Source organism: Syngnathus typhle, linkage group LG15, assembly GCF_033458585.1.
Source record: "Syngnathus typhle isolate RoL2023-S1 ecotype Sweden linkage group LG15, RoL_Styp_1.0, whole genome shotgun sequence".
NCBI lineage: Eukaryota > Metazoa > Chordata > Actinopteri > Syngnathiformes > Syngnathidae > Syngnathus > Syngnathus typhle.
The window spans coordinates 4,982,331-5,231,683 of record NC_083752.1 but is presented as its reverse complement, the minus strand read 5'-3'; the positions used below and the strand labels follow the sequence as shown (position 1 = coordinate 5,231,683).

The window sequence follows — 249,353 nt, the reverse complement described above, 5'->3', positions numbered from 1 at the left end:
CCGACACGTCAAAGCTTTGTTTGAATGAAGAAAATATGATCCAGTCGGTGGTATTTGATCTTCAGCAGAGGGCACTCAAGGCACTTAACATTCCTCAGTCTTTTCACAACTGAATGCCTAACCTCGACTCCCATTTACTTGGTCTGAAAAAGGCTTTTAGTGTTTAAAAGACCATCTAAAACGTCTTCGGTTTAATCAACGAGAGCGCCTGACCGAATATCCTGTTATCATCGTTTGTGTGCGCGCCTGTGCGTTGGCCTGGTAAAATGAAATCAAAGGACCTTGGCGCAAAGGCGGTTCTCTGCCTTGTTTATCGTTATGAATCAGGCCAGCGTGTAATTGTAGTTTTGACGCAATTCTCGGGTTATATTTGCCCGCACTTGTGTTGCTTATCCTTGCACACTGAGTATTGTGACCTGAAGAAGACGGATATTTGCATACTGATCCTACTTGGTATTCAGTGACGGACAGATTTTGCTGCAAAGATGAACTACTTTTCCTTTCTTGTGGAATTTTCCATTTTATTAATTCACTCAATGGTGAATGATATTACAATTTTACATCTACAGAGGAACAGGGTTAGAGTCACCACAAGCTACTGTATTTCATTCTAATTGCATATCAGGTATGAGTTACAGTATAGGTGCAACCAGGCCCTTTAAAGTTGGAGATGACAGGAAGACCTTGGTTGAGATGTCCAGTTGAAACAGCTGTGCTTCTTGGCTGCAGCTGTGTATTTCTTTTTCCCCCTTACATCTGCTGCACTGAACTGAGTTAGTAAGGACTCCCTCATGCTCACCTTTACATATGCAGACACTCATTATTCTTAGATACACACACCTCACACCTAAGCCAAAGAAAGAAAAACAAAGTGACGACACAAGTGGATAAAATCGTGTTGCTCTGTTTTGTTTTGATTGGCTGACGCAAGGCACACAATATTTGCTACAAAAAAGTACCGTATTTTCGGCACTATAAGACGCACCTAAAAACCTCAAATTTTCTCAAAACCCAACAGCGCGCCTTATAATCAGGTGCGCCTTATATATGGACTAATATTGAGCATCTACAGCAGGCGTGTCCAAAGTCCGGCCCGCGGGCCAAATGTATATATCTTATAAATGGACAAAGTTTTAAAATGGGCCGTTCATTGAAGGTGCGCCTTATAATCCGGTGCGCCCTATATATGGACAACGTTTATAAAATGGGCCATTCATTGAAGGTGCGGCTTATAGTGCGGAAAATACGGTAATTATCTCTAAGACAAATTATATACTTATAGTCTTTGTGTAGCAAAACAAAATACACATAAAAAACTAAAAGACTTAACTGTAAACAAACCTTTCAATAGTGATGCCCAAATCGGTAGTGACCCTGTGAGATTTTCCTCACCGATTTTATTTATTATTATCATTTTTAATGAATGCGGTCCCACTGCAGTTGAACACACAGAGGCAGATAGAAATAATCACATTGATCGCCATAACCGTTTCTCCTTGATAGTAAAGCCCTGGTTTTGTTTTGACCAGGAGGAGTGGAATAGCATATCCATCAAACACACCAGTCGCTCTCTTAACACAAACAATTAGGATGACGGATGACTCGCATCGTGCAAAGCACCCCACGGGAGACATGAACATACAAGTTGAATAACAACACAAACAAAGAACAACATCAGAGAGCAAAGTGAAATATATTTCATCCTGGGAATTTACACGCTTTGATTCTCCCAAAGTCCCCTGCTTGGATGATTGTTCTTTATCATGCTTGACACGTTGTAGTATTTGAAAAGATTTGCAAGGCTGGTTTTGATGCATAATGGATGGAGGCTGACTTTGCGCTTGTGCGAATGAGGATGGAATAGTGCCAAGGCATATTGTTAGTGTCGGGTCCTGCTTATTGAGTCCGAGCGCCCTTGGGAATGTTGTCACGGCTCAGGATAAATTCAACCGAGTCACGATACGACTTACACTTCAAGCCTGTAAACGATACATTTGACTTGATTTATTGGATATGTGTAGGCAGGCGCCAGTCCTACGTAAATATACATCATCATCTATAATTGAGTTTATTTTACATTCGTCACATTTATTTTTTTTTATCTAGAAAGTGTCCTCCAAGCTTACCTGCTGGTTTTTTTTTCATTCATCTGTCATGCTCACTTTCATCTTTTATCACCAACATCGGTGTCTTGTCGAAAATACTTTTGAGCCTTGGCTCTCTTTTAAAATGTTCCGTGATAGCAAGAATTGATTTCCAATTTCCTCTACAATGACTGGATCATTTGGAGCCATCCAGGCAATTTGGCCGACATTACTGAGGCTGCGGGGGCGATATATCAGGATGACAGCTGTCTTCACCTGTGGCTCAGTGACAGAGTGACTCGCCCTCTTTTCTGTGTCAGAAATTGGCCTTGCTCAAATTGACATAGTTCAAATTCGACAGGGCAATCATTTGCATCAGCTGTATAAGGAAATATTTTCATTTTGGTTGTTTTGGGTCACTTTAGTAATTACCGTAACTTCTGAACTATAAGCCGCTACTTTTTTTTTTTTGCACAAGCTTATAGTTTTATATAGAGAGAATATTGTCGGTTAATAATAAAGCGTACACCTCACTAATGAGGACAAGCGGTATAGAAAATGGAAAATTAAAGTTCGCATTTATAAAACCAGATGAGACCTCTTTCCCTTTAGTTGATGTCATTCAATATTATGTGTGACGGTGCCTCCTATTAAGCTTGGTGTGAGGATGGAGCTTTATCTCTGTGCTGTGCCAAGGGATAAGAGGAAGGCCATTTATCAAGTGTAATGCATTGCTTGCAGCAGTTTAATCAAAGATCACTTTGTCTTTGTGACGGATGCCATGGCACAGGGGGGCGTTCACGATATTGAACAACTTTGTAACAAGAAAGACGGTAGAATCGAACGAAGCTTCAGTACGCAGAAACGTCTACGCAAGTTATAATTAGCTTTAATATATTTTGTTATAGTTTTATCCGCTGCTCATTAAGTCTGGCTAGCTTTACCCTGTTAGCTTACATTTATCAGTTTGAAATGTTTTAAGACGTATTGGATCCTGCTTCGTTGCTCCGTTGAGTAAAATCAATTGTTTAATGGTGTTGTGACACCTTGAACGGCATAGTAACTCAAATAGCAGGAAGGCAGACAAGGTGAAGAGAGAAGCTTTTGTGAAGTACAGCTCGCGTGCAGGGCTTGAGAAACGACAACGGATCCGGCATCCTAATTAGCATCCCCTGCCTTGTCTCTACTCATTAACAGATCTTTTTCTTCCTTGAAGGGAAAACGGTGTTACCTCTCCCTCCTGGCCTCTTTAATCTTTTGTGCTGAGGCGTCAGTGAGGTGCTGTGTAGGAAGATGTTCCAACAGCGTAAGACCTATAGTGAAAAAGGAAGACTATCAAAGAAAGCCATGTTAACCAGACAAGAAACAAGGCAGGTTACAGCAAGCTTCTTTCCAGGTAGAAGTTTTCAAAGCTCTAGAGGTGTCAAACTCATCTGAGTTTTGGAGCCATTAATGACTTAAATAGAAATGAATGGGTTATTATCACACACATAACAGAAAAGTTCAACAATTTTCTTATTTATTTTGAAATTGGGATTGTAAGAAAAATATTGCAACAGCTCCCTGTTGTTAAAATGATGATGATCATTGCATTCATTGGAGCCTGGTGATCCTGAAAGGGGGATCCTCCCATCTGTGGTCCCTTCTCAAGGTTTCTCATTTTTCCCCTGGTAGTTTTTTTTTTTTGAGTTTTTCCCCTTGCCCTTTTGGGAGTTTAAGATCAGGGGATGCTTTGAGAATAATTGTCCCAAAAAATTTTTGTGCATGTAAAGCCCTTTGAGACTGCTTGTGATTCACGGCTATGCAAATAAACTTGACTTGATGATGATGATGATAGAACTTATTCATCCCACAGCGGGGAAATTTACTTGGAAATACAATTGAGAGTTTTGGTATTTTAACACGAAACATTGAGTTGACAGTCATGATTTTGAGGGCCACATGAAATGACGTGGCCCCCGAGCCTTGGGTTTAACATCAGTGCTCTAGATGAGACACAGAAACTGGACTTGAAAAACCGAATGCAATCTACTGTGTTTACTGTCAACGTGTCATCAGGACTGGATTAATGTGCCTAGCTGTGAGCTAAATGATTTCCAGAGCAGAGCGCTGATTTGTGAGATGTGTGATGATGGCGCACGAGTGATTGATGAAAGCGAGCAGCAAAGCCTTTCCTGCCAGATTTCTTGGTCAGGTCAGTGCCAGCTAGCCCGACACAGTTGATACCCTTTGGACTTGCAGTTAGACCACTAAACCAGATGGATTGAGTTCCTGACAAGAAGCTTGTTATTGCACATAATTGTCTCACTAATTTTGTTACTGTTTGAGGTTTGCTTGGTGGAGGGAAGCTAGAGTGGGAGTAATCTCAAGACGTTAACAGTGAGCTGGAGGGCAAACAGTATGGCTGCACCTGTTCAGAGTCCGTCACTTGGGGGCAACTTGAAAGTGGAAGAGTGTCCACCCCCCCCCCCCCCCCCCCACACACACACACATAACTAAGCTGTGTATTAACCATGTGTGTTGAAGCGTGACAGCTGTGTGTGGGGCTTTTGGATCCGTCCACCGTGTTGCCTTCCTGCCAGAGGAAATTGAGAAAGCATTTTATTCCAGGGGAATAAGGATGTCAGCAAAAATCCATTAATTCCAGCAATTTGCCAGTCAAAGCTTTTCTTTCCTCCCCTCGACCATGGTGAACATAAACAAACACAATGATGTGCAAATGAGTCTAAATGAGATGTGACAGCTGTATGGGGCTTAATTTATTACTGGTGATTACCGAGGCCAGCTTTCCACTTGCAGACGGCAGAAACGACAAAGTGCAAATAAAAGAAATCGTCAGCTTTATAAAAGGCGGATATTATCAATAGTGATGGCTAAATCTGCTGGCCCGATGAGATTCATTTAAGCCGTAATAAGTTCGGCTATTTGGAAAGTAACAGTTTTTCACTTTTGGACACCTCTTGAGCAGGCGATCAAAATCTGATACAGTGCTTAAACAGACACTATGAATTTTTAATGAGCATATTTTGGCTCAATAGCAGACAAGAGGTTGTTAACGAAATGGCCTCTGGAAAATGTGAATGATCTCGTGTGGATTTTAACGAACTTACGCCCACGTTTTGTTTGTAGTCCAACATTTACTAAAGTGAAGCAGAATCTAATGAAGATAGGATCATCACTACCGTAGTTTCCGCACTATAAGGCCCATTTTAAAACTTTGTCCATATATAAGGCGCACCTTCAATGAATGGCCCATTTTAAAACTTTGTCCATATATAAGAGATATACATTTGGCCCGTGGGCCGGACTTTGGACACGCCTGCTGTAGTGGCTCAATATTAGTCCATATATAAGGCGCACCTGATTATAAGGCGCACTGTCGGCTTTTGAGAAAATTGGAGGTTTTTAGGTGCACCTTATAGTGCGGAAAATATGGTAATTTATGTACTTGGCGGCATGATTGTGCGTAGACAGGAAACTGCAAGATTTATATTCGTATAATGGATGGATAGAGACTCTTCCGGTACTTGTCACTTGTTGTCTGCAAGCGTGGTGATTGACAGGTAATCTCTCCAGACTGACATGCGATATCAGATGGACGGATGAAAGCAGTACAGAAAATGGAAAGATGTTAGACTGACAACAACTGAGTCGGACTTAGATGCCATTGCACCATCACCGTTTGATGGAAACTCCCAGCAATATACTCCAGCGAGAACTTTCAGCTATATTTTCTCTACTGTCCACCATCTCCATCGAGACATTCTAAATGAGTCATTCGACTCACGCCGACAGATCCTGACGAGTCGACCCATTTGTGGCGGTCTTTGTCCTCTGGAGATGAATGCACCTCTCTTTTGTCCAACGTGACACACTTGGGTGTTAAATGGTTGTAAATTTGTAAATGAGGAAGTCAGGGAAAGACAAAAGAGTATATAAGGCATCGATTTCACGCTGCGCTGACAGCTTGCCGTTAATCATCTCTGCTAGTGTGGAGGAGAGAATATCATGAAGCATTATCTTGAGGGGCCTACGTTGTCACCCACCAAGCCAAATTCACTGACATCCTCCTGTTCAATAAACTACGCAGGCAGGCAAGGCGGGTGTCACGCTGCAAACTGCTCAGACACGTTTAAGCAGCTTGTAATTAAAGCTAACCGTGATGGCGTACCAGGAAAGGCTCTGGTTCACGAGGGCTTTCATTTATTAAAAAAAGAAAATCACCATCGTCTCTTATCCCTGCACATTTGTTTGACTAGATGTTTATTTTTCCAGATTACATTCATTTGCACCATATATATGAAAACTAAAACAATTAACACAATAGCTGGAGATCCTTAATTAGGCTTGTGAAAATGCTTTAATTGCCATAGTTTTGTAACAATGTTTATCTCAGTTTATGCAGATCTTTCGAACAAATTTCCACAAATCTTTTGGAATAATTACAACCCGCTGAAGACTAAATTTGGAGCAAATGCGTTTGCTGATGAATAAGACTGTGAAAAAACTCTGGTGTGATTGTGAAAAAGGAACATTTTCAGACACTGCGGACAGATGAGGCGGCTGGCATTTTTTATGTGGTGAATAAATAGCGATGGCCCGATTATTATATGTCACGTTGTTGCTGATGCAGTCGTATCGTACAAGGGAAATGTGCAGAGTTGTGGAAAGTGTAGAGGAGAGAATAAATATGAGTCACACAATGGAGTTAGAGACTACACTCAGGACGGAATGGCGGGTTTGCGTATGCATTATTTGCTTTTAGGGCATTGGTGAAGTAGTAGGGTTAAGATCAGAATTTTGTCCTTGTAGATTTGGACAAAGCTAATGACATGGTACCCGGAGCGGAACTGCGGGATTGCTTTAGAAGCCGAGAGTGTGAGACAGAAGGGTGTTAGAATAGTTGCCAGATGAGGTTCGACTTGAATCCCAATAGAATATGACGTTGGCAAACGACATTGTGATTTCCAGTGGAAGCAGCTAGAAAGATGTCGGCATTGAAAAAAAGTGGATTGAAGATTAGCCAAAGTCGGACCGAATTAATACGCATTATTGCCTTTTTGGGGGGTCTTTATAATGACAGTAATTTGTCTTTAACATAATGGTAAATGTGTAGAACGAGGGGTTCTCATTATGTCAGTCTAAATACTAATTGAGTGCTATCCCTCAGCCACCTATTAAGAGCACACACACACACTAGTGAGTTGATTTCAATATTATTTGCACGGTGAGCTCTGCAATCACTTGAGACAAACATTTTCCAAGTCATTAAGGGAGCTTATCTTTCAGTCCTTGCCACAGTGACTCAATCTAACATGATTTACTGAAAAATATGCAAGGAACAATCTCCCCCGTGTGATCCAGCGAGACTTATATTTTCTCAACGCTATCCTCCTCTCACTACCTTTTTTATACCTTAAGTGAGTCTGAAGAGACCGCTTTGATGGTGTCTCATTGTTCTCACTATTCCTCCCTGACTTTGAATCACAAGACGGACTATTTTGAGAACAAAAGCTGCTATCGTGCTAAAACAAGGAAATGTAGAGCTTCCTTTTATTCCCGACTCAGGATAATATCCGGGAAATATTTGTGAAAAAAAAAGTAGAAATACGCAACACTATTACTTTACCGTATTTTCCGGACTATAAGGCGCACCTAAAAACCTATAGTCCGGTGCGCCTTATATATGAACCAATTTCCGACATTTAAACTGGCCCGAAGCATTGTGTCATGAAATCAATCATAAGTTGCCTGCTGAAGACTATGAATCATGAATCAAAAAGACTATGCATCATTACTTTGTGATTATAAAGTAATTTGTTGCGTCTGAAATTGAAATAAAAAACATGAAATGGAGAATGATTTGATTTGGATTCAAAATCTGACATGATGCATTAATAGTGCGCCTTATATAAGGACAACATTTGGGCCATTCATTGAAGGTGCCCCTTATAGTCCGGTGCGCTTTATAGTCCGGAAAATATGGTAGTTCCTGAAAAGCATAAAAAATACAAAAGCCTTTTTTACCAACTCCAACCGGCCACCCCTCTTATATAAGACAAACAGCTAAATATGTTCCTCTAGTCCAGTCTTTGAGGGAGAGCTCTTCAGTCTGACTTGCCTGACATACTTTTGTCACCGGGATTGTCGTGCTTTTGCTGACTGACATAAAATGTACTGGCAGCAGGCTCCTCGCTGTAAACAAGGAGGGAATGTGTCAGGGGCTTGAGTCATGGGGATTTAAGCTTGACAACAGAAAGCCACATAAAGCCCTTTGCTATAAAAGAGTCCTGCTCGCAGTAGCAGGTGTCAAACACGGATGATGCATGTAATGGATTTTTGCTGATAGAAGGCTGCCAGAAGAGATAAAGAAAAGGATGAGCTGCGATATACAGCGACAGCTCTCACATGGGGGCAGTGTTGCGCCTCCCGTCATCTCCGGCCTGTTGATATTCTTCACATACATTTCATGCAGAGAGGCATGTAGTCTTTCCCCCTGGGTCATTTTTGCTTCTTAAAAAAAAAAAAAAATCTCAAGAGCCAAAGGTACTTAAAAGCACCAAGTGTGCATTGAATGTATCAACAGCAAGCAGTGAAACACTCAAGCTGCTGTCAATCAAATGCAATGTCTTGAAAAGGCCTATGAAAGATTCAATTGACTGTTAAATATGTATTTAAAATTCTATTTTCTGTCTAGTACGCAGATCATTTCTAATCAAGTGACTCATTTCAAGTCAAGTTTATTTATATGGCCCTAAATCACAAGCCGTCTCAAAGGGCTTCACATATACACAACAAATTGACAATTATTCTCAAAGCATCCCCTGATCTGAAGCTCCCAACTCACTCATTCACTGCCAATGACGCCTATAGACGTCAAATATGTCGTGAATGACTTAAACCCCCACCTGGACTGGGTAATTGAATTACACGTGCCCAATTAGCTTTTAATTTAAAGGTACTCATTGATTTGTTAGCAAATGCTGTCTAGCGGAGGCTGGAGCAACTCACTTTCTCCTATTTGTCGGCTTCTTACTCTCCGTCAACCCAGTCATCCGAGGACAAGCACATTGCAAGATGACCGCAGCACATCGCCTGTGCAGAAGGGTTGATGTTTGTTTCATTAAACATAACCCCGGTGCAATGTGGAAGAGGCATGGCGGGCGTACAGAAAGTGAGAGCAGCAGTTCATTTATTTTCTTGCCAGAGCTAGAGGGGAAGACGAGGTGAATTTACAGAAAGCTTCACCGACGTCGACAAGAAATACAAGTTAGAAGAAATACAAAACACTCAGCGGGAAATCTCATTTAAAGTCTTACGAAGCCATTCAAGAATATTCTCGATATCAAATGAAAAAACTCTAATCTCTTCTGGACTCTGAAATGGATTTTGTGGTGGGAGATTTTTTTGTAGGCAGACATTGTTACCTTTAATGGGGCACGTGTATATTGATAATCAGGCTCAGATAAATCCTTTTGCACCTTGGAAAAAAAAAAAAGACTATTAATCATCGGACCACCTTTTGGTCACTTATTGCGCCATCACTCCTATCAGATTAAAATTTTAGTATAAGGAATGAAAGCTAACAGACCTCTCAATCCCCCAGGAGTTGTCTGTCTGTTCCATAAAAGTGAACACAATGAAAACCTTCATCACCTCCAATGCCGAGCTAATTATTACATCAGGACTATCATCCTCCCGTCTCAAACTGCTGCTGGCTTGAAATCTTTCATGTTCTGTAGCATCAGACTTTAAATGATCATTTATTACTCTTAGACTTTTGAATGGTTCCAGATGACGTGTAGCGATGTGATTTAAATCTATTGATTAGTCAACACTATTAAGGTTTCTGCTTATTTAAAATCAATTCGAATTAATAGCAAGCGGTGGAAAGGAAAAAAACATTATTTAAATGAGGGGGCGGGCCTAAAACATAATATGAGAGATGAAAAAAAAAAACCGAAATCTCCTAATTTTCCATTTTATGAATGTCACAATGTCATCAACCGCATGTCAATATGCGTGAAATGAAATGTGACATTTCCTTTACGGCCGATAAGAAGTCAATCCAATTAACCAAATGGATAATGATGAAATGTGTAGTTCTTTAATTAGCTACACTCATCAGTAATCTGATTAAATTGGGAGATGAATGATACCTGCTGGTGGGTCTTTATCGCTAACCCTGTGCACAGTGAAATAACTGCAGAATCAACCTGTGCCTTATCTGTTGATATTATTAAACGCCCCAATTTAATCATCTTTTCTCATTTGTTGTTACAACCAATCTCTGGATTGATAGACATAAAGGAGAATAGCGTCGACATCATTACCAATTAGAGGCCCTCTTCTAAAAACTGTCTGCTTAATTACAAAGTTATTACATCTTTATATCAGATGTGATGTTGTAGTGTTTGCTTCATGGGATGTGATATACTTAATGAAGATTGTCTGTATTGTTAACTCACTGATTTTTGGATTATTTAAATTAATCTGCTCAGACGTTGGGTTGTACCGAAATGTTACGAGGCAGTCGTGAGAATTTAGGCACTCTCTGGAATTTTATACTGTCAAGAAGGACATGAATATTAATGTAACATCATTCATGACTTTATTTAATGAGTTGTGTATTTTAAAGCATTTTTTTACTTTTACGAGAGAGTGGAATATTTGAATATTACGCTCACATTTAATGTAGTTTGCAGCCCAACGTTAAATATAGATAGCGAGGTTTAGTGCTGTTCATTATCGTCCTCCTTATGTTTCTATAAGCATGACACCAGTGAAAGTCAGCTGCCTTGGGTTTATTTCATCTACTCAACCTCTGGTTGAGTGGAGTCATTTCCAACAATTATCACATTAAGTCAACAAGTTGAAGCTTCTGCCTGGTATTTAGTGATAACATGTTGCAGATGTTCATGCATTTCCTCCTGTCGTCATTATTTGAATTTTATTTTATTTTTTTTTAGAATATTGGAATTGCATGCCATTAATCCTAAATAAATAAATTTAATGTAAAGATAAAAATTGAACGTGAAGATAAATGTCTTTTTGGTTTCTAGGGATGCATGACTGTGTTTTGACCATGCTGCTGTTGGATGAATTCCACAACCTTGAGATAACACCAAGCAATGTTTAACCTTTAAGTGGCAGATAGGAGATAATTTCAGATAGTCAAGGACAGATGTGCTTGTGAAGCAATTTTACATAGTTTAACATTGATAACATCTTTGATAGGCCAGTGTGGAATGTGACTGAAATGTAACATTGGAAACGGACAGCAAGTCTCATTGAGAACGTCATTTTGGAGCAGGAGGGAAATCATTTGGACCCAAAAATATGAGACTAGTTGTGTGAATCAGTTTAGGTGATTTACAAAAGAAATGAGGAAGATGAACGAACAAACTCATCTAATTGATTATTTCCTACACCCTAAGAGAGGCTTCTATTTAAGTTAACCTTTAAACGTTTGTCTTACTCCTCAGAAAATCACAACCTTGAAATTACTGTAATTTAATTTGTACTTAAAATGGCATTTGAAACAGAGATAGAATTTTGTGTCAGGATGAATTGTTTTCAACCATGGGGCAAACACTGAACCAAATCTTTCAAATGACTTTTTAAAACCAGTAGGACTTTTCTTTTCATTTTGAATATTTTTTTTTTAGCCACTGTAACACACACTGTACTAGAAAATAAATGCTCTCACTTGAAATTATTAAGTTCTTGCAATCAAGTAATTCCTAGTTTTGGCAGACGGCACTGTGAACACAAAAAACAACGCAAAGAACCATTGATGTTTTAACTGAGGAGCCGCACAAAGGCATCTGATAGATTGCGGCTGGATTGGGGCTAATGCGATTTGAATGCCATTGCACGATAGCTAATGTAAAGTAGCTTGACATTTAAGGAGCAAAGGCTGTGCGTAATTGGAGCTTTGGCCTTTCAGAGGCTACTCTAGCCCCAATCTGTCAGGACAAAGCCAACAGAGCACCTCTATGTGAAAAATATTGAGCCTACTAAATGAACAAGTGCGTGGATAAATATTCCTCGACCTGTTGTTTAATGACTGCAGGAGCAATAGAATTGAATTTGCAGGGGAAAGCAATTCACATTGACGGCTCTATTTTAAGTAAAGTGTTGAGATTTAAGTATCTGTGGCTGGTGGAGGTCATCGTGGTTGAAAGCGTCCATAGAACTCATCATATGAATGTTAACCCTGCCAATGACCTTGAATTAAGGCTTATTTTATTTAATTTGCCAAAGCAAAAGTCAGGAAAAATGTAATTTGAAAGGGTGCCGTAAAAGGGCAATAAAGTGATAGTGGTTGCCATATTAATACATAAAATCGCTCATAAAACAATGGAGATTAATTGCAGATCTTTCGGAGATGAAAGGGCAAAAGAGAGAGGAATGACTATGTTAATGAATTTAGTAACGTGTCAAGCTAAAGCCTACTACAGAAACCGCAGTCAAATAACGGCAGATTTTATATCTGATATACCGTATTTTCCGGACTATAAGGTGCACCTAAAAACCTAAAATTTTCTCAAAAAGCCGACAGTGCGCCTTATATATGGACTAAATTTAAACTGGCCCGAAGCATTGTGTCATGAAATGAATCATAAGTGGCCCGCTGAAGACTATGAATCATGAATCAAAAAGACTGTGGATCATTATTTTGTGATTATAAAGTAATTTGTTGCATCTGAAGTTGAAATATAAAAGATAAAATGGAGAATGATTTGGATTAAAAATCTGAAATGATGCATTAATGGTGCGCCCGGTGTGCCTTATATAAAGACAACGTTTTAAAATGGGCCATTCATTGAAGGTGCGCCTTATAGTCCGGTGCGCCTTATAGTCCGGAAAATACGGTAACCATGTGAAATTTCAACTTTAATTTCCAATTTCAGAGCCTGTAAAACTCCACACCAAAATCTTTTACAGCAGTTAATTTATAATGACCACTTGCTGGTCAAACTTTTAAAGATTTCATGTGTTTGTTTGGTTTTTTTTGCCCTGTGGTGTTTTTCATTAGTCATAGTCTGCAGAAAAGCTTGCCTGAGATAACCGCATAAGTGTTTAAAGAGAAAATCCATCGACCGCATGTGTCTTGATAAAGCCTCGGTTCCGGTCAATGAACAGGAGCAGCTCAGCAGACTGAATGGCGCACTCTGCAAAAATCCACTTTTCTGCTGACCGTCTACACGGCGGCTTGATACAGTCATGGCCCTGTAATTTCCCTTCTTGCGCTAAGAGCGAGCCACCCAATTACACTTTACAGACTCTCGTTGCTTGGCTCGATTCTTTTCAATTTCCCTCGTCTGTCACTTCGAAGTGAGATCTTGCGCAGATGGCACCTTCGAGGCAGTCAAAATGATATATCACGTTCAACGAGTGTCATATGAAATTACCTGTGAGGAAACAACTCGGATTGTTTGCCAATAAAACGCTGACTGGGGCCACAGGCTGTCAGCGGAAATGTGTCCAAAGGGAAGCCTCGGTCAGAGGCTAGACGACCATAATGAGATGTTCTTCTTATGGACTGAGGTGATAACGGTGAAACCCTCACAATGTTACAATTGAATCAGATTCTGGCCAATAAATTATAACAACACAGGGTGAAGCACCTCCTGCCCAAATCAATCGTGGCTGAAGGTGTAATCACCCCAGGCTGCTGAACCCGACAAAATAAAAGCCCATTGTGGTCCATCCTCTCTGTCTCAGGAGGTATCAATGGAAAAAAAGCTTTTTGCAATTAATGAGAAAATGAATATTGAACATGGATGACAGATTTTATTTTCCATTGTTATGCATTTTATTTATTTTTTAAGCTTATGTATGATGCATCCAGTTTTGAATTGTGCATATAGGAAGCTTTTGCTGAAGCGAGATATGACTTAGCAATTCTCTCTGCTGTGCTCGTGTTGTCCCGTGGGGGATTCTGAAGTGTGATGGATTAACTTGCTTTATGAAAACACTTGGCACTCGCGAGTCCTCGGATAAAAGTGCAGTATGATGAAGATGTGCACTTTTCCCTGCCTTACATTTTTTCCTCTGCTTGTTCTGCTCCACTGGATACCCTGCTAAATGTGTAAATACAACAACAACAATTAGTTTTGTGTAATCGCAGCAGCGTGAAACAGATTGCCACAGGTAATGAAGGCGAGATGTGAAATGGAGTGTTAAAATGAAAAGCAACGTCGCTAAAATGAATCTAATGCTATTCATGATCCCATCACAATTGTTTATACAGTCAGCATACAGAATAATTACTGAGAAACTGTTCTTTGGTTTCTTCGATGGAAACTCAACATTTCGGCTAACCTACCGTATTTTCCGCACTATAAGGCCCACCTAAAAACCTCCAATTTTCTCAAAAGCCGACTGCGCCTTATAATCAGGTGCGCCTTATATATGGACCAATATCGAGCCACTACAGCGGGCGTGTACAAAGTCCGGCCCATGGGCCAAATGTATATATCTTATATATGGACAAAGTTTTAAAATGGGCCATTCATTGAAGGTGCGCCTTATAGTGCGGAAAATACAGTAGGTTAAGAACCGCTACCCTAGAACCTCATGGATGGATTCTCAGGATTGTCCAAATGCTTTGGATCTATTTGTTGATTAATTGGAAAAAATGCAGTAACTCTTGATCACATTAAAGGAAAAACCGTAAGACCCACAAAATGACCCCTAGCTGTCACTAGTATTGACAATCAGCTCGCCTTGTTTCGGTTCAGAACACATCATGTTCTACTTTGATCCAGCGAGAATTGCAGTTTTAATCCCAAGAGCACTTCGTGGAGATCATGTGGTGTTTAATATTCATAAGCAGCCAGGCGAATCAAGATCTTGAGTGTGCCTAGCAGTGACCCAATCTCAAACAAGTTTTATGTAAATGTATTCTAAGCCCTGGATACATTATTGAGATCAAGTTAGAGGACATATGCTAAACGACAGATGTTGTCATGCCTTAATAGGTATTACGCTTGGGGACTTTTCTGTCACATTAGCTTTGCTTACATGTAACAAGCTTTTCACAACCTTTAGTCTCCTGTCGAATTGATTCCAGCGATATTCCACTTCATTTTTCACTCTTTATATGCAAATTAAAGTATTTATTAAACTAACAACAACAACTGAGTGGCTCACTGAAGCTTTCTGTTGGGTCTCCTGCCAAATAACTTGAAAATTGAGAGCTAATGTCACATCTTGGCAGGCGTGCCGATATTAGAAGAAAACTATTTTAAGGTCTTATTTAAAGAAGGGGAAAAAAGTGAAGTAATTAATAAAAAATATATACATTTTATTTAGAAGCACCTTTCAGGTCACTCAAGGTCATTTTACAAAGAATTAAAAACAAGTTAAAAACAAATTCAAACAATAGCAATTGGTAATCAAATGTAAAAAGCACGTTAAAAAAATATGGATGCTATGGATGTTAATTTAGTAGCATTGGAAATATGATATATTTCATAAATTTGATCTCCCAGATATGTGCAGGGGCAACAGTTGGCCTCATCTGGAAGTAAATAATGTTATCTCAGGGAAGTGTACCTGTCACTAACCTGATTGTGCTCCTTTTATTCTCATCATGGCAGATTGATGTTAAGTAACAAAAGGTGCTGGTTCCTAGACAAAGCGCAAGGCCTCGGGAATAAGTTCCCTTCCGGGAGACATCGATTTGGTTTAAGTGCCCACACATATTGATGGACTGCTGGGTGGAAAGTCCAAAATACGTGGTTACAATCACAAGGCTTTCTCTTTTTCTCCCCACTGGCATTCTGTGATTCATTCAACTACAAAAGAGAAAAACTCACTCCAAGTTGTTATTGAGTGAGCGATTTGAACGGCTACAAAATTCTTGCTGCCACATTTACACACTCGCTGATGCCAAAATGGGAGCAAATGAGTTTCCCTACAGGTTTCTTTTTACAGTTTCATCTCTCTGTCGACATGTTGTGGATTAATTAAACAAGTGCATCACAACAAATGCTAACCATTAAATTAGCATTTCAGAAGCACAGTAACAGAAGCATCTTGTTTTATAATGACCCCCTTTTTCTTTGAGGTTTCTTTTTTCCATTTCTCGCCGATATCCAAAGGAAGGATTTCGTCAATTAAGACCCCCATTTAAGTTTCACTCTGTAGAAATCCTTTTGTGAAAAATGAATGATCAAGTCTAAGTGCTTAAGCCTTTTCCCTCAAGTCCGCTACTTTGTTCTTTCAGCTGTCTTCTTTTGAAAAGCAAATTATGTAAATTATTACCATCCTCTTTCCAACAAACATCCACCAAAAAAAAAAAAAAAAACTGTGTAGTTTGTTCTGCTTGAGCAAATAAGCAAGGGAGCATACTTGTTATTTTGCAAAGGTCATCAAATCAGCTACAAGCATAAAAACGTCTGCCATTCTGTTTGTGTCTCACTTGAGCGATGGAGACCAGGCTAGACGCCATCACTTCAGTTAACTACCAAAAACATCTGTCCCAGCACTCATCATTAACCCTGGCGGCCGCTGTGCTGACACTTGCTGAGAATTGATGTGCATGAAGAACCGTGCGAAAATAGCTGACAAAACTTTACATATCTGCAGGGAAGGCGAGCGATCCCATTACAGTCTGGTGAAACAGCAGCAAAATGATGCTTGACATTTGATGTTGTTTTTCAAAGTGCCTCTGTGAGAATAGTCCAAGGCGGAATGGATATTTTATTTTTTTCTCTCTGCTAGGAAAAAGATTTCTTCCTCCATTATATGCTGCAATCCCTTCTGTTAAACAAGGATGATGCCTTAATCCATTTCCCGGCAATATGCTGCAGAATTATTGAAGTGCGGTTTAATAAACCTTCAAGAATGTAAATGTACGTACATTCCCCCAGCCATCCGTGTCTAAAATGTTGGCAACGAAACTGAGTTGTTTTCGCATTCTCCACCATATTGAATATAACGTGTTGTTGATGTCAAGGAGAATGTGGCCAACTGCCGAACACGGACACACTCGTGTCGTACCTGCGCTTTGCCGTCTCTCGTGCGGTGACCGCGGGCAAGATAAATGTGATATAAAAAGCTTTTACAAGGTCTCAGGTGTTCTTTGGGAGCAGGTGTGTTAAAATTGGTTGTTTGCAGCACACTCCCACTCACACACTGGCCACTAGAAGTTCAATATGGCACCTCATAAAGATTCCAGCTACTTAAAGATAGATTCGGCTCTTACTAGGATCGCCTTGCAATAACTGAGTCTGTTGATGAGGTGGAATATTGGATTGTATGTATGTATATATTGTCTTTTTTGTGTTAGAAAGTCCTGACCTGTGTCCAATTTAAAAAAAAAAAGATTTTATTTTATATATTTATCTTATTTGTCTTATTTATCTTATCTGTCTTATTTATCTTATCTTATCTTATTTATTTATCTATGTATTTATTTATTTATTTATTTATTTATTTATTTATTTATTTATTTATTTATTTATTTATTTATTTATTTATTTATTTATTTATTTATTTATTTATTTATTTATCTTATTTGTCTAATTTATTTATTTATTTATTTATTTTAGTGTATGGCCATCGGTGTCATAAGAACAAATTGTCCACCCCCCTTAGCACCAATATTAACAGTGATATAAGTAATGCATGACCCTGGTCTGAACTTTCTCACCCAAAACCTTTACGCTCTACAAAATATGAAATAGTGCAAGTGAGATGGAATTAGAACTCATTTCCCACTGAACGACTATAGGGGGTGAAAGTGAAATCAATAACTAGAAAAGCTCCTGGAAAGTATTGCATTATAAATACAGCTATTTCCTGCAGCAAGAAAAATCTTCTCCTGAACCACAGTTGCATAACATTGCAAATAGACTGCAGACTACTTATTTACACAAACAGGGGGTCATTAAACCCTCAGCAGCTCTCCTGAGTCATTTTTGGCTCAGTAAAAGATTTATTTGGCTACATTATGTTTGCGCGGAAAGGTATCGCCATCAGTTCTATGAGACGCTTTTCTAGCCCATTAAACCTTTTTACATATTGAGATTGGTCCTCCGCATAAAAACACGCCTTTTATATCCGTTGCTTCCATTGACTCTTTTGTCTGCGAGTTACAGGTGGTATAAAGCTCTGGTCTTTTAATAAAATGGTGGGCTTCAGTATTAGCTAGTTTGCTGGCTAAAGAAGCATGATTTCATTTTTTCACGGCCCATTACAAATTCTACCAACCCCCTGGTTGCAAGTGTTAATGTATTATTCATTCATTCGTAGTTGTCACTCAAAGCCGATATTATAGGTTGCATTCATTTTATTACACGCTATCTTGATTTATGTGTAGCGTCGTCGTCACTTACAATGCAATGCCTCTTCTGCTTATTGTCACGTTCACATAATGTATAGTATGTTTATTTATTATTTATTCAATGTCTCTGACAGTGTGATCCACTTGCCTGATATTGTGGGATCAGTTTCCGCTTAGTGATGATGTGTGTGAATGGTTTTTGGTCTCGAGATGTTTAGGGTGTAATCTGCTTTTGGGTGGACAAACTGATGAATAACTAGTTTTGAAATCAGAGACTTGTAAAAACAGTTCAAATAGTTTAAAAAGATGTATGGCAATAACAAAAATGCTAGCAATATCTCTATTTCTAAAAGATAAATACAATTTGTCATTTTAGTAATGACACAAAGTCCATGCAAAATTTGCGGGCCATATAAGATGACGTGACGGGCCGTATCTGGCCCCCGAACCTTCAGTTTGGTATAGGATATGGATGGATGTCTATTATTAATTTGTGCAGTATATGGATGTTTGCTTCCTGTATTGCAGTTTATTTCATTCTGATTGAGTTTGCAGAGCCCAGCTGCATATTATCAACAGACTTTTCTGACACGACGGAACCTAATGTTACACGATGTGCCTGTCAACGGAACACCACAGGAAGCTCTGTGTTTGTAGGCCAGGGACATTAACAGTGACAATATCTCAGTGGGTGCTCCGGCAGTCACATGGAAGAGGTCTTTGTCTGAGGCCACCTAACATCCTCAGAGGGGATAATTAATGATGTTAATGAAATGTGAGCATGCTTAGGGCCTGGGAAGGCAAGTGATGAATCTGGTGCGTTCAGCTTGCCATCCATCACATGGCTCACCCCTGCTTGTAGAAACCTACAGGATGCCTGAACATTGTCTTTTCCTCAGATTATTAGTACTTATCGTTTCATCTCTTTGCCGACGGCGTTTATTAATTGTGTCAGAGCTCGTTTGTATTAAAAAGTCAATCCAAGAAATATTTGATTACTCTTCCGTTTACCTGATTAAAATGTGGCCAAATGCAAATAATAGGTTAGAGTCGTCTTGTTTGAATGCATGATTTGTTTCGTTTAACACAAATATATTTGCACAGAGAGAGCGAGAGAAAAAGGACTTTGGCAATTATAATTTTATCTGCAAATGTTCCTCACATGGTATACCGGGAAGCAATTCGGCCAGCAGAGATTTACACGACGGCTACTGAATTTCAACTCCTCTGCTATGTTCATTAAAATGCAACACACTGTTTATAAGTGTAAAAAAGGTTTTACCATCCAGAGCGCGGCCTTAACAAAGATGCTTGGAAAATATGCAAATATAGTATATGGCTTCCTTGTGTAGCAGTGCATGGACGAGTGTTTCCCCATGTAAGACTAGGTTTAAGCAGAGATAGTAAATTGTGCAAGGATTTAATTTTAAAGAGAATTTTTTGTCCAGGGAGTTAACACGATTATGGTGTGCCTTATATTCCAGTGCACTTTATAGTCTGGAAATTACGGTAAATCTTCTTCCAAATACTAATACTAATAATCATTTGCATACTTCTCCCGATATCAAGTTCTCAGACATACTTTTTTTTAACTTGGCTGCAATCTGTATTCACTTCTGGGCATCAGTTTTAGTAAGAGCCCATTTTTTCCTGCCTTGATGTCTCATCTGTGCTGCGGTAGTTTCTTGATGTCCCCCGTCTCTCCCAGTCTAGCTTCTGTTCTTTTGCCTCAGGCTACGCCTCTCTCTGGAGGCACAGGTGTGATGTGTAAGGGCTTGTGCGACCAAGAATGATGAAGGTTTGGCACTGAAGCAGAGCTAACATAAGCAACCTGTCAGACGTGGTACTTTTCTGCTCTCAAGCAGATGGTAGATCTGTTATCACAAGATTTTGTCATTATGTCTGACATTATCATTGTTAAACACTACAAGAGTAGATAAATGATATCGATAAAGCTGATCGTAGGTATATATATTCAAATATTCCAGTTTATCAGCCAATTTGCAGACTCAGACTACAAGCCCTCAGTGGCTGATTAATAAGAGCAAGGCTAAATCATTTACCACTGCTCCATTATTCAGTTTGATTATTGCAGGAAATAATGAGCAAAGAGCACCTAATAATTTTGCCAGACACTCATTTTGTCGTGTTAACATGGACCGAATTGTTCAGATACACGAATAATTCGTTTATTGTGTTTGCTGGATGGCTTAATTATACTTTGGTGAAATTAAGTTACCGTATTTTCCGGACTACAAGGCGCACTGGACTATAAGGCACACCTTCAACGAATGGCCCATTTTAAAACTTTGACCATATAAGGCGCACCATTAATGCAATCACAATATAATAACTTGAAATAGTGAAAACAATAACAATATATCAATACTTTTAATATCACACAACAGACAAAATAAACATGTAAAGCTTACTTTAATAAGTACAAAACAAAACAGTCGTATGGCGCACTGTCGGATTTTGAGAGAATTTGAGGTTTTTAGGTGCGCCTTATAGTCTGGAAAATACGGTAAATAGCAAATAGTTTTCCTGTTCCAGAAAGCCTGGTGCAAATACTGCAAAAATCACTTTTCACAACAGGAAACACTCAAAGTCCTCCTGAGATGCAGTATATCCCCAAAACACAAGCGCTTATGTAACAATATTTTGTTTTGATGCATTTAGTGTTTTCCCCCTGAGCTTCTTACTGCTCTTCTCATAAATGCAAAACAATTATGGCTCCTCGAGTAAATCCCCATTGGTTATACACCCGGTGAGAAAATATATTCCAAGTCTTTTTCCCTGAACGCATAAAATACAAGCATTTCTGAGACGGTGTCACCTCAGGCACGGCCGTCATCATCATAAACGTATCAGAGCAGCCACAGTAGAATGACAATAAAGTCTCACACTTGTAATGGGACACGGACAGAGTTCTTCGCTCAGCCTCGGGCTGTGTTGTCTTTGTAACCGAGATGGAACCCTGATATAACCGACTGGAGGATAATTTGATTGCCTTAATATGAAATTCATTTACACAGCAAAGGTGATGAAGAAGGGCATTTTCACACTTAAGTCAGGCCAAACGTTGACAGCCGGAATGTGCAAGGTTAATCCCATCGCCGCTCGCTGGGACAGCCAAGCGAGCGTTAATGTGACACGTAAATGACAGTGGTTTCCTGAAAAGCAGTGAGAATCAATTTTCAATATGCAGCCGCCTGATCTGACCCCCAGTGGCAGAAAGCGTCCCCCCCACCCCCACCCCCACCCGTCCCTGCTCTCAGCAGAGTGTTAAATCCAGTCCGAGCGCAAGGGCTTGAATAAATCTGCATTCAATTATCGGATTAGGCCCTGTTTAAACATGGCTTCCTGTCTTTACCAGCCATCCGCCGAGAGTTTGGCTGCGGAAGCCACAATATAGCACATTTTAATTTAGCATGACTGAATGAACCTGCAGAGCCTGTACAGGATAAGCAGTGTTGAAGATGAATGAATAATTGATGATTGAATGAGATGCGGTAGCTCATAAACATTCGATTTTACTTTCTGGTAAATGTGTACATTTGACAAGATATTTAAAAAAAAAAAGTGGATTTAACCTGGTGCTCGGTTGATGTCATGTTATATATGCATACTGTATTATTGATAGGCAAGTTGATTTTGTTACTGACATTTTCTTCAGAATTTATTACCCGTCATCGATTAGTCAAGAAGATAACCGATTAGTTGATTACCAAACATTGCAAGAATTTACATCTTCAATATAGAAAATAAAATACAGTCAAATTACATATTGTGTTGATTAAACATTTGTGTGTGCAAAATTAAGAGATGAATAAATCTTGAATTAATTAATTCATATAAATCTTGAATTAATAAATAAATAAATTAAGAGATTAATAAATCTCCTCGACCGATTAATCGATTACCAAACATTGCAAGAATTTACGTATTCGATATACAAAATAAAATAGTCAAATTATGTATTGTGTTGCATAAACACTTGTGTGTTTGTGTGTGTGAAATTAAGAAATTAATAACCTTAAATCATGATGAACATAATCTGAGCTCCCCACTTTACCAGCTAATTAATCAAGCCTCTCCCTGCATGGAAGCAGGAGTGTCACACTCGTTTAAATTATTTAATAAGACACATGGTAGTGTGTGGAGCAGAGCTCACGTTTTACCATCACACACATGCAACGGCTTGTCCACAGCCTCGAACGTATTCACACCCTTGCAGAGTCCAAGTGAAACACACTGTCAAGCTGCCATTTTGACAGCAAGCAGAATGACTCTTCATTGAGGTGTGTTGTTGGCGACATGATACAGTTACCGTTTCATGTCACAGCGATGTGCCAGCAAACGCAGTCAAGTATGAATGCTATGAATTCTTCCACAGTCACTGGACCATCTCACAACCTGCCCACTGAACTAATGCGAGCTTTCAAATGCCGGTTCATCTCAAAACCGTTTTATTATTACTTTGAAGGTCAACAGCTCACGTCACCGGTTTAAAATGGGAATGTCTTTGAGTGACATCGTGAAAAAAAAGCTCCTTTGGAAACAGCATTTCATTCTTCCGGTGGGCTTGTATTGGTCAGTCTAGCGCAAATCATGTTTCACTAAAATAACTGTTTACAGCTCTGACTCAGGCAAAGATGACTTTCCACTTTCGTGGAAAATAAAGTGTCTTAGTGCATTGTGTGTTTTGGACAATTCTAGTCATCCATTGGCAGAGTGACAGCAGATGTTGTGGAAATTGTTTGTTGTTACGAGGTTAGAGTCCACTGTTGTCTTTCCTGGGGATAGTAAAAGCAATCCAAAGCAATTACATTTTTATTTGTTTCATTTAGGCTTTTGCGAGGGGAGACAAAGTAGATGCTTCAACAGATGGGGGATTCCACCATCCATTATAGAAAACAATAGAGCTGGAGTAATGAATGAATGCTGGGAAATGTGGCGAGTTTATCATAGAACAGTGGGCCATTGAAAGAAAGCTTTTTGTGGGGCACTTACTCTTCTCCCCCGGGGTTTTTAGTTATGCATTCAAAATGGTTTAGCAGACTTTGATGGTAAACTGTGTTTATGAACGTAAATTTCGTACTACAAGCCGTGATTTTTCTCGCGAATTTTGAACCTGGAATCACGAGTTTTAGTTGGTGCGGCTTATAGTCCGGTGCGGTTTATAGTCCGAAAATTATGGTAGTCTTGTTGTTGTGGTTTACCGTATTTTCCGGACTATAAGACGCACCTAAAAACCTACAATTTTCTCAAAAGCTGCCTTATATTTGGACCAAATTCCTACATTTAAACTGGCCCGAAGCATTGTGTCATGAAATCAATCATAAGTGGCCTGCTGAAGACTGTGAATCATGAATCAAAATGTCTATGGATCATTATTTTGTGATTATAAAGTAATTTGTTGCGTCTGAAGTTGAAATAAAAAAGATAAAATGGAGAATAATTTGATTTGGATTAAAAATCTGACATGATGCATTAATGGTGCGCTTTATAGTCCGGTGCGCCTTATATAAGGACAAAGTTTTAAAATGGGCCATTCATTGAAGGTGGGCCTTATATTCCGGTGCGTTTTATAGTCCGGAAAATACAGTAATTTTCATTCGGCAGCTAACATTACTCAAGCACTTTGATGTGTGTCTCTTGATATATTCTCCCAATGTGCCAGCGTATTCTGTCTATGTTGTATTGGATCTGAGTGCCATCACAATGCATCTGGGCCAACCACCTGTCAGAGCATCTGATGGGAGAGTTTTGTAATCTGACAAGTAATCTGGCCAGCAGACACAGTGAAATACGACTCCCAGTAGCTCAGCCTTCCTCTCTCGTCTTCAATCTCCTCTAGTTTCGGGCCAAGCAAGACACACAGCCAAAAGCAACCCCCAGGTGCATCTAAACAGATAGTTCATAGTGTAATTATATTGTTGTCTATATGAGCGGTAAATCGCCCCCTATGGGCCAATTTATATTGGAGATAAAAATACTCCTTGGAAATCGGTAGGTGTATTATGATTACAGTGTTTGATATGTATTATTCACTTTGACCAGCTCTAATTGTACAGCTCTGGTGTCAAATGGGAGTTCATCATAATATTGTGTTCATTCCGCTATGCATGCTTTACCTCCACCTCAGTGTTTATTGAGATGAAATGAAAGCTTTGGGAGGATCTCAAATAAGATGCATTGGAGTGAAGTAAAGTAATCTATTTAAAAAATAATAAATGGCACAGAGGAGATAGTGTTTCGGAATTTTATGGTGCAAGCAGCTTTAGGGGATGCATAGTTTCATTCGCCAATTATGAATTATCGCACAAACAAACCTTGTGAAGTCTTTTATTAAACACTCCTTCGGACTTCGGACCAATACGAATATTGTGTTGCATAAAATGACAAGCTTTGGAATTATAGCAGTGGATTTTCAGAGCAGGTATGGTGAGTACACAAAACCATAAGAGCAATCACTTCCTGTGCCAGCATGATAATGCCAGGTCTCTTGTTTTGCGCAAGGACTATAAACAATTCCTGGAAAGCATAAACATCTCATTTCTTACATGTTGGATGTGTCGCCCAGAGCATGTCGGGGATGCTCTGGAACGGCACATAGCACAGCCTGTTGCACTTTCTGCCAATATTCAGCAACTTGGCACAATCAACACCCTGATCGACTCTATCCAAAGGAGACGTGATGCACCGCGTGAGAAATTGTGATCACAATACTTTCCTCCCCTACAAGTGGCATTTAATCATAAAGTATAATATTATTTTAGCAATTACTATGTGACTAAAAATCACCTAACATCATGATTGGGATTAGAACAAAAGGTTCTAGAAAATTTCTATGGTGCCTCTTCAGGCGTGTAAATCACCATGGACAGATCATTTTCATGGTTCATGCACATTGTTTTTTGATTGCCTGGCAGGATATATTAGACTATGTTGTGGAAATATTTATTATGTGCAGAACACTAATCAATTTTTATTGCGGGTTGGGGGGGGGCAGGTTTGCTTATTTAGTCACATTGAAATGGGCTAAAGTAATTGATGCGTGAAATGGTAAGGGTTGGCGTTATTTTATTATTTCTTAAAAATGAATTGATAAAATAGAAAACGCTAACTTTTTTTAATTCTAGGCCAATTTCTTTTAGGCCAATTCTGTGTTTTTATTTTTTTAGGCATTACTAATCAAATAGGCAGTCACATATTGGCTACATAAAAATAAGAATTTGGATTAAAGATTTCTTCAATTAGAGTTTGGATTAAAAAAAAAAGCTGACTAATGGCTCAAAGTATACAGCAGGCACACTATTGTTTTCTTTCTCCATTGGCAAGATGGCTGCTTCTGCTGATATTTTTTATTTTTTTTTTTATAGTGAAGCAGCGTCTCAACAATTCATCTTTAATCCATCGGAACATTTCTGAAGACATCATTAGTTGAGCACTTGAGGGATTAGCATAGACTATTTCAACAATGGTTAGTTGTAACAAGTGTTTTAACAAAATCGGCTCTGTCGCGAAAAGAAAGCAAAATATTCTCCCCTCGTTAAAGACATTGTTAGATTGGGTATTTGGATTAACATAAATGGCGAGAATATTCAGGCAAATGAGGCAGGTATATTAGAATAAAAGGAAGCCAAAGTGGTTCCAGGTGGTGCACTGTGATTTTAACAAGGGGGGGGGGGGGGGAGAATAATTGGATGTATTATGAAATCATAAAAGATTCATTATGGCCGCCAAGCAGGAAATGGGATGAGAGGGGGGCTCTGTTTGTTCGCCGTGGCATGATGTGCAAATCAGACGCCAGAGACAGGAGGATGTCGAAATCAAATAGGAGGAAGCTAAGTGGTTTTGAGATGGTCTGTCCTGTAGGAAATCAGTTCATATTATAATGTTATTTTGTGATGATAAAAGCCACATTGCTTAGTTGGAATATTTATTTATTTTGATGTATTGGAGTATTTACAAGTGTGCAGTGGACAGTCAATATTTCTAAGTGCACTTTTGTATAAATAGTAGTGGATTTTTAATACGTATCTCCATTGACAGTACAACCGTAATGAGTCGTATTTAATAGACCTTTAAAACACATTGAACACAATTAAGATAATAAACCGTAAATAGCGAGTGAAGGAACTATGAAACCTAATTGGGTGTTCTAATTTAATAGATGTGATGTCATTATTAGATGGATACTAAGTATATATTCATTCAGCCTGAATCTTCTGAAAGAGGAACAAAAGAAATGTCCTTAGCTTTCATGTATGCAGATTGTCGTATCCCCTCAAGCTCCATATTGAGCCGCCATCTATTGACTGTTCTTGCTCTTGCTGACTTCAGCAAACTCGTCGACACTGGCCGTTGTCAATCCTTTGCAAATGTAGCCTGTACTTAAAACCCTAACCAAAAAAAGGACACTGTCATTACAAAATATTTATTCTGCAAACCTTTCATCTCTGAGCGGTGCAACCGCATAATGCAACACTCATCGTTATGTTCCAAATATTCAAAGTGACAGGCTGTGGGCTGAAACAAACAAATAAACAAACAGTTATGAATAAAACTAAAGATCCCTGAAGAGCTGAGGTTTGAGGTGGGGGATGTTTTTGTTTTGTTGCGATAGAACCTTTAGATCCTGCCTGGAAGACCAGTTAGAGTTCGAGCAGCCCCTCCCAAGCGGCGCGTTGATTTCTCAAGTTCCCTTGAGCTATGCAGCTTTGAAAGCACCTTTTGTAAATAAGAAGCAAGTCATTATGTGAGGACAAACACTGGGAATATTGTTTTGTTTTCCCCCTTATGCTAAATTGAATAAATGAACACAAAAGAGGGATCAATTCATTTAAATTGCATCCATCCTACCAGGGTACCGTATTTTCCGGACAAAAAGCCGCACTGTAAAACCTAAAATTTTCTCAAAAGCCGACAGTGCACCTTATAGTCCGGTGCGCCTTATATATGGACCAAATTCCTAAATCGAAACTGGCCCGAAGCATTGTGTCATGAAATCAATCATAAGTGGCCCGCTGAAGACTTTGAATCATGAATCAAAACGACTATGGATCATTATGTTGTGATTATAAAGTAATTTGTTGCGTCTGAAGTTGAAATAAAAAAAGTTAAAATGGAGAATGATTTGATTTGGATTAAAAATCTGACATGATGCATTAATGGTGCGCCTTATAGTCCGGTGCGCCTTATATAAGAACAAAGTTTTAAAATAGGCCATTCATTGAAGGTGCTTCTTATGGTCCGGTGCGCCTTATAGTCCGGAAAATACGGTGAATTAAACCGACTATAAGAAACATTCTAATTTTGCCGTCACTGTTATCACTGAGAAGAAAATCCAAATAGTATTTGTACATCACCCACACAAGACAGCTTGGCCACCACTCAGGCAGACTGGCGTGTAACATATGAAAGCAACATCTGGTGTTGGACATAACAGACATATTTAGTGCTTGTTGATGTTGTCATGTTGCACGCCTCAGAGCAGGCGGGTGGGAGCTCGACTCCCCCTCCGGTGCCATGTAAGTGCATCTGAGTCACCCAACATTTGCTGCTTCCTTGTCCCTTCATAAGCGTGAGTTATAGAAGAACACGTTAGTCCCAGCTCAATGGAAGCCCCTGCCAAATGTAAACAATAACTTTGACGCGGTGGCATGAGTATTAATAATGCATTGCAAAAATGAATGTGCAGCGGATTGCAGAAAAAGGTCAAGGAGAGTTTACACTGCGATATGTGACAGATGGAAGGCGAAAAAAATGAATAATTTAAAAGGGGAACTGCCGATATAGTGACAGAAGGGCTATTCAGATGAATCCAGTTTACCGGGCACATGTGCCAACATGTCTTCTAAATGCCAGGAGATCAACTCTATTTAATTTAACCTTCTGTCAACTTTGTTAAGTTCAACAGAGCTCAGTTTATTAGGTTCTCTACAGTCAACACTTTGCATAATAGATGCTTAGCCAACGACATGCCAACAAACCGTGACATCGGTCAAACGGCAATGGAAAGATTACAGGCAATTTGTTACTGCGCTGCTTATCAAACAAGCAATCACCCCTTGATGGCAATTGTGACACCCCATTCCCATAGTCTCTTTCAAGAAGCGCCGCTGTCTGTCATGCCATTAAAGCCGAAGCAGCTTATTGATCCTCTTTGCCAGTACAGAGCTTGTGCAAAAAAATGACTGACTGCTTCCCAGATGCTGCTTCAAAAGCTACATTAACGCAGCAGGTTCTAATGCTGGAGTTATATATTTTTCCTTATTATCCAGGCCGCATTGTAGTCATAGCTTCTTTTGGAGGGCCATCATGACTGTCAACCCAAATAAATGTATGAGCACCTCATATTATGTACAGTAAAAGCTACAAAACAAACTGACAAATAACTCATTTTCAAATCAGACGAGTAAAAACTGGTCAAATATTTAAAAAAAAATATATATATTAAAAGTGAAGACAATTTGCAATTCCTGTAATGACACGCAAATTTGATGCATAACTTGTCTTTGCGGGCCACATAAAATGATGTGGGGGGCCGTATCTGACCGCCGGGCCTTGAGTTTGACACCTGTGGGCGATCACTAACAGACTCATAATTGCAGTATTTATTAAAAAAAAAATTAGAACACAAATATAAAGCAATCAAACAAACACGAGTTCAGAACATTCATTGAAACAACGATCAAAAGTATGACGCATGAACATGCAAGTCTTAATCGGATTAATATTTTTAGTGTCCATGAAAACAGGGCATCGGATTATAATTCTAATCCGAACCGAATCAAAGAAATGTTGTCCATAATCGAAGCCATTGTTGATTCAATGGAAACTGTTGACCCTATGAGCAAATGATCATGATGTTTTTTGGGAGGACTATTTGTGATTGCGAGCTGGAGTCAGGAGTGGTTGGATTGTGCGAGTCATATGTCGAGCACAATTGAGGTGTGTACTGGCTGTCTCGCCTCCGCCATTGCACATTGTTATGATGGAAAAGGAGTTTGCCATTCATGCTGAGACTGTATTTCAAAACATTTAGAATATATCCGAAATAAGACTGCATACAAAAGAGCCCTGGTCAGATTTGTTTGCATGTCTCACATCAATCATACACTATAGTTAGAAAAATGTAACTAGTTCATTTGACCGTGTTGTCCTTCCTGTAGGCATGGTGCCTGTTATTGGAGTGGAAATTTATTTTGGGTTTTTACAAAAAATTGTACTTGCATGTCTGTGTCCTTGTCAGCTTAAGGCGGAAATTGTGCATTGTGTGTTGTACACATGTCAAGTCCTTTCATGTTTTATAAGGGTGACAACTGAGGGCTTGTTCACAGTGTGAGCTAAAGGCACAACAAGGGCACCTGACACTTGATAGCACACCTACTGTGCTTTCCATTTCTCTCAGCCTTAAGACGTGCGGGACGAGGTTGCGGGGTGGCTTTTGATCACATGACCTTGGCATGTTGTTATTTTTATGGTGAGCAAAATGACAGTTCAACTAAATAAATAGCAACTCCATGCAACTTTTCATCTCTTGTCCGAATTGTCAATCTACTTTCATCCGCTTATCTTAAAAAATGGTACAAAAATATGTTGATTGGCGGGTACAAGGACTAAAAATGCCAAATGGCTACACAAAAGCAAAAAATGAAACACAAAAATAAGTTTGAAAGTATATCGACTTGTTTTCTGTTGTAGATTTATATGCTGCATCATTAGTTTAATGGATAAAGTGAGAAAGGGGTAGGAATCTAAAACGTTATGCATTCTTTATTGATTTATTGATTTTTTTTCAGTTTGTTGTACAGACTTATATATGGCACTTTAAAGTCTTATTTGTTTTGTTTTTTTATCTCTTTTTTTGTTTTGGATGTGTTCGAAATAAAGATATCAATCAATCAATCAATCTTCTTCAAGGCGACAGAAATAGATCTGCACATTCAAATTTATGGTCAACTGTGTGAAATGACCCAATTCAACATGCAAAGTGAATTACAATAGGGCTTCCACTTCAGATTGTTTCCATGCTCATGTAAATAGAAACTTTGCAGCTTTGTGTAATTAAAGGTTAGATGGCTACCCCATTAAGACACTCAAAGGTCAACGCCCTGCATTGATCGCAAAAGCTGACAAAATACGAGCCAAATGTTTTTACCCTGAGGTCGGGGATAATTCAGCAACAATCAACACAAATTCAAAAGAGCATAAGAGAGAAGTTGTTTTTTTTCCAGCAGACGTGTTTCTTCATCTTTGGGTAAAATGAACCTATCATGATCGTGCTTGTTTAGACAGAACCTGTCAACACTAGTAAAACACCGTCTTGCTTGTAAATTTATACAGCGATCTGGCATCCCCGCAGCAACATTCTGCTCTCTCTTTTTATTTCCACAGAGCTGGTGACATAATCGTGTGTTGAGAAGAGCAAAACTGTTTAACAAATCAATTTCAGTGAGCTCAACTCAACACAAAAAAGAGCACACCATGCTGGTTGCGCTTCCCTAAGTGAACATGGTTGAAAGATTTTTTTTTCCCCCAATCTGAGAACGAATAAGCACTGAGCACGGCTTGGCTCATTTGATTGATTTCCCTTTATCGTGGCAAAAACACCTTTGATGGTCATATTCAGTAAATCCACGGAGGGCAGTGACGTCTGGAATGTGAATAGCCTAAACCGAAACCAGCTAGCAAGCAATCATCGCGTTGAAGCAAAGCATTTATCTGACTGCAATCTTATTTCTTTTGTATGCATTAGTCCGAAACAGCATTCATTGTTGCAGTTAGCGTGGAGTGCCAAGGGCAATGATTTCCATTAGTGTTTAAAAGCAAAACAATGTTTACGGCCAATACAAGCTCATTATAACTGAGCTGCAAGAGCGAAGCAGATGATTTGCAATAAAACCTTTTAGCTACTTTGTATTAAATTACAATTGGTACGGAGCTATGTTCATAGAGCAAAAACAAAAGAATCATCTATCAAGGCCTGTAATGCAGCAGCATCAAAAACAACGTGCACAGTTCTTTTTTTTTTTTATTCTTACTTTTTCTCTTCCACCCTTTGCTCTTTTTACTCTCCATCTTTTATTCTATCTATGCCTCAACTGTGTGATTGCCCGTAATTAGCATGGTAACTTTAGTGAATGGATTATGATGGACTTCCTCGAACTCGTGACCAAGATATGAGTCAGTGAGTGTTAAGAAAGAGAGACTTTGTGAAAACCGGTATCCATTCCTGGTGAGTGTATGCAGAATAGGCCACAGAGGATTTACAATTTGCTGCCAGTATTTCTAGGGGACTTGTCTTCTCACCAATTTAAGAAGGCACTGAAATTACTTCTCTTAGACACTAAACCCTTTCCATATGGTATGCTAAATGAACCTGGATCCATTCATTATTCTCTTTAGTTATAGTTTTGGTGTGTTTTTACCCTATTGTTGTATCATTGTTATTCATTTTTCTTTGTTTTTTTATTTCATCTGTATGACATGTATTAGGATGCATATTTCTCTATCCATTGAAATTTTACCTTAAATGTACTCATATTTCTGGAGCATGCCACTTTGCAAGCCCCTGGAGTTTTTTTTTTTTTTTTTTTAGACATTCTCCATCACATTTATTTAATCTATGTGCATTTTAAATGTTTTTGTATTTGAAAATAAACAAACAAACAAACTTTAGCAGACCATAAAAAAAAATAAAAAAAATCCCAGCAGGAATTCTCCCGGTGCTCCAGATTAGTCACTGCTGTTGTTGTAGCAATCCCTCACACCCCTCAATTTTAGGAGGCCCAAACGTACATCTCCTTACTCTTCTCATTCAACGATTTTTGTCATGAAATATAAACGATATTAGCAATCTGGCACTTTGGTGCAACCCGAGTAGGAATGATTGATACTCTACGACTCGAGCTGCAAATGTAAATTTGAGTCCAGCTCACCCGTGACCCTCAACCGGATCATGGTATAGATGGATGACTGCTCGCTGACAAATGGATAAAAAGCTGTTGTGTATGTCGAGTACTTGACTTTTCCACTGCTATACGCTTATTTAAGTGTCTTTCATTTCTTTTACCTTTTGGTAGCTTAAGAGGATTTATTCACTGTGAAGGATGCTTGTCCCCCCCCCTCGCTTCTCAGTCTCTTGGTTTCTCTCGCTATTCGAAGGCCTCACTGCACCATGGGCTTACCCACCGTACGGGGGCGGCGGAGGGGGGGCTAGCCCGGCGGCGGTGCTCAGGATCTTTGTGAAGCTTCACAAGCATCGACAGGGAGTTCTGAGTGATCTCCAGGAAGAAGATTTAAACTCTGAGCTCTTTAATGTGTCTCGGGAGAGACAGGCAAGGTGGGTACACAGGCCCCATCATCTTCCTCTGGAGATAGTGTAGATGGTGCCTGAAAAGTGAATAAGTTGGGCTCTGTGTTGATGCTCCAGGAGATAATCTGGGAAAGTGTGGGGAGAGATTCTTCTGCAAATAGTTCCCTTAGGTGGGAGCGATGTGAGCTGCAGCAAACTATTAATCTTTGCACATTTAAGCAAGGCGTGATTGCGCTTTGAGCTGTAGGCCCGCTAGGGGGTTTCTTTTCATCTTTCTAGCTTTGGGTGATTCATCATCTAACCTCTCACACCATACCTCCAGGTAAATGATGTAGCTGTAATATGGCCCCAAAATGTCCTACATGAGTACTAGAAGCTAATAAAATGTAACTACATCAGCGAGATTGAAAGGGAAGAGTGACGTATTATGAAAGTACCTGAATCAAAGTGCAAATATCTCGTTAAAGCAAAATGCAAATAGCCACAAAGCAGGAGATGGCGTCAATAATTCATGAATTGGGCCCATGGGCCATGATGAATCAATAGTAGTTCTTGTTTTTATTCTGTTTTCAGGGGGCTCCAGTGTGCTTAAAGAAAACAACATTTTGCACACACAAAGAAACAGAAAACAAGTCTTTATCTATTTCAGCAAAAATTGTCACTTGCATCATCATTTTAATTTCAATGGACTTAACCAGGAGGCGATTTCGAAATATTCCACTAATACTCTAATAAAATAAAATGAAATGAAATGAAATGAAATGAAATGAAATGAAATGAAAATAAATAAATAAATAAATAAATAAATAAATAAATAAATAAATAAATAAATAAATAAATAAATAAATAAATAAAAATGTACCTCAAAAGTTACAGATAAATTGGAGGTCAACACACGTGTGTTTAGACGAGGGCAGTTGATGGGCATCAGTGCCATCATCGTCTCTATCATCATCACCTCCAGCGTCCTCCTCAAAGTCAGCCGCGCTCTAATCTCGATCAGCTCGCCCGGCGGCCCACATAAGCGGGTGCTACCGTCAGCGCCATGTGCATCAGAAGACCTCGCAGATGTTTAGTATGCATGAGTTTGACTGATAGCCGTCTACCTTCAGCCTTTAAGCTTTGGCAGACATCTCCTCTGTGTGTCCCTAATGATTCACTCATGACCTGATCTGAAAATAAAATCCCAAAGGCTTGAATTAGCCATGAAACAACAACAGCACACATTACACTCGGGGTCACGTGAAGCTATTAACCGAACTGGATCTGAATTGGATAGCGCTCCTGACTGCTGCAGATTATACGTGTGACGCTTTGGCCTTTTAAACATGCATTCATTCTTTGTGAGGCTTTGAAGGACCTTTTGGTGTATATTTCTATATTCAAATACAACTACAAGGTTAAGATCCCAATATTCTATTTTTTTTTTTTCAAGAATTCAACATTTGACCTTGACTGTGTTCTCATGTGATCATGTCCATTGCCAAGTCATAAGTCAATACAGCATACTTCATTTTATTTAAGACACATGTAGGCACTTGATGCACAAAGAAAAAAAAAAAATCTCAAATCCAGTAATGTACATATACATCAATGCATATTTCAGAGTCTATGCAGCTTTGAAAAATGCCCGGGGACCTTTACTGCATTCAAGTGGAAAGATAATCATTTAGATGCATGAAGTGGGAGCATGGGAGAATTTCATCAGGGAGAGAAATTGTTGATAATCATTTTGGACTTTACACTTACAGGTCAAATTCGTTTGCATGCTGATATCAGCACGGGTTATTTTGCGTATTTTCATTACTTGCTAGACTCTCGTATAGCTAAATATCTTAATTGCAAATTTGTTGAATTCAAAACTGCAACCTCCAAAGTGGGCCAGACAATCAAATGAAAGAAAACAGCAGCAGCTGTCTTTCCATATCTTTATTTTATTTGACAAAACGGTGCAACAATGACATCATTCCTTGGCCTGAGTCATAAAATGAGCTGAGCATTTTCGTGAGCCGCGGCAGCATTACTCAATGTTTGCTTGGCAGCGAAAAACACACGGCGGTGCTTTATTTCCACGACAGCTCCCATGCAGTGGAGATGTTTTGGAACATTAGTGTTTTACGGCTGGAACGACTTGCTAAGCAACACTGAACTGCCTAATTAATGCTCTGCTGTAATGTTTGTTAAAAGGGGGAGTTAAATAAACATTTGGATTTAACATCCTCTTCCAAATATACAGTTGTTGTTTTTCTACAACTCCAAAGACAATTCTTCTGCTGCTGGGATTGTCTACTGTCTTCCAGTGACATAATCCCTTTCATTAGATGATCTAGTCATTAATTGGCTAATAGGACTATTGACATACCGCCGCCAGGTGGGTGAAGGTTTGACAGGCGACAGCAGGCCATTTCTTGAATGACGAGTTTTGGAACCCAATTGCCATGATGGGATCATTTGACTTTGACATGAGAGCTCACAGTTTTTTTCCTAGCTTCTTAAATCCGGTTCAGAAAATGGATGGAAGGAGCCAGTGTAAACCGTTAGGGCTGGAGTGAAAAATTCCGATCCCTTCTTTCTGGTTAGAACTCAAGTTACAGTGTTTTTCATGAGCTGCAGCTGTTTGACAGTCTTTTGAAGGAGTCCTGACAGAAGATCTGAAAAATTTTCAAGTGTAGAGGAGATAAAAATATGGATAATCTTCTCCTAGTCTGTTTAGAGCAATGCAATGCTCCCAATACGTTATGTTGTTTTTTTTTCCATCTGGATGGAAAGATGGATAGAAACAAGGTTGTTGGTGGTTTAGTCATTCAGTTGACTTTTGATGAAGCTGCGATGGGATTCGTTTCCACTCACTGTATTTTTAACAATCAATTTGATCGTCTTTTGTCATCTGGGGGATGGCTCTATTTATTCCCGGCGGCGGAATACATTTGAAAATTGATGACACCGGCAGACCATTTTTCACAGAACTGCTTTTTTTTTTTTATCACATTGGTAGACATTTATATATTTGAAGTGGTATCACTGTGTACAGTTGCCTGTGGATATAAAATTATTGTGTCAACCAGACATACCGTAGATTGTCTTTCCCTTTCTTGCGGAAATTAAATTGTCTCGTATTTTTACCTGTGGATGCTTCCCGAAAGATATGCTTGTAAGACATGTCTGACATTATGGCAGTTTACTCACACCCAAAGATGTCGCAATCTATTGAGCGTCATCAAAAGTGCTTAGTGAAGGAACAGAGACTTCCACCGGTTCCTTAAACCCATATAATAAAACGACTGATCTTTTGATGACTCTGGGAAGTACCCAGCCTTGTTGGTGCTCTTTTAATAGTAATGATGTCTCAGTAATCACAGAGTAATCTTCTGATCTTGATCCAACGCTGATCTTTTCCTTGTGTTATCTCTCCTTCCACCGCCAGCCTTTCTCCAAACTAATCTCCATAAGTCGTGTTTAACACACTTTAACCTGTCAACCTCAGACTCTCAGCTTGAAATGGATTGTTGAATCGCAGATTGTTTGACCTAGTGGCCTCATGACTGAGTGTGACATCGCTAGATAGCAGCTACGGTAGGTTATCATCCATACATCACAATACAATTGATTTTGCAACACACTGCGTCATTATTTCGTAAAGTACCGCCTATCTTATCCGATACTCAAGTGCGGTATAGTAATATGATTTCACTCCAAGCTATGTTCCTGACCTTACAAGTGAGATTGGTTCAATTAAAAGAACAGCAGGAGATCGATTTGTCTTGACTCCCACCGACGGGCTCATGATTGTCCGTGATTAATTGTATCCGTGCAGTATTTAAGCGTTGCTCCCGTTGATAGGCTGAGACTAAGCAAGTGATACACTTGCTGTCGGCTCTCACTATTTCACACAAATACCTTCAACGTTAAGTAGTATACATAAGTGTGAGATCCAAGGGAATGACTATGATTACTAGACAGGATCTCATGCGCTATCCGTACTGTTCACCCCCTTTCACTACGGCATATTAGGATAATAATAATAATTCAAATATCAGTGTGCCAACTAATAACAATAATGATAATTGTGACAGTTATATTTAAGTATCGTATCACCTCCACGTTATATTTTGAAGCTACATGTGGCTTAGCCACTTAACACGTCATATGAGTGACATCACTCGGGCAACTCTTTACCCACATATTAAGGCGTATCGACATCTAGACATGTAACAATTTATTCAAATATTGTCTGTACAAATTTAAGAAACCAGACTTGACACTAATGGATCTCATTAGCGTGCCCTAAAACGATTTTAGCTCTAAGCCTAATGTGAAACTCACTTGCCGTGTGAAGCCTAATTATAGTTTTAGCTCAGAGAGAAGTTTTAAATAGGGACACTGTTACATTATTAGCCCTGTTTGAGAGCAATCAAATGTATTTTAACCAGAAAAATGCATTTTATTATTTGATGATTTGTTGTTATTTATGCCGATTTTTACGATTAGTTTGACAAAGCTTACATGCACCTGAACTAAGCATACAGTGGTTGTGCTCACAGGGCTATAAAAAGCACTATCAGTCAGTCATCTGCTGTTTTTCTGAGACCAGCCAAGAGTTTGGAAAGGCAGTATTGAGGACAACATTGAAAATTCTGATTATAATCCTCCATAAAGAGAGGGAGAGCCGTAGGCTGAAAGGCAGACGTCTCTGGGGATAACGCACTGTCGATCAAGAATCAGCGCGATACAGAAGGAGATGGAACAACAAGTTTCAATAAACATCGTTAAAGGACAAATTCTGTACGTCGGATTTCGTCCAAGTTTCTTGGATGACATGGTTTTCTATTATCCATCAATGTATATAAAAGTAACTCATCTCAATTGTCTTTGCTTTCACATTGTGGGTTGACTTGAAGGACACAATTCTCTTTCTCAATTCATTTCACATTGGCTGATCTATGACCCCCGACAAAAAAATTTGCAAATCTTTCACGAGTTAGAGTTTCATTGCACTTTTCCAATCATTGAAGAAGGAACACATGGTCAAGAAAAAAAATACTCTGTATCGTGGAAATTGCCACTTAAGCTTCTATGGTAGTCATCATCGCCATTCCTTTCTGATGTCACGGATTAGGCTGGTTCAAGATTTTACGCATTATGTCTTTCACAAAAAAGCCGATTGAATCAATTTTGCCAAGTGTGTGACCAATCCAGGGTGTGACTGCAAAGATTTTTATCTCGCACACATAGCATTTGCAACAAACACATTCAGATTAGTTTGGATCAAATCTTGCACATTTCTCCACCTTGAGACACAAGTGTATTATTTGTGTCTTATTGATTAAACTTCTCAAGATGAGAGCTGATGTGAGGGACTTGAATCTCATAGCTGACAACTCCATCCAAGACGGCCAGTATGAAAATAAAACACACTACACAGTTGTTGATTTTTAATTCTGTACTCAATTGGAGTTGAAGTTGGAATATTATTTAACAGAGGATTCATTTTGACTTAATTTCTTTTTAAATGGTAAAAGGATGCTCGGAATGAACTTTTTTTTTAAAAACAATTATTTCTATGTAGTTTTCCTATGTGGCAAACATTGTTCCGCTTTAGAGCTTCCATTGTAACACAAACAAGAACAATGGAAGAAGCAGACGAGGATATTGTTCCGCATAGTTCCACTTAGTTTTGTTTACATGTCTTTCCTGTTCACGTTTAATAATGAGCAACTGTCTCACTCTGGCACTGAACACAATCCATCTTTAGAAGAGGAATACAGTATGGTGAGATCATCCTCCTGATCCACATAATCTGTACAAATCCTTTTGTACAATGACTCTCCTTTATGAAAATATAAAACAGGAATGGAACAAATTATTCCCCGAGAGAGGGGGGCTGTTATTCTACATTATTCAATTGTTGCTTATTTTTATTGCCACCGCTAACAGTTTGCATATTTACATTACAACGTGTGCTTATGGTTACTCCAATGAAGCAGCTTGTAAAAGTAGAGGCACCCTTGAGGTTTTCTTCGGGTTTCCTTCCATATTGGGGCTACTTGCTGTGGGTGGTCCAGAAATTAATGACTCATCTGTAATACGTCATTGTGCTAGAAGACAAATGAGAATTAAATAGAGTCCACCTCCCTCGCTGTGTCCTGTTATTCAACCAGGAACCATTCTTGCCATATTGTCTTTTACAATTCACTTCATTTGAAGGTTTTATGAGATGCTATTTTGTGTGCATTTGCTGCAGGGGAGCAAGCCTAGGGGGGTGCGAGCAAGCCCTTAATACAAATAAAAAGCATCGACTTTGACTTCTCTGCCTTGCGAGACTGAAGGGTGCGGGGATGCAGTAATTGGAAAACATCCCAACATTCTGTTCATGAAACCGACAAGCGGCAACCCTCTCGGTATACCTCCATTGCATTTTCTCACTACACGCTGCATGACTGACGTGTTTATTTAACTCGGATTTAAAGGCTACAAGAGCTTTGTTTGTTTGTTTTGGGGAATTGAACACTCCTGTATTTTGTTTAGCGCATAAACATTTTAGCTGTACTAAAATACCAATAGAATTCATGCATTTCTTTCTTTCAGGGGTCATATATTCATAGTGGGTAAAGTCATCGGTTCCTGAGTGGAAGTGGATAAAGCCGTGCAGGCGGAGGAAAGTTAGGGCGACGCTGTAATTAAAGCTAATAATGGCACTGCAAAGGGGAGCAGCAGATTTGTCTTCCTGGTCTAATGAGTAGAGGGCGGGTAAGCGGAAATAGCTGCCTAGCTGTTGTCTCTTTGCCGCCGTGCCATTTGTCACAAGGACACTCCTCTTGGAAAGATGAGACAAGGTCAAGTGAATGCCTGTCCCTCCTGAATTATTCTTGCAGGCATGGCGGCTTCCTCTCTTCCTTTTGCAGGACAACTGGGACAGAAGCAAGCACCACCCATGAAGGATCCGTTTGTTTCTCACCGATACTTCTTAGTTGAGGGTAAACATGGTAGAAAATGGATAGATACAGTTGCTTGACCTGATCGGTAGCTAATAATGACATATTTTTCAACTTCGTTGTATGTTGCCACCTTCCACCCCTGCAGATGTTGACTGTGCAGGAAAAAATATGTAGTGACAGTAAATTCATTTGAAGAAAAAAAAAAAATGGGTACATGTATTCCAAATTGGCAGAGTTTTCAAAAACAAAACATAATTTGTTTGTATCACATTTCATCAGAGATACTTGGAAGAGTACGCACTGATGTCGTAAAGCGTAATCATTAAAGAGTATTTGATTAGCAGCGGGTGTCGCTTGCCAGTTGAAAACGCTGCTAGTTAGCTTTGGGTGTCCCCGAGGTGACAGTTTTGCAAATGATAATTTGACACCTGAGCTTGTGGTGAGGCAGAAGCAGTTCCTCAAATGTTTCATTTTAATCAGCATCAGTGACATCATCGGATTTTTCTTTTTACACCACACTGCTGTGTACCTGTTGCCCTTTACAGTTTTTTGGAATTTTAAATCCTTAAATGATTATCTCCCAGTATAAAAAAAGAAATGGCTTCCCCATCTTATTGAGCAAACAGGATGATGCTCATTATAAAATAATGTCAACAATGACTGTGCTGCATCATTCCAAAAGTCACTAAAGCATAATTTCAACCTTTCCGAGCCAACTAATTGCTCTCACTTTGACACTTTCCATCTCTGCATGTTTTTCAGAGCTGTGTAAAATAGTGCTTGAAGCAGCAGTTTCACTGGGGATGCTGGTTTTAATGACGCATACGGCTGGGACAGTTTTCCTGAAGTGGAGAAAAATAACCAAATGAAGTCTCTCGACTTGTTAAAGTTCAAAACCTTACCAAGCATATTTTCATCAATTAACCCTACAATTGACCCTAGTGTGTTCGGGGCTTGGATGACACTTTATTAGTTTCAATTTTCTTTCAAGTGTTGCACTTAAGTGTCTTTTCATTTTTAATTGCTCAGGAATTCAAATGGAAACACCAACTATGATGCAATTCCCTCAAGGTGCAATAGATGTAATATCATCAATAATCCATGCAAAACTTTCCAAGACTGTCAGGAGCTCATCTCTCATTGAGCTCATTTTCATAGTGTTGCTTTAATGTTGCAATACAATTCCTCCTCCCCTAAAAATCACCCGTTCTACCTCTTTGAAAAAAAGAGCCGCGCACCAAGCAAGTGAGACAGCACTATTTGCGTCGAGGAGGAAGCGTGTAGCATGTAAAGCGGCACTGCGGCACCGCCGTATCCCTGCGCTCCGGTCCCCGAGTCTCCGGGATCCTGGAAGTCTAAGCTGGGGAAGAGCGGAGCGGAGGGTGCCTTTCCTTTGCAGGATCTATTTTGCCAGCTCCAAACCTACCCGTGCTATATTCTTTTTTTTATTTTTTTTAAATAATAATTGACTGACAGACTGCAACTTAGCCGGACGGTCCCTCCCCCATTCGCAAGGTTTTGCATTTCTTGGCTTTGCATGACGTGTCTTGGAGAGAGAGGAAAAAAAAAAAAAAAAAAGAGGCATGCTTTTGTTGCGTTTGTGCTTGTATGTGTTGTAGTGGAAAATGCAGCTCGGAGAGCCCAGGCAAGAGGCAGTGCCAGCCCGCTGCTGCTGTGGGGCTGCACTGGATTACAGATTTCTATTGACAGCACCAGGCAGACAAAAAGACACTCTGAGCAAAGACAAGGAGAACAAATCTTTGACTAGACTAGAGGAAGAAAAAAGAAACGGTGAAAGCTAGATCAGTTTTCTACGAGAGAGCGTTTTTTTTCTTCTCTTTCTTTTTTGTGGAGGTATTTGTGCAGTATATGTGTGTCATCTCATGAGTGGCTTAATGGGCATCAGGCTGAATGCACTGATGTTGAATTATTATTGTGATAAAGGTGCATCACATATATTTGGATATTTTGTGTTGTTTGCTGCAGTTAAATGTTCTCCTGCAGGAATGTTATGGACATCCACACAAAACCATATATTTTGTTTGCCCCCCCCCCCCCCCCCCCCACACCAAAAAAAAAAAAAACAGGTTTAAATCACTTTGCAGGGTTGCTATGCTCCATTCCATGTGCAAATGAGAATGAGCAAAAGGCCACCAGATTACATGACAACCTGTGTCCAAGGAGACAATTTAAAGTTGAACGTGGTGACAAATTGGTTCTGGTGTGTTTAGTGATGCATTAAAGGTGCAACGTACATCTGTGTGGTGCACCCTCTAAGGTGTGCTTGTTTTAAGTTATACTTTATTAACTGCATCACAGGTCCTATGATGTCATGTATTGACACACATCGAGTTAGGCCTACACTTAAGTTAATGTTTTGGATGTTTTTGAATTGCTGCCTATGACAGTGACAGAGCTCCAACATGAGTCATATCCTGGCCATTTTAAAAATATTTTTTTAATTTTTTTAATTGATTCGATATGTATTGTCTGGTTGGGAAAACCATAAAAAGTGGGAAGTTAAATATTGGTGGGAAATTCATATTTATCATGGTTGATGACCAGCTGAGTGGTCACCTAAAATCAATTACTCGATAATCATGTTGTTTCGAGCCATTGTCTAACTTAAAATTGTGCAAATCCACTGATTTCATCCTCACAATAGTAAATATTCTCTGAGTCCTTCATGAAAACCAACCGAGTAATTAAAATGATATATTTGCAAATATCCATTGATCAACATCTTCCCTATTTTACAGTAATCAGAAAACAAATATTTTGCGATAAACTTTATAGTGCAAAATACATTTTTAATTTGATTAACCAGTGAATCGATTGTGTAACATTAAATTGTTACAGCACTAGACTCACTACTGTAAAAAACAAACAAAAAAAAGATCATTAGCTTTACGTTCATGACATTAATTTTCAGTTTAATATACGCGAGTTGTTGGGGTTCCGGGCGGCAATATGGTTTCAATAAATCTAGTCTTGATAACTGTTGGATGTGTTAACTGAGCCCAGATTGAGTGTAGCCAGAAGAGGAGAATTGAGATCACAACCCTAATAGTTGATAGATTCCTCGCACTGTGTGGGCAGAACAGTCTTTAAATTGTCTGATTTATTACTTCATAATGGTTATATCGTGCCATATTTATATTAATCCTTACAAATGACTTTCCCATATCAGTAATGATTGCTCATCTCTAAAAAGTGCTGTAATGCAAGTTTATTTTTTTCCATTTATTGATTTGATTCAATCTGACTGGACACATTCCATACACCTGCACAAAGAAGATCTCATATTTTCTACAAGACTGCTATTCATGAATTTGATAGAATTAGATTTTAACTATAGCGAATGCTGTTTCTAATATTGTGACCCTCATGTAGCTAACCAATCCCAATTACAATCCCAATGGTAAACACAGTTAATATGGATATTGATAATTATCTGACAGTAGCTCTCATCGAGACAAACATAATCTTTAAAGACTTAATGATGTATGAGATTTTACAGCCGGGCAGACGAAGGAACCAGACGAGATGATAGCTACTCTCATCAAACATTAATCTCGCATTATGGAGAAGGGCACAAACCTTCAGTAGAGTCTGCCACACCTTTTGGAAAATGGCATCACAAACTCAAAAGTTCACGTCTGCTGAGCGATCATGTTGTAAATAACTTTCTCTCTCTTTATTTGACAGGTTTGCTGTGTTTGCGTAAGAAGAACAGGAGAGCGGAGGAAAGATGCCACATCACATGCCGGACTCGCCATGGCGGTTCCTGCTCCCTCAGCAGACTTTTGCTTTATCTTGAAAACAGACATCTTTGCCAGAACGCTGCTTAATCAATGATTTTACAACATCATTGTAGGATTTGATGGCTCGCCATCGGGAGGGATCGTTACCGTTCTTGGAATCGAGCTCCATTTAGTAACTCAATGCAGTTACGTGTAAAAGGCTTCATCTGCTGGATGTTACAAGGTTAACTTGGATCCAATGTATTGAGAACATTCACCGGGATATCCTCCTCAAGTGGATTTGGAGCACTTCTGCTATTTGATCCTTGAAGACTTTGCTTTCCATTAAGAGCAAGGTTTATCTGGATCTTTCCTCCATGAAGGACATGGATGGACCTCAAACTAGTGGCCTGCGCAAGAAGAAGTCGAGGTCGGAAAGGAATCGGGAAAGGAGAGCAAATGGGATAAGCAACAATCGTGTTAAAGGCTCTGTCTTTCACTTCTCATCTGACTCGGAACGGGAAGGCAAGAGGGAACCCTCCTCGTCTCGTCCGAGACCCCCGCGGAGAAAACGAAAGGAGTCTACCTCTGCCGAGGAGGACGTCATTGATGGTTTTTCTATCACGGGGTTTGTGACCTTGGAGGCTCTTGAGGTGAGTGCTGAGTTACACAATGATAATCTTATCAACTCTTGAATATATTTGGTGTCTATCTGGTGTGGCTCGGGGCTGGTCCTATCTACCTATGGTGAGGTTGTGGAGTTCAACAGTCCTGGCTATAAATGAAACTAGAGATGACGACTCTCAGTGCTTCTGAGAGGCGTGTGTTCAGTTCTGGACAACAAAGTGGCACTCCAGCTTTGCATTTATTCGCTCACCACTGAGAAAGACATTTGAACTGTGTTGCGGCGGTGATTTATATTTATCTGGCTTCTCCTTTGAACGACAAGGGCTGCCTTCCAATGACATACTTCTGAATTATGACTTAGATCATCAAAGACGGCATGACACCACCATGTTTGATCCAGAACATTTACATTTCCATCTGGGTGAATCCAAACAATTTATGGACTTGGTCCAGTTTCTATGGATGACACAGTCTGACTTGCATTTCCTTATCACTGCTGCGAGATACCAATCTCTTGTTTCATTGGTGTGAGCAAATCTCCGGGATCTGTGCATTAGCATTTGTCCTTATTGTATCATTTGGATTGTCAGATTAGGATATTTTCATAGCTCAAGAGGCTTTTTAAAATTCCCCTTTCAAGTCATAGACCTCTGTCCTTTCCACCACTTCCTTTTGTGTGACTTTGTTTCAAAAGGTCTCTCTGTCGATGTTTTTAGCCTTTTATTTCTTTCTTGTCAGAGTTTAATGACAGACAGGAGTGGATTTAGTGAGCGGTATTTTAGTTTGAAAGGTCTTGTATTATCACAAAATCTGATTTTCTTTTACTCTTTTACTGCTTCACTTTACCTCCCCAAGATCATTGTCGTCTGGTGTCGATTTCCAGTTGTTGAAAAAGCCACATTTCATTCTCAGTATTATAATAGAACAGAAAAGATCAAGCTGTGGATGTTGAAGGCTTTCAGTCAAATGATGTTTAATGAATTCACCTAATCAAGACTGATTTAAACAGATACATTTGATGTTTTTTTTTTCTCGGGCTTACTTTGTTTTTTTGGAATTGTATGTCACACTTTGGCCAAAGGAGTCCTAACATTTGAATTATTCCCATCCAGGAATACATTCCTAGAACGTGTTCTATCCTATTTATCAGTGTCTACACATTTTGGAAACTGTTAAAGGGTATGCTCAACAATATTTTTGAACATATCAAGGGAAACAAAGCACAAAAGTAATGTCCGTTGTGGCATCCTAGTACAATTTGTTCTCCATGAAAGTACACAGCAGGTAACTCATAGCCTTTTGTGAACCTCTTGTTAGTTTTCGGGGCACAATTTGGCTCTAACTGTGGGCGAACAGCATCAGTGGACAAGTCATTGAATGAGTCTCTGCTTTGGAAAGAAGATTTACCGCCATCACTCTTATGCAGTTGAAACAATTTATCCGAATCGCTATCATTGCTTCAAATTGCTCCGATACTTGTCTAACAGAGCACTTTCCCTGTCCTGTGAAGGAAGCGCTCATACTTTCTGATAGAAGAGGCTCTTGGTATTAAATTTGACATTTTTTTATTGTTATTTTAATAGTTGAATTAACATGGGTGACATTTTCTTTGGGTGGGTTTTCCAGGGTTGCTTAAGTGGTGTAGTTTTTGTACTCAGGTTATGTTGTAAATGTTCTTGAGCACATCACGGCATCAGTGGTTCCTGTTTGGATGAAGTTAAATTCTGATGAGGTCAGATACCATGCTGGAGGGACAGCAGGCCTGCTTTTCGGGTTGTAATATATTATCCCTAGAAATATTCAATTTAGTGTCACTTGGAACTGCCTCATCCAAGAAACTTGTTGATATTCAATTAGTAAGTGATGCAAGTTATTGTTTTGACTAAGTCTTTATTTATTGGACTCCAACTGAATATTGGAACTTGTCTTGTGTTTGCCTGCAAGGAAGTACATTGCTGCTGTTTGTTTTTCCCCTGATAGCTTACCATTATTTGCACACTATCTCATTCTGACATCAACATTACATTATTTCGAACCAGGAATCGCTCGCAGGATTTTACTGAAATCCACTTCCCTGTATTTTATTATTGACTTTTGTGCGCTGCAAATGCAAATTGCTTATTTTGCTATGCATCGCAATGTCTGTAAAGAAAATGCTTCTATAGTCTACAAAGAGCTCCGTGGAACTTGACCTCTGACCCTTAACAGTCTATAACAGCACTTAATGACTGTCATTATTATTGAATGGATCGCTAATGAAGCTAGCGCATCATTGCTTGGCTACCAGCCCTACAGTGGTTAAATACTATTTACAACAAGTAATGCCAAAGTGAAATGTCTATGGGTGCACTCGGGTGAGAAAATCCGTGCTGTGCTTGTGCATGCTTGACACCTAAAGTCTTGCTTGTTAATAACGGCGGGCTGGAAGAGTTTAGCTGGAGCATGGTACATTTGTTCAAGGATGAGTACACAGTTTAGTTATGTAATCAGTGCAACCTTTTGTCACGCGGGTTAGGAACGATGACTGTTGCAGGAATAACGAAATAATGTCAACACAAAGTTGGGAGAATTGTTGCGAATACCCAATTTTTAAAAATCTTAACAATGAAATGATAAAGATACATGCAGGAGTGAGTTTTTATTCCTTTCACATGAGTACACAGCTGCAGCTGGCCTGGAAGACCATTTTTGGCCTTAGAAGCAACACTTTAAACCTCTTGTAGCCAAATGATGCACACTTGTTTTCCATATTTATTCAAATTGAGGACAAAAAGCACATTACAAGTGAGAAGGAAGACCAACTAAAACTTTCGACAAGAGGTCAGCGTGATATAAACACTAACTCAGAGGTATTCGCCTAAAATAGTAATAAACAGAAAAACCAACCATACAAGTAGAAGATAAACTGAATACCGTATTTTCCGGACTATAAGGCGCACCTAAAAACCTAAAATTTTCTTAGGTGCGCCTTATATATAGAACTAATTCCTAAATTTAAACTGACCCGAAGCGTTGTGTCATGAAATCAATCATAAGTGGCCCGCTGAAGACTATGAATCATGAATCAAAAAGACTATGGATCATTATTTTGTGATTATAAAGTAATTTGTTGCGTCTGAAGTTGAAATAAAAAAGATAAAATGGAGAATGATTTGATTTGGATTAAAAATATGACATGATGCATTAATGGTGTGCCTTATAGTCCGATGCGCCTTATATAAGGACAACGTTTTAAAATGGGCCATTCATTGAAGGTGCGCCTTATGGTCCGGTGTGCCTTATAGTCCGTAAAATATGGTAATACTGATATATTTTCTTAAAAGTCAATTTGAACAAAATAACAAATGACTAAATGATTTTATGTCTTTAACAAATACCACACTCATTTCCTCCAATGTCTCTCCTTCAGTTTTCTTGCCAGCAGTCATTTTATGCGTTTTACAACTAGGCCAAAGGTGCACTCAACCTGGGAATATTCAAACAATCGCAACACCATGCTCGATTAAAGCTGAGTCATCGCAGGGCATGTGGTAAGTATCAACTGAAGCGCTGATAATAGGTGCATTTTCTTGTCGGCCCTTCAAATAACACATATTGGCTTTTTAATTGATAGCTATTGACATTTATAGTACAGCGGGAATCCTCCACCTCTGCTGCGAGAATCAACTGCTATAATTATTTCAATAAAGGCTTTCCCCCCTTCTCATACATCCTCATGAAGATGATGAATTGCAATTGAACAGTCTGCTATTTTGTTCACCGACGTTAGCCCGTAGTCTGATACTGTTGGCAACAATTCAAAACGTAGCATTTCAAAAACAATTGATTTTCTCTGCACAGCTCCAAGAAAGCTGCCTGAGGGAGAACTTGTGCAGGCACGGAAGCACATTGATTGATGTTTCTGTGTAAGAAGGGGGATAATGTGAAATCAAATGTATTCACAGCTTGTTTTTTTCTAATATGATGGGGGGGCGGGGACATATTTCAATTACTGTTTTTTTCCATGTATAATGCGCAAAATTTAACTAATTTATTGTCCTAAAATCTGGGGTGCGCATTATACTGCTCGTTTGCTGTCACAATGTACCCTACACAAATCCTTCGCTATTGAGTATGCTAGCGCATGCGCAGTGATACTGACCGGCAGAATAACATCCGGTTCTTCCCAAAGATGATATTTCTTCTGAAATAATTTTACGTTCACGGATTTAAGTAGGAGTCAAAATTTGGGTGCGTATTATACATGGGTGCAGGCTTTTTTCCAGCATCAACATGCCATTTTTAGGGTGCGTATTATACATGGGGGCGCATTATACATGGAAAAAAACGGTAAGCTACATAAAGATCAGGTCAGGTTTTCTGAATGCCACTTGTACATAGCCATATTCTCTGTGTTTCTTGACAGTTATACTATCTAATATTTATTTAGTAGCTTTGAAAACAAACTGAGACAGTGATGTATGATCTGCAATAATGCGTCATGAGCACTGCCAATTTTATTTTTATTCAAGCAAGAAGATTAAAAAGCCAAGAAGAAACAACCAATCAAGGAACAAAACCGAGATGTGCAAAAAATTGCCTTTTATTCCTTATGATAGAATAAAATTTGTTTATAAAAATGAGACCCACATGGAAAAAATAGACTGACAGCAGCAAGAAATTATCAAGATTTTTGTGATTATTTTTTTTTTCAACTTTCCTAATTTATTTATACATATTTAATTTTTAATTCAATTTGTCCAATTGACCAAATTGTACGGCTTTTGGGTCAACTTTAGGAATTTCTATTTTCTTTTCAAACATTTTAATGTATGCATGCATCTATTTCAAAATCTTTCAATTTATTTTATTACTGCTAATGAAACTCTCAGTTGGTCTTTCGGCAACCTTATTGATCGGCTACTGCTCAGATCCAACATCAGCTATCTTATGAAGTGTTGATGCACCAGTTTGACCACAGATGCTAAATGGTACAACTCCCTCTATTGCCATCGCTGGGCTGTGTTGCATGTTTTACAACACAGGTGTTATCTTTCCCTTCAGGTTTGTTATTTTGCCGCCTCTGTTGAAAACCTCTTCATCTGTTACAAACATGCGGTTGGGTGATTGGATTCTAACAGCAAAGAGCAGCAGGCCATAAACACGTTTTAGCTTTCATGGAGAAAAAGAGAATGTATATTCTGCACAGCTTCTCATTATTGTTATGTCGGATAGGATACTGCACGGGAGGATAATCACGGCTCATAAACGCTCTACGTACATCGCCCACTCATGTCAGTCACGGAGGGGGGCGGGGACTGACAGTTGTGTATTCACATGAACTCAGGCAAAACAAATAGGGATGTAGCAAGGGACTTGCATCAATGTTCCGAGTTGACGTAAAACAGAAGAATTGGGACCTTGGGATGTTGGAGCCGGATGGGAGCATTCAGGCTATTCAAATTATTTAACATTTAATATTTGAGCTATGGAAGTATTTGTAGCTTGGTAATGTTGGAGAGACTATATGAAGACAAGTCATATGGCAAGAATATGAAAATTCTTACAGCACAGGTGTCAAACTCAAGGCCTGGGGGCCAGATACGGCCCGCCACATCATTTTTTTATGGCCCGCAAAGACAAATTGTGCACCAATTTCTTCCGGTCTGATTTGAAAACGAGTTATCTGTCAGTTTGTTTTGTAGCTTTTACTGTATATAATATGAGGTGCTCATACATTTATTTGGGTTGACAGTCATAATGGCCCTCCAAAAGAAGCTATGACTACAATACGCCCTGTGAAAAAAATGAGTTTGACACCCCTGGACTAGAGAAAGATGAAACCAGAACTTCTAAAGTGCTCCACTGCACCATGCCATTTGTAAATCGTAGTCCTTACATTGGCACACATGAACGCCGCCTCATGTGGGAATGTGAATACATTTCCCCAGCCTACATGTGGCCATCAGACTAGCCATATTTTTTGCCTCCTCCTCTTTGTCTTTACTTGGGAAGCTCCTGGTGACAGAGAGAGATAAATGTTAGCGGGTGTTGATTGTAAAATGGTATCCCTGAAGTGGAGCCATGGCTGTAATCACTTGGTCTCTGTTGTGTGTAATGGCTCCCATGATGATGCACTCACGCAGATTTTTTTTTTTTCAAACGAGACTGCACAGTCCATACTAATTGCGTGAAAGCAGGAAATCTTTTTTTCTGTATTTGTCTTTTCAATAGTTTGGAGAAAATCCTCCGGCTCACTGTCAACCCAAATAAATGTATGAGCACCTCATATTATGTACAGTAAAAGCGACAAAAAAACCTGACAAATAACTCATTTTCAAATCAGACCAGTAAAAACTGGTCAAATATATAATAAAAAAACAACAACATATTATTAAAAGTGAAGACAATTTGCAATTCCTGTAATGACACGCAAATTTGATGCACAATTTGTCTTCGCGGGCCACATAAAATGATGTGGCGGGCCGTATCTGGCCCCCAGGCCTTCAGTTTGACATCTGTGGTTTAAAGTGAGTATGCTGATTTTTCCACTGGCTTCCACTCCTGTGTTTTCTACACAGGCTGAGCAAATTATTGGCACTAGAAAGTTGTATACCAAAGCCTCTTACCAAAATATAGTAATTAATAATCACTAATCTCTGATAGATTCATTCGTAGTACCGCCCCCCGTTTGGTGTGAAAGTAACTGCTGTCGACTCTCAGTCGGAGGGCTTCATTTGCTTTTAGATGTGTCATTTCAGTTCACTAGAGAGAGCTCTCCAATCAGCCGTGTGTACTCTGTCTTCAGTAAGCGTTAAAGTGGTTTTGGGCTATTCGCTTTGATTGATCACTGATGACAAATCATACCCTGTGGTCAACTTAAATGCTTGACTCGGACTAAGGTGTTATCATGAAACTATTTCTGTTGCATGAGCAAACATCTGGATTGGGAGATCATTTGTGTTTTTTTAAGGCAGTTATTTTTCAGTAAATAACAGGATGAGCAATCAAATTGATTGTGACATACATTTTGCATCCTAATTAGCATTGCTGTAATGTGTAATGTGCCTGGAGCAACATTGCAAACATTCACGCTTGACTAAGTGAGACAAGCTTAATTAGTAAACATGGGAAAAGCATCCGGTTAAATCATTGCGGTTTTGAGGTTTATGAGAATACTTGATGAGGGCAAAACATTTTATCTGTCTGGTGGACTCAGCGCATAATTCGGATGCAGTAAAAATCCTGGTCAGGCCGTCTGGTACCTTTTTTTGTCTTGCCTGACCCAGGTCAAGGGAGATGGAATATGTAGTTGTGTTTTCTCAGTACAACCCGTTCCTAGACTTTTCTGGCACATGTTAAAGCACATAAACGTCAAGTATTAAAATATTTATTTTTTTCTGTGAAATCTTATTTAAATTTACTATCCACATACAGAGGTAATGTCAACCAGATTTCACATTTGGCTGACTTCACATGATGGAAACTGACTAGCTTGTAATTATATGAGGAATATTTTTTAATAATTCAGAAGCACAAACGGATCTTTAATGTATTTATTTTTAATTGTAATTTACCTAACAATTCCACATTTTTTCCTGCACAATACTATGCTTGGCTGTTTTCCTCGTCTAAATAGTATAGCTGGAAATTGCGCCAATCTCAACACACTGAACGCCGTGATCAAAATGACAAACGCTAACAGACTTCAAAAAGGCTGGAAAACCAACTGGCAAATCTCAACTGTCCTTGCCATACTTTGTGTTCCTACATCTTATGATAGCCTGAATACCACAAAATAAAAAACATATGGGAATTTAAATGATACCAAGATGAACTGTAAAATTGTGACAGCTGAAAAAAAACATGCACATGATTAAAATGTGCTAAACAGATGTTCCGGGATTTTGCTCGGAAATAAACAAATTATACAGTATCTGTTAGTTAAACACATTTTAATGACGTACAATTGAAAGTCCAGGATAGGGAAGATAGAGTGTCATCTTCAAACATATATACCGTATTTTCCAGACTATAAGGTGCACCTAAAAACCTAGAATGTTCTCAAAAGCCGACAGTGCGCCTTATTAATGGACCAAATTCCTAAATTTCAACTGGCCTGAAGCATTGTGTCATGAAATCAATCACAAGTGGCCCGCTGAAGACTATGAATCTTGAATCAAAAAGACTATGGACCATTATTTTGTGATTATAAAGTAATTTGTTGCGTCTGAAGTTGAAATAAAAAAGATAAAATGGAGAATGATTTGATGTGGATTAAAAATCGGACATGATGCATTAATGGTGCGCCTTATAGTCTGGTGCGCCTTATATAAGGACAAAGTTTTAAAATGGGCCATTCATTGAAGGTGAGCCTTATAGTCCGGTGCGCCTTATAGTCCGGAAAATACGGTTGTGTATTTAGAAATGAAGCTTTACAGTTTAATATTGAGAAACAGGCTCACGTAAATGCAGCATGTTATTTGTTCAACCAGTTCAATGCATCTCTGGCGTGTACAAGTGAGAGCACACACTCATAAGATTGATTTAGTTATTCTAAAAGCGGGGCTTTGTCTGTGTTGTGCAGGCTGTGGATGGTAACAGCCTGTGGAGTAACCACTTGGCCTTATCACTCTATAAGCAGACCCCATGATAAGGTATTATGTTTTCACAATAGCCCGCTGTGTTTACTCTAGCTTTTTGCACTTTCCCTGGAGCGTGTGCCATAATAACCCAAGGCTGCCAATTACACAGAACAAATTTGTTAGCGCTGCTAAAGCCCCTTCGCACCGCATCCGCCAGCTTTAAAATACTGAGAGCGATCCAGTAGTGGAGCCAAAGTGATGGATTTGGACAAAAAAAAATAGGCTGAGTCATGCAGGCTTCCACTCTTAATTTTTGAGAACTGTCAGTTTGAGTGCAGTTATTCAACTGTTGTGTAGGATCATCCTTTGTTAACTTTTTGGTCCTCTCACTGAAGGTCTCTCAGGAATATTGATCGCTCAAAAGCTCTCCATCAAAGTTCTTGAGATAAATCTGGTGTTATAGTGCACGAGAAGTCGTTTGACTTGATGGATTTCAGTCCAATCTGTTTTCATGGTTTCTAGTCGGATAATAGACTTCTTATGTGTGTTTGTTTGTTTGTTTGTTTGTTTAAAAAATATTACAGAAACAAGAGCACATTGGGCTAAAAAATTAGGGCTTGAAAATATCTAACCCAGAACTGATTTGAAAAATCCTATCCCAAATACAAACCATGAAAGCATGGCTAATAAACACAATATAAAAATACACATAAAACCTTCAACCCATCTTCACACCTCAAACGATCCAAATCTGGAGTCTCGGGAAGGCACGCTTGAATCAACCTCATTATCTCACATTTTGTTATTCTATAATAAATACAACAAATAATCCAAGGGGAAGACTTTTCTCAACAAAATGATTCCACTGAAGTTTTTACATCTTTTTACACTCAAACCAAAAGTATGATAGTGGTTACAGCAAAACTACTGCTGTGGTAAAGCTATGTGGTCGTCAAGTCGAAGTGAGCCAGCTCCTCAAACCTCAGACTGTTTCAAGTATACAAAAAAAGTGTATCAACACAGCTAGTTGACTCAAATATTTTCTCCCATGCCCAAACTAAGGAAATCAATCATCTCATTATGCTTTGAAATGATTGCAGTGTAAAAATAGGGAAGTGAACTACTTTTACAGGTCTTGCACTTGGCATTTAATATGCCTACGATGATTTGCACGCTCAGTGTGATTTCTATGTGTGTTTTCTTCCCGTGCTGTATATCATTAACACATTTTTAGACATGTCCTCGGGAGCTCCACTCCCTCTCGCTGGAGCAGTCTGAAATCTATTTAACAAAGCTGTTGGCTGCCATTCAGCTACACACCACAACAAACACTTATAATGAATTGAAATGCAAGTGTTAGAATAAATTCATGCCAATACAAGGATACTCGTGTTAAAATTAAAACAACTTGACATATCTGCGTAAAGGTTATAATATTAAAGTAGTTGTGTATGAGCCAGCAATCCGGAACCATTAAAATAGCTCAACACGATTTATCTCGCAAATGGACATTTATTAAAACGGGTACATTAAGGAAATCAAATGAAATTAATTTACACTGAGAGAGTTCATATTTTTCGAGTAATTATCTTCTGTCACTTTTTGAAAAGCATTTGCAGTTTGATTGCAGCGAATACAAGATTTTCAATCAATTTTAACGAAGCACAGCTTAATCAGAAAGGAACGTTGTGACTGAAATGAAAGCATTAACAAGTGAATAGTGCATAATCAAAACAGATTAGTTTCCGAAAGAAAATCAAAAATCTTGTAAAGACCTCATTAAGTAGTCTCCAAATCACTGCTGGTATCTAGTTCTGGAAATAACAACAACAGTAATAATAATAATTATTCCACTTTCACAAGTGCCCGGAAGGCTTCTTGATGTAGGAATAACCGGCAAAGCAAGATTTTACATAATTAATGTTCTGTAATCCGTATTGAGGGCAAATACATGGAATACAATTTAAGATCCTGTACGAAACAGTGGAAATGAATTAAAGGTAAACAGAGTTTATATAGATATAATAAATTATAAGATTTACCATCACATGTCAAGAACAGCAGTTTGTTTACTTATTGTTCAAGTTACTGCATGAATAAAAATGTTATTTAATACACATGACAAATATTTTGGCACAGATTTTAATCAGGATCACTAAAATTGACATACATGATTTGCTTTCACGGGCCATATAGAATGATCTGGCCGGCCGGATCTGGCCCCTGAGCCTTGACTTTGACACCGAGCATCTGTAAAAGTTTTTTTTTTTTTGGGAGGTATCAGCAATTGGCCAGTCATAAAATCAGCGACTTGAGTCAACTCGAGTGTGGGGCTCACTTAGTTGCCCTCACGAGTTATTTTTTGTAGAAGACTGGACAAGAACAAATGGAGATCACAAGATAAGCAATGGTCGACTGTACTGTTTATGCTCTGCTCTGTATTTCTTTCACAAACTGCAGTGTTAGCATTAACTAACTTTCAGGGCTTGTGGAGCTATGCCAGCTGGCTTTGCCTCAACAACACAAAGCTTCGTGTCGGACACATGCAGTTTCGTACACCGACACAAATCAAGCAAGAAAGGAAGGGTGCGGTGAGATTTCCCAATAATGATCGCTGCCAAAGAGGGATGAATTATGTATACCCCAGCGTTGAAAAAGACATATCTGTTTTGACAGAATGTTCAGAAATAAAACTAAAATGTTGCGCTTAGGGCTACGGGCAGGTTCTGGTAAATCCAATAGAGCCAAGCAGAGCGACGTGCAGAGATTAATAGTTTAAAAACAACAGCAGGAGTTGAAAGCACAGAGAGGATTTATCAGTTTAGCTGCTGCTTTTTCTCCTATTGGATGTGATAAAGGGTGGCAGCCAACAAATCACCACCACATCAACTCATCTTTTTGGGCGTACCACAAAAACAAACAGCTTTACTGACAGGGAAGTTCTCTGGTGTATTACCCACCAGACTTAAATCAAATCCATGATAGGTCAAAGCATGACAGCTTTCTTAAAGTAGAATAAACGGAGGAGCTTTATTTTATATATTAAAAAAAAAACATTCCGAGAAGGGAGAGATGATGCCATAAATCAGTGACAGTCACGAGGTTTTAAAATTCAGTTAAGGTATAAATTGTTTTTACGAGCACAACTATGAGGAAGTAACTGTGGGGAAGATGTCATAAATGATGTTTACATCAAGTACAAATGCGTTTACATGCACAATGTCAAATCCTGCAAAGTTCACTTTGCTTCTTCATTATCTTGTCATTCATCTCAGGGGGGGGGGGTAAGAAAGCTGTTTTGCAAATGTGTTCCTGGCAGCTCGATCTGTAAAACACAATCAGACTGTGTGGACTCATCTCATTTCCAGAAACGACTATAACCAAGTCTTTTCTCATGGTGGCTGTTGCTCTACAATTCTCGTAACAGCCATAAAGGTTGCAAATAAACCAAATAAATGTGGGGGTGATATTACCCACTCCTTACAAAATACATCCGTTAGCAACAGTAATTGATATTGATGCTTGCTGCAGGAAGTGGCATTAAATCAAAGCTTGACGCTTGACTTGTTTCCATGTGGTGGGAGTTATGCGTGAATAAGAACCTGCCGCCTTTAATGATGTAATGTTGCAGCACGCTCCTGCTGGGTCGCTCCGACAGGATTGATTGATGAAGGGCTTCTGATGTAAAGCCTCGCTTCCCTTCAACCTGTTATTACTTATGTGTGCTTTCAATCTGCAGCTGATTAGAAATTAGGATGGCTCCTTGGGAGTGGAGGAATTTCACAGGTGGACAGGTTTTGATGAATTCATATAGTAGCTGCATATGTTTAGAAATATGATTGATATTCAGTGCACTCTACTAATGCTTCAATTGAGAGCATTTTGCATTCAGTGTGAAGCGCACACACACTCGCGTTGAGTCGCTTTTCACACGTTGGTTGAAACGGCACCGCGCTTGAATTAATTTGTGAGGCCACTTTATTGTAACTGACGCAGTTTTAGTTTGACATTTTATTTGCACATCTTGATTTTTATTTACAACTTGGAAGGTAGCAGTGGTGCTCAAGAATATTTTTTTTTTAGGTGAGCAAGTCATTTATGACTTAAATGTTCCATAAATTGAGGAATAATTGTTCATTTTTATTTAATTATTTTAATTCAACCAAACTCATTGATGACTTAAATGTTACCTAAATTGAGAGATATTATTATTATTTTTTTATTTAATTATTTTAATTCAACCAAACTCATTTGCATTTAAATGAGCTAAATTATCATCAGCACTTTAACAGATTAGCGTATCCCAATATATGAGATTGATTAATCTGGCAAATATCATGGCCTTAGGTGATGGAGCGTGTACAAAGACAAGTTTGTCATGGCCTACTAATCTGTATTTGAGTCCTTTGCATCATTATTCATGTGCAAGTTTATTGCGGCTTGTTGAGTTCCTCTGAAACAAAAGCGCTGTTCTCACACTAATAGGTTGAGGTTAATTAAATCACCTCTTTGTCAACCCTCAGGTGCTAATCTGCTTTTAGTGGAATGGCTCCTGTTAAATCGGGGAGGGGGGCGGCGAATTATACAAGCCTGTGATTACGATTTAGCAAGCAAATTCGACTCTTTCTCGACTGATGCTCACACATTAGGATATTAATGAAGGGCTTTTGTTTTTCCGAGTTTGGTCAACAGATTGTTGTTGCGGGGACAGCGTTTGAAGTAAAAGAAAGGAAAATGGGAAGGCCAAAAATGGTTCACTGTGTAACACAACATTATTTGGTTTGTGGAAAGAGGCGCTGAGGTGTCCTGAGGGAATTGAGAAGGGGGGGGGTGTTTGTTTTCCTCAGTGCCGATTCAGTGAGATGGGTCAACGAGCGAGAGAGTTAGGTGGCGAGACAGAAAGAACAGGCAACACTTTTGATAATCAGAGGAGCCATGAATGCTTTTCTGCACAGTTGCTGAAGATGGATTTGCAACAATGTGCTTGGTCCCCAATCCAACAAATACTTTTTATACCGTATTTTCTGCACTGTAAGGCGCACCTAAAAACCTCCTATTTTCTCAAAAGCCGCCTTATAATCAGGTGCGCCTTACATATGGACCGATATTGAGACACTACAGTAGGCGTGTCTAAAGTCCGGCCCGCGGGCCAAATGCATATATCTTATATATGGACAAAGTTTTAAAATGGGCCATTCATCGAAGGTGTGCCTTATAATCCGGTGCACCTTATATATGGACAAAGTTTTAAAATGGGCCATTCATTGAAGGTGCGCCTTATAATCCAGTGCGCCTTATAGTGCGGAAAATACAGTGCATTCTAGTTACTGACACAAAGTGAAAATATCATATTGTTTTTGGTTTTATAAGATATGTGTGGAATCTAAGATGAGCATTGCTTCACAGCTACAAATATTCAGTGCGCAGCACATTTGGTTGTGATTACGCCTGAATTAGTCCACATATGGTTTGGCTGTAATGATGTCTCGCACATTACCAGATGTTTATAACAGGCTTAATGTCAACTTGTGGGAGTCTCTCCAATTTTAGTATCCCCCCACACCCTCATAACCTCCATAGAGAATATTGCAATAATTAGTTCCATTCACGGAAAATGAGGTCAGAGGATTGTGCAGATCATTGTGTTCCTACTTTGTGTATGATGCCACCACTTGTCCTTGATCTATTCATCTATTTGAAGTCTCAAAATTAGATTAATGTCCTTTTTTTTTTTTTTTAGCCTGCTTATTGTTACTGAGACCTGGCCGATTCAATCGGCAGAACGATTACGATTAAAAAAGATAGACTAAGCCCTGGACTGGTCACCAGTCAATCATAGAGAGAATTTCACACTCTCATTCACATGATCACTGAGTGTGAACTGAATTCCCGCTGCTTGCACCAAAGGCAGGCGAATGAATAATCACAACCCTCCCTCGCTGAGTTAGAAAGTATCTTTTGCTTTCGATTAGTATTATTATTTTTTTTGCAACTCATGTTCATTTCTGATATCATATCTGACATCAATCTAGCATCATTATGGAATCATTAGGATCAATTTCACAATCAGCATACTTGAACTGACAAGTGTGGAGCCTTAATGCATCTGAAACTGCAAAATGATATTCAGTTATTAATGAAAGGCCTTTCAGATTTGATCATGCGATAAATTACTATGCGTGCAGCTTTTTCTGTGGCCCTTATTCTAAAAATGCTCTTTTCAAAACCAAAGCAAACATTCACTTCAGCCAGTATCTTAAGCCGACTTGGCTTTGCTTATCATTCAGCACACACGCAATCACAACTTGTTCTAGCACTGTCATCAATTATGGGCTGGCTTCTTTTTCCTCTCCCTCAATTTCCATCACTCTTCATCTCTAAATCCTCCCATCAGGTATTGTACAAACAAGGCACTAAGATTAAACTGCATATTTATTGGCGGTGCTGTCATCATTAAGAGCCCATAATCCCTGAGTACTGTAGCTGTTTCTTTTTATGATAAGCATTTGGTTTGCCTCGTTACATTGCTGCTGTGTTTTCTTGGCATACTGCATGAATATGCAGATGCATTTTTATGCGTGTGATCATCAGGTGATGATCCTTTGTGGTGAGCTTTAATTATGTCTAGAAGGAACAATGCTAACCATCTGTTAGCATATATTTATATATATTAATGTATATATTTATCATATATATAAATGATATATATATATATGCCGTATTTTCCAGACTATACGGCGCACCGGACTATAAGGCGCACCTTCAATGAATGGCCCATTTTAAAACTTTGTCCTTATATAAGGCGCACCGGACTATAAAGCGCACTATTAATGCATCGTGTCAGATTTTTAATCTAAATCAAGTCCTTCTCCATTTTGTCTTTTTTATTTCAACTTTAGACGCAACAAATTACTTTATAATCACAAAATAATGATCCATCGTCTTTTTGATTCATGATTCATAGTCTTCAGCGGGCCACTTATGATTGATTTCATGACACAATGCTTCAGGCCAGTTTAAATTTAGGAATTTGGTCCATTTATAAGGCGCACCGGGCTATAAGGCGCACTGTCGGCTTTTGAGAAAATTTTAGGTTTTTAGGTGCACCTTATAGTCTGGAAAATACGGTAATTCCATTGATACCATTGTGCTTTAATGGCAATTTTGGGTGACAGCTGTGAGCAGAAGTTGTCATCATGTTATAGCACCTTTTTTCCCTCTCTCTAAGATTACAAAGCATTTTATTCTGCAGCCATTGCAAAAGGTCATTGTGTTATGATGAAAACAGCGCAGCAGCATGAGTCTTCTGTTTCTGCATCACTCCAGGCTCTGTAACGCTTCTCAAGCCACAAATAGCTTCTTTGCCTTTAATGGCTGCAAACCACACATCCATCTCCTCCTACATGTCACCTTCAAATAGGCTCGGAGATGGCAGGGGAACGAAAGATACTCGTGCGAGGGAACATGGGTAGATTTTTCATTGAGCCTTTCACCTCTGGCAGTCACAACACAGCGTTTCATCTTGCTCTTCATTCATCTCGGATATGTTGAGCCACAAAGAGCAGAGACATATAAATAATGCACTTCACACCACTGGACCCCTTTAACAATAAATATGAGCACCGTGGTACATCTAGTTGATAATACACGAGTGCTGTTTACACCTGACCTTTATTTGTGTGTTATATCACAAAGGGCAAAATAGTTCTTTAGTGCCATTCAGACATTCTTTTTGATAGCATCATTACTATTTGTATATTTCAATTGCATCGTGTACGTTTGCGTCAAAGGGGGTTTCCCCTCTGGAGAATTGTAATGTCAACAGCACTTTAATGTATTCAGCGGTGTAGGAGGCTTTGCCACATGATGACTTGCAGAGTTCAAATCAATCAGGCTGCCAGTTGCTCCGCTGACAGCTTTATTGTGGGAAGAGAGCAGTGTTTCAGATTTGCTTAGATAACGATGATGGAAACAAGTCAGAGGAAATATGGCCTGTGACGGCAACGGGCGGGGAGGTGGAAGCAAAGGGACAATAACAAGAAGTGGAAATTTTTGTCTGCGTCTTTCGTGAAGAAATATTTGAGTGAGTGTTATTTTCCAAATATTGTTTCAATTATTGTTCTGAACTCCTGTTTTGATGAATGTGTTTGTTTGATTGCTTTATATTTGGGTTCAAATTTTTTTTTAATAAATACTGCAATTATGAGTCTGTTCCAACCTGATGGAATAATTTATTGAAAAATCAGTTCTCAGCTCTGATGACTTATTACAAATTAAAATCAAACACATTGCCCAAATAATTTCTAAATTGTGTATTGTTGTCAAAAGCTATGTCCTTGCCTAAGCCTTTGTGGCTTTCCTCAAAAGTAGCCAGCGAGCGCCGGCCCTCTGGCTGGCATTGGTTGTTCTATGGTGGCGGGGCTATGTTTGTGTTTACTCTAGCAGAGCTGCAGGCTGATAGGACCTGACAGTCTCCATTTGTAGGAGGGCCGTCTGTTTGTCTTCATCAGAGACTGAGCCCACATGATGACATTGGAAGTATTGCTTAATTAGAGACGTCGCATCGTGCAATCTTAAAACCCTTCACAAACACATCAGTCAAGACAAATCCGCAGAATTAGAAAATGAAGAGCCATTGTGTAAGTTAAATAACTTAAATATTCCCATGACTCACATCTAATACCGTTTTGTTATAAAATGTAATTTTTTTCTGTATTTGTTTCATGCATATTTTGATTTTGTTTTCCATTATGCAAACTTATAGTTAGAATTAAAACTTGCTGGAAATGGTAATACTTACAAATCACAATAATTATACGTGACACATCTACATTAGCAGTGGAAACAATAACTAACTCTTAAATTAAATTAAAAGTAATGATTAACTGTCTTTCCCAGCGCCACTGCTGTGGGCATTGAAGGCATAATAATTCCAACCAAAATTTGTCAACCAACGACATATTTTATAAAAACAAAAATTGACATGTTTAAGGATTTTAACATGGAGCAAAGTTTATACAAGCACAACACACAACATGTTAGCAAAGTGATTCTAACGTAACGCAAAAGTCCAGGCTGGTCCATCAATATTGAAGATGGCAAAAGTAGGTCATTTAGGGTCACCATGACAACCACAGAGCCACCACTTTTATTATAAGCCATTTTAATGTCAGTGTCATATAAGCGTGGAAAAATACTTCATATTGTGGTTATATAGCAGGTCATTAAACTCTTGTTGCCTTATTAACAGCGTGACAATGTTAACATTGTAACATTGACATTTACCATAGGCATGTATCCAGGCTCAGCATGAACACATGCTTGACAGCATAGCGAGTATCATCATCTTTCCGCAAAGGTCGCGACCTGGACATTTCATGGCGACTAATCAGAAAAAGAAGCCTGCTTAAAGACACGACCACCCCCTTCCCCGCATTGAATGTGAATCTTTTCCATTAAAATCTCTGCTATTGTGTTTGGCGGCTCCGCCGGGTGAACCCTCGCTACTCGGGTTCAAGTGATTTTACAAGCTTGACTCGATGTAAATTGCTCTGGGTTCCAAGACAAACACAGGTAATGAGCTCCATCCAGCAGAAAGCAGGAACGTGGTGGCTCTCTCGCCGTTCCTACACGCTCCCTTTTGTGAGAGCTTTCAATGGGGGCCAAAGTTAACGATGTGTTCACGGGATGAGAAATCATTCCGTCAATTCACCTCAAGCTGTCTTTCAGGGGAAATGATTGCGTAGGCAAGTCAAAAGCAGCCTTTCATTTCTTTGCAAACATTATTGACCATGCACATCCCTGATTGCTTTTGTTTGTAGCTCATTATTAAGCTTTCTTTTGACGATTCAAATTGTATTACAAATAGCACCAATATGCTGGAACACAAAGGGTGTTTGGTACAAGGTGTTCTTATTTACAGTTTAGCCAGCTGAATATCGGAGTTATTACGTTTAGCAGAAAAAGGCACAAAAAGACTATCAATAGTTTTTCAAAAGAACTGTTGAATGACTAAATAACACTGCATTGCTTACTTCTATGGACCAGCGGGACCTTTAAGAAGAGGATTCACCTCGAAAGACTGAATTAAATGATTCCTTGTTCAGGCTTCCCCGAGTCTCTGTAAAGCCATTAGAAAAGCATTTTTCATAATTGATTGAAGCTCTTCTTTATCAAATGAGGCAGTTAACAGTTGCCTTAATTAAGCACTTAACGTATTGTTACGCCACAGCACTGTGAATGTCGTGAATAGAATTACATGGGGTTCTTCATTTCTGTACTAATGATAGCTATATTATTTTTTTTGTAGGTTGAACAAAGATATTCGACATTAAACCGAGTTGACCGAGTCAGCAAATATGTCGTATGGATTAAATTGATCTTTGTGGACAGTTTTGTGAATATCTAGTATATTATTATTTTTTAGACCTTTATAAAAACCACTTTGTCACGGCTAGGGTTATTCTTAAAGGGCACAAAAGGAGTAGAGGTAAGTGAAGAGATCTGCGTAAAAGCACTTACTGTAACTATCATACAATGTCAATGTCTTTGGTCTCGCCGTGTGGCAATGAAGTGAAAGGAAAGTAAACAAAACCACAATCTCAGCCTCACCTTGTGTGTGGTGTGTTCAAGGATTATAAGACATTACGAATGTAAACAGAATCAAATCCGCCCATAGGCACCACTCGGAAAATCTGATGGTCAGAATGATGAAATAAGCCACAAAATTGTTCCCGTTATTCTTACGTATGTGAAGCTTCACAATTGCTCGTGCTATGATACTATTAACAAATGTGAAGTATGATTTCTCTTATGTCCTTGAAACACCTTGGAATGTGATTTGAGCCTTTTTTTCTCCCTTCTGTCCGTATCCTTGGCCTGCTCCCAGGCCTCTATGGGCGCATTTGGAGACATTTACTCAGATCTGTTTTTCTGTGTGAGAACAGCGGAGGTGTTTTTTTGTCAAACCATATCCATTGTTCCACACAAGCAGCTCGGGTACTGTGCTGCAGTACTATACACACACACACAGTGGCACAAAAAAAAAACTGCAAAGCTCAGCCTGTGTCCGAGACGACAGGACGTGCATGTGTTTTCGCCGAGCGGCGTGCATCCTGTTATGTCTGACACGCCGGGACAATGATTGGACGTCCTCCCTCCTCCATGAAGCACTAAGCGATTTGGCTTTCAAGTGTTATGTGTTCCAAGAACCTCTTTGGTCACATTTGTCTGCCTTCCAGTGTTCCCTGCCTTCACGGCGCTTTGGTTGGCTTTGATCGTCACATGACAGGCTCATAGCGGTCTGTCTGTATGCGGCTTGAAAGGCTCCATCATTCATCTGTCTACAACACCATGAATGAGAGCGCCTGGCTGCATACAAAGCAGCCAGCCAGTGGATATTTTAAGATGTTCGTGTTTATTTGCAAATCAATTTTGTGGTGGTGATTGTGTGCTCGGTGTCTAGACTCTGACAGGCGATGCTAAAAAAAAAAAAAAAAAGTCAGCCGTGTGACTTCTCAATTCAGGTCTTGTAAATATATTTTTTTGCGACTGAGATATGTAGACATTTATAAGATGATGCATCTCACAACTTAATAAATATTTTGCTGTTTTAGTGATGGATCAAGAAGGATCATCTGCAGTGGAGCTTAGCGGGCATCACTCAAAAGGATCAGTGTACCGTATTTTCCGCACTATAAAGTGCACTGGATTATAAGGCGCACCTTCAATGAATGGCCCATTTTAAAACTTTGTCCATATATAAGGTGCACCGGATTATTAGGCGCATAGAATAAATAACTCAACGTTGCTCAAACGTTAATGCAATCACAATATAGTAACACTCGAAATAGTGAAAACAATAACAATATATCAATAACTCAACATTGCTCAAACGTTAATATCACACAACACACAAAATAAACACGTAAAGCTTACTTTAATAAATTAGTCCTCCTCCACGAATCCGTATTGGTCCATTTGTAAGGCGCACTGTCGGCTTTTGAGGTTTTTAGGTGGACCTTATATTGTGGAAAATACGGTAGCTTTATGTCTCACCAAATAGCTAAGTGGTTCCATCTTTAACTCGTTCACTGCCAACCCAGTTAATATATTTGACGTCTATAACCATCAATGGCACTGAATGGGTTTATTATCATATAAATTGCAAAACAAAATATCAGATTTCCTCTTTCCTGTTATCACTGTTTCCTGGCAAGGTATCTGACGGGGCAAGTGTGACAGGTGACAGATTTTACGGCGTCAGTGTCACTCCTGCAAAGTTCTCCCTCCCCACTGATGTATGGGAGGAGTCAATGCCCTGACAAGCCATTAGTCACGGTCTTACATAAACGTACTGACACCATCAGCTACATGTAATTGCCTGGATAATTTAATAACCCTTAAGTGCGACATCGGCTTGTGTACGAGAACGACCTTTGTCAGACAGGTGAAAAAAAACAGAACATACCTTTCCAACTCTGGTCTACCTCAAAGCGCCGCATATTCAAGCAACCAACAACTCCTTGAGACTCAACTCTCTGCACTTCTTTAACGACATCTAACCAACAAGTTAGCGGTAATAAGAGTGCAAAGCTCATATTTCCTGCCAGTGCACTCTTTGTCGGTCGGGCCTTTAGTGCATCTCCAAGGAGTGTCTTGTAAGCTGTAAAAGCTGCAATTTCAGTGCCACTGCTCAGTTTGCCTTATATTGCTAGCAGACTCCCTTGAACATTAGTGCTTTGAGGTAAATCAAGCTGCCAGGAATAGTAGAGCCACAGGGAAGGTTATTGCCTGTGCATTTTGCTCTCCGTGTCGAGCTACTTGAACGTATCTTACCGTAATTCTCTGCGGTCCACTGAAGATAAAGACCGCACCAGTATGGGACTGGTGAATATAATCTTCAACTGTGTCTAGTGAGAGTATTTAATAACGCACTATTTTGTACAGTGTAAATCAAAATGAAAAATTACGGTGCGCAATTTTACGAGAGTAGATTTGTGCACGGATGAATTTGGAAGGAATGTTGGCTCCCCCTGCAAGATCAATGCAATGTGACCCAATGCAATGGAATTCTGTTTTGAAAGTGGACATACCATTATTACAATGAAACATATTCAATCAAGGATTGGAATACAAAGCAAATACCGTATTTTCCGCACTATAAAGCGCACCGGATTATAAGGCACACCGGATTATAAAGCGCACCTTCAATGAATGTCCCATTTTAAAACTTTGTCCATATAGAAGGCGCACCGGATTATAAGGCGCGCCTTCAATGAATGGCCCATTTTAAAACTTTGTCCATATATAAGATATATACATTTGGCCCACGGGCCGGACTTTGGACACGCCTGCTGTAGTGGCTCAATATTGGTCCATAAGGCGCACTGTCGGCTTTCGAGAAAAGTGGAGGTTTTTAGGTGCGCCTTATAGTGCGGAAAATACGGTCCTTTAAAAGCAAGAGAGTCTTGAGTAGTGCTCTAATACGACTTAGTACTGCACACATTTTTCCTCATATACGCTACAAGTCTCATTTTCAAAATCTGCTTTGATGCATAATGCCTCTTAGGTTTGTCGAGTGGAGTTTAGATGTACATTAATCATGGAATTTATTTATTCTGTATTGCTCCTCACAACGTGTCAACTGTCAAACTAAAGTAGAACACACATTGTGTTCTGGTAATTATATTTTTCTGTATTTTGGTGTTGAAGGATAAAAAGCTCTGGCGAGGTCTGGAGCACAATATTGCCATGTTTGTGTCACTGAGAGGATAAGCTTCTTATCTGTGCTTTTAGGCTCAGAGTGTTGTCACACTGTCCTCCAAATGAGCCAGAAAAATAACTGAGGAGACAAAAATCGGGTTCTTTATTTTTGTCCCGTCTTCTGATCTTTAAACTTGCGTACTGTCAGGTGACTTTGTCAACTCTGTTTCAGGCATCCATTGAAACTAATCCTGTTTAGCTATGATAATGTTCCAGAAGATTCTTATTGAGTCATTTTTTTTAAGAAACACAGAATATAATTTTTTGTTTTTGGGTCGCAATAGCTGCAACAATGATCCGGCGGCATTAGTTTATTTCTTACATAAGTCCTTCCAATGGTTCTTAATCCTCAAGTCCCAGAGTTTCACTTCATTAATCCTCAAACAAACACAGAACAGATCTGCAATGTAGAACTAGTTGAGGGGGTCTTTCTGGCACTTTCCAAGAGTGGTGGTCCTTTTTGCTGCCTATTGTGGAAGTAGCCAGCTTTCACTTGAATTCTAATTACCAGTGAAGGGCCAAGTCTGGGCTCTCTTGTTACACTGTTAGCCTTAATGTGTGCGGCCAATAAATTGTGCCAGGATTGGCTTTCCGGTGGGCAGCAGCCTCTGCACACAAAGGAAGGAAATTGAGTTCATGCAGTATACAGTTTTTATTTCTCTTAACTGGGTAGAGCTATGCTGTTATATTTATGCAATTAATTTTACTCATGGGAAGAATTTTATGCACTGTTGTTCCTTTCCTGATGGAGATTTAAATACAGCATGGAGAAATGGAATTAGCCCAAATAACCTCACTTATGCACTGCATAAGACACATTAAGAGATTTGAACAGTAGAATACATTATAAGGTCAATAAAGGGACCTAAATCTTTGTTTTCTAATCGCCTTTGTCACGTATTTCAGGACTCTTGGTTTTAATTTATGTTGAGGTGTTGTTGCTAAGGTGAGTCCCTGTCTCACATTTTTTTTATGTTTGTACATAGAACTAATACTTAAGACATAGGTGTCAAACTCAAGGTCCGGGGGGCCGGATACGGCCCGCTGTATCATTTTATGTGGCCCGCGAAGACAAAGTGTGCATCAAATTCGTGTGTCATTACTAGAATTGCAAAATGTCTTCACTTTTAATATCTTGTTTTTTAATATTTGACCAGTTTTTACTCGTCTGATTTAAAAATGAGTTATTTTTTGTAAGTTTGTTTTATAGCTTTTACTGTATATAATATGAGGTGCTCATACATTTATTTGGGTTGACAGTCATAATGGCCCTCCGAAAGAAGCTATGACTACAATGCGGCCCGCAAAAAAAATTAGTTTGACACCCCTGACTTTGTGTCGCAAAATATATTTGGAATCCAAATGACTTTCTTCTGGGAACCTCTGCTGCTCTGTCGTCACTGTCATCTTGAATTTTTACAACGGGGTGCCTTGATGACCTTTCTTAAGGTTGGGAAAGATGCAAATTACACAGGTGAGAAGGGAGTTTGCTCCAGCATGGTGAGTCTGCAGGGTCTCATCTCCGACCCGCATTGAGTGGTTCTAATATATATTTTATGACACCAGTCCTGAAACTTTTCTGACTCATCTCTTATATTTCTATCTCTCTGGTTCACTTTTTTTTTTTTTTTTTTAAATACTTCTCTATACACTGCAGTTTCGATGCAAAGATGCACTTTTGGCGCTTTTTATTTTTATTTTTTGTATAGTCAAGCAACAGTTTATTCACTGAGCAACAAGTTCTCAGACACAAAGCAAAGCACTCTAAAAGGATCGGCTCAATTTAATGATATTCTTCTTCTACGTGCCCAGTTGCTTAGCAACATGCACCATTTTTTTTTCCATCGCCTCACATCCCAAAAGAAACATTACATCATTGATATGAAGAGCTAAGAAATGATAGCAGGGTTTGCAAAATCATTGAGGTTAAATCCAAGTCCGACTAGAAGATGTGAACTTTCACAAAGATGTTTTTTACAGCCCTCCTGCTTGGATTTAAAGAATTCCAATGTAACAAATACCTCGTAGCATTTGGAGTGTGTTCATCATTTCCTACTTGGTGGTTCAAGCAAGAGATTGTTTCACTTGGAGTAGTTAAGCCAATTGTGGAAGGCATTTGAGCTAATCGAACATCCTGGATGGGAACCTCTTTTGTTCTAGTACCATTAACACTTGTTCTCTCATCAGCGAAAAGAGGAGGGGATTACAAAAATTGCTAAATTGGGATGCATGATGCATGGCTTCCAGTAAATGACTTAGAATACATTTTGCTAACACATCTCTTCTTAAATCCTATTTGAGATGGGCATAAAGTGTGTAAATGGAAATCCTTTCTGAGGCTGCAGATTCACCCTGAATCTGAGCTAATTTGAACGTCATTAGTTGGGAGCAAAATGGAGTATCTGACATCCACCAATTTTCCATACTACTTAGCGCTTATTCTGTTCAATGTCACAAAAAGGAGAGCAGCCCATGACTGCTGACAGGGCAAATGGATTTCCGTGCCGGTCAATCCCAATCTCAGGTTTCATAAATTGTGTCAATTCATTCATTTACCACTTCAACAAGCAGACCATAATAAGTAAAGCGATCCTACATAATCATTAATCTACCATACCATGTGACATTTGGTGACATTGTATGGACTTTTCAATTCAAGCCTCATTTCAATTACCTTTGGTCCAATAAGCTTTATTAATGGCTTCCATCACAATATCTTAATCCAATCTAAATCCATCCCACGCATACACCTTATGCTCGGATGCTTCCGGAGTCACACACTCAAATGTGTGACTCAGTCAAATGTGTTTTAGCTTTTGTATTAGGTCCAAAGTTATGAGGGTGCTTTACAGGACACATTTTTAGATTGTCACCTTTATCGGTTATTTTCCGAACTGAACTTCTGAACTCAGTATGGTTATGTGGAATGGCTTAATTTTGTCATAATCGTTTTTCTTTTTTCTTAGCCAACGTGGCTAGTTGGAGTTGGCGAGTGTTAAGGTCAAGATCTGGCTACCGTATTTTCCGGACTATAAGGCGCACCTTCAATGAATGGCCCATTTTAAAACTTTGTCCTTATATAAGGCGCACTGGACTATAAGGCGCACCATTAATGCATCATGTCAGATTTTTAATCCAAATCAAATCATTCATCCATTTTATCTTTTTTATTTCAACTTCAGATGCAACAAATTACTTTATAATCACAAAATAATGATCCATAGTCTTTTTGATTCTCGATTCATAGTCTTGAGCGGGCCACTTATGATTGATTTCATGACACAATGCTTCGGCCCAGTTTAAATTTAGGAATTTGGTCCATATATAAAGCGCACCGGACTATAAATTGGCTTTTGAGAAAATATTAGGTTTTTGGGTGCGCCTTATAGTCCGGAAAATACGCTAATTTAGTTTGACAAATCTAAATTATTGCTACTAACATGGAAGTATGTTGTCGTTGTGCTTGCATTGGTTCTCTGGTTCTAATCGTTAAATAATGAGTGACCATCCCTGGAATTTTTCAGTACTTGGTCACTTCAATATTGTCGGTGGTATCCTCACAACTAAACCACAGTTGAACGTCTCCAATCACACCTATAATTGGCTGCATGACTGTAAAGAGCAACGGCATATTAGTTCCAGCAGACACAGAGCGGATTCACATGTACTGAGAATGTGATAATCAGGTCAAGGGCTCCCTTAAGAAGAAGAGACAATTCACAGCTCCACTTAACAAGCAAGGTAGCTCAAGATTAATATGTGCTGTTGTCCAGGAGTACCCCACAAGGAGTACTTTCACTTATCCCTCTTTATTCTCTTTATTAGCCCCTATTAGATCACCAGTAATTGTTTACACTGTTGGTTGTTGTGGAGAGCATTTCAGTGTTATTATGATGATTAAATCAGTGCTGATGATTCGAAGTGTGTTGGTGCATGTAAGGTTGCTTGTGCATGTGGTAGCAAGTATCATGGGACTGTTGTTGCATCCTTCTACATCACTCCAGCCTTTTTTTTTTAATTAAGCTAGCGAAAAGGTGTGGTTTGAGTTAATCTCTTGCCATTTGTCGTACATGGAGTGATTATTCTGGATGGATGGATGGATGGATGGATGGATGGATGGATGGATGGATGGATGGATGGATGGATGGATGGAAAAAACCTTCGTTTTATCTTCTCATCCATTTTTTATTATCGTATATAGACACAAAATGAGTCATGGCGTGTGACGCACGTTACATTTACCTGCAAACATGCGCTTCAGAATATTACAAAATTGCTTTGGATACTGGCAGACAATCACAACATTGAAGATTGAAGAGAGAGCCATATTGAGTAATTATTTTCCTTCCAGCATCTCCACAAAGCGCTGAAATAAGGGATTTATCTTGCCATTGTTCAATGAGCCGGCAAAACATATTTTGCATAATTTATTTCCAGCAATCATTTTGGTTTGCTCACTTAGAGGCATGCAAAATGCTGGCTCAAGGAATTCGGTCAGCCCAATCATGTCTTACTGTGTGCACAATCCGCATCACATTGTGTCGGCTTTCCTGAATGAGTGTGAATGAAAAAGGCAAAAAAAATATTAAGTGGAACATTCGCCTCTTTCAATATGAGTGAAGCTTTGAGAAACAGTTTATGGAGTGTTTCTGAAGTGCATTCATAAAATTCCAACACTACACGGTATAATATTCCTCTCTCATTGAAGAGCAGATGCTCGTTGAATTATAAACCCAGTAGCTCTTTAGATTCTATTTCAACTGTACTAGACTAACGCTAAGGTGTGTTGACTAGTAGTGTTGCTAGTAGTTATGTGGCAAATTGACCGACACAAGAAGTCACACAGGACATTTTTTCCACATACTTAAAAACAAAATTTCAGTCCTTCCCCCATCCCTTATGAACAATACAAAGCAGGTGAAGATTAGATTCCAGTGGGCCAAGAATTGACCCTTGGGGCATCCCACATGTGATGATTTTAAAAAGTCCCAATACTGTCAAGATCTGTCACCGTTTGTTTCCTTGTTTTAAAGTCTTAGTTTCGGTTCACGTGTCTGTGTGCTCGCCCCTCCCCTCCTGTGTCTGCTCACAATCTATATAATGGCCGTCACCTTCCTCTATTTAAGTCCTGTCTGCGTGTCGGATTTTTCTCGTCTCACGTCTCGTCTCATGGCGTTTTCCATTTGCTGTCCAGCCACTATCAACAACAGTCCAACTTCTTTCTTTTTTTCTGTCCTGCAGAAAAACCTGACACTGAAGCCCCAAGAACGCAGAGTGAACCAGGCTGTGAACTTACCTAAGAAAAAGTCAACCAGAGGCCCCAATGGCCTGAGTCTGGAGCCCTTTAAGAACAAATATCATCATCACCAGCCATCGGACCAGGAGAACAATCCCCGTCTGGCGCACACACGAAACAGAAAGAAAAAACGCCTGAGCAAGAAACGCACGATGGTGAGTTTTAATACATCACTTTTAATTTATAAATAGATAATAGTTAAATTCTAATAATTTCATGGAACAAATATCGGAATTTTAAACTCCTGGCAGTTCTCCGCTGCTGTGTATACTGTATATAATTATACATAGATAACGCTATCATCTTTATTGGACCGTAAAAGCCTTGAGTGTCAAACTTTATGACATACATAATTAAAAAGCTCAGCTGAACCCCCGACACCAAAATTTTGTCTTTTCTGAAGTAGAACAAGATTCTCTTATCTTGTAGAAGCATTTTCTTTGGCTTCACCATGCACACATAAATGTTAAGACATTGTCCTCCCACAAGGTTACATTTGAAATGTCAAGTTTAACTTCTCCATTAAGAAACGCTATAGACTGAAAAGACTGAATTGCTTATCAAGCTGAGGTGCAAGAAATGCTGAGAGAAAATTTGCTGTTATTTTTAGCAATCGTGATTTATCTCAAACATAATTTCTAATGCTCTCGTTCTTAAATCCCATGGCCGCATTGTGGTTCGAGGCTGGATTGTTTGTCGCTGCCCACACTTGTGTAGTTGTTTCTGTTGTGAGTCTGGCGTGTTGTTCTTTTTGCTCACCGAACGTGAGGGCCTGCGGTTTGTGTGCTGCTTTGTGCAGTGGCTCGAGTATACACAGCGGCGTGCTGTGAAGGCCATCTGCTCTCTGGCACTGGGTGAATTAGGAGAAGACCTTCATCCCCTCGTCTTAGTCTAACCTTCTGCCTCTCTTTCTTGTATCTCTCCGCCATAATGGTCTTCAAAGGTTTTGTTTTTTCCCAATGATTGAAATCCGAATTGGAGAACCCCCCCCCCCCCCACACCCAATCTCACTTCTATTTAAAAAAATGCTGGAGAAGAGTATCATGCTTCCTAATCTCCACTGAATATGTTGGCCCTTTATCAGCATATCCGCTTACCCGTAAGATTTCAAGTAAAGCTATGTCATGATTGTCAGATAAGATGCTAAATCCATTCCTATGGGGCATCACTTGTGTGGATAATTGTTGCCGTCACAGCGAAGCTTGCTAGCAGGCTGGGTGAAATCAAATCCAGTTGTAATGTTACGCTTGGCTTTGTGTTGCTCGGGACACATCAACAACAACAATGGTTAGAAATGTGTGCCTGATAAGGTGTGTAATTGTGCAGATTGAAATTTTTTGCCGTATTATATGCTACAATGTACTACCGTATTTTCTACACTATAAGGCGCACCTAAAAACCTCCAATTTTCTCAAAAGCTGACAATGCGCCTTATAATCAGGTGCGCCTTATATATGGACCAATGTTGAGCCACTACAGCAGGCGTGTCCAAAGTCCGTCCCGCCGGCCAAATGTATATGGACAAAGTTTTAAAATGGGCCATTCATTGAAGGTGCGCCTTATAATCCGCCCTATAGTGCGGAAAATACGGTATTTGAATGACTCGAAGGTTTAGTTGACAAGTCTAAGGCAACGCGTCTTCAAAAAGTGAATCCTTTTTTTTTTACTACTATTTAACTTCTTGGAGAAACATTTTCTTTTGAAGTGTCATTTTTCTGTAAGGGAGCTAAGTTCAGGAGGATGTGTCGAAGCACTTTGCGTCGTTAAACGGAGCCATTTCAATGCTCTCAGGCGAAGGAACACGCACCCAAATCAAAGTCGGTCAGACGGAATCTACTTGAAGCAGTCGCTGTCCTCCAACCTTGCTGCTTACTCTCATTCCTGACAACCCTCAGAGTCAATTTGTGAAAAATTAAGTGTCTGCACTTTTAGCAAAGTGTCGGCCACTTAAATGCCTAGACCCCTTTCAGCTGTCAGTCAAATCCTGGGCAGCAGGCCAGAGGTCTTTGAGGAAGCGTTTTCCATTTGCTGTCCAGCCACTATCAACAACAGTCCAACTTCCATCTTTGATCCGCTTGTGTTTACACAAACGGCTACTGAGGAATCCTTCTGGATTCTCATTTATTTTTCTATTTTTGTTTTGCATCTCACCAAGGGAACTATCAAATATGTTTGTTTAACTTGGAGAGTCCTTGCCTTTGCTTTTAGAGATTTGAAGAGGAAGAAAAGCTTCCACTTGGTGAAGGAGCAGGATTTTTGTGAACAGTGTAAATTGCGAATTATCGTATTTTCCGCACTATAAGGCTCTTCGGATTATAAGGCGCACCTTCAATGAATGGCCCATTTTAAAACTTTGTCCATATATAAAGCGCACCGGATTATAAGGCGCACCTTCAATGAATGGCCCATTTTAAAACTTTGTCCATACATAAAATATATACATTTGGCCCGTGGGCCGGACTTTGGACACGCCTGCTGTAGTGGCTCCATATTAGTCCATATATAAGGCGCACCTGATTATAAGGTGCACTGTCGGCTTTTGAGAAAATCTGAGGTTTTTAGGTGCACCTTATAGTACGGACAATACGGTAGGATTAAAGATTCAGCAAAAAAAAAAATCTTGTATTCAGAAATTTGAATTAACCCACATACAAATCTGCTAATTTGGAATCTTGGGAGTATTGTGCTTCATTAAATTTAACACATTTATCCAGACAATTTTGCATCGCTAACAGTGTGCATATAAGTGGTCTACTTGAAAACGAAATGGCCCGGACACAGATGGCTTCAAGATATAGCATACTTTGGCATCTGCTTATCCTTAACTATCCGTTTATTATTTTATTATGTCCCACCAACTGTTCCTGCAGAGGAATGTAGTCTGATCCAGTGCCCTGGATTTCCCCCCTTGACTGATGACCATAGCAAGACCAATGACCAATAAAAAGGACAAAAGACCCAGAATCTATCTATACCGTCTGGCATTCCAGTTTCATGGGTGAGGACGAACAAGCTGTTACAATACATTGAATGGAGCCAGATATGAGAGCTTGACATCTGCTAGATAGCATCACAACACATTCTTTCCGTTTCGTTGCATTACGTTGCACTCACAATGCATCCACCCTGCGGCAAGATACGATTATCCAGTTTGCACTGCTCATTACACATTCACCACTGACTCAGTGAACTCAATGTTGCTCCTCTACTTCAATCCAGACAAATCTCGAGTGGGAAGGAGATAATAGTTATTGTTCCTGTATCTTAAACCCAATATCTACTGTGTCTCTCTCTGTAATCGAGTGAAGACTGATTTTATTCAGATATCTTAAGCCTTCCAGGAAAACAGTCTACATCCAGCCATCTGTTTTTATTTTTAATCAATTGTCCTCATTAGGGTTGCTGTCATTATCTCAAATTACTTAGCTAAAACCGGTTGCCAACAAATTGTGGGCTACATTGACAAACAAAACATTAATTAACCTAACTTGTATTTTTTTGGAATATGGGAGAACTTTGAGGTACCCGAGCAAGGACGGGGAGAACATGAAAGCGGATCTCAGTTGGGATTCGGACCTAGAACCTCTTGAGTATAAGCCACTCCTAAATAATGCATTCCAAAAAAGAAATAAATAATAGTGCTGCTGTTCAGGACAACATCTTGTATTGGTTGGACATGCTGTATGTTCAGCTAGATGGAGGAAATAGTGACAGCTTTGGCCCAGATGAGCAGATGGAGACGGTTTCTCCGAGGAACCCACAGGGAAGCTAGACTCGTCTCTTCTCCCTCATGACGGTGCCAGCTCTTGACCACCGCAGGCTGAGGAGGTGGCCTTCTCCGCCTGTTTTCCCCGTAGCCCCAAGGCGGAAACAGAGAAATAGCCATCTGTGATTTACCCAACTGGGATTTGCCTGCAACAACAGGCCCGAGGAAATCGAAGAAACAATAAATCCTCCTGAGAAACGTCATGCCATCCCTAGATAGATATCTGCTTGAACAGTGCTTTGACAAATGTATGTGTTTGGCTTTGTCAACACTATTTGTCATGTCTCGCTAATAATACACATGAAAGCCGAGGCTCCTCAAAAAGAAATCTTGCTAGAAATTTGATGCCATTATAAGACAGATATTGTCAGAATTATGATAATAATACATGATGATGTTACTAAATAATAATTATCAATTGTCAAAACATAATTTGAATATTATTTGATGCACAAGAAGGTAGCAAATTGCCACTCCTGATTAGTAAACAGGTCCTTCAGTTATGTGACTTGCCGGAATATTTTTGTGAGCTGGTGGCACCCTCTGCTGCTAGGTAAGGAGAATACTTGAAATGGTGGAGGACCCTCCTCGAGGATGTGCTGCTTCAACATAGCAGCCCTCCTTTTCACATTTGATGCTCAGTCAGACCATGTCTGGAAAAACTGTCCTCTTCCTAATTGGCTTCACTGGGCTGCATCGAGTTTTTTCCATTTCAAGACAAAGCAAGCGTGACTGAGCCGATGATCATTAGCTGAAGTGTGTTAACATTTAAAAGAATGCACATCAAAAGAAGCAGAATTAAATGGATAAAAAAAACATGTTCAGGACAAATCCACAAATTCATGAACGGAGAATGATACCAGGATTATCCCAACATGATTTATCTCTGTACTTGCTTTAATGATATACTGATAGATTCTACCTCAGTGTCTTATTATGCTCGCAGAGCCAATTTGCTGTGATGTTCCCTGATGCAGGAGACCTGGTGGGTGATAATGAAGCTAAAATAACTCTTGCTTATTATCCAGCGACACAATACAACCAAGTAGGGATGTCTCCAAACAAGTGCCTGCCTTACACGCTAGTCATTTATCATGTGGAAAAATATGCAGCCCTGTTAGAGGAAGTGTCTTTCCAATACATGTGTGTGCTCATCAAACTTTAATGAGCAAAACTTTTAGCCGGGGATTCTTTATAATGTCGCCGAACATTCGACATCAACGTGTAGCAGCCGTAATGTCGGCAGGTACTTGAATAACGAGTTGCAATTTTACGTGACAACACTAAAATCAAATCTACGCAAAAAGTCACTGGTCTGTAACGCGGATTCATGACAAGCCACTGTTTTAGTTTCTCACCACAGAAATATTTATATTATATTTTTATATACCGTAAATTCCGGACTATAAGCCGCACCGGACTATAAGCCGCACCAGCTAAAATTGGGGGATATTTTAGTTTTTTTCTTATATAAACCGCACCGGACTATGAACCGCACGTGCACACGCATTTTTTTTACAAAGAAAGACCGTTCACAGAAAGCCTTTTTAAAGTTTTAATAACATACTTTAACATGTCTTTCTAAACATTGCCTGTGACGAAGGGTTTAGAGCCCTTTGACGCAGGTCACCTAGCGTGCGTTCCTACTAAAGCTCATAATAGTCACAAGCAACACAGCCAGAATAAGCAGCAGTCATAGTAGTGTTTCAAAATATTATTTTTGTTGTTGTTTTTTTCTTCAAGATACCGCAGTGTATAAAAGTGATCAAGTCATCACAAAAATCACAAAAAAAAAATCCGTATATAAGCCGCACCTGACTATAAGCCGCAGGGTTCAAAATTTTGGAAAAAAGTTGCGGTTTATAGTCCAGAATTTACGGTAATTTTTCTTCAATTTTTTTTTCATTCATTTTATTTTTTATTTTTTTGCAAAGGTGAGGCTCCCATATATTAATAAGAGAGTTTTGATACACTACTCATTTGATCCTGATATTTGTTCCGTTGACCTGTTCAGAACGAGAGTGGAAACGGCTGCTTTGATGCCAGTATTCTAACGCTGCCGTATCTTTTCACTTGCCTCTAGCTGAACAATAATACACTCGACGGTTAAAAAAAAAAAATCTCACGAGTAACTTGGCAGCTCGGTGTGAAACGCATGTCAAGGATCATACTGAGTTCAGTTTTCTGTCTTTTTTAAGTTTGCTGCAACTTCTCTTTCCAAGCAAATTACATAAGAACAACGTGAGACTGAGGCCACATTTTCTTTTGTCAAGGCTCCACCTGTAGTTCTCATTTACAATCAATACCTTGCACAATAATCAGTTCCTGATTAAACTAAAAACAGCACTTGTAGAATCCAAAGCAAAATTTCCCATAAGAAATCATGTAAATTGAATTAATCCGTTCCAGGCATTAAACAAATCTGAACAAAAATACATTTTATAATGAATGGAATGACATAGCGCTGGATCAATTAACATTTTACATATGTTTTGGTCCAGAAGAAAGTTAGGGAATTGCACAATTAAACCAAAACACTTTATAATGGAGAAATTATTTATATACGTACATCAGTTTCTCACAAAAACTACAGACGCATTAGAAATGACAACACTCCTATCTGATTGGGCAATGCAGTCTTGGCTGACTCACTATTCTTTGTACGTGTGTTATGAATTAAAGAGAGGAACAAAGTCATTAACATGAAATTGGTGTTGTGATTAGGCCCACTTCCCCATATCTGCCCTGAGGTATTTTTCTTTTTAACTGTTCTGTGTACATGGAAATGTCCTGGTTCACATCAGTGAGTTCTTCCAGCAATCCTTTTTCTTACCCCCTACCTCTCCTTCCACTGCTTGTCCTGTCCGTAAGCAATTAGTCAATGTTTATATCTGTTTCCTGCTTTCATCCCGTCCATCTAGCCAATCCTGGGACAGCTGGGGTTCCTGACTATTTTCCCAGTACTGAAGAAGAGAGGAATGCATGCATTCAAAAACTGGCACAGTTTCATTCATCTGAAAGTCATTGAATTATGGAACTATTCCACCTCCTGCTACGTTCCGCAACCATTTTCACCTCTTCAACCAGACCTCTGTCGAAACGACCCGCTGAGTTAGTCCCAGTATGGCTTCCAAATTGAGTCGTTGTGTGTGTGTTTGTAAAAGTCTGCATGTGCATTCACCTGTTTGAAACCCCGAGGGATCTTTTCAAGGTCGGATGCATGTAAACACACTACATCATAGTTCCCCTTAGTAATTGCTAGTAACAAAAAAATCCTCCTTAATACGTTCCAGACTGTAAAAACACAAAGACATTAAAACACTACAAAATGTCCAACAAGTCAAAAGTAATAACAGATCAATAAATAGGAATGTGTCAAACGTAAGGCCCGGGGGCCAGATACGGCCCACCTCGTCATTTTATGTGGCCTGCAAAGTCAAATTGTGCATGGGCTTCATATGTCAATAGCAATGGTGTCAAACGTAAGGCCCGGGGGCCAGATACGGCCCACCACGTCATTTTATGTGACCCACAAAGACAAATTGTGCATGGGCTTCATATGTCAATATTAAAATTACAAATTGTCTTCACTTTAAAAAAAATAGAGATACTCTTAGTAATTTTTATTACCATTCATCTTTTTAATATATTAGAGCAGTTTTTACTACTATCCGAGACTTTGGCCTTAAATATTTGTTGCGAATATCCATCCTTAGCAAGGTCCCAAGCTTCGGTCGATTCAAACCGTATCATCTTTCATCTCCTTAATGTATAACGCGAAATAATAAAAGCTACCAGTGGCTTTATGTGAAACAGTCCGCTGCCATAATGTTAGCAGGAGGAGAGAGTTTCGGGGGCTAATGTTATTTCCTGCCTTTGGACTGGACGGGAACTATATTATCTGGCCATCAGCAAGAGGCAGCTTCATCACTAATATCTGTTTGTGTGTGGTGAGCAGGAAATAGCCTTTGTGCTAGCGGCTAATACAGCCTGCGGAGCGGAAGAGGCACAACATGCACTGTGTCGTGCCGTGTTAGCTTGCCGCTTCTCAAAATATGCAGTGCAGAGACAAGAAAGACGACATGATCAGTTCATTTCCTTCACTTGCCAAATATACTTAATAGGAACATTGGATGTGATGGTGCTCATACACTTAAAAACACAAAATGTGTTATTACTTTCAAATACCAATCCACCTTTTAATCGAATAAGATTTGAAAGAACATTTAATGGAATTTTCCATTGAAATCGTTGCCAAATGTGCAATCTGGAGCTGATCAGATGAAACTTTGCTCTTACATTTTCCGAGCCAACGTTCACATAGCAAATGGTATCCAATATATTTGTAATGGATGTGTGCTTATGGTAAAATATGTCGTAGAACAGAATTCAAATCTGTTCTGACGGATTGTGTGAAAGTAGTAGTTGTAAATTTAGGAGTTAAACTATTGTTTTGGCCTTGTTTAAAAAATAAGTTAAAACATTTTGTAAATATGTCCAATGTAAAACAAGAAATGTTTCAATTAGAGGCTGTGAGTTTTGGAAAGTAGTGAGAGGTAGAGGAATTTGTAAAAAACATTAAATGTCATTATCTTTGTCTACACTGCAATCAACTCAATTGTGTTGAGGTCATAAATCTAAAATTTATCTTCTTCATAAAGGGAATTGTGTGTTCATAAATACCAAAGCGCTAATGGAAATTAACAATGCGATTCATTGTACATTTATAGTTTTTTTTATGACATCATCATTAAATAATGGGTGCAATCTTAAATGTATTGCATGTGCATGAGGTTCCAGCGTATCTTGGAGGAATCCCAAAAGGCAGAAAACGAACGGAAACCAATAACCCAGATGAAAAAAAAACTCCTAGTTATCCCCGATCCAGAGCATTAAATCCTCCTTGTCCTCCATTCTGCCTGCTTAAACAATGAGCTTCTTGTTCTCTCACTCCTTTGCCCCTGAAGATATTTTTCTGTGATATGATCTACTTGTAAACTGTGTGCATTTCTTGGAATACAGATTTGAAACACAGCTCATGAAAATCCGAATAATCAACAAGCAGACCATTTCAAGTCTTGAGCACATTATTAATAATCCATTGATACTCCAAGCTTGTGTTTATTCTTTTGTTTATTGCTTTCCGCTGTCAAAGACCTTGGAAATATATTATACGGGATTACAATTGTGTGGTGCAGGGGCGTCGCTAGGCATAAAGCTCTATTAACCCCCCCCCTTACTTCACATCCATTGGTCTGTGGACTACTCGTTAGATATTCTACTTGGTGAAGGTTGTGAAATATAACCGTGAGCATTGTGTTGACACAACTGTCACCCCTAGCAAAAGAGGTTACTCCTGTCTGTTGAAATAATAACAAGGACAACATGTCGCATAAAGCTTAAATAATAAGGTCAAACTGGCGGAGTTTAACACTGCAGTAGAATATTAAAGACAGGGAAAAAAAATCCAAAAGTAGAGAGTCTTAAACGAGAGGGAGAAAACAGTGAGGGAGGTCGGAGCTCTAGCCTTGAGACTTTGTGCAGTCAGAAGGCAAACATTCACCTCTGCTGGCATCTGCCACCACCACTGAATACTATCTGTGGAGCTCTTCTGTCACTCATCCAAGCCTGCCGCACAAATCGCACACACTCCCACACACACACACACACACACGCACAAGAATAGGCAAGAGGAGAAACGGTTTCAGGCTTGAAGTCGGACACAGTCAAATAAAGAGAGCACAAGGAGCAGCCAGCAATACTGCACAGTCGACATTTGCATTTGGAAGAGATTTTCTCTCTGGATACTCAATCACTCGCTTACGCTGGAGAGAAGGATGATAAAGTCCAGTTGGTTTTATGTGAAGTTCAAATATAACGAGAAGGTAAGTCCATATGTTCTTTTTTTTTCCCCATATCTTTTAAGATCAGTGTCTTGGCCATTATGGATCCATCGACTATTAAGGGAGCATAAAAATGTTGAAAGATGTAATCCAGCACGTGGAGTCTTTTCTTTTTGTCGGTGCCTGTTTATTCTTCGCAGAGATTTATAGGCCTGTGGTAAAAAAAATATATTTCACCCATGGGAACAGTAACTCTCGGGGCCGTCAGTGCTTTCTTTTTTTTTTTTTTAATATATTACCTTCATAAGAATCCATCTTCAAACACTGCACATGTTTTTGTGTTATGAACACGATACGTGTTGACAATTCATCAACTTCTATAAATCTCAGATGGAATCGAGGGGCAATTTGTGTGTTGGTGACACATGACATCATGAGCGCCGTTGGCCGTTTCTACATATTTGATGCGGTGTTAATGATGATGGCTACGATTGTCACATATTAAGACTGCTAGCCAGTCATGATGCCATTCAGGCAGTTAATCAACCCAACCACCGCCACTAGCAACCATCTAGTCAGTCATCGAGCTGTCATTAATTCCAACTGCTGCTCATGCCTCTAATCTCTTTGTAACATGACTAACGGTTTTGGTCATGACCCCTTCTACTCATTCAATTAGGGCTTAGCATCAGTTATCTTCTTCAATAAAACAGGCGAGGGTGGATCTTTGTTCATGCCTGACCTCACAAAGTTGAAGAATTCGGGTCAGTGGAAAGCATTTGGCTGGCCTCATTTACTGTTTTACTAAGTGTAGGTTAATTGACCTAATGAGACGCTGAGATTGTCTGCTTTTATCTGGTAAGGGAAGCATTTCTGCAAGGACGATCAGCTGATGAGTTTTGCACTAGTTACCTTTGCCAAAGCGGAAATATCCCATTCGAAAGAAAGTAACAGCAGTTGGAAGATAAGTCAAAGCAACCATGACGACACTACAAGTGCTTGCTGGATGTAAAAGTAGAAGATCCAGCTCAGTGCCATGCGTGCATTCCTTCTAATCACTGCGTATTCCCATCTGGTTTAAGTTAACTCGGAAAACCTTTTCCATTTCACATTTGATCGGAAAAAGATCGGAATGGGACGTTTGACATGGAATTATCTATATGTATGGGTTTGAATACATCAGAGAAGGAACATTTATGCAACCATCTGCTTCTCCTGCTCCAAGCTGTCTGGCTTCAGGAGCAGCCAGTCTGTGTAATTGTGTGTGATTGACAAGCACGCTTTCAGCAGCATGCCAGTAGGAAGTGACCTTAAACAAGCACTGCCATTTCTGACTGAATGCTTGTCTTTCCTGTTGGTCCTCCCTCCCCTTTGCTGAAAGCAAAGGGTGAAAGGGGGCTCAAAGCTGGGTGGCTTCTGGGTCAAGAACTCTGGGTCATCGTGTCTGGGGAAAGAGTAATTGCTATCCCTGTGTGTGGGCTTATGTGTTGAAGTTTGGCCACATTCCTCGGACTACAACAACAACAGTTCTGCTCACTTTATCGTCCATGTTGATCTTCATGTCCCATTCTGCTCAAGGAAAGTCTTGACGAAACTTTTCCATAGGGAGACTGTCGGAGATACTTTGCCTGGAGGTATATAGCTCAAGTGTGAATGCGTTTGCCGCTTCAGAGTTTTTTCCATCATTGCCATCCGAGTAGCTTATGTTATCCTACTGGCAAAATGGCATACTATGTGTTGATCTGCATGAAAGCTTTGCCAATCCATCCACGCATGAAGGATTTAAATGAGAGTTTATTGGAGCCATTTTAGCCAAGGCAGTTTAAATGATTTATGCTTAAAAGCTGGAGCTGTAAGAGGCTTACAGGATTCTTGACCCTCGGGATGCTTGTCACAAAGTGGGATCCGTCATCCCCTCCACCCTCCCCTCTAGAAACGCTTACTTACTTTACAGACGCATCTAAATTCCAGCGGGGTGCTCCGCAGCTTGCCGAGAGGATTACAGATAAATCCCTGCAAACTCCAGATGTTTTCCCAGGCAGAGCGCAGTGAGGGAACATAGCCCCATCCCCTGTAAACATCTGTCTGACAAAACCTTGAAGACAGAGCAGACAACAGAAGCTTAGTAGAAGAAAAGTGGCTTGACTCTTAGATTTGTTCATGCCAAGCATCTCGTGTCCCAGCTTGAAAATGGATGAGTGTCATGTGGATCACCAAATATTTGGCAGGGCAATGATAAGGAAAAAAAAAACATTAATAATCGAAACCATCATCTTACACATAGAAGAGCAATGTGGATTTTCAAATGTTCTTAACCTCCAAAGGTCCAACTGTCCCATTACCACATCAATATGTGATACCTCTGCTCTTGGCTAATTGGCATCGCGTTTTATTTGACCTCTCTCACTGTAATTTACACAGCACACCAAAGTGGAACCCTGGGACCTCCCCTGCATGATGAGGCTTTGTTTAAAGGGGCTATGATGAGGATATTATTAGGCAGAAGAGGGCATTGATTGCTGTGTGGTTTTCAACTTGGAGAGAGGAGGTGCTGACCAGTGTCCGGATCACTGGATAATTGCAGACCAGAGAGACCGAGAGCCGTCTGGGTAGCCACTAGGGACAGGCCTGACAGATGGATGCAGCGAATGAATGCGTGCCTACCCGACTGGAAAGGCAACTTTCACCCAAACAGACACGGAGGAGAAAACTCTTGTTATTCAACCGAGATTTATATGGAAAATATGACACTTGTCAAATTTTCTAAATTGAAGCAAGCTTGAGAAAATCACTGGTAGTGTGCATATTACCGTATTTTCTGGACTATAAAACGCACCGGACTATAAGGCGCACCTTCAGTGAATGGCCCATTTCAAAACTTTGTCCTTGTATAAGGCGTACCGGACTATAAGGCGCACCATTAATGTATCATGTCAGATTTTTAATCCAAATCAAATCATTCTCCATTTTATCTTTTTTATTTCAACTTCAGATGCAACAAATTACTTTATAATCACAAAATAATGATCCATAGTCTTTTTGATCCATGGTTCATAGTCTTCACCGGGCCACTTATGATTGATTTCATGACACAATGCTTCGGGCCAGTTTAAATTTAGGAATTTGGTCCATATATAAGGCGCACCGGACTATAAGGCGCACTTTGAGAAAATTTTAGGTTTTTAGGTGCGCCTTTATGGTCCGGAAAATACAGTAGTTTGAATGTCTCTCTCAATATATGCCCTGTGACTGACTGACCATCGGTCCAAGGCCTGTAGAGTTTAAGCGTAATCTGAAATGGATGGATGAATGTGATTAAAACTTAATAGACCTACAGTCATGGGAACTAACTTTTCCCAATCACTGATTGCTTTGACTAGATTCCCCATTGCACTCCAGACAGAAGCTTTATGGCATATGTAAGTACACAAATGCAGCTTTGTCGATCCTCCAGGGTCAAACACAATCCATGTCAGAACTCTGGTTGACCTCCAATTAGTTAGGATAAGCAATTGCTGAAAGCGAAGAATCTAAGTCTGTTACATTTATCCATTGTCTGAACCGCTTATCCCCAAACACAGATGTTTACCATTTTGCCTCGTAAAGGTTCAAATCTGGATTTGTACATATTGAATTGAGCAGCGTGGCCACAAATGCATTTTATTGACTTAGGAGACTTTGCTGAAATGTACATCATTTTACTGACTTTGGATTTATTAGCTTCTAAACACAAAGCTGAGTGTTGCCCTGAGAATGATGTTCAGTAGAACTTTTCTCTATCTTATCAGAAGCTCCACGCAGACAATACATCTCCCTGTTGAGAATCATTCCCCTCGAGATCATTACCTTCTGTTCTAATACCCTCGGAATGCCGTCCGTCTGCTGTCGGCTCAGGTCATAGCCGTCTCTTCTCGAGAGATTTCTCTGTTCAAAAGAAGACCGCATTATTATGCCATCAAATATGAAATATTGAAGTTAATGATGTCAGTACATTGGTCAGCCTGACTTTTCTCTCTCTCACCTAAAACTTTACGAGTAATGGGGAGGAGGTTATGTGGCGGTTACGTCGGGAAGGGAAGGGCAGACCAGAGGCACACACATGCATATCAAAGACAACCTGCCATCTGTCAGTGCAGACAGCAAACAGCTGCTTGAGAAGATGCAAGAAGTTTGAACAAAGACTAACAAGATGGAAGATGACAGGAAACAGATTTTTACTCCTCATGCTGGAGAGTCTGACCATCAGATTTCTGCCAGTCTCCAGATGCTGCCTACCTTCTCTCGTCTCATCTTTTCTCCCCTCGTCTTCTTGCCATCCTGCCCTTCCAGGCTTCTCCTTTGACAGCCTCATCAGAAATAACGGCTTTGTTAACTTGCGATCTTTCTCTTCATTCGTTTGTATTCCTCGTTTGCATATCTGGTGGATTCAATGAGGAAAAAAATGTCACGAGCAGCAAATAATTTCTATTAGAAGCGAGCATGAAAAGCATTAATACACAGATTGCGTAATTATACTAATTATGATTACATTTCCTCTGCGTATGTTGTTAGACTATGGTTTTTTTGCGTGACCTAGATATTCCATTTAGTGAATTATTCCGCTTTAATAAATTGACCTTCCGCATCTTAAGTAGATACACATCTCTCCGCTTATTAGCGCAGATAAATGAAGCTCAGTGAGTAGTGTTAAGTACATTTTTAGGAAATTAGCACGCAGGGCCTTATGTTAATTAGCCTCGGGTTAGCTTTGCGTTCTCTACTTTACGCAGTCTGTTCCCCTTTGTGGCTTTTTTGCACCGCGTTGTTAATTTAAACAGAAAATTCCATCTGCTTTTCAATAGGCCAATGGTGCAGACTCCCTGCAATCATTAAGGCCATTTTCTGCCAGTTGCCCGTAAATGGAGGGAAAGCGTGAGAGCTTTTGTCACCGTTGGTTATCCGCTGCATGATGTGTGACATTGGCCGGTGTAATACTGTAATGGCCCTAATTATCTAATCACACTAATATGGGGCTGCTGCTCCTGGACATGACAAGGGCAAAGTGAGCTAATAAACAGTCATTACTGTCATTTGAAGTCGGCACACAGAGGTGGTGGAATTTAGCCCCCCTCTTCGTCCTCCCTCTTGGGTATTTTGTGCTTGACAGAGAAGGGAAGCTTGGTGGCGGCGGAGGTGAAAGGTCAGATAGTGCTTGCACAGAAGTGACGGAATGACAGGGGGGAGGTATTTAAAAAATAAAAAAGAGCTGTCTTCTCCTGGTTCTTCTGCCTTACGTTGGTTTGGATTGACAAGATGTCAAACGAGGCGGCTTGTACTCGGTGGAAGAAAGAGGCGACTAGGCAGAGGTTCACTTCTTCCTTTCATGCTGGTAGTGTGTGATTATTTTATTTTTATTTTTGCACTGAAATTATTGTCAGTTAAAGGGTGCACGGTGATCTCTCATTATTTCATACACTTGGATCATCTAATACTCAATTCTGAAAATTGTTTCAAGCCCGCGACCAACTAAAGTCACCACTCTGTTTTACGAGTAATTAAAGATGCTATATTTCAGTAAATAACGTTCACATGGTAAACAGTTTTTTTTTCATTCTCGATAGGATGGTTGAGGAACGTCAGATACAACTGCCTACAATTAAAATTTTGTTCCTTACTGGAGATTACATTTTTATTATCAATAATCCCTCTGTTGCTTGCCATCAGAGGCATCACAGCAGCCAGTGTTTATAGCAACCATAATGTTTGCTCATCCTTGTGAATTTAATAATGTTGTTTTTTTACAGTCACTGTAATAAAAAGTTTGCAAGGTGATTCAGTGACACTGCACCTTGGGCTGTTTTTTAATCATTTCTCCTCTCTCTTCCCAACTGCCCCTATTTCTTTTTTTTTTCCATATCTGTCTTTATGGCTCAGCCAAACTCGGACTAAGGGAGGATACAGCAGAGAAACTTGCATTTCAAGTCTCTATTTGCGCCTTGGAGATCAATGTTTGAGTCTGAGATTTTTTTTTTTTGCGTTGATGTTTTATGCACCATCTCCAGGCTATGAAGGCCTCATTTCCCGACTCCCCAGAGACCAGTTAACCTCACATTTCCTCCCCAGGGGCTCCGCTGAGGACCACAGCAGTTGTTTGTGTTTATATGTGTGTGAATCCTTGCTTCTTGTGTGGAGCAGACTTTCTATACGGTAGTCGGGCGCTCTCCTAACCTCCATTCATTATTCAGCCGTGCTCGGGCTGCGGCGCAACCCCAGAAGCAGCACAGAAATAAAACAAGGTTAAGAATTGGCAAGGAATGTGTCTCAGTGGATCAAGTGATGGGGGTGGGGGGATTCGGTTTTTGAAGATGGGGGGGGGGGCTTTATCCGTCCATCTTTTATTAATTGCCTTGGTGCTGAAACCGTAAGGTTCTCCGTGATTATTAATGCATGTGCGGGATAACGTATTTACATGTTCTCATGCATTATGCATCTGCGGGGAGGAGGAGGCTACGATGTTGGAGAGGACCCTCTGCCCGAAGGTCTTGTGTTTTCTTTTTTGTTTTTTTTTTGGTGTGAGGTGATTCGAATGTAGACACGGCACGCTTTCGACTCGCTACCCTCCCCCCCCCCCCCCACAGGGAATGCAAAGTCACATCAGACAACACTGCCGAGTATCTTTGAGCGTCTGGCTGAGATTGGCAGGTATTTTTATGAGTCTCTAATCATTTGTAATTGCTGAGGGGAGCTGCTTTGAATGTAAAGTTAAATACCCCCCACCCCCACACACACACACACTTTCTTTTTTTTAATCATAGACAGTATTGTAGCACTTTGCAGTTCCTTAAGCACTTAAGTGGTGGTATCCAGAAAATTTCTATTAGTGGTTTTCCATTACTAGAAGTTGTTAAGTTGTACTAAAATAAATGATCCGTATTACTACTAGTTCCACTGTGATGCTGATATTGTGCTAAAAACAGCAATCCATTTATTGGTCGAAAGGGATTGGTCCGATTCATGACTGTGATTGCAAGTGAATCAAAATACAAATTTGAAACTTTTATTATAATAAGAACATTGTGTTATGTGACTTTTAATGTTCTCCAGAATGACTTGTAATATTTATATTTGATGATACTTAGTTGTACAGAAATACAAGCATGCACATTAGATTCTACCTAACAGTATCCAAAACAAATTTTCTGACTCCCTCCGTCTGTCCAAATGTTTTGGGTCACCCAGACAATTTCGTTCTTTTCCATGAAAACTAACAAGGATTTTCGAGGCAAAATACAGATACGTAGTAAACCTTGACCCCTGGATGGCTTAAGTTGACATTTTGCAGTCATTTGGTCAGAAGTGTTGCTGATTGATCAAGTCAAAACTCGACTCCACATCACCTCTGTGATCGATGGGTTTGTGGCTGCAGTTGTGTTTTCAACGAGAAGTTAAATCGATATACCGTAGCTTAATTATGTTAATCTTTTCCCCTCTTTTAATCCTCGTGCTATTATGATACATCCCTACTCAGCAGATCCTCAAAATATTGACTGTCTTTGAACCCAACTCATGCTGTAAGTGAGAAATATGTGTCAGATATTTTGTGCTGATTGAAATGTTATATTTGTATTGAATTAACTGTTTTTGTTGTTGGTCATTATGCTGCCTGCTCCTTTGTAGCAGAACAAACACCCATATAATTACAATCGATTGAGTTATAACTTAATTAATCACACTGTTGAATCTGTGATACATGCTGATGATTCACACTGTTAGCGCTCTAAGCGCTAATTTGTGTGTGTGTGTGTGTCCGTGCATGCCTCTAAGTCATTAGTGGCCAGAGAAATGGAAACCATTTTCAGGAGTGATCAGCCATGCATAGAAATTATATTCAATTTAATTTCTAGTGAAGTGTCATCAGACAGGCATGTACAAACAGCAAAAATCGCATGTGTTTTTTTTCCAGTAGGGTATTAGAGTTAATTGCAGAGTCTCCGTCAAAGTACTTTAGGTCGCTAGATGGTCTGTGGGAACAATTGTCTCACTTGTCAAGTATTGCGTAAAATACATGCACCTTCTAATTCAAATCAAAAGCTTTCCCCTGTAATATTAGAAGTCAAAATATCAAATTGCCACAATCAAACATGCTTACCGTATTGCCCGGACTATAAGGCGCACCTACAAACCTAAAATTTTCTCAAACGTTGACAGTGGGCCTTACAGTCCAGTGCGCCATATATATGGACCAAATTCCTAAATTTTAACTGGCTTGAAGCATTGTGTCATGAAATCAATCATAAGTGGCCCGCTAAAGACCATGAATCATGAATCAAAAAGACTATGGATCATTATTTTGTGCTTATAAAGTAATTTGTTGCGTCTGAAGTTGAAATAAAAAAGATAAAATGGAGAATGCTTTGATTTGGATTAAAAATTTGACATGATGCATTAAAGGTGCGCCTTATAGTCTAGTGTGCCTTATAGTCCGGAACATACGGTAATAATAATACACACATCTTAACGTGTGATAGCATTTATTCTGCAGCCAATGGCATAATGCATTGTAAAAACGCTCAGAATTGGAAATATGCTACTTGAATGAAGCCTGATTGCATTCATAATCATGTTGTATTGACTAATTGTATGGCGCTTAAACCAAATAGCCAAGCTTAAAGACGCTACACATTATCATTCTCCCCGTACTTAGAGCACAGGTACTAAGCACTTTATCTGCAAAGTCCCTTGACACATAGCTAGAGAGTAAATAAAACATGGTGTAATGATGCATGTTAAAATAACATTTCCTTTGATAGCTGCTTGCCTCTGTTTATGGCGATGAAAAGAATGCAATCACAATGCATTGTCCTCTTCAAGTGTATGAAGTGTGTTGTGTATGCGTGCACATCTTTTTTCCGCTTCATTCCACATCGTCTGAGAAAACAAAGGCGTCTCCTTGCTCACCCGGAGCCTGATTGCAGTCATTAGGATGCGCAGGCGCTCCCGGTGTTACAGGCCCGCGGCGAGCGGCAAAACGCAGCTTGTTTGTTTTTAATAACAACTATGGAAAATGGTTGTAATTAGCAGCTAGACACAGACAAAGTGAGAGAAGAGACAGGTACAAGCTTCAGTCAGTGAACCCTTTGGCAGTCAGCTTCTCTTTCAAATGGGAATTTTGCGCTCTATCTAGAATGGGTATTTTATTTTTATAAATATATATATATATATATATATATATATATATATATATATATATATATATATATATATACGTATATTTATATATATATTTATTTATATATATATTTATTTATATTTAATATATATAGTATATTTAGTATATATAGTGATACTTTCTAGCTTTTTTTCTCTCCATCTGTCTCCTCTCAAACTTACTAGTTCTGTCCAACTGCATTTGCCATTAAACATCAATCATAAAAATATAAGTGACCTCCGAGCAAACATCAATTTTCCCTGTCGCACAGAAACATTTTTCTGGCATAAAATGGTACATAGTTTCTAAGATGATGGGAAACAAGTTGTTCCCACATCTGAAAGTGGTTGGGAATAGAAGAATGATTTTTTTTATTGTAGTGTTATGGGGTGAAATGACAATTCTTAATTGATAGATTAATAATTGATGACTAAAATCGAGTCCCCTTTGGATTCATCATCCTGATATGTTGTCATGTAGCACCACCAACAGGTCAATGAGAGGGTGACAAGCTGATGCATTGAAACTAGCTGTCTAGGGGGGGGGGGAAAGTCAGTGGTGTCTGAACTTAAACAAGCAGCGGCAACCAAACCTTCTGCTGTAGCAATGAAAATCACCTCGGAAATCTTGGGGTGGGGGGGAATACTCAAACACAGGGAAAAGTGTCATTGGCACTTCTTGTGGGACGGGGAAAGAAAGTGCAGCATACATGAGAGAAGCAAGATTCTGATTCAGTCTTTGTTCAGGCGCTGCTAAATTATTTACTCGTGTGTTTAAAAGATGTCCCACGGGGATTTGGGCCTTTGCTGTCTCTCTTCGGATCTTATAAAGATATACTTTGCTTTTATAAAGTATATGAACTGAAAAGGCAATTTTAAATGAAAAGTTTTCTAAGGGGAAAAAAAAGATAGACGGACTTGTTTAATGGGGCCTTTTTAAAAAAAAAAGTTCGACTGTAGCGCTACATGATCACTATACAGATGTTTATAAAGAGTCAAAACATAATGAACTTTATTGAGTCTGGGAATAAAAACACTTGGAGGTCATGAATCATTGTAGCACAATACTTCACAACCTTGGCTTTGTTTTATTTTGCACTCAGCACAGTTGTCAATATGTGGGAACTCGCCCGTGTGCTGACTCGTGCGCATTTCACGAGGCTTGTGTTTTGTCTATCTCAGGACTATTGTGAGTTCTTAAGACATGGAATACAAGAAAGTCTTATCTTGGAGACAAAATACAGTTTTGCTGTCAAGGTTGGAGCAGTCACTGCTTGTAATATATTTTTTTTTATGGCGTCAGACTTATATTAGCCAATATGTAGGAAAAGGTCTTTTAACTTAAGTTGTCCCCCAATTTAATATTTCATTAACTACTTTTTGGCCAGTGGCTGATAAGTAATGTCCGCTACATACCAGCGTGAGAAAAAACACTTTCTTCTTCTTCCACTTAAGATTCCTCAATGGCGGTTCGATAATTTGGTGCCGGATGACTGCGTAGCTCAAAGCCATTTCATGCAAAAGCTGCCACGGTGGAACTAAGTGACATGACTTCACTCAGTATTTCTTTGATTAAGTGTCAGTGCCGTCCGTCTCACTCTGCTTCTGCAAAAGCTTTATCTCGTACTAGAAATTTAGTTTTGGAAATTGCCTGTAGATTAAAGTGATGAACTTTATTTTTGCTCTGACAAGCATAGTATTTAAATAGTGGCTAATTCATTGAGAGTCCAAATCATTTATTTTGTCATCATTTTGACTCAGTGAAAGCAATTATTTGTGCAGTTTAACTGTCATTTTTCTTCTGAGTTTGTAGATGGAGTGTTATTTTATTTTTTTTTTTTTTGCAGTGCCTCAGCTAAGAATGACGATAAGCATAGAAGCAGTTCAGCTTCAGTCATGATTTCCTGAATAGCTCAGCGGGAGTGCGGGAAGTGAGGGTGCATGCAGCCGATCGGTGTTGCAGTGAAACAGCGGCCATGCTGTGAGAGAGATGGCTTTTCTCCGTGACTGTCCCACTGTGATCCATGGGCTTTACAAATGAAACAAGAGAAGAAGGAGGGGGGGGGGATCCAGATCCAGTCTTTCCATCTTTAAAGCCCCAGTTGCTTTCCTGGGCATGTCTGCTGCAGTGGAGAGGCAGAGTGGGGTTGGGGGAAAAAAATAAAATAAGCATCAATGGATAAACAACAAAGAGTTGCTGATAATGCCGTTAAAAGCACGCCGCCGCCGCCGCTTCCTGCTGTGTGAATTCATCAGACCCCACGCTGAGCCACGGGTGATTTCTAAATATATGCAGCTCATCTGATGTCGATGTGTAAACTGTGGATAGTGCAGACACGCTGTTTGCTTTGGTGCATCTAGGTGGGCTCTGCCTCTACCAGCTTTTGTTATTTTCCACTGAGTGCCCACTTAGGATGCCAGTGGTCGTGTCCTGGGCTGCTGCTCAAATGACCTTGCATTTCTTGCCAGAGAGCTTTGTTGAGGATTAAGGTGAGGAGTCCTGTTCGGCTGACTAGACCCTCCATATAGGAGACTTTCACCTTTAATACTGTCAAGAGGTGAACGGGCCTTTATTAGTTCCTTGCAACTTGGTCGTGTTATGAATTATAAATAAATAAGAGTCATGTGCACTGTTGTTTCCTTTTCAGTCGGTTTGCTGTTTTCACAGAGGAACGTTGGAGGCTCTTGCAGTAGGTGGAGCTCTTGTGTCGGATTTGAATGCCGCAGCTTGATTCACCTGCTTTGTGAAGGACAATTGGCTCCTTGGGTCCTCTGACCGACCCCCCCCCCCCCTCCTAGCCTACTGGCATTTAGTCAAAATGCAAAGATCACATCAAATTGCGGGACATTATTTTCAGATGATCACACATTTTCCAGAGGACACTTAAAAGCTGATCTAGTTTGCAGCTTTGTATGCTAGATGGTATTATGATGGTTGTGTCAGATAAACATAAATACTGTGACATTTTAGCATCTCATCACACTGTAATTTAAAAGAAACATGAAGTGAGATAGAAAAGCGCCTGACATTTACTCGCTTATTGGAACAGAACACATTTTGTCGTGAAGAAACTCGCTGCTTAATTGTAACCAGCAGAGCCATGCATTTTTTTTTAATTAAACTAATTACCATCCCTGAAGGGAAATTAAATAACCATAACTGTATGTTTATTTATTTATTTATTATATTTAGTCTTTAATGCCTTGCTCAAGTATTAGCATCTCACCATTTAGTCACTAACTTACAAAATATGTCCTTACGCCAAAGCTCTCCGTGGTGCTGAAAAACATTCGACACTTAACAGTACATGATAAGAACCCGTCCAATCTACATGGAACTTTGCAGAAAAGAAAATTGAGTCTGTGTGGTGTTTTATGTATAGGTAGACATGACTAATTCCTGTCTTTGTCCTCTGAACACCTTTGTAAACAAGAACAAGCTGTCCCACCCCATGTTGGAGCTGTCCTCCTCCCTCCCCCCCCCACCGCCTTTTTTTTTTTCTGCACCTTGCGCCATCTCCTCTCCGTAATCTACCGCAGGCCCTTCATCTCTCTGGCCTGTCAGCGTGCTTTTTCATTTGGCTTGTTGCTACAGGGGGCTTGGCGCTGGCAGATTACAACTCGGCAGCCAGTCATTTTCGATTTATCAGACCCCCTCCCCACCCCCACCCTCCCTGCGTAGCACATCGTGTTTTTTTCTTCTTCTCCTACCTCTCTCTCTCTCTCTAAGCCAGCATCGGTGCAAAGACATAACCATTCTTCATCAGCCCACCACCACTTCATCTGATAGCTCCCACATTCCATATCTTGGTTTCTCCATCCAAATCGAAAAAGCTGCTCAGAAATATTGTGGCATTTACGTTGCAGAGGCAGCAAAAGCCGTGTTATTAGTTGGAACCTTGTCACCGGTGATGACCTAGAGAGCATCGATCTTGGCATTCCGCAGATGACAAAGCTTGTTGGAGGCTAAGGTCAGCAAGCCTTGTCTTGGAGCCTGCTGAAAACTGAAACTATATTCCATTTCCTGGTGGCTTTTAACCAATCCCCAGATCCAGGCGATCAATTGATAACAGTAAATAAGTCATTTTACTGGCAAAATTGCCTTCTAAAGGTCGATTCGTAGCCTCGGATGCCTCTCCAAGAACTTGGAAAGCTTTTCGTCACCAAAAAATAGCTTGACATAGAACAAGATGTAGTGCGCTAAATAAAACATGTTGCAAAAAATAATAACTAAACCAAAAATGGGGTAAATCTGATTTATGCGGTAAAGGAACACCATTACTCTCCCAGACAAAAACACAAATAGAATATGGGCACGGCGAAGAGAAGTAATAGCTTTGTTCTGGCTCTTCTCTAATGGCTGTTGAAAGACGCTAACAGTCCTACAGAAGAGAAAAACAAGCGTATAAATAAAGAGCACTGAGCATAGTACATGTGATGTAGAACTTGGCTCAGCTATAACTGCTCCCTTGTGCGTTGGAATTTGTGACACACAAGGGGCAGCTCTTTATACGACTGAATGCTGTGAGGTCTTGCGTGGCCAGTAGCTTTCCTCAAAGCTGTATAATCTTAAATTACGGTACAAACTCACATTAGCTGAAGCATGTGATAATATATATATCTTCTTTGCAAAGTACTCTTTAAGTAGTTTAATCAGGAGGTGAATGCATGCAAATAAAATATTCTCAAAAAACATAATGCGGACATCCAAAATTTAGATTTTGGAGGTCAATCATATAAAATCAGATACCATATTTTCCGCCCTATCAGGCGCACCGGATTAGAAAGCGCACTGTCTGCTTTTGAGAAAATTGGAGGTTTTAGGTGCGCCTTGTATTGCGGAAAATACGGTACTTGTAGTAGAATTAAAGAATGTGCTTTTTAAACTGAATAGCCTCCCGAGATGATCGTTTCAACTGCAATTGTGGTTTGCCATTTTGTTGTCACCCATTACTGGTTTGTGAAGCAGATGTTTGCTACCGTGATCCTCACAACGCAGACAAACTCTGCTTATTTTATGATACTTTTATGACTTAATAATGGCAGATGGGAATGTAGGGATGGTGGCTAGATGAGGACATTTACTGCAGAGATTACTGATGATAGAGTTGGCCTTGGGCATGCACTCAGGTCACCCGAATCGGAAATGTATATCCTGCCATTATTTTTACAGCCTCCCCCTAATCCCCTGAATAGTCATGCAGATGGAGCCAAATGCAGCTAAGGTGAGATAATATCATTCATTTTGGTTAATACCGCCACTCGCCACACATCACCGACCGTCTGTCCTCAATATCCACCTGCTAACATGAATGACCTCGTGACCTTCACTTACCATCCTGGCTACTTTGTAATGAGAAAGTGCCAGTGTGAATACAAAGATTTCATCAGCAATCATGTTCAAATCTTAATTGCTCAATTACCACGGCAAACATTGTTTTCACTAAACCAATTTTTGTCTTTTTTTCTGCTCCTATAGTCATTCTGAACCAATTATAAGTGGCCCATTGCTTTTTTTCTAAACAAAATAGTCACCATGTCTAAAAGACAGCATTCTTTTCATTAATCAATTTTTATCTTTATTTTGTGCTCCTGTAGTCATTCTGAACCAATTACCGTATTTTCCGCACTATAAGGCGCACCTAAAAACCTCCAATTTTCTCAAAAGCCGACAGTGCGCCTTATAATCAGGTGCGCCTTATATATGGACTAATATTGAGCCACTACAGCAGACGTGTCTAAAGTCCGGCTTGCGCGCCAAATGTATATGTATGGACAAAGTTTTAAAATGGGCCATTCATTGAAGGTGCGCCTTGTAATCTGGTGCGTTTTATAGTGCGGAAAATACGGTATACATAACTGGCGCATTGCTTTTTTTAACAAAATAACCACCATGTCTAAAAGTCACCAGAGCACCTTTGACATGCCGCTACTATTCATGTAACATTCAAAATATGTATTGGGGTTTTGTAACGCCATTGTCTATCATATTCTTACTGCACATGAGCTGCACATAAGGCTTGATCCAGTGTTAAGTGTCTGCGCTAAATTTCATTGCATCCATCTACTGGAAGGCCTGCCAATATACTGGCAGTGAATTCCTGGAGGAAAATAAATGGCAATAAAAAAGAGAAATGATAGCCCCTGCAAGCCGTTAGGAGAGGTCTTTTTCTCTGTTGTCTTTTTTTTCTCCCCGCATCGCTTTTTATTGAAGCCGACCATACTCTAGGAGCTGTTTTTTATTTTTTAAGTTTCTTACTCTTTTTTTTTTTTGCAGCTAGTTGTGGCTACAGTTGGATTGGTCTCTAAAAGCCAATATTGAAGTAATAACTTTGTAGCACAGATTGAAGAGCTGGGGAGCCATGCAATTAATTGCGCACACATTTTTTGATGAGTAGTTACGTGATGATGAGCGTTCATCTGCTCTCATCCCCATCCTTCCCACTCCCATTTAAGGGAATTGAAGGTGTGTAAAGTGGGCAGGGGGGGGTTTATTTTATTGCCGTGCTTGGCCTCTATAACAAGATGTTCGGATATGATCTGAGAGTATATGTCTCCTGCTGCCCTCTTCTCAGCACTAACTTTTCCCCACTAGCGCCTTTCATTATTAAATCTGGGAATTGTCCCCATAACTCAATGCACCAGACTACAGCATTATATGACCATTTGTGAGAGAGGAGTGGGGTGCTTGTGACGCAGGCCAGAGGATGGATGTTAAAAGCATATTGATTTGTCTGTAATGTCGTCATAAATCAAGAATTTATGGCAATAGATAAATGCAGCCGCAAACTTCAGTAGCCTCCAGCTTGCGGTGGAGGAAATGGAGTCCTTAGTATGACTGATGAGATCAAGGCAGTGCTCTCAGCCATGCATCCCCCCCCCATCTTCTTGCCCCCCCCCCCCCCCAAAAAGCCTCCATTTGCCTCTCTGCTCGAGATGCTTTTACCCAGCGGCTACTGTGACTAGTCCTCTGTGGCTCGTATGGCTTCACATTCCAGCACAGAAGCTAGAAAAGCCACCTCTGTAGCCTTACTGATCATTCTCTTGCTTGGGAAATGATGTCTGACAAGATCTCCAGAGATTGCTTCCTCACAATGATGCCAGAAGATTGAAAATGAGAGGAAATGGCCAGTTGCGAATGACATCTTAAGCTCAAACTAACAACTCACTAGTAAGTCTGATATGTCATTTACCGTATTTTCCGGACTATAAGGCGCACCTAAAAACCTAAAATTTTCTCACAGGCCGGCAGTGCGCCTTATAGTCCGGTGCACCTTATATATGGACCACATTCCTAAATTCAAACTGGCCCGAAGCATTGCGTCATAAAATCAATCATAAGTGGCCCGCTGAAGACTATGAATCATGAATCAAAAAGACTATGGATCATTATTTTGTGATTTATAAAGTAGTTTGTTTCGTCTGAAGTTGAAATAAAAAAGATAAAATGGAGAATGATTTGATTTGGATTAAAAATCTGACATGATGCATTAATATATACTCTGGTGCGCCTTATATAAGGACAAAGTTTTAAAATGGGCCATTCATTGAAGGTGCGCCTTATAGTCCGGTGCGCCTTATCATCCGGAAAATACGGTAGTCACCATGATTACCTAAGAGTGTTATTAAGGATTCTTTTTACACTGGCTGTGACCCTTTTGCCCCCCGTGCAGAGCTAACAATAAACAAATCTGGGGCAATGGAAGCGTAGGGCTGATGCTTAGTGACAGGCTACGACGGAGCGTGGCACAAGGACTTATGGGTGACACGAAGGCCAGGCGGGACTGCTGTCTGTGGCTGTTAGAGCAAGCCGGGCCTCGGAGCAAAGCACCGGGTCAGCGTCCGGCCATGCTGGTGGGCTTTCCTCACAGCCGCTGTCAGAAAAGATGTTGTAGATCCTCTTGTCAGCTTTCTTACTGACCCTGACGAACCCTTAGGTCCCTTTTTCACTTTCCAGTCTAATCTGATAAAGCTCGCTGGGAGTTAAACGGGAGCAGCACGTTCCAACTGCTGTTGTCAAGTAAGTCAAGGTGATTTTACAGTATGTGATAAACCAACAGACATCGCGGGGGTTACCGTCTAGAACATAGGTGTCAAACTCCAGGCCCGGGGACCAGATACGGCCCACCACATCATTTTATGTGGCCCCTGAAAACAAACTGTGCATCGACTTCGTGTCAATACTAAAACTACAAATTGTCTTCACTTTTAAAGAAATATTTTTTTTTGTTACCATTCATCTTTTAAAAATATTTGAGCAGTTATAGTCTCCAGTTTCAAACCTAGTTATTCATCAGTTTGTTGTGCCGCCTATACTGTATATAATAAAAGGCATTGACAGTCATAACGGCCCTCCGAAGAAAACTATGACTACGATGCGGCCCGCGACAAAAACGAGTTTGACACCCCTGGTCTAGATCAACCCTGCTATAAGTAAAATCTTACCTTATTTAATTGCTCTATAGTCACATTTTATACCATATGATTTGGTGATTAAGGTCTTCAAACACTTAAAATATAAAAACACTTTTGAACATTTGTATTGACAGATATGGATAACATATTTTACAAGCAGTGTAACAGTGTACAATCCTTTTGTGTTTATAGTAAACAAATCATTTTTTTCCCAAAATTGTTCATTTGTAGATTTAAAAAGCGTGATTACAGCAGATAACAAGTTTTCAACAAAAACTACGTTGTGAGGAAATACGGTCATAGTGTTTCGTTCTTCTTCTTTCATATTCCCGCCTCAAAGTAAATACACTTACTGCCATCTAGTAGTCGAAGGTGGAATTACAATGCACTTAAGATCAAAAAAGAGCTATTAACTGTAGAAATCTTAATAGTTGGACCGCAAATACGGAGCAATGGAGGGGCTTTGTCTTGTGTGGATATTTTATAAAAAGGCTTAAGACCCATGATTAGCTTTGGTTAACGTGTTGTAATGTACGGCAATAGGGCCCCTCGAAGGCCACACATAAGCACCTGTGTGAAGTCCACTCGAATTCCTCAAGTTGTTCATTTTAACTGCAGAGTGGCGAGCCTTGCAAGCAGTTTAATAACCGTAGTATATAGACCTCTGAAGGCAGCATAAAAAGAGATATTCAAAGCGTAGTCGGTGGAAACCAACGGGTCTGACAATGCCCCAGGAAATAGACAATTTATTATCAGCGATGCTTCCCAGCGAGTGGATTATCTATAAAACTTTCATGGTTCTCCCTCAGTGGCAAGCAGCCATAAAACTTCCCAAATGAGGGACTTGTTAATTTACTTGTTAAAGCAAATTAAAAATTCATAAGCGCTTTTAGGTAAATGAGATCCTCTTTCATTGCCGCCCTCGTGGAATTCTCACTGCCAGATCCTACGAGTACAGGTTAGCTGTTGGGAGAGCCGCACAAGAACAATAAAAGATGTTAAACTGTTCTCGGTTTTATGACTGCCGAGCTCTGGAGCCGCCGCCGCCGAGGGTAACTAAGGGAAACCAAGATGTGAATCCCACCGAAAGCTTCTTCTGATGTGGATCGTGAGCTTGGTGGGTTGGTTGTGCGTGACTCGGTCTAAAATACTTTTGTGGTAAGATATTTTAGCAAAGCCTACTTTAGTGATTGGCTCAAATCCCTTGAGAATAAGCCTAAATGCTTTAGTCAAATCTCACAATGTAAATAATCCATTATATGCATTACTAAATGTAAGAAAAGGCATCATTCATATTTCTGGGTGCCTGTATTGAACTCAACTTGAATTTAAACACTGCAGCAGAGGCACAGTGCAGTAAAGAGCCATTGTGAGTTCATTTATAAATGTTGCCTTTTAAAATTAAGCAACATTGTCACTTTAGTTTCGAAAACTTTTATTTCCTATGATGTGCAAAATGTACCTCTCAATTAGTGAATAACCTAAAAAAAGCATTCAAATACATGTTTAATCTTAATACATATTCCTGTATAACATATATATTAGCAAATATAAGTCGATTATTATTATTTTTTTTTTAAATGGTTTAATCAGTGTGTGCTTGTTTGACCCCCATACAGTATTTCATTTTCACCACAAAGAAATTAGAAAACATTATGCAGACAAAGTCATTTCCTCAGCTTTATAGATAAGGCTCGCTTGCAATAAAGGGCAGTAGCAACAGTTCATTACTGCCGATAAAATTGTGGCTATGTTTAAAAGACCTACCTGCCTTGTGGGAATAATCACATCAGAGTTGTTAATAATAGACGTCCCCGCATAGGCTTCTTATTCTGATATATTGTCACATAGAAGGGCAATAAATTACAGGAATTTTAATTGCAGTGACCTCCAGAATTTCCTTTCCATTGTGTTCCAAGAATAAATAATAAATAAATGAATTCATCATCAGTACACTTGATAAAGAGAAGTGAACAAAAAAAACAAGTCAAATGTATTCTGGCAAGTCATTTAATGGCGCTCAGGGTTAAATTAAAGAGAACAAGATGAGGGATATTTGTTCAAATAGCTGTGTAATCAGGTCCGGAGCTTTTTAATATCCTTGAAAGATAAACCACACTTTATTAAGTCTTGTCTTACTTGGACAAGTTATTTTGGAATTGTACATAGATTTGATGGAGTACCGTATTTTCCGCACTATAAGGTGCACCAGATTATAAGGCGCACCTTCAATGAATGGCCCATTTTAAAACTTTGTCCATATATAAGATATATACATTTGGCCCGCGGGATGGACTTTGGACACGCCTGCTGTAGTGGCTCAATGTTGGTCCATAAATAAGACGGACCTGATTTTAAGGTGCAGTCAGCTTTTGAGAAAATTGGAGGTTTCTAGGTTCGCCTTATAGTGCGGTACTTTTAATACTCCAGCATCATTTATATTTGTATTGATACACTGCTTGAATGGGCTTTATTGACTGATTGCCAAAGAGTTTGAATTTAATGCTCATTAGCCGGCCAAACAAAATACGTTCTTACATCACAAGTTGAGGAATAAATATGGTAAGGCAAACAGATTATGCCAAAGGGTCCGTCACATAATCAGCTCAATGCCTCACTCGCTGATATTATTTTTTTTGTAACTGCCCATAAACTCCCCTTGGACAATTTGGCGTTTCTACAAAAAAAGAGTCGAATGTGCTCTGGTTTTGTTGGGAATTAAATGTGTTATGTAATTAGCGCTATCACAGCACAGGGCATTAGCGGCCTTGGGTCTTTGCTCTTAATGCTTTTGATTCTCTCCGACCATCCGCACACAGCCAAATAGTCACATAGGAGTCTCTTTATCATGCTCTGGCGAATCCACCCGTCATGCAATTCTCTCAAGGAATAGAATTCCTTTCACACTACTAATGGCGACAGAATATGGAGGGGATCATTTTAATTATCTGCTCAACTCAAGAGTTTTGTCACTATTCCCTTGCCTTGTGGCCTTTAATCGCAGCAAAAGAAATGGGTGGAAAATATACTGTTTATACGGCTTGGGAGCCCCACACCTCCTTTCAAATGGCAGGAAAAATGGGCTATCATCTTCGTGTCCAAGCCAGCATCTCTCTACTTTTCCTATTAAGTGTCTGAGCCGCCACTTTACTGCACTGTCCCATAAAGGCAGGTTTTTTTTTTTTTTTAATGTGCTTCAAAATGAAAGCTGCAGTGTTTGTCTGGTCTGCAAGGGACAGCGCAGACACTTTTGGTGGACTTCAATCACACACTTGGACAGGGAGTATACAACCACCTCATTCCACTCAGCTCTCTCGAGAGAGTCTTTTATTGTTCTCCATATTTTGAAGAGCCTCAGATGCTTGCGGATTGGCTCGCTCGTCCTCGTCATTCTACTCATTTTGTGGCATTTCCAACCGAGTGTCTGGAGAATAACACTTGCGGAGCTCCTGCTGTCTCAGCATGTGGTGTCTACTTGGAAAGCAAAGAGGCTCCATTTAAAGGTTCTGGAGCGGGTTTTGTCCCCGTTCTCTGTTTCATGAGCTGCGAGTAGCTTCACGCCGCAATATCAGATGGCTCGTCTTTCATTGGCAAGCGTTGTGACGGCCGTTGAAAGGACCGAGAAGTCCTTAGACGGCTCCTGCCAGTTCCCGCATATTTATGACCTGAGTTCTGCAGGAGGCCAACAGCTTGTGTACAGTATAGCTGGAGCGAGTTTATCTTCACGTTGTTAACCTGTGCTCTCATTTTGTGTTCAAGCAGTTGAAGCCAGGACAGAACAAACGCAAAGAGAGCGACAGTGAGAGCATAAGTGGAGAGTCCAAACCTTCCATGAGGAGCAGCTCCAGAGACCGGCTGACAGATGTGAGTACCAGTATGGCTTCAAATATGGTCTGTGTAATTATGGGATGCAGAAAGAGACCAGCCATTGTCTGATGTGATCAAAAGGTATGATGTAAATGTCATATTTTTGGTCTATCAGTCAAAAATGCATCATTAAGAAATCCTTTCACAATTCCTCTCCACAGATTGGTAAGTAAACCCAAATACAGGATGAATAAAACATTTGTTGCTAACCCTAACAAGCCACAGAGGGTCACTGTTTCAATACTTTTGATTAGCAGTGCACACATGATTTACATTTGAACCCAAGTCGACCTTTCTTTTGGAGACGCTCAGGACAATAGTGGAGTGGCCACACGTGATTTTTATTCGTGTGAAGAATCTACAGATATGTGGCCATAATTAAAGCTGTCAGAAGCGAGGCGAGCTAGTCTTTGAGAAAGACATGGCCCAACAACTGGAGCAAAACCGATTCTGCATGTAGCTTTGACGCTTGACTGGGCATGAAATGAAATAAGTCATTTGATGTTGAAATTGAAAAGATAGTTGCTAATTTATGTCAGCCTGCACTCGTGGTGCAAACTTGCGAACGACTATCATCGCTGTAATGCCGTGTACAATCGTGAAACCAGACGTGTCATCTTATGAGACTCTAACAAGACTGTATTAGCCCAAATGTCAGCGGACTGCAACTACGTATTTGAAAGTAATTCAAACGTATTACCAAAATAAACTGAAATTTTATTACCCCCCCCCCCCCACCAAAGATGTTTATTTTTTTTAACCAACAATGTTAATAAGATTGGACATCCTCCTAAATTGAATTGATCTATTGTAGGGGAATCAAGAAACACCTTGCTCATTCCATGATTTCTGAAAATCCTACAATGATCCTTGTCACATTACCGTATTTTCCGCACTATAAGGCGCACCGGATTATAAAGCGCACCTTCAATGAATGGCCCATTTTAAAACTTTGTCCATATATAAGGCGCACCAAATTCTAAAGTGCATAGAATAAATAACTCAACGTTGCTCAAACGTTAATGCAATCACAATATAGTAACACTCGAAATAGTGAAAACAATAACTAAAATATTATTAATAAATATTAATAAAAAATAATATATCAATAACTCAACGTTGTTCAAATGTTAATATCACACAACACACAAAATAAACACGTAAAGCTTACTTTAATAAATTAGTCTTCATCCACGAATCCATATTGGTCCATATATAAGGCGCACCGGATTATAAGGCGCGCTGTTGGCTTTTGAGAAAATTGGAGGTTTTTAGGTGCGCCTTATAGTGCGGAAAATACGGTACTAATTCCAGTGAATGAGAAATTATTTCAAAATAAAACCTTAATTTAATATAATATACTTAAAAACATTTAAGCTCATATTTGACCTGAATTGGAACGATAACAGTATATCATTTTGTTTGTTTTTGGCAATAACAAAAAATACCACAAGTATCTATTATTTTTGGAGAAAATTGAAGGCTTCCTCAAGCAGAAACACCACAATTCACACTCCGGCTTGTTCTCAAGAAACATCTGTCACCCTCTCTATAATCACTTCCACTTGGACTGCCATTTGAGGCTCTCGGGAGGCACAGCCCTTTTCTCCCCTCGCCCCACAACACCTTGCAGGACACTTAGCGTGCTGCCAGAAGAGCTGCCAAAAGCTGGCAAGCATGAAGACACCCCGACCGCCATCAGTCCCCCGTCAGGCTGTGTGGGTCTTCATTTCAGATTAGCCCAGGTTCCTGAAGTCCATTTGCTTTAGTCCCCCCTTGCCCTCATATTGCCTAATGCTCCAATGAAGCAGATGAACAGATTTTTCTGACCTGGCCCTGGCTGGCTGGACGATACAGGTCGAAGGGGGTCAGGTATGGCAGCCTCTTATTTCTCACTTGCCTTCCTTTTTCCACCCGATTCTGCCAGCTTATTAAGGCGTACAAATGGCATATCAGGTCTGCTGTGTTTGCCTCAACCCTCAAAAGCCCAGCTAAATTGGCAGGCTTAGCTGCATTTCCTCTGAAGTGCCGGGTTCCCTTTTGGGTTTGTTTGAAGCCGACATGGCCGCCATCCCCCCCAGCACACCCCACCCCTTTCGGTCTGGGTGGCAGGCATTGAGGCAAGCAGCGGTCCCAAGCAGAGGGAGTCGTTTGGATCAGGGAGGGAAGGGGATGAATCACTTCTGTTTAGTCTCTGTGGCAAGGGGTGAAATGCCACCATTACCCAGCTGCCTATCAAATAAATTGGCAATTACGGGCCTGGGATCCCAAGTAAACAGCGTGTTACTCCATTTTTTTTTTTTGGTGCGTGTGTTTTTTTATACCCAAGATTCTTGATAAGAGAAGAAGCTTTGGAGTGCTGGGTCAGAGTCCACAAAAGGCAGATGATCATAAAGGAGACTCTAGGTATAAATTGACAATTTTTTTTTTACATATTCTCAATTTGTGGTAAATTATTCAAGACACATGGCTATGTGTGCACCCATTCCAAGAATAAATCAGTCCTTTGGCAACCTACTGAAAGATATTTGTTGTTCCCTCCCTTAATTACACACAGTATATCATTGGTAGGTTAGGCCTCTTTGGCACAATTGACTTGAGCTCAGCTGTTGTATCCTTGTGACCTCTCTCGGTTTAGATTTTGTATTTATGGCACGCTGTGATACACATCTTGTTGAATCCAGTCAAGACTGGATGTCCATGGTAGGGGTGTACAAACACCAGTCTGACCCATTTTCTGAAAGATGAAAGAATCAAATGGTTCCAATTCAAAATATATCGATACAAATCCGAGAGATGTAACTTAGAAGGAACACGTACTGGCTGAGCTTTTCGTGGAAACCTTAAATGACGTGTAGTTTCATATTATTACCGTATTTTCCGCACTATAAGGTGCACCGGATTATAAGGCACACCTTCAATGAATGGTCCTTTTTAAAACTTTGTCCATATATAAGGTGCACCGGATTATAAAGCGAACCTTCAATGAATGGCCCATTTTAAAACTTTGTCCATATATAAGATATATACATTTGGGCCACGGGCCGGACTTTGGACACGTCTGCTGTAGTGGCTCAATATTGGTCGATATATAAGGTGCACCCGATTATAAGGCACACTTTTTTAGGTTTTTAGGTGCGCCTTATAGTGTGTAAAATATGGTAATTCAAATATTTCCCCGCCACGACCTAAAATGTCAATTTTGTTCATGCGTGTAGTTCATTGCAGATGTCTTCAATGACTCGTCTGCAAGCAAAAACAAACACACTGATGAAATTTTATTACTTTATCAACACACATCAGTCGCCGCACTTGAGTACATTGTTTAATTGTATAATGAATTTACCACCAGACGACACGCTTTTTCCCCACAAAATGTAAAATGCTCGTTGTTAAAATCCCTCCCAGTCTTCTCAGAGAGTTTGCTTTCACTGAGGTCTTGGAAGGCTGCTTTGTAATGAAACATCTGGAAGTGATGTTGTTTAAAGTCAAGCACATCATCTTCTGGTGCGTTTGAAGTGGTTTCAACCCTAAACACTGCCAAAGTCTCCTGCCACGGTTCATGAAACTGGACCTAGTTATTACTGACGTTCTGGTCAAAACATGACAGCCTCTGCGGAATTCAGTGTGCATGTGGTAAAACCATTCTAAATGCTGAAATTACAGCTTTTAGAAACCAATTACTGTCATAAAGTATATTTGTTGTAGTAAAGATCACTATTTTGATGAGATTTGCCTGTGCCTACAAAACATACCCTTTATTTATTTTTTTTTCATTTTGTTAAAACTTTGCTTATATGACCCTTTCCACATGCTTCTTGTCTGAGTTGATTTCGCAATCCCAGACCTGTTTAGGGAATATAAATGGAACTCCATCCCACCTCCTCAATACATTCTCCAATTATTGCCTGACACTCAGATGTAAATGAGGTCACAGTCACCCTGCGTGCCCAGATATGTTGGACAATTTGCTGCGACACAGAACTTGTAATTGCTTGCATCAATTATCACTTTCTCCGTCTGCCTCTAACTGATTTGAAATGTTTCCCATTAAAGACAAGATATGGAAGTAGGATCATTGTACCTATAATGAGCTCATTATCGTTGAATATCTTGTGAATAACGGTGTGTGTGGGTGACAGCATTAGTCTTTTCGACTTTTTGATAGATTTTTTTTTTAAGTGATAATTTTCCAAGCCAAGGCAGAATAAAAGCCATGAAACAATTACTCTTCTTTTTTTATTGTATTATCTCTTATCAAGATGTAAGTCTACTGGAAGAAATTACAGGCCACAAAATGATATGTTCATGATGCTATAAAATGGCCGAGATGGACTTTTTGTTTTCGAGTGGATTTGAGGCAGTTACCGTATTTTCCGCACTATAAGGCGCACCTGATTATAAGGCGCACCTTCAATGAATGGCCCATTTTAAAACTTTGTCCATACATATACATTTGGCCCGCAGGCCGGACTTTGAACACGCCTGCTGTAGTGGCTCAATATTGGTCCATATATATGGCACACCTGATTATAAGGTGCACTGTCGGCTTTTGAGAAAATTGGAGGTTTTTAGGTGCGCCTTATAGTGTGGAAAATATGGTACTGTCCATTTTCTATCCCTCATATGTTTAGTGTAGGAATTTTAATGCGCCTCTATCTTGTTCTGGATTTTTCCTGTTACAGCCCTACTGAAGTATTTGGAGATTTTGCAATATGTTGAATTTTCCAATGTAGCCATTTTAGTCTCCAGGTCATATTTGTTCTCCTCATAAGTGTCCAATGAGACTTATTTTTGAGCTAGATTGGTCCAAGCTAAACAGCCCTCAAATCAACCTGATGAATAGGCTGTCTCCCAGGAAATAGTCCGACATCACTAGCCTGCCATTAAAACAAGTTCACTTTTCTCTCTCCCCAAACTGGCTTTTATTTAGCTGTCCCTTTCTCCTTTTTCAGCGCCCGCAGTCAGCTTGTTATGAACAGATTGTGACACATTGTGTCATGGCAGTCGGGCAAAATTACGCTTGGTCTCAATTGCCCTGCCAAAATCTCAACAGCCAAATGTCTGTCAGGGGACTGTGAGAGGTCCCCTTGGATGGCTTGTCTCAAAAATGCTAGGGGCACGCCTGCCTTCATGCATTCACAAATGTTTTAGTCAGGCTTGCCTGGGTCTGTAGGAATATAATTAGAATTGTGTGCAATGACCTCTGAGAAGCCCTCAGGGTGACAATAGATGTTACTAGTTTATCTCCGCTAATTATTTACTACACCCAGAGGCCATGAAGATAAAATAGAATTTGACTTATTGGCTGAACATTGTGACCTTAACTAACTGTAGTTATTAAGTTACTGTTTATCCAGTAAACTGGGGGTTCTTTAACCGTTGAAAATGATACAGAGTGAGTTGAAGTGGTAAATACTGCTTTGGCTGAATGCAGTTCCTCTCTGTTGGGGATGGTAAATCTATTCTCATGGAAGATTAATGGACTGAAGAAGTGGTGTTGAATGTCATTGTTGAAGGTTGAAAGTATCGAGCGCCTGAATCCTATCCATATGTTTTCAGGAATGACATAAATAGGCTCAGCCAGAATCCATTTTGACTTATCAAGCTTAAAGCGGTGCCAGAGCCAAGCCATACTTGCCAAGCATTCAGGCTCCTTGGCTTCCAATAACAAATCCCTTTCCACATAGTCTAATTTCCACTGAAATTTGCCACAGCCACACACACACACTACCTCCCTGTTTTTGGGCTGCGCATCTTACGGCTTTTGGCTACCTATTCCATTTCCCGTAACCCAACCTTTTAACCCAAATTTCGGATTTCATACAGACCCCCCACCCCCCTCCCTCCCTAAGGGAGTCACTCCTCTCTTTGTTCCAGCTTTTTTAGCGTGGGGCCGTTTCAGTGGGGGTAAGTTGAATAAGTGGAGCCCAGAGGAGTCTCCACAGAGGTCTCACTCTGATTAGATGCATGCAGAGCCCAAGGAGAGAGCGCCAGTTGCCATAGCAATGAGAGGAATGTGGGAACTATAGCTGCATGAAGGAAAAGAAGGAAGGGGAAGTGGTGCTTTCTTTTGTGATGGGAGGTCTCTACTGACCGACATTTCTACTCTATAAATGCACACTGGCCAACAAGCTGAACACATGAAAACACACACAACCTAACATGTATATATTCATTTATTTATTCATTTTCTTTTTTTTTCCTTTTTTCCTCTTTATTTATTACAACAGAAGACTATCGTAGCACATGAAAACATATATATATATATATATATATATATATATATATATATATATATATATATATATATATATATATATATATATATATATATATATGTTATATATAATATAAATATATATTTATTATTTATATACATTTTCTTTTCTTTTTTTTAAATTTATTACACCAGAAGACTATCGTAGGCAGCCTCATAGTATCTAAATCACAATAGCCTGTCAGGCCCAACAATGGGAGCCAAGGAAACCATAATTTGAGACACTAGGAGTCCCGAACAACCTCCCTCTTAGATGATTACTGGCTATTCGGTGCTGCAGCTCTAACAAATCATCCTTACCCGCTTATCTGTCTTACTAGCTTATGTATTGTGCCTTGAATCCCTGCCCGACTTAAGCGAAAGCTTTTACCCATAATTTTCAGACAACAAGACTATCCGAAGATTGATGTAAACATCTCCAAGGAACACATGTTTGTGTTTGTGTATATGTGAATCCCTGGTGTGTGTATGTGCATTGTGTGTTGTGTGCACCGAGCAGGGAGCTTAGCTTCGGGGTAAAGGAGTTGCGTGGGAGGCTTGTGTTGTGCGTCTGTGTGTGGTATCAAGTCTTGTTGGGTTTGGTTGAGACACACAAGGGGCAGACACGGCTGCATGTGGATAACACACAAAGCTGGTTCATAAACACAATCCAACCTGTACTGTAGAATGAACAGAAACAGCAGTTAAATATTATGTTCAACCCATGTTTGGATTCATGCAGCTCCACGAGGGATTCTTAAAATAATATGTACGTAGGTTGCTGTCCGCCAATTCTATTCATGCAGACATCTTATAAAAAAAAAAAATAATAATAATAAATCCCACTTTTATAATCATACTTCATGTTCTATATCTTTGGTCAACTGTTCTTAAAGCGCTATCATTTTTATTTTATTTTTCAGTTCGGGGTGTAGTGTACCTTTTGCCCCTTGTCAGATGGTATAGGCCCCAGCGACCCCCGTGACCCTGTACAGGATAATCGCTGTTGAAAATGGATGTCTTGACTGACCAGACAGAAAACCGCAGTCGCCATTTACAGCACAGACAACAATATAGAGCATAACTTCCGCAGTGGCTACAAGCCACACATACACAGAGCCTAAAACAAGACACACACATGCACCAAATATTTTTACAAATTATATTAAAGTGAACAACTTCAAACGTGTATATTGATTAAAAAAAATAGATCTAGAATTGGTTAAAATAATAACTAATTGAAAGTTACAAAATGCCTGTATTGTATATCTCCAGGCTTGAAGATACAAACGTGTGGGATTGTGCAGTACACTCTTAAAAAAAAACGAAAAACAAAAAACTTGCCAAGCTACTTTCTCTAAACTCAGAATACCAAATTTAGCCTAAAGCTCACAAACACAAGTAAGGTACACGGCAAAACTTTGGATTTGGAATCGAGTCCATGCTGTAATATATTTAATACATTTAAAAATGGATTGCATTGTAACATTTGATAATACTTTGTGTAATTGCAGTCTTGCACATTCTCTTAATGTGTCACCAAATCACCTGTACAATATATAAAAAATTATACCGAATACAAATGGGTAGCGGGATTCAAAAAAGAAAGACAAGATACATCACCCCGGAATTACAGCTACAGAAGATTATTCGAGAGACATTATTTCCCTGAAGTCGTGGGCTTAACTCAAATTTGGAAGAGAAATGAAATTGCCAGCAGTGAAAAGGCAGACTTGGTAGGAGTTCATGAGTAGAGAAATAACATTTTCATTTGTCTGGGCCCCGGTGGGAGACAAGCAGCCTTTCAGTAAATAGAAGCAGCTATGAGAAATGATTTTTTTGGTCAGCAGGATATTGTTTTAACGCGCACTTATCCATCTGCAATCTAGATGTCAGGCCCCAGGAAAGCGCTGGATGGCCATTCTACTGCTGTCTTTATAACACACAAGTGTTTGCCTCATCTTGACTCCAATTGGCTGTTAGTGTCCCATTGGAGATTTTGTCCTCAACGCGCTTTCTGTTTTTAAGACGTCTTTGTTCGGAACAGCCGGCTGGAAATTTCTGAAATTTAGACTTTTTGTCAAAATATGAAAGCTAATATGGTTTCTGATGTGCACTGGTTTTATCCTTCAAATGTAGAGCATGGTACTAAAGAAGTATCGTATTTTCCAGACTATAAGGCGCACTGGACTATAAGGCGCACCTTCAATGAATGGCCCATTTTAAAACTTTGTCCTTATATAAGGTGCACCGGACTATAAGGCGCACCATCATGTCAGATTAAGAATCCAAATCAAATCATTCTCCATTTTATCTTTCTTATTTCAACTTCAGACGCAACAAATTACTTTATAATCACAAAATGATGATCCATAGTCTTTTTGATTCATGATTCATAGTCTTCAGCAGGCCACTTATGATTGATTTCATGACAGAATGGTTCGAATTTGGTCCATATATAAGGCGCACCGGACTACGTATAAGGCGCACTGTCGGCTTTTGAGAAAATTTGAGGTTTTTAGGTGCGCCTTATAGTCCGGAAAATATGGTAGTGAAGTAGAGGTTGATATAGTACGGCCTGGTAATTTATATCCCTCCCCATTTTTCTTTGTCCGGTGTGTCAATTTTACCTATGCAGTGACTTTTTTTTTTTTCCTCTCATATTTTATTACTTTGATGAATGGTCGCGGGCGATTGTCTTGGCTGAGCGTTGTCAGGCTTCAAATAGATTTTTTGGGGATTGTAAGGAGATTACTTCCCGTCTCATAAACCGCAGATGTCGACTCCCGCATGTCTCATCAATGCTTGGATGCACGGTAGCTCTTCACTCAAGTTCTTTATGTGCTGCATTAAAATCTATGATTAATCTGCACCAACAACACTTTGATCCAGAGCTGTCAGTATTGATGTACTCCCAGGTGATTACGTCTATGTCCCGTCATCCTGTATCAGTTAAGCATTTGTCACAAGGCCCATTTTGAATGTTGTTGTTAATCACGTTAGCATTGAATAAATGTATGAAATAAAAACCCAACAGCGTTTATTCCTGCAGTTTGCTGGAATTGGTCTACCCTATTCTGTACCTTAATAAGTGGCATAGAAATAAGTGGATCAATGATTATATTATGATCAATTGAAAGTAAGTGTGACAAATTGGTGATCAGTATAGGGTGTTTCTGCTGCTCTCTCAAAATATGCAAAGAAAGGCTCCAGGTTGCATGTATGGATTATTCATAGCACCCTGGTATACAATATTCAGTAAACTAATCAGACCATTGGATCTGGCCTGGTTAAAGGGAATCACATCAGCTGTGTTTGTATTTCAGTAAGAGGTCAGGGGGCAACATAGGGCCACGTCGTACAGGGGATTGGGTGAGATTAACCTTTGCCCTCCCCTTTAGCCCTGACTGAGACATGGTCAGAGAGAGTGGAATTAGCTAAACCGGGCAGATTCATCTGATTCCAAGCGGTCATCCAATTACTGCTTTATCTCCTGGCCAAATGAGATCAATGCGTACTGGGCATGGAGACCCACCAGGTTGGCCAAGGTGCAATAATCAGCAGTCTGAAGCACCGTATTCTTGGAAGAGCCAGAGCATGTGTTAGGAGCTCCCTTCGCTGCCATTAGCTGCTCGTGTCGGCTGGATCCTGACCTGCACTTTGCGTGAGGACGACACGGTGTTGTGCATTGAGGGATCTTAACTTTTTGTGCTGAAGCGCAGCACTTAGGAAAGTGAATAATGTGCATAATTAGAGTTTTACCTCTTATCCTTGGTGTATCTACCCTGCTGATTAAACTGGCTAAAAGGTACCACTGAGGGGAAAAATCGCATAATTTTTCTAATATGCATTGCATATGAAAACTGCTTTTAAGCATTCACAAGTGGTTAAAACAACCAAGTGCAGCTAATATCGTCTGTAATTCTTTTGTCAATTGGAGAGGGGGAAAAAATGGTGCCAGCATAATTACGAAAATAATTAACCTGCGTTCCATTAAAAAAAGGTATTTTCCTCTCTGAGTGCTTTATTCATTCACTGCTAACCATTTCAAAGTAGTTCCTCATGTTGCCAGACATTTACCGTATTTTCCGGACGATAAGGTGCACCTAAAAACCTAAAATTTTCTCAAAAGCCAACGGTGCGCCTTATAGTCCGGTGCGCCTTATATATGGACCAAATTCCTAAATTTAAACTGGCCCGAAGCATTGTCATGAAATCAATCATAAGTGGCCCGCTGAAGACTATGAATCATGAATCAAAAAGAGTATGGATCATTATTTTGTGATTATAAAGTAATTTGTTGCGTCTGAAGTTAAAATAAAAAAGATAAAATGGAGAATGATATGATTTGGATTAAAAATCTGACATGATGCATTAATGGTGCGCCTTATAGTCCGGTGCGCCTTATATAAGGACAAAGTTTTAAAATGGGCCATTCATTGAAGGTGCGCGTTATAGTCCGGTGCGCCTTATAGTCCGGAAAATATGGTACAATATTTACCGATCTTTTTGAGACCCACAGAATTCAGTATTTCACTTCACATCAGTCCTGGAACTTTTCTGACTCACCTCGGAAAGCCCTTCTTCAGATTTACACTATGTAAATCACACTTGTACCATAGCGGTGATTGTTTTGCAGCTCTGGGCCACCCCTTAGCCATCTGGCCAACTGTTCCGTGCCCGCAATATGGTCAGAGAGGGACCCATTCTTAGAAATGAATGCTCGACTATTTCTTTCTGTGTTTTTGTTCGAGGCACAGATAGCCATTGGAGAGCACTGAAAGACCGCCATCAGCTCTTGGGGTGTAATTCTACATCTCCTATAAACCTGTAGTCTCTGTATAATGTTCCCCCCGAGCCCCACAGCATACCTGTCCCAAGCGGATCCTCATCTCCACAGCCCGGTTAGATTAAAGTCCTGTTAAATCCATTGCAGCCGGCTGGGTGCACTGGGAGAGCTGGCACCGGTGCGGCCCTCTGACAATCAGTGGCCAGCTCGAAAGCACTAATGAGCACAGGGAGGGGTAGACAGGGTGTTGGCAGCATGCGTTCAGACAATACAATGGTGGCTAAGATTGTGGGGGTGTTATTAGGAAGGCAGCCACCGTTGGGCACAGCACAGCACTGACTAGATTAGCTTCCAAGGGAGGAGAGCTGCAGTCAGTTTGGGAAAATATCACAGCCCATTAGTTAGGAGCAATGAAATGGAGTCAACTTCAGGGACTCCATTAGGCATGCTGCGCTTAGACAGACAGCGTCCCTTGGTGTGATGTTTCTATTCTGGAAGGATTGGGCACGGAGATATAATTGGACGAGGGAAATCAAGCAAGTTTCAGTGGTCCTAGTGGGCCTCTTGGATAGAAAATGAGAACATGGGCCTTTGTGTTTTGTCTCCCTTTGCCATTTTGCTTCGCAGATATATATGAAAAAAAAATGAACCTGAAAAAGGTATCCTAAGGTTTTATAATTTATAGTCTATCCCTTTTCCTTTGTGAAAATAATCTGCTCTACATTAAGTTCTCAGAGGTGACAAACCTTTGTTGGTTCATAGAGTTATATGCCCATAACTGGAAAGTGTTGACATTTGTGCACCTCTGGGGAACGTCCCCGAGAATGTTATCAGCAGCTTAAAGACAGACCTCTATATGTACATCCCCGGTAGCCGCTCCGAGGCTCAGCCTCAAAGGGCACAACCCACCTCAACCTTCCACCCCTGACCTGTCTGTCACCCTGAAGAAAGAGCCCTTGACAGCTCCTTTGATGGAAGAAGAAGGGAATTGGTTGTAAAGAATAGCTCAAATGGAAGGTAAAAAGCAAAAGAGGCCAGCTATTTGAAGAGAGATGTAATCATTTTGCAGTGAATGTGCCCTTTTTTTTTTTTTATAGTATCACAGCTACCATACCCTCTTGGGCATATTGGCCTCATAGAGTGGCTCATGTCACTCTCTAACCCTCAACACACTTTCTCCCTGAGTCTGGATTTATTATCACGCATAATTTGTGAGTTTGAGCTAAAACAGGTTTGGGTTTTATATGTTGTTACTTCCTGTGTTGTGATTGGCTAGAGCTTGGCAGACCTCCAATCCTTTTTTATTTTTAACATATCCGTCTTGTGATGTTGACTCAATTGATTTACCATTTGTCAGAGTGACAGACATTGATAATACATTTTCTGACCAGCATAAGTCTTTTTTCAAATTCTTTTAGAACGACTTAAATATTCAACTTGGGTGTGGGTCAGTGGTATAATGCATCCAGCAGGAGGCCAGGTACACGCTATGAAGGTGTTCCTTCATTGTTGCTGTGACAGTTCCACTGAGTGGATTACAAGCAGTTTAGAATGTTGTATTGGATTGCGGCAGTGCCCAATTATCCTGTTTGATTGGATTGAGGGTGCAGCAAGTAACCTCCAATCCCAATTTCCAGCGCACCAGGTGGAGTCTATAGGATCTTGCTCCTGTGCCTTCCAACTAGATGTTAATCCACTTACCCCCGCCTCCAAAAAGAATCAGCTCGTATCGTCCAAAATCTAACTCCTTTAGCTTACTCTCCGCCTTCCAGACTCTGTTAATTGATGATTCGGTTAATCTTTGGATCTAAACTCTTCTTCATTTATGTAGAGGGATAAGGACAGAGCCCTTTCCACGACTAGCAAACATCCAAAAATTGACACGCTCCGCTTTAATAGCATTTCAGACAGTGATGTTTGTTATTGGATGAGTGAGTGCGTGTGTGGAAATTCAAAATACCCGCACAAGCATGGTCGGGTGAATAAATATCAGCCGTAGGTACACCTGATGTGAAGAAAATGTGTAATTTAAGTTTTGACACAGGAAGTCGATGCACAATTTATCTTTGGGGGCCACATAAAATGATGTGGCGGGCCGCATCTGGCCCCCGGAGCCTTGAGTTTGACACCTATTCTCTAATTAATCTTTGTATACATGAGAGCGTAGTTGTCGGTCTATTATATGCCGAAAAATGCAACCTCGCTAACACCAAGGTTGAATTTTCTCCGGAATTGCTTCGAAAAGAGCCTTTGTACTGCTAAGGTCAAAAGGCACATAACGTTGTTGTATTAAGGTTGTCCTCTGAATGGGTGCAGAACATTTCATTTAACCTATGAAGTAGTTCTTGCCGATAGAATGCAAGTCAAATAGTTTGCAATTTCTAGAGTAGTGCACCATATTGTAAGACAAAGCAAACACGTCCAATTAAACTCAGCCTCTCGCCTCCAGCTCCTGTCTAAAGATGCTTCTCTTATTGGTGTCTGTCAGTACCTGCTGTCACATTTATTCTTTTTTCTTCAGGAAACTTGCAAGTGGATAACGAGTCCCACACTGTGCTCATCTGATTCCATCAGGAAAAAAAATGAGAAAAGCACCACAGTGTCTTGGGAATAGTTGTGCCTGGAAATGGTAATTTGCCAGCACGGGCAAATCCTAGGAGAGCAAGGAAGATGAAGAGTAGACAGATTCCATCTACTTTATTTATTAAATTTGATAACCGGTACAGGTCTCCAGAGAGCCCCAAAACATTCTGCTGCATGTCATATTTTGGAAATAGGAGAATATGGTGAAGATCCCTCAAAGTTATCCTTCTCATCACTTGTCAAGTGTAATTGTAGGCATCTCTCCCATGAGCTTCATTTTTCTAATAATGTGTTTGTCTTAAAATAGACTGAACCGCTGACCCTCTCATATGGTTTTTGTAATGTTTTCATCTCCTTAAGCGAGGTACACATGGATATTTTTGAAAGTCAGCGACCCCAGACGTGATGGAATTTGTCGACTGTTCTTATAGTTGAGGTGCAAAGTACAGTACATCTATAAAGAGGTCCAAACACAAATATCATACATCAAGACTGTGTCAACAAGACTAAAATAATCTTTAATGCATTATCTGAATCTAATTCAAATAGTGTTTCAACTTTGAATCACTTCCATGTATTTTCCGCACTATAAGGCTCATCGGATTATTAGGCGCACCTTCAATGAATGGCCCATTTTAAAACTTTGTCCATATGTAAGGTGCAGCATCAATGAATGGCCCATTTTAAAACTTTGTCCATATATAAGATATATACATTTGGCCCGCAGGACGGATTTTGGACAGACCTGCTGTAGTGGCTCAATATTGGTCCATATATAAGGCGCACCTGATTATAAGGCGCACTGTTGGCTCTTGAGAAAATTTGAATTTTTTAGGTGCGCCTTAGAGTGTGGAAAATACGATAATTGATTGGCTGACGAGCTCTTTTTGGTCTCAGGCAGGCAAAGAGGGTACTGACCAATTTTATTCCCTCAGGCTATTATTTTTATACATCTGTATTGTTCTCACTTTCCTCCCTTTGTCCAGGAACCTCCCACCCCCCGTGCCCTCTTAGACTTAGCAGAGCTCTTGTGGGACACTTCACACAACTTTGAAAAGTGGTGGGGGGGGCGAGAACTGTAGCCACAAAGCCACACATGAGATGTATCACCTTGTGATCCGCACATGTCACTGTTCTGGTATATCAATTGTTCTGTTGGCTCATGTACAGAGCTCCTGGCAAGGTGAAAGTCTTAAGGGACAAGTTTTAGATGTTGTGAGGGGGGGTTCTTGCTGTAATGGGATTTGGTGTATTTCTGCTTAATTTTAGAGTTTTGGTTGAATAATAGATGGTCATAAAGCCAGCGCTTGGATGTGTCTGACAAAAACATTACCCAGTTACTTTGCGTTGGAGTGTTTGAAATCAGTTTATATTTTGCATACACATTTTCACCTGGAGAGTGAACTCTTGCAAAATGTTGACTTTATTTCTGCAATGTCATAATTGGCAGCATAGTAAGTGATTGACACAAGGTCCACACTCACTAATAGCTGTGCCATTTAATCCGTCCTGCTGAATCCTCTAAGCCTCTTAATTCTTTAAAATATGGAAGCCCGTATAGTTTTGTAATTACAAAAACATAATTTAGTCCACAGAGCATGACAATTCAATTTGTTGATTGCATCCACCCCCTTTTTGCCTCTTCTCTTTTTCGCAAGGAAAAGGGAAAGGAAAAATAATGGCGCCAAATGTATTAATTCAACATGATGAATCATGTATTCAAGTCAGTGGAGTGAATAATTAAAATTAGCTGATAAAACTTTCAGCAGAATTACTTTGCCCAAATTGCTGAACAGATGTGTCACTTTAATGAAAATCCACAGCCAAGCTCCTTTCCCTCTTTCCACTCTGTCGGATGAAAATATTATTCCCACGGCACAGTCTTAATTCGCTAGTAAATACACTTGGAGCCATTACATGAAGGAAGGCTGGCTGGGTGGGTGGGAGGCAGAGCAGCTTGCCACACTTACTAACTTGATTCGTCCCTCTGCAAGCAGTAATCGCTATCTGCAGTACGTATTTTCTCTCCATTGTTGCAGCCAATCCCACGGAGGATTTATTCAAATGCAATAATATTTAAACACAAACGACAACCGTTGGAATTCCCGCCAATCTAAAACAGCATCAGCTCTCATCTGCTGTGAATGATTGGAGTTTTGGTGAGGGAATTTAATTTGCGACGTTCAAAGATAGGAATCTGAGCATATGCGTACTCTGCGGCTTTCACTGTCGTTTTCATTAGCAACTCACTGTTTTTTTTTTTTTTTAATAAGAGCGTAAGATACAACGCTACTCATCTTTAAAGGAAGATAATGATTTTGTTGAATGCGTCAAAACCATTTCGCTGCCCAAATAATTAGAGCATTGTCTGTTTAATTTAAAAGTTAACGTCTACCATCGCGCAGCATTTCAAAGGCCAGTTTATCTCAAGTACCATATTTTCCGGACTTTAAGGCGCACCTAAAAACCTAAAATTTTCTCAAAGTGGGCCTTATAGTCTGGTGCGCCTTATATATAGACCAAATTCCTAAATTTAAACTGGCCCGAAGCATTGTGTCATGAAATCAATCATAAGTGGCCCGCTGAAGACTATGAATCATGAATCAAAAACACTATGGATCATTATTTTGTGATTTTAAAGTAATTTGTTGCATATGAAGTTGAAATAAAAAAGATGAAATGGAGGATGATTTGATTTGGATTAAAAATCTGACATGATGCATTAATGGTGCGCCTTAGTCCGGTGCGCCTTATATAAGAACAAAATTTTAAATTGGGCCATTCATTGAAGGTGCGCCTTATAGTCCCGTGCACCTTATAGTCCGGAAAATACGGTAGTTTGTCTGAATTTTAAAGAATACCTTCGGTCCAATGCAAAGTCTCGGAGTCCCTACATTTATTCCAAAAGGCAGATGATAGAAATTACTGCTCATTTCGATAAGACCCCTAAAAAGGTTTTTAGAGCATATCACACAGTTTAGCGTACAATCTAAATCTAGCTTACTCTGCAAGTATTCTATCGGGGCTTGCTGCACTACTGATCTCTCTGCCTGGTACTGTATCATCCTTTTTTCTGGTTGCAAGTGTTTGTACTGAACCCTAATTCTTTACACTGCTTAGCAGAGTGCCCAAGAGACTTCTGATAATGAGCTCGGAGGTTAAAAACGTGGAGTGCCGCTCCCACAAGGCTGTGTTCCGTTATGGATGGGGGGAAAGAACCAGAGATCCTCCGGAGACCCAGTTAGGGCCAAACTATTGGTGTAAAGCATATTATTCTCCGATTTGAAAGGAAATTGTTGCCACTTTGATTTGTGGCCATAATTGGAACTCAACCGAGGAGGATTTAAGATGAAAACGGCGTTTTTGTCGCAGCAAAATTTCTTTCAGCAGTTCAATAAGACATAAAGTAGTAAATTCTGCATGGTTTTAACGATTTGGTTGAATTCCATCTACTTTTTTTTCACATAATAGCCTTATGTGAACCTCCATATTGTCATTCTATTCATGTTTCCTTTTCTAACCTCCGTGATGTCTTGTGATTGATTACTGAATGAAGAAAATAGAAGGTGCTTTTCCGTAATCTACTGAAACCCCATTGTGGCTCATTGTAATGAGGCTAATTATCTATTGTGGATGTCCAACGCAGACAGGATTCTTTAGTTGCCTTGATTAATTACAACTCATGGAGTGCTGCTCTTACATCTTATTAGAGTTACGGGAAAATAAACTGCAACTGACTGGTGAAGTGCTAAAGGACTTGCACATATAATATATCAATAGCTATTTTTTTCTTACATTGATTTTAAAATCGGGGCAACACCTTGAAAGATATTTTCAGGTCTGGCACAGTCACATTGCCGGACCCCGCTGTTGGTTGGTAAAAAGCCAGAGTCGTACCGTGAGATGACCCAACAGGTCCCAAGTGTGTCATTTGGCAACGACTATCTGACTGACCTTGAAAACACTGACGCCAAACTACTTGGCTCTACCTCCAGCCAGATGATTGGCACGGTAGCTATAATAAAGTGGCAGTGAAGCTTGCCCTCCAGATGAGCAGTACAAAAACCAAGCAGATGCCCTTTGGCGGTGGACTGAACATGCCGCTTGTCAACTTGAACTTTTCACAGTGACCAACAATGGGGACTAGACTGATGTAATACTGATCAGTTTTAATTCCAATATGTTTTATATGTGGAGCCAGAATCGAACCCACAACCTCTACACTGTGAGGCGGACCTGATAACCACTCAACATTTCATGTGCGTCTTGATTTAAAATACCGTATTTTCCGGACTATAAGGCCTATCAGACTATAAGGCGCACCTTCAATGAATGGCCCATTTTAAAACTTTGTCCATATATAAGGCGCACCGCACTGTAAGGCGCACCATTAATGCAATCACAATATAATAACTTGAAATGGTGAAAACAATAACAATATATCAATGTTAATATCACACAATACTTTTAGCCCGCGGGCCGGAATTTGTTCCATATATAAGGCGCACTGTCGGCTTTTGAGAAAATGTGAGGTTTTTAGGTGCGCCTTATAGTCCGGAAAATACGGTATGTAAAGTCTTAACTCGATCATCTGTAGCCATTTTGGCTAAGATGTATCTGACATCTATTATTAGAAGAGGAAGGTATCATTAGAGTACACGTAATGGACTGTCAATCTGTTTTCCAATTCCCTGTTGAGAAGTTCTTGACTAAATTATACATTTAATATCAGTCTAGCTGAAAGTAGTGGAAAATCTGTCAAGATCTTTTAGCAATAGGTTGTCTCCATAGCCATTTGGCTCCAACATAGTGTGGAAAATCCTAATGAAAAAAGGCAAGTGTGGGTAAAAAAAAAAAAAAAAACAGCTCTTGACCTGAATTTTGTCGGTTTGGTGACAATGAGAAAGATAAGTGGTTGTGACAGTTGTGAATGATGCCCCACGATGGGCCTATGTGGCTAAATTGACACCATTGTCAAACACACTTTGCACTAACCCCCTGTGAACCATTTAATGTGACAAAGGGGAACCCTAATTCTTCATTAACTCGCAGGAAAATGACCATTGGCTATGTCATTTTCTCTTTGCCCGCTGCTTTAAAGAGTCTAATAACCAAGCTTTTACACTTGACTTGTCTCCCCCATTGTCCCCTCGTCTCCTTCACACCGACTATGAAAGCTAGTCATGCTTATAGTCAGACTTATTGCCATGGTTATCTTAATGACTTTGAAATGTATTGGCCTTGTTAATAAGATACAAATTTCTCTAATTAGGCTTTATGCTCCCAGAAGAATTTCCCATTATAAAGACAAAAGATGAGTATGACACGTAAGATGCTTTCAGGCAAGGTATGGGGGTGGTTGAAGTGTTCCGAGGAAAATAAATCGTAGCCCATCTGCTGGAGGATTTGCACTATATCACAACCCGGCAGACATTTTAATAGAACACTAGCACGGTTTCATTTACACATCATAGCTATGATCGGATGTGCATGAGAGTGAGGCAAGCAAGCAGGACTGGCGGGTTGGTAATGGGACAGGAGCATTGCTGAGGTGTGTAATAGAATCAGGAGTTACTGTCACACAGAACTAATGTACATATCTCAGGCTGCCATGTTGAAGTCCCACCGAGGCCATTTGGGTACGTTTTCAGTTGCCAGTGATGAATATTGGCCTTTTAGGAAAAAAAAATGGAATCAATGGTAATTTTCTCAGTCTATTTTTCTGACACCGGTTTATTGCTCATTTGATTTGATTCCTGTTGCTAACCAAAACAACAGCACCTAATATTTCCTGGACTGAGTACCACTTGGATATTTTAAATGGCTTTCCTGTTATTTTTTATTATGATCCATCCATCCATCCATTTTCCGAACCGCTTAGTCCCCACGGGGGTCGCCGGAGTGCTGGAGCCTATCCCAGCCGTCATCGGGCAGTAGGCGGGGGACACCCTGAACCGGTTGTCAGCCAATCGCAGGGCACACAGAGACAAACAACCATTCGCATGCGCACTCACACCTAGGGACAATTTGGAGTCTTCAATCAGCCTACCAAGCATGTTTTGGGGATGTGGGAGGAAACCGGAGTGCCCGGAGAAAACCCACCGGGGAGAACATGCAAACTCCACACAGGTAGGGCCGGAGGTGGAATCGAACCCGCTCACTCCTAACTGTGAGGCGGACGTGCTACCCAGTATGCCACGAGCCGCCTTTTTTTATTATTATGTATTTTATTATTTTTATTTAGAAATAATGTGTTTTTATTACTTTGGTTATTTTATTTTTTATTATTATAGATTCTGCATTTAATTGTTTTTATTTAGAAATAATGTGTTTTTATTACTTTATGACGGCATTTTTGAGAAAATTAGCATTTTTATTTTTTGGTTTCCATTTTCATGTGAATATATATATATACATGCACCTACAATGTAATATGGGATGTGTGTGTGACTGCTCATAGTAAATAGAGATTAGCTCTAAACGTCTTTGATTTATTTCTGCTGTGGACCCAGCAGCCAGACTGAGCCTCCCGCAAATTTATAGCCAAACGTCACTTTTACATGATGGGTTTGTAACAAATATCTGCTGCATATTGTCAAATTAATCTTCCATTTAAAATTAATGGAGTTAGACTCCCTAGGTTCAATGTAATTTGGTGTTCACAGGCTGCAAGAACCGCAGTGTGAATACAGAATGAGTTGAGGCCAAACGACCTAATCTTCCATCACCTTGAACCTGAGAGGAGAGGACGCCTCATCCGGCACTGGCTAATGAGATTGTGCTCACCTCCTGGGAGGGAGGGAGAGAGAGTTAGTGGGAGAGAGTAAGATGGAGGGGAAGAGAATGGATTAGTAGACGCATTATGACAGAAAATTGTCAGATGAAGGTGTTGGTTTTTAAAAAGAAAAAAAAAAACGTGGAACTGTACTGTCCCGTCACAATTTCCCAGTATTTTTCGCCAATACATATAAAAGAGAGGGCGACTTGAGATGAAATGAATCCTATATTATTATATTTCACAGTGATCTGCTGGCCATGACAAAGACAGAGAACATATTTCACAGCAACTCAGCAGGGTGTCTCTCTAGAATTTATAAATTGAGAAAAAGATTCCCTTGTGCAAGCCTGGTCGTATTATTGTCAAAGAAAAGAGAATAGTTTTCTATTACCATTCCCAGTGCCCATCACTTGAGTCCATATATTTGTTCATGACAGAGCACTAGCGACAAATAGATCTCTGTTGGGTGATGTTTTATGGACATACAGTAGATTTTGGCCTTTCCCAGTACTCCGTCTTGAAATATTATGCAACCATGACATCCATCTGCAGCTTGTAGAGATGCAGTGGTATTAAAGATTAATGTTTATTTAAGCTTTACGTATATCAGGTCTCCGAGTCATCAGCCTGTTTTACTCGTGGGAATATTCGACGTCATTTGTGATGGCATTTTGCGCTCGAAAATGTACACACTTCAAACTCATGTTATTGCACTCGGTTAGTTGACCACTAGATGGCAGAAGGTTTGCACACTGTCCCTTTAATACCATCGTTTCGTGAGATTTTGATATCGTTGCTTGGGTTTTAAAAGTGACAACGTCGCTTTATTCCACTTTGATAACCAATAAAAAACACCATGGAATCTCGAAACCTGAAAAAAAAATCTGTCACTACTGTCTGGTTGTAGACAATAAAATAATTCCTATTTATAATTCGCCGTAGTTTGGGGCTAACTAAATTTCCAAATCTGTTGATCTCCAATGAAACTTCCTGCTCATTGTTAGTCTAGTTTACAGAAAGCAATTATTTCTAATATATGCACAGTCTCCTCCACATTGACACACTTCAGTTAGTTCAGATTAAATCCATTTCTGGGCCAGTGCCCTCACTGTTTACCTGCTTCTGCTCCATTTTTTTAATCACTTGGGTAATGATGCACTTATATTAGTATTAATCCCCATTCAGTCCTAAATGCATTTTCATGACTTCATTGATTAACTCTTTTCTTTAATGTCCCTCCCCGTTCCCTGCTACCCTGGGGCAATTTGTCTGTTCAATCCAATGGCTTGTTTCTCATTTTTCTTGCCCACTATGTACTAATTCACACAGCTACACACTCATTTATTTGTTCATTCATTCATTAACTACATTGATCTCATGCTGCTGGTCTCCTCTCTCGAACATTTAATCAATGCACCGTTCTGTTTTATACTTAAGTGCCATATTGAACGCATAAAGATGCTTTTCCTTATCCCCCCAATACAGATACTCACCGGTTATCATTCATTGTGAATGCTTCTATTGTTGTGCATTTTATTTTAGTGTCATAGCTGTTAATAAAATCCAATTTGAGCAATGAAGTGATTGGCTGGCTATCTCCTCTGGGGTTTACTGACCTTATTTTCCGCACTATAAGGCGCACCGGATTATAAGGCGCACCTTCAATGAATGGCCCATTTTAAAACTTTGTCCATATATTGGATGTATATACATTTGGCCCGCGGGCCGGACTTTGGACACGCCTGCTGTAGTGACTCAATATTGGTCCATATATAAGGTCCACCTGATTATAAGGTGCACTGTCGGCTTTTAAGAAAATTTGAGGTTTTTATGCATGCCTTGTAGTGCGGAAAATACGGTAATTATAACTAAACTCCCCAGGGTTCAGCTTGTGAATATTTTTTTATTTTTTTATGTGGTAAAGTAGATACCAGAAAAATGTGGTTTTACTGTAAATGGTCTGCTATTCAAAGCTTGGATAAAAAAAAATATAGTTGGCCCACCCTCAGTAGCAAGAACAGAAATCAATTCTACAATTGCCAATGCGTCTTTGTGCAGATATTTTGTCTTTCCTTGCAAAATTACTTTGAATCACACTGGCAGGTTTTCAAGCACAAACAGCTTTCTAAGGTCATTCCACAGTATTCAAATCTGTACTTTGACAAGGCCACTCCAAAACATTCATAACTTGATTTGGTGTGCTTTAGATTGTTGCTGCAGAACATTTGAGGTCACATACTGGTGGTAGATTTTCAGTGATTTTCCTCATTTTATCCCCCTTGTTGCTGACTCATGCTCCTGTCCAAAAGAAAATACTGCAGGCTCCCTCAGCGAATAGCTCGTGGGTGACACATAGTCCTTACTTTACACTCCATTTGGTCCAAGGCAGCTCACACCCTCCTCCCCATCTTCTGTCCTCCAGCTCCCATCACATCCTGTCCCTCCTGTTTTCTCTCCAGGCGCTGACCTTTCAGATGATGCCTTTTCCCGGCCTCCCTGGCCAGTGGCTCCCCCGGGAGCTATAATGGACTCGGTGTTAATTGCCTGTTGAAGGACAGAGGCAGTTCTGCACAGGCTGATTGCAGACTCCCTTGAGAATACAGCTGTCTATGTGATTGTTGCACTAATGCAGCACAGCTTAAAACAAACAAACAAAAAAAACAGCCCTGGTATGCCCATGTCGTAGACAAACGTGAACACAAATAAAACACTTGGCTAGTCGAAACTATAAATTAAATTCGCTGCTTCTGTCTTTTGCTGAAATTTGACGGAGATGGACTCAAGCATGTTTCACTGAATGCTCACGAGCACATTAGATGAACTTTACAAGAATTGCACATTGTGTATTTAGAAAAACTGAACACGTAATGGGAAACTGCACAGATGGGCTGAAAGTGTGCCCATAAAATATCAGCAAGGAGCAACTGGGTTAAAATGCACCCATCTTCACCCCAGTACCTCAAATTCTTGTGCCCATGGCAGGACCTTGATGTCCAAAGTTTGAAGTTAAAAGTGGGTCCTGTTGTCCTGGCGGCCACAGAGTGATTCCTATGAGATAAGGGGGCCTTTCATCCCCTGTTTATCTTGGAGCTGCTCAGTCACGGTGAGGATGATTCGCATAAACAGTGAAGCCTTCTAGGCAGAGCAGGCCACGAGACGATTTATTTTGACATCTTGCCGATTTGCGACTTGCTGTCAATGTGGAACTTTTCACATGTACTCTGAACTGAAAATTCACCGTGACAGACAAAATGTTTAACCTCAAGCGGGTCGCTAATGATTAAGGATGGGCGAGTGCAGATACCAGGTATTGGTGCCGATACGGTATCGGTTCTTTTTTATGATCAGGAATCAGAAATTAGAATAGAATTTAATTTGTCAGTCGTTGTTTCAAGGGAAAATTTAATGTATTAAAAGTACCCTCCAATTCCATTTCACCCTTCAAGGATCAACATTTTCTTGTTTTCATTTTCTGGAGAAACACATGAGAATCTCCAAAAATAAATATTGAGTCACTTGAAGGTGCTTGCCGCTTTTGCGACATGTTTTGCCTAAGTAGACATCATAAATCATTTGCATGACTCACATGAGTAATTTTTTTTAATTTAGCCGGGGATTCAATTAGCTGGTGTCTGATGGGAGGCAGGGGGTGGTGGTGGTGGGGGGGTCTGTTACATGCAGCAGCATAATCACATTAAAAAGCCATGAAGGGGCCCTTGTTAAGACCAAGAAATCACCTTGAGTTGGGGAAATAATCATTTGAGATGGGTAAACTCCAGCCAAATGTTTGTAGCCTGCTGTGCCCCCCCCCCCCCCCCAACATAAATAGCTTATTTTAGTTGATGGTGAAAAACATCAATTTGTTGTTTCGTCAAGGAGATGGAACCTCTTCTAGTTCTTGATGACAATTTATTTAATCATAATTAAAATGCAGTAGACTGGAGTTCATCGTGAGTTATTTCCTGCTGAATAACAGGAATTAATCTGAAACGTGTACCGTATTTTCCGCACTATAAGGCACACCTAAAAATCTCCAATTTTCTCAAAAGCCGACAGTGCGCCTTATAATCAGGTGCGCCTTATATATGTACCAATATTGAGCCATTACAGCAGGGGTGTCCAAAGTCCGGCCGGCGGGCCAAGTGTATATATCTTATATATGGACAAAGTTTTAAAATGGGCCATTCATTGAAGGTGCGCCTTATAATCCGGTGCGCCTTGTATATGGCCAAAGTTTTAAAATGGGCCATTCATTGAAGGTGCGCTTTATAATCCGGTGCACCTTATAATGCCGAAAATACGGTATATAAATGTGAAATGTAAGAAAGTTAAGTATCACTAGGTCATTGGACAAGGCAACCAAGGATAATGCATGTTTTTCATTTGGCCCCCCTGAAAGGCTCCATTTTATTCAATTTGTCTAAAAGCCACTGACTTATATGACAGTTTAAAATCTTTATAAATTGAAGTGGCTTCAATTCCAAGTGAGTGGCTTTTTTTTTTTGTCCTGCCCTCTAATCTGTCCATCATTTTTACACATGAATCCAAATAAAAGGAGTTGAACGCTGCAGAGTGGGCACCCTGCTGCGATCTCCTCACAGAAGCTTGAAATTTACAGGACTTCTAATTAGAAAATCACATGCTGGCCCTTTATATCTATCGATTTATAAGTTACTTCTTTGGAAAAAAAATGTTATCAACTGCCTCTTTGCTTCTGATTTAAACGCAGTCTGACATTTTTCCCACCTTCACCAAATGATTACAATTGATCCACTTACCTAAAAAAAGTTAAGGTCCCAAAAACGACATAATAAAGCCATTAAGTCTTATAACGGCCTTTCCAAAGGCAAACTTTATTGCAGTCCTAACGTAAGGGCATGGAACCTGCAATTACAATTTCTAATGGGCTATTGACTCGAATCATTTAAATGTTGCCACGCAGCTTTATAGCAGCGAGGAGGGGATGCGTCTCGATTCAGGGTACTTGAACCGAAAAGTCTTCGAGTCAACTACAGACGCATTGACCTCATGTATGTCGGGACTTAGTGGAACATGTGTTTTCTCTCTACACCCTCATGTGGTTCTTATTTCAATTGCTTAAGTGGGCCCACCTCCGTAACCCACGGTCATTTCGAAAAAGCCTCATGTATCCCTTTATTTGTGGCCAATTTAACTCCATGTCAGCTTCATTTCCCCCCCCCCCCTTTGTTAATCTTTGATGTGTATGCCAAAACTTTAATTTCCCAATGATTCTGCAAATCCAACCACAAGAGCTAGTTGAAAATCTTCTGTGATTGATCCTAAGGTTTAAATCTGATTTAATTGCCTCTAATGCCACATTAACTCTAGTCCAAATATTTGACTTGTCATTCTAATTCAGTCAGCTCCTCCAAGAATAGCACGCTCATCTGTTTTTCATTGTCTCTACTTCATCTCTTCTCTTCTCTTCCACTCACTTTTTCCATCTCGCAGGCCCGTCTTTGTTTTTCTCGTTCGTTTTGTCACACACGTTGTAGCTGCATGTGATTATGACCTTTTTTTCAACGCTACATCAGGATACAATTTGTCAGAGCCTAACAGCCCATTCTGTTCCGAGGGGTTAACATTCTGTTTGCGTTACAGAGCATTCAAACTCTAATTAAAACAACATTACATTCCCCATCTGCCAATCTGCCATAATCTACTTTAATTACTGTAATTAAACTATATTTATGTGCGCAAAATACTTGTAATTTAGCAAATTGCACTGTACACACTCAACATTTAATCAGCAACACTGGTGAAATGGAGTGATCAGTGTTTTTGGTTTGATTTCAGCGCTAAGCTAGTTCTGAAAGTCTCGATGGACGGAGGGTTAAGAAAATAATCTCTGGGAGATTTTTTGTGTGTTTCAATAGCACTAAAATGTCTAGCCTCTATGTAGCGACATGATGTCTCTCATTCAAACTACCGTATTTTCCGTACTATAAAGTGCACCGGATTATAAAGCGCACCTTCAATGAATGGCCCATTTTAAAACTTTGTCCATATATAAGATATATACATTTGCCCCGCGGGCCGGACTTTGGACACCCCTGCTGTAGTGGCTTAATATTGGTCCATATATAAGGCGCACCTGATTATAAGGCGCACTGTCGGCTTTTGAGAAAATTGCAGTTAAGCCGTATATGAGCAGCATAGCGTAGTTCCCTTAGCATTAGCGCCAAAAACAGCAAACATGAGTCGTATGTAAGTTCATAAAACAGTTTTGTCGAATTCCTCCAAAACGGTCTTGTAAAACGATGTGCCCTCCTAATTTTTTTGAACGACGCAATTGCATCTGCTCTGTTTAATATTGCAAAGCCTTCATAGCACTTGGTTAGCGAAGATGTTGAAAGAAGTAGCTTGCAGCAAATTATGTTATAAGATGGACACAGCACCAAATCCTCATTAGCTGACATGTAGTTCCTCTTAATTAGTTTCCATTCAATGTAATTAGCATGGATGAGACTAATCATTTGATGCGAAAGCAATCTAACGCTTGGGATAAGACGTCCTTGGCCTCACTTTCGTGTCAGGTTCGCAGACATTTTTCTTCAGGTGCTCTATCTTATTCCAAGCTTTCGGTGAATAACGAGCAACATTAATCATCTTTTTAAAGGGACGCCATTTTGTACTTTATCTTTCCGTGTACGTACATATTATGAATGCTGGCCTTTTCTTCCCTGTTAAAAGCAAAGTCAAAACGATGTCATACCTTGCATTGATTGCCTTTAAATGTCAGGTTTGTTTTTTAGACTGACCCTTGACCGTATGTCAATGAGATTTAAGTTCACAAAATTGTTTTTATATGTGACATCGAGTGGTAAAAGCCCTACAAGCGCTCTGAAGTGCTTTTCTTGATGGGGTTTTATTTTAGCAAAGTTTTTTTTGCAAACTCTTTCCCAATCAGAGTCAGAAGATGCCCAACCACTTCATGGTGTGAGGTTATGCAGGATATGAGCCTTTTATTTGATTTTCTGCCTGGTGGATTTGACTTAAAATAAAATACCACAAATGATCTGCTCGTATTTTTTGAAACTCACTCACTGACCGCGAAATGTCCTCATTGCTAATCTTTTGGCTGAAGACAAAAGAACGTGAGCTTTGGCCGACGGTTTAAAGTTTGATTTTCCCAGAGCGCCGGAGGCACGCGTTCCCTCATTCGCCCCCTCAGTGCGGTTGATTTGTGTCTGATTTAAAACAGAACTCTGTTTATCCCCTCCACTCACTGTTATTATGACCGTGATTATTCAAGACTGGAAGTTTCGGAATAGGCCCAGAGTAAATTAGATGTGTATAGAGTAAACTATCATATTTCTGGCAATTCAACATATTTCTGTCAGTCTCTCATTTCTTCTGTTTCTTGTTATTTCTTGTCTTATACGCTTTTGCTCTCCCTCAGGCAAGTTCTTTTTTTTTCTGGACTATTTGGAATGAACTCTTGCCATATGCCTGTCGAGGTGCCAAAAAAAAAATCGGAGCAGCTATTTTCTTGCGCCAAGTATTTGGCCATCTGCTTAAGTCTTTAACTGCCTGTACCATGGGGCTTTGTCAAACTTGAACTATGAAGTGAAATAGTTTTCTCTGGCCCCCACATCAAGCAAAGCAGTTGCACTGGTACTTCCAAACCATCTACCGTATTTTCCGCGCTATAAGGCGCACTGGATTATAAGGCGCACCTTCAATAAATGGCCCATTTTAAAACTTTGTCCATATATAAAGCGCACCGGATTATAAGGCGCACCTTCAATGATGGCCCGTTTTAAAATTTTGCCCATATATAAGATATATACATTTGGCCCGCGGACCGGACTTTAGACACCCCTGCTGTAGTGGCTCAATATTGGTCCATATATAAGGCGCACCTGATTATAAGCCGCACTTTTGAGAAAATTGGAGGTTTTTAGGTGCGCCTTATAGTGCGGAAAATACTGTACTGTAATGCCCCAATTTTTTTAATGCACAAAGTGAAGTGTGTCTATGAATTTAAACCTAAATTTAAAAGAGAAAATGAAAAATGTGTGTTCATCAACCATAGCCAAAGAGATAGCATTTTTATGGGGGTGGGGTTCATTATGCGCCACATAGGACACCATTATTAGCCCCATTACACACAGTGACAGCAGCACATTCATTCTCCTATACCTGCTTTTTAAAGCCACCCATTAATAATGAGGACTGCAGTGGGCTTTGTCTAAGAAGAAGGTCATTATAGAGCAGGCTTCTATTTGTCAAAATTACTTCATAATCACAGGTCACAAGAAGGCTTTTTGCTTTGCTTAATTATCCACTGGGTTAACCATCCATCAATTTTCTATACTGCTTGTCCTTAAGGTCGCAGGGGAGTCGATCCCAGCTGACTTTGGACAAGAGGTGGGAAAGACCATGGTCAGGTCACCAGCCAATTGCAGGGCAAATATAGAAAAATAGACATTTACCTTCTTGAAATAACCAAATAGCTTAGCCTAACGCTAACAACTGGCACAAAAAGCCACCTATAAGTAAATAAATGAGTATTGGGCATTATGATTTTATAAACACAAATGGTGAAGCAAAACATGTAGACAGCTCTATCAAGGTCAGTTTAGTATGTATTAGAAGTTGCATGAATTCAGATTATGTTGTGAAAGTCTGCGTCAATTTGTCGCTGATGACCTGATTTTTTTTTCTTTTTAAAAAAAATAATTGCTGGAGGTGGGGAGTGTTGAGACCAAAGCCGTAACAGTTTCTTTGCCTTTGTATGGTAGAGAAAATATTTCCACTAGCTAGTATTCAGTGTACAGTGCAGTACAATTACACAGCTTTTATCAGAATGACCTCTTTGGCAAACTTCACGAATTGAAGGAGACATCTGAGCCCCTTCATACTTCCTTCCTGCCCTTGTTTTATCCAACAGACTTGCTTGAATGGATAATAGAGTCCTTTTTGTCCAAAGAGGGATAATGGAGGGTGGAGTGGTTCCTTTGGCAGACTACCATCACTTCCATGCTCTAGAGAAAACCAATACAGGTCCTATCAACTGATATATGACACTAATACACTGGCTGACTCGGGCCCTAAACAGAATAGAGGAATTGTTTTGACTTTTGACTGGTCGGTGGATCTATGACTCCCAGGTACCGCACTGTCTGGCCCTCGAGACTGCTCTAATTGCTTTACATCTGTACAAAGGTTTCTTGTAATCGGGCCTTCTCCCTCCATTTGTCTTCCTTTCAGTCTCCTTGTGAAGGCCTTAATTGGTCTTAGTGGGGCTCTTTTTTCCATTTAGCTCCCGGGCCTGAGCCAGAGGAAGACTTAACCTCAGGGGGCAGTTGGTTTTGCTGGCTTCGAGGGCTTGCTTGATTTCAGAAGAGAGGAATTCAATACTTCCTCTACCTTAAACACTTTAATTAATGTTCTCCTGACAAGCCTTTGCACGTAGCTTCTCATGAGGGCGGTTGTGCTCATGGGAGCTGCATAAGAATCAAGACTTGTTCTGCTTTGTGAGAAAATCTCCCGCGTAGTCTCTGGTGGCCAATCGACATTTTGAGAGAATGTGAGAAGCGGAGTTTTTTTCAAGATAAGGTTTGTGCTGTTAAATTCTATATCTTTTTTACTTTTCTGTGTCAATTTTCTGAAATGCTCAGTATTTCCACCTTCATTACATTGAAGGTATGTTGAGCCTATTTATAAAGAAGTTTGAAGTTAGCCTAATGTCAGAAATGCAGCTATCAATTGTGAGCTCGCTGTTTGGTTTTGCCCTACTCTGCTCCCTGGCATTTCCTGCTGACTGACTGATATGGCGCCGTGCTGCCAAGGCTTAAATAGCAGCTGTAAGCGTCCAGCTGCTCTCTGCCACACTCCACTTGTCCCCAGATGGCTCTGAGACGTTCCAGCAGCCCTCCGGAGAAGCGCTCATGAGGAAAGTGTTATGGAGTGGCTCTCCGAAACACCAGGGAGCATCCCTCACCGCACCAAAGCCACCCTCCTGCTTCTCCAACCGTCATGCCAAGAGCCCAAATTAGGGCAGGACTGTTCCAGCAGTTTCTTTTGCCAATTTACCAATGGGATGCACAGATGGCGCTGTCCACAGCATAAAGCAGGGCCCGAGAGAAGTGGGACGGAGGGATCTAGGAGAGAGCCCGTGCCATGGCTGGCCTAGAATGCCACTGATATCCCTCAGGAGAGGTTCTCGTTGGTTCCCAGCAGATGACCAGCCAAAGTCTGCTGCGGTTCAGAGGTGTTGTAGCAAAATGTTTGCTTTTGGCCAAATAAGTGGGTCGATTCCGATGCAGGAACAGGACTGGTGCACAGGATGCAAATAGAAAAGACAAGGAAAGGCGCATTCTATAACAATAAAACCCGTGGCGTTTATTTGAAGTGGACTTTTAAAATCATTTGTCACATTGTTGACTCAAGGTCCTGTATGGACCAGGGGTCTCATTTTGGGTGCCCCTAGCCTCTGTTCTCTTATCTGTCATTTCCTGTGGCCAGCAAAATAGGAAGTACGTCCAAGAAGTGGAGCTCGACCAAAGAGGGAGGGGGGGGGGGGTACTCCTTGCTCCGCTGACCTCAATGTTATTCTTTTCATGACAGGAAACATGCATAACCGTGAGCCCACTAATGCGAACCACATTCCAACACATCTTGATCAAAGCCAGACTGCCTGGACAACAAAGTGCCCATAATGCCACATTTTGACCATATAATTGGAAAGTAATTATATCTGACAAAACACTCCATCGAGATTTTTTTTTCCCCCCTCTGTTTCTTTTCCTCCTCCCCAGTGTCTTTGTTCTGTAAGAAAGCCCAGTTAAGAAGGCTTGTAATAAACCATGTGGGATATTGTGTGCTGAGTTGGCTTGAAAGCTCTCGAGTGGAGCTAAGGGTAGGTCAGTTTTTATTGGCGCACAATTGCTTATTCAGAGACTTTATAACAACACTCAAGGGTAGCAGTAACCAGTGGCCCAGAAAAACACTGGTGCCTCTTATGACAACTGACTCTTATTCCCCAACAAGACACCACTTTCACTCAAAACTCTCTTCACCAGCCTGGATTTGATTATTTACTCTGATAACAATCCAAAGTAGAGTCGAGAGACTTTTGTTGTCTTCCCATATCCTCGCTAAAGATTTATTTATATCTTCTATGTATATTTACAATATGCTTTGTACAAAGTTATGCTTGTGCAAAGAGTGGTTTAGTTTGGCATTCAAAGTCGGGAAATAAAAAGGCTGACTGCAAAGGGGAAGAAAGTGTTGTTCCATGAGGCTTTGCTCCAAATGAAACATTAGAGTTCTGTCAGATGGGAATGATTGGAACAAGTGGTGACAAGGAAAGGAATGGTCAGCCAAATGGTTTGCCGCTCGATTTAAACGTTTGGCGCTGATTTAGCGTCATTTCAATGGTAATTGCACATCCATTTTTTTATTCTCATGTACTATTAAGGGCGATTGTAGTGGCTGCAGTTTTCCTCGAATCACTTTTAGGGTAAGAATTGGGCTAGCCTGGTACTTAATCACAGAACTACGCATTGGGTGGCCACTGAGCTCACACCAAGCTCGGACAACTGATTTTTTTTCCCACTGTGCTGCATGCATTGTTGGAGTCACACCGTACCATTTTTAATGCTAATTATTACGTACCAATTTTTTATCATCCTCGGCCAGGTTGTCACCCACTGAGCCTACAGTACTTGATATCCTGCTTATTTCCAATACGTTGTTGTGAAGGAGGGAGGAAGCTGGATGAACGTAGAGCTGGGGAAATGTATAAATAGCCCAAACAAACACACAAACAAAAAGCCTCGTGTTTATTAACACCCATGGGATAAGACAGGAGGTGAGTGCAGGAAATCATTAGCACTAGAGTCAAACTACGCTCGTTTGATCTTACTGATGGAGGAGCAAATATAATTTGGTGCGCTGCGAGTAATTTGTTTTAGCACTTAGCATGGGTTCCTTTTAATTTCGTTCTGCCTCGCATTCATCTTTCAGAATAAATATTTGTATTTTGTACAAAGCGCTTCTTTGTAAGCCTCGCAGCTCAAAGAGCAGCTCTCAACAACAACTAATGTTTATTCATATTTGCTTGTTTGCATCTGTTGTAGACAGTGACAGGAGCGTGTAGTGTATGCTTCTATTTGAATAGTTTCTGTATAATGAGGCGACTCAGATGTAGCCCGTGACAGCTCGCAAAGGGAGGGAGAATAACGAAGTGTTTTTTTTCTCCCACAGCGGCTCTAATTATCCGGAAGACGGTGCTGAAGCTGCTGCATCTGTTTTCTCTTTTTTTGTCTCACCTTATGTCCTCAATTTGGAGGAAGTTTTTGACGATGCAGCTGTTTCCAAAATTTCCAGTTCACGTAAATTAGCCATTGCCAACAAATGGTATTAAGAGCAACCGTATTTTCCGCACAATAAGGCGCACCTAAAAACCTCCAATTTTCTCAAAAGCCTTATAATCAGGTGCGCCTTATATATGGACCAATATTGAGCCACTACAGCAGGCGTGTCCAAAGTCCGGCCCGCAGACCAAATGTATATATCTTATATATGGACAAAGTTTTAAAATGGGCCATTCATTGAAAGTGCGCCTTATAATCCGGTGCGCCTTATATATGGACAAAGTTTTAAAATGGGCCATTCATTGAAGGTGCGCCTTATAATCCAGTGCGCTTTATAGTGCGGAAAATATGGTAGTTTAAAAGGCCATATGTAATGTAAATAACCGGTCACAAAATTTCTTTTTATCATCCCTAATGGAATGTAGGGTGTTGCCGTAAATGTTGTTGGCATCCAACTGTGGAACCTTCTCTCGTTTTTTTATTTCACGTTTATCACCTTGCAATTCTCACGGACAGACGACACCACACACAACAATACACTTTCGAGGGCAAGAAAATGTTTTCCTCTCGTTTTTAAAAACACAACATCTACAATTTAAATTGCTTTTCTTCTCACTACTGCAAATTGTTTGAGCAGACCTGGGCTTCAAAACAGGAATGACCCTGAGAGACACGAGTCTCTGATGTATGTGTCATAATAATATCCCATTTATCATTTAGGAATCACAGACATTAAATTACGTCCATTTTCAGGGGCTGGAATGTATTAAGTGACTTCACTGCAAACATTCTAGTAATTTATTATACTTACATTACAGATTGTTTTATTTTGAATAACCCCCCTCATTTGCAAATTCTTCCACGTGGGTTCTGGCATGGTCCTTAGATTGATCAGATTGTACAAGTATACGCAATGAATTGGCGTCATGATTTCAGATACATGTCATCATCTTGTTGTAAGATTATAGATGTTTGCAAATGCATTAGCATGTCTAGCTGCCAGCACGGCCTGACAAACAGCATGTGTTCTAATGGGAGGGCACCGAGGCCCTCTCCATACCTCAGCTGTGTGTCTGGCAGAGCCTGCAGGGGTTGTTAGCATTGACAGCGCCAGTCTTTCTGCATGAGACTTGGAGGCAGATTGTTGGCAAAGCTAGGTTGTTACTCTCTGATGGGTGTCAGCTGGCTGCCAGCCTTTTCCTCCTCCGCCACCTTGCATCCATTCCCATCATGGTGTATGTAAAAAAAAAAAAAAGAAACTTTATGGAGCCTCATAATGATACGTGGCAAATGTGCAGCACAGGGGTGATTGTTAACTGCGGCAGCTGCTCAGATAGCCTGGATGATGGAAAATCAGTGGGACCTCATTTTGCTTTGCTAGTATGAATATTAATGGCTCGTTTCCAGGCCATGGCTAATGATGAGGAAAATTCCCTAATAAAAACTTGATGTGATGGGCAACGACCCGAGGGGTCACTGGAGATATTCAAAGTTAATAGTGTGCCATCAGGTGTGAGGAGTTAAGTGATTAGAGGCACGGAACCTAATCCTGATGCACCCCCATTCCCCTTGCCTCCCTCCCTCGGCCAAGAATCAGTATGAGGGAAGGGCAGGAAGTGGGAGAAGAGAGAGGCTGCTATTCATTGACAGTAGCTGTGCACCTTATCCTTAACTAAGTCATGAAGTAATTCTAAAGCAGGGGTGTCAAACTTATTTTTGTCACGGGCCGCATCATAGTCATAGTTTGCCTCAAAGGGCCATTAAAATTGTCAACCCAAATAAATCGTATTGTATATATAGTATAGGCTACACAACAAACGGATGAATTTCTAGTTTTCAAAACAAAGAATAATAAAACTGTTCAAATATTTAAAAATGAAATATTGAAATCAAATCAAATATTTTTGATGCACGATTTCTTCGCGGGCCACCTAAAATGATTTGGCGGGCCGTACCTGGCCCCCGGGCCTTGACTTTGACACAGGTGTGCTAAAGGTTACAATATAAGCTTTAATATACTTTACAAGATGTTAGATTGTTTCAGAATTTGTTCCAACATTGTTTAAATATACCGTTTTTTTCCATGTATAATGCGCAAAATTTAACTCATTTATTGTCCTAAAATCTGGGGTGCGCATTATACATGGGTACAAAAAAAAAAATTATTATTATTATTTGTTTTTTAAATCCGGATATCATACAGAGGCCGCCATTACAGATGCGCTTTCTTCTCTGCTGTTCACTTCAAACACGCTCCATACGAACACAATGCTCTCGTATCAGACGCTTGCTAGATCACCTGCTCGTTTGCTGTCACAATGTACCCTACACAAATCCGAAACATTTCTTCGCTATTGAGTATGCTAGCGCATGCGCAGTGATAATGACCGGCAGAATAACATCCGGTTGTTCCCAAAGATGATCTTTTTTCTGAAATAATTTTACGTTCACGGACTTAAGTAGGAGTCAAAATTTGGGTGCGTATTATACATGGGTACAGGCTTTTTTCCAGCATCACCATGACATTTTTAGGGTGCGTATTATACATGGGGGCGCATTATACATGGAAAAAAACGGTAATAGTAATTATTATTATTACTATTATTATTATATTTCAAAAAACATATTTTATTTTTTCCAATTAAATTTTCCCGAGTTTAACCCATATTACTAGTTTAGTGTAGTGCCAATTTTCTATATCGCAAAAATCTGACATTTTGGACATTTTTTACATCCAACGTATATTGTTATAGCTGTACGGACTTAATACAATCCAGATTTAAAACATGGTCTCTGAGTGAGTTGAAAGCAGAATATAATATATTAAGAATGCACTCCGGGGTAGTGAAACCATAGGTCACAGGCTATAAAGTTCAGATTATTTTATGGTAGGCTTCATTTTTCTGCCCTTCTTCCACGTCATCCCTCCCTTAGCTCAAATTCACCCTGTGACTGGAATTCAGACTTTGCAGTCAAAGAGAAAATTTTGTGGCTCAGCCTTTACATCTGAAAGGAAATTGCATTCAGATGTTAGCTTGCTGCTTTTGGCCGGTTCTTCACATCTGGATCAGACCAAAAGTCTGGTCCTCCCTGACGGAACGTTTTTGGCTGCCTTTGCCTTATATGACTACATAGAAGCGCAAGCTGTTTTCTTTTGCTTTTGATTTCTTTCCAGCTCTTTTGTGTCCAATACTTTTATACGACAGCTTGACATTAAGCAGATGTTGTGGAAATTGCATGTTCAATGTCATCGCTGCGGAGCCAAACTCATTTTAAAGAGCTGACCCAGTCAAGCATGTCATGTTGTATTTCACTCAACGAGCTGAACTTTTACACGTATTTACAAAAAATGTCTTTCATAGAAATTGTTAAATCAAAATTTCATCTGCTGGCCAAAAAAAAGTTCAGGCATCAAATAGGATGAGGTCAGTTTAATATTTTTGTTATTTCATCTCCCATTATTTTATTTTTTATTAATGCCCTATGCTGACTTCAAAATTATTAAATTGTACCAGTCTTGTTATTTTTAAGTAACATGGCAGGAATTTTCTATTTACCATCAATGAATAGATCTATTTTTAGAAATCTCCATACATAGGACACACCGGGTTACTTCAAATTAAGAGAAACAAATGAGTACAGCGAATAAGTCAAACTTTAGTCAACTTCAATATCCATCAACATAAGACGCCATGTCGATTGGTGAGAAGATGAAATGATTTGAAGTACGCCTGAAAATATACGATAAAAATGGGACGAGAACTCAACAAACTCTAAGCTTCAGCTAACCTGTGACTTTAAACAGTCTTTGTTTGGGCCTTTCATCTAAATTTGTATGTTCTCCCGCTGCTCTGTGGCTCCACTACAAAATGTAAAGGACGACAATTGAAATATTTATCTGTGCCCAGAATTTGTGAATTGGCATGTCAAAAAAAAAAAATCCATTCGTCAACTTGGTCCCCGTGAATAATGTAGTATTGCCCCAATGGCCAGCAGTAGGACAAGGCATGCTGCCATATCACGCCGTTATGGCAGAGAGGCGCTCTGGGCTCCGAGATGGCAATCAAGGCTTGATTTGCCAACACATTTCCAATGATTAAAATGTAATTAGCACAAGCGAGCACCTCCTCCCCAGCTAATTTCCACACACGCTGTGACAGGCAGGCGGTCGACGGCAACCAGGCCCCAGCAGCAGATGGAACAGAATGCACCAGGAGGGAGGGGCGGGGGCGGGAAGGGTACCATTTTGCCCTGCGACTGTTTGTATCCGAAAACCATCAGGATGCTCAGCTATATCTGGAAGGAGCTGTTAGCGAGGAGCCCTCGACAACACCTCATTAAATTGGCACCGTCAGAGCTGACCGTGGCAATGGCTGCCATCGCTCATGCTGTTCCTCCAGCTTCCAGGCATGCAAGCATTCCTCCCCCTCTTTTTTTTTAACCCCTTCAGCCATGCTAAAGGACAGCCTGGCTCAGCCTGATAAACAGACCCCGTCCTGTGAGCAAAGGGATGCTTTCATGAAACCACTATCAACCATAATTAATTATTTGGTCATGGATAGAGAGCAGCTTTACCTGAGGCTTCACGGGGTACGACCATGTGCAACCACTTCACATCCAGTTCCATTTTAGGAAAATGTGTAACTCTGCAGGCCGATTAGAAACCAAAATTCGGTTCCATTACTTTCAACATATTTGTCTTGAAAACATCATATGTTAGTCATTTCAGACCAAAGGATTTCTCCGAGGTTTTGTTGGCAAAGGTAATGTCGTAACTTGCATACCTCTTTTATATGTGTGATGTGGTTAGGTCTGCAGTTCAGATTTTTTTTTTTTGCAGCGGTGACTTGCTCCTGCGGTTGATAGTTTAGCTGTAACATTTCGGATTCGGTGCATGCCTTCTAATGTTCCCCTCTGCTTTTCAAGAAGTATTACTCACATATGGGGAGGATTTAAAACACGAACAATTCACTCTGACTCAAAGCAATGTAAACAAAGGCTTGATGCTCAGACAGAAGGGAAAGAAATTTATAGGAACGTGCGGCCAAAAGCAAGAGCCCAATGAGAGTGCTCCGTCCGGATACTGGCCAACATCAACAACTCTTAGAGTTAATGTTTGACAATCTTGAGTTACTTAAACTCAACACGAGGTTCTTGTTATAGACTATAATACTGCCCTCTGTAAATGGTAGAGAGCACTTTCTTTTGTCAGCTGGCCCCCTTTCTGGACTTATGGTTTGCTTATTGTACGTGACGGTTGCTTTGAGTGAAAACCTACCTGCGTCGATTTCAATGGCACCACTGTTGTGATTTTAAATGAAAATGATTATTTTGTAAGAAATGTAAAACTGCTGGAATAGAACGGACTTCGTTTTGATGTGTAGCGTTTAAATAAGGTGCTGGCGATTTATTCATGAGTTGGCATTAAGCGTGATTGGAGCGGGAACTAATTTTTGCGAGTCAACCTTTTAAATAATAACATGCACACAGTGGTGGAATTAGATATTCCTCTCATTGTTGATGATTTTTAAATCATTGCCAGATATGTTTACACCACATTGATCTGTTTCTTTGTCCATTTCTGATTTTAGTGAAGATCAAAAAGACATTTGTTTCCCCTGTTTGAAGATATTTACTTATTTATGCTATGATGACTCAGTGAGTGACAGCTCAGGCTTGTTTGTATACGTGGGATATTTTTTTTATCATTATACAGTCATTTGTTAGCATTTTTCCTTTTGTGTGAAATCTCCTCCCATGAAAGGATGATTTTATTGTTTGTGCTTGCATGTCAAGCCTGATTTTCAGCTTATTATTATAAAGGTATTTTCATTTTATCAACTTTCTATTCTATTCCCCCATTTGTTGCTCTGGGAAATTTACATACCTCTATTCCCATGGAAAAGAACATAATGATAGCAATTTATTTTATTTTCTCTTCCCGCACTAGCAGCTCGAGCGCTTCGTTTAGCGCTACCTGCGAATGCGACAGGCGGCGAGATGAGAAGTGAAAGAGTGCGGTTGATTAAATCATCATCAAGTCGCAGCACAGAAAGTCAATTCTGCTTGCCGTCTAGAATGATATCCTTTTATCTTAAAGTAATGAGCTATGGCACTTTTGCATCGGATAATACGATGAGTTCCATTAGGATGTTCCATTTGCTTCGCGAGCGAGGGCAAGTCATTCCAGCCGGCTTCTCTCTTGGCAATCAAAGCAATCGGCTACGAGAGCACGAAAGGGGAAAAGAGATAAAGAAGAACTGGGGAGAAAAAAAAAAGTTGTGCCCGTGATAGATAAAACGCAAATAATGTTGCTTATTTGAACCTGTCGCACGCCCGTGTTCCCGATTGCGTGCCGTGTACCGTCGGAGGAGTCGCTAATGAGTACTCAGTGTGCTGTCACGTTCTGACAGGCCTGAATAGATTGAAGTTGTCGAGGCAGCTGATATTGGGATTTTGTCTGCGGCTCCATTAGTCGCTTGTGAGTGGGAGGCACGACTGACAATTTATAACAGATGTTACTCTTGATCCGAAAAGCAAATTGGATGTATGGAAATGCAAACGCATTTGTTTAGCTATTTGCGCTTGTTTGTACTAGTTCGCCACGCTTGCAAGGGTACAGAATATTATGCGGGCTAAGACAATGATGTCATTTGGTCATTCTTACTGTTGTGTTCAGTGTCGTACGGTTTTCTTAGTCACTGTAATACTTTAAAATCCAAACTAGACCTGGGACTGTATGGTATATTTACCGTATTTTCCGGACTATAAGGCGCACCGGACTATAAGGCGCACCTTCAATGAATGGCCCATTTTAAAACTTTGTCATTATATAAGGCGCACCGGACTATAAGGCGCACCATTAATGGATCATGTCAGATTTTTAATCCAAATCAAATCATTCTCTATTTTATCTTTTTTATTTCAACTTCATACGCAACAAATTACTTTATAATCACAAAATAATGATCTATAGTCTTTTTGATTCATTATTCATAGTCTTCAGCGGGCCACTTATGATTGATTTCATGACACAATGCTTCGGGTCAGTTTAAATTTAGGAATTTGGTCCATATATAAGGCGCACCGGACTATAAGGCGCACTGGCGGCTTTTGAGAAAAGTTTAGGTTTTTAGGTGCGCCTTATAGTCCGGAAAATACTGTAGCCTGAATTGTTTTTATTGTTGACCAAGAGAGAAGAAGATGTGGACAAACATGACTGTCCTTGACCTTTGGCACCACCTGACCTCACAAATGTTCCTTTGTATGAATGAACCCGAATTCTCCCAAACAAATCTTCCCAATAAAGTGGAAGAGTGTGTGCGTCCAAAATGTTATCCTAACTCAGTTCCTACAGGCCAATTGTCCTTTCTAATTCGAACCTTGACTCCCCGTTCTCATTTATTCATCCTGTCGAGAAGGTTGTTGGCGTTCACAGTACTGGGGATGGATGTCGGAATGTTCTAGAGAGAGAGAAATAAAGAGCAAGGGAGCGTCTGAGGAGTGTTTGCCCAGTGCGTTTATTGCCACTGCATAATTTATGAGTTGCTGGAGCTGACCATCATGGCAGCATGCCGCCGGCTGCCCCAGGGGCCATGTGGGACAGGCCTGTAAATTGGATGCTATGCTCCTGCTGAGCTCGCATGGCCCCCTTTTAGCATCCAGTCTGAGAAACATACCCGAGCAGCCACATGGCTTCTACCTTAGGCTCCAGATCAGCAAAAAAAAATAAAAAATAGATTGAAGCGAGAAAGATGGAGAGCCAAGACAGAAGTGCCTTCTGTCGCTCACTCCCAGGGCTGTCAATCTTTTCATCCTCGCAAATATATGATGCCAATCCCTGCCTATATTCCCCCCCAGTGCCTTCTTCATTACTGACTTCAGTGCTTCTCTGCACCTCAGCCATATGCACAACTTTGGGGCTGCCAGTCACCCAGCGTGACACTAATTAGTTGATAAAGAATTAAGTGGACCTTGAAATTGAAATTGGAAGAGGGTGGGGAAAAAAAATCAAATCTAGCCACCTTTTTCCTGTCTCCATTGACAAGGTTGTCTTGGTTCTCTCCTTTTTCATCCCAAGCCTCAAGGAACAACACATTCCATGGAATAATAATTGATGTTGTTCTTCTTCATGAGCTTCCAACTCCACAATTAGCTTTTTTGCTAACTTGGGCACATTTGCGCAGAATAATACCAAGATTGAGTCCATTTCTGACATTCACTGTCCTTGGAAAGATTAAATATGCCATAAATTGGAAGTGTGTGACAGTTTCAGATGCATGGAACCTCATCAAGTATCTTTTTTTTCTTTCAGTGTGATACGGAGACTGACCAGGATAGCAAGGTAAGCCTGACAGTTTTTATCCCATTGTGGGTGTGTCTAAATCACTTTTCAAAAAGATTCACTGTTCAGCCTGACAGTTAAATGCAATTATAATGAAACACCCTATGAAGACATACTACCACACTTTAATTAGTTATGGATTTGTTATAAATGTTCTTAATGACCTTCAAAATATAAATTAGACTGCATGTTAGCATATTTGTTTTATCTAGGAATTGATAAGAAAAGCATTTGCATGACATTATTTGAGGTCAAATGAATGTGAACAATTCAAGTATTACCAAAAATATTCAATAATTCAAAGGTTCAGACATTAATATATATATATATGAAAAATAATGCAGCAAATTGAGTCATTACTCAGTGTTGTCCGTTCAAATTGGTCCTGTCTTTGTCGTTTTTTTGTTTTTTTTGGTTTCTGGAAGCAAGAGAGAACATGTTGCCCTGTAATCCCTCAACCGACTGGTTTAATTCACTCAGTCCGCCTCTGACACACAGCGTCGACTACACCTTGCTGTCATTGATTAATTGTGTGTTAAAGTAACAAGAGGAGTGAATTAGTAAATAGGGGACCCCTGTGACATGTCTTCTGCCTTGTTGTTAAGGAGTCATTTGAGCTCCCACATGACTCTTTCACCTCATCACCTCTGTCACTATCTACTCCTGCCAGGCCCTTTTCACTTCTCACCCACTACCCATTTTCTGGATGACCCGGTCTACTTCCCAACCCCCGTAGTGGAGAAGGATGCTAAAAAGAAATCCTTTTAATGGGTCAAATGTATTCCAATGACGACAAACGTATTTAGTTTCCCTTCAAAAGCGGGAAATGGAAAAAGTGTTCCCTGGAGAAATCACGTTCTGCCTGTGTAGCAGGTCTCCGCCATGTCGACTGCCAGGCTCTGATAAGACACTATTTGGATCTCAGAATATGCATGTATGTGTGTGCGGAATCTTGTTTGTGTGTGCGTGCTTGGAAACTATAAGAGCCTTTGTGCCCGCTCCAAAACAATAGCATGCAGAATCTGGAATAGTTTCATATCATATCTAGAAAATGAGCAACTGAGCAAGAGAGAAGCATTCCCCATCAGACTTACAAAAATGAATCTTTTATGTTAAACACTTACTCAAGCGTCATCATTCAGCTACACAGTCTGGGCCTTGATTTTATAATATCGTCAGGAGGCAGTCGCTCTAGACTCATTACTGCTTAAATGATTTTGCTTATAAGTGGCATCTTGAAATGACTACTTTAATATTTTAGGATGAATAGGCGCCGGCGCTCTAATGCCTTTCAAATGAACCATTCATAGATTTGCAGCCTTTACAGGTATTAATCACATTGGAGCTTTTAGAAATTATATTATATTATATTAGTATATTATATTATATGTTATGATATGATATGATATTCCATCTTCTTCCCGTTATGGAATATAATATAATATTTAATATATTATATTGTATTTATTATTTTCATTATATTATATATAAGTGTTTATCTGATCTGACAGCCTCCACAAACTCTGTGTGCTATTATTTTAAACATATTTGCATTGTTATTCACGGCCAAGCCAGACCTTACCGTAAATGTAGCGTAATGCGTGTAGTCATATGGGGCAAGGGATCTAAGTGGGTGCTTTGGAGCAGCCGGAAGAACCTGTTTGTCCTTGACATAAAATACAATTTGCTATTTATCTCCCTTTATTGTTTTGCTGTGTTTGCCCTCTGGCAATTCTCACACAAGAGTTGTGTTTCTCAACGACTTGGCAGCACTGTACATAAAACCAGTTTACAATCCTACCCACCCACCCCCAACCCAAACCCGCCCTCGCTGCGCCGCAGTGGGAAAGAAGAGTAATAAAAAGGAAAGAGCAACTTGTCAGCGTTAAAAGATTATGTGTTTTGCCCCCCTCCAAAGGAGGAGAGTGGTGTTTACAGGCTTGAGTGGGTGCTCACTAGGTTGAGGCTGAGGCTGATTGCACTAGAGTACCCTGTCAGCTAGTGATTTGTCATGTACTTTATCATCCTTGTCACTCTGCGGAGCGTTGTCATAGGTAACGTCCCCGCCCGGCCCCCTCCTCCTCCTCCTCCTCCCCCTTATGCTTTGTACTCAGTCAGTGCAGGAAATTTGTATTTACTTTGGGGGAGTGTAATTTGTTCCTCATGGATAATATGACCCTTAGCGGAGCCGGATCACGGGTTAGTTGAAGTGATATTTTCCGGTAATGGTAGTCGTACATCATGGCTGTCAGGGCGGGTTAGGAGGCGAGCACATTATAGCTCCATTTTAGCACTGCAGGCATCTGGGATTATTTTCCATAACCAAGTATGACATGACCGCTCTGCGGAGTGCATTAAATTTTTACTAGCTTTTTTCCCTCCCCCTGCAACTTCTGTGGCTTTACCCCCGGTCTGGGTCTCAGGGCTGCCACAGTGATGGATACCCCCACCGAGTCCCAGTAGCCCTGTCCAAGGTTAGCGGGTGTCACGGACCTACACGGCTCCCCTCCATCCAATAAGTGGCAAATCTCTGCTCCCTGTGAGGCACGTTCACACAGGAACATGGCTCACCGCCGTCGCATATAAACACAGCCACAGGAAATGAGTCACTGCGTTGGATGTGGGAGAAGAAAAAGAGCTGCGTCTCATCACGCCCAATTGCCAACCTCGTGGATGCTTTGTAGGCCAATCGGAAGTCAATCTTATGCTGTCATATTGCCTTAATTGCATACTGAGAGTCTTTTGGGGTTTTACCATAACGACTCAGTTTATACCAGCTTCAGTGGATGTAAGTACTCCACACACAAGTTTGATTAAATACCCATTTTTTGTGGTATAATAAAATTGGACCAAGATGAATCATTGAAAATAAACTTTGATGAGGGTTAAGGGGTTGGGGCTAGGGTTAAGGTTAGGGTGACCTAACCAATGACCGACTGAAAACTCTTGCTGGGTTCAGAATTGATTAGTCATATTCAAACGCTGTGCTTCTGATTAACCCCAAATAAGGTTCAGTTGTTGAAGTAGTATTTTCCTGATTTAGTCGTTGTTCTCTGTATCTTCTCAAGAACATCACATGACCAAACCCAGAAAACAGGCAAGTTGTGACGGTTGTTACCTGAGGCTTTATAGGCACTGCCGTGTCAGTTTCAGTTGACAGCAAGTGGCAAAACGGCTGAATAAAAGAATTTGCCTAATTCATATTCTACCAATGCACTATTAATCCGAATGTAAGTATTTTCTGGACTATAAGGCGCATCTAAATATCTAACATTTTCTCAAAAGCCAACAGTGCACCCTATAGTCCGGTGCGCCTTATATATGGACCAAATTCCTAAATTTAAACTGGCCCAAAGCATTGTGTCATGAAATCAATCATAAGTAGCCCGCTGAAGACTATGAATCAGGAATCAAAAAGACTATGGATCATTATTTTGTGATTATAAAGTAATTTGTTGTGTCTGAAATTGAAATAAAAAAGATGGAGAATGATTTGATTTGGATTAAAATCTGACATGATGCATTAATGGTGCGCCTTATAGTCCAGTACGCCTTATATACGTAAGGACAAAGTTTTAAAATGGGCCATTCATTGAAGGTGCGCCTTATAGTCCGGTGCGCCCTATAGTCCGGAAAATACGGTAATAGGGGCACATATTATTGACTTCCCCTTAAATGACATTTCACGACTTCTGAAATACCCATGGTCTCTTTAGGAATGAATCAATTGGAGTTCAATTTGACGAGAAAGCGCATAACAGCAGTCGTACAGAAAAAAAAATCCCAAAGTAGTGATAGGATTTCCACTCCCTCTTACACCTACCATATATCTTCCATTTCTTGGCAGCAAGGTCAGCAGTTTAAAGTCCATCTCTGGCCCTTGACAAATGGCAAACCACCCCCCTCTGCTAATCAGTCCAGTCTCCGAGGTGTACGAGCAGGCGGAGCTCATTAGGGAACCCTAGATGAGAAATTAATGTGGAAATTGTAGAGCTGGCGGAGAGCCGCGTTGATGGGGGGGCCGTGCCGGGGGGGTGCATCCATCTGATGGATGACCTGACCAGCAGGCAGCAACACTCTCCAGACAGTCCGGCACATGTGCTAATGTACCCACGCACCTGTCCACGCTTCCCCCAAGCCAAGAAAACACCAGAGTGTGACTTCTACACCCAGCAGCACAGTAATATGGCCATCGGGCAAGCAGGATATCAAAACCGAAAAGGTCAATAATGAGACGCTTCTGCCCTCAATGTAAGATCGATCATTAAATAGAAAAAGACGCCTAAAAAAGCCAGGATGCTATGCAAGTATTTTTTTTAACGTATTGGATTAATAATTGAACACAAGTCATCCTGTTTTTGCAAATATAGTTTCAGATGATGTATAACCACTAAAAGTAAAAGACGACTAAAGCGTAAATGAGACTTGACAGAGTGGATTTTATGCATTGGCCTTTTTAACATAGTCACATTTACGTCCTGCTTTACGAAATTCTCAGACGGGGAGTGCTAAATTGAGTTTATTCAGTCAATAGCTTGTACACACTGTTGGCAACAGGTGGAAACGTGATGGAGACCAGGTTTATTTGGAAAAACTATTTTGCACTTTAGGTAAATATACTTTTCAGCATGAAAGATTTGGAAGAGCCCTGCAAGTATAAAATGAAGTTGGCAGAGTTAGTGGAACACAAATAAACATATTACTAAATTAGACAATTCTAGCACTCCAATAATTTGAGGGAAGTCTGAAACCGAAGTTTTGTTTGATTTACCCGAGTGCCCTTTCTGCGGTTAAAAATTAGGACACCACCAAAAAATTCAACTGATGCAAGGAAATGCTGAGTTAAAAGTTTTGTTTGAGGTGGCCGGCTCCAAATAGAACTTTAAAAGTTCAAAATTGCATTTAGAGTTTAAATAAAGACTTTCAATTCTCAAATTTCAAATCCCAAAAGCTTTGATGGCCTTTTGTCAAATGACTATTTGACCTCAACTCAAATTTCTACGACTTCCTCCATTTTTCCTTTTTTTTTTGTCAGTGCTATTTTGTCATTTGAAAGACTAATGTGCTATGATGGCTCCAATCGAAAACATGCTTAAAATAAAAAACAAGAGTCTTTAAAAGTGCTTGCAGGAATAAAACTTGTCATAGTCTGCCAGCCTGAAATTAAAACTGACTTCAATGATTTAACATTTTCTTTAAAGTGCCAATAAAACTATCACATCAACATGCCTAGATTTTCAAAAAGTCTTTGTCAATGAATTATCTAGCTTGTCATAGTGCCATTTCTTTTCATGTGCTGAAACAAAACATGATCCAGACCTAATAAATTCCATTGTATCCTTTAAAAAAAACGAGTTTACTTCTGGGTTGTTGTCACTCATAAGGGACTTAAAACGCCACACATTGCGCATGTGGTAACAGTTTGAAGTTGCAGGCAAGTCAGCACTATTGTTTCAATATGCTCCAAATCTTGTCATCTTAATCTAGTTTTGGGAACCACAACTCGGCAGATGCTACCTCCCTCCAAGCCTTTTGCCGAAGCCAAAAATATGCTTTGTGTGGGCAGGGCTGATCAAAATCAATATTATACCACCAAATCTCAAGCTGTGGTTGCTAGATTGCAAAAATATCCAATAAAATATGTTAAAAGTACTGCTTGAGACATCTGAAGCCATGATTATATTTTTTTTTCTTTTGAAAAGCCGCTTGTAGACACTGGAGAGTACCGTAAATTTTGCTTATATATACCACAGATCTTTTAAATAAAATGTCCTCATTTTTATTCCCAGGATTACCCAAAGAAATCATTTTAGAATATCATAAAAATCTTGAAAAATCCATAGATAAGGCGCACTGGACTATAGGCCGCAGAGTTCCAAACCTCGTGCAAAAGGTAGAGGCTTATAGTCCGGAAATTATGGTAATTAAAATTGCCAGCACGTTTTATACAGTCATCACATGTTAAATTATATTATGGTTGTGTTTTTAAATTGTTCCGCATCAGCTTTCATTATAGTCACCTTTGGCATTAAATACCTCAAGATGATCATTTTAAGCCTGTATTAGGTCCTCATCGTTCTCATCAGTCATCCACAACCAGCAATAAAAGCGAGTAATTACACATTTGAGGAAAGCAAGCGCATGAAATTCAATGTGAAAAAAATGAAATGTAGCACTGACTTGTGTTTCAAAAGCAATAATCCAATTCTCAATGCAAGGTGAGAACACAGGGAATGGAAAAATAATTCAATCACAAGTATGCTTTATTTGAGTGAGATGCTCACTCTGGTGAAAAGAAATGCAATCTCCATCTTTCCTGACCTGGAAAAGAAAAACGTCTTGGGCAAAGTATCTCCATCTATCAAATGCTTTTCAAGTGACTGCCCACGTGTAGCGAAGCTTTAGCGTGGACTTCAGTTATTGTATTTGAAAAGTGAGGAGTGAAAGGAAGGTCCTGCACACCATCGATCCTGCAACATATTTTGTCCAAAACATTACTGTGGTACCACTGGAGTCACTAACCAACCTGAAGCCAACCTTGTTGTGAGTGAGCTCATGAAGCCATCTCGGAGTTTGTGGCAGGGAGCAGAACCTCATCTCTATTTATAAGGCAGCGTTCCCAGTTACTGCTGTTCAATAATGTATGCCGTTAGTCGTCGGGTTCAAACCGGTGTCTCTGGGAACGGGTCACCTATTGGACGGAAGAAAAAAAAAAACTGCTGTTTTTATTCAGCGCCTATATGTTTTCATTCATGGGCTCAGTTGCATCTGTCTGGCCTCTGAGTTTTCAGACAAGGTTAAAGCTTTTCACTGTGTCCGGCGGATGTCAGTCAAGGCCCGGCTCACCTACACATCAGCTCCTCCCGGCCAACTGGGCCATTGACTCTCACAGACCTCTGCCCTTTTATTGCTGCTTTTGTCAAGACAATGATTTCTGCAGGCAGCTTGCTGGCCAGTTGTCTTCCCACTCTCCTAAGCAATCTCACTTCACCCACACAAAATGACTTTATCTTTATCGAAAATCTTTTTTCCATCTGCTGTGTTGGGTGACAGATACACGCAATATGATTTTTAGCTCTTGGCTCTTCATCTTACCAAAACCAAAGACAGGCTACTTCCTGGATTGGTCAGCGGTAACCTCCATGTGGTGCTCTCATACATTTATGCATTTGCCCTGGAAGCCCTGAAGTCAAATATCATTATCTCGCTCAAAAAGTCAAATGTTATTGGCAATGTTGTCATCCAAGATTTAAACAGTTTTTATTTTTATAAGCTTTTTACAGCCAAAATGCAATATTCTTTTTAAGTATGACTGTCTGTAAAAGACCTCCCAACGTGAATTAATTTACTATCTTCATGGGTGCTCAGACATCCTCTGCTCATCATTTTTTGGGCATCCGCAGAACTCTGTATGCACCACAAAACCCCAAAACTACAATAATGATCACTTTGTTAAAGTGAGTTAGTAAATTACTGCATCCTAACATTTTAATAGCTATTCATCCAAACGGCAAAAACCAAACCATTAAGTGGTAGCAATTGGCAATCGATAGTTCTCGTTATTGCTGTAAGATTTAATTTTACTTCCACCGCAATAATACGCTGAAAGGCAAATAAATGGTGGACAAAAATATGGCAACCACATCCTTGTCCCTAAATGCAGAGCAGGTCTGTCAGAAGGACAATGATATCCCAGCATGCATGGCGGCAACCACAAACAACCCTAATGACATCAGGGGCTCCGAGGAGGGTCTGTACTGTAGACCAGCCCCATCAAACATCATTCCCCTTGCAAGTGCCACCGGCGCACTGCTTGTTAGAGGCAGTGTAATTAGGTGGCTGAGCTTGTTGCAAGTAGCCCAGGTCACAGAGGCATGTCCAACCTCTGCCCTGATTGCTCCCGGGGGAATTATTGACAAAACACAGCGAGCATTGCGTGTTGGGCTCTAATTATGTGTACAAGACGTAGACGGCCCCGGGGAAATTAAATAAAATTCCCTAGCTTGATGGGTCCTTTACACTCAAGGGATCCATTCGGTTTCTTATTAAGACCAGCCATTGTCTGCCTTTACGAGCCAGGCACCAGCAAAGTGTCCCTTTTCATAATACATCAATGACTCATGATGAGAATATTTTAAGGTGATTGTGAGCTATAGTACAAAAAATCCAATAAAACACTTCCCTTTTTATATTGGAAAAAATATTTGCTAATACTGTAAGTATAGGGCACCCTACTGGATAGCTTTTAAAGGTATCCCGTATTTTCCGCACTATAAGGCGCACCTAAAAACCTCCAATTTTCTCAAAAGCCGACAGTGCGCCTTATAATCAGGTGCGCCTTATATATATGGACCAATATGGAGCCACTACAGCAGGCGTGCCCAAAGTCCGGCCCGCTATATATGGACACAGTTTTAAAATGGGCCATTCATTGAAGGTGCGCCTTATAACCCGGTGCGCCTTATAGTGTGGAAAATACGGTAATCAGTCTGCTGTCACTGCAGTTCCGTACGGACGCATCCAGCCTCTGCCCTAATTCCCCTAGGCCCAGATGCCGGACAGGAATTGATAGTATGCTTGTACAAATGAAGTGATAAGAGGGCTCACCCAGATTACATGAGGCCTAAGTGGAAGTGAGAAAGCTTATGGAGATGGATGAATTCATAAGGCTGCCTGGCACATTCTTAAGAATCAATGTAATAAGGGATAAATCAAACATCCTCCTTTCTTTCCCAGAATGGTTTTGAATTAAAGCCAAGGCTGATGGTAGACCTCCCGAGAGAGGAGTGTGGAGCTGTCCCCCTTTGTACAGTGTATTAAAAAAAAAAAGAAGGCTGAATAAGCATTATTTGTTTTAGCCATCTTGGTTCTGTAGTTCAGATCAACAACTTTAGAGATCTTTGTAGACTGGAACCTCAAAAATTCAACACCTACCGGTAGAATGTTCAGTGAGGAGACAATAATTGGCAGAAGATGCAGATGTGCTGGCTGCAAAGTCAGAAAGAGGAATGTAATGCGTTTTGAATGGCAACTAGAGGTGAGTCACTCTGGCGCTAGTGGCCATGATTTTTTTTTTTGCTTGGCAAAGCAACACAGCCGAGGGAAGGAGACGACGGCAGAATGTCAGCTTGCAAATGAATGTGCAAGATGGCATTTGCTGACCGCCGTCAAGTGTCACAATCAACTTTTGTGATTTCGCAACTGCAGTTTGCAGCCTAAGCCGTAATGTTGGTAACCATTAAGCAATTTTCAATAAAATGTTATCCCCTTGAACTTTTCATCCATTTACATTTCTCAGCATCAGGATGGATATTTTAATGAGAATGTGACCTTTGTGGTCATTTCATCTTGGAACCTAACAAATAGAGAGCTTGAGATACAAAGCTTGTAAATAAATACCTGTCCTTAGGATTAAAATAACACTTTACTACAACAACGATGTGCATAAGCTACCAAAGTGTAGGCAGACATTTGAAAATAACAAACGCAAAGAAGTGCCCTTTGGGTTATGAGATAGCTCATTACCTATGAGCAACCTTCCATCTGCACTCATGGCTACTCTGGGAGTCATTATGATTATGATGGAAATCTCACAAGCCATTACTGGGAGACAGCACAGGGCTCACTGCAGACACACTAATGGACTCATTTGTAATTGGGCGAAAGAGAAATGACTCTGTGAGCTCCTAGCCGAGGCGCTATGACAAATAAAACCGAGTTGGTTTACTTGATTACATACGAATAATGTCCACCCTAACTTGGATTAGTCACTGGCTCAATTTGCGATGACCTTTATGGATGATTTTGACCCATTTTCATAAACTAAAAATTCTGAGCTAGTGGTAAAATTAAGTGTGTCATCCAAGTAATGGTGCATACATTAGAAGCCCGAGAGAGTGTCTGGATATATGATTTGGTTTCAGTATCCTTAATGGAACTCGCGCAATATCATTATCAATCTCCTCTCACTGTTTATCAAAGCACTGCACAACTTGTATTTTACTGACCGTGTCTGCCAGTCAATGACCAAAGCCTTGAGCACCAATGTGATAGTAAAAAAAAGTAAAGAATAGAATAAAGAAGAAATGGATAAACGTGCTTAGGAGTCCCTATGACACACATAAACAAGAATGTGTGTGTCCCTGTGTGTGTGTCTGTTGGGGTCTAATAAGATTTCTCTGACCTTGGTGATTTATAGATTCATTTGTGTGCTTGTTTAGGGACCTGATCTGCATTATTCATGTAAACAGGAGGCAGCACCGAGGACATTAGCTGGTTAACCCCCGCGCAGGTTAGGCCACATTATTTGAATGCCTATTACCAAGAGCAGGCCTCTCGGTCTCACGCTAACAATTAGGAAAGGAGACGATTTGGACGGAAATTGGCAAAGGCAGCTCATCTATTGTAAACAACAGTCATTCAACTCTGGACCTAGAACAGGTGGGGCCAGAACATTATTATTCAATTAGCTGTGTTAGCAGTAAACAATGCACAGCCCTTTTTCATGCTCACAAGAGAAAGATAATTGGTAACCAAATACCCGGTGACATTCTGCTGCTTTAGTTGCATTATTTATTTGTCACACACCAGCTGGCATGCATGTGACGCGACACATGCCATGTTTTACATGAGCGTGATTATGATTCATCCGTGTGCAGATATAAGGTTCCAGAAGCTTTGGCATGAAGCCTTTTTTTTTTTTAGATTTTTTTTCCGATGCTGCTGTAGGGGAAGCAAGTCTCCAGATTATCATTATTAATTTAATTTTAAGATTTTAGATTTGTTTTTTTTATTGTTTCCAAATAAGACAGTTAAATACTATATTGAAGTGCAATTAAACATTTTTTTTTAATGTGGATGACGTGACGTTTGGGATTTTTTTTCCGATGCTGCTGTAGGGGAAGCAAGTCTCCAGATTATCATTATTATTTTAATTTTAAGATTTTAGTTGTTGTTTTCTTTTATTGTTTCCATGATAAGAGAGTTAAATATATTGAAGTGCAATGAAACTTGCAACCAGGCACTTATTGTTATTATTTCAACTTGTCCTGTACGGGGGTCACCATGGTTACATGATTTGTTTGCTGCAGTTGCAGTTTTTACACCAAATTTGCACCAAATAATCAAAAGGATCAATTTTCTGCCTTCCTATTTGAATATTCATGTCCTGCCCAAATTTTCTATGCCTTAGGTGTGTTTTTATTGAATTCCCTTGGAAATGCATACTGAACACTCTCGTACTTGACCGTGGTTTATCACAGTCACTTTAAAAACAATAGCATCTGCGTTAATTACCCTACAATGAATCACCATAGCATGACACAACACATCCCAGCTTAAGGAGGGATAAAATGCAATAGCTTTAGCGCCATCTTCCCTGTGGAGGATGATCCATCTCATTCTGTGCATTTTCCTGCCTTCTCTCTGGGGAGAATGCCATCATGCATAAAGAAAGACAAGGAGAAAGGCAGCAGCAGCATATGTCTGCCTCTGACAGGCCGGGCTTATCGTCTCTTCAGCTCTTTGCTACAAGCGTGATTACCGCTGACAGCTCAGACTGCTGATAAAAGCGGCAAGATTAAAGAAAACAGAAGAGGCGCGCAGACACCGCACCAGTGTTTCTTCTCATCAAGGCTTCCATCTGCCCTCCACTTCTCACCACCTCCACCAACACTCCAGCAGCTCCTTCTATTCCTCATCCACCCAGAACCCCGTGCCGGGGTGTCAGAGCTGTCGAGAGTGGGAAGTGACATCACAAGAATTTGCAAGCAGTCTCGAGGCTCATCATGTCACTGGCAGCCTGTCTTGTGTCAGGCATCCCCCAGGAAAGCTGTGATCCAGTCTTCGTATCCACACGTTCCGACTTCTCGCTGGGGACGGGGAGGGAGGCGAAATTAACAGAATGTTTTTCCATCTTGTTAAATGACAGCATCGTTTGTTCGAAAAGCTGTCTGAGCAAAGAGGTGCGCGTGCGTGAGGGTTTCGCAAAAAAAAAATTGGCAGGAAAACAGTGTGGTGAATTATTGAGTATGGATGAGGTGACAGAGCTAGCGCATTTTTTATCGCGTGGCTTTCCAAAAAGCATCTAAGGTGTGAATTGAGGAGTGCTCAATTACGAAACTGTGAAAATCATAGAGCACACTTTGCTTGGCTTGACCAGAATATTTGGGTTTTTATAGATGTATTGAATCTGTGAACATCCAAGTTGAGGAAATTTGTACAAAGCTGTGCCCAATTTCTTCCGAGGCTGCCAGAATTGAGGCACTTATTCTGGAGTCATGGAAAATCTGCCGCATCTCCTGGGTAAATCTCCCATCTCCGGGATCTGGCTCGCCGTCAGCTCATTTGGACGGAGATAGCGGCTGCCTCAGCGAAGAATGCGTTTGATTCCCTTTTCATTTATTTGAACTGATCTGCTGTGATTAAGAGCTCCATGTCTCATTATTCTCTTTTAGAGAGGAGCGGGGCATTGGCTTTTGCCAAAATATTTGAATGATTAGGGCCCAAGCACGGGCCATGCCAAAGCGTCGGGCAGCATTCACTCTGCTTATTAGATTCACTTAAATGCTGTTGTAAATCATGGGAGCCAGCGCATGCTGCCAGAACCGACTCGGTTTGAACACGAGAAGCTTCTGCTGCCAAAGCCGTTGCAGGCTGGCGAGTGAGACTTTTACTGCTGTTTGTTTTAGCTCGGCCAATCAAATGGTTGTTTGACAAGGTCGAGTTCATTTCCTGGCTGAAAATGCCAAATATTCATCTGTGAGGTATCGACTGGTAACTATCGCCGTCACAAAACTGCAATTTCTCCAGAGTCCAGAATCAATCGTCTTGGAAACATTTCTTAATATGCCAAAGCTATTATTTTAATTTATACAGCTCTATCTTGAAGTGTTCATTGTGAATGTGGTCTGCGTGATTGGGGCCCTCAAACTCAATAAGCACCATCAGCACCATTAAACCTTGGTGTTATTCTATTGTTCTGTCAATTCTAAGATTGCAGAGTGTGAGTGAGCAAGGAAGAAAAATAGGCCTCTTGCTGAGCACTCGAGAAAAAAATTTGGGGGGTGGGGGGGGAATGTGAGCGTTTTCTTTCAAAATAAATCATGGTCGCTCAATCAGTCCTTCAATTTGGCACATTGTCAAAAGGCAAATGCAACAAATCAGACCATATTGTTCCTCGGGGGGTGTAATAACCATGAACGCTACTGCTCTACTCATACCCTCTCGTTGACTTCTTATCCATACTAACATCTGTTATGAGAACGTTCAAACCGCTTGTTTGTTATTTCCTGATATAAGTAGGATATGATTTGTCCAATGAGATATGGGTTAGAACCCCCACCCTGAAAAAAAAATCTTTCCCATTTGACAAATGGTTGCTGGTCTGCCAACAGCACGTACCGTATTTTCCGCACTATAAGGCACACCTAAAAACCTCCAATTTTCTCAAAAGCCGACAGTGCACCTTATAATCAGGTGCGCCTTATAAATGGACCAATATTGAGCCACTACAGCAGGCGTGTCCAAAGTCCGGCCCGCGGACCAAATGTATATATCATATATATGGACAAAGGTTTAAAATGGGCCATTCATTGAAGATGCGCCTTATAATCCGGTGCGCCTTATATATGGACAAAGTTTTAAAATGGGCCGTTCATTGAAGGTGCACCTTATAATCCGGTGCGCCTTATAGTGCGAAAAATACGGTACTTGTGTGAACTGGTCTATGGCAGACAAAATGGTCAAGGTCTAGCTTGCTTTTCAATAAAACCAGAACCTTCTGAAAAGTGAACTTACCATTCCACCATAGCAGTATTAAACATTGATGGTGTGCATTATCGAAGTTCTTAAAAATGCCCAACATTACAAACGGAACTGGACCAAACTGTCCTACTTGGTGGATACATGTCTATTGACTCAAAGGAATGGGAGAAGGTCTAAAAAAAAAAAGTCCCGACAATGATCCATAGCATGATCCGTATTGCCCCTACAGGAAAAAACGGGCACTAGGCACAGTTCTCTGGAAATCAATTCCCGGGAAGCATTTGAGTACTGGTTGTAAATCACAGCGGACGGATAGAAGGTACTGGGGATGAAAGAAGAATGTGATTGTGGGTGTGCCTTCATCGGGGAACAGATTAAGGAAAGTCTTCCCATCATAAACCCTGAAGGTAATGTTTCCCAAGCACTTGCACCCTCAGCAAAAGCAAAGCAGTGACCGGGTAAAAAAAAAAAAACTGTTCCAGCCTCATGCTCCATTGCTTGATATCTCCTTTGTTAAATGAGTTGAGGTTTAGGACAGTGTTCTCAAATTGATTTATATCCTTCAAAAGAGCTCTCATCAATCCTGATGTGACTCTAATCAAGTTGTTGGCTATTAGGGATGTGTGTGGTTGATAAAGTCATTGATCAAGTGAAGCTCAGCGATGATGACATATTGTTTACCTTTTGAGAGAAATAACCGATAGCTATAATGAAGTGCATTTCACTAATATTTCATTAAAAAATCATCATTGTTATTCTTTAGTTTTCATTATTTAAATATTATTCAAATAATGGCTCCGTTTGAATTTAATTTGAGCTGCATTTGCAAAGCGTCAATCGAATTAATAACATTAATATTGTTTATTTTTTGCTTAATATTTGTCAACAAGCCAAGGTGGACCGTAATTTACAATGTCATGTTTTTCAAGTTAGCTTTGTTGAAGGCAAACTAGATCATCCTATATTAAGTGGGTGTGCTTAACGTTGCATGACGTATTCGGGCCGAATTCCATTCTGAATTTTGTCTTTTGCACAAGCAAATACTTGCAGCACAACATCCAGCGCGGTCTCCAGAGAGCTGTAAATGAGCTTAATGAATTAACAAACAAACAAACAGCTTTAAGGGTGAGCTTCAGAGAGCAGCAAATCTGTAAAGCATATAATATCTCATTTGTAGGTTAATATTTGCCAAGGCTTTTTTTTTCTGGGCTATCATGTGCTCCGACAAATAAATCTAAGGTAAGGTCAAAATAGAATTTATTTCCACCTGCTTGCTTGTATCTCTGTCATGCATTGCTATCACTAGTTGCCCTTATTCTTGCTGAACTAAAAACAGAAATAACAACTGTGACAGAATGACAGTATACAACAAATCCCAAAGCAAACAGTCACTTAGTTTGTTTATGGTATGTATATTTCTTGCAGTAATGAGTGTTGCCGTTGTTTTGCGCTGATGCACTGTGGGTAACGGCATAATGAGATTTCCCGGTGACAAGTCGTCTTCCCTGGACTTGGCTCTGGTCTGTCTCTGCATATATGTGTGTGTGTCAGCCAGGCAGCATTTCAGTATTTTTTTTTCCTCCTCCTGTGCTGTCTGCTTTTGATTTCTTTTCCCAGAGGTGTTTAAAAAAAGCAACTGGATTGTTAGTGACAATCATCCGCTCTGGTCCTTTTGAGGAAAAAAGTTTGATTTAATCGTGCAGCTGTCATTTAATACGCTAGAGCGGCAGGCGCTCCTACGAGGCCCGGTCCTGATCAAGCACCTCAGAGATGTCCCCGAGATCGCTCTGGTTTCTCTTTCCCCCCGTTATGTCTAAATCCTCAATACAAATTGCGGTGTTTCAGCTCTCCCAATGGGGCCTATTACTGCCTGTGGGGTATTAAAGATCATTAATAGTGCTGTCGGAAAAAGAGAGGGAGAACCTGAGGGGGCCGGGGGGGGGGTTAGCGGTAGTGAGTTGCTTAGCTTCTCATAAATGGGAAATTAATACATCTGCTTCATTAATGCCGCCTCGTGTTTGATGTTTGTTCGCTGGCAACTTTAATGATCTAGGTTTGAGCCGACGGGGCGCTAGACTAAATTTGATTCCTCCAATTAAGTAGTCAGTCTTCTTTTCTTTTGGGAAATGGGTTTGACAAGGAAAAAAAAAAACTGCTGCCTAATTATGCACTCCAAACCATTTTAGTTACGTGGCTTTCGCTTTTCTATTACTCTCTTCTTTTGTCGGTGACGCATTGCAGTCAGCTTTGGCCTACATAGTCAATTTCCCATGACTAAACACCCGCAAATATTTTAAGCGGTACTTCATAATCTTGTCGATATATGCAAATCAGCGCAAGGTGAGGAAGTGCAAATGATGAACTGACTCATGATAAGAGCTGTTTCTAATATTTTATAGACCTCAATTAGCAACATGAAAGGAGCAGTTCCCCAAATGAGCCTCGTCTCAGAAGACTAAGTAGAGCAACTATAACGTATTTTCTGCACTATAAGGTGCACCGGATTATAAGGTGCACCTTCAATGAATGGTCCATTTTAAAACTTTGTCTGTCCATACGTAAGGCGCACCTGATTATAAGGCGCACCTTCAATGAATGGCCCATTTTAAAACTTTGTCCATATATAATATATATACATTTGGACACGCCTGCTGTAGTGGCTCAATATTAGTCCATATATAAGACGCACCTGATTATAAGCCGCACTTTTGAGAAAATTGGAGGTTTTTAAGTGCGCCTTACAGTGCGGAAAATACGGTAGTTGAATTGTGATTTTTGTTATTTTTGCTGGAAACAATATCTTGACTTTGATGTTTTTTGCTACAGCGGATGCTTACAAAGTATGAGTTGGTTGGGCGCCATGTACTTCGGCCATACATTGGATGTGATCATATTATTGCTATTGTTGTGTTTTGTAGAAATAGTCGTAATAACTCCCTGGGTAATTAATGCATGCTGTTTAAAAGCAAAAGCTACAAGACAAACTGTCTTGCTGACGCATAACTAACATCTATTACCAATGTAAATGAGCCGGCAACTTTCCTATTTAAATGGGAGCAAAGAGGGAAAGTTTGCTCGCAGGCATGCTCAGGGAAGACTTAAGGAGCAGCCGAAAATGAGAGCAAGCCATCACGCATTTCGACTTTAAACCACTTTCTGAAGAGCATCTAGCCTCGGGCACTGAAACTTGCCAAAAAACACACTCGTTTGGTGCTTTGAAATCACAAGGTAAGATCACCTTGGGAGGAAAAGATCAACAGACAAGAAAGCAGACGGATGCCACGTTTACTGCGTAGCAGGCTGAGGGCGATTTCTTTTGATCCGCAGGAGAGCGTCTTGCTTGGCGCCAACACCAATGCAGCACGTTGCCTCCCACCAGCATCGCACAGCACCATCTGCTAAGACCTGTTGGCTTGTTTGTTTTCCAGAGCAAACAGCAAATCACTCCTTTCCTCTTCCTGCTTTTTACCATATGCCGCTGTCTGTGTATCAGAGCGAAGCATGTATATTAATGAAGTTAATCAAAGGCACGCACGCAACCGCATCTACCAAGGGAATTTTCAAATGACACACCTGCTCATTCATTCATCAAGTCGGAAAGCTCATATTGTCACCATGGCTACCTTTCACTAGGTGAAAGAGTCATAAACGGCAACTACCGTATTTTCCGGACTATAAGGCGCACCGGACTATAAGGTGCATCTTCAATGAACGGCCAATTTTAAAACTTTGTCCTTATATAAGGGGCACCGGACTATAAGGCGCACCATTAATGCATCATGTCAGATTATAGATAGATAAATGACTTAGCAGGTTTGCAAATGCATTGGAAACATAACATTTGCCATTGTTCCTGGTTGATGTCCTCATTTAATGCCATGTGGATAAATTCGTTCAGAGATCCACCAATGATTTGTATGGTCAGGCGACTGCCGATGATCTCTTTGTACCATATCATCTTTACATTTCAGCCAAAATAAAGGAATAGACGTCACTCCTGCAATACGTTTGTGTCAGTTTACCCAGAGTGTGGCCAACTTTATGTACACTCAAGTTTGTTATCATGCATTTTTTTCCAATAAGGTCAAACGTTGACATGTTTTTCCAGGCCAGTGTCGAAGCCAGAGGCCTGTCATGCATTATTCCCGCAATTTTAGAACGAGCAAGCAAAAGACTATCATGATGCAATCCCACACCTGGAAATGTAGACCTGTAGAGAAGAACAGTGTCAGTCTCAAGGGCTCCTCCTCCAGTCAGTTGATAGATTGGCAGCTTTCCAAGATGAAATTGTACCTCCCATCACGCCTCCAGAAAAATAACAAAATGTTCTCCTCCAACCACCCTGGTTTGCTCTGGGCACAAGTGTAGCTGAAGGCAATGCCTGGATCAAGCTTAGAGAAGTGAGCTGTCGTCCCCCACTCAAACAAGGATATCTACTCTATGTGGGTTGTGAAATCCAGTCTGGGAGCCGCTAATCTTTTGTTAACTCGCTTCTACTTTCTCAGTACAAGATACTTGTTGACAACTCCCTCGGATATACTCCAAAACATGTCAGATGATTCTTTTCCTTGCTCAAAGTCACAGAATATATTCGCCGTTTGACAAGTGCAGCAACATGACAGTGATCAGTCACTCAAGATTACATTGTCAGTGGGTTAAAGTAGGTGTTTATTAATCTGTCCTGTCTTGTCTGATCAATCATGTCGTTGGCCTTGAAGGGATTTTCTAAACTCGTTTCATGAGCGGTGGCTCTTGGAATATTGACAGGAAACAAAATAGGACTTAATAACAAAAACTGAAATCTTATTACAAAACATGATACAGTCTGTAATTCACAATATTCCTCTTTGTCTGGCACATTAGCTTCACAAAAAGCCTTTGGGCTGTCGGTGGGCGATAGATCATATCACGTTACCTTTAACCCTAGCACCATCACCCCAATGTTGACCTTTGACTCCATGTCCAGCTTTAACAGCCTGCTTGTCTGCTGCCTCGGCACATTGCCACATTCATCTTCGATGGTGAAACATACGGCCAAAGGTCAACATCAGCTTGTCTGGTAAACATGTCCAGTGAGATCACTAATAAGATTGTAACATTTAACTGGCATTAATAACTCCATCCTGAATAAATTTGTGAAAAGCAAGTCCGCACATAAGTGGTGCGCAGGTGCGCTTGCACACTGAGAATCTTTTAGCAAAAACGATTTAATGTTTCACTGTATGTAAATTATATCTATATAAAGCTGCACATGATAACATTTGAGCATCGTTGTTATAATGTAATGGGGAAAATATTTTGAGTTATTTAATTTGTATTGTGTGGTAATGTCGTTTGCTCGCACATTTGAGTCGAGTTATAATAAAGATTTTCAAGATTAAAACCAATTTCCCTCAAATTAATGTATTCTGGTATTTTACAGTAATTCATATTAAATGGCTAACTTTGCTAATGCATTGCTACCATTGATGCTGTTGTGAATGCTTTTGGTTTAAAGCCTGCTTTCTTGTTTTATAAGCATACCGTTTCAGGAAATTAACTCCAGGCTCCGTTTAAAAGGGTGGTAAAGGTTTATTAAACAAACCAGATGGTGTCAGTCTAACAATAGCACGATGTTTTAGCTAGCATCACCCGAAGGCCACCGTGTCTCTTCTCCACATCTTCCCTGTGTCACACAGACTCAAACTCAGCCCCCGATGTCCTAGCTTTGACAGGCTGAGCGGAACAATAACCACGCGCCAGCTGATGCATGATCCATGGATTTGACCCGCTGACCCCAAGACACATTGTTACGGGCTGTTTACATTGTGCAAATTGACTAATGTTTTCATGAGGCTCTTTAACTGGCTTCAACTAGGATTCAGGATGTGCCACTGACTTCCTCCTCTGTAAATAGCTCATCCTCACCAAAGACAAGAAGATCAGTGTAGACAAAGAGGAAGTATAGGCACATTTGTATTCTGCAGATGCTTTCAGAGATTAGTGGGGCATCAGAGAGCAAATATGAGTCTGACAGCTCTCATAATGAAAGAATCAAGACGCATTATGAAATAAGTGGAAGTGACCAATGAAGGGAGACACAGCGCTAGCTGCTTTGAATTCCAATTACATTAACACAAGCGAGCAAGGTGCCTTTTAACGTCTCTTGAGATGTTATGGGACTCTGATATCCAGGGCCGAGACTCAAATAAAGGTCACTGTGACAGAGGAAAATAGACTTGGCCTCTCCGTTACATCATCACGAGACGTGAGGGCCACTCCTCAAAATCTACTTTCTATTTTCTTGCCCAGCCCTAAGAGATCTGCAGAATGTGAAATGGCAGGGGTGAAAAGGGGTGTGTGTGGACCGCATCGAGGGGAGTGGATTATCTCATGAAGGGAAATCAATTAGAGCGTTACGGTAGACTGTGAACATTTATCCATTTAGCTTGACCACTATTGGATTTTCATGATGGGCTTTGACTGTTCAGACCGAGAGATCAGAGTTAATGGCGATTGTTCTGCACTCCTTTATCTGCCTTATTCAATGAGAGACACTTCATCAAACCAGAGAGAGCCCCGCGGACTATTGATAGATGGGCTTTGTGTGCGGTTGAAGAAAAAAAAGACAAGGTATGGGGGTTGAAATGGGAGGGACTGCGGCCTAGGAGAGGGGTGTCACAGATGTCCAGGCCTTTGAAAGAAAATTAAACAAGTACCTCATTAGCCAACGCTCCAGTGCTCCCTGGAGGGGGCCAATGAGCCAGGCTTTTTAATGAGCTGGGAACTTAGGCGGTGCCAAAGTTTACCCCAGCCTTGCCTTTCTCTTTTACGCCACCGGGAAGAGCCATTCCCTCCCCTTTTGCCCCTCCACCCCCCACCACCTCATCTTGGACCTACTCCATTGAGGGCAGCTCATGCAGAGCAGAGAGAGGCACCACACTGATTCCCTGCCTTTCAGCTCCGGAGAGGGGGATAATGCTGTTTTTGTACCACATATCCAGAGGAATTATGCGCGCTAATTTGATTAGGGGAAGATTTGATTAACTGGAAAATGAGGGCTTTGCTTAGACTTTCACACGCTTAATTTATCCCTTGCAAAGCAGACGCAACATTGTGTCATGAAACTCAGAAGGCATATGAGAAGCCCATTCAGCAGCTAGATGGCCCTTTCAGACTCAACAATATCTAGGACTGCCATGGTTCAAATTGGGATAATCAGTTTAAAGCTCTTTGCCTGGCCACAGAATACAAATTGCATTTGGCATTAACAGTTAAAAGGTTCGGAGAATAATGAGATTAATGTAGCGGGGAATTGAGGTAGCCAGGACGAAAAATGCTCAACGAATAGCATTGTTGCAAAAAGGTGAAGCTTGACCGTTCTTTGGCGGTGGATGTCAATCAAAGCTGGTGTAGTGTTAAAATAGATTGTTCGAAATCACAGTGCTATTTTAATTTGTAAGCGTGGCATTACTGTTTATATTCCCGTGCAAAGTGCAGAGGCTTTTATTCGCCGATGCGTTGAATTCATTTAATACTTTTCGTTTGCTTTTCTATGATCTCTTTGTGCATTGTGGAATGGCCACAGGGGCTGAAAGAGCTGAATGCTTTGCTTTTGCTCCTTTTAACATGGAGCCATGAAGGTCATATTACTGTGCGGTGATGATTACATTTTAATGAAAAGAGACTTCTTCTATGAGAGAGCCAGAGGCAAGCTTGATCTTTTTTTCTGATCTAAAATCCTACACTGAGTGACCTTCCCATCTGTCTGGCTAGAACTGAGCCTGGCGGTTCTCTATCTTAAATAAATAGCTCTTTTATTTTACACAGGGATTGCCCAGATTACCTTTTTAATAAGATCTTAGCTGTTCTCGAGTAGAATGTCCCGGGACCGCTGCGGAGTTAGTCTTCAGCCCATAACCATCCACTAAAGGTCTACGTTCCTCCCAGAGCCCATTTGAGCCGCTTGGTTTTGTCATCTGTTATATTGCCAGTTATGAAGCGTCGACTTGAGCCAAGAACTGACATGAGAGAAGGATGGTAAAGTGATGGAAGTATGGAGAACGAAATTGGGAACCCAGACAGATGAGCCGTCTCCTCCTGTTGGAAGTCACTCCATTTTCACCATCTGTTCACCCCCGCTTTAATTAAATCTACAGAGATGATTTTTTTTTTTTTCCTTTCTCGTGCCACCCATGTCAGATTCATTTTTTTTCTGACGTTCTACTCTCGCATGCTGTATTTGAGTGCAGGTGGGATGATGCCAATGTCCACTCATCTCCCACCTTGCTGCCAGCTGCTAACGAGAGTGAGCCAGGGTGGCGAAAGGCAGTTGCCAGGCATTATGAGGCGTTAATGAGGAGCATTCGAGAAAAGCCCTGGCCAAGGCCGCTTGCCATCAGTCACTTTGGTCTTTATCTTCTGCATACAGACACACTTTGCCTATTTTCTGATTTACAAACATTCTACATTCAAATGATGAATGAACTAAGTTTGGCCTCGATATTTCCGGTGCTATATTCTTTTGTCAGTATTTGACTGCAAGACAAATTTGTATACCTTGCTGGCCTTTGCATCAAAATCATTTGTCTGGCCAATTGTTTGGCTCACCGTCGCTGGTTCCTCCGCACTTTGCCAGCAATGAGACATCTCCTGAACCAATGCTGTGAGCACATTCTCTTTCCGAGATTGGCAGATATTTGCTCTTGTGGTTCAGTGTAATTTTAAGCCTTAACATTTACTTCTTGGTACGGGTTTCATCTAGCTTCAGCTGCCCACAATAAAAGGCCACTCAAAAGTGCAATTTATTGCAAATCACAAAGTCTTGAGGGAGAGTGAAATTGACATGCTAACCCATGCTGTTCACATTTCTACCATAAACCAAAGGTGTTGCAGAGAATTTGTCAGCACAACCAACTGTAAAATCTACTCGGGACTGCACAGATATTTTATCATTATTATTTTATTTATTTATTAAAACTGATTTTTTTTCCCCCTCAGTGTCCTATTCAAACTGAATAATTGACAACAAGTGCGGTGTAAAGTCCAAAGCGGCCACAAAGCTCCCTTACGTCCGAAGGAGCTCAGTTGTAAAGCCCCCGTGCTGCGTCTGGGCAGCCTCGATGCCTTTCAAACATTGCCGCTCATTGATTTGAGTCTTTTGTCGATTGTTCTAGTCTAGTCATCGGGAAAAGCCCCGCTTGTGCTGTCAGCGCTGTATGCAGCTGGGAATGTATGTGTGTGTGCTATCCCCTCAACAAATGAGTTCCAGCTAGATTTAGTGGAAGGTTTTACTCTGAGGCAAGGTTGAGCCCAAGCCATAGCCAGAACAGGTTGAATTTCAAAGGGGCTTATCAGGGGAATTAGGCAAGCCTTTGGAGTTTGAGCATTGCCTAATTCCTGGTGACCTTTCCCTGGCTCGGGTTTGACTTTTTGTGGTGATCAGCAAGTGCTGTAACAAGCTTTTCCGTCTGTGTGGCTGGGGATTACTGTGGAGCAGCCTTGCCCTCCTCCCCTGCACTCACAAGAAGCCATCTGTGGTGGAGAGAGAGTGCATGAGAGACAGACACAGAAGCGTGCAAGAGCCAACGCAAGTAGGCAATAGCCTGAAGGGCTATTGTCATGCTTGTCCGTGTGTTGGCGAGGCTTTTGCATTTGTCAGAGTTCGCTTTTGTGATAAACTGGTATGTTTTGTTCGGCCATTTTCAACCCCCAGGCACTGGCAACCTATTATTCATGGATATTTGAATTGTTTTTATTTTTACAAAGAAAGTTTTTCTTCCCCCGCCCACCCCTCCGGATATTCTTGTGATAATCATTTGACTTTCTCTTGGAATCAGAAACTGGGATTATTTTTTGCAGAAATGTTATAGTGGTAAGTTTTATTTTATGATGAGCATGGCGTAATGTTTACTTACTAATTTTCATACGGAATGCAAATGAGATGTTATGTCATGTGATTACACCCGTTGATCATCCACAGATAATCTTTGTTCAGAGACCCCTGCTGTTTTTAGGAATTGCGTTGATTGCATTTAATCAACACGCTTCTGTATTCATTATCGTAACAGGAAATGTCACATCAGGTGTAATTAAGCAGTCGAACGTTAAAGATTTTGAATTCCCCATGATGTTATATACTGGTGAGTTGCAAATAACAAATTCATTTCAAAACCGTTATTTATACGACATGCATGAAACTTGCTAGAGAATACAGAAAATTAAATATGTGCGTGTTATTATTATGCAACTGTGCATTCGACTCAAATAGCAACGCTAGTTAGCCAGACCGTGCCCTATTATGCAATAATTTTTATTACATAAGCGAATTTTTTAAGAAACATTCGTGACATGGGTAGGGAGAGAAGAGCATCATCATCATCATCATGCAAAAGTCATCTGGGTTGCCTCTCGCTCTCTCTCTTTCTCTCTCTCTCTTCTGTGCTGCATTATCATAAAAAGTAATTTAGGACTGATTGATGCAAATGGCCCTCTGTTCTTTTCTATCATTAACGGGCCCTTTGCTATGGCCACGGGCGGTGATTAAAGCTGTCGTTTTCAGTTTCTCATTAAAGGAAAGCGGCGGGCCATGGGAAGAATTCATAGAGGGATAGAGAGGGAGAATATAAAAAGGAGGAAAAAAGGGCCATTTTCATCTTGAAGCACTGCTGTTAAGAGGAGCTACCATTCTTTTAAAAAAATAAAAAATCCTAATTATTGTATTCCCTCAAGCCTTTCTGTCTGCCTAAGAAAATCTGTGGTCAGAACCCATTTAAATTGTATCTTTTTATGATTCCCCAAATGCTTTTTGGATTGCCAGTTAGGTTGCTTATGGAAAAATATGAGCAAACGACAAAAGTTCAAATCCAAGTCACTTTTCAAATTCTGTGTGAACTCAAAAGTTATCACGCACATAGTAGGTTAAAAAAAAATGTCAATGCAGCTTTTCAAATATGTTTTTTTTTTGCTGCCGGCTATATCGGCACAAAGCTTTTAAAGAAAGTAAAAGTGTTGACAGAACAAGCACAACAAGACATTATTGCCGAGACTCACACATACACTTGAACATGAAAGTGTGCATTTGGATACTACTTGCTGTCAGGAACCTTATCTACTTTAATGGGGCTTTCTTGGCTGCTAGGTAGTGAGACCCAAACCTCCAGCTGCGTTCTTCTCTGCGGGTGCCAACAATAACATTGAGTCCTGGGGTCCTGCGCTAATGGCCTGGGGAGTCCTTACTGTGATTGCGCCCAGCAGGCCATCCCAAATCACTCATAAACAACACTACTGCAAAAAAAATCATCCCAGCTCCCGCTACCCAGTGCGTTACCCCTTAATCCACAGGTGTCAAACTCAAGGCCCGGGGGCCAGATACGGCCCGCCACATCATTTTATGTGGCCTGCGAAGACAAAGTGTGCATCAAATTCGTGTCATTACTAGAATTGCAAATTGTCTTCACTTTTAACATCTTTTTTTTTTAGATATTTGACCAGTTTTTACTTGTCTGATTTGAAAACGAGTTATTTGTCAGTTTGTTTTGTCGCTTTTATTGTATATAATATGAGGTGCTTATACATTTCTTTGGGTTGACAGTCATAATGGCCCTCCGAAAGAAACTATGACTGCAATGCGGCCTGCGAAAAAAATTAGTTTGACACCCCTGTCCAATTCAAAGCATGCTAGTGGCTTGTAGCATATAACGTTTGATGGATTGGAGAAGTTAAACAGGAAAGTTTAAGTTTGATTTTAGTAGCAAAGTTCTTCTTGAGCCCACCCTATCAACGAAACACTAAAAAGGGAACTTAACTGAAAGTTGAGCACCTACCCTTACCTCCTGGCTGCCATATGAGAAGAATTATTCTGAATCCCCTCCATATGCTCCCAGTTTGCTCACATTATATCCAACAATTTCCTCAGACGGGGCTGTCCAAATGTTTTCCACCAACGGCCGCATACAGAAAAATCAAACGGCTTTTGATCAAAACACATGACTTGTGTATAGTGTACATTCAATGAGCCATATTCATCCGTGACATTACTCCAAATGTTTCTTCCTCATCCCTTTGTTGAACTATTAATACAATGTATTGTGTATTGGTTCAAACAACTATAATTGGTCTCAACTGAAGATACAAGACACAAGTCCGTTCTCCAGTTAATGGCGCAATTAATTCTGTTCTGTCTGTTCAGGAGACAAGACTTTAAGGAAAAATTGATTTTTTTTTTCTGCCCACTTGCTCTCTTAACTGGTTATAATGAGGGAGATAAATTGGTTTTCTTGGCTGTCTAATGGGCTCTCACAAGTTAGTTTATTTGACATTACTCTGAATGGCACTAGCAGCTTCCTGCTTCTTTGTGGATCTTCAGTCAAGATCGGTAAGACAAAATGGAATGACAGATCAATGAATTACCTCAACCCTACTGATTAACATGGATTATCTCACACTGCTGCCCCAGTCATATCGGGAGTAGTCTTTGACTCTCTAGATTATGCCTGCAAGGCTCACGTCTCTTGGGATGTGCAGCCTGGAGAGTTGGGTTCCAAAAGACAGCCTCCCAAAAGACCACTTGGGAATAAATTATCTTGGCTGCAACCCCTCTGGCATAATGTGATTGGACATGAGGGAGACGGACCCCACCCCTCATCCCATCCCAAAGGACAGAAATACCCAATGCTCAAACTTATCTTTGTTGAGCATTAAAATACAGGATTTGAACCTTCAGGGCATTCCCAATAATCTGTCCTTTGTGTTCATGCATCTCATCATCCGCCCAATAATCGTAGTTCATCAATTTTGCAGCTAAAGTAGATCATTGTTTGCAGACCTCCAAGTTTATTTGGTATTGGTGCCATATTTTTTTTCTATATTTTGTTTTCCATATTTTCTTTACTTGAATTGTTGGATGTGATCCAGCCAAAAACGAAAGGGATTCAAGGAGAGTGGCTTAGTGTAAGACGTTAATTCCCCAGCTAAAATACATGGGCCTCAGGTGGTGGTGCTTCTTAACCTCAGCCTGCTCAGTCTGATAAGAATGTTTCTTTGTTGTTGGTTAGGGACTAATGTTGGCTCGCTAAAGGCTATTAAAGCAAGCTCCTTGTTAATCATGTGATTTAATCACCCCATAGTCTATTTAGACCAGTGACACTTTGTGTTTGCACATATATTATAATTTAGTGGGACGTCTGAGGTTAAAAGCCGTCGAAGAAAGCTTGTAGAGTTACAATCAACTTGAATCCACCTACATACCGTATTTTCCGGACTATAAGGCGCACCTAAAACCCTAAAATTTTCTCAAAAGCTGACCAGACTGTCAGCTGCCTTATATATGGACCAAATTCCTAAATTTAAACTGTCCCGAAGCATTGTGTCATGAAATCAATCATAAGTGGCCCGCTGAAGACTATGAATCATGCATCAAAAAGACGATGGATCATTATTTTGTGATTATAAAGTAATTTGTTGCATTTGAAGTTGAAATAAAAAAGCTAACATGGAGAATGATTTGATTTGGATTAAAAATCTGACATGATGCATTAATGGTGCGCCTTATAGTCCCGGTGCGCCTTATATAAGGACAAAGTTTTAAAATGGGCCATTCATTGAAGGTGCGCCTTATAGTCTGGTGCGCCTTATAGTCCGGAAAATACGGTATATAAGTACAAGGTTCTGGAAAGCATCGGCCTGTTATCGAAGTTTTTTTTTTTTTTTGGTTCTTACTCAGAAATTTTATTGAAATGTAAAGTTTCACAGCTATTACAATAGTGACTCTTTAACTCAGTAATGGATTATTTCTGCTAATATTTTGGGGAATATTTTCCAGAATCCGAACATATCGGATGTCGGACGAGCTTCCTGGAATAGTTCGTTAGCTAACATTGGGATTTTCTTTTACAGTAAATGCTACTGAAATATACGTCATGAGATGAAACTGTCTGTGACCTCCATCCAGTCTCATGAAACTGTTTTCACAGGAATTTGTCATTGGCTGCTTCCAGCTGTTTTTATTCACATCAAGCTCACATCTGTCAGTGATTACTGCTTTGGCCCACGCTCAGACCATTGCCGACAGCCTCTTTTTGATTAGCAATTATCCTGGAAAAGGGCAAGGGAAAACAGACTCCACGGAGAACTTAGTTCCAAACTTTTTTTTTTTACTCACTACGGTTCTGTTAGGGCAGACAAAGGTTGCTCTGGTTCACTGTGGACCACAGCACACCACTTGGCTTTGATTCTCTTATGCCGTCCAGATGTTCGGATCTGGCTCAGCAAAGCCCCCATATGGTTCCATTTACTCTCTGGGGGAGGAAAATAAATGGTTTGTTTTTCTATTGTGGTCTTACTCATTACGTACTTATAAAACTGGCTTTTGAAGATTAAAAACGTGTGCCTGCTTTGAGCCAGATCTAAGCTGGCATGTTAGCATGGAATGTGTGGTTTTTCCTTTTAAGCTGACTGTATTTTCGAGAGTTCAGCTTTACGCTAACAAGAACACAGATTAGTATTGGGGTACGACATCATCTAGTCTTTCTGGTTTTAGTTGTAGCTATGTCTGGCTTCGTTTGTGTGTACCTAACCTTTGGACATGCTCGGGCCTGCAGCTTTTGAGCCTTGCCGCAGAGAATCGGATATTGGTTTTGAAGCCAGAGTAGGTCAGCAAGCTTTAGGTGCTCCGCTGATGCTTAACGTAGATATCATCTTTGAAACGTTCGCTCTCCTCCTTCAAACTTTGGAGATTGATGCTAGATTAGATTCGAACTACAGGAAGTACACAAGAGCCCTTAGCATTTTTTTTGTTGATCCCGCTGTAGATACGTTGGTATTTGACTGAAAATTGCCATGTTCTCTTTTAGTTGTTTTTCAAAGCGCCAACTTTAACATTTAAACAACTGCTCACCGGTGTTGTGGCTAAATGACCCGTGCCCTCACAGTTCCTCTCAGCACTTTGGGAAGTGTTAGCTCTGTTGTGTAGCAGGTGTTCCCATCCATCTCACTTTGACCTTTCGAGGGTTAGTCATCTGTCAGTGGGTGTCAGGTCTGTAAGTAACTCCAGGTCACTCTACTCACTGAGAGGTCACACTGCTGCGAAAGAAAGTGAGGGGCAAAATACGTGAAAGAGTAAAATTGACTTGAGGACCGCCCATCAGTCACAGATGATCTTCAGATTTCATGCTTCAGACTTTTTTTTTTTTTTTATGTCGTCGAACAATGAGAGCACATCTGTCCGTGATGGTTTTGTCACACTTGTCGTTTTATCTTGAAAGGCATTGCTGAGGAGCCGCACAAAAAAGGATGACAGCCAGTTTGGCTCTTCAGTTATTTTGTCAGTCTTTAGAATGTGGATATTTCCTGAAGGGCAATCCGGAGACAATGCTGCTTGGATAAACAGAATTCAAAGTAACTTTTGACAATGTTTTTTGCTAAGAATTATGAGAGCACGACCGCAAAAACAACAAGGTGCCAAGAATGTGTCAAACACCTGTATTTACTCATATTTTTAGACACCAGTTCTTCGATAGCTGCCAATCAGGTAAATTGACAAGCCCTTCTCTTTCAAATGAGAACAACTTGTCAAAAGCTCAGAGAGGCGGAAAGATGCAGCCTAGTTTCATTAAACGTTCTTTAATTGGCTTTGTGAGGAATAATCTCCACCATTGTCGGCCGGGCTCCGCGTTTGGCAGTCGGGCCGCATACCTCCGCTTACCATCTGTCAAAACGTCAGCCAAACGTCAGAAAGGAACTTGACTCGTGCCAGCAGGTTGTACAGCGCTGTGTACAAACACTCCAGATCACAGTCCAACAGAAAAGCCTGTCATAAACTTGTTTCGCTGAAATTGGAGCTTAGGTAAACACATCTGTCATTTGCAGCGTTCCTTGGAGGTTTTTTTTTTTTTCCCGTCTAATCTCCAAAGGATTTTTTGTTACTTGGAGACGTTACAAAAATAATAACAGCATGGAAGGCCACAAAAACAAGTAATGTCAAATTGAAACGTGGGGAAATAGAACTGCCATCTTCTGATTACTGATATAACCAAAAGTGACTTGAATATCCTGTAATTTAATATTGGAGACGTGGCAATTCAAAATCCAAAGTGCTCCATTATGTGGGATATGACGGAGAGATGTTAGAAACAAATTTGTATTAGCAGAAAGCTGGAGGAATTGTTTTCTATGACTTGGAGTGTGCATGATTGTGGTTTTGTGTTTTGGTCAAGGTTTTATAGCTCTGGGCTAACTCGCTAAGCTTCCAGACAGCGAATCGATCAAAGACGCAATGACATGTGATGGCGTTCTTTGTGTATTTTCTCTCAGGCCATGGTCTTCATGTCTCATTGTCTAATAGCCCCCTGAGAATTAACCACAGAGTACGGTATTTTCCGGACTATAAGGCGCACCGGACTATAAGGCGCACCTTCAATGAATGCCCCATTTTAAAACTTTGTCCTTATATAATGCACACCGGACTATAAGGCGCACCATTAATGCATCATGTCAGCGGGCCACTTATGATTGATTTCATGACACAATGCTTTGGGCCAGTTTGAATTTAGGAATTTGGTCCATATATAAGGCGCACCAGACTATAAGGCGCACTGTCGGCTTTTGAGAAAATGTTAGGTTTGTAGGTGTGCCTTATAGTCCGGAAAATACGGTAGACATTTTTGGTCAAGACAAGTTAGGCTCTTGGTTTTGAACCGATAGTTAATGAATCTTTTTTTTTTTCCTGCTCATATTGACCAGGGGAAAATAAATGTTTGACCCATATTATGTTCAACACTCAGATCTCAATTCACAATATATGTACGTAGCATTGTTATCTGTATAAACGTTTTTTTTTCCTCCTCGTCAGATTGTGCATTTGTACCTGTGGTTGTATTTAAATGTAAACTATTCATGTCCAGTGAGGATGAAACGGATGAAACGATCCAATGAATATGAAACTGTGTCCCTGCCAAAAAAAAATCTCCATCTGTTGCAGACATTAATAGCCATTTGATCCACCATCCATCTAGCATTTAGATTCACCAGGTCCCTTATGATTTATAATATCATCACCAGAAATAGACCTTTGGCTTCCATGTGGCTTTGAATCTCTGCAGGCATCCCGATTATTGGGAACAGCAAAATACATGTCATTCTACCGAAGAGGTTGATTACAGATGCGGATGCTTTTAATGAAAAGAAAAAAAAAACGACATCTGTGAGCATCTGCTCTGGTAATTGAAGACCTTGGAACACTACATTGACTTTCTGTTCACTCTTTGTGGGCCAATTAGGGCTAACACATTTCCACGGACTTATCAGTGTGACAACCTCCATTCTTCTTATTAACATATCCGAACTTCACGTCATCATATAAATCTTTGGAGATGCGCTTTCCTTTAACTTTCACACCGAGCCACAAATGGGTGTGTGTGTTTCTTTTTCTTGCAGTTAATTAACAGTTATTAGTTCTCGGGTAGAGCACCGGATAAGATGTCACAAATCATCAAGTCTCAAGGTGCTGTTCCAGCAATTAAGAGCTCTCTCACCTTCCCTCTTCACAGTCATTTGGTACGCATCCAGCTTCCTCTTTCAACCTGAAAGCACTAATCAAATTATATCTGCTCCGAGATTGTGTCATCATTATTCCAACCATTAAATGATTAGAGAATCAGCACAACACCTGAGTTGCCACCTTTTCCTGCTGTGACATCTAACTTGGAATCCTTTGTTTATCCCTAGAGGGGATGCTCTATTTCTGCCCAGAAGGATTTTTTTTTTTCCACACACACAGATAAAGTTGTGTGTACAGTCCTGCCATGAGCAGAAAGATGTGTGAAAAAGGATGGCACATCAGATTACCGTATTTTTCGGACTATAAGGCTCACCGGACGATAAGGCGCAATGAATGGCCCATTTTAAAACTTTGTCCTTATATAAGGCACACCGGACTGTAAGGCCCACCATTAATGCATCATGTCAGATTTTTAATCCATATCATTCTCCATTTTATCTTTCTTATTTCAACTTCAGACGCAACAAATTACTTTATAATCACAAAATAATGATCCATAGTCTTTTTGATTCATGATTCATAGTCTTCAGCGGGCTACTTGTGATTGATTTCATGACACAATGCTTCAGGCCAGTTGAAATTTAGAAATTTGGTCCATATATAAGGCGCACCGGACTATAAGGCACACGGTCAGCGTTTGAGAAAATTTTAGGTTTTTAGGTGCACCTTATAGTCCGGAAAATACGGTAGTAGTGTTTAGCTGCTGATTTGGAATGCAGGCTGTGACTTCTCAACTGCGATCAATTTGTCATCCCTCTAAATAGGAATAAAAAGATCTTGAGCTGAGCTTGTTGTTTCCAACAGCCGAGCCTAACCGTGTCTTTCTATTTGTTCTTGATGCAAGCTGTGGCCTCTTAGTGCTCTTGGCCCACAAGTGTAGTGTTGTGAAGTGGTACTCGATGATGACATAGGGGAACCCTTTTCGGATGAGCAGCAGTCGCTTAGTAACGTAGATGTAATAGAATTAACATAAGGTCCTTCAAGGTTTGCCGTAAATACCACGGTTACTGTATCATAGAGTGTCTGCGCTATGTTTTGGCTTTTAATTAAACCAATTTGAAGCAGAGCGTTACATTTAATTCGGCCCTTGAGATAGACTGAAATGCATTTAACTGCAAATTGTTTTAAAAGACAGTGTTGCTGACTTTTTATGAGGACAAGCAGCGTGTGGAGTTGTGCCACCCGTTTTGTTTTGATGCAGGCAACTCAAGGCAGAAAACTTTCAGTTTACAAACACAATGTTCACAGTTTAGAGTTACTTATTAATCAGTAATAGGTCATCAGATTCATTATATTTTGGCACATAGTGATTTATTATGATTAATGGGGTAATTTAAAAAAAAATGGAGGGCGGGTTTGTTTATTAAGCAAATTCCACAAGAACATCTAAATAAATGTTTGGGAACAAAAAGTTTTAGAAGATAAAAATGAATTACAACTGAACCAAAAACAAAAATATTAAGGCGATATAAATGCACACTTTCAATATTCAATGTAGTCATTTCTTCCTGTGCCACTAAACAAAACCAAGTGCAAGTTCCTGCCGGTACATATCCATCGTCAACATGGGCCACCTCCTGTTAGATGTCAACAAAATAATCTCAGGTTAACCATTAAATCGACACGGGCCATCGATCAGACGGAGAAGCAGAGGGTCACAACTAAGTGCTGGCAGGTCGTAGACGTGACTGGACTGGATCTGTTTTTGTCAATTTAGAACATAAGATGGAAGATCTGGTTCAGGATGTGTGTGTAGTAACTTTGTGGTCAGAAAAGTCACAATGATTGTTATCACTGCTGAGTGTGGAGATATTATCCGGGGCTGACCTGGATTTAAGGGTCATCCATACACAAACTGCAATAGCTATTAGCTGCATTAGCGCCAAAATATTAGGCACAATTTAATGTTGATTTTTTTTTATTTTCATGCATTTTGTTTGTTTTTAAATCATTTAGATGGTATAGGTTCCTGTGATTCTCTATTCATAGCTGAAGATGGATCCATCTTTCTAGATGTTCTTGCTCGCTCATCCTCTCTCTCTCTGATGAAGTTCTCATCAGACAGATCGACAGACGCTGAGGGAACGGTTTCATTTTCCCTTCATTACAGCAGACACTGGAGAATCATCAAGCTTCAAAGCCGCTTGATTGCATTATCAGGCATTTGCTGTAGCTCACGTATAATCTAAGCCATGTGACAGGGGAGCTAGAGCAGCTTTACGTCGTTGGCTTGCGGGATGGAGGAGGAGCCGTGTGTACATGGAAATAAAATCTGGAGTTCATTAACTTTTTTTTTTTTTACTGTAATTGATTGATGGTACGACATTTGTAAAATGGTTGGAATTACCCCTTTTATGATTTCAGAATATTATAGTCATCAAAATAAATTACCAGGTGGCTCATTTTGCAGGTTAATGCATTAATGTTTCCCCATTATGCAAACATGATTTAAAAAAAAAAAAAGTAGTCTTTTGAACTCTGCAGTGTAAGTACAACCATCTGTTTGGTCTTTGTGTGAGTGGGTGTTGTGAAGTGAAGCAACCTTTAATTTAACATTGAACAGATTCACTCCGCATTTCCTCTTTCCCCAAAAATCTCTTTCGAAATGAGCTTGAATGAAAATGAAATCAAGACAAATAGTCTTTTCAATCAGTCAGATCATAGAATTAGAATCAAGCTGATGCTAATATTTTCTCATGCATATTTTTTAATTAAGCCAGCCATACACAAAATTCTGTTCCTGACATTTTTTGTGTAACGTCAACTCGAAATCGTCTCAAATATGAAAAGCACAGCCCGGATAATTTTTTTTTAAAAAGGGCACAATTTTGTTATATTCTTGGCTTATTGATGTTCACAGAGTATTCTCAAATGACTTCATCTGCCATCTAGTTAATGTGTTTTCAGCATCGTAGCGGTAAGATCATGTGGCTTTCCTGTGGATGAATTAGTAATGCTTAAAGATTCCATTTGCTTGAGCTAAATGCTGCGCATGATTCTCAACCTGGTTAATATTAGGAGCCCGCTCAATTTTTCATGTCCTCGCAAAGTGTAGCCTTCAATTTAACATGCGCTTTTAATCCTGAGAGTGCAGAATTGCTTTTCAATGTCGAGGAACAAGGTGTTTTTTTTGGAGGAACTCTTGAAAAATGCATTAGCGAGATACGAGGCAAATCAGTTCCAATGTGTGTTATCTTAGCAGAAAGAAATAAAGCAACACCACGGAAAAAAATAAATAAAACCAATATGTTGTTTTGACACTTCAGTCACCTCGGGAGGACTCGCTTCCTGCAGGCAATGTCATTGTGTGTGAATATGTGGATACGGAAGTGTAATGGTGTGATTAATTGTCTTCCTATTTGCATACGTGTCGTGGATATTTTTGGTATGTATGCACTGAGCTAGCATATGGCTCGACATGCCAACTGGTATGTCACATATTGATGCCAGTGTGAATTCAAGAGTAGTGTCAGGTGTTATTTGGCCTGCAGCGCAAGTAGATGTCAGGTGTTTATAGGCCTCGGTTAGATCCCCAAGCCTTTGATGGAGTCAGAGCCCGGACTCCATCGAGCATGACTAAAAGGCACTTCTCTAATATCCTCGGTCAGAGTGTCAGTGAACTCTTTCTGAATGACCTCCTCAGGGCCAGCCAAGCACCCACCCACTGTTGTCACGTAACAATGCGGCCATCAGAGCAGACTAATCAGTCGGGAGCAGAGGGGGAAACACAGCCTGTGGTCTTTTCACTACCAGCGCCATTCCATATCTAGTGGTGTCAAAATTTGACTCCATTCTAAAACTATCATTTTCAAGTCAGTCAGCTATGAACATAAAAACCTAAACACATTATGAATTTTTACAAATATTTTATTTGTGCACGTCAAATATTATTATTATGAATGAATGAATGAATGAATGGATGGATGAATGAATGAATCTTTATTTTGAACATGATTTAAAGAATAAAAACAAGCAACAAACAATATGTATCACTGTTCAAAAAGGAGTAGGTGATAATAAATATTTATATTTATAGGTGATAATAATATTATGATTTTGATGATGATGATGAGTCCACCACTGTCCTTTATCATCATAGTGAATAAGCATCACCGCCTGTCACTGTTAGCATTACAAATCCTCTTACAGGCTGGATCTTATGTGTGTGGGTGTCCTACATCATCTTGTTGAAGCTTCGTGTTGGTGAAAGCAGTACAAAGTGAGCCAAGCTTATCAAAGGTAGTTCGCTTGTTGGCCCTGTAGTGCCCCACTTTTTACCAACAGGCACAAGTTGAACCGCTCTGCCGTTTATGAGGCTTGGTAAGATTGATAAAAGAGAATTAAAAAGTTCCCTCTTCAGTATAAGCAAGTCACAAACAGTCCTCAATATAGTTTGGATGAGTCTTTTCGGAAAACATCCAGTTGGTGTGTGATGCCACTTAACTTATTCACTGTTCAATGTTGACGTCTATAGATTCAACTTGAGTTCATGTCACCACTTGTCCAGCTATGATCTAGTGAAATGTAAACCTAACATATCCACATTTATATTGCATGAACGAGAGAGTGAGAACACGCAATCTGTACCCTTGGCGTCCACTCGACGAGGCTCTCGGTGAATGTGCTGCTGTCAGTCAGCCAACAATGTGCACATTTAGACCCAGAGTGTGATGGCGGTACAGAGTTTGCGGTGGAATGTGTCCTGCAGGCAGATGTCGTCTGCTCTCAAAGGCATCTCTATTGCATGCAGACAAGCAGGGCCTTATGTCTCAGTCACCAGGCTCACATCCACATTTTTATACCAGTTCCGTATTCCATGCCAGCATGCACCCATGTGGAAATCTACTGGTCCACTCTGAACTCCTCTTCACCACGAGAACCACTTCCAGTTGACAGACCGGGCTTTTGTATGACCAGAGTAGCTCAGGCGCTCTCATAGTTGCACTTATAAATGCTTGAAAGCTAAGTCTGGTTCATTTGACTAGCGGCTGAAGAGGACTTCCCTAGCTCTAGCGTGGTTAGAAGAGTTGGGCCTGTTATGCATGACCACACACACTTGTGTTGAACTGGGCTTTCCTTTTTTTCATGGTGGAAAACAATAAAACGACGAGTGGACTTCACAATCTGCATTGTCAGAGAACTTGCCCAGTGTAAACGCAGACCCATTGGGATCCTAAACCTTTTTTGATCCTATTTCGTTTATCTTGATGATACTGACTAGTCGACGAGTCGACATCACAATCTGCATTATCATCCAACTTGCCCAATGTAAACACACTAAATAGGATCCTAAACCTTTTTTGATCCTATTTAAGGAAGTAGCACGTTTTTGCGATATTACATTCCAATCTAAGCTTCACTGAAGCTAGGCTGTGTGAGCTGCAGTCAAAACATGACAACTTCCCGCAGGTTTGTCGTCAGATGGCCTTTTATCGATTGTGACGGATAAAGAGATCAGCGATGTTGTGAAGCATCAGGCGCGAGTGGTGATTACCATCCCCGCTGATAACGCTGCATGCTAATCATCGTAAACATCATGTTGAGCTTTGACACGCTTAGGCTTATCTGTAATTGTTGTAATTGTTACGAGCGTTTAATGAGATCGTCTTAGAGATACGCCGAGTGCCAACAGGGCTCGGGTACGGGGGATGTGTTTCTTTCAGATGTGCCTGGATGATGGCGACATTAGATAGACACTAACTCCTCGTGCTGTGCTGTTAATGAAAGACAGCCACAAGCCAGAGTGCAAATCAGATAAAAGGGGTCTGGAGTCGAAGCAGTCATGAAATATTTAAATATACGGGGCTTCAAAGCAGATGAGGCCTCTCACTCTTGTCAACAGACAGACCCCCTGCAGTCCAGTCATAGACCCACAACCAGCTTCACATGTAGGTCACAAATCATCGGCTCACTTTACCGTCACCAGGGGAAAATTCACCGATTACGTTTTTCCCGTCTCCAGATGTACGCTCGGAAAGCGGTTTTTCACCGTTGCCCAAATGCTCTCCTGTGATCTCGTGTTTCAGACAGGGAAAGATGAGCAGCACAAGTGCGGGGCGGGGGTTAGGCCACGAAAAGATATTCAAGTAAGAACTCGGTGCACTTTGACACGTTAAAAACGCTCTTGTCACATAATCCCCTATCTCATAAATGCTCACACACATTTGCTTCCACAGCCACGATCTTCACACACACGGAAAAATCCAGTGAAGTGTTTTCTGTTTACTGTTGTTTGTAGGCATCTGGTTAAAAGGGATTAACACTTCTGTATATGAGCTAGTAAGAAAATCAAACAGTCTGGAGTGGTTGACTGAAAATTTTCATCCACAAAGCTTTTTCATTCACTTAAAATTGCTTTAACTGCTTATATTCAGGGGCGGAGCTACATGGTGGCCAGGGTTGGCCCAATTGCTGGCTATTGGGGTGTATCGCTCCAAGCTTCTAATTACTATTTGTAGAAATCTGAAATCATGTTTCATGACTATCAATATAGTTTATTGCTTTTTTAAAAGGATGTTTTTTGTTTTGTTGTGCTTACCAAATAAAAGTTAGCTCTAAACCTTGACTGATTCGGCTTCTCGTACCTATTCTGCCAAATCTACTTTCCTTTCGAATCACCTCGTTGTTTAATGTCTGAGATGTGTGATCCCATTTATCCTAAGCATACTGCATCTGTCAGCCCTCACGGGGAGTTTACTGTTGGCAGAAGAATGATATGATTTTGCTCAAGCCCTGCATAATACAATTAGATACCCCTCAATGACCAGCGGGGGGGGTGATGTGATATAAGGAGGGTGTACATAAAGAGAAAAGAGAGAAGCTTGGGGGAGGGCTCATAGACCTCCCTGCTGGCTTTCCATGTCCACAGCCCATCATGTGTCCCCCCTCAAGGGACTATCATGAGGCCCCTCTCTGGAGTTGTTGAGTGTAGCGAGGCAAGTGTGAGTGGAGTTAGGGAGAGGGGGCGGGGGGGTGCCGTGGGAGGATAAGGGCTGTCTCTTCTGATGCCTGACAGAATGGTCTTGACAGCGATTCAGAGGCCTAATCCCTTCGCCTGTACCGCTCCAGCCGGGTGTTGCTCAGGGGGTCTGTAGGGGGTCAGACTAGTTTTAATAGAAGGTCTCAGTGGTGATTTCCTCAGTGCTTTCCTGCAGTCAGTCCTTTCTCAAAGACACAGCAGGTTTTCTCTTCCCCGCTACCTCCCTCTTTGCTTTCTTGTCGCTCCTGTCTCACTCTCGTCTGTCTCCTCCTGTGTTGTTTTCTTCACTGCTCTCTAGCCTTCTGGTTCCTGCTCCTTTATCGTGCTGCCTTCCCTTGTCCTCTCGCTCCCTTTGCGCCTCGGAGAGAAAAGAAACAAAAAGGGAAAATAATATCCCTGCCAGCACAGTTGCTCTTAGTTGGTATTAAAAGGAAGCCCCATGGGGTGAAGGTAAGGGGGGGTTCCCAGCACAACGGTTTTTGAAGGATGGTTAGATTTGTGCGAGGACCCCGCAGATAGAACGCCGCCCGGATTAGAGAAGGAAAAGTGCTTTGGGGGTTTTCATCAACTGTGCAATGTTTCTTTTTGAGTAAGATTACAATGCGAGGGGCAAACTGGGGTCATAGGGAAGGAAGGAATCAAAAAATGTTGGGGTTTTTGTTTTCATTGTTTAAGTCATTTCATAATTTGTTTTGTGAATGCACTTTGTTGTTCTGTTGGCAAAATGTCATGTTGCGTCGCAATCCCGCCTACGCAGCCTGAATTTTAGCTACTGGCCAGATTTACAGCTTTGTGCCGTACCACGGTAATCTAAACCGAAATGTATCGCTAAAACATATGTACATGCTGCCTTATAGTTTATAAAGATGGTGATGTGCCCTTTGAAATAATATTGCTTTCGATTTCCCCCCCGTCTGTCATTATAATAGCATGAAGTGAAAATCCTGCCGACTATGCAAGATGCTGCTGTGTGTTTTGAGGCGAGTTGAAAGCCGAGTCAATGACTGACTGGTCTGAAATTATCGACGACATCCCGGCCCATTGCCTACATTCCGCAGCGATGCCTGTAATTTAGGCAAAAGGGTCTCCCATTTTTGTTGCGACAAGGCGGCGTGCATGGGATGGAGGCAAAAGCCTTGGCGAAGGGGAAGGTTAAACCAATTTTCTTGTCCATGTTGTTTTTCCAAAGCGAGTCCCATGGCAGCGACATTACACTGATGGTCAGTGTTTCCGCTGACAGGCGAGCTCTTTCTGCAGCCACAATGTCAACTGGATCTGATTATTGCCTCCCAGATTCAGATAATGTCAGCCATTGATCAGGGTATTTATCTTAAACCCCCACAGCACTGGCTTGCTTTCAGAGACCACGAACAGATAAGCAGATAACACTGTCTCTAAAGGCTTTTAACAAGCGGAAGAAATAGTTTCCCCCCCCTACTTCCCTGGCTGACACGTAATGTGAGTCTCGGAGCTTTTTTTTTTTTCTCGATACACACAACGGTTAAAGAAATTGAGGTGATTGAGCTTAGACAATTTATGATTAATAATAAAAATAATAAAACAAGTCAGTCTGATAGTTCATAACAGACTTTAAAAAAGAGTTTTTACATTCCTGTGTCAGAATATTTTATTAAGAAAGTTGGATAAACAAGACGTCAGCTTTTCCTGCATTTTTCCCCCTCAACTGTTGGCATGCCTTGGTGTCCCAGTTTGTTTCTGAAGGCTGGATGTACTTGTCTCTTTGTGTACGCGTGTGTGTTTGCTTGCACAGCTGTGTGTCCTCCTCACATTAATAATAGCAGTGAGTGACAGATTAATTTATGTCTGGCTGTGTGTCTGAGGAATCGGGAAGAAAGGGGCTGTCAGTGCCGCTTGTCGGGAGGGGGTAGAGATTAGAGCTAGTTGTCGTTGACAACCTTGCGCAAGGCTTGGCGAGATATGCTTCTATAAAATCACTATAAAAAAGAATTTTGGAAAAAAAAATAGCAACAGTCAGCAATTATAGGAAATTATCGCGAGGATGGACATGAAGAATTGTGGGTTTGCATGTTATTACATATATAATTCATAGTCACGCTAATGTTCTCCGATAATTTTGCAATACTTTGTGTGTGCACATGGAGTTCTGCTGAATGCACAGATTAGCCGTTAGCTGATAGCATTAGCTGCTTTATGCGCTTAATCGAGTTTTTTCAGAGATTATTCAAACGCATTATCGCTAATAGCGTAGATTCTATCAATGTTGAACGATTGGTGGCTGTGTAGCAGTGGCAATGTCGCATGCCCAGACAAATGCAATAAGAACTTTAACATGTAAGATTGCGTGCAGTGCCATTTATTTCAAACGAGGTTGTATTTAATGTAATGGCATAAATCTTTCCCCTGAGATTGTAATCTAGGACAGTGTACTTGTAAAACTGAACCTCGGTTGTTTGCGAGGGAGAAGATAAACAAGCTTCCACAAATATGATAAACTGCGGGAGGCATGTGATCTCACAATAATCATTGAGACAAATTGAATCTAGCAAGACATTGCGTTTGATGTGCAAATGATTTTTCCAATGGAATGAAGTCGATAATGTGCTGATCTTTTTCAGGATTACATCGGAATTAAAAATAATCGGGAAATCTGAACGCTGATTGTTTGGCAGTGGTGTGGCTGTAATCACAGACTGGTGGTTGCACTCAAATCTTATAAGCGTTTCAAATAAAGAACAGCAGCTCATTCATAGCCGCTGGTGTTGCTGGCCGGACTTTTTTTTCTGGCTGTTGAAGTTATGTAAATACATATTTGCCAACCATCCATGTCATGTGCTTGAAGGCAAATCGTGATTCTCGGTCACCATCTTTTTCCATTCTAATCAATTTGGTTATATTTGTGCATGTTCAGCCAAATATTACTATGACCTACATCTCCAGAACGAGGTGTACACTACACAATCATCTGTTGATGCAATAATTTAATCAACACAAGAGGCAAGAGGTTCTCCGAGTTCCTTTATGAACAGCATCTCTCAACCAAATCTTAAACCAAGTCGCTTTTAACTAGCCAGCTGAAGCCAAACTTTACAGCCTCTGGATGGTACTTAACGTTCTTTGTTCTGTCATCATGAGAGCGCATAACCATACACTCAAGCCCGAGCAGCTGACTGCAATTTTCGAGAAATGTGTTGCCTCCACTGTTTCAGGATTTGGTTGGCTGGGCTGTGTTAAGCCTATTTCCCATGACTTCATGTTCATAAGGCCATTTCCAGCCAGCGTTTTGTGTTAGCAAGGGGATGGAATAGCATCTCACTTATGAGCTAAATTCAGTTTTATGCTGTGTTGTTGCCAGAGCTGAGTTAGCAGACTGCAGTGTGACTCTATTGTCCATTCATTGACCTCCTTGCCTGTGGGTTAATACTCATTAGACAAGCTTTTGGTGCAAGGGTTTGCACCATTAATAGGCTTACGTTGGAATGTCCAGCTTTTGTTTGGGATTTAAACAGGGAAAAGTGTCCTTACTGTTCACGTTAAGATTACCATATTTTCCGGACTACAAAGCGCACCTTCAATGAATGCCCCATTTTAAAACTTTGTCCGCACCATTAATGCATCATGTCAGATTTTTAATTCAAATCAAATCATTCTCCATTTTATCTTTTTTATTTCAACTTCAGACGCAACAAATTACTTTATAATCACAAAATAATGATCCATAGTCTTTTAGATTCATGATTCATAGTCTTCAGCGGGCCACTTATGATTGATTTCATGACACAATGCTTCGAGCCAGTTTAAATTTAGGAATTTTAGGTTTTTAGGTGCGCCTTATAGTCCGGAAAATACGGTACGTTAAGAATATTTGAACAGATGCTCGTGATCGCTTTCAACACTGCTTTCTGCAAGTGAGTCAAAACACCTGCATGTTTCCTCTAAACAGCTTGCCATGACCAATGGAGACTTAGAGAGGGGAGTCTTGGACCTGCATACCAAACTAAATCAAACTCCACTGCTTTTCTGGAAACATAGCTAAAGTGGGCCCCTTATGGCCTACTGCTGAGTTCTGCCACCTCTGGCATAGCTCTGTTCCAAAGTTGACCCTGAGCAAATATATTTTTTTCCCCTTTTAAATCCCTTTCGGGTTCTATAAAGTTATCACATAATTATAGACTCTGTAGTTGAGTTAAGTAGCAGCTTGTGAGGTTATAGTGTAAGCCTTGTCAGGGTGGGCACAGAGAGCTGCTCAAAGCTCACATTGAAGACTGAATGACCTTAAGTGCTTTTTATATTAACAGTTGACCTCCCTCATGGTTTGTGTAGTGGGAGTTGATCCAAGTGGAAGCTAGACATGACCTGTGGGGCTGTATAGAGGTGCACGCTGCTCATGAAGGAGCATTTTGTTTTTCTTCCCCCTCGTGGAAGCAGCAGCACCCTTCTGGGGAATTCATTAGTGTCTGACATCATCTCACCCAGTGAAAGAAAGCATCTTTCTCTCGTCCCTTCTTAGTTTTTGTCTCTCTCCACTTGCTCAGCTCTCTTCCTTGCAGTCAAGCCATGCACTAGTGTCATTTGTGCGCGCCATTTTACGCAAAAGGTAAAGACGTGATGCAATGAAGCAAGCTCCTCTAGATCAGGAAGTGGGTGGACCCGAGCGACCGTGAAAGCAACGCCAACAGCAACAACAGGAGCAGGAGCAGCAGCAGCAGCTCTCAGGCAGTTGCCGGATGAATGAGAGTTTGTGTGCTTGCATGCGTTGGATCGGGTTTGGAGAGATGTGTGCATTGACCACGAAATCCACGACGGACACCTTCTGCAAAGCTGAACACAGCGAGAAAATAAGCTTGTGAATCCGAGCTCACTCTTTGAGCGCCTCTTTTCCTTGCGCGCCGCGTTGGATTGCTTCTGTCGCACAAACCCTCTGGATCCTGTTCTTTACCTCTTTTGGATATTCCGGAGAATATAAGTGAGGGGGGAAAAACAACACATTAATCGCGACTAAAGGGATCTTGTTTCTCCCTCTCGTCGTGCGCTGTAGAAAGAAGCTCAAGGCACCGCGACACATGGTTCCCTTTGTCCAAAAGGCGCAGTCGCTGATCGGCTTTTTGGGGAATCGTTCTCCTCCTTCGTCAGCTTCTGCTTCATGGCTGTCCTCGATGCAATCGGAATAGACTTCGTCGCCGGTTGTGTGGATTATACAGTTTTTTAAAGAAAAAAACACCCAGAATGTGAAACGAGGGGTACATTTAGCAAAAGTACTTGTTTTCATTGTCACATTCAAGGTACGGTGGTCGCTAATTATTCCATGCTTCATTTGTGTGATGGTGCACTATTGTTTTAGTAATTTTGAATAAATATTGGCAGGTTTTATATTGTTTGCGAATAACTTATAGATGTATTTCATGGTAAGATAACAGATTCATTTTAATTATTTAATGTCTACACATTTTCTTCTGTTGAACTCAATGAAGACGCGCATACTAACCTGCGCATTCCTGAAAACAATTACTCGAAATGCTCCTGTCAACGTAATGAGCATGGCTTTATTTGTTTACTAATAAGTGAGTTTATATTTTTGACGAATTGGATACCTATGTCTATATTGTATGTGCGGCTTTAATCGGGTGTTGTCCTGGTTCTTCAGCGTCCTTGACCAAATCCAGCAGGCGCTTTAAATTAAAATAATGTTTTACACTGAAAAACTGCAGTTGACACATATATAAATCTTCGGCACGGTATTTACAATATGCTTTCATATATTATCTATCTTCAAATCCCAAAACTTGTATATTATATTTGGAGTGAAAAGATGCCGTCGGTGCTGCGCCTTGGCTGCGTTTGGCAGGCGAGTCGCGGAGCAACAGTGCCCCCAAGTGGTTAAAAACAAAGTGCTGTTTGAAACCATCATCGAATACTGGATTTTGTTGACGTTGTTTGTACCTGAATGATAATTTTGGTACGGCAAAGTTGGGACACCTTTTGTGCCTTAATGCAGTATTCATAAATATTTAGTTTTTTCTAATTAAAATGTATTAATTACAGCAATGGTGATGTTCCAATGAAGAAATCACTGTACACGTCATGTAACATGTACTCTGTGTGCCATTTTATTTTATAAGAATAGCAATTTGTAGAAATCTTAGATGATTAAATATGCTTTCTGTTGTTTTTCCTTAGGTTTCTGATGCCAGCTCAGAGAAATTCTTCAGCACAGCAGCACTTAAAGGTAGGTGCCTTTTAATTGATTTTAATATTGTGCTAAAGGGTGTGTGGGTGTAATTTTCTTTTTTCTAATTCTGCCAGCATAGCAACAACTGCATGGTTGTAATCATAATGCAATAGTACATAAAGTAGTTGCACACAAATATTCTGCCCCTTGTAGCTTTTTGCATATGCAGGATGTCATTTGTTGCAATGCGACTGAGCAAGCCCCTTGCAAGGTTATGGCAAGTGTGCTAAGCTGTGTGCCGGGTTAGTCGAGAAAGATGTTCTCAGGGAATAAAACAAGGGCGGGAAAGACTTCTATTTATGGCCTGGGTGTGCTAACACCACATGTGACCTCATTATCAAGTCACTAATTTGCTGTTAAAAGCAGACTCATTTTCTCTGGCTCAGGGCTAATGGAGGCCTCCTCCTGAATGGACATTCCTGTTTAATGTGGTGAGATAGGGGAGGGGCAGGGCTTGAGGGGACGCTTCAATACGAGGGTCGTGATCCCTTTAGGGCCGTGGAAGAAACCGGGACAGTCGCTGCTTATGCGTCCTCCTAGCAGCCCCTATTACCTTATTCTCCTCAGCACAAACACATTTCCCACATTCTGGCCTTTGATTCCCTCCAGGGCTTGATTTGTGGTATTCATTGGGGAGGGTAAAGGAGGGGGGGTATCTCAATGGCCTTGACAGGGAGGCTTCCTTTTGAACCTGCTTCTCTATAGACTGATTTGGTTCCCTTGAAAGGATTAAGGCTTCCTTTGTGCAGCTTAAATCAACAGAGGGCCACCCTCTTTCCCTTTCCATGAAAGGACCTGACCAGGGGAAACAGTAGAAAAAGTCTACGTATTTTCTGTTTGCCCACTCTCTTGGCCCTTATTTCCATTTAAACGTGGCCTTTTCATCAATACCAGCCCTCCCTCGCCATATGTTAACGCCTCTTGGAAGAGGCGAGTAAAAGAATCCAGGTGCAAAGAGAAGAGAGAGCCGACCGTTGGTATTTTTATGGTGTTGGAATTAAAAGGGTTTTTTTCTTGTTGGAGGGGATTACCATCAATCCAAAGGATCTACTAAATTATAGAATAAATAAATAACTAATTCTGATGCAAAAAATATTAGTTTGGGGTTCATTATTGAGATAACAAATGTTGGTGTTTGGGTGGCATGTCATTCATTTGAGGCTGCTGATGATGTTTAATACAAGATTTTGAACAAATCAAAATGTCCACAAACATTAAGATCTCACCCATACTTGAATGTGTCATTTTAATATAATAATGATAATAAAATCCCGGCAAACACCATCCTCAAGTGTCTTTATCCCTCATCAAAGCATCAGATTTTTCTTTCCATGCAGACTAAAAAAAAACAAAAAAACTTTGCGGCACCTCAGTTTCTCTCTCTCCTCCATCCTAATCACTCTCGCTTCATTTTACCCAGGAAGGGATTTCATTAACTAAGAGTCATTAAACGTAAGCTCTAATTAGCTCGGCTGTCAATGTCTCTGCAGGTGTCTTCTTGCATGTTCACCTGATACTTTAACTCTGCGAGGCATTTATCTTCGGTCAGGGAAAGAAAGAAAAAAAAAATCGTTTTCAAGGATGTTGGTATCCTCCTGGGACCACTATCTAGGGATTGACACGCTGTGTTGTACAGATAGCGGAGATGACATAAGAGCACAGACTGTGACCACAAAAACCCGCTGACAGATCCATGAAACAATTGAAGTGCTTTCCCAGAAACTGCAATAGTGAATTTGAACACCTGATCCATCAGGCTTTTTTTTTTTAAGAACTGTATGTCTTATACAAAGAACTGTTTTTAAAATATTAACGGAAGAAGCCAAAATTTTCCCCCACAACAATAAAACTCTGTTATCCTGCATATTAACCTGCAATTTTACAATTGGCATTTCATTTCTGCATAGCTTTCCATAAATTAACATAATTCTCATTTAGAGTTGTTGGAATTTCTCAGCCCTTACAACAAGTGTTTACAGTGTCGCTACAAGAATCATCATTTGCTGCAAAAACCACATAATTATTTCATCATCATGCAATTCCAGTTTAAAGTTACAAAGATGTCTTTTTTTTTTTTTTTTTGCCAGCGCTAGTCCCTTGAGGTCTTTCTTGCAAAATGAGTTCAGTGCAGCATACACATGATGTTGTGAGCCCCCCACATCTCCACCTACAACACAACACTGATTTCACAGCGCTTTACTGGAGTTAATGTGAAAATGAAGCGAGCGTCGCTACCAGCGTGAAGAGTGCCATCAGTGAAGTGTGTCGGGCTTGAGTGCTTCTGTCACTAGGGGCGAAAGTAATGTGCGATGTGGAAGGTGTAATTTGCGGCGCTGATGCCATTGTTTAAAAAAAAAAAAAAAAAAAGCAGGGGTAAGCTTATATGATGGATATCAGAGCTGAAGAGCTCCCTGGATTGTCATGGAGAGCTCTGCAGGCTGCAAAATGGCCTGTGAGTGTATTAGTTGTGTGTGTGGGAGGTTTGTGTGTCTCTCTCCGCGTCATTCTCTCTGTTTCATGAGAGGGAGGTGGTTGATGGAGTTGTGCGTACTTCATGCCCGGCCGGGCAGCCACCTGCTGTAATCTCAAGTGATATAGAGAGCAGCAATCACATTGCAAATCACCCTAGATGCCGTTCGCTTGACTGGAAAGAAAAGTTGGCCTTTCACAGCCCCAGTGTGGCTTTACTGCCTCGCCCCCTCCCCCATTCACTGACCCCACGCTGACCTCCGACGTGTGGGAGTCAAGAAATCAGCGCAGATTGTGGAACTTGACCTGATGTGCAGTGGAAAGATGACCCGGCTACCATTTGCCTTTTGGGCCTTCTGAGGGATGGCTGCAGTCAAGGACAATATCTTTTCCCTCTGCCTGGGGCAGGGAGGTCACCAGGAGGTCACCGCCCCCCTACGTCTTCCATCCATAACAGTCGCAACAAAGCATTCCCGCGTTCGCGACTGGATCGGAAATTCAATTGTGTTCCAAAGCATTTTTAAAATGATCCTCAATGAAAACGATGGATACAATCGATGTTACAGAACAAAAAAAAATCACATAATGCAATAAATTCAAATGATTGCTTCTGGATCAAACAGGAAATCAGAACCTCAGAGCTCATTGGAGATAACCAAAGAAAGCAAAACTATTAACGTTTATGTTGACAATTGAGGCGTTTTGTGATAAAGCAACACATTTCCAACATGGCCACTCTATTCGGTCATTTGATAAATTTGACACTGGAGGTCTACTTGTTGCCTACTTGACTAAAACTTGTTGACAGAAGATTCTGTTTAGACTAGATGTAAACAGGGGCTCTGTTGGTCTTAGCATGTTGCCTTTGGCAGCAGTACAAAGAGGTCATTGAGAGGGTGTTCGTCAAGCCCAGAGGTTAGAGCCTAACTAAATCCATCCATCCATCTTAATGCATTTATTTCAGCACCAGGAGAGCTCCGGAGGGGGGGGAGTCTGTGTAAACACTCTCTGTTTCCGACATGCTACGGTAAACCCAAAGAACCTGGATTCCATCAAGCCAAAATTAGAGGTCACAAATATTTAAATGGGCTGCACTCCAGAGATCAAAGTCAAAGGCCTTTATGTTTCCCCCCTACCACGTCTTGTTTGCTTGCTAGTTAGACTTTAATGGGCAGCAAGTGTATGGTGGACGTACAAGGACAAATTTGTTTTTTAAGATAGGAACAGTTTACATATATTTAGCTACTGTGAGAATCATTTTTACTGTTGAATTTGGGAAAAATAGTATATAGCATTGACCATTGTGCTGTGAGTGTTACATTGTGTTGCATACACACAATGGTCACTTTATTAGGTACATGAGCATGCTAATGATATTAATGTTTACTTTTTATTGACACTAAAGTAATAATTTATCGTTATGCTTGTAGTTTGCAGACACAGAGAGACATTTCTAATATTATATAACTAATGTAATTTCCGGACTATAAGGTGCACCTAAAAACCTAAAATTTTCTCAAAAGCCGCCAGTGCGCCTTATATATGTACCAAATTCCTCAATTTAAACTGGCCCGAAGCATTGTGTCATCAAATCAATCATAAGTGGCCCGCTGAAGACTATGAATCATGAATCAAATCGACTATGGGATCATTATTTTGTGGTTATAAAGTAATTTGTTGCATCTGAAGTTGAAATAAAAAAGGTACAATGGAGAATGATTTGATTTGGATTAAAAATCTGACATGATGCATTAATGGTGAACCTTATAGTCCGGTGCGCCTTATATAAGGACAACGTTTTAAAATGGGCCATTCATTGAAGGTGTGCCTTATAGTCGGGTGCACCTTATAGTGGGGAAAATACGGTACATGCATCTGAATGATGCAGAATGTTTTTTTTATAAGAGTCTGTAGGTGTTCCTAATGCAGTGGCAGGCACATTCAAAATGTCCATACATGGAATTGTGACATTTAGAGGTACTTTATAGTCACAGCGGGGTTGATGGACATGCACTGGAGATGCACAGTGTGAGATGGAACAAAAGCTACGGAATTGTCAGAATGGAAAGTACGTTCTCCCCTCGTCCCAAGAGAAATCGTCCCCATCAGCATCACCAGTGACCATTGATCCAATGCGACATCAGCCACTCTCCTGCCAACTGTGCCGCATTAACAGGGTCAGAACACTACACACACACACCACTTATCAAGAAGCAGGCATTCCCTGGGCTCGTTGTTGGTGTGTTCAGGCCAATTATGCCTGTATCAGTCTTAAGTCCCTGCGGCAGAGGTGACATTGCCAAAGCGGGAAAGAGAGCAGACCTCCTTAATGAGGCCTCATGGTGGCTCGCACGCGTATGCACATTAGTGTGTGCATGCATAACAGTAGGACTTGTGGTCTCCAATGATCAGTCCTAATCTGTCATGTGTCTCTGTGGTTGGCTTTATCCCCTCGTCAAGGTCTTCAGCCTCCAGCCATTTACCACTTAGTGTCTCCCTGTTTTTTTTTTAAAGTGAGTGCTGTTCCCTCATGATAAAATGAGGAATATTAGATTCTCAATGTTGTGAGTCGCCGACTTCGCTTCTGTCGGTGGACGCCGAGTACTACTTTCCTTTTGTTCTCACTAGCTGTCACTTATATACAATAAAATTTGCATTATGCAAATTCCTAGTTGTCAGAACGGAGAGATGCTATGCTATTGATTCATTATAATCCCCAACAGTCCATGAAAAGGATACTTAAATGGTATTTTAGAGTTTGTAAATCTATAAAAGAAGATTTTTTTTTTTGTTTTCCTGTCAGCTACCCAGAAGAGGGTCAGCGCTGTGGAAGCAAAAGTGTAAACATCCCCTTTTAGAGAGACAAAGAAGCTGAAAGAGAAAAGAGCACAAGGGCTCTGATCGGGATTGATGAAAGCAAGGATTTAATTGCTCCCACAAGAGAAGGGGTTATCTTTTCTCGCGCGCCCCTCCCACACTCCTCTCCTCTTCCTCGTGCACTCTGTGCTTCTCATAAATATGCAGGACAGAAATAAAGCTCTGATGAGCCGCAGGGCGGATTAGAGAGAACCACGGAGCGGCATGATGGTTTATTAGCAGGACTTCACAGATCCTTTGCATGTGTTTCTGCTCTGTACACACACACACACACACACACAGAGTCTGGCTTTCATTTGCCTCAACCCACATTTTATTATATTTCCACAGGCTACTATTACATGCAGACCTGGAGTGCTAGAAGTTGTGATAGCGGCCGCCAGGGCCATAGGGCAACATTGCCTCCTGTTTTTTGATGTGATCTCAAGCGAGAGTGAGGCTTAAATTGTTGAGTGATAATAAAAGTAAATGTTGAAAGATTTTCATCTTTTAAGTCAACACTCTTGATTTATTTATTTTTTTTCCTCTTCCCTTCGTTGACTTTGTCTTTTCTGGCGTGAAGCCACATTTCTTCTACGCCTGCCCAAACTCATCAATGTCCGTCGGGCTGTCACCATCTGCTAGAGATTATTCTGCTCCTGGTGGGAGCTATTTCATTTCAGGGTTTCGCCGTCAACTGTCGGGCTTGACTGTAAACACTTGTAGAAAAAAAACAAAAAAACAGAAGGGATTGCATTTGCAGGCCTTTCAAGCCAAAAGCAAACAGTCAGTCGTGTCTTTACACGCTGTATGTTTTGTGGAGCCGTCAGCATATTGAGACTGGGCGGGGGTTGTGCTGGAGCATTTAATCCGGAAAGCCACGTTTGGAAGCCTTTTCCCTAAACTCTGCTCAGTCAGTACGCCGTGTGGCTTTTTGTGATGTACGAATCCTCTAGCCATCCGTGTCTGACGCTAGCCAGCTTGTCTGAGCCCCGTGTTCTCCGTGGATACGAGGCATTGCACAGAGGCTGCATTGTTCCAGTAACCTAAACCTCGACCAGCCGCTGCCCAAAGGGGGATATCGAGTTGTGTTCTCCCCCCGCAATTCCACAATCCTCACTTAATCTCCGAGGCTTGACAAGAAAGCAAGGAAGGCAGCTGACTGTTTAGATGGCAGGGGCAGTTCAAATAAACAACTCCGATCCCAACCAGCTTCGCCCCCGCTTTCAAAAAGTAATGCGGCCGCCCCAAAGCCACGAAACGTCACGCTCGGGCCCGCCAGCGGCTAATTTGAGGTGTTATTTTGGAAAGCACGTTGATGTGGCGGTCTCGAAAGTGATCTTGGAGGAAGGACTTGGAAAGGTCTTTAAAGTTTCTTCTCAGTGTGTCTTGCTAATCCAACGACTATGAAACCTGAGCTAAGGGGTAATGGGACAGCACTTGACATGCTCACAAACACATGCACAAAAACACACTGCTGCTTCTGAAGACTTAAGAAGTGAAAAGGCTACATGTAAACGGATACTTTGCTAGATCTTTGGATATTCGATACTCGCTGTCATGCTATTAGCACTCGGCTATGAGTTGCCCTTCCAATCGACACAGTCGGTAAATCTAATCCTCGCGAGCTGCTGTGGATGTGTAAAACCAGTTGGCTCCATTTGAAAGCCAGTGAACGAAGTCTGAGACTGATGACTCTCTGGGGATACATTTCTCTCTTTCCAGCTTTCCAAATGCTTTTCTCCCCGGCGAAATCACGGCGGTGTCAGCATGTCAGCTCAAGCTGTCGCTCAACGGATTGCTGCAAGCCAGTTACACTCACTCTGCTTGATGGCTCACGAGAGGCAGGAAGGAGCTAAGGGGAGGGATAAAAAATAAAAAAGGCATTTTCGACATTCAACACGCGAGATTAACGGTGTCTCGACACCCTTTACTGCAATCAGAGACTCAAAAGAGCAAGAAAATTGGTAACTGAACCTCCCTTGAAAGGAAACAGCTGCAGAATTAACCGTCCTCTGGCCCAAGTGGTCGATGTGGTTCAACCTTCTGACTGCATGGAGCACGGGAGGACATCATTGGCAGATGACAGACCTGCACTTCATGAACCACAGTCAGAGTATTACCTGGTATTTTTATGCATGTTTGCGTGTAAATGCCACATGGCATCCAGTTGAGTCCTATGCATGTCATCCCATATAAGAGAAGCAAACCTTTTGACGATAATTCTTGATATGAAACCGAGCATCTTGACAAACTGACGGAATTGAAGCACAAATCAATGACATTAAAGAAAAAATGTTTTTAACTCATTCCGTGCCATTGAGGGTTTTAGACGTCAAAGATACTACCGTATTTTCCAGACTATAAGGCGCACCTTCAATGAATGGCCCATTTTAAAACTTTGTCCTTATATAAGGCGCACCGGACTATAAGGGGCACCATTAATGCATCATGTCAGATTTTTAATCCAAATGAAATCCTTTTCCATTTTATCTTTTTTATTTCAACTTCAGAAACAACAAATTACTTTATAATCACAAAATAATGATCCATAGTCTTTTTGATTCATGATTTATAGTCTTCGGCGGCCACTTATGATTGATTTCATGACACAATGCTTCGGGCCAGTTTACGTTTAGGAATTTGCCCCATATATAAGGCGCACTGTCGGCTTTTGAGAAAATTTTCGGTTTTTAGGTGCGCCTTATAGTCCGGAAAATACGGTAACTGTGAATCTGACAAAGTTGCAAGTCAGAAGCTAACCCACGACCATCTCAGTCACACATATACTTCTCACCAGTGTTGTGAAAAATGTGATCAGCTGGTACACGTGACATGTCGGGATTAGTGCGACACAGCTGCCAAGTCTCTGGGTATCGATTTACACCGACCATCGTGGCAACATTGGCCAGCTATTTGCAAGCGGTCACAGTTGGGTCCTTGTTACATGCCGCTGTTATTTCAACACTGAAGTATGACTGCGTTAGATGCCTCAGTTGTGGTTGACAAGTGTTCCCCAGACGCTTCTCACTGGGGGGCTAGCTAGGTTTATTACCATGGCCGCTTGTGCATCCACAAGTTGTGCCCATCACTTGTGCCAACTTGCTTGTCATCGAGAACCTGCAATGTTCTTTCCACGACTCTATGAGATATAAAGGCGGGTTTGTTAGACTGCAATGAGAAAGCACACATTTTTTTTGTGTGGCCTCCCCAATCTTGGTACTTGTGTTTGTCCCATACTTGCATTTGATATATTTTTTAATTAGACTATACATCAAATTAAAAATGGAGCCAGATACATTTATTTGGTTCAAAATTAAGTTCAACTGCAATTTTTCAGTGTACTTATTTGATATGCGATAATAGGAGCAAATTGTTTCCTAAGCATTTGCCGGCAGTTAAGATTGTGAACCTGTGTTTGGTATTGAAGAATTTGAACGAGAGACCTGAGACTTCAGTGTCTGACACGCACCAAAATAATCGCAAAATTTATTGCTCTTAAAGGTTACGTTAGTCTATTGAAAGACAGCCAGTTGTCCCACTTTGGGTATCTATATCGTATTTTCTCTAAAGGGGCTCACCCGGAGGACTTGGAAATGGGACACTCACTCTAACCTTATGTGCACATAAAGATACTGCTGGCGCAAACATTAAGGCATCTGTCAAAAGTAGCAGATTTTCCAATTGCTGTTGGCGGATTCAAATGCAGTTTGAAGCCATCATGGGAGATCAGATGTAATCAAAGCTACTGTGGGTGGAAGAGTGTTGCTGTTACAGTAAATGACTTCATTACGACTTAGAGAGGACAAATATATCGTCTAAGGTAAGGCAGCTACTTCCATGCATCTTTAGACATAAACTGTAAGAGGAGCTCAGAACATTTATTATTTTATGTAGCCCAGTCTATCTTTGAAGCAATTAATAATTAATGTCACTCTATATATATATATACACTTGCTTTTTGTCAATTGCCAGGACTAGTCTGGAATATGGAACATATCCACATGAATTGGATATCTCCTGGATATCAAGTTTGTTATAAAAGCAAGTTAGATATTGAAACATCAATTTACAGTATTGGTGTACACCACTGCCCCCTATTGGCATTTGGCTCAATGGTCACTTTGTATTACTGTGAGCCAATATCAGCATGCTGTGATATCCTCACTGAAAGACTGCACATGTCAGACTCACCCAAGCGGAATATTTGGCCTGCTCCCTCTCTTTCACCCCTGTCCCCCAAATATTTTTTTCGGATTAACCCCCCTCCCCCTCCCTGGCCTCTCTTAGCCACCCCTGGGAGTCTAGTACTAATAAAACATCTCGAGTCAAAGACCCTCCACATAGCGGGATGTCCAAGCTGTGTAATCCAACACGCCTCCCAGCTCTAGCATTAGAGAGCTGCTGACATGATAGCAAGTCTGGGAGGGCCAGCAGGGGAGCATCCATCATTGCCACACCTCAATGTCATGGACCCCATTCTGGGGCATTTGGACTAGCCCATTGGAGAAGTGTGTTGATCGCTCTCAGAAAAGCTAATGCTGTTAAAGGCTTCTGAGATAAGGAAGGGGAGGATAAGGGGCTAATAGTCTGGAGATTCCCTGGAGGCTTTGGCTATGAGATCAGCGAGAAAGCTTCTGCAGATAATGTTACTGACACAGGATTTTAGCTTCTCCGAAGCTGATATCACCAAGCGAGTGTGTCGTTTAGCGTTGCAAATATAAACAGTCGTAGCTTTTTGAGCACCCTAATGGATCATTTCCAAACTTGACATGTAAAGGCTCAACTTCGGTTGATGTGCACATTTGGGGGACATCGACCCCATCCCTCCAGAGAGGAGTATTATACCATCAGGGGTCTCAAAGCAACTTCCAATCGTGGCAACATGCTCAGCTGTCATCTACTAATATGAACTCTTGGGTATTCCACTCAGCTGGCAGAATTCCGTGTTTTGACTCGAGCACATTCAGTATTCATGCAAAAGCTTTATTTTAAAGGTACACAGCCAAATTCATTCCACTTTCAGTACTTTTGTGGGAACCCACACAGTAATGCATATTGTTTTGGATGACTTGGACCTGATAGAAATGAACACCTTTTTATTATTGTCCTCATCTGTGCAGGAAAGAGTTTTAGTTTTGCCGTGAATGCAGCTTCATACCTTATTATGAACTAATAAACAAAATCCAATCCCTCACCAAAGGGACCCCGGAGACCATATGCTGCTGTCTAAATCACTGTCAGGACTTGCAATTCAAGCGTATTATGGTGTCAAACGCAATATGGAAATAGTTTGCCATCTAAATGGTTTCCAGACAAAGCTCTAAAACGTTTTTAAAAAACGTTCTGCATAACAGGGGGTTTGGAACGTATTCATTTTTTCCTGCCAAAAGCCATAAACCCCTCTGAGTACAGAGATAGATTGTAGTTCAAATTTACTGAGACACGCAGGATGGAATCTTCAGTAATGGCTATGAATCATTTTTGCGCAGTGCGAGGTGTAATAAATTCAACTTGACCAAACAGTTTTGGCCCCTTTGCTCATTGTTTCAGTTTTCATGCTGAGCAATCCAAAGAAGATGGTGAAATATTGAAACATGATTTGCTTCACATAAATGACCATCTTTACACGTTCCCGGATTACTTGTCGGTTACGTTTTAACCTGGAACATATTACCGTAAATTTCGGACTATAAGCCGCTACTTTTTTTCTCAAATTTTGAACCCTGACTCACGATTTTTAGCTGGTGCGGCTTATAGTCCGAAAATGACGGTACTGTTAGCTCATTCACTGCTAGTGATGTACTGCAGGTCGAATGCGGTCGTGAATCAATAGCACAACAAATTCCTTTTAGGATAAGAGTGGAAAAGTATTTTGAGGTTGAAATAGATGAGAAGCCTTGACAGCAGAGGACCGAGGCTTATGATGTCGCACGGGTCTTTAGAGGCATCAATTTGTTAAGATGTCTGCAGGGCCGAGTGTCAGTTGTCATGTCCACCCGCCCTGACATAAAAGTCAGACATTAGCAAAGTGCTTTTGGCTCAAGTTTCTAATGTATTTTTCAAAAGGACAGCTGCTGTCCTTCTCGTTACGCCTTTAAAACATGATCGCTTGCCTATTTGTCAATCATTTATAGCGGCTGAACTATATCAAGTGCAGACAACGAAATAAGATAAGCTAGGTTTATAGATGACGAGAATAAGTATAACCTAATGATAAGGCAAGACATGAACAAGGGACACAGGAAAGATGACATAACGTAAAATAAAACTGAAATCGAAACCAATTCATCAAAATCACGGCTCATGACCCAAAAACTCTTCAGTCAACTTCAGCTTTTGTCTTCCCGAAATCGCACATCGGCTTTGTGGAAGGCTCTAACTAACTGTGCGCTAGTTAAAAATGCAATACCGCTGAAATATTGAGAAACTCCACAGAGGCAAGCGGGACTTGATCTTATTTGTTTCCAGGGATAAAGAAGACCAACAAATGAACCCTTATGGGAGAGAAAACGCCGCATGCTGTTCTTGTTCTTTCCTCCTCCGCCTGGCCCTGGAGTCTTCATTATGGACAGAATAGACATCGGCTTTGAATTTGTTTGTTAGCACATTTTCAAAACAAGCCATAGCTAGACCTCTAGGGTTTTGAAGGTGTAAGCAGGAGACTTGAAAATTGGTGATTTCCCCTTGTTGTTTGCCAGCCAATTCTTCTTTTGACCAGCATTTTTAAGTAGACTCCATTGTTAATGCAGGTGAAGAAGCAAGTGAAGTTTTGCTTTGAGTACAGATGGCTAGCAAACAAATGGCTTCTTCCATTGTGAAGTAGGGAGAGACAACAAAACCACTTGAATGAATGTGCTGGCATTCTTGACCTTTGACACCTGGAAACCATTTCCACTTGCGAATAATTGTTTACCTCTGCAAAATTCAAATGAGGCATGTACCTTCGGACTGCTAATACCTTTATTTGTACGTCACTGGAAAGAGGTTATATAGGCGTTGTTTTGGCACATCCTGTTCCCAGTGGAGAAGGCGCCAGCATGAAGGGAGTAGGCCCGTTGTGACAAGCGGCACCTTCAGCTCAGAACATTGCACCTCTTTGTCAATTAAAGACTTGTAATAGGTTGGGCAAAGCGGGAGGAGCCCTTACTAATCCTGCCACTAGCACTCCCTCAGGCCTTGAGAGAGCTAATTATCGCTTATGTATGCCCCGTCATCTCCCATGAGCCTCTGGAGAAACAAATCTGATGTCTGACGATACCTTCTGTTGGAGGAGGTCCCTACAGACAAACACCTTATATTATCTATTGTTCTCTGACGTGATTTATATGTAGGATATCACTTGTGTTCGTTCTTAACAGTGTTTTGTTTTCTACTTTTGACGCAGTTCCGGATTTTGGCATCAATGCGCTCTCCACCAATGGCAGCCAGGTGCCTCACGGCCCAGGCCTCCTCAAGGTGTCAGGCCTAGAGCGCAGTCAAGAGAGGAGCCAGGAGAGCTGCAGGGACTCTCGACCTCCTTCGCCCAGCACCCCTAGTCGACCTTTGCCCCCACAATCCCTGCCTCAACCGCAGCCTCAACCGCAGCCCCAACCTTTCCTCCCTAAGTCGCCTCCCTCACGGAAGTCCCAGTCAATCAGTTCTACTCAGGCTTCGGCCTCCAGTCTTTCACTTTCAGAGGCTCCGCCCAGGCCTCAGTCTCCCGCAGCCGTGCCTCTCACCCAGGGACAAAAGCACTCGCCGACCCCCCCTTCTCGGCCCCAGCAGCATCACCCGCAACTGCAGTCCAGACCCCGGTCTCAACATAGACCCGGGAGTCATCCGCATCCACCGTCGCCTGCTCCTCAGAGCAACCATACTCCGCTGCTGCTGCAGCAGCAGCACCCCAGCCAGGCAGGGCCTCACCGGCCCCCCTCACGTTGCCACCCCCGACCTTTTCCTGCTTACAGCGTCCTCAACGGCCACAGGTATGACTAATCATCTACACCTCATCACCATAATTGTTTCTTTTAAAAGAATCTATCAAGTATGTCATGAAGACAGAACATGAAATACTGTTCTCAGTTTAGATTGTCACATTTTCTTTCTTCGTTGGATTCCTTTACTGACATAGCAATAAGTCAGCTAACAATTGACTTTTCCAAATCGTTTACTGAGTAAACTTTACTCAATAGTTTATTGTCACAAGGCTACCAATAATATTAACAGTGGTGCAATGTATAAAGGATTTCTACACTAATGAGGGCCGCTCAGTTCAAGACTTAGCACCTTCAGAAGCAACTTGGTCCCACCTCAGGATGTCAGAGCTTGACTCTGCAACACCTCAGCCATTGCCAGCCGTGCTGCTCTGCCAAAGCACCAACAAGGCCTCTTGGGTAGCCGCTGGCAATAATGGCAGGCAGCACCTGCAACTGAGCGCCAGTATGGCAAATGAGCTTTTAGGCTTAGTGCATGTGGCGGCTTTGTGACTGCCTCTGGGGAACACCCACACACTACACATTGTTTGCTTACAGACGAGAAAAAAAAAAAAAGTACCTCGCATCCTATTTCCAGTGCACATGTTCACTACCGGGACAGATGCTCATTTGGTTACACTTGCCGTTGGAAAATATATTTGCGTGCAATGGTGTCGCGAATGGATTTGCAAATGTAGGACATTTGTGAAGACGTACGCGGATTTAGCAGACGCCTCGGCGGTTGACCTTCTTCCTTTTTATTATTCCCGCAGCAGCAGCAGCAGGAGTAGCACCCCTGGGAGCAAGCCCCAAGGGCCTCCTGCGCCTTCCTCACACCTCCCCCACCACCCACCTCCTCCTGTGCCAGGCGCCACCGCGTCAACCTTTCCTTTGCCTCTGGCGGCTAACCACAGCACCCCCCACAGCTTCCCCCCTGCATTGCAGTCCTCACCGCACCCTCATCACCCCAATATGTTCGCTCCTCCAGCGGCTTTGCCTCCACCACCACCGCTGACGTCTAGCACCCTGCCAGTACCAGGACATCCTGCTGCTGGGAGTGCCTACTCGGGTAAAAAAATATATATATACATACGATAAAAACGGTTTTAATTTAAAAACTGTGCGCGCATCAAATAAAAAAAAAAACTTTTCTCTTAGTCCTATAAAGCTGAAAATATGTGATATATATTTTTTTTTTTACTTTCATTTTGCCACAGGGGTAGAAAAGCAATTACAACAACAGTTTTCTCTGTGGGACCTAAAGGGGATCAAATCTCATCTTAGTATTTTAAAGTTCCAGCTGGCAGACGGTCTAACTTTGGGTTTCTAATTTAGTTTACTTTAAAAAAAAAGAAATGTAAATTGCTTTCTTCGTCTTCAAGTGAGACATTTTTGTAAGGTCGTGCAATCCAATTAAAAAAAAAAACTTGCTGTGTTGATTAGATAATTCCTTTTGATCCTCCTCCGCGTTTCTCTTTTACTATTCTGAAAGAAGTTAAGATTTTTTTTTTTTTTTAAAGTGAGGGTTGTGGTGTACTTGTTCTGTTATGGACAACTTTTTAAATCATTTCATGAGTATTAGGAATCAGTTTCCTTTCCTCGGCCTATTATTTGACCTTTGTAGCTATTCTTGTGCTAAAACGTCAATTATTATAAATTAAGGTCAATTAACTGTCAGACCGGATTGAGTTCAGTTGTTAAGCAAATCAAGAACCAAGGTGACAAAAATAGTAACCTGCTCTTTGCAATAATTGAAATCCATAAAAAGAGACTAGAGTTTTTTTTCTTTTTACAATGTAAGTTGATTGTTTGTCCTTTGCAGAGCAAGACCTTCTGCGTCAGGAGCTCAACACACGTTTCTTGGCCTCCCAGAGCGCCGACCGCGGCGCCTCGCTGGGCCCCCCGCCCTACCTGCGCACCGAGTTCCACCAGCACCAGCATCAGCACCAGCATCAGCACCAACACACCCACCAGCACACGCACCAGCACACCTTCACGCCATTCCCCCACGCCATTATGCCCACCCCAGCACCATCCATGGTGCGTACCCCTGCCAGAAATGTGAGGATAAGTAAAACACAACCGAGTTGCGTTTGGTGTGCTGAATGTGGAAATGACATTTTCCTAATGTGTTTCACACATGTTGAAAATCATCCGGGCGGGCGTTGAAAGTCTTTCCCCACTGGGGTTGTGATTTTACACAAACTGGCGTGTGTTTAAGCGGCACGTTGTACATACTTGTGGCTTTGCGGCCTCTCCGTGATGATGACCATGTGTCTGCCCATGCCACAATGATGCTTTTATTCACCCAGAAAGTCAATCATGTGTTGTTTCTGGCTGCTTCTTTCCATCTTAAAATGCTAAATTGCCAATAACTTGCTTAAATCATACCCGCCTGCCAAGCTTTAGAACATAATATACTTACTAATTCATTTTGAATGCTGTGACATCACTTGGCGCCGTTAGGGTGTTTTCATTACTGACATAAGACTTGCATTAAGATCTGTTGGTAAGACCACAGGCATTGAGTGGCTAGCACACATCCACGGACATTCATTAGTGGCCAAAGAGGTTTACTTGGCTCTGAAGATACCTCAAAGGCAGCAAGGCTTGGCCTCTGACAGCTAATGAGGCCATAAAAAGCCTCCTAATAGTGGCAGACTGGGGAAAATGTTCACCCCAAGCCTGCCCTCCACTACTAAAAGGAGACCAAAGGAGATTTTACAAGATCTTCACATGATCACCAAAAGGGGATAAAAAAGAAATCTTGTTGGGAAGTGGTCAATTCATTAGCACAGTTTTACAACGGTTTCATTTTTGTTTTGTAGCTTCTTGATATCTTTTAATGTTGTGTTTTCTTTCTCCTGCAGTTTGACAAATACCCAACTAAGGTTGACCCCTTCTACAGACACAGTGTGAGTTTTCACTTTTTCTTGAGAATGCGCTGACACATTGTGCATGCATTTATGTTTCATGTCATCTTCCTCCGTTTCGTAACGGACGCATTTCACCCGTTGCATGAGATTACGATCCAATATGGCTGCAGAAGTTTAAAACAGATTCAGCCCCACTATTGTAGAGAAGATTTGATGCTTGAATGAAGTCACAGCTTCACTTAGTGGACAAACAGTGTAAGGACACCACTCTGCTATAATTGGCCAATTTCATTTTAATTGAATGTACTCTACCAAATTAATATTAAAAATGAGAATGTTGTGCACCTAGCAGCTACAAAAATTAAATCAAAGCAATCCTTTTATTCAAAGCGCTTTTTTATGACAGAAACAATTATAATAATTCGCATTTCTCTGCAAAATAGTTGCCTTGCACACATGCTTACTTGGTTTACATTAGCCTTGCACACGTTGCATCATTCGACAGCCTAGTTTTTTTTTAATTAATTTATTAAAAAAAAAAAAAAAGGATGGAGTTAAATAAATCTAAAGGGGGTGCAGGCTTCTGCTTTCATGTCTTATGTTTTTTGGTAGCAAAATAAGGACGCCTATTTGATTTTTGAGGTTTGCACATTCTCTTGCATCTTACTAAGTGGCCCCTCCTCTCTTCTCCTCTCCCTCTTTTCATCTTCAGCTCTTTCACTCGTACCCACCGGCGATGTCGGGCCTCCCCCCTGTCATCCCTCCCACCGGACCCTTCAGCTCACTGCAGGGGGCATTTCAGCCCAAGGTAAAAAAACTCCTTCTAACAATACAAATGAAAATAACATATAAGACCTTTGACTGATTTTTTTTTCTTTCCCCCCCCCCCCCCCCCCCCCGTCTCGTCAAGACCTCAAATCCTCTCGATGTGTCCTCGAGACCAGGCGCTGTCCCGCATACGTTCTTACAAAAGGACCCAAGGGTGAGCAAATAGAACACCACTTAGTCATTCTAATGGGTGGTGACTTAGATTATGAATCATATTTTTTTTTATTTGATTTTAGGCCCTTTTGAAAGCCAAAGAAATGGCCACTCGCCCACATGAGTGTTAAACAACGGCTGACTCACTCACCTTTGTACCGATGTAAACATGCATTGAGTCATGAGCACTGTGATTAAATTAGTTTTATTGTCTTGATTAAATACAAAATGCAAATAGACAATCGGCATAACGCCTTAACTGAATCACGCCTCTTTGGTGGTTGCACACAAATTTCTAGCTTACGCATGGTGGGGTGTGTCTGAAATCTGGATGGAAGAATTCCCGCACCTTCAAAGCCAAGCACATAAAAAAAAAAAAAAATTACGATACGCCCCAGCGTGTAATATGCACTATGAGTACAGTTGTTAAAAAATTCCCTGCATTGATTTCCAGCTGGAAATGTAACATTGGTTCTAACCCTTTTTCTCTCTCCTCTGTGGTGTAGCTAGCGGATCCATTTCGGCCCATTCTCAGGGTGAGTAAGCAGTGCTTTTGGATTATGTATTAAAACTACTTTTTTGGCTTAAAATATTGGATATGACTTTTGTCCTGCTTTAAGGTTGTAATATTTCACAAATTATGATACCTCTGTGATAATAGGAGTCCTATTGTATGATTGCATATTTCTATTTTATGCCTTTTAGAAGCCAGGAAAGTGGTGTGCCATGCACGTTCATACTGCCTGGCAGATATACCACCATCAACAAAAAGTCAAGGTGAGGATTCGTTGGACTTTCCGAATCAGGCTGACTCAGGTGTACAACGTGCTTATTTATCATTCTAAATAGAATAGATCTGCATTTGAAAGTGTAAATCCAACCTTTTTGATACAACTCTTAAAAATATTTGTGATAAAGTGTCTGTCGAAGTTCTACAAAGGAATTCCAATCACATTTTACATTAGTTTCTCTGTGTTGGTTTTTGCTGTCTTCCAGCAGCAGATGCAGGTCGACCCTCACAAGTTGGATTTTGGCCTCAAGCCCGAGTTCCTGAGTCGACCTCCCGGCCCGAGCCTCTTTGGTGCCATCCATCACCCCAATGACCTGGCACGGCCTGCCACTCTCTTCTCTGCTGCAGGTGAGAATGAGGCATGTTAGATATCGTCATGAATGTTATAAAAATGAGAATGAATAAATGATCATTTTGTGAATGAGACTATCAGTTATGAAGTGCTGTCTCCAAAAGTATTTTTAAAGTGCAATTTTAGATTGTGAGACTCCCTTCAGAGAACATTGACTTCATATTTAGGAATGAAAATCCAGCATAAAACAGCACAGGATGTTTATTTTTGTCCTCAGGGCCAACACACCCATCAGCAGGTCCCTTCGGCCATCCAGCCCACCACCCCGGAAACTTCCTCACCCCAGCACCTCACTTAGGTAAGAGCGCCCATGAATTGAGACGATTTGCTGATCAAGCTAACGTTTTCTCTTTTTTTCAGAACCTTTCAGTCGGCCGCCCTCCTTCGGCGGACTGGGAGCTCTCAGTTCATCTGCGTTTGGAGGACTGGGAAATCCAGCACTAAGTGAGTTTTAGCCTCATGAATTTCCTAAAAGTGCATTTTGAAAGACAAAATGGCGACGCAACGGTCAAGATACGCATTTAACTTGTGTCCTGCTGTGCTTTTCCGTGTGTTGAATCCCTGGCAGCGGCCAACTCGATGTTCGGCCATAAAGATGGCCCCAACTCGCAGCAGCACTTTGGTGGCGGTCCCAATAGCAACCACCAGGAGCCCTGGAACCGCCTGCACCGCACCCCGCCGTCCTTCCCCACACCTCCACCTTGGCTGAAACCGGGAGAGTCGGAGAGGAGCGCCTCGGTCAGCTCACACGAGAGGGACAGGGACTCGGACAAACGCGACTCCATCAGCAGTAAAGATGACAAAGACAGGTGAGGTTCCTTAAAAAAAATAATAATAATAATAACAAAGTCTGTATTTTAAATATAATTAAAAATAATAATAATAATATAATACAATTAAAAATATATTAATGATGTAAAATAAAATTTATTGTCCAGGTGAGATTCCTGGAAAGTAAAAATATAATAAATAATAACGTCTGTACTTTAATATTATTAAAAATAATAATAATGATATAACACAATTAAAAAGATATTAATGATGTAAAATAAAATTGATTGTGCTTTTTAAAAATAAACAATAACAAGCAAAGTTCACATGGTTATAATACAAAGATTTCTGTTTCTAGGGAATCTGCAGAGAAACGTCACTCGAGCCACCCCTCCCCGGTCCCGGTCAACCCCATCGGTCTTCTGGGTCACAGTCGTCCTCCCGAGCACCACAGGAACCACCTGCCTCCTTCCTCTGGAGACAAAGACAACAAGGCCAAAGACAGAGAACGGGAACTCCCAGACTCATGGAAAGATAGCAGCACAGACGAGCACAAGCTCAAAGACAACCAGCACAACGATAAGGACGCACCTCCCATCCATGACGGGAGAGTATCTGAGGACAAAGTGTCCAACCGGGGCACGGCGTCGCCGTACATCAGACAGACCAGTCTGGAACGTCCCAACGGTGGCCTGAGCAGAGAACTTGTGGAGAAGAAGGGAGAGCTTCCCTTTGAGCACAAGAAGAACAGCGAGGTGAAAGTGAAAGAAGAGCGAAAGGAGGACCAAGACGGAGTGGCAGAGAAACCAAGCGAGCACCCGCTGGTGTCGTCCACGCCCAACCTCCACCCCCCCTCGTCGATGCCGATGCCCATGAGCGCGGCGGGCGTTCATCCAATCAACAACATGAGCGGTCTTGAGAGAACTCGAATGGTGGCGCCCTTCATGGGTATCAGCCCAATCCCCGGCGCCGAACGCTTCCCCTACCCGGCCTTCCACTGGGACCCCATGAGGGACCCTTACAGGGGATTGGACATTCATCGACGGGACCCTCTGGCTCGGGATCTGTTACTCAGGAACGATCCCCTCCACCGGCTGACGGCTCCGCGCCTTTACGAGGCCGAGCGTTCCTACAGGGAGCGAGAGCCTCACGACTTTAATCGCGACCACATGCATTCTCTCGCTTTGGAACAGAGGAGGGAGCACGAGCGCGCTCACTTGGAGGAACGCGAGCGCCTCCTCAGAGAGGACTACGAGCACGGCCGCATCCACCACGCCATGCACCACCCGGCCCTTGACGGACACCTACCCCACCACGCCCAGGGCCTCATGGCCCCGGGACTCCCGGGCATGCACTACTCCAGGGTCAGCCCCGCGGCCGCCGCCGCCGCGGCAGCTGCTGCTCACCAGAACAGTATTCTGAATAAAACTCCGCCCACAGCCTCGCTTAGCGCCCCGCCCCCACTCATCCCCACGCTCGGCGCCAGGCCGGGCTCGCCGAGACGGACTGCTCCCCTGGCCACCGATATTAGAGACAGACCTCCTCACAAGGACATTGAGGCACGGTGAGCTTGAATCCGGCTCACGGTAAACAAGCACTTAGCAAGACTGTAACATAGCTGTGAATAAATTATGTGGGCGGACCCATCCCCACGTGAGAAATTGATTTTTGTCAAGACAATAATCACAGAAACTTTTGATTTTTCCAGACCTTGCTCCAGCTTTTGTGTGTGTGTGTGTCCAGTCTTTCTATTGTATAGCAAAGTGAAGTGAGATTTTGGAATGTACAGATACTTTAGCACTGACAGACAGCAAAGTGTGTAGATAATATGTACAGTCACTGTGCTCGCTCTGTATGGCTCATGGTACAAATATGCAAAAGGGTGATTTGAAAGCTTTACTTTGGACAAATGTACACAGAGACGTATTTAGGATGTGATTCAGAATGTGCTTTTGCATTTTTCATTTTTTTTTCTATTGAAGCAGCCGCTTAGCATTGTACCAGAGAGCCCATGTTCTACTATGCAACAATTCTGGCCTCCACTGCTTTTTAGCAATTTTACCAATGAAGGACATAGATGTTGTTTTCTCTCCACAACTTGACCATGGAAAAAAAAAAAAAAGTGTGCTTGCTTAATGTATACAGATCCAAGCTTTAGACCTATTGTTTTGAGAATCACTTGGTATTTTGTCAGGACAATCCAAGAGACAATATTGTATTTAAAGAAATTTCTGTATGAAAGAACAGGCAGCACAAATTTTTGATTCCCTCGACTGCCGCCTTTGTTCTTGTTATGGGGAGAATGCATCATTGTAAACACAAATTTGCTTCATAGAAAGGCGTGTAAAGGTACATCTTTTGGAACTAGATTAGTGTATTCAAAGTGCTTTTTTTAAGTTGTGGTATCAACAAAATCAAAAGACAAAAAAAGCTAAGCTTTTTGTTTCTATCAAGCAGAGATCTATTTTTAGTAGTCCACCGAAGGGTTTAGTTGTGCGCTTCAAATTCGGTGAACATTTTGTGCAGTGTTATTTTACTTCAACATAAAAATGGGCACCGGAGCCATAGTTGGTTAGTTAATGCATATTTGCAAAAAGATTGTTCAATTTTTTTTTTGCTGTTAACATGTACAGGTGGAAAAAAAAACTAAAAAGTCTTTGTAGATCATGTACAAAATTGTCAAAAAAAAATAAGCGACTGAATCTTCAGCATGCCCCTCATTTAAACATGTGTTATGTAAATTGTGCCATGTTATTAAAAAATGTGTACTGAATTTGTCTTTGGAATTGGAGTCGCATTGCTGATTCTTATTCTGCATCTGCAAAACACATCTGACTTAACACAAACCAAAATTTGAATAAGGTCAAGCCGTGTCATGAATGTCTTTGCAACTGTTTGCGACCTTGAACGAACCCTGAGCAATAATGAGCAAACCCTCGCTAACCTTCGCTGGCTTTAAAGAGTAGTGGCTGTTATTTATATTAAAATATTTTTGTAGCGCTTGTCCTCATTAGGATGGTGGGTGAGGTGGCTTTGGGAGGGAGGTGACCAATTGCATTACACAGACAAACAAGAATGCAAAGATTCAAACATGCCATTTCTGTTTTTTCATGTGGAAAAAGTGCTTTGTATTCAAATAAAATTGCATTTATTGTTCTGTTGGTTGTAAAATATAATGCCATGGATATAAGTTGTGAAAATGAATTTCCACTGGAGGGTGCTTGAGCTCACCCTGAGAAATAGGACGAAGAGCTCAGTCATCCGGAGGAGGTTGAAGACGAGGCGCCAGTTGAGGAGGTGGTGGCGAGTCCATTTATTCCAAATGCCTCCCGGGTGCCTCCCTGATGAGGTTGTTCAGGGCATGACTGAGTGGGAGGTGAGCTCAGGGCAGACCTTGGACACATTAGATGACTACCGTATGTCTCACTGCCACACTGCGGCCCCCGTAAACCTGGAATTAATGAGAGGAAAATAAATGGATCATCTTTGTGCTTCATTTTTAAAGAGTGTAGTTCTGCCATAGGAAAGGTAATGTGATGGTTGACTGATGCAAGAAAACATTGATTGTGTGAGTTTCAAAACAGCATGTCACACAATAAGACCCTTCAGGTAGTCAAAAACGTCTTGACTTTTTTCTTATTAGCCAAAAAAAAATGTTCAGCTTTCTCTGGTTAAATTTAAGAACCAGCCATAATAATGTTCAGCTTTCTCTGGTTAAATTAAAAAACCGCACTCACACATCATGAGTTGTTTTTTGAAAATACAATAGGTAGTAGTTGCAACTTTTGACCACATGAGGGCGACAACGTACCGCAAATATATACCGTTTTTTTAATAGGCCTTTGCGTATTAATCAATCTATCAGTCTATATATATATCAATCAGTGACGTGCGGTGACGTTCATGACTGGGGAGGCACTGACGTCATCATTTTCAGGTGTTCCTAATAACAGGCCATTTTATTAGGGAAAAATCATGGTCAAAGCTTAAATGAAAGTGAAAAGTGCCACACCCGCCCTCACCCCCACTTTCTGATTGGCTGTTTGATCTGTGACGTCACCCGGACACTCCATTAGGTACACCGCCATTTTCAAGTGTACCTAATAACAGGCCACTTTATTAGGGAAATATCATGGTCAAAGGTCACAGGTGTCAAGCTCTAGTCCTCGGGGCCGCGTTCCAACATGTTTTCCAAGCGTCCCTCGTTAAGCGCACCTGCGTGAAAAGTTTTAGCTCCTTTCACGTTCTGCAGGAGCTAAAACTTTTCACGCAGGTGCGCTTAACGAGGGGAGCACACGGACACTCCATTAGGTACACCGCCATTTTCAAGTGTACCTAATCACAGGCCACTTTATTAGGGAAATATCATGGTCAAAGGTCACAGGTGTCAAGCTCTAGTCCTCTGGGCCGCGTTCCAACATGTTTTCCAAGTGTGCTTTCCAAGCGTCCCTCGTTAAGCGCACCTGCGTGAAAAGTTTTAGCTCCTTTCACGTTCTGCAGGAGCTAAAACTTTTCACGCAGGTGCGCTTAACGAGGGGTGCACACGGACACTCCATTAGGTACACCGCCATTTTGAAGTGTACCTAATCACAGGCCACTTTATTAGGGAAATATCATGGTCAAAGGTCACACGTGTCAAGCTCTAGTCCTCGGGGCCGCGTTCCAACATGTTTTCCAAGCGTCCCTCGTTAAGCGCACCTGCGTGAAAAGTTTTAGCTCCTTTCACGTTCTGCAGGAGCTAAAACTTTTCACGCAGGTGCGCTTAACGAGGGGTGCACACGGACACTCCATTAGGTACACCGCCATTTTCAAGTGTACCTAATCACAGGCCACTTTATTAGGGAAATATCATGGTCAAAGGTCACAGGTGTCAAGCTCTAGTCCATGGGGCCGCATTCCAACATGTTTTCCAAGATTCCCTCGTTAAGCGCACCTGCGTGAAAAGTTTTAGCTCGTCCAGAACGTGAAAATGACCAAAACTTTTCACGCAGGTGTGTTTAATGAGGGTAACTTGGAAAACATGTTGGAACGCGGCCCCTCGAGGACTGGAGGTCGACACCCATGCTTTAAGTGAGAGGTGCCACACCCGCCCTCACCCCCACTTTCTGATTGGCTGGTTGATCTGTGACGTCACACAGACACTCCATTAGGTACACCGCATTCTTCAGGTTCGTTCGGGAAGATTCATGAGTGAGTGACAGACAGCGTTGATGCTATGCCAGCCGACACACGTTATGCCGACATTGATGTGTTAATTTTGTATTTGTTGGATTGTAGTTGATGGTGTTATTATACCCAATGTGTTTGTGTTTGAATAAAAGGTTGAAAAAAAAAATCCGTTGTGCTGACATTTGTTATTTTGGGGGACACCAACTCATATAACAAGCTTTATTGTCAATTTCTTCACATACCAAGACACACAAAAAAATCGAAATTACGTTCCCACTATCCCACGATGACAAGACATAGTACAAAATATACATACAAGTAAACAACACAAACAAATAAAAACAAAAAGGCACAAACAGTGAATAAATAACAGTGATGAATAAATAATAAATAAACAAATAACATAACAAATAAGAGGAGCAAAAATGGAGCAAGTGTGCATACAGCATACAGTTAGAATCACATAAGCAAAAGTACAGGACGCTACGCAGAATGGGGGAGAGACTTCAGGATCCTAACAGCCTGGAGTATGAAGCTATTGGTGAGCCTGGTGGTGCGGGAACGCAGGCTCCTGTACCTCTTCCCAAAAGGCAGAAGAGTGAGCAGGGTGACTCACATTGCTCACAATCGTGCACATGGAATCAGAAACTTAAAGCATCCCAGGATCATTAGCACCAGAAGGCTGGAGATCCTTTTTTCGTAGCCTCCATAAGGTCGATGTTTTCAATGAAGGCTTGCTTTGTGGATGGATTATACAGAAAATCTGCAAATAAATACAACATTGTGTGTATATAGAATGTATGCACATGCTATAGAAAATATATACAGTATATTCACATCAATTATTTTTTTTTCCCAAGACTCTACAACTCCATAATATTTCTAAAACTTTTTGCACACTGACCTTATCCATCCAAAATTGCCTAGACTCCTTTTTGGCTGATAAATCATTTTTTCCACAGTGCAGAAACAGATTTAATGTTTCAAAGATTCCTGCCCAGACCTGCTGTTCAAACTTGCTATACATCCTTTTGAACACTAGATGGCAGGAGTGCACGATGAAGGCAAGTCTGAGTCAGTGGGAAAGGATGTCAGTGCAGGATATCTCAGCAGGTAGGACTGTCATGTCACCTAACCTGAGGAGAACCAGTTTGACTGGTTAACTTCCTGTGACCCGTCATTGTAATGCTCGCTATTCGCCTGGACTGACACCGCTCATGTGGTCTGACTGGAACAACAACATGGTGGGTGGCGGAAGGCCACTCCTTGTTCTTTTCTTACAGAAGGAAACAAAGCCTTGGATCCTCTCTAGTTTAACCCTGCAGCTTCACGTGTATTTACTTTTAAACACAAGACGTCATCTGTCTACGCTGACACACCTTACGCTGGCTGCATCACATGATATGAACAAACAAGAACATCTGATGCTTGGGTGGCATTGCAAAACAAACCTGCATCATGCATTGTGCAAACAATCCTTGGATAAATATGCATACTTTACCTCCATGCATCGCCTGTTAGGTTGGGGGGAGCAATGAGAGAATGCCTGGAGAACAGCCCCACCCCCACTGAGGCTAATCACATCCAAACAAATGCACTCCTAAAAACACTTTCAAGTGAGCAGGAAAATTCCCCTGATGTTCTTACACCCCGGAAAAACACACACACGCTCTTTACAAAAAAAGAAAAAAGAAAAAAGCAGAGCACTTTTGCACTTACCCTATAGCCGGATTACGCTCGGGCCTCTACAGCAGAGTTCATCGTTAGTTGAATTGTTAAGAAGGGGAAGAACATCTAAGAAGCAAAGGGCTGGAGGATTGGTGGAAGGCTGGGAAAGACTGAGATGAAATAAATCACACACTACAAATCCGATGCCGGACCGAGCAACTGTAGACCACAATTTATTACAGTAGAAGCGAAACATACCGTTTATATAATCACAAATCAGTGCTGGGGAAAAGTTAAGCATCTGATAAGCTTTTTTATCTGTTGGCTGTCAGCACGGTGGAAACGTACCGTGACGAGGGAGCTGAACACTTTCTTCCAGGGATAGAATTCCCAGATTCCTTTTTGATCCTCCCACATGGCTGTTTGTTGATGATGTAGCTAAACGAGGACTGGCTCACTAAAAGTAATCACTGGTAATGAAGCATAACATTACAATCACTGGAAATGAAAATATAGGAAAATGAGTCACTGAAAATAAGTGTCAGTGTTGACCTACAGAGACCCACGCAAGAGTGCAATGTGACAGGAGTGAGCAGATAATAATTGGATTCTGTTTATTACGCTTGATGAAAGTAATCGCTTCTCCTCAGAAATGCTTTTTTTTATGACAACGGCTTGTTCCACTCACGCTAAGATATTAAACGTGCATCGCACTGGCCCAAATATTATCGGACGATGAAATGTGGCTTAATCCGACAGGTTTTTTTCCTCTCATTGCATTAGAGGCATCACGTTGAAGTGACCTTCACCCACCCGATGTAAGCAGGGCCTCATTAGTTCCAAGTTTCAGCTCAAACGGAGCAGACAAATGAGCTTTAATTACAGCAGCGGCACTTTCTTTTTTTTTTTTTTTCCACCCTCGCAACTAGTCAGCCCACTCACATGGACCCTGCTGTTATGAGAATGAGCTTGTGCGAACAAAGTTGACATTTCGGTGTGTGAGTTCTGACCTTCTCAAACCGCTCTTGAGACAGAAGCGACTAGAAGAGGAGTGAATTCATCCTGTAATAAATATTAAAAGCTTAATACTTATTATATATATCTTGTATTTAATGTGAGCGCACAGTTCTGGTCAGGAAATTTCTCATGATTATTTTTTTATTTTAATAATGTAAATATTAAATTTGACATGACTGCATCTTAAAAAAAATCTTTCATTAATTTCTCATGAATAAAAGTCAGTTGTTTTTATCCAGTCAAGCTCAACGTGATGTTTCACTTGTCTCAACACAAAGACTCAATTCCCCAGCGACAACATTACATCAGCACACTATAATGAGCTGCATCGTACTGATAAGTACTTTAGAATTCTGGTTACCTTTTTTCGGGCCCAACACAGAGGGCAAAGAAATTTCTCTCTTTATGATCATTTTTTAGACACAGAAAGTCGGTGTAGTTCTCAGTGTTTTTCCATTTTGAGCAATTATCTTTGAGTACCTACTTTATATTAAATTTAGAAAGACATGTGATAACCAGTACCAGTGTAACCTACCTCTGATCCAAAGTCAGCTGGGTTAGCATCAACCTCTACCGTGACCAAATAAGGACAAGTGATCTTGAAAACAAATGGCTTGTGTTGATGAATATGACAGGATGTCAACAATTTTTTTTTTAGATTCATGACAGGGAAATAATAAGTTATCATGGTATTGAGAAAAAAAAAAAAGAAAAAGAAATCTAACAGTAGCCTAAAGCTTTTACACAGCGTTGCATAAATCACAGTTTTTTTGCGCGAGACGTTAATAGGTCATGGCAGGCTGCTATTGTTAGAACATTACTGTTTAAGAATTGTTATGGCAACGTTCCCTCTCTAAACGTAATATGCAATATTTTTATACAATCAAATGACAGCAGTGTCATTTTCATGGCCGTTATTTGTGATGCATTATAATGGATAACACCTTCCCTTCATCTAATCTGTTGCTCGTAACCTTTATGAATATTATTTCCAGGACCTGCTCGCCGCCTCAGTCTGGGGAAGGTAATTGGAATCTATATTGTGACTGCTGAGTACAAAGCGCTACCCAAGGACTTTCATCATACACAGCAGAGAAATGACTAATTTCTGGCGTATTTCTTATTGCCCATTGGAAATCCACTAGGTCATTTACTACCTGAAATGTTAAAAGCGCTTCCAGCATGGGAGGTTTCAAGTTTGTGAAGGTGGCCTAGGCCAGGGTACGTGTCCAGAATGGAGACGAGACACTAATTGCTTAGCTGGAAATAGCCTAAGGTCGTATGTGTGTGTGTGTTGCTGTGTGTCTGCGTTGCCCCATCCTGTTAAATCACCACCCTGACCTATGCCCTCGCTGTGGCCACTCAGAGTGATTCTATTGCACATGGATGCACACGGCCAGTGCTAATACATACTGTATGAACACAAGCGTGCACATACACACACGCCATGTATCACTGACACTGCTGTGGTAATAAGATAAGATGACCCCAATCATCACAGGGAGCAAAAAAACGGAACTGGAGCCCATTCCTTGGCCGAGGCTCTACGTTTTATCGCCGCCTTCTATTGTATACTTTTGATGACACGGCTGATCACTTGTAATAGACTCGTGTCCAAGTACAAATCACATTGTACAAAAACAGTCGGATTGTACGGTGTAACTTCGATCTTGCAGGTCACAGTGCTTGAGTCAGCAAAGATAAGCGGAGTGATGAGGAAAAAAGATGTAATTAGGAAATGGTATAAAGTGAAATACTGCATGTACTGAGACATATTGTGCTCAGATGACTCCTAAAATAACATTAACGGGAGAAATTGGCCAATGACAATGGCACCTTACATGCGGCAAGTTCATGTGGGTGGATAGGAAAAAATACTTAGGGGCATGCACAAGCTGTTCTGATGCTGTTTGACCTCTGAATTGTTTTCCAAAGTGAAATGTCATAATGTTTAATCATTTGGGTAATTCTAATTGGCAGAAAAGAGAAAAAAAATCTAATAAATAAAAATAAACAAAATAAATAATATAATAATAAATATAATAATAAAATAATATAAAATATAATAAAATAAAATAATAATGGAAAAACTTGTGCTATATGTTGCAAAATCTGCTTTTTTTTTTTTAGATTCCCTGAAAATAATATTTACAAAAAAATATTCCTACATATAATACATAATTCCTACATATAATAAAATAAAATAATAATAAATATAATAATAAAATTAATATAAAATATAATATTAGAAAATAGAATAAAAAAACTTGTGTTATGTGTTGCAAAATCTGCTTTTTGTTTACATTTCCTGAAAATAAAATTTACAAAAAAATATTCCTACAGAACCTGCATGCCACTTCTGAAAGACATCTTAGCTAGCAGTAGTACTAAGGCTACTCAGAACCCCTCCAACTAGGACTGAGCACTTGACAGCTTCCAAGCCATTGCACGGTTGCAACACTATTTCCTCTTCCACCTTCGTCGAGTTGCCCTCACATGACACAAGCGTCTCTTGGGTCTCTTTCACACACACGATGTTCCCGCCAGTGAATGAAATGTCACATCCACTGATGAGCATCACCTCACTGATCCATGAAATTCACCAGACTAAGTCGTCCCTGCCCCTGGAGTCAGAGGGGGGGGGGGATCTCGAAATAACGGGATGCACTTGGGCTGAGTTTAATCTCAGCATGCTGTTTCACGCATCTCCCTGGGGCACTGCGAAGAAGGTCATTCATCAAAAGTCACGTCTTCGTCATCGCAGAGTGTGGTAGAAGTAGGGTCGATACACTGGGCAACTTTGACACACCAGGCAAAGAGGTCCGCCTTTAACATCTCACTTCATATCGACCATTTGGAAGAGGTGGAAGCTTGTTAACAGCTTCTCGTCCTCTCCAAGTGAGGAAGAGGGACAAATGAGAGAGCGGCGTAAAGCCTCACGGGTGAAGCTGTACTGTCTGCAAACTCACAGACAAGCATGATTGGATCACTTTTGGACTCGCTTGCTCCAGATTTATCCAAGCAGGTTGTTTGAGGTAATGTACGGTTGAGCGCCACCGGCGCTGTGACACAACGTAATTCCCATTTGCCCATTTTTCATTTCCAATCCACCGTTAACAGGATAAGCAGAGGTAGCAAAAACAACTAGCAGGAGGGCCACCAGTGATGAAACCGCCAAGGATATTTCAGGAGGTCGCCGATAAAAGGAAAAACGATTCACGAATAACAATAGAGACTTAGCATGCAAAGCCAAATTGATTAAAGAGGCATACAAAATGGCTGAATGCACCAGCATTTAGTCTTAAAAGGGAGCGATTATAGGTCCAAAAATGGCTGATGTGACATTGACCCAGTGAGCTATAACAACATCCTTCCCAAAATAATCTGTCAAGTGCTAAGAGAGCGGAAAGCAAATGTTAATGCACTGCTGTGCCAGTGGAGCCGATGAAGCTCAATCTTCATGCATATGCATATTCCGCTATCCCTACCCAGAATTCCCCCCGCAACCCCACTCCAAACCCGAGCGAGGTTTCTAAAAATGGCAGAAGGCTTAACGCTTGTGACAGCCGACGTCACGCTGGAGGAGAGCGACTTTGATGAGACCCGTGCTTTTAGAGGCCTCTTTTGTTAGCAGGAGAGCGAATCACACTTTACAAGATAAATCATCCCGCTAGCAGCCGGCTTAAACTGTGTACCACCGGATAAGGTTGCCAAGGAAACCCTCCTGGATAACCAATGAGTCCCCTGCCCCTCCCTCCTTCCATCCTTCTTCCACAGTCTTCTCCATGATCCGCGCAAACAATTAATACCATACACGGGCAAAATTGAGTGAGCAAACTGGGGGGAGGTAAACACAAATCCTCAGGTGCATTGCAAAACAGATTAACTCATTCACTGCCAACCCAATTAATATATTTGAAACCGTCAATGGCACTGAGCGAGTTAAAAAAAAAAGGAACATAAATAAATACGAGGCTGCAACAGCATTTTGTTTGTAAATCCGAATTGGTACACACCAACCGCTAACGTGATTTTAATGGCTATTTGGAATACACGGCCATAAAAATACCATTACATCCCGACATATCCATTTGCTGGATGGCGGTTTGTGGCTGAGCCATCCTGACACACACTACCGGGGAGCCATTAAACTCCATGAGTGACTTCGACTAGGCACAGATCAGTGCTCCAGGGTCCTATCTATTACTGACATCCAATTATACCAATGGATGTCCGCTTTGCACGGCTACTAAGTGCTTTCGTCCCTTTTATTGACAACCTGTCAACGGCCGAGCTACTGGCAAATAATACGCTATCGATCCAGATGACCGGCATACCGTTAAGCGTGCTATGAGACCATCGGCGGTCGCAAAAATGAGACTTAAATGATTCCACACATTAATGAAGCGTTTCTTATAATCTGGCATTTTAAATGGCAGCGCTAATTCAGCGCAACTTTGATTAGTGCTGGCTGGCAGTGACTGTAATTAGCCAGTGCATTAACTAACAGAGCAAATAGGCTGTAATTAAAAAAAAAAAGTAAATCCCGTGCAGAAACAAATAGCCACACTTCCACAGCAGCAGGTGACAGACAAAGAATCAATAGTAGACATATTGAGCCGTTGGCTTAACTGTGCTGGTTGGCAAACAGAAAGCGCTTGTGTGTTTACGCGGTTGCTGAGTGGTAAGCGTTAAAAGAAGCCTGTCCCTTTATTGATTGATTAGTCATTAAGTGCCTCACCTAGCGTCTAGGAATGGAATTCACTGAGCCGTTAGAATTAATCAGAGGAGAAGAAACGGCGGGAGGTCGACACACTGGAGAGCACGCGTCTTGAGAAATTAAGCAGACAGATGCTGTGTGCAAATATTTAAAAAAAAAGAAAAAAGCTTTACGGGGATTTTCTTTTTCTTTTTTTTGCATGTCCAGAGGGACTTTATTTATTCCAAAAATACAGCACAAAAATACACACAAAAAATGGATAATTGGATTTCGTACACAGTGCAAAACTGAAAAGGAGCTCTTCATATAATATTAGTAAAATAAAAAAAAAACTACAGTTAATATTGTTAATAGTTGTGAGCGTATTTATTGAGGGACTACCCGCCGAGACCTCCGTAGTTTGGATCTCGAATTCTACGTTGGTTCACATTCAGACTGCAAAACGCACGCATAACACACTCGCACACATTTGTACTATAACCGATTCATCGAGCACAGCAGAGCATCACTCATACAGCTGGTATTATTTAGACACAAATACTTGAACAAAATACAGCCACGATTTTCTCAGAAAAAATGAACCAAGCAAAAATACACAAAAGTATAGGAAAGTAAATGCAAATGAAATCAACTTTCTTAAGACAGTGGAAATGTGCCACTCATTGGCGTGACAACATCAGTAGTGGAGAGAAGACCATTTTGTGGACTACAACGGCCATCCAGGACGATGCAAACGACCACAGTGCTGTGGATGTGCTACAACCAAGACAAGGCACAACAGAAGCCAGCAGTCAAAAAGAAAACGAGTAAGGCTCTGGAGCACAAAGTAAACAATTTACCCACTTGTGTATTCCAACTCTCCTAAAAGAATAATGGCCCCTTTTTTTTCTTCGTTTTCATCTGGCATGAAGATACAGTACATAGTTGCATAGGGGCTTTATTATGAAGTGGCTGCTGTTATTTCATCACACGCTATAGTGGGAATGTTGCTTCATTAAAACATTTTCAATTCACGCTACAGAAGCCATGACAGGTTTCATATTGAGCGTGGGGAGAAGGTTAATCAAGATGCTGGCTCTTTGGAATGCAACCTCACAGAAGGAGGATTATGTGTTCTCTGGCACAGATGGGGGGGCGGGGGGGCTACTACTGCAACAGATGATAATGAACGTTGGGCTGTTAATACATCTAGCGTGTGTGTGTGTGTGTGTGTGTGTGGTGGCCAGAGGAGTTGTGGTCCTTTGGCCGTCAAACATATTCAAAGCTAATTGCTCAGTGAAGCCCGTTGTCCAGCTGCCCCCTTTTGAGGAGGTAAATGCGTGTGTGTGGGGGGGGGGGGGGGGGGGGGGGGTACTTATTGTTTTTTAAGCCTGTTCGAGACACGGTAATCCAGCCAATCACAATGCACAAACCCTCCAATCACCAATTGTTATGCTTCTCATCCCAGATGGGGCATTTAAAACTGGGCTGGGGGGCTTCGCTAATATAACAGATTGTGATCATTTGATCACAATTGTAATTTTTTCCAAAGGTGAGAGCATCTCATTTCGCAGTAGAAGAAAACAAACGAGCTCTAAATTTTACAAACGCGGGCATAAACAGTTGAAGCCAAAATTGTTCATAACATAAAAATGACACATTTGCTCAGAGATCCCACTCGGCAACCAAATTTGTCCGAGGTACGAATCCTGTCGCGCTGAACTGTTCATCTCACCACACACACACACACAGAGACATGTACACACATGCATTCATACTGCTGTACAGATAGTCTGGATCTGTTCTTAACATACAGTATCATTAAATCATGGGCCAACTATGCTTAAAAAAAAAAAATCAATTATATACACAATAAATTTCTAGATTGACCACTCCGCTACAAGTTCACGTTTCAGCGAGAAAGTCCAGGAAGTAAAATTGATAAATGTTTCTAAATTGTGATTTAAAAAAAAAAAAAAAAAAAAAAGTCTATGTGCTCTGGCGTGACTTCGGTAAATTTCTCTTCTCAGCACCACAGCAGTCAGGTCTTCATTGGAGGAGTAAGTTCTCATTTTGTCTCATTTGAAACTCCAGCTTCATCTTAGGTGGCTTTTCCCCCCACTCCCTTGCTCTGGTCCCTCCCCTTGGTCTTGCCGTCCCCTCTGCAAGAGGAGGCCACGTTAAACGATGGAGCCGTCCCTGTTCTGGGCAGGGATCATGACGGGGATGGCCCCCATGCGACTGAGGTTGGGGCCCGCCATCCTGGGAGCGGTGGGTGGGGGCAAAGGGGTGTGGCTTGGAGGTCTGTCTTCCTCCGACGAGGGGATCTTGTCATACTGGGGTTTCAGGGCGTACTCGTGCAGGTTGGAAGGTGACATGGAGCCGAGAGAGGAACGCTGGCTACCCACTGTGAAGCTACGCGCCGTTGAAACGCGACTCTTGGGGGGAGGAACGTCCTCTCTGAGGAGAAATCAGTCAGTGGCACATTTTAGAAAATGGAACAAAACTGAGCATACAAGTCCCACAGATACGGCCCACCACATAATTTTACGTGGCCCGCGAACACAAATTGTGCATCAAATTCGTGTGTCATTACTAGAAATGCAAATTGTCTTCACTTTAAATATCTTTTTTTTTTTAAATATTTGACCAGTTTTTACTGGTCTGATTTGAAAACGAGTTATTTGTCAGTTTGTTTTGTAGCTTTTACTGTATATAATATGAGGTGCTCATACATTTATTTGGCTTGACAGTCATAATGGCCCTCCGAAAGAAGCTATGACTACAATGCGGCCCGCCCAAAAAATTAGTTTGACACCCCCGATATAATGCTTCACAAAAAGCATGTGCTTTATAATGTGGGTAATATTTTGTATGAAAATAGACCTGTTCATTGAACTGAAAAAAAAAAAAGGAAATATTTTAAAAGGTGAGCATGAACACGAATAGATAAAAAGACAATTGGAGTATCGACGGAAATCATTTGCTCATCCCAAAGAGCCTCCGCAATGCTCATGTCCACAATAAAAAACAAGTTTGACACTGCTACAATTAAGTATGTACTCTAGACAAGTCATAATAAGGACAACAGTGAAGACTCAAGAAGATGAGTCATTTCAAGAACACCACCACTTGACTCATTTAAAGCCAAGAACAAATTATTGATGAAATAATTAGTGGAGGAGACGCTTTTGGATGAGGCGGGGCTAACGTCTGTGCCACGCTGCTGACTGCAATCGCCCGTGAAGCTAGTCACCAAAAAGCGCCAATGCCCTCTTCTCCCTCTGCAGCCACATTAGCAGCTAATAAGAAGCATTAATCCAGTTAAATGCTCGCCCAAACTGAGCCAAAGGGGGCCACAGAGCTTGTGTTGTCCATGGCGTCATGGGGTGGTGTTTCAGCAAATGTGTGTCTGTGTGTTCTAGACAGGACCAGTGGTCTAATCCTCTTTGTCCTACAGCGTGAGCAGTGTCACATTGTGGTCTTAGACAGATTCAGTCCGCAGCAGAGTGATAGTAAGCCTGCTGGTTGCAAAGAGCTCGGGGGCCGGATGGAGAGGTGGATGGTGCGCTGGGGAGGGGCAGGGCAGTCGGTCGGGCGCAACAGACATGACACAGGATACACAGAGCAAACAAAGCTTTCAAACTGATTACCACAGCTGTTTATTTGAGGAGTGGTGTGTTAAAAAAAAAAAAAAAAAAAACCGCTGATGGAGGCGAAAAAAATGGCGGCTGGAATCGTGTTTGTGAGCACTTCTACACGCTGATGTACTGGGGGAAGAAAAGTGTGCCTGCTTCCAATATTTAACATCTGGCAAGAAATTCCTAGGCACACCTAGTATGACGGATGATGCTTGTCAAATTGGTGAGCAATTTACGTCACTTCATTCCCCATATTTCATTTGAATTTATTCCAATATTTCCTCATTATTCAATCATGTTGCCTTGTCATTTAGCACACCGCATTTGCAGCCGAAGTGTTTGCATCTTTTATGTTGGACTAGATTGATTACATACATTTCTTTCAATTGCTATATTTTTATATAATATTATATTTCGCAGCTGGTATGAAACATTTAGATTTTAGGAAGGATTTTTTTCCCCACAGTGGTTATGTAAGATAATATATTTATTATCTGCCCTTATCAGTGAGCCAAATGTAAGTGTGGCTGGGTACCTTATCTCATTGCAGATTTCCTTCTCATACTTCTTCCTGTGTCGGGCACGGCAACAGCAGAAGAGTATGATGGCGATAATGATGAGGATCAGCAGTACAAGAATTATGGATCCTGCGATGATGCCGGCGGTATTGGGAGCTGAGTGCAAAAGAGACAACTATTATCTACTTCACTAACAATTATCCGCACTATAAGGCGCACCGGATTATAAGGCGCACCTTCAATGAATGGCCCATTTGAAAACTTTGTCCATATATAAGATATAGACATTTTGCCCGCGGGCCGGACTTTGGACACGCCTGCTGTAGTGGCTCAATATTGGTCCATATATAAGGCGCGTCTGATTATAAGGCGCACTGTCGGCTTTTGAGAAAATTGGAAGTTTTTAGATGCGCCTTGTAGTGCGAAAAATACGGTAATCATCATCGTCATCATCACCACCATAATAATGATAATAAATCTTTCAAGTTGATAGTTTTTCTTATTATTGGGTTAGGCACCCTTTGGTTGAATCAGTGCTCCGACCCAAATCAGTCCGTACCAAAACCGTGCAGACTTTGGTACCCATCCATCATCATTGATTGCTGTGCAGTGTTAAATCATGACACAAAAAGTCCCTGATTGTTAAGTATACTTACGAGGCGTGACATTGAGATAGAGTATACAGTCCTCGCTTCCGACCCGGTTGGTGGCGGAGCAGCGGTATGTGCCAGATGCGCTGGCAGATGCGTTCCTCACATTAAGGGTACCTCCCACTGGGTCTGTAGCAAGGGCAAACCAATGCAGAAAGGATTTTAACAGGACGTTAGATGGTGTGAAAGCAGCTTTTATGTGCTATTGACTAAAAGCATTACCTAGCACACCGGAAGCAGGCAGCACTTTTCCATTACTGGTCTTCTCCCAGCCGTATTGCATGGGTTGGGTGCCCTCGTTGGAGGTACACCGGAGAACAATGTCTTTGCCCTCCTGTGTCTGTCCTTCAGCATAGCACCTGGGCTTGGATGGCTTAACTATGAGGGAGAAAAAAAAATATGTTGGCGAAGCTCCTCCATCTTAAAGCAAAATGTGTGCAAACACATTGGTTAGTCAGTGTTGGCAGGAGATGAGATGGGAGGTTCAAAAACAAACTTCAAATTAAAAGCAGACCGGTGAAACCCAGACACACTGTCAGCCAGGCTTTGGGGGTAGGCGGAGAGGGCCACGGTCCAAGCTTGTGCCGTATTCTCTGACAGGACTGACATCATGGTGTGGTAATGGGTTCAACAAGAGCATGAAATGGAAGGCTCCAGATGAGAACCAGGTGTCAAGCGGAAGGGCGGCGCTTGGCTGCCAGGATTAAGCCTAGACTGACAGTGCTTGAGAGCTCATGGTATTATTTTAAATACAGGACAGAGAGAAATAAATAAATAAGCAAGAGATGATGGACAGATGGTAGTGTGATGGAGGCCAAGGCTGAGTTCTGACTGCTCTTGCTGCTGTTGTGTTGTATCTAAACACACACACACACGCGCGAACACGGACCGCACACGGTAAATGTCAGAGAGCGATGACATTCACGAGACATCTTTTAAAAGGTGAAAGTGGATGCGTCAAAGGCTTGGAACACATCTTACATTAGGAATGCGCTACAAATACATTTATTTGTTTGAAAGATGAGGTTAAAGGAGAAGGTGAGAGAAGGAACAGCTAAGCTGGCATTGGAGAATGAATAACTGGGTTGGGATTTATGGGTTTTTCCAAGGCTATCATGTGTCCTAGATACGCAAATAATATAGTGGATATCCACCGTGCCATACATTTCGGTCAGAAGGAGGCAAAACTTGAAAGGGCTATTGTTGAAGAGAAAAAAAATTAAAAAGCCAAGCGTTTCAAGAAAAGCCAGGTAGAGCAAATCAATGAAAGATGACTTGAGGTAGGTATGCAGAACTGTTTGGATATACGATGTGTCTGGAAAGAATTTACAGTTTTCCACGTTAAGGAAAACGTTGTATTTTATTTTGAAGCTCCTTTGAGATCAATTTCAACCTAAAGCCTTTATCCCTATGATGTCACAAGCTCGGCACACCTATTTTTGGCCCTTTCCCTTTTTTGGCACCTCTCAAGCTCCATCAAGTTGGATGGGCAACCATTTTCCGATCTCTCTCTCCACAGATGTTCAATCGGATTGTGTTTTGGCTGGACCACTCAAGGACATTCAGAGTTGTCCTGAAGCCACTTCTTTGATAGCTTGGCTGTGTGCCTGGGCTTGTTGTTCTGCTAAACAGTTGCCCTCCCGTGAGGTCAAGAGCGCTTAGGAACGGGTTTCCATCCAGGACGTGTCTGTACATTGCTGCATTCATCTTTCCCTCACTCCTGACAAGGCTCCAAGTTCCAGCTGTTGAAAAACATTCCTCGCAGCATCATGCTGTGGGAGTGTTTTGCTTCACTGTAGGGGCTGGGTTGGCCAGGAGATGACCAAATACCAGGTCTACCTTTCACAGCAAAGAGAGGTCAATCCGAGAGTCCTTTGGGAGTATTTGGCCAAAGTCTAACATACCTTTAAGTGTTTTGGTCTGGTCATGATTGGTAGATTGCAAAAGAGTTTGGATGCTGCTATAAATCTATTTCCCCATGTTAGCTCAGTTGATGCATCTCTGGAAAGAATCCCGTTGATTCTGAACTACGCCTCGAGATAATCTCTGATGTTACGGATAATCGGACAATCATTGTATGACCTCATAGATCTTCATATCCGGTCGACTGAATGAACCAATTAGGCTAGAAAACATCTCAAATATTGTCACGCTCTCAACTTTAATGTCCAGCTACAAGCTAAGGGGAACGTTGTCAGCATGCGTGTATTTCTAAAAATAACAGCGGTCGTGACAAGGCAAAGCAACACCTGGCCTGGTTGTATATATTAGTATAGACGTGTGTTTGTGTTCTCGCTACGAGCCACACGGTGACAAGATGGGCCTAAAGGTAAAATGCAGAGCAGGCAGAAAATTGCCCTGGCTTCTCCTTGTCAGTGTGTCTTTGCTAAGAACATCCCTGGCCCTAGGTTCAATAGCTAGCTACCTGAGATGTAGCCTCGAGCTATTTCCCTCTCTGCCAGACACTATAGCTTGAGATGTCAGCGTATTAACCGCCATCAGAGCTGGGTCACGTTAAGTCTGTTAGCGGATGGGAAGATCTGTCACACACAACGAAATCCACAAGAGCTAATAGAAGTAGCACTGCAAATACCGTATGGGAATGGTTAAAGTGTTTGTAAAAAATTAAGACGAGTGACCTTGGACAAGGTTGTACAATTCCGAGTTCTTAGACTATTTATTAATACGCTGCATGGAGATCAGTGTGCAAGATCTACAATAAATTCGAGGGAATGTGATATTGTTGTTTCCCTCCCGGGGTAGACTTAAAGGAGTTTCTCGGTCTGTCAGTGGAGCAGGCCAGTGACGTCAACCTGTCACTGATGCTGCATTTTTGCCTCAGGGGTCACAACCTTTCTGAGGAACGTTTCGAATCAGGTTCCTCTATCAAATTTCATCTGCTTCGAGTTCAAATGAAATCGAATATAATCGTCCAAGAAAAAACATCTATAGCCAACCTAGTTTGATCAATTAACTTACTATAAAGTAATGGCAGTCAAGTCAAGTGACAACTTCAGGAGTTCGTTGTCACAATCAAGTCAAACTTACGGTTTACAGTAACAACCTTCATCAGAGCTTTGTCAACAGCTCTGAAATTTGCACAATAGCTGGAATATTTCTGGTTGAACTGGTGGGAGCAGTGCATGTGAGCCATTTTTGGAAAGCGACTATCTGAAATAGCCCACATAGCTACGATAAGGGCAAAATGTAGCGCTTATCTCACAAGAGTGCTACATGGAGCTAGTTTTCTCCCAGACGCACAATCAGAAGGAATTTCACTTTCAACCTCATTTGATCAGTGGACCAATCAGCAACACATAAGCATGAGTGTTGTTTGCAGAAAGTTATCGAACACATAACTGGGGTGAGTCAGTCATTTTAGCATGCATAGAAATAAAGAATTGCATTTTTATGAAATACAGTTCATTTCTAATGCATATACAAGGAAAATACATCCAATATTGACATTTATGGTCAGTTAATTATAAATGAACATCAATGCTGCATTAAGAGTTATTTTTTAAATGTATCTCAAGAAAGATATGCGAGATAAACGATGACCTCAATATTGAGGTAAAAGATGATCACTTTTGACAATCAGGGTGGGTGAACACAGAATTGTAACACGAGGAGGTCAGTGGTCTACAGCCTCTGGGAAGGGTATGTTCTCAATTTTAGTGGGGATTAAATCAAAACAGCCAAGCGAGGCAAAGCGTGTGTGATTTTGACTGCATATAGAGGAGAGACGGAAAAAAACAACGCTGAGGGTACTGAGCTATTTTTTCTGCTTTTGTTTTACTCACCCATGACAATCAGCAGCATCTTTCTGCCACGAATGCCAGGAGCCTTCTTCACTTTACACTGGAAAGTGCCAGAGTCCGACGACTTCAGGCCTGTCAGGTTGATGGAGGCATCTCCGTTTTTGGGGTCGGCTGAATTGAAGTGTACTCGCCCCTTCATAGCGGGATAGTCCTCGTAGGCCCTGTCGGCCGAGTACAGGATCACCTGGTTACAGAGAAGAGCATGTTTACTAAGTTTGAATATCCGTCTAGTCATATGGAATCGAGAAAAAAAGATTTTTAAACGCAAACATGTACTGGGTATATAAAGTCAGGTGTCAAACTCAAGGCCCGGGGGCCAGATACGGCCCACCACATCATCATATGTGGCCCGCAAACACAAATTGTGCATCAAATTTGTGTGTCATTACTAGAATTGCAAATTGTCTTCACTTATAATATATATATATATTTTTTTAATATTTGACCAGTTTTTACTGGTCTGATTTGAAAACGAGTTATTTGTCAGTTTGTTTTGTAGTTTTTACTGTATATAATATGACGTGCTGATACATTTATTTGGCTCGACAGTCATAATGGCCCTCCGAAAGAAGCTAAAAAAATGAGTTTAACACCCCTGGTCTAGACAACCAAAAATACATTTTGAAGGATGTTGCACAAAAGGTCACACCCCCATCATATTGCCTATACGTACATACATGCACATTTGCACACAACATTTAATCCGCAATGTCGAAAGCTTGGGGAAATATCCAGAGGAGTAAAAGTAAGCTCTTTTATATCACAATGTCCTTCAGTCTTCCCAAGTGGAGCCAAGGTGGAACAAACAAAGCGGCCAGTGTGGAGTCAAATCAACACCTGCTGTGTCAACAAAGGACAGGCGACCACAATTATGTCCACTCCCCCCTTCTTATCCACCTACACAAACACACCCACACTGTGGGTCTTAAGAACAGCAAAGAAAAAATGAAGGCCAGTGAAGGCAACATTTTCCTTCAGAATAGAACAGGGAAAACTAATCATGGCACGGACGGAAAAGAATAAAGTTATTGGTGGAGGCAAACCCCCTGGAGAAAATCCAGATTGCTAAACCATTTTGAACCGAAAAATAGTTCTGCTAGTACGGAACAGCGAAAGGGTTAAAGGGGGTCAGTGCTCATCTTGTATATATTAACCTAAACAGGTAATTCGGTTAACATTCCACAGAGTTGTCAAGGGGGCGAGGGGGGGTTGAACGTTTCAACTTTCACTGGGGAACAGAACATGGGCAGTAATAACAGCAATATGTGAGATGAGACCACAAAGGAGCGGAAATTAAATTGCCCCAAGCTCAGCCAGACAAGAATTCTTACTCAAATACTTACAGGTGCACAGATGGAAGTATTTTTACACACGTCTAGTTATTACTTTTTTTTTTTCTTATCAGTCAACCACTATAAGCCTGACAATAATGAAGTACTAAAAAAAAGAAAAGAAAATCATTGCGAAATTAAAATGAAAAGCACATGACAGGCTGGTGGGGAAATAATTGACAATATGATAAAATCACTACCTGTGGACGGCTCAGAGGTTTAAAAAAAAAAAAAGTGGTTTCACTTTTATTATGAGGTCATTATCATGTGATGCCGTTGCTTGGTGAGGAAAAAGGAAGAGGTGCAAGTCATTTGTGAGGCAAATCACAAGACCACAATGTTTCAATACTAATTTTACAGATTCGACCAACACTGCTCTACAGCAAACTATCCTGAGTCATAAGACTTGCCCTTCCCTCGCCGGTGATTAACTCAAACAATGTAAAAAATCTGGAATTGTAAAAACAAAACTTTTGTGGGCCTAGCTGTTGAAGTTTCAAAAAGACTGGCTACAGAATTATGTAACAAATACCAAGGGAAACTTATTTTTTACACAAACTATCCGAGCCCAGCACAAAATAAAGAGAGAATTACGAGGAAATATTTGTGAGTGCTGTGAGGTATTGCAGTAAAGCAACAATATACGAGCACAACAATATAAAAATGGGGGGCATGTGGGGATCCACTAGAGCACTGATGTCAAACTCAAGGCCCGGGGGCCAGATATGGCCCACCACATCATTTTATGTGGCCCAGGAAGACAAATTGTGCATCATATTTGTGTGTCATTACTAGAATTGCAAATTGTGTTCACTTTTAATAATCTCTTTTTTTTTTTTTTTTTTTATCTGACCAGTTTTTACTGGTCTGATTAGAAAACGAGTTATTTGTCAGTTTTTACTGTATATAATATGAGGTGCTCATACATTTATTTGGCTTGACAGTCATAATGGCCGTCCGTAAGAAGCTATGACTACAATGCGGCCCGCAAAAAAAATGAGTTTGACACCCCTGCACTAGAGGCATGGACTTGTGTCGTTTTCATTTTACATGGCTGAGTGCCATGCTGGAAAGGAAAGAAACTGGCTGGCGCTAGAATAAAAAGAAAAACCCTCCATCACTCTGTGTGTGTGTGTGTGTGTGCATGTGTGTGTGCGAGACACAAAGTAAAAGGCGAGAGAACAAAGTCACTGGAAATGAATGTGGCTCAAATTACATGCGCTCATACATAGTGCATATATTGAAAGCCCTTATGAAAATACACAACTTGTGTTTGCCTTTGTATTTCATTTCACCTCTTGTTTAATAAACCATGCAGGCACGGTACATTGATGCCAAAACCCAAACACTGGCCAAACAATCACACCTCCACGATTTTAGTTCACTGTGTGGGGGGCGTACATAAGTCGAAGACATTGTTGGCAAAATTAAAATAAAAAAATGAAGAAATAAAATAAATAAATAGATAGAGATTTTTCTGCCATTCAGTGCACTCAAAGCATTTCTGTAGGAGGTATCTTGGCACATTTCCCGTTTCTGCTCAAACTATCTCCGGTGATTTTCTACAAATGTTTCAGCAACAACAGAAGGTCGCAACAATTTTGTTTGAAAAGAAATACGGTAATGTTCAAGTTGCCACATACCACTTTGTCCTCCTTCTGGTTGTCTGGCGACAGACGGCTCCATTCAATATCCAACGGTCCAGAATCCTCAGGGCTTAAAGTAAACATGCATTCTAGCTTTACGGTTTCACCGCTGGCTTTCTCGATGGATGTCGGCCCTGTGGATGTTATCTCCAGTCCAATGGTCAAACCTGTACGGACACAAATACAAGAGACTGTCAACCATTACACATTGCAACACCAACAAATTGTTTTAAAACTACAGCATAATTGCAATAATTTGTTTTTCTCACTGATGGAATTAACAGTGACATGCAGAGCAGACAAAAAAAAAGGAAACCTGTAAGCTGTCAAATGTTTTGGTTCAGAAAATGTTGCACTCATAAAATAACTATGCCTACATGGCGTTGGAGGAGCGAAGTACCTTTTAAAATATGCATAAGGTAAAACACAGTGAAAAACACAGTAATAGTGATAACCAATGCATGTTGCAAACTCAGCTGAGTATTTATTCTTCCAACAAATGGGCCTAGTAATTTCCTGGGCTAATATTCTCCATTTAATGAGACATTTAAAGCCCAGGATGTAAGAGGGAGGCAGCATAGAGAATGAAGTTTTCACATGCTGTCTCAAAACATTAAAATCCGTTTGACAGCCATCCACCTTTGAATCAGCGGGTGCTGGCTTAAAAAAAAAAAAAAAAAAAAAAAAAAAAAAAAAAAAAAAAATGAAACCACCACCATATGTCGCTGCTGAAATGCAAGGTGTAACAAACATAACGTTAAAAACAAAACACTGACAGATGTCACTTAAATTCCCTGCAGATTTAAAAAAAAAAAGAGCAATCCTTCTTGATCCTTCTTGAATTAAAAAAAAAAAAGTCTCATTTCAAGACACGGAGATGACTAAACTTGCAACGGAAATTAAACTAATTGCCAAACCACGCAAGTGTGAGCTCTTCATTAACAGCAACATTTGCATATTATTTCTGGAAGGATTACAATAATTAGGAGTTGATTTCCATCCCACAAAGATTTTCACACGCACAAATCTAGTTTGGAACAACATCCCGAGCCATTGAATGTTTTACAACTCCTTTTAATACCCCAGACTATCGGATAAGATCAAGTCCGAGATCCTTGCCCAGTGCGCATAATCAACGGTAGCTACAGGTTGAGCTCTGTGGCTCATTTCAAAAGCATCAGCTCAATTTCATGCTGGAAATGGGCCATGTTTGCACAAGTGAATTAAAATACACCACACAAGTACGCAGTCACAAGCACGGTTGTTGAGGCTTAAATCCGTCGAGCATTTGCACAAACATACTTTTGACATCATATTGCTCCAGCTGGTCGTTTGAACGTTTTGACAGATTCCTATGGGCGCCAGCTACTGCCTTTGGCTAAAGACAGTGAAAGTAATATGGAGAAAACTGTCACTCTTCCAATGGAGCTTTAAAACATTGTGACGTGGAAGCTCGGGTATTTCGAAGGTGCTTGTAAAGGGAGAACAAAACTACAGTTCTCTTTTGATTGTCTAATAAGTTATACCTATCAATCATAGACCATATAGGATTTATGTAAAGATTTATTTTAGTCTACAGACATGTGAAGTTTCAAAGCATGATATCATGTTAGCTTTGCGTATGCAAAAGGCGGCTCGGCTCGGCTTGGCCGGTGGCTCTCAGGTGACGGCAGTGCCAGGGCAGAGGAACACACAGAGTGTAACGCTTGATTCCAAATTCAGTCAACACATGGGAAGCGATACACCTGGCAAATCCAGATAGTGTTTATAAAAAAATAAAAAAAAAAAAAAAAAAAAAAAAAAAGACTACCTCCCACACATACAAATATTTATAGGGTTGTTTAGGGAATTTAAATTAATTCTAAGGGCTCCTAAATAAAGTTAAAAAAAAAGTGACTCCTAGTTTTGAAAATAAACAGTGCGTTGGTCAAAACTAATTAGGTAGACCGAATTCATGACTTCATTGTAATATGATAATCATAAAAATAAGTGATTTGAATTATATTAATTAAATAACACCATGTCTCAATACAAAATAATAATTGGATAAGAAACAATAACTAGGGAAAATCATTTTGCAATACACATTTTAATTGATGAATCAATTTACAAATTCAACCACAACGCCTCAAAGTACGTTTCAGAATTTGCATCGAGTATTCAAAGCTTTTAAAAAATATTTGCAAAATCTCAGACACTGGATTTGCTACTACACCAGTTCAGTTTGTACTACAGTAGGTCAAGCACGGTAACTGAGAGACTGAAAACAAGCGTGAGGAATTCAGGCTGTCAGCATGTCCCATTCAATACTTCCATTGACCAATAGTGCCAACCCTACTGTATGTCCTTCTCCCTCCGAGGACTTGCGGAGTGACTACGGCGAGCCAACAGACCTCCGATTCTCCGCCATGTTACTGATTGCGGCGACCCCCTCCACCTTTGTCGGCATACAATGGGGAGTGAATCCCGTCTCCTGGCAACCAAACCCTCGGAGAAGGGTGGCTTGCTGTGGCGATTGAGACGGCGCCATTAAGAGGGGAAAGGGAGAGCTTCAGTGACAATGGGCAGTGAAGAAAAAAAAAAAAAAAAAAGGCAGGCACGTTTACTAGATGGCAGGTTGAATGGAAGCCTGTGACTATTTAAGTCCTCCAACTTCAAAATATATTTGGAGATGGACACTGATTTGTTGCCTTAACTTTTCTGTATTTAAGATGTATTGTTACTGGCAAGGGATATATATGATGGTACATTTGATTTACAAAGATAAAAAGAATCCAAAGGAGAGTAAACATTTTCCTGAATAGGACATAATGATTGAATAAACACCACGTTCATTATTGTGAAATAGCAGTCGAGGGGCAGTGGAATGAGTAAATTAAATAGCTTCGACACTCGCCATCGCAAACAGTTAAGCCCGTCCCCTGTGACTGTGCCGGAGAGAACATCAATTATCTTGCTCACAGCACAAGATAACTTCTTAACTTGGTTGGCGCTCAGAAGGAAAGCCTTTGAATACTCGCCCGAGCGTACCCAGAGGAATTTAAAGCGATGCGTGTGTAGTGACGTTTATTTAGCGTTGCAATAGCTGGGAATGTTGAAGCATTCAGATTGTGGCTGTAATGCGGACTGAAAGCTCCACTTTGCACACAATGTAGCAGCCATCAATTGCCAGTGAGGAATGACCTAAAGGCTGTTTTGACATAATTGGACATTAAATGATGAAGGGGTGACAAACGGCACGCACTTTTCGCTGCACGGCCATTTGACAGCTTTTATAGTTGACCCGTGGGCCGTGTTTTGATGTCATTGTAGTGCACATACACAAAAGACTTCATAGGTACTCACATTGGCTGCAATGAACGATTACCGTATTTTCCGCACTATAAGCCGCACCTAAAAACCTCAAATTTTCTCAAAAGCCTTATAATCAGGTGCACCCTATATATGGACCAATATTGAGCCAGTACAGCAGGCGTGTCCAAAGTCCGGCCCGCGAGCCAAATGTATATATCTTATATATGGACAAAGTTTTCAAATGGGCCATTCATTGAAGGTGCGCCTTATAATCCGCGGCCCCTTATAGTATGGAAAATACGGTAATGATCGAATAAGCTTTTGATTATATATCGAATCGGGTAAATATTAAAATTTGTATCCCTTCATTCGAAAACATTGTTTCAAACTGACTGCATGAATATGACTATTTCCTGTCTGTAGCAGTTCATGTCTTCCCAGCAGTTGCTGCAATAATAATTAAAAAGGGGATGACTTTATTCATGTTATTAAATGCGTGAGAAATACCCAGTGGTGCTGAACGATAGAGGCAACAAAGTAACTACCGACAAGAGGGAAGAGATTGCAATTCCCATTGGTGTTTGGAATTTAATGGTCAGTTAATGGAAAAACCCAGCAAGTCTTAATTGCACTTGCGATGTCATAGTCAGGGGATGTGCACTTTTAAAAACAGTACCGCCATTTGCTAACCTTTTGGACACTAGAGGTTTGATCAGCAACAAACTAAAGAAACATTTTATCAGATTTTAGAATGGATTGTTCCATTGATTACTTGGCCCAGCCCTTCACAATGTTGCACGTTGTCGCAAAGCTGATAGGCTTGGCGCCAAGCCATACAACACCACCGATAACATCTTGATGAAGAAAAAAAAAAAAGCAGAAGTAACAATATAGTCTTGGAGGAAATTAAACAGGAAAAGCAGCATATTGAAAATAGATACAGCTTTACAAACTGTATTATTGTTACACTGTAGATAGCCCAAAAAAAAAATGGGGGGGGGGGGGGGGCATTGAGAATATATTACAAGAAGGCTTCAATCAGAGATGCTGGAGAAGCACAAAATCATGTCGGCCAGATTTTGCAGGGGAGAACACAATTCCCTGGGAGCAATTAGAGAGCATGTGAAAATAGTTTGCATGGCTTGAGAAGTGGTGCAAAATAGCACAAATAAATACAAACGCAGAGCTCATATGTCATGGCTGACGAGGTTTAGAAAATAACATTTTAATAAGATAACCACAAAGACACACCATTGAAGTGTTAGGGATCCGGTTTGGCATTAGGGAAAAAAAAAAAAAAAGCAAAGCCATCAGATATTAGGTATCTTTTTTCAAGTAAAGATAAAAACTGAATATAAATCCTTGAATGCCACTCCAGATCAGATCAACCTGATATTTCGAAATTCCCGATCCGTGACCCAAACAATAGGGCCATACATGAGGTAATCAGACCTGCAGTTCCGATCCAGCCCAGAAAATTATACGAAAAGCTTAGAAAAGACCGAGAGGACCACAAAGCTCAATGGGGTGTGGTGTCTCCACGTCTGTCCTGACACAGGGGTTTCGCTTCATAAAATACCCCCCACCATCCCCCAAAACAAATACAGTGGGCCTGCCTGATACGGACCGGGCCCCTGCTGGCGCCCCAGCCTTTGTGAGTGCCCCAGGGCACACGGCCAAGTTCCAACTCAGATCAGGAGGCAGCAACATTGATCAAACACTCCGACTTAAATGCGGTGCAGAAAATCCTACTTCATCCAGACTTGTGATGGACTCAAAGTTACTTTGGCACGACAACATGGATGATCTGAGAACCAGGATGCAAAACAATAATAAAATGATATTTCTTATTAAAAAATAAATCTAAATAAATTCATGGACACAAGACTTACACTTCACAACTTTTCATTCCACATCTGCCTGACGCGCCAAAGAATTTCCATCTCCCGTGAGTAGCGCTCCTCAAAAGCGCTACTTTCAATATTTGTTATATCGCAGCCAACTCATTCTGTCAAATGAGTTGACATTATCCCATTGCAAAGATCTGTTTACTGCCGAAACCCCGGAGAACATGAGCACGGATGAAAATATCCAAACACATTCATGCCACTCAAATTCTGAGGATTTGCTAAGAATGTTCCAACACAGACTGTCCCTTCCTGTCCTCTGTATGAAGAGGGAGACACTCCAGCAGGACATCAAGATAAGAAAGCTGTTGACAGATAAGATGGATAATCCTTTTTTGTCTTCTCCATTTTATCTTGGCAGGACAGCCAGAGCAGATGTTGCGAAGCTGGAGAGTCTCTTCTTCACTCGGTTCTTGAAAGCCAAAGTTGTAAACACACCTGGGTAATGAAGACTGTAGGACGCCACAGGCAAAGACTGTCAGTTGTTGTTACAGCTTAACAGAGGCCCCCGGGTTTATTCATGCCTCCAGCTCGCACACTCAGCACAGACACAAAAACGACTACTCCGCATACAACGTTAAGTGACAAGATGCAATTTGGGAATGGTAAAAATAACCTAGCTGAACTAGTTAAGCAAAAAAAAAAGGCACTCTAGTAAACCGGGGGTGTCAAACTTATTTTTTTCACGGGCCGCATTGTAGTCATAGCTTCTTTCGGAGGGCCATTATAAAAGCTTCAAAACTGACAAATAACTCGTTTTCAAATCAGACGAGTGAAAACTGGTCAAATATTAAAAAAAAAAAGATATTATTAAAAGTGAAGACAATTTGCAATTCTAGGAATGACACTCGAATTTGATGCACAATTTGTCTTCGCGGGCCTCATAAAATGATGTGGCGGGCCGTATCTGGCCCCCAGGCCTTGAGTTTGACACCTGTGCAATAAACTATAACACACTAGAAAGACATACAATATATTTTATACAATATATTATCCAAGATATTGTTCAACTATTAGATGACGATACATTGAAGTTTGTCTCTGGCTGGTCAAATTCAGATAAAATCATACAATTACAAAAGAACTATGCATTTTGCATGGGCGATATCAATAAAGATTCAATTTAGATTTAAAGTCCGGGTTTCCTTGCTGACCCGTAACTTGACTCGAGATAAGACAAAAAAAATGGCCGAAAGATCACGAAGGGCAACGCCTCATTTTCAATGTCAAGAGGACAAACAACAGAAGCCAAACAGTAAAATCAACATTATCGCGCCAGCTACACAAGTTGAAGAGTCACCTGGGAGCTCTTATCGGAATCAGAATCATCTTTACTGGCTACATTTGAAAAAAGAAAAGGGAAAAGAAAAACACACAGCTTCCATGGCAAATAAATTTAACAACTGGCGTCTCGAGGATTTATCAGTAACCATTGTCAGAAATGAGAATTTCACACAAATATTTTCCGGTAAAAACAACTAAATAAAACAAGAAATGTTTTGATTACTTTTACTCCTATTTTTACCGCTATTATATAGTGTATCGTTTCGGAGTTGGCAGAAAACAAAGGGAGAAAGTAGAAGTTGTAAACAGTGGAAGAAGACAAAGAGGATCTGCCAGACAACAATGGCCCACATTGAATGAACATATTAGAAAATTCCAGGGTCGACTTCCTCTTAAGTATCTGTCATTTTTTTTTGCACATGTGCAGTATCTACGGAATGAATAAAATATTGGCAGGAAAATGTTAAAGTAAAATAAGGAGCTAAGATTCCTGGCTGGTTTTAATAGTGTAGGATCTGGATGGTACTCGGGGAAAACCGACTGCTGAGTCATCCAGTTACAAAGTGCACGGATTACAAAAAAAAGCCATGGGATGGCCAAGCTTTCTTTTTTTTTTTTTTTTTTTTGCTTTGGAACAGCTAATAGTGATTGATTATTCCCTCGGCTGCCAAACAAGATTAAAACGTAAATTGGCATATTTAATGTGGTCGATAGGGTCACACCATTCAAGCGGTCAAGCTGATGCTGAAAAAGTGACAATGTCGATACAACACACACACTTATCCACAGTGCATATGATGTGACCTGATGATTAAAAAAAAAAAAAAAAGTAATCTCAGCAGACATTATTTGCCTTTTTCCACAATCCTACTGAACAATGCGTGATATTTTTTAATGAGCTAAAAAAAACGTCTCCATCAACAGCTGCTTTGCTCACTCCTCCCCCGCCCCCACCAACCTTTTTATAGCTGATATTTTTCAAGATTAGACAAACAATTACCTCGACTGTTCTTAGAAAGGAGCGCTGGGGGTTTTATTGCCGGAGGAGACAATGCAATCATCTTCCCACAACTCAAACGTGAGAAGGAAGGCCTGGGCTGACTTCTATCACACCGATTCAAAATAACAAGACTTCATTATTGCCAGACAAAAAAAAAACATCCTGAGCCCTGACATGATCATTGAAAAGAACGTTGTGTGCAATCATCACCATCATCATCACAGCAATGTCTTATTTGTCCCTGAGCTCCTTATTATTTGCCATTAAGAGCAAAGGCTGGGCATCAAGTGGCGGCTAAATGATGAATGTGCTTCGAGGGTATTCATCACCCTCGCAGAAGCTGGGCGAGATAACCGATGGACTCCAGGGGGGGCTGGCAGAAACTGCACCACCATGACCTTGTATAAATAGATAAGCAAGAAGAAAATGCTTCCGTTGAAGTATTTCTTCTCAAATACTCTTACAAATGATTTGGTCCAATGTCACTCAATCAACAAATGTGTGTCACTGAAATAAAACAACCTTATAATCAGTTTGAAATAAACAAGATGGTGGAAAACGACTCTTTCCAGAATCTTCGCACAAGAATGCGTTGGCAAGATCCCCCGTGAAGGAAGTTTTACTCCCTACCTGTCACAACGGAATGGGGTTGTGAATACAAAACGGCTGCTCGTCCCTTAACTGAACCGGCAAACAAGCGCTACTATTAATCAATTCATTTTTATACTAGGCGGCAATTTGTTCATTGAGTTATACGCAAATGAAATGGAGGGGAAAGAAAAGAGGGATGAGGTAGTGCAGGAGGAGGATTTCACATTCCCGTATCGTTTAACAGCAGTTGGCAGAAGGCTCGGGAGGCGCTGTGAATATTCATGGTCTCCATCCTCACAGTCTCCATCTTCAAATTGTGGAGGACAGAGCAGTGCTCTGGAGTGTAATCTAATTCTGCGTGTTTCCCGCTTGGATTTCAAGGGCAGGGCGACGGTGAGCGGCTGCTTAGGTGCAACCTGTGTCAGGAGGGAAGTGATGGCAACGGACGGCTGAATGTGACCTGGAGTCGTTACGAGCCGTGTCCCCGGGGGCCATTGACAATGGCGGACGGAGGCACTTATGAACCTTGACAGCCTCTATTACATGATAAATTTAAAAAAAAAAAAAAAAAAAGGCCAGTTATTCTGCTGGTAATAAAAAAAAAAAAAAATCCTGATCACACACTATTCATAGCATGCAGAACAACAATAACTAAAATCAGGGTTGTTTGTTTCTAGCTACATGTAAAGGGGGAGGGGATCTTTTTGAAACATACACATAGTCGACACACAAAGTGCATTCACGGACGGGATCACTGGGTGTGTGTTTTCAAAAGGTAACTAAGCAACCGGCGCTTGGCCACAGCCTTCACTTATAGTCTTATCAGCACTCTGCGCTTGCTGTTTCCTCAGGTTTCTGTTTTTCCCAGGTCAGTGACATTGTTCTAGTATTGACTTAAAGAGTTAGTAGCAGACGTGGAGAGGAAAGCACAGTAATTTATTTAATGGTAAGTTTCAAAACGGTGGGAAGAAATGAATGACTGTTTGCACAACTGATGGTGGGCGAGGTTGCACCAGCAGAAGCAAAATGACTAGATTGTTGATTTTACGTTTTATCTGTCCAGAGCACTTGTATTCCATTCCTCACAGTTGATTGAATATTTATTTATTGATCCCCAGGGGTGGGGAAATTCAGGCCCCAGCAGTATCCATACCACACAGTGGGTATACAAAAGACACACGGATGACATGAGCGCAACTCAATAACTCTGCCACACAACAGCGCCACAAAGAAAGTCAGAAAGTGCTCAAGATAAAAGCCATCAAAGCAAATCAAAGCTAAAAGACAAAGGGAAAAAAAAAGGAACAGCGGCCAACCAGCACCCCCCCAATACAAGAAAACACCCAAAAACACACAAAATAGCCTCCACGGGGTCCATCGACAGGTGTAACGGCAGTCCAGTTCAACGGTAACTTATTTTCTTTTGAATTGAATCAGTCAAACTGCACCAAAAAAAAAGTAGAGCAGAAATACCCTTCCTTGTTATAAGAGCATTAAAGAGTGCTTCACAAATATGATTTACTCCTGGAGACAAAACTGTCTAAAGAAGGCTACCAGTTCGACAGATACTGTTCCTGACTGCTCAAGTGGAACATTGCCCAAATGATGAGGCCAGGCTGCCATTGGGATGATAATGAGCCCAAACTAGCACAAACAATGTGAACCGTGAGACAAAAGAAGTGTAAAAGAAAAAAAAAAAAAAAAGAATTGCTCTTAATCTAAACATTGTATGCCGCCACAATCCCAACAAAGCATTTCTTTGTTACATGATGGCTCTGATGCTAATAAGAAAATGCTCGGTGGAATTTACTTAAAATTAAAAAGCAATTCTCCTAATGTTAACAGAAAACATAGTGAAACAAAAACACAATCACACTTCACTTGCTGTTTAGCTTGGGAGGAGTTAGTATTGTGAGTTTCAATGTAAATTCCAGGACATTAAACACACCCATGTAGTTATCAGCAACACGTTTTGCAGTTTTATAGCAACATATAAATACACAAATAAACATAAGAAGGGATTGTAAGATCACAAGAAATATTAAAATTGAAATATGGGCTTAAAAGAAAGAGATGCAAGGCAAAAGGGTGACTTTTGATTCAATGGGCCACATTAGCAATCTTAAGTAAAAGGTCACTAGGGTTAAATAGTAACTAGTAGCCAACACAAGCACAACGAAATTCAAGGTTGCATTTAGTTTTATTTGTTAGAGTGCGCACTTTGAAGCGCTACAGGGCAGCCACAGGTTTAAAAAGCCCTCCGGCCATTGTGTTAATCAAAAGAGGCTAGATAAACGTGTACATATGGGTTCTTTCATTTTGGTATATCAAACTCATGATTTAAGTGCATAATGTAATTCATTCAAGTTCTTGAGACAAACGTATTTGCGACGCTTAATTATTTATACTGAAACTGACCTTGGATCGGAATTGGCCCCAGTTGAGCATTGCATTATTTTATTTTTTTTAGTTATGTTATTTCTACTAAGCACGTCCTATGCACACCTAACTACTCATGCAGGCCCTGAGAATACAACAAAGTTATCAGCGCATAATCAATTTAAACAATGCAAGTGTGCAATTCCTCGTCACTGGTTTTTAACGTTCCAAAAAAACACAGCGAGGCTGACCACTCGCACTACCAGTCGGAAAAAAATCGTCGGAATCCAAGTCGCGTTTAATGACAGAAAACTTACCCCCTAAAATGCTGATCAGCAAATACCACAAGCAGACGTTAGGTGCCTCCATCCCCGTTTCAGTTCAATGTCAGTCCAAGTCGTTTCGGTAAAACTTTACTCGGGCAAACTTGTTTGCAGAGGGGAAAGGCGGTCGCAGAGCTCTCGCCAAGCATCCACGCAAGTCCGCTCGCTCCTCCTTCTCTTCTCTGCAGGTGCACAGGGAGCCGCAGGGTGTCACGTGACCTTTGGTCAGCCGAAACTCGATACAGTGCTGCCATCTAAAGGTTAAATAGTGTTATTGCGTTATGCAATTAAACCGAAAAGATAACGCGTGATCACGCATTGGCGATGGCAGACAAGAATTGACCTTTAACCCGTCAAATTCCGTCAAAACGTGCAGACTACAGTACCTTGAAGTAACCTTTTAGGCTTACCTTATGAGGTGTAACTGGGCCATCGGTCCACTAGATGGCAGCATTTACACTATTTTGATAATCATCCACTAGATGGCAGCATTTACACTATTTTGTTAATTACCTCCCTTTAAGTCAGGCATGTCAAACATACGGCCCGCGGGCCGGACCCGGCCCGTTGGATGATTTGATCCGGCCCGTCATAAATTTCTGAGTATGTCAAAAAAAGAAGCGAGTCACTAGCTCATTTCTATCAAAAGTTATGATTCTTTAAAATAAATACAACTCAAATGCTCCCTCCGGCCGCTAGAGGGCAGTAAATGTGTAAAAGAGCTCACGTCCACCATGCGGCACTGACACGAGTTAGTACCAGGAAATAAACATTCGCTGGTTAAGCAGAGGTGTAGTACTCAAGCGCTTCTTTGAGCTACGAGGCAAAATTGTGGGAGACGCAGCTATCCAGCGGTGGCACCACGCACTTCTCATGTCTCACAGCTGTGCGTCCGAAGGCACCGGATCGTCCCGATTTGGATAAATATAAAGACAACATAACAGATTTGCTGCGAGAGTTTGAGCGGAGGTTTCAGGTTTTCAGTGAACTTGAGAACAAGTTCGGCTTTTTTCGCTCGCCATTTACAGTGAAGCCTTCTGGTGTGCCAGCTGACATTCAGCTCGAGCTTATTGACTTGCAGTGCGATTCCGCTATGAAGGATACATTTGGGTCCGTGGGATTGGATACGTTTTATCAGTATCTTGTGCCAGGTTACCCCAAATTAACAGCCATGGCTGCAAAGGTTCTCTCCATGTTTGAGACTACTTATCTTTGTGAACAGGTGTTCTCCGTGATGAACTATAATAAAACAAAGCAGCGCTCAAAGTTAACAAATGAACACTTGAATGACATTGTTAAATGTGCTGCTACTCAGGATTTGACACCTGATATCGACGCACTTGTAAAAGCAAAAAATGCCAAGTTTCAGGAGCCAGCAGCAGCAAGTAGACTGCAGGAGTGCAGTGAGAGAGAAAAAAGTGTGATGACACGACATTTGTTTGCACGCATGAATAGAAATCATTAAAAATAAGATTAATCTGGTTTCATATTAAAGACAATTAATATTGTGCAGTATATTCTCAGCTTCAGTAGGCCCAGCCTAGTAGTTTGAGCTGATGTAGTCTAATCTTATTGCCCATGCACTGCTAAAACCTTTATTTTGTAATTTTATTTATTATTATTTCAAAGCAGTATGACAATTAAGGCAAAACATTTTTTTTTTATAGCTCCCACTTGAGTTTGTTTAGTGTGGTGAGTTGGTTCAGGTGTAAAACTGCATTCACTCAACTGTTAAAATAAACCAGTTGTTAACACATTCAATGCCAAACATGAAAATCATTTTTTTTCTCCATTGTTTGTGAATAAATGTGTTATGCTTAGAAAAGATCCCTTGTCATCCGTGATTATAATATGTAGGGTAGGCTACAAATGTAGGCTGAATGATAAAGCATAGTACTGAAAAACAAAGCTAAATAGTTGGAGTTGACATTCTTTTACTGATCCGGCCCACCTGAGAAAAGAAACTCTGGATCCGGCCCCAGAGCCAAACTAAGTTTGACATGCCTGCTTTAAGTGCTTTAACATAATGGTGAACGCATTTCATATCTGCTGCTTATCAACCAAACTTTATCCGATTGAAATTGATACGTTCTGTTACTATGTGAAAATTGTAAGTTTTGGCATAAGAGTTGGGTAATGTTTATGAGTTTGCACAAAAGATTTTTGATGAGAAGTGACTAAAATACATTAATTTGATCTTTTGTTACCTCACGTGCTTGGAGCATTGAATACAAACGAGGTAGCAAAAATGGTCAGTTTATTGAAAATGAAAAAGCATACATTACACAACCCGCGTAAAGTCCACTATAACACAAAATAAATAGAAAATAAAAGATCACAGAAACACAAATGTGGCCTTGTTCAAAATAAAAAGCAAAAAAGTAACAGACTTGAGTCTGCAGTCAAGAAACTCTGCTGAACAAAATGAGCACCGCCATTTTCCCACAAGGTACAAAAATACACAGCATCCGTATTCAAAACATTAGAATCCCACAACTTTAAGACACACATTAAAAGCTAAAAAAATATATGTTTCAAGAAGAACTAAACCCCAAAAAGGGTCAAATTAACGTACTCTCTTATAAAGAGAGAATGAAAGCAATACAGTAACAACTTGAAATTCTTTTTAACCGTGAATGCGATTCTGGAGCTAAGAGTCGTCGTCAGAAGACAAATAATTGTTTGGATAAGGCTTCTAAATGATCTGCTTCTTTTTTGCATAGATTTCTCATCTCATGAACTAAAACATTGTACATTTATAAAACATTGTATCGAGTCCATCGCACATTCATAAAACTTCACGTGGATGAAAACAGAAAGAATTACATCGTTCTCACTTGGTAAAAAGTAAATATGCTGTGGAATTGATTCTAAACATCACAGTACAAGTAAATCCCAGTTGTGGTGTTTGAAGCACAGAATTTGAAGCAACTTTGGTTTGACAATAAACTCGATTAACATTTTCTCATGCATGCGTGTACACGACAGCAATACTTTTTCAGAGGAAGCTTGAATGAATTAATGAAGAAAAGAAGCATTTTTTGGAGGGGGGGTACCCAAGTGGGCATATAAGCTATACAGATCAATAATTATAAAGCCTTAGTTTATCAGTTCTCCCTTTGGTTGTTTTCTACAGACTTGTGCTCTTTTCAGGCTTGTATGTCATATTGCAATAATGTAAGGTCCTTTGTGATACAATTATGTAACGATCAGCGTTCACTCTTTTTTTTTTTATGGTATCTACTGTATAGAAAGGTTACGATACCAAAAAAAAGCACAAAAAGCAGTTGAAATGCCAGGAAGCAGCTTGCAAACATGGATGCTATTGTTGCAACAGAAAATCAAGCAAGTCAACTTTTAAAATGCTGAAGGTGATCAGAGACAATTAAAAAAAAAAGTGAAATATATCCACATAAAATGAAATGAAATCCAGTGACTTGGACTTTTAGTAATTGGGGCAAAATTCAGCCATTTGTCACAAGGCAAGCAAGCCCTTAATACTGAGCACAGTGCTATCTAACCCCAATCAGGGCATTTTGTTCTCAGTCTTATTGCAGCAACCACCGTCTTTCACCAGTGTCCCAAAGACACGGCCGCACTCATCATCACTCTACAGGGCCTCCGATACCGGTGGTGCTGCTGCTGGTCTTGATGCCAGCCCTGCTAATGTGGAGCCAGGGCAATTTGGCACAGTTCTTGAAGAGCTGCTCAATGGCCACGTGACGAACGTGCAGCTCGGACGCCAGCGAGTCCTTCTCCTTTACGGCCGCAGTCAGCTCCTCGAAGACCTCTGTGGAAGGTCATGTCAAATGTCAAAGCAGAGAACATAAATCACAAACCTGCATTGTCTCTCAAATTTGGACATTGAATGATAGTTGACTTTCTGCAAAACATGAGCGCTGTTCAACACAATCAAGCCGCACTTGCTCAGTCACACCACTTACTTTGAATCTTCATAAGAAGCTGGGTGTTTAAGTGATGGAGCTCATCCACACTCTTTTCAGTCACTAAAAAAAAGAAAATAAATAAATAATAACAAAATGTGAATCCAGATTCTGTATGAAAAGCAGAGATGCATCTTACATGTTGTCAATATTTATCAGTAGGAATTGAAAACAGGAATGGACACAGAACAATGACCGCAAAATGATGTGAACGTGCCGAGTCATGTCGCTCAAGCATTGAAAGTGAAACTTTGCACCAGCGGTAGGTAAATTCCAAATTGGCTCACATTCATCTCTGCTGTGGCCCCGATGCTTGCTCTGGGTCTGCCCTCCCGCTGACGAGGACTCCCGAATGTGAAGAGCTCTCCTGCCATCGCTGGACCAAAGGTCCCCTTGCGAGTTCTGCAGCATCCTCAATTCCTGGGCTGTGTAGTCGGGCAGCTGCGGTGCTTCCACCGGTTCCCAGCGGGGGGCGTAGCGAGGCACCTGGGCTTCCGACTGAGGCAGCAGCTTGCGCTCGCTGGGCTGGCTGTAACAGAGAAGCCTGGACCCGCATCTGCTGAGACTGTTGTTGGAAGAGGCACTGTCTTTGTTCTGGGCGTACTGGATGATACGATTCAGTTTTTGGCCGAGGGCCACTTTCATGCCCTCGTAGGCACTTCGGGGGACCTTGGAGTGTGACAGCTTCTGGTTGGCGATGAGGTGATATTTTTCAAAGCAGTCTCTGTGGCCGCGGAGAGACTTTGAATGTAATAAGGTGGTAGCAGAAACACCTGGAAACACACAAACACTAGAATCAAATCGAAAATAAACATTGTTTTTTGCATTAATTAAAAATAAATAAATCAGCATGTATCATTCTCCTCATGTAACTTGGATTGTGTGTGGCTTTAAAAGGCTGGGCATGGCCTGGTGAGTGACGTGGAAGTTAACCAATGAGAATGTACAGTTCGTTGTTGTGGATGTTAACCAGTCTGTAACTTGAGTGCTTGGGCATTCGAAAGGTCACCGCAGACAAAGTTGGACATGTTAAATATTTACAACGGTCAATCAAGCCGCAAGGTGGACTCTGTGATTCTGACGTGAAATGCACCAATAGACAATTAAGAAGCAACCTTGAAGCTTGCTTTTTTTTTCCCCCCCGGCACAAATAGAGGGTGGTCAAGTTTGTGCATAAGCACTTGAAGCTAAAACTGTGAAGTTGACCCATCACAATCCTCCTGGTAAAGCTGCTTATATGGTGTGGGGGGGGCTTAGCAAATGCAGCTTTTAGATTGCCACCATAATGGAAGAGCACAATCTCAATGCAAACAAAATCCAGCAAAAGGGATTTAAATTGCTATTCCCTCCAAGCAGCTTTGGAGGTAATTTCTTGTCTTTCGTTTAAGTTGTAGAAGATAAGTGAATAAACCATACATTGTTGTTTTGTTTTTTTTGTTTGTTATTGTTTTTTGAGACCACAGCAGCTCCCTTGTTCTCTGCCGGGTTGACGCTTCAGGCTACGTAATGACCACAGCTCACATGGTGCAGTGGAGCAATACAATGTGTCTTCACCAATGGGAAATTCCAAATGAAGATAACCCGTTACTCTGCTGTCATTTTTTGAAGTAACAGGAAACATCTACTGGGCACACCAACTCGAATACCCTTCCTGATCTTTAATATATCTTTATATATAGAACTGATTGTGAAACCTTTTTTTCTTCTTCTTCCACAGAGTCAATATGACTATTTACATACACATATTGATGCTCAAAAAGAAAAACAATAGTTGTCCTACCTTCAATGCTGAGTTCAAAGCAAATGTGGCAGAAAGATAAAGTCCCTGTGTCTGTCTCCAATTTGCAGACACTGCAGATATTGTCATCATTCAGATCAATGTTTACAAACTGCTCCTCTTCATCCATGGCGCGTAGGGCGACACAACTGTGAAATGGATCACATGGCTTACTAGAAGAAGCTTGCACAACCAGAAAGTTCTTTTATCTTCTTGATGTGCTGTGTATTGTAATCTTTTGTGTCATTTTAATCTAGTGACGTTTCGATTGATTATAATGAGAAATAATGCAACAGATATTAAGAGGCCTCTTGACGTAAATGATTCACTGAAGATTTCGCACCCAACAAAGGAAGAATAGGAAAGAAGTAAAGTAACTGATTCTTTGTTTGGTGCAGATGGTTTGTTTGCACGAACGATACACGATGTCCGTTGTATTCGCTTTAGCGACTACACGATTACGTTGGTTATCTCGATTAACACTCGATCAGATTCCTCGTTGACTGAATAAAGTTGGTTGGTGTATAAATAAAACAACTGATGGACTGTATGTGTCCATTTCGTTCAAAGTGATAACAGCTAACAATAAGTTAAGCTAGTAACAGTAGCTCAAACTAGCATCCCCTCGAGTGGTTACATTGCATTATTCGTGACCGTTAATCGGCGTTGAAGAGCACCAAAGTGTCTTACCCAGCGAGTGTCGTCAACTCAACCTTATCATAAAAAGATTGTCCACGGACTCGTCGTCGCCTTTTCGGGACACACTTTTGTTTACGGGAAGGAACCCAAACATCTGATAACAACCACGCGTCACGGCAAATCCCAAAACACTTAGCAGAAACCTCTTGGCTCTCATCGGAATGTACCACTACTTTACCCTAGGGGGGAGCTGCGAAAAAAGGAATTTCTTAACAAGAATTGTTAACACATTAGTAATTAAAACAATAACTATCATTACAGAAACATGTGTATGAATATATATAAATAAATAGAATATAGGGATACATTATTTTTTAACGTACTTGTCTCATGTAATACTAACTCCCCCCCCCCGCAAACTCAACATGATATGCCCTCCAGATGTCGTCAGCATACATATTTCCATGCAATTATAACAACAATAATACTAATAATACTAATAATAATAATAATAATAATAATAATAATAATAATAATAATAATAATAATAATAATAATAATAATAATAATAATAATAATAATAATAATAATAATAATAATTTAATCCCCATTTACGAGTAATGCACGCACAGGAGAGGGACGCACACTTGCACATATACATTGGTGCTGATGAAGAAAGAGTCCATAATTCATATTAGA

General features: G+C 40.8%; 3 protein-coding genes across 18 annotated transcripts; 1 reads left to right on the top strand and 2 right to left on the bottom strand.

The window, feature by feature from the left end:
- Nucleotides 1–36,064: 36,064 nt before the first annotated feature.
- auts2a (activator of transcription and developmental regulator AUTS2 a) lies at nucleotides 36,065–210,142 on the top strand. Of its 16 annotated transcripts, none has more exons than XM_061298606.1 (19): nucleotides 36,065–36,286; nucleotides 43,357–44,044; nucleotides 71,588–71,797; nucleotides 102,615–102,716; nucleotides 143,790–143,819; nucleotides 188,255–188,303; nucleotides 201,019–201,598; nucleotides 202,360–202,655; nucleotides 203,409–203,647; nucleotides 204,457–204,501; nucleotides 205,175–205,270; nucleotides 205,373–205,444; nucleotides 205,950–205,979; nucleotides 206,149–206,220; nucleotides 206,440–206,581; nucleotides 206,803–206,883; nucleotides 206,946–207,029; nucleotides 207,154–207,394; nucleotides 207,715–210,142. In XM_061298606.1, exons 2-19 carry the CDS (start codon nucleotides 43,769–43,771, stop codon nucleotides 208,922–208,924), a joined length of 3,855 nt encoding a protein of 1,284 aa, XP_061154590.1. In that variant the 5' UTR covers nucleotides 36,065–36,286; nucleotides 43,357–43,768; the 3' UTR covers nucleotides 208,925–210,142. The 16 variants fall into 16 exon arrangements, with proteins under 16 accessions (XP_061154590.1, XP_061154579.1, XP_061154584.1 ...); XM_061298595.1 differs by having other exon boundaries at nucleotides 206,782–206,883; nucleotides 207,142–207,394; XM_061298600.1 differs by having other exon boundaries at nucleotides 102,612–102,716; nucleotides 203,409–203,626; nucleotides 206,782–206,883; nucleotides 207,142–207,394.
- An 11,729-nt stretch (nucleotides 210,143–221,871) lies between these two features.
- cxadr (CXADR Ig-like cell adhesion molecule) lies at nucleotides 221,872–242,463 on the bottom strand. The gene is made up of 7 exons (XM_061298700.1): nucleotides 242,289–242,463; nucleotides 231,514–231,683; nucleotides 228,522–228,723; nucleotides 224,941–225,096; nucleotides 224,725–224,847; nucleotides 224,086–224,224; nucleotides 221,872–222,369 (listed from the first exon to the last, which is right to left on the bottom strand). The coding sequence occupies exons 1-7, from the start codon at nucleotides 242,338–242,340 to the stop codon at nucleotides 222,090–222,092; spliced, it is 1,122 nt and encodes a 373-aa protein (XP_061154684.1). The 5' UTR covers nucleotides 242,341–242,463; the 3' UTR covers nucleotides 221,872–222,089.
- A 2,071-nt stretch (nucleotides 242,464–244,534) lies between these two features.
- lg15h21orf91 (linkage group 15 C21orf91 homolog) lies at nucleotides 244,535–248,867 on the bottom strand. Its single transcript, XM_061298713.1, has 5 exons — nucleotides 248,706–248,867; nucleotides 248,019–248,164; nucleotides 246,526–247,011; nucleotides 246,239–246,301; nucleotides 244,535–246,084 (listed from the first exon to the last, which is right to left on the bottom strand). Exons 2-5 carry the CDS (start codon nucleotides 248,143–248,145, stop codon nucleotides 245,900–245,902), a joined length of 861 nt encoding a protein of 286 aa, XP_061154697.1. The 5' UTR covers nucleotides 248,146–248,164; nucleotides 248,706–248,867; the 3' UTR covers nucleotides 244,535–245,899.
- Between the last annotated feature and the right edge of the window lie 486 nt (nucleotides 248,868–249,353).

Excerpts from the sequence above, each read along its gene's own strand:
- cxadr (XM_061298700.1), bottom strand. The coding sequence starts at position 242,340 with ATGGAGGCACCTAACGTCTGCTTGTGGTATTTGCTGATCAGCATTTTA. Across the intron at positions 224,848-224,940 it reads GCCTGCTTCCGGTGTGCTAG|ACCCAGTGGGAGGTACCCTT; the intron begins GTAATGCTTTTA and ends CCCTTGCTACAG. Across the intron at positions 222,370-224,085 it reads GAAATCTGCAATGAGATAAG|AGAGGACGTTCCTCCCCCCA; the intron begins GTACCCAGCCAC and ends ATTTCTCCTCAG.
- auts2a (XM_061298590.1), top strand. The coding sequence starts at position 43,769 with ATGAAGGACATGGATGGACCTCAAACTAGTGGCCTGCGCAAGAAGAAG. Across the intron at positions 188,304-201,018 it reads CAGCACAGCAGCACTTAAAG|TTCCGGATTTTGGCATCAAT; the intron begins GTAGGTGCCTTT and ends CTTTTGACGCAG. Across the intron at positions 204,502-205,174 it reads ACCCCTTCTACAGACACAGT|CTCTTTCACTCGTACCCACC; the intron begins GTGAGTTTTCAC and ends TTTCATCTTCAG.
- lg15h21orf91 (XM_061298713.1), bottom strand. The coding sequence starts at position 248,145 with ATGGATGAAGAGGAGCAGTTTGTAAACATTGATCTGAATGATGACAAT. Across the intron at positions 247,012-248,018 it reads CTTTGAACTCAGCATTGAAG|GTGTTTCTGCTACCACCTTA; the intron begins GTAGGACAACTA and ends GTGTGTTTCCAG. Across the intron at positions 246,302-246,525 it reads GGGCCACAGCAGAGATGAAT|TGACTGAAAAGAGTGTGGAT; the intron begins GTGAGCCAATTT and ends TCTTTTTTTTAG.